The 285,057-nt window shown below is 44.9% G+C and overlaps 7 protein-coding genes and 1 long non-coding RNA gene across 23 annotated transcripts; 5 read left to right on the top strand and 3 right to left on the bottom strand.

Annotated features, from left to right (window-relative positions):
* Window positions 1-2,754: 2,754 nt before the first annotated feature.
* On the bottom strand, window positions 2,755-46,882 carry ACVR1 (activin A receptor type 1). 2 transcript variants are annotated; one of them, XM_050976786.1, is made up of 10 exons: window positions 46,736-46,882; window positions 19,837-19,910; window positions 19,018-19,284; window positions 18,357-18,574; window positions 15,905-16,004; window positions 15,002-15,148; window positions 12,742-13,017; window positions 9,254-9,451; window positions 4,963-5,093; window positions 2,755-4,029 (listed from the first exon to the last, which is right to left on the bottom strand). In XM_050976786.1, exons 2-10 carry the CDS (start codon window positions 19,886-19,888, stop codon window positions 3,895-3,897), a joined length of 1,524 nt encoding a protein of 507 aa, XP_050832743.1. In that variant the 5' UTR covers window positions 19,889-19,910; window positions 46,736-46,882; the 3' UTR covers window positions 2,755-3,894. The 2 variants fall into 2 exon arrangements, with proteins under 2 accessions (XP_050832743.1, XP_050832742.1); XM_050976785.1 differs by having other exon boundaries at window positions 46,713-46,857.
* LOC127059803 (uncharacterized) lies at window positions 8,309-8,926 on the top strand. Its single transcript, XR_007777955.1, has 4 exons — window positions 8,309-8,340; window positions 8,377-8,592; window positions 8,780-8,815; window positions 8,859-8,926. It is a non-coding gene; the product is annotated as an uncharacterized LOC127059803 (long non-coding RNA).
* Window positions 46,883-62,098: 15,216 nt separating the features above from the next.
* Window positions 62,099-70,210, top strand: UPP2 (uridine phosphorylase 2). Of its 2 annotated transcripts, XM_009088222.4 has the most exons (7): window positions 62,113-62,269; window positions 62,859-62,976; window positions 64,595-64,753; window positions 66,798-66,912; window positions 67,510-67,719; window positions 68,872-69,018; window positions 69,334-70,210. In XM_009088222.4, exons 1-7 carry the CDS (start codon window positions 62,244-62,246, stop codon window positions 69,480-69,482), a joined length of 924 nt encoding a protein of 307 aa, XP_009086470.1. In that variant the 5' UTR covers window positions 62,113-62,243; the 3' UTR covers window positions 69,483-70,210. The 2 variants fall into 2 exon arrangements, with proteins under 2 accessions (XP_018766773.1, XP_009086470.1); XM_018911228.3 differs by lacking the exon at window positions 64,595-64,753 and having other exon boundaries at window positions 62,099-62,269.
* A 668-nt stretch (window positions 70,211-70,878) lies between these two features.
* On the bottom strand, window positions 70,879-116,012 carry CCDC148 (coiled-coil domain containing 148). 2 transcript variants are annotated; one of them, XM_030241682.2, is made up of 15 exons: window positions 115,892-116,012; window positions 104,834-104,914; window positions 103,145-103,266; window positions 101,202-101,305; window positions 100,568-100,650; window positions 100,243-100,406; window positions 99,887-99,982; window positions 99,614-99,795; window positions 94,082-94,220; window positions 91,901-92,107; window positions 78,752-78,892; window positions 77,368-77,486; window positions 74,078-74,195; window positions 72,418-72,558; window positions 70,879-71,420 (listed from the first exon to the last, which is right to left on the bottom strand). In XM_030241682.2, exons 2-15 carry the CDS (start codon window positions 104,886-104,888, stop codon window positions 71,274-71,276), a joined length of 1,818 nt encoding a protein of 605 aa, XP_030097542.2. In that variant the 5' UTR covers window positions 104,889-104,914; window positions 115,892-116,012; the 3' UTR covers window positions 70,879-71,273. The 2 variants fall into 2 exon arrangements, with proteins under 2 accessions (XP_030097542.2, XP_030097543.2); XM_030241683.2 differs by lacking the exons at window positions 74,078-74,195; window positions 77,368-77,486.
* A 187-nt stretch (window positions 116,013-116,199) lies between these two features.
* PKP4 (plakophilin 4) lies at window positions 116,200-181,431 on the top strand. Of its 6 annotated transcripts, none has more exons than XM_050976641.1 (22): window positions 116,200-116,277; window positions 143,012-143,145; window positions 153,137-153,249; window positions 157,831-157,865; window positions 161,934-162,065; window positions 162,224-162,417; window positions 163,201-163,756; window positions 165,420-165,611; window positions 167,059-167,269; window positions 169,586-169,718; window positions 170,769-170,982; window positions 171,898-172,081; window positions 172,382-172,499; window positions 172,970-173,161; window positions 173,303-173,476; window positions 174,301-174,451; window positions 176,438-176,633; window positions 177,409-177,493; window positions 177,599-177,716; window positions 179,672-179,803; window positions 180,504-180,577; window positions 181,062-181,431. In XM_050976641.1, the coding sequence occupies exons 2-22, from the start codon at window positions 143,017-143,019 to the stop codon at window positions 181,308-181,310; spliced, it is 3,582 nt and encodes a 1,193-aa protein (XP_050832598.1). In that variant the 5' UTR covers window positions 116,200-116,277; window positions 143,012-143,016; the 3' UTR covers window positions 181,311-181,431. The 6 variants fall into 6 exon arrangements, with proteins under 6 accessions (XP_050832598.1, XP_050832599.1, XP_050832596.1 ...); XM_050976642.1 differs by lacking the exon at window positions 116,200-116,277 and adding an exon at window positions 142,036-142,175; XM_050976639.1 differs by lacking the exon at window positions 116,200-116,277 and having other exon boundaries at window positions 161,934-162,059; window positions 167,059-167,273; window positions 169,590-169,718.
* Window positions 181,432-188,189: 6,758 nt separating this feature from the next.
* Window positions 188,190-195,730, top strand: DAPL1 (death associated protein like 1; the record flags this gene model as incomplete). The annotated part of the gene is made up of 4 exons (XM_009087753.4): window positions 188,190-188,616; window positions 192,116-192,203; window positions 193,825-193,888; window positions 195,416-195,730. Coding segments are annotated over 4 exons (699 nt in total), but the record flags the coding sequence as incomplete, so codon positions are not given.
* A 10,482-nt stretch (window positions 195,731-206,212) lies between these two features.
* Window positions 206,213-267,378, top strand: TANC1 (tetratricopeptide repeat, ankyrin repeat and coiled-coil containing 1). Of its 6 annotated transcripts, none has more exons than XM_030241653.2 (26): window positions 206,213-206,312; window positions 221,122-221,196; window positions 233,353-233,553; window positions 237,393-237,494; window positions 240,301-240,422; window positions 241,374-241,563; window positions 244,871-245,128; window positions 245,703-245,822; window positions 246,850-247,131; window positions 247,966-248,120; window positions 249,363-249,594; window positions 250,586-250,752; window positions 251,985-252,592; window positions 253,808-253,916; window positions 254,131-254,253; window positions 255,091-255,327; window positions 255,934-256,119; window positions 257,968-258,046; window positions 259,415-259,548; window positions 260,308-260,431; window positions 260,545-260,720; window positions 261,758-261,890; window positions 262,695-262,786; window positions 263,221-263,367; window positions 263,874-263,974; window positions 264,834-267,378. In XM_030241653.2, the coding sequence occupies exons 2-26, from the start codon at window positions 221,136-221,138 to the stop codon at window positions 266,182-266,184; spliced, it is 5,490 nt and encodes a 1,829-aa protein (XP_030097513.1). In that variant the 5' UTR covers window positions 206,213-206,312; window positions 221,122-221,135; the 3' UTR covers window positions 266,185-267,378. The 6 variants fall into 6 exon arrangements, with proteins under 6 accessions (XP_030097513.1, XP_030097512.1, XP_030097510.1 ...); XM_030241652.2 differs by having other exon boundaries at window positions 233,350-233,553; window positions 247,969-248,120; XM_030241650.2 differs by having other exon boundaries at window positions 233,350-233,553.
* On the bottom strand, window positions 267,056-284,748 carry WDSUB1 (WD repeat, sterile alpha motif and U-box domain containing 1). 3 transcript variants are annotated; one of them, XM_050976961.1, is made up of 11 exons: window positions 284,614-284,748; window positions 281,915-282,328; window positions 278,494-278,678; window positions 275,636-275,728; window positions 274,831-274,924; window positions 274,532-274,565; window positions 272,786-272,826; window positions 272,596-272,720; window positions 271,451-271,630; window positions 269,269-269,403; window positions 267,056-267,983 (listed from the first exon to the last, which is right to left on the bottom strand). In XM_050976961.1, the coding sequence occupies exons 2-11, from the start codon at window positions 282,310-282,312 to the stop codon at window positions 267,829-267,831; spliced, it is 1,440 nt and encodes a 479-aa protein (XP_050832918.1). In that variant the 5' UTR covers window positions 282,313-282,328; window positions 284,614-284,748; the 3' UTR covers window positions 267,056-267,828. The 3 variants fall into 3 exon arrangements, with proteins under 3 accessions (XP_050832918.1, XP_050832916.1, XP_050832917.1); XM_050976959.1 differs by lacking the exon at window positions 284,614-284,748 and adding an exon at window positions 282,816-284,466; XM_050976960.1 differs by lacking the exon at window positions 284,614-284,748 and adding an exon at window positions 282,816-284,465 and having other exon boundaries at window positions 272,596-272,702.
* Window positions 284,749-285,057: the final 309 nt, after the last annotated feature.

Below are 285,057 nucleotides of genomic sequence, written 5' to 3'. Positions count from 1 at the left end.
GAGCAGGGACACCTTCCACTATCCTAGGCTGCTTCAAGCCACATTGAACCTGACCTTGGACACTTCCAGGGATGCAGGCGCAGCCATAGCCTCTCTGAGCAACAGAGAAATCCAAACAAAAATCTACATTTCCTGTACCCCTCAAAATCTGACACACCCCTGGTTCCATCCAGTCTTCCTGGTGGAACTGCTGGGGATTGTCCCCTCCAGCAGGACAGCTGAATCCCACAGGCAGTGCTGCTCATTAGAGCTGTTTTCCCAGGCAGGGCCTTCCCCCAGCAGGCTCTGATGCCAGCGAGGCAGGGCTGGAGCAGCTCTGTCCTGGCTGGTGCAGTGCAAACCCGCCAGACACATGAATAATTCAGCTGCAGCAGGAACTGCCTGTGCCATCGCCATAGCAATAAACGCAGCAACGCCCTTCCTGCAGCAGATTATGTATAAGAATTCCAAATCTCTTTAGAAGATTAGATTTTTGTGGAGGTACCAGAGGAACACTGATTAATGAACACGCTGGAAAGTAGCAGGGGAGGCTGGGGTGTTCCCTTCACGTGGAACCTCCCCCACTGCCCAAGCCCTGACACCTCCAGGGAAAAGCAACAAGGAATGCTCTCCCGTGACTGTCCAGACACCTGGAGATGAGGTTAAATCACTCAGGTAACACTTCCCTGGCTGTCACTGAGTTTTCCCTTTCCTGCCACACTCCAGTTCCCAAGAGGGAGCCCAGCTATTCCTGCTGGCTTTGGGCAGCACAGACCCTGACTGTCCTCAGCAGTAACTGCACATCAGGACAGCACAGTGGTGCAAGACTTACCCCAATCAAGGGATGAGAACTTGCTAAAAAATAACTCCCAATGATTACTTTCCTCCTCACTTCCTTGATTCACATTTGCCAAATAGTGACCCAATTCCAACACACACACACTAGCTAACACTTCAAAGAGTTCCGTCGATGCCTGGACCAAAAGTACCTCAGCAGCAGGGGGGGAAGTGAAATATGTTTAAAATAAGCCCTGGATGCTTTGCTATGCAGAAGGCACTCCTTGGAGCAGCAGCAGTGACTGTGACCTTGCCCAGGACTCCCAGCACTGAGAGACTCTGCCAGTGGCTTTTCCAGATAATCTCCTTTACCTAACACAGGATAAAGAATATTACTGGAGTGCTCCTATGGTTTGTGGCTTTATCCTTTTGTTGGCTATCCCTTGTGTGTTCAGAGAAGGGAATGAAGCCCCAGGAGCAGCTGAGGGAGCTGGGAAGGGGCTCAGCCTGGACAAAAGGAGGCTCAGGGGGGCCCTTGTGGCTCTGCACAACTCCCTGACAGGAGGTGGAGAGAGAACCGTGGTGTTCTTGCTGCAGGCCCTGTATCCTGCAGCATCCCAAGCAGCCCCAGCACAGCTGGCAGCCAGTACCCAGTGCTGGGGCTGGCAACCCAAACCCAACCCAGAGCTGCTCCTAGCCTGCAGTCAGGGCTCTTCTCGGACAGAGCACTTTGCAGAGGGTGCTGCAGTGCAAAGAAGTGCTGGAGCAGGTATTTAACAGGATGCCCAGTAAGTTGCTGTGGCTCAGAGTGCAGGGTTGGAGGGACACAGCCCAGCTGCCACCAGCACGGCCAGAGCTGTCACCAACCCTCAGCACAACAGGTTGCCTCTCTCCTCCAAGCCCTGCACTGCAAAACACTGGAGAGGCAAAAACTCCAACCAAAAACCTGACCACAGACACCACACTCACACTGAAGTGCCACCTCTGCCTCTGTCCCCACTCTGCAGTGCCACCTCCTGTCACCCCAGCCTGCCCAGACACCCCGGCTGGCCTCACCCAAGTGCCTCCACAAGAGCCTGCCTTGCTTCCCAGCTGGTTTAAGTGCTGCTGCCTGTTCCATCAGCTGTTACAGGAAGGCAGGTGTGCCAGCAGGCACGGGGCACTGCAGAGCTGCAGGCAGTGCCCGCTATCAGCACTGCTGACCTCCCCCTGTGCCACGGACAGCCCGTCCCAGCCAGCCCAGGGCACAGCTCACACACACACCAACGTACAGCAAACCAAAACACACTCGGGCATTTGAATTCCTGTTACAAACTAAGAGAAAAACTCATCAAATCCCACTTTTCCTGTTTTTTCTCATGACATATAATTAGAGACCTGGCAGCTGGTGCCAGCCCAGGCTGCTCTGCAGAGCTGTCTCTCAGCCCCAGGCAGCACCTACCCCACACACTTGGCTCCTGCTGCTGCTCCTGCACTGGGAATGAGGCGTTGCACTCGGCTGGAATGGGACAGGGAGGATGGGGCTGAGCAGGAAAAGTTACAGAGAGGCAGCAGAGCAGAACCCAGTAGACCTGAAGTGCTGAAGGGAACCTGAGGAAGTGCTCTACCCCAGAGAGGAAGCATGGAGAGGCTGATCCCTGCCCAGAGCCTTGGATCACCTGGGGATCCCAAGCCCATGAATAAAGGAGCTCTTTTCCAAGGGTGAGAGGGCACTGGCACCCCTGGGCTCCTCCACGGGGTGCAAGGAAGGAGAGGAGTGGATGGAGAGTGCAGGCAGAGGGAAGCCGTGGTGCCCCTCCCCAGGCTGGGGATCCTGACTGCAGCAGGGTGGGGGACAGGGACGTGGCCAGGGACAGCCCAGCACCTCTGCTGCCCCTCTGGAGCCCCAGCACCTCGCAGGGCCACGGGCAGCCCCCAGGACCCTGTGGGTACAGCCCAGAGTCCCCCTGGGGACACCTGGTCACTGACAGGCAGTAACACAACTTAAACACTCCCACGTTTGACTTGAAAACATTCTATTTAATTTATACAAATAACTACTAAATAGAAAAAGTAGATTAAAACAAAATAGTTATTTTTCTGGCAGAGTTTAAATGCATATTATATAGCTTAGAAGAAATAAAATGCATTTTCCCCACAGCATTCATGACCTAATATTCTAGTTAACTCCTCCACTGCTTTCCTTTCCCAGATCAGTAAGATGCCAGACTCAAGGTCCTGTGGGAAATGGCTATATATACGTTCCATATTCCAACTGAAAATATGGTACAGACCACACACCTACAAATGTGAAGCACTTAAAATGTGACTATCAAGTTGTAATATGATAATACAGAAAACAATTCATGTTTCAGGTTATATTGTGTTACAAAAACGTCTGTGTAAGAAATCATGAAAGAGGCCACATAAAAATAAGCTTTAACTTTATGCACTTATTTTACAGTTTAAAAAACTGGCAAGTGCACTAGTAATAAATAATTTGCAAGTTTTGGATAAACAAGAAATTCCTAATGTTCAGCATTATTGTAAACATCAGTACACATGTAAAATGCAGCTAAAGTCTGACAGTTACATTTTCAGTTTACCGAATTCTTTTCCTATTACTCAGGCATAGATCAATGCAGGATACAGCCAATCATATTTTTGGCAAGTCATGTCGTTAAAATTAACAGTGACAGTGCAAGTAAGGAATGCAAAGAATTCCTAGTGCAATAAAGAAGAGAAGCACAGGCAATATTGCTGATTAAAATTTACCACTTCCATGTGTTCACCTTGGGAGTGATTAGGAGAATTAAAATAAAATATAAAAAAAAAAAAAAAAAAAAAGAAAAAGGGAAAAAAAAGGAAACAAAAAAAAAAAAAGAAAAAAGAAAAAAGCTGTTCAAAGCCATTGTTTAATGCCCTGATCTTGTCTTAGGATTTCTCTGTCTTCCTTCAGGCCACTAGCTCAGCCACAGCCCGTCCAGCTGAGTCCCCAGCGCTCGCCCCGCTGTGGCCCGGGCAGCGCCCGGGGTCCCCAGCTGCTCCCCAGAGCTCCTGCTCCAAGCAGCCACGGGGACCAGGGCCAGGAACTGCCTGGCCAGAGCCCTCCGGGCCAGCCAGGTGCCTTCCTGCCGGGAGAGCACCACGAGGAGAGGGTCAACAGTCAGCTTTCAGTTTGTCTAAGGAATTGTCAATTTTGGTCAAAGTCTTTTTGATGCGCAGGGCTGTCAGTCTGGCCGAGGGGTTCTGGTACCAGCACTCCTTCATCAGCTTGGCAAGGGACGTCAACGTCTGGGGAGAACAGAAACCACACAGCACAGGGGTCACTCACACATAACAAGCCAGGGAGCGCTGGCTGGGGCCAAGCACCCACACACAGAGGTTTTATTGCCTAATGAACACTCCATTTTCAGAGCTTCCCACTATTCATCAAATACAGAGCTTACATGTTTTGAAAAGCTCCTGAAGTCTGGTAACTTGATTAAACCAAGAGCACAACTGGCCCATGGGCTGACCGGAGTGACCAACCAGTGCAACTTTAAACAACAAAGTGTTGGGGTTTTTTCTAATTAAGCAAACACTACACAGAATTTCTTTTCAATGAAACCAACTCCTGCAGACCCATGAAGGCAGCTCAGAAGGTACAGAAGTTCTGACTGTGATTTCATCATGCCCAGCAAGATTTAACTGGCTGGGCTCCCAGCCCAGGGCACAGCTCCACACCCAAACCTCAGCGACGGCCACTCTGCCTGCCCAGCCCTACAGGTTTCAAACTGACTTCCACACTCCAGGGGTAAGGGCAAAACAGCTGGGCAGCCTGGAGAGGCCAGACTGATACTGATGAAGAAAAATTAACATGAGCATCAGCCTTTCAAAAGGACCAAGAGCCCCACTATGGTGTAGGCAGGAAAGCCCAGCATTCTGTTGTGTGTGCTTGTAAGCCATGGAAAGCCCTGGTCCAGCTTCTGTCCCCTTCACCTCCCCTCGGAGGGAGAGCAGCCACTGGGAAAAGCAGCTGTAAGGTTTTTTGCTAAATCATGTTCCTACAAGGCCAGTCTGTGAGTGGCTCAGACCTGGCAGCTGTCAGTTTGCTCAGTGCTCCCCAGGCCAGCACATCCCACCCTGCCCAGGTGACACGGCTGACGAGGCCATCGAGAACCTCCCCAGGGAGTGACAACTGGGAAAGCTCCCATGACAACGTCAGAGAGACCAGCACACACTGACCGGGTCTGAGAACCATCTGTTGGGAATGTTGGGCCTCTGCTGATCCACACAGACCACTTTCCTCATGTCTTCAAAACTGGGGTCGTTCGGAACCAAGTCATAAAAGGGTGGTTTGTAGTCTTCCACGATTCCTGGTGAGACACAAACAGACATCATTCAACGACTGTGACAGTGAACAGCACTTCTGCAGGGACAGAGGGAACACAAAACCTGCCTAAGAGGCACAAAAATCCTTTAGAACTCAACCCTAGAGTGGCATGCAGCCTCCAAACCACAGAACAGCCCTCACTGCCCCAGGAACAGCTTTTTCTACTCAAAATGTTAATTAATTGGCTCATACTGCAAGTCCACAAATTATGAGCTATACCCACTTTGCAGATGCTGGAGCTGAAAGAAGGAGAAGTAATCCCCTTGCCAAAAAGCCATGTTTTCTAATGCATGCAGCTTTCCTGCCTACCAGAAACTGGGATTTCTACGAGCAGATGGAAAAATGCAAGGTCTGCACTGGGGTTTCTAACAGGCTCAACACACACTTAGGTGCTTCTGTAATTCCTGAAAGAGTCCAATAAGCATGTCAGCATCCACAGACCCTCAACGTGCAGCTCTCTGACTCCTCACTGGATCAGGCTCACCAACCATCTGCAGGGAGCCCAGCCTCCTTAGGAAGCCAATTTATAAACTGGTGTTCAAAGACAGGCATCTGGGTCAGCAGTGTGGAAAAAGCCAGAGCTAATGAGGCCCTCTGTGTCCAGCAGGAACATCAAATAGCTGCTGACAGAAATTCCATAGACTGAAATCTGCTGTCCCACAGCCAGACATGAAATCCAGGAGAATCTCTGCTGCTTTGGATACCCTGAAACTGAAAAGGGGTTCTCAATATTTCCTACAGCAGTTGAATTTTAGTTTTCCTGTTCTATTGGAGATGAAGATCAAGGTCCCATAGATATTCTGTACATACTCCACTAAAGTCTGTAAACCCCTGTCTGTGATCATTAGTCAAAAAGGAAAACAGGAGATTACAAGTGCCTTGGAGAGCAGTAGGGTAATTTGGAGACCTGCCTACCCAAGCAAGTTCCCACAGAAGCACCAGGTAGCCTGCAGGTTGCCCGGTGCTATTCCAGCGTGGACACAGGACAAGTGACATGTGCTGTGTAAAGCAGCATCACCCACCCTCCTGCTCAGAGCAACTCCCAACTGCAACTACCAAACATCACCTGCTGGGCTGAATTCCTATCTCAAGAATCCATTTTAATGTGAGACCTCACGAACACAACCCCGTCTGTGCCCTTGCTGCCACACCTGTCCTGCAGGTAAGGCCAGGGCCTGGCAGGAGACAAACACCCAAATCCGGCTGTCACAGAGCTCTGAGCACGCCCCCAGGGCCACGAGGATATCACAGATGAACTTTGTCTCTGCAGAGAGCCTCTGGCTCCATTCTCTATGGTCATGTGCTCTTTCCCCAGCACAGGGCACGTAACTGGCTGCTGCAAAGACACGCAGTACTGAAGACAAAGGAAGCAGGCTGGCCTTTGCTCCAGTAGTGCCTGCGGAGTCTCTGAGCCCTGTCCAGCCTGGCGGGAGCCCTTGGCAGTGCCAGGGGCCACTCAACCTCTGTCCCACAGTGTGTCACTGACCCTGGCCTTAAAGCCCATCCCTCTCCACCCCTGCCATGGAAGGGACTCCTTCCCCGGTCCCAGGCTGCTCCCAGCCCCATCCAGCCTGGCCTTGGGCACTGCCAGAGATCCAGGGGCAGCCACAGCTGCTCTGGACACCCTGTACCAGGGCCTGCCCACCCTCACAGGGAACAATTCCCAATTCCCAATATCTCATCCATCCCTTCTGGCAATGGAAGCCATTCCCTGGCTCCTATCCCTCCATCCCTTGTCCCCAGTCCCTCCCCAGCTCTCCTGGAGCCCCTTTAGGCCCTGTCAGGGGCTCTGAGCTCTCCCTGGATCCTTCTCCAGGTGAGCACCCCAGCTCCCCAGCCTGGCTCCATAGCAGAGGGGCTCCAGCCCTGGGACATGTCCATGGCCCTCAGCTGACTTTAAGTCCAGCTTGTCCTGTGCATGCACAAATCTCACTGCTCAACCCGACACAAAGCACAGCAGCAGCTCCAGCCTCGCCCAGGGAACAACGACCACACACCAGGGTTCCCCTGAGCAGGAGCCATCTCCCAGCTTCTGGTGTCACTGTCCTTGTGGAAGAAGAGCACAGCCCTGGGAACAACCATAACAACTCCCAAGGATGTGAGCTGCAAGTGCCAGGCACCAGGTAAGTGCTGAACCAAGGGAGCACATTCCAAGAGCAGGGAACACTCTCCAGGGAGCCAGCACTGCTCCATTTGAAGAGAGGCAAACTCAGCTTTGGGGACTGAAATCACATTCTGAGTACAGAGAAAATGCTGGCTGGCTCCTACTGCAGCAAAGAGACAACACACAAGTACTTGTTTGTGCCAAAGGAGTTTCCTATCACATTTTCCTCCTCATACTAAACAAGAAAATACCAAGAACCACTGTGACACCTGGAAGATCACTGGGTAAGTTTTTAAAAATAAAAATTATATTAGAATAAATAAATAAAAATTTAGAACTACAAGACTTAGTAGCCATGTTAGAACAACTTCAAGGTCTCTGTGAGCTGAAGCACTAAATCAGGCTGAGTCACAGGAAGGCTGTCCACAAGCCCAGGAGAGCACAGGGAGCTGATGAGTGCCTCTGGCCCCCCAAGACACCACCCTGCCTTGCTCCTGCAGGCTCACTCCCAATGCCAAAGTCTCACTGCAAAGCAAACAGGGTTATCAGAGTGACCACCTGACCAGCAATGATTCCCACATAGCTCAACACACAGAGGGCAGGGAAGATGTTTACTCCATCCCAACCAGTGCAAGGGCATGGAATTACTTACAACAACAGCCAGGAGTACAGAGTAACTGGTTCTGTGCAATTAGTGTCACCAGCACCTGAAACTTCAGATGTCCTGATGTGACCAGTGCAAGGACAGATCTGCAGTGCTACTTTCCAGCTTGGTAAAGCAAAAGCAGTCCTGAATTCTGATACCTTCTGCACTGCCTTTCTTTCTGTCTTTTAGGGTTTGTCATGAGAAACAGACTCCTACAAATATTCACTATGGTTTAATGACACAAGGAAGAAGGATAGAGGCCTTGTGATCTAAAATTTTAACTTAGATATTTGATATAAATTATGTCTCACCAGGACTTGGAATGAGCTGGGGACTCTATTCTCTGCCTTGACAGGAGTGGCCACAGGAATCATCACTGATCACTTGGTGTCTTGGCTGCTGAATCATCAGCAGCCAAGACACCAAGAGCTTCCTCAGCGTTTCAGGGATCTCTGTTGGGCCCGGTGCACTGTGGGGCAGGTGCCCTGCTGTGCATTACCCTGTGCTGTGGGGCAGGTGCCCAGCTGTGCATTACCCTGTGCTGTGGGGCAGGTGCCCAGCTGTGCATTACCCTGTGCTGTGGGGCAGGTGCCCAGCTGTGCATTACCCTGTGCTGTGGGGCAGGTGCCCAGCTGTGCATTACCCTGTGCTGTGGGGCAGGTGCCCAGCTGTGCATTACCCTGTGCTGTGGGGCAGGTGCCCAGCTGTGCATTACCCTGTGCTGTGGGGCAGGTGCCCGGCTGTGCATTACCCTGTGCCGTGCACTGTGGGGCAGGTGCCCGGCTGTGCATTACCCTGTGCTATGGGGCAGGTGCCCACCTGTGCATTACCCTGTGCTGTGGGGCAGGTGCCCACCTGTGCATTACCCTGTGCTGTGGGGCAGGTGCCCTGCTGTGCATTACCCTGTGCTATGGGGCAGGTGCCCAGCTGTGCATTACCCTGTGCTGTGGGGCAGGTGCCCGGCTGTGCATTACCCTGTGCCGTGCACTGTGGGGCAGGTGCCCGGCTGTGCATTACCCTGTGCTGTGGGGCAGGTGCCCAGCTGTGCATTACCCTGTGCCGTGCACTGTGGGGCAGGTGCCCGGCTGTGCATTACCCTGTGCTGAGGGGCAGATGCCCTGCTGTGCACTACCCCATTCTGTGCACTGTGGGGCAGGTGCCCAGCTGTGCCCTCCCCCGTGCTGTGCACTGTGGGGCAGGTGCCCAGCTGTGCCCTCCCCCGTGCTGTGCACTGTGGGGCAGGTGCCCGGCTGTGCCCTCCCCCATGCTGTGCACTGTGGGGCAGGTGCCCGGCTGTGCCCTCCCCCGTGCTGTGCACTGTGGGGCAGGTGCCCGGCTGTGCCCTCCCCCGTGCCCAGCTCTCCCGGAGCCAGGGCACAGCCCAGGCACTCACCGTTGCTGACCATGCGCCTGGCCACCTCCCAGAGCACCAGCCCGAAGGCCCAGATGTCCACGCGCTTGTAGGAGTCAAAGCAGTCGGCCTGGATGGACTCGTCCAGCACCTCTGGAGCCATGTAGCGCTTGGTGCCCACACGGGGATTGTTCCCCACATCCAGCTGGTTTGTGCTTTGGGAATGCATAACTGCCAGGCCTGAAGGACACAAAAAACGAGGCACTGTTAAGTCCCCTTCAGCTGCAGCAGCACGCGCCCAAAGGCCGCGGGAGCAGCGTCCCCGTCAGATGGACTGAAGCACTTCAGAGAGAGGAGCCAGGGGCCCAACTGTCCAAAGACCAACAGGGTCAGCTCCTGCCAGCCAAACCAGCCCCCGGGGCCACAGACAGGCCCGTTATCTACTAAGGGATTATCATCAAGCATTTTATTGCACTCTTGCAAAACATTGTCATGAAGTGTTTTGCAGCCACTGGATGTCCCCAGCACTCCGGGCACGGACACGCAGAGGCCAAACAGCTGCTGCTTAGAACAAAACAATTTTGCACAGCATTCAAGTTTATTTATAGACCTTTTGGGTAGGTGGATACACCCGAACTGTGGGGAAAGGAGAAGAAAAACACTGCACAAAGGATACACGCAAGTTAAAAAAATAAAGCTGGAAAACAACAACACCGTATTTGCAGCAGCTTGAAAAATAAACATCCTCAAGCAGATCTAAAATGAGTCAGACAAAACCACTCTACCTGGTTTCTACTAATTACTAAACATTTAAGCAGAGAACATTATGTGAGGGACCAAATTACTGTAAATTTGGAAACACACAGAGCACTCATTTGGCCACGGTAAACAGAGAGCACTGCAAATTGAGGAGCAGTGGGTGCATGGCAGAGCCAAGTGCCAGAGAGGGCGACGCAAACTCTCCCTAATTTCCTCAACAAATCTTCTAAGAATGACATATACTATTTACATTTAACAGGAGTTTATTTTAGGTGAACCTTAAAAGGCTTTTTACCTCAGTCTCACAAAAACTAACCTATCACCAGATCATTCGTTTGCCTTTCTTTCCAAAGAACACTCTGTTCTTTAACATAATAAAAATTTGAAAAACACTTTTCTACAATTCAAATGCACTTCAAGATATTTCAAGCTCATAAGAATATGCTTATGGCACCTCTAGAAAGATCACAGAATACTTTGGGTTGGAAGGGATCCTAAAGTTCATCCAGTCTCACCCTGCCACGGCAGGAACACCTCCCACTGTCCCAGGTGCTCCCAGCCCCAGTGTCCAACCTGGCCTTGGGCACTGCCAGGGATACAGGGGCAGCCACAGCTGCTCTGGGCACCTGTGCCAGGGCCTGCCCACCCTCACTGTAAAACATTTCTTACATTTAATGTAAATTGACCTTTTCTCAGTTTCAAACCAGCTCCCCTTGGCCTATCACAACAAGCACTGCTGAAATGTTTGTCCCCATCCTTCTTAGGGACACCTCAGGTACCATTTCATGACCCCAGACTGATAAGAAGAAGTCTGCTCCCAGATCCAAGTACTTCTGTCAAACACTGACACACACACACTTTTTTTGTATGTGCTACTTTAAACTCAGATTATATTATACAGTACGTATGGTGAGTATTTTTCCCTTGAAAAAAGCTTGCAACAGCAAACAAAGGTCAGAAACCACATTTCCTGGCCAGCTCTGAAAACATCAGGACCTTGTAGAACGCTTTGATAAAAACTGTAAAACTTCCCCCAAACTGAGCAGAACAGATTGCAGAGGCTGTCAGGTCAAGGTTTGCAGCTGAGGAGGCCAGTCAGCCCCACACACCCAGCCCAAGCAGGGCTCAGGGGGTCAGGACAGAGGGCTGTGACTGTCACAGAGGCAGCCCTGCTGCCTGGAGCTGGGGAGCAGAGCCTGCCCACGCTGGGGCTCTGCAGGCCTGAGGGGCACTGAGCCCAGGGCACAGCAGCTCCTAAGCAGGAGCCCCCGGTGTGACAGGCGTGGAGCCCCAGCCCTGCACTGCCCTGCAGAGCTGCCATCAGCCCAGCCAGGCACCTGCACGGCGCTGGGAGGACAAAGGCAGAAGGACCCGGCTGGCAGCCGCAGCAGGAGTGAGTGACATCCCCTCCTGGGCTCTGTCCCACGGCACTCTGAGCCAGCCACTGCTGCTCCTGCAGCTCCTGGGGTGCCACGGCCACAGCATCCTCACAGGAGCGGACCAGAGGCTGGAAACAAGGCAGAGCCCGGCAGGAGAAAGGGCAGGAAGGCATGCCAGAAGCAGCAAATTCTTTGGTCAGTTTCCCTTACGAAGGAGCAGCATAGGAAAAATGTGACAGGTATATGTCTGAGGAGTTCACATTTTAAAAAATAGCTATTTAACCACCACAAAAACTAATCAGGAGATGTTTACTGCTGTGCTCTCTTAGAAAAACCTCTCAGACCTCTGAAACCTCTAGAAAAATAGTGTAATAGATTTCACTATACCAGTGCCATGTCAATCAATGCCTGGACATGCTGCACCTCCTCAGAGTGAACTACAAATTTATTTAAAAGACAGTCTCTGTCACTTTGTATTTTAAACTTACTGCTGCATTTGCTACTATTCCCACAGCAAATTTCCAGAGGCCCAAGTATGAGCCTTTCATGTTTTCCCTGTCTGTGTCTCAAGTCCCTCAAGCAGAAGTGACAGAAACTACAAGTAGAATTATTATTTTAAAAATTCCCATCTCCTGATACACTTTTTGCCTAGGCAATGGTGCCACAGTACAGTTCTACCACTATTCCTTCCTTGTCTGCAGAGAAAAGCCAAAAAGAGTTACTGTCAGACATCCCTCCAAGGTGTGAACAAGCCACCCTGCTGCGACTGCTCCTCGGCACCCGAGCATCCTGCTTCAGCTCCAAACCAGCTGGTCCCGGAACTCGCTTCTGAGCCCCAGAACGCTCTGCACGGCCCCGGCTGACAGAGCTACGGCACGGGGACAGCGAGCACACGGCTCAGCCCGTCTGTGGGAGCACACACCCAGTGTCAGAAATGCGGTCTAACCCCGGCACCCTCAGGGATCCGGAAATGGGATTGAGCAAGGGAAACCCGCGAAAAGGCCCCGGGAAAAAGCCGGGCTGGGCTGCAGGCGCCACCTGGCGGCCGCGGCGGGCACTGCGGGGAGCACCCGCGAGGGAGCGACAGCGCCAGGGTGGGGGACAGGGGACACGGACGGAGGGACACGGAGGGAGGGACAGGACACGGGACACGGACAAAGACAGGGTGGGGGACACGGACGGGGGTCATTGCGGGTCACGGACAGGGGTCACAGACGGGGGTCACTGTGGGCACATGGGCAGGGTGACAGACAGGGGACACTGTGGGTCACGGACAGAGCGCAGGGACAGAGGCCACTGTGGGTGACGGACACACCCCCCAGGCCCACAGCACCCCTCGCTGCTCCCGCAGCCACCCGGCCCCTGGCTCGGCAGGAGCAGGGCTGCGCTCACCCAGGTCGGCGATGCAGCACTGCCCGTTCTTCTTGACGAGGATGTTCTTGCTCTTGAGGTCGCGGTGGGAGATGGCCGGCTTGCCCTGCGTGCCGAAGATCTCGATGTGCAGGTGCGCCAGGCCGCTGGCGATGGACAGCACGATGCGCAGGCAGCTCACCGTGTCCAGCGTGGTCAGCTGCAGGTAGTCGTACAGAGAGCCCATCTCGTGGTAGTGTGTGATCAGCCACAGCTGCGTGCTCGAGTTCCTGGAAGTCATATCGGATGCAATAAAACCTAGAGGGAGAGGAAGAAGGAGAAACAAGAAAATAAACTGACAGAGCTCCTTCAAGACTGCCCGAGACAAGCAGCTCAGCTCGGCAGAGCAGGTGCTGACAATGCCAAGGCTGTGGGAGTGACCCCGTACAGCCCACCCACCCAGGAGCTGCACTCCATGATCCTGGTGGGTCCCTTCCAGCTCTGAATATTCTGTGACAAGGCAAATCAATGCTGCTGGCCCCTCTTGCAGTGCACAGCTTGTTTAATTACAACTGCACTGTGGATGACTGCAGGTACTGCCGTGAGGAAAGCAAATGCTGGAACTCTAAGAACCCATTTACATTTACTTGTCAGTCACATCAAAAACTAGTTATTAGCAACACACACCTTAAAAGTATTTTTATTTTTCCTTCTTTTTGAAGGACTTAGGAGCAGGGAAGTTCCCAGTCAAGCAGAAAGACCCCAAGTCTGTAGCGCATTCGCTGCTGCCATTTGAGAGGGTCACACTGGAAAGCAGAAACACCTCAAACCTCAAGCCAGAAACAACCATTTCCATTTTTGGAGTCCACAGGCAGCCAGTGAAGGCTGCTGAGAAAAGGGTTACATGTGTGGCCCAACCACACTGATCTTCTATGAAGAAACAGAGAAAATTTTCTCTGAATTCCCCAAATTCAGGGGAAGCTCCCTTCCTGTCACCTCTGCATATATACACACAGTGACCTCAACAGCTTTAGCTGGGAACAACAAGTTTTATTCCCAAGTCAAAGGAACAAATCATGCTTATGAAAAGCTAGCATGCGTTTGTCAGAAAGAACACCCACTGCCTTCTCTCCTAAAGTCAGACTTGTGCACAATGTGACATTTCTGTAATCTGTGATACTGTTTAATATTGCGTCTAAAAGAAGTCCATAAAATAGCCAACAAATTTGACAGTCATCAAGAAAGACTAAACACAGGCAGAGCACCAAGGAAAATGTGCAATGTAATTTCAGCCAAGTCACTGGCTCTCTTGGGAAGGGAAGTTCAATAATTCGCATTTCAGGAGGCCACCAAATTATTTTTGTAGTAACAAAGGAACCGCTTCAGGAAACACACAAATGTCTACCAGAGTGAGCTAGAGAGCCAGGGAACATTCTCTGACAGGAAGCAAGAATAAGGAGCCAAAGGAAACCTGACTGAACACAGATTTTGGGTGAGGAAGTGTCAGCACTCAAAACGTGCTGCTGCTTTTATTTGCAGAGGTGGCACACCAGTGACAGAAGGGCACGTCCATTAGGAATCAAAGGGCTGCTTAAAGCTCAGACATGGCTCAACACAACAAAGCCACTTTCCCAGTTCTCAGAACCAAGCACATGAGGTATGAGTGATGCACAAGGTCCATTTACTTTCCTGTTTACAGGGGAAAAGATACATCATGCAGCTATAACTGAAGTTTAAACACCAAAAGAGCTTACTCTCACCCTGAACACAACAGTTAAACAGAATACTGGATTCAAATTGCCGTTTACTTAGCCATAAGGAAAAGTATTCAAATCCCTAAATCTCATTATAAACTGCTCCCCACCTTTTCTCCCTCCATTTCTGCAGGGAAACTGAGATTACAACCAAACACAGCTCCACCAGAGCTTCCCCTGACACAGTGGGCAGGACTCTGCCATGGGAGCTGCAGGAGGAGCTATTCCCTTCCACAGGGCTCTGTGGCACCTCCACTGTTTTCTGTGTGCTCAGCTGCCAACACCTGGCTCATCTGGCTGATTAAGTGCTTCCTGCTGGAATACTGCAGAGCAGCCAGTCACAGCTGCTATGACACATTCCCCATCTGAGACTCAGCCCCTCCTGGAAGTCTCTCCCTGAGAATTTCTCCCGGGCCATTTATCACAACACAAGAACCTAGAGACTGTGAGCTGCCTGGTGAGAGTGCAGTGCTTCACAGGTGACCTGTCCAGGTAACTCACCTTTACACCAGACACACCAGGATACAGAATGTGCTTGTCCTACTTACCTAAAATATTCTCGTGCCGCAGCAGTACAGTGTTGTACAGCTCAGTTTCCCTGAACCAGGACTTTTCATCCCTAGAAGAGAAGATCTTCACAGCAACATTTTCTCCTTGCCACTGACCCCTCCAAACTTCTCCATAACGGCCCTTTCCTGGGGGGAAAAACACAGGAGAAGCTGTCAACTAACAAACAGCCTTCAGCAGGCAGAACTCGACTGTCAGGAACCAAGTGCCACACCTGGTGGTCTGACCTCCCCTGAGTGCACTTCTTACCACGGGAGCCACACTGTGCTCCGGCACCACTCATTTTTCCTGGCTGCTTTGCCTGCAAGCCCTGTGAGTGTGGATCTCCCCTCCCTGCACACCAGTGCAGCACAGAGGGTTTGAGCTGGGAGGTGCCACCATTCACCACCAGCAATGAAAGTGGTTTTGCAGCCGAAGTGACCTATGCAGCACACGGCAAGGTCAGTGTGCACAACACAGAGCTGACAATTCTGCAGCAGGGACAGGAAGGAAATGTAATGCTGGGGAGACAGCCCTTACCTTTCTGTTCCATCATCAGCCCTTGCAAAATGAAGATTTAAAGAAAACAAAAACCCAAACCCATCCACAAACATAAAAAGGATTAAAAACCACCAACCCCACCAAAACCAACCCCTGTCCTGTGCAGACCAGGACACACTGTCTGCAAGCCAAGCTTTTTACCCCAATAGCCTCCTCACCTCTCCAGTGCCTGCACAGCATCTTGGCTCAATGTCAATGCCTCCAGGTATCTTTGACCCAAATGCCTCCTAAACTCAGTTAACACTACTCAGTTAATAATAAAAATATGCTGAAGAAAAATTTAATGAATCCTCAAAAGTAACACTAAAGCCCTACAAAGAGCTGAGCAGCCAGAAGACACTGACCTACACACTCCACAAGTGTGATCTGGCGAGCCACCGTTCTTTGCACCAAGAAAGGAAGTCCAGAGCCACTTCCAGATGTGCAGGAATGGTCCAACAAATCCTGTTCAGAAGGAAAAGCAGAAGCTTAGGACCCACGAGAAACCCCATTTTTCCCTGTTTACATGCTCAAAGGACAGATTAGGTTAAAGCTCAGGGGTATCTCTGTGGCTCTGGGGATGCCATTTGGTCACTCGGGGTCAAAGAGCATTTGTTTAGTAAGTCATTATTACTTTAATAAGTGTAATAAATATATGACAACACATGTCAGTTCTGGAAGCCCACTCCTGGCATACCAGCTATCCTCTGTCATCAGATTCTGCCCTTTTTCAGCACTTCACTCTTCTTTTACTCACCTTATGTCCTCTCAGTTCTGTTTCTGATACCTATTCCAGCTGGTGCAGGCATTTAAAACCAAAACCAGTTTTCAAATAAATGAGGTGAGGGGATTTTCCAGCATCACCCACACAAGATTTGCCATTGATACTCCAGAAAAACTTCTGTAACAAATCTTTCTTAAAAGCTTTATCAGTTTCTGGTATTTTTAGTGCATAGAAAGCAGACTTTGAGCTGTAAGCTTATAATAAACATGAGTGAGGTCCTGATAGAATGTTAAAATCCCATTAGCCTTGTAAAATGCTAATGCCCAGCTACTTTTACAGCCAGGAGTTTTGTATTAGTTCAAAGCATTAACAACTATTGCTGGACTCTTTCTTTACAAAGGAAAATAGGATAAAAAAGCCTAAGTGTAATCAACCTTCTATTATTTCCAGAATACTGCATTGCTGTGCTTGGACCAGATATCCATGACATCTCATTTCTTCTAAGAACCTCTTAATGAGTGCTCAAGAAAAAGAATCTGGGAGTGACAGAAACTACCTTACTTTTTAACACAAACTGAGGGCTGATTTTCCTTCCTGTTTGCATCAGAGGCAAAACAAAAGCAACAAAACCAAAAAATCACCCCCAAACTTATGTGCAGCAACTGTAAAAACAAGATTTGAAGAGGCCAGAGCTCCTTCCACTAAGCAGCTTAGGGCTTTAAGCACTTGCTACACTGCAGAGACTAATCCTAAATGTAAACTTATCTAATGTGTGACAAAACCAGTGACTTGAAACACAATGGAGAAGAAAAATCCGGAATCCAGAAGACTTGCTGCTTAGATGAATGTCTGGGCACAGGAGCTACCAATTACATTTTGTGCCTTGGCCACACTGGGAGGCAGAGCAGCAGCACTGGCACCACTCAGCTCAGAGGGCCTGACAGCTACCAGCTTCTCACAGCTCTTTGCAGCAGAATTTGGATTTTTTTCTTTGCAGGTTTTATCACCATTTCCAAGTAACATTAAATAACTAACAGTACAAGAGGTCTGCAAATGGCTTGAAATGATCTTGCACAGCTAAGAGAGAAGAGCTGGTAAAAGCTGGAAGTCAGTGTTTAAGGACAGATCACCAGCTGCACACATGCCTGGGCCATGGTGGATACAGCAAGACTGGCTATTTTAAACCAGAAACATGGAATCAAGCTTTGTGGGCTCCTTAAACAGAGCCAAAGGCATTACAAAAAAGATAAAGAAAAACGAATATTAACAGACATAGGCCACTCTTCAGCCTTGCAGTGAAAGCACATTATGGTGGGACAGCACCAAAATAGAAAATTATTTCCAGCCTCTTAATGTTGGGGACATTTTATCTCAGCAATGCAAGGAGAAGAAAACTCTGCTTTGCTTCAAAAACACACTCCATCTGCCTGAAGCTTTCCTTGCTCTGCTCAGATAAAGGGAGGGACAGCTGCTGGGACATTTGTGCTCTGGCCTCAGGGAAGGGGGAAGGGACAGTCACCTGCAGAAAGGGATCACTTCCCAGCTCATTTTATTTTCCAGAGACCGTGTGAGCAAGAGCATACTTGAAAACCGAGCTTTGAGTAAGAATTGCACATTTCTCAGAACTCCCACTGGCCCTCCATCAGCAAAATGTCACTGATATCCCAGCCATCCCAGAGTGCTGCTACCGAGATCATGACAGTCAGGCCCGAAGGTTTTAAATTTCAAAATTATCTGTATTTTCTTTCTCACCTAGCATCATATCTTTTCCAACCCTTCAGGCTGTTGCATATCAAACATGCAGCACAGTTCTTCACCTCTCCATCACTTCAGGCCCCCCAACAGTCAGGCACACTCTTTTGATGTGCTGACACTGTCTCCAGGAACACAAACACTTGCCCAACCCATCTTTTGGTTAAAATTCATCAATACTACAGTTTTGGGAGCACAGGAACGGCACCATACAAGGCCTGAGGCCAAGTGGCATCCCCTGGCAGCAAAACATGCTGTGAGTGATGTGGCCACACAGAAGGAAGGGAGGGGAGTTTGGACGTGAGGAAAACTGACACCCTGCACACAGGTGGGTCACTTACTGCCAGCGTGCTGTCCCCCACGTTGGAGGCAATGAGGCCCTCGATTGTGCCATACTCTGCATCCCTAGAATTGAGCCTCTCCATGTGGTTTTTCTGGATTCTCCGTATGATCAGCACAGCTACTGCAGAAAAAACTATCAACACTACCACGGGAGCCAGGATAACGATGATTAGTGTTTCCATGCTGTAACCTGCAGCTTCTCCTTGAAAGGTTTGTCCTTGGAAAAGAGGGGAAAGGGGAAAAGTGTGAAAAGAGAGAAAAAAATAATTTTGCAGATTGCCAGAGAAAGTCTTTCAGCCCATTAGCACTGACACCAACCCCGACCTCGGGGCCCACCCAGTGTGACAGAGAGGCTGTGCCACAGCCAGGTGTGAGCACACCTGCCTGGAGGATGTGGAATAGCACAGCCCCCACCTGCACCGAGCCACTTCTCACAGGCAGTGCCTCCATCCTGACCCCACACTGCAACCCCCTCACTGCCCCAGCCACAGAGACCAGTCCACCCGTGGGCATCAGGCCTGGTGGCAGCAGGCCCCAGGGTGGGGACCAGGGCACAAAGGCATCCTGTGCCCATGAAACCCTTCCTTCAGCCAGCAGGGCAGATCAAAGCCAACCCCCTCTTGTTTCTCAAACTGCACTGCTGCAGAATTCAGCTCTCACCTTTGGAAGAGGGCAGCTGCGCAGTGATGTTCATGTTGCACAGGTGCCCCTGGCAGCACTCCACGGCCTGGTTGGGGGACGGGGGCGTTTTGCAGGTCATTTTCCGTTGCTCATAGACCTGGAAGCAGCCCTTCTGGTAGACCTTGGCCCCGTCATTAATGCTCAGGGAAGCAAAGCAGCGCTGGCCTTGGCACCGATCCCCGTTCCCACAGGATATGCCTTCACACACACATTCGTAGGGGACCATCTTGAGCTTCCTTTCGTCATCTGCAAAAGGGAAAAGTCCAGGAAAAAACATCATCCTGCTCTTAATAGCTTCAGTTTGAGGTAACGAAATCATAAGACAATAAAATCTGCTTAAGGGAAGTGATATTGTTTTCAGGTAGTGCTGAAGAGCCACTAAGCAGGAGGTAACGACTGTAATTCAGCTATTTCAGCATGACAAAGATATGCTACAGCAGACACAGAGATCTCTCTCAAGTTAAAATATAAAACTGAGAAAATCAAGTGACTCCCAGAAAGCCTTTACTCAATGTTCTCCAAAGGCTGTTTGTGAAGTACACATCTTTCAGGGGCTCATCTCTCAGAACACCCAAGAGATCTTCAAATGAGCCATTCCTTCCTTTCCATGGCAGTGGAAATACTATTCCCTTTTTCTGAGGCAAACCTTAAACACACCGCGTGTCACAAAAGCTTCACCTGCACACAGCTGTGTAAACCAGTTACAGAAGTCACTTCCAAAGCCAATGCCTCACTGGAGCAATCATGGAAGAGTTACCAAACACCACACTGGGAATTCTGACCCCACACAACACTCACCTTGCCAGCTCGGAGATGGGAACGCCATCACCATCAGTACAGGGAGAATCATAACTCCATCAACCACCCTGGAGCTGCAGAAAGGAGAGACACAAGAGTTCTGGATGCTTCCACTAAAAGTGCAACCACCCCAAAAGCAGTGTTTAGCCTTTCATCAGTTCCTTACACAAAACACAACCCAACGTTGATTGGACTCCTTTTTAACTCTGCCTTGTTTCCTAAATAACTTCCTTCACTTATAAAATCCACATATTTACTGCAACATCTTTTTAGATTCACAGAGACACCACATGCAACTACCATGTAGATACAGAAGCTTGTAATAGGGAAATATGAGCCCTCCAGTACCAAGCAGGCATGTATTAGAGATGACACACTCTTTGAACCAGTTCCTAGAAAGTTAAATTATTGTTAAACTGAGAAGGTGGTCTGTAAAACTGTATTATCTGGGCTTTGAGGGGAAACAGAAAAAATCTCAGCAGAAAACTCAGAGTAACTTCTATTAACCAGCAAAAACTATTGCTGGATGGCAAGAAAAAGACTGAGATGTATTTAAGGAAGATGCTGCTCTCTGAAAAGCAATTTCCCAGTTTAAGTTGCCTCTCCCAGGATTTTCCTTTTGATGGCCCAAGTCCATTTCCCTGCTGCTGAAGACAGGTAACTACACCTCGTGCAACAGTCCTGGCTGATCCCAGCATAAAAGCAGAGGTACATGGTCCCTCTAAAAGAGGAAATAAAGGAGTGAGTTTGCCTTTCTGTTTCCAATCTTTGCCATATACTTGGGTCTTTACAAGAAAATACAGACCGCTTTTTACTCCCCTTTTTACTATGAAACAAGGCTTCTGAAAAGAAACTCTTCTGCAGTTTCTTAAGCTTTAACCCATCAGACAGGGCTGGTGACTCAGAATGGTTTGTCTGTCCTGCGCTGGTCGGTTCCTGCAGGGACTCTCTGGCCTAGTCTCATAGAACAAAATGCTCCTTATGTGCAGGTATTTGCCTTCATTTTTCAGATTTAATTCTAATTGAAGCAGATGAAAACTGAAAATAAATCTGATATTGCCATTTTCTTTTCAGATCTCTTCTGTTGTGCCTTTTCAAATCCTCAGCATTTCTTAAGTGCTCAGCGATGAAAGCCAAGCCATTACTTCTGTATTTATTTCCAGTAATTGATTCGTCATCAGTTAAAATGATCAGGAATTTCTGACCCAAGTACTGAGTTTTCACCTTCACAGAAAGGCCCAGGCAGCACTGAGCACCTCACCTCCCAGACCAACACTCTCCCCTCCAAAGACCCATTCCCCAAGGAAGCTTCCCCCACTTGTCCTTGATGCACCAAGGCACCTGTAACCCCGCTGATATCTAACCCTCCACAGTCGTGCTGGGAACACGATCAGACCGAGCTAAGCAGCAGGAGCAGGGAGCAATCCATGGAGGCAGTTTGAAGCAGAGGAGAGGTTCCTATCCCAAGGAACCATCAGTGGCCCAGTGCTCCAGATCAGCTCAAAGGGGTCGGTGCCCTGCTCCCAAGGCAGGCTGGTGTTGGGATCCCTGCACTGCCTTGGGCAGAACAGCCTGGAGCAGCCCTGGCCCCGTGCCTGCTCACTCAGCAAGTCCAGACAGAGGTGGCTCCTGGCACCTGCCCTTCTCCTTTCCACATAAGGGCACTTCAAAGAGCCAAAGCCACCCCAGGGGCTGCACGGATGGGAGTAGGGGGGAGTGCTCCAGGGGATCCCAGCAAGGATTGCCTGGAGAGCCCTCCAGACAGCAGGGACATCCAGCTCAAGGAAAAGGTGCTTTAAAAAGACAGAATCTGAGTTCAGCAGCACTGGCAGCTCTCAGGCACAGCCAGCTCTTCCAGATAACTCAGGGCTGCAGCCCCTGGCCCATTTAAAACCAGCATGGGTTGTTTTGCACTGGTGAGAGCTGCCCCAGCTCTGACACGCGTGGGCCAGCCCCGATACCCCCATGCCTCGACCACCCTCACCAGGGCATCCCCCCTTGGCCATTCCAGCCCCTCTCCTGCCAGAGCCAGCTGAGGAAGAGCAGCAGGGCCCTGCAGGAGCCCAGCTCTGCTCTCCAGGGAAGGAGGCTGAGCACACAGACCAGGAGCTGGCCACAGTGTGGGACTGAAGTCACGGGAAGCACACACCAGTCCAAACACTGGGAAAACTCTGCCAGCTGCATGGACTTAGCTGGTGTCTTTTTAACCACTTTGAGTTACCAAAAACAAATAAACAAATATACACAAGTATATTTGTACACATAAGCCCCTGCCCTGTATTTCTCAGAGGGAGGATAAGGATGGCAATCAGACCCACGCCTCCAAAGAGGCAAACAAACCTTACTGGACTTTTAACAGATTTTATGCATTTCACAGCAGGCATGGTCCTCCCAAGGAAAAAAAGCCCAATACTTCCATCCGAACCCTGATTCTATGAAGCTGTCCTTCCAGCTGTTCATTTCCCCAAATCCTCAGGGAGTATCTCGTCTGCCTTTGTGGAGAAGAGCCGTGCACATTTGCAGCAGGCACCAAACCGAGGGCTGCACCACGTCTGTGCAGCCCAGGACACAGCCCTCGGCACAGCCCAGCCACACCGGCTCAGCTGTGCTGGGAGACTGAAGGAGGGAAGGAGCTGGGAGGGACACCCTGACCTTTACAGAACACTAATTTTCCTCAAAAATTATTTAAGAGCGTGAGTTTAAAGGTGTTGTTCTCACTGCTCAAAAAACAATTACTTTTTCAAAGTAATTAATGGATGTACATAAGCACCAAAGTCTGGGTCTAGTGACACCAGCAAGCCCCCCTTCCAGCTACTGCTTGTTTAGAGAGAAAGAAAATATACATTTTACTGTAAGGAACAAAACATTCTTTAATAAAACCCCACAGAAAATTGCTACGGATTTAAAGATCCATGAGATATCCAGTTACGATCTGGTACCTGAATTCCCATGAGGTTTTTTTCCCCCAAGGGAAGAGTTGGGATTTAACCCAGATAAGTGAAGAGGAATTAACAAGTAACCAGCAAAAAAACACAAAAAGTGTTTTCCTTTTTCCGTTTGATTGGAGCTGCAGGCCGTGCCCTATGGAACCGCAGCACAGCCGCAAGAGCCACTAGAGGGCATCGGGAACACGGGCAGGGATCCAGGGATCCAGCGGTGGAGCTGCCAGCACTCCCCGACACACTCCACCCACACGAGATGCAGGATCCGAGCCCTGGCCAGACCCATCCCACAGATGGGATGCAGATCCGTGCCCTGTCACAGCACACACCCCATACCCACAGAGGGATGCAGGGATGCCAGAGCCCTGTGCCACACCCCATACCCACAGAGGGATGCAGGGATCCCAGAGCCCTGTGCCACACCCCATACCCACAGAGGGATGCAGGGATCCCAGAGCCCTGTGCCACACCCCATACCCACAGAGGGATGCAGGGATCCCAGTGCCCTGTGCCACACCCCATACCCACAGAGGGATGCAGGGATCCCAGTGCCCTGTGCCACACACCAAATGCAGCAGTACTGGACACTACAAGGCAGAGCTGGAGGCAGGACATTGTGTCTGAGCTCCAGCCACATACAGGGAAATGTGGATCATTGGCTTTAACCTCCTCCTGCAAAAGCACATTATGACTGGAAAATCAGAACTTGCTATTGATAGAAAAGTCTCTTCCAAAGTGGCAGCTCCCAGATTTCCAAACAAACCTGCGAGGCAGTGCAGGCAAGGAAGGAACCCTGGCTCCTGGGCAGGCCAGCATCTGCTCCAAGGCCAGCTTTGGATTCTGGAGAAGTCTTTCCAACTGGCTTTGGAAGCCCAAATGAACAATAAGCCAAGCACAAGACAGATCAGCCGCTTGGTGAAGACACCCAACACAACACAGAGACACACAACTGGTTCAGGTAACAGAGTCTATAGAATCCTTATGCTTTGTAGTCATGAAGTCCCAACACTGCAAAATCCACCCTGAAGCCCCAATGCTTGTTCCACTTGCACAGCTAATATTGCTCTCTCCTTTCTTCCTAAGAAAACTGTGTCCTGCCAAATCATTCCTGTATGGCCTTACAGCAATGTGGGCTGAAGTTCTGTGCTGGGACTGTCGGGACAGCAGCTGCAAGAAGACAGAGGGGAGAGAAGAACCAGTTCAGACAACCTGAAACACCACAAGGACCCCTGCAGGCACTGGCTGTTGGGAAGTGGCCTTTAGTCCCCAGAGCCAGCACTGAGCACAGACCACAGCAGACAGTGAGCCCATTAGTGCAGGAACTTCAGGTTGCATTTCATCTCCATATGACACAGACATGGGAACATGAACATGAGAGCAGCTCAGACTTTCCAGATGAGATCAGAAGCACCCAGATATCGCTGACAGTCCCAGTGGACCCCAGCCAAGAGCCCAAGGGCTGTACATATTTTGCATGTACCTCACCAGATTCCTATCAAAAGAAAACATCCATAATACTGGATCACACTTGTGCCATCCACAACAGACACACACGAGATGAATTCATCCGCAGCTGTGTCTTCAGAAGGAGCAATGTGCATTTAAAGGCAATAATTCACAGCTTGCTCTTTAACTGAATCTCACACAAGAGAGGTGCAGCCCCACAAAGGCATTCCTTGCGTCAGAGAGTGACAACCTTGGGCAGTCCTTTCTTATGGTCTAAACCTGGTTGCCAGAATTCAGAAGATGGAAGCCAGCCACCAACTCCATTTGGTACCCACCTGCAAATGCACAAGGCACACATCCATGCTTTGCAGCTCCAAAAATGTGTCACAGTGCCACCCAGAAAGACCAAATGTCTCAGATTCGAGTGACCACAAACACAGAAAAGTGAAGGATGGGATACTGGTTCTTCTGCACTCGTGTACAAAATCACAGCACTGCTGAGTAAGAATGAAAACAACACACAAAAGGCAAGTACACAGTGTAAAGCGTCCTGGAAGTTTCTCCCAGTCAGTAACTCTGTCACGTTCACAAAGAGCCAATCCCTTGGTTCTTGTAAGAAAAAGAATAGGTAGCAAAGCATGAGTGTCATATAAAAATAAAAACAGCCTGCTCCCAGGGAACAGGGTCAGGACAAGAGAAAACAGCATCAAGCTGTACCAGGGGAGGTTCAGGTTGCATCCTGGGGAAAATTCCTTCACAGAAAGGGTCGTCCAGCCTCGGCACAGACTGCCTGGCACTGTCCAGGGCAGTGGTGGAGTCCCTACCCTGGAAGGATTTAGGAGTTGTGCAGATGTGGCACATTGGGTTAGTGGTGGCCTTGGCACTGCTGGAAGAATAATATGACTTCATGATCTTAGAGCGCTTTTCCAAGACAAACCATTCCATGTGGGCAGCTGAACCTCCCTGCGGCTGCAGGAGGCAGAAGGCACTTGCCCCAGTGTAAAAGCTCAGGCTGTGTGCAGGGATTGCATCAGTACAGGGGTCTTGGGCAACCCACTGACAGAGGGCTTACTCAAACAATGAAGCAAGCACAGACACTTTTAAATTGACCCTCAACTTCCCAGTGCCTTTGAAGACACATGTGTATCTTTCCATATCATTTGTTGCCTTTCGGGGTAAATAAATTCACAGGAGGCAACTGCCAAGGATTAGCACTGCCCTGTGGAACAGCCTTCCCCTGCAGAGCCCGCATTCAGCAGCATCGCTGAAAAGCCCTCACTGACAAAGGCCCTGGCGGTGGCTCACTGATGGTGCCAGCAAGGTGTGCAGTTCCACATGCACAGAGGCAGCACACAATGAACACGTGGGGGTTTGCAGGCCTGCGAGCTGCCCAGGGGAATGCTCAGGTTCAGTTTCACCTCACACGAACCGGGTGTGCACAGGTACCTGCTCAAGACACTCAGACGAATTACTGTGGCTTCTCACACATTTCACATACAAACAAAGGTGTTATTTTATTATGCTACACACGCTTCCTTGCTGTACAGGTATTCTTACATGGTACACAGACAGCTCCTACCAGAGGAGCATTCTGTAACTACCAGGAAAAAGACTCCACTGCACAGCTGCAAAGCTCCTCAGACACTTTCCCTGTTAGACACAAGTCATAGCTATAGACAACTTTGAATACCACTCTGCCAAGGCCATTATAGATGCCCACAAAGCGAGGAAAATCCCCATCAGGGTCTGGTGACTTCATCTGTGCTGAGGCCTTGGGCTTAGCAGGCAAAGAGAGCATCCCTGCACATCCTGCTGCCAGACTGCCACACTTTCCCCTGGAATGGTTCTCTCTCCAAAGGCAGTATATCTCACATCTCGATACAAAACTGCCAATGAAGATACAAACTCTCTCCAAACAGAACACCTGGATTTATCCAGCAGCTGTAAGTCCCAAAACACAAACATTTTCAACTGAGAGATTACTGAGAATTGCCTGTAAAAGTTGTTTCTGAATAGTTTAGGTAAAAAAAGATTAAAATAGCCGCACAAACCCAAAATGCACTCAGTAACAGCGACTTTACCTCCCCAGCCCTGGCCTGCTTTCCTGCAGCCAGCGATAGTGTGTCTATCCAGATGTTATCTGTGCCGGGTGTGCTGAGGGAGCCCAGGCATCCCGGGACTGCCATCCCGCACTGCTCCTGCCGTGTGCCGTCTGTCCTGGCAGGGGGAACACGCAGCACACTCCCACGGCACAGCAAGGGCACAGCCAGCGCCCCCAGGACACGGCTCCTGCCCCCAAAGCCCCGGTGGGACCCTGCAGCACCCCCTGCTCCCCAAACAAGCACCGCTCTGCCCCAGAGCTGCGCCACAGCCTCAAGGAGATCACTGACTGCTAATCGTTTTCAAACGCTTTTTAGTAACTAGTTAAATATTACATAGCTCGCCTGCTCAGAGTTTCTGCACAACACTCCAGCCAACCAAAACAAACATTTCCAAAAACAAATCTTTGGCTTGGTTATCAACAACAAAAGTCCTATTTTTTCCGTTAAAAAAAAAAAAGTCTGGGATTTTTCCTGGTTTTCCCAGTTTTTCTTTACACAAATTTCAAAAACTCATTTCTTTATTCTGGGTTGCAGAGAAACCTGGGTCTGATGATGTGCACAGCCTTTAGAGACCATCTCTCACTGGGGCACACCCTGCTGCAAGATAACAACGTCGTCTAGTTCCTACAAATGCATTAATTAAGCAGCATCTCCCTACAGTCTCAGTGTGTTTTCACACATGCAGGGACCTAGAGAGGTGCAAATGCTTTTTATTCAGTCCCTGATGCTATCAGGCCAGACCATTCAGAGCCAAACTCTGACTGAGGTGAAGGCCCTCCCTCGGCCACAGCACTCTCCAGGTGACCCCTCAGCTGTGCTGATATTTCTCTCCAGTGAGGACACTCGTTTGCACATCAATAATCCCAGAGAGATTTTGCAGATTTTCCCTGGATAAACCTGAACCTCCGGAGTTATTTTCACAGAGTCATCACCAGGAGAATATTCTACTCCTGCTATTAAGCCCAAGCACCCTACCCTGAGTACAGTTTGGAGTATTTTAATAAAAATTAGCCAAAACTTTTTTTTTTTTTTTAAATCCATTTCATTGCATTGTCAGAATCATACAGTGGCAGCATGGCTCAGCAAACACATCCACTAGTTAACACAGAAGCATCAAAGCTGGAAATACTATAAACATATTTGTGTACATACATAAACCTATAAACATGAGCAGGGCAGGGGCAGGAGAGGTGCAGGGGGTACCGAGGAGAGACAGGAGAGCCTGGCTTCACACCTCCAGCTCACTGCTGAGGGATTAAACTGACATTAGAGCAGCATTCTTCAGGAGTGATGGGCTGCTACAAAGTCGGAAAGGTTAAGGGACATGGAAAAGTCAGGTGTTCATTCTGCACCCCACTTACAGCTTAACTGCTCCTAGCCTCAGCCAGCCAAAGAAAATTAACTAACATTTATAGAGCAATCGGACTGAGAACAGCAGTTCCTGACACTCCATAGGCACATGTCACGACACAGCATTTCCTCTCAGCAGAGCATTTCATTAACTATTACTCTGGAGGCCAGAAAACTGAATGCAATTAGCAATCCCAAGAAGAAGGAAACATCCTGCTGCATAAGAAAGTCAAACCTTCAGAGATTATACCAGACGACCCCAGAATTTTATCAGTACTGTTCTACAGTTTGGTCTTGCCTATTTGGACAGGCCAGAGGCACATTAATCTGTCCTTAAATCTAAGACACAAAGCAGGTCCTGTTCTGGCCCTGGTGCTCCTGAGCGTCCCCTCTCCCACCTGTGCAAGTGGGACACCCAGCAGCAAGAGTGTACAGAGCCTCATGAAATCCTGCAACAACAGTGAGGGGCACTCACCATTAAGGGGAACGCAACCCACAGCTGACTTGAAGAAGACAGTAAGGTGAAGACCAGCTCAGGCTTTTCTCCATCGTGAACCTTCCAGGGGTATTTCTGTTCTTCCCACATCAGCAACATTAACCTCAGTGCTGAAGTTCTCAGCTTTACACCATGATCCTCTCCCTCAAAGCAAGCTGTCCCCCTTCCTCATCTGAGGCTTCGTAAGGTACCTTAACCTCCATCACAGGTCTGGGCCGCTCACATCTTACCTGGGGCAGTCTCACCTGGGACACTGATCCATCTAACATTCAGGCCTAAAACTTTGCAAGAGAGAACTTTGCAAATCACTTTGTCCTGGCATTCCTCAGCTGCTGTTACAGCTGTGTCTACTTTGACCTCTCAGACAAACCCTTGTGTTCCCCCGGTTCAGGAGTTCCCCATCACTGTTCCAACCGATGTCTGTCACTGCCAGCTGTGCACCCCTCAGTCCAATCATCAGGCACCTGGTCACCGCTCCAAACACCAGATGTGTCACTATTATACACAACTCTGACACATCTTTCCAGAGCTGTTTCAAGTATTCCCTTTCCACCTATTTAGCAGTATGCTGTCAAACTCATACATCTCACATGGCCTTGCCAAACCTGACTGTACTCACGGATCTTCTGAAAACCATTCCATGGATCATACAGGCTTTTGGTTTAATTGCTGCAGAAGCAAAAAGCAGCCAGACTCATCCCTATTTAACAGCTAAATTCCCATGGCTGACCTCACACACACTCAGCTGCAGATGTGAAGCACAATGAAAGCTAGAGCTCTCCTTCGGGACCAGTCTGGCTTTGGAGCTCTGCACAGACTGCCTGAGAGCACCACACCTATCAGCAGCTGGGAACAAGGCCACACTCACCATTCCAGGGAGCTTATGGCACATATCCAGTGGCTATTTCCAAGGTCCTACATCTCCTCACAGAGCACCCAGCCAAGACTGGGAATGTGACACACTGGGGACAGTGAGTCAAAGACCACCTTCACCAACTGCTCCTGAACACACTAAGCACCCAAACATGCTTTGGGCCAACAGCCCTCCTCACTCACAGGTGTGATGGAGGAAGAGATCATTCTGAATAGCACACAAGGCAGCTCTTGCTCACACACAGACCATTCCACTCTTTTTCAAACAACACCAAGCCATTTTCCTCAGAGGAAAACTCAAGTTAAAGGAGTAAATGTAGTTCCCACAAATAACCTGCTATATAAACTGTTCCTACAAAGGGTCAACAAGCACTAAAGCACTGTCAAAGGCATGAGAAAATAAATTTTGGGTACTCTGGATAGTAACTGCCATCAACGTGTCAGCCAGATAATGCTGAAGGAAAGGACCAACAGTCAATACAAAAAGGTTTCCGTGTCCCTACCACTCACTGCTCAGTAGAAATGGAAAGCCAGGTTGGTCAACAAGGCCATATTTGACTTCACAGAAACCTTCAGCATTTTCACTCATCTTCTGGCCACAAGACAGACTCTTCTGGGTTTCATGCTCTAAAGTTTTCCACTCAAAAAACAAAAAGCAGCATTAAAACACTACCCCAGGTTCTCACTAGCGTAGCTCTAATTGTGAGTGCTCTGAAGTTAGCAGGAACATAGAGCTGCAGAGAGAAAGCAGAAGCTGCCATGTCTGCCTGTGAGCATTCAGTTAGGCCAGGAACCATCTGAACTTCAGCTGGACTAGACTCTAAGAAAACCACAATAAAATGGACTGAGGCACCCAAAATTATTCTCAGAAAATAGGCCAGACCAGGCATGAAAACATCTGGGCTTGGCTTGAGTCACGAACCACATGAGCAAGACACCCCACTGCTGCCTGCGGGCCCAAGTGAGGAATGTGAGCAGCACAAAGGTAGGCAGCAGCAGTCTCCCACACCCAGATTCCCTTTCTGCATCTTCCTCCACCAAACATGCAACAGGCCCTTTATTCTGACATGTCTTGCCCATCCCAGTCCAGTGGGATTTCTAAGGATGGTATGTCTGGGATGTCAGGTAATGCATACACAATCGCAGCTGGTCAGCCAGCCAGCTCCGGGCACGTATTCCCACTTCTGAGACAAAAACAAGGCCAGAAAGGGTTAAACCATTCCAATCCTGGCCTCTGCTGGCACACATGTCCAGCTGGCCAACAACGTACACATTCCAAGGATCCCTTACTCTGCTACACCAACACACACCAGCTCCCCCTGCTCTCTCCCACCCTCATTCCAGTAACTTACACAAACTGCTGAGGACAAGTTTATCCCAGCTCTAAGCAGCAAACAGCCAAGACTTCATACACCAGAAGGACTGCAGCAGCTCAGCTCCTCTGTCCCTCAGATGAGTCAGTGTCAGCACTATTCCCTTTTACAGCATTAAGGCAAGTGAAGTGAGCATTCTCCCCAGAACTGCTCTCTGAGGCCAGAAAGCCCCAAAGGACTCCAGGCCACGGTGGGAAAGACAGGCCTGGGGATGGGCCACTGACCAGAAACTGTTACTGCCTAGACTCAGTAATGAAAGAGGGGGAAAAGGAAAGATTAAGGAGGAAGTCAGCAGAACTTCAGCAATTAATTAAAAATAATCTGCTCATACATTGGAAATAAGCCTGACAGGACAAACAGGTACAAAAGAGACACAGGACACAACATATTCATGCATTTAATATAACACAGAAGATGGATAGACTATTATACATATAACCTATGGACTAATCCAGGAAATCCTTTTTCTGGCCACCACATGTACTCCTAACATGCATTTCAGCACTCTTACTTCAGAGTGGATTGACCTGGGTCCCCTCGATGGAAGGTGCTACCACATATGGCTCCAAGCTGCCCAGCAGAGGCTGAGAACTTGACGCCCACATTTCAGGACGAGCACATTTACCATACACCAGGAACAGAGCTTGCAGCTTAGTCTCCTCCAGAAGAAATACAGCACACACATGCCCAAACCACTCTGCAACTCACAATAAATGGAGCTCCTGGCAGGGACAAGCTTCAAAAAACCCACTGGTGCTCCAAGACAGAGGCCCAATGCAGGTAAGAGCCACAGAGCGTGTTTGACCGACGGCCCTCACCTCAGCTCTGCATCCCCCAAAACCCAGAGGCAGCTGCTGAGGGCAAGCAGGATGCCAAGAGCGGTCAGAATTAACTTTTAACAGGGCAAGGGGGGGTGCACACCTGAAGCAAGCCCGCTGCCCCCGCTGAAGTCAGAGCTCAGTGCCACGGTGGTGGCCCAGCCCGGCAGCTGTCGGCCCCCACAGCTGGCACCGGGCACTGCCAGCCCAGGACTGCTTTCCAGGGACAGCGCCCCGGCTCTTCAGCACTGCACACACCATCAGCGAAGGTTTTATCTCTCCCTTTTCCTGTCAGCTCAGATCCAGACAGGCTGACTCTGTTAACATTAGAATGCTTATTTTTCCCCTACCCACTATCTCCAAGCCAAAACAACATCTGGAACTTCAGCCTGCCATACAAAGAGAGACAGATTATAACTGGAAAAAGCTACACATCAACTTCCCAAGTTTTATACGTTTCTGCTTTTATCTGAACTTCCCACACTACCTTCCAAACAGCTCCACAGGGAGAAGAACTGATTCCTTCATAGAGACTCCCAAACACAATGTAAGGCCCCTTCCATTTCAGAATAACCTCAAATGATTATCAGAAAAATAACAGCAGCAAAACTGATAGGAAAGTTTAGAGTAGGAATTTACCATCTGCTCCTTGCACAAAAGAGAGGTGACATACCAGTGACCTAGAAAAGGAAATTAAACAAAGAATATTACTTGTGTGTGTTACTTGATAAAGTAATGGAAGAAAAACCTGGCGCCATTTCAGGCTACATAAAGGTCCTATTTTAACAGACAGCTGTCTCCAGTGTCATTTAAGTGTGCTTTTTGCTTAGATCATGGTCAATGAATCATGAAAATCAATACAGATGGAAAACATAAAACCACGCTGCAGACAGGCTCAGCAGTGGAGCGTGTACCAACTAGCACCAGCCTCGGCTGGAGAGAGATGTGCCAAATAAACACAGACGAGTTTTTCCAACAACATTTATTTAACTCTCAGTAGTTAATTAACAGAAGTCATGACTACTGGTTATTTTCTAACCAGCCATCCCACTGCAGTTCACACGCCAGGCTCACCACCCAAGCTCTGCTCTCCCCCGCATGTGCCGCCTCTGCCCCACGGCTGCCGGCGCTCCCAGCCTCACCCACAGCTGCCCCCAGCCCAGCTCGGTGCTCGGGGACAGCAGGGCCAGGCCGTGGTGGCCGAGATGTTCTCCAGAGCAGCCCAGCCCTGCCGGCCCCCTCTCCTCCGCTGGCAGGCAGCTCCATGCCCCAGCACACGGAGCTGCCAGCCGGGGCGCTGGGACAGCCCTTCCCCAAGGCCACGCTGCTGCCTGCTAAGCAACCAACGCTCTCGGAGCAGGAATTCTCATTTCCCAGCCCCCCTGGATGAGTTATCCCACTGCTGGTCCAGGCTGCAGGAAGCTGCCATGCTGCTGCCAATCGCAGTATTATTTTCAGCTGACAGTCCTGTAAAACCAATTTGAATGGCCAAAGCAGAATGAAGTGTATGTTTTCAGGAACAAACAAAACAAGTGTCACGGGTTTCTGTGCCTAGCATCAGAGTTTTAACATAACACAGAGTAGAACCCAATTAAAATAGTTCTCGTTGAACGGAATCGGCCCTGTTGCAAGTGGAAGGACAGAGAGCCAACCTCACATTGTACCAATGCTTTGACAGTCTCATAGCAATGACCATCAGTTCAAACACACAGCTCATGCCAACTCCAGTGAAGCAACAGCAGCATAAGCTCAAAATGGTAATTTGCTGCTGAATACAGACAGAAACTCTGTGCAACACTCAGAAATTAGTCATGTTTTAGCAGATTTTTGCTTTGCACCCAGCTGTTGCTTGTTCACAAGGCACCTACTCACATACTAGCCATTTCCCCTCTGAAAAGCAGGATTAACTCACAGCAATAGTACTCAGCAGCAACAACACTTGGCCCGCCCAGCCTCTGTCCCCGTGGGTCCCCAGCCGGCCCTGCAGCAGCCAGGCACTCCAAAGGAAGCTGAGCAGTGCCAGCAAACAAGCAGATCTGAGCTGAATAAACAAATTCTCTATCGATGCTTTTAATACATTATTTTTCTGACAGTAGGCTGAAAAAAAAGGAATTACTAAATTATCTCCAAAACCTGCAGAAGTGACTGAATAAAATGAACTCACTGGCCAGTATGAGCTAGTAAAAACAGAAGTCACCCCTACTGATGTGCACAGCCCTTTGGGAACATTCACCACAAACACGGACAAGACTGAGTTCCTTTGTACCAGAGCTTTGGGCTGACATGTCCCAGGGAGGGCTGATGGCAAGGACTTCCCACGTGTCGCTCTCGCCATTTTCAGGACAGATCATATAACAAACCTCACGGCTTCCCAGAGCAAAGACAATCACAGCCTGGGCTAGCAGAGTTTGAAGATAAAACCCGTGAGTCGCTATTGTGTGAACTTGGTTACTGGTCGGGTTTGTTTCTCATGAAGAGACATTTATGCAGTCAAACAAAATCTGCTCTGCCTAGCATTTCCCTGAATCCCAAGAGCACTGCAGCAGCATTCTCCCAATACCCGTTTCATGACCAGGCAGGAAACTGAACTGCAGCTACCTACACAAGTTACGGCACTGAACTACTGAACTAAGAAAAGCACTTCGATCTCTCTGTTTTTCTGTTCCCATTCTTAACACCACGATCATTTCCACTCACTCCAAGCTCTTCAAAGTGATCATTTGGGGAAGACAAGGGTTGCTGGACACCAGTCAACATTGACCTAGTGATACAAACACGCTGCTGCAAGAAACCCTACTACTAACAACTGAGCTTTAGCTAAGAACTCTGCTAAGAGATGACTCCTCTGCTCAGAGGAGCAGCTGCTCAGACATCTATTTTTGGACTTGCAACTATACATTACCTCCTCCAGCAGCAATAAACCCCGCATGCACTCAGTGCTCTGCTCCCGTGCTCTGGAGCCCTGCCACTGTCCCACCTCCATACACCCAGAGGCAGACAGGCTCCTCTCAGCACCACAGGTAAGCCTGGAGCACAAGGCAGGTCTTGTCTGCAAACTGCTGGGAACACAAATCCCAAGCACAGGCTCTGCTCCATGGTCTGTGTTTGACCAAACAACACAGCCTCAGCTCACCTGCCACCAGGTGAGGAGGAGAGGGCGAGAGGTGTTTGAACAGCTCTGCTGTCACCCCTGCAAAGGCCTGAGATGTCACTACATCATGACAGAGGTACCAGCAGCACCAGCTTGGAGCAGGCAGAACAAGTCACAAAAAACCCCAAAACACTGAGTTCCCACAGCAGGGCTACAAAGAAATCAAACAGCTTCAAAATAATTCTGTGGTAAACCTCCCAGGGGCAGAGTTGCCAAACTAGCAATTCTCAGGAGGGCTGGACAAGCCAGAGCTCTCTGCAGGTCTGCACGGCTCCCTGGGAGAAAGCAACCCCTGGCCACCCAAAAATCCAGCCAGGCTGCACAAGCTGCTCCCAGCAAGGAGCACCACACTGACTGGCTTCAGCACTACTTGGAGTATTTCACTCCACTTGAGCAGGGATGTACTTGGGATGGAACTTTCTTTGGATTACTACCAGGAAAAAACCAGCTACATAGATGAAAAATAAACCCAACTGAGTAATTGTGTGAGCATAATGATTCAAAATTCAAAGTTTAAAACAAACAAAACAAAAAATTTCCCTACAACCCACACACTTGGAACTTTACCTGGTTACCTGAAATTTTCAAAACAGCATTTTACATTGGTAAGGGTGGAATATTCATTTCAGGTTTTGGTGCATCGTTAAATGCTTCCAAGTTGATCAAGGTGATTTAAGTCAGGAAGTTGAGAACAATTTAAATAACCAATACTAGATCTGATTTTGTTCTTATTTTTGTTCTTTTGTAAGAAGAGTTTAATTGTTGTTGAAAACAAATGGACATCTTGTTAAGACTAACTAAATAGTCTTTAAAGACCATTTCCCTCTCCATCCCTCTACTCCAACACCCAGAAACTCAGGTCCCCATATTTTATGGAAAAGGATACATCTGTTTTGCTTCTTCACTCTTACAAACACTATACTTTAATGTTTATTTTTAATTGGAGAATAGGCTTACAGTGGCCTGACTATGCTAATTATGCAAGAAAAATTATCAAGGCCTTTTGCAAGTCAGGCCCCACTACCAGCCCAAGGACACAGGAGCTGCAGCTCCCGAGCTGAGCTGGCCTAAGCCAGCACAGTGAGCTTGTCGGGGTGTCCTGGGCAGGGAGACAAGAGCTCCCTGCATCTCAGCTCCTGGATCTGCTGTGCTGCTTTTGGGAGCCCCTGGGCATGCCAGCCCACACACTGCCATGGCAGCGTGGAAGGTCTGAAACACCCTCTAAAAATCTCTGACCTGTTAGATGGGAGGGAGTGTTTAACCACCTTTAAACCCTCCTCATGATGCAGCTGGGCTGAGCATTTAACAAATTTTATTTAGCATTTACTGTGGGGTTTTATGAAAAGCAAGTAAACAAAAATACAAATTAAAGTAAACCCAAAACAGTTCAGCCGTTTAAAGTAATTTTAACTTTTATACTCCAGACGCACAACCCCAAAGGTGCCGCCTGTTTGTGCACAACCTTCAGGGGAGAGTCAGCTCAGCAATGAAAATCTCATGAACTCCTCAAATCTTTCCAAAAAGATTTGTTCTAAGTCTAATTTAGTCTAAGTTTTAGCTTACTAGTTCATAATTCAGAATTAAATCCGATGCTATTTTTTGCATGTTGTACATGGAAAATATTTACAACGTTCCTCTACTGTACTTAAACATTTTCAAGTACTTTAACAGAGAAGACATGATCTTCATGTGTTGTTTGTTTGTTTGTTTAATAAGAAAGTAGCCTTTCAAGATCAGAGAATCAACAGAATCTCTCTAAGATCAGATACTCAAATATTTCCTTGGTGTCTCAGGAAACTGACCAATTATTACACGAGAAAACCCACCTCCATGCTCAGCTCTAACTAATATTGGCCATACACGTCTCTTTCCTTTGGCCTTGGTTTGCTTCTTGACACAGTAGCTACTCGAGGCCCACAATTATCTCCCAAAAAGAAGGCAACACATTAAGCACTTTGTTCCACCAGCTGTGGTCCTAAGAACAATTTCGGTAAAACCTGCAAACTGCACCAAGCTGTCAGCTAACACACTCACAGGCGTCTTTCAAACAATTACGACATGCAAGTGCTTTTGGCTTGTCCAACATTCATTTTTTAATTAATATGCCTTTATGAACTCAAGTTCAGAAGAATCCCTCTTTCACATACAACCAAACATACCTGTGAGACTGAAACAAGATCAATCATGTCAAAAAAGCTCAAATATTTTTGGAAGAATATTTCAGAAGTTGTAGAAAAAGCACTAGGTTTGGTATCCTTTCCCACTGCTGGCATACCAACCCCTCAGAGACTTCATTTCCAGCCTCTGGGTCACTGCTGTTTGTGGCTTTGCTTTGGGTTCACATCCCTTGGGGGCCAGCACTTCAGAGCAAACCTTTTCTAGGCTCACTCAGGTTGGGCTGGGTGAGCCATGCCCCTCTGGGGGACCCCAAAGCCCCCCAAGGAGGGTCCCAGCAGGCGCAGGGACAAAGGGCTGAGCTCTCCAGCCTCCACGCCCGGGAGCAGAGCCTCGCACTGCCTACAAGGAACAGCTGTATAAACCACAGCCCCACCCTCTGAGACATCACATGTGCCCCAGGAACGTCTCAGGCAAGGCCATCCCAAGGCAAACACAGCAATCCTTTGCCATCACATTTCTCCTGACTTGCCAGCAAGGACCTTGCCACCACAGCAACAGTGAGCTGTGGTCACCAGAACAAGGCAGCCCCCCCGAGACCCCACTGACATGCTTCCAGCCACTGTTTCATGCACACTCTCAGGGCAAGAAGCATGTGCAGAGGTGAACAGCTCCAATTGTCAGCTGAAAAGCAGTAACTTACTCTATCAGAGACACCTGGCCACAAGCCTGGCCCTTTGCCATTCCCTCCTCTGACAGAGTCCCACCAAGTGTCCCTGAGTGCCCCTCTTTCACACTGACCCCCTAGCTACTTGTACCTGTAATGGGGGCCAAACACCATCTTGGTTCTCCAGAACTCTCCTTTGGGAGACCCTGCAGCACAGACCACCTTCACTCCCAGCACAGGGGCTCTCCACCCCATAAACCTTGCAGCCCCAGAGCCAGGGCCACTTTCAGCTCATAGCCATGGCAATTCCTACCAGGAGGCAGCCAAAGCTCCTTCCCTCCCCAGGAAAACAAGGATTTGCCGATTTGTTTTGCTCAGTCACCCTGTGGCACACACACCCCTGAAGAAGCTCACATGCTCCTCTTTCCAGATTTCCATCACAGACAGGAAAACTGTGAATCTCTGCCTTCAAGGAGGGAACCTGTTGATGTTTTCACTCAGGTCTCAAAAGAACCATCAAGCACCAGGAGACAAACACGGCAGACTTTCCAAAGCTGCCAGGAATGGTTCTCACTATTCCTCACAGGAGCAGTGCGGGCTGTCACGGGAAACTTGCTGGGGCCACACAGGACTGATGCTGCAGGGCAAGAACAATGGTGACAGAACCCCGTGCAGAGGAACAGCAGCCTCTGAATTGCACCTACTTCACATCAGGCTCAAAACACAAGCGAGCTCTCTAAGTGCCTTTCTTCTGCCTCCATCTGCCACTGTGCTCTGTGCTGTGGCTCTATGGACCCAGCCTTGCAGAACAGCTTACAGTTAATTCACCTTTTCCATTTGCTTTAGTCCACTCCCCAGAGCTCCATATCCAGTAGATATTTATTTTAAAGCTAAGCCAAAACCATTCAAACGCTAACACTTCAGGGCCTTCAATACTCCTGGTTGCACACAGTAGGGCCTCTTTTAGAATAAAGAGCGTCCACTTTGGGAACTAAACCAACATAATTATAATTGGGCTGCATGTCAAAGTTTTACAAATCCCCAGACTGAAAATAAAGTAGGTTTTACTCCTCACAGATCCTTTGTTACAGAAGGCATAAAACTGCACTGCAGCCTCAGGAACACCAATTCCTCACCAGAGATTCCAGAAACTGTGTAAAAAAACTGAGCTTCAAAATCCAGTTTGCTGTTCTGGCTCCTCACGGCATGGCATTCTGGCTTTCCTAATGGAGAAACAAGTCAAAGTTCCCTCAAAATTCTGGACACTGTTCTGTGTGAAAGTCCAATACATATTTTCTTTGAATGTCTAAACAATGTCCAGGATCAAATCTCAACCAAAAAGATGAAGTCAAGGACTCTTCCAGTCATTAAAACATGCCACTTTTGCATCAGGCATGGAAATACTGTATTTCTTTCAGACTTCTGATGGTGTTTAGGTTTTTATTTCCATAATTTAGGAACAGTCATATTGATTCACTCATTCTTCAAAATATTACTTGTGTCATAAGGAAGCTGTACGGAGGGAATTAACAGGTTCAGATTTTAGAACAGGTTTTGCAGAACAACCATGCCCAGGTTTGCTTTAGCGGTATGACACGAGTCTTACAAATGTGTAAAATACCTACACCAAGACAGAAAAAACACCCTATTGTTTTGGCAAGCTGGGACATGTTACTCAGATTATTCTCCACTGGAGGTTGATGCAAACATGCCAGGTCCACAAACACACACAAAAGTGTCTACGTGGCATTTCTGGCACATTCGTAAAGGCCCAACTGACAACCAACTAATGTGGGAGAGCAAAAGCCATGCCAAGCAGTTGTTCAAGAATTTGAGAAGTGCACAGGCTCAAGGGCAGGACCCATGAGCACAGACATGGAGGAAAGGCCAAGGAAGCCAGCAGCCACCTCCCAGCCACGCACACGACCTGGGGACTTGAGGTGGGGCAACACAGCCCACCTGCTGAGCAGTCTTTTAGGTGGAGCTTTTTCTTCTATCCCAGTGACTTGAAATAACTTGAATGTTTCTTTCTGGACAGAGACCGGTTCAAATTATGCAAAGAAGCTGGATGACAGCCAAGACTCAAAGGCTTTAACCTTGATCCCAACCACAAAGATGCACCTCTGCTCTCACAGACGGGCGTTTGCGAGCTGGTCTGGGCACAAAGCGCTGCCCAACTGAGCTAAAGGGAGAGGAACACGACATCAAAGGAAGATCCTGGGCTACCTCTGCAGGGAGGACAGCTCCCGAGTCCAGAGATAAGCAGAGATGGTCCCACCACATACACACCTAGTCACCCCTAGGAAGGAAAACGGGTGGAGTAAAAAGGTGCTTGCATGGCAATTTTCATCACCATCATTTAACTTAGACTCAGGATCTAGACAAGTTTTGCAACTCAGTCCAAAAATAAAAGTCAAGTGGAATGAAAGTTACTTAGATCAATGCTCAATATGCAAGAATGCATGTCCAGAAAAGAATTTCCTACATTTTTCAAGTATTTATTTTCCTATTGTAATCACAATCCCCAAGAGAACACACCCCTCCGTTTTGTTGTGGGATTTTTTTTAATTCACAAGGATCAGTGTTTGTTTCATGTGCTAAGGGTACATCTCAAATGCTCTTTCTTATCATTTAACTTGAGCCAGTATTTAGAAGTCAAATTAAAAATTGCCTTTTTTTAATGCACAACTTATTGTAATTCCACTCCTAAGGAGATAGGAATTTTTTAGTTTAACCCTCAGACTGGTGCACTACAAGTTGTACATGTTTTTGTTCTGACAACAAAAAATGAGGAGTAGAACACAGTGTAATCCTACAAGATTGACTGCCACAAACTCTACTGCCAAATCATCCTCCTGATCCTGAAATCAGCTGGAATTGTCCTTTTTTTCTCTCTTTCCCCCACTGGTTTCACTCACATTTATCATCCTGTGTACATACTTTTATATCTCTGTCTTTACTGCCAGTTAGTCTATAAGTTCTAGTCAACAACTTCTGGAGAACGGAAAATTTTTATTCTCCGTGTTGTTTATCACTCCAGCCTGGGATTTGCCCAGCCTATGCCATCAAAGTCGATGTATTAGCAGGCTGCTACCCACAACTGCAGCTGCAGCAAGCAGTTTACTCTCCAGCAGCAGTGAGGGCTGCAATTAAATGGATTAAAAAAAAAAAAATAAAATCACTCCTTATGAAGTCAAGAAGAGTTTTAATGTGCAGTACGGGCATGCAGCACGGACACAGCTTTTACCAATAACCAACCTGCAGCATATCACCTATCTCTTCTCCAACATAAGAGTATTATAACATAATACAATACAACTGATATTCTCTTAAACCAAACCATTATCTTTTCATTTTGTTTTCACTTTTAAAATTCAGCCTTAAAATGACTTTAATTGTTGCAGTCCTCCCACACAAATACAAGAGACAAGTTTATTGCAATGGAGAGCCCTAAATAGCAGAGTCTGGTTTAGGCTGACTAATACAAACACGCATTTTGTTTAATTTTACATCTGTTCCTAGGGAGATCTCGCTCCCATCTCCTCTACCTCGCGTTCCATAGCACCTGACAGCACAGGACATCACCCGCCCCGGCGGGCTGAGCAGCGTGGGCACAGCGTGGGCAGCGCTGGCTCCGTGCGTGGCAGCTCGGGGGACAGGCTGGCCACTGCTGTCACCGTCCTGCAGAGAAGGGAGGGCAGGCACGTGGGACCGCCTGCCCACGGCCAGAGCCAAGAGCAAGCCAGCAGCAAAGAGACCTGCAGGAACTCTCCCTGAGGACCAGAGCACAGCAGGTCCACCATGCCAGGGCACACCAAACACTCCCATGCTGCACTCAAGCAAGGCACCAGCCTTCACAAACACTCTGAGGCAGCTCACAGTCCTCTGCATCTGCTCAGCCACTCAGACCCTCAGAAATCCCTCCTTAGTACCAGCACAAGAAAAATATCTGGGAATTAACCTGGGTTAGAAGTAACCTGGCAGAGGCCAGACTAAGGTTTAACCAAATGAATGCCTTATCCAGTGTATCACACGGCCAGAGACACCAGAACAGAAAAAGAACAGCACATGGAGAAGGAGAAGCAGGACTACTCACTCCCCTGCCATTAGTAGCTGGCAAAAAGGTTTGTGCAACCACAGCCCCAAGTGCCTCAAACCACTGAGCCAGGAACCCCAAGCCGTTCGGGGGGAGGGCTGGAGGGGCCTGCTGGGGCACACCGACTCCTGAAAGCCGGGCTCAGCAGCTTCCAGGACTTCAAAGGGAAGCCACTTGTAGGCTCCGAGCTATCCGCGCAGCCAAAGGCAGCTGGCGAGGCTGCCAGCCCGCTCCTGCTGTCACAGGAGCCTCGCCAGGCAAACAGCAGACCTGCAATTAGAAGCGGTGTTTGTTGGCCTCTCCTCTGCAGCTCATTAGCAGAGGTAAGGTCTGCAGTCAGAACAAGAAAGTCCCGACCTCCAGTGAGCACAGCTCACTACGACTGCTCTGCAAGACAAGGAACTCCTCCTACCAGCTTCCATTCAACAGGATGACCAGCTTCAGCATGCTGAGAAGGGACATTCCAGGCACTCAGGACTGAAGGTTAAGTTGTGCAGCAACACATCTTCTGTAAAAAGGCCCAGATAACAGCTTTTGGTGTTCCCCCTTCACAATCTTCTATCTCCATCTTGGTTATTTCAGACAAGAGAAATTACTCCAAAGGCAGCCTTGGACAATCACCAAAATGGAGGTCTTGGTTTTAGTAAGCTTTTCTTAACAAAGCCAAAGCCCTCCTTTCCCTAAAGCAGGCTGGAGTTACTCTACAACAGGCTCCAGACACTTTCAGACCCATCTTTCCAGCAGCGTCATAGGCAGGAAACAGTGACTAGGTCTGACCCTCCAGGAGTATTTCAGAAGGGGGATGCAGTGACAACAGGACTTGTGGGGTGAGAGCCACTGAACTGCTTCTGCACACCAAAGGGAGGAACAACCCACAACACACAGCCTGAAGCAGCAATAACCTGACTCCACAAGAGGCCAGGAGCAGATGCTCAGGAAAGAGCATAAGGACACAGCATAAAAGGGTCATTCTTCCACACTCCTCTCATTCCAACCCCACACCTCCCAGTCAAAGGTAAATTCCCAAGCCCAAAGCAGCAGCTGAATCACAGTATTTACTGCCCTCTCCCACAGGCCTACCAACAGATCCAGCTGTTTCTCAAAAGAAGAGTAAGGCTCCTGAATATCCCACCGCAATCAGTCTATAGCTTAAACTCACACCACACAAACACTATTGGTTTTCATTTTAAAGATGCTGACAATTGATTACACCCAGTATTCCCCATTTCTTGCATAATAAGGAATTACCTAAGACCATCCCTTCCCATTTACTCACATCAATTGTGACTTTAGATCTCTATAGTATTTCCTTTCAAGCATTTCTCCCCTTTGCAAGTCAGTTTATTTACACACCACCTCACCCAGCCTTGCCAAACCAGACTGAGCCAACATCCTGTAAAGCTAAAACAGGTCCCAAGCTTGAAGAAACTGTGGAGCTGAAGGATATTGATTATCCCAATTGCTTAGGGACTTGCAATGCCTTTGTAATCAAACAGAAGTCCATCCCTTGGGATAAGGGACCTTGATCTGGGGGCTTGAGAGGCGTTTCAGAGCTGGTGGCACACCAGTTTGCAGGCACAAGGAAGACAAAGCATGTTCCCCCCAGCGCTGGCAGAACCCTGTGTCCAAGAAGCCCTGGCCCCAGCACGCTGCTGGGCACAGCCAGCAAGGTGAGGCACTGCATGGAAGGCAGGAGCACAGCAAAAGAGGGACCTGCACTTCCTGCCAGACTGATCCAGCACCTGATGCTGAGTATTCAGGAGCAGATGGATCATGGCTCCGGCCTTCCAGGGGAACAGCAGCGTATGAACTGCCAGCAGAGAACACAGGCACTGGAACTGCAGTGCTGCTTTCATCCCACACAAAGGAAGAGCTGTGTACTTACTGCACTGGGAGCATGGGCACACTCCTCATGCTCCTTCCAGAAAACAGCACCCCATGCACTTCATGGCAAAGGTGTGCTCCAATGCTGCTTCATAACTGCAGCTCATTCTCCGTTGATCTTCTCACCAGAGCAGAAATTCGGGAGTGTGTTCTGAATAACCTCAATCCACAGATGCAAATCACTCTGAAATAGGAACCTGCGAGCACTGTGCGCACACAATTCCAGAAGACCACACGTTAAGGAGGGGATTACCATGACCTGAGACTGGGTCAGGTGCAAACTCATGGTCCAATGTAACACAGAAAACTGTTGCACTACAACCACTTACTGTTATTGGACTGTACTTCTACGCTTTTGAAAGCATTACTCTGAAACCATGTTTTGGCTGCAAACATAGCGGGGGGAAAAAGGAATTCCTTGAAAGCATTTCCACAGAATTCCATACATTTCGTAGTCAACAACACTTTATAAATTTGTGATCCCAGAACAGTTTTCAAACACATGTCAATTCAGCTTTCCAACATTGCCAGAAAACACTATCATTCCTGATTTTTACAGATATGTACAGGATATAAATGCCTTACAGTCACAACATGTGGTCATAGAACTGGTCCACAGCAGTGCTCAAAAGGTGAGGATCTTGATAGCACCTGCTATCTCTGTAACTAAGATGCTCTTAAACTCTCAGTCTTGACTACTCTCAGATCCTAAAGTAACTAATCCATCCCCTAAGCACCGTGCACACCATGGCTGAGGCCAGCCTGTCACCCACCTCTGTGATATCCCTGAATCCTCACACACAGAGGCACCCAGCAATCACCTGTGTTCAACACCAATATGCTGTAGCACCTGACAGCTGCACAGGTGAGTGGGACAAGCTTTCAACCTGTTTATACACACTAGAGCAGGTATCAAGATGCCCATTTGAGAGGGTATCAAGATGCCCATTTCCAATACCAAGAATTTAAATGAATTCAAGTAGCTTTTTTTGGCAGGGACAAGAAGGGCTGAACGGGTGCCTAATTATTTCACAACGGCTGTCCCTAGATCCTATTTTAGCATTGGGCTTTCATTAAATTTAAGCATGACTTCAGAGTACCAGCTGGCTGGAAAAAACAAAAACCACAAACACAACCCACTCAACAACACCCCACGGGTGTTCTTTCCCCCGCCCATGTTCTCTTCCTACCCTCACCGAGGGCTTGGAAGACTCCAGTTCCATTTGGAAAGCCAGCCTCAAAAGCAGATAAGTTCTGCAGGAAATGCCTATATTTAGCCCTCCCCTTTCACCTCAGCTCCTCCACACACTTGCATTCTCCTGCAAAAGGATCTTTCTACTCAGCGACAGAGGTGATCTTTAGCAGGTCACCTCAGCAGAAAGAATGCAACCAACTTCATACGTGTTAAGAGAAGAGCGTGAACAACCACCAGAATATCAAATATTCAGCTACTAAGGCATACAATAAAATTCTCACGTCTCAAAGCATGCTGAATTGCGAGCTCCAGGAACACAATATGCCCAAAATCCCTTTCTGAGTGGTGCCCATGGAGGGCAAGGCTGAACCTCTGCACACACTATCCAGGTTTTGTCAGTAACTAACACAGCCATGCTATTCTCTATGGAATATAAACATGAGGCAACAAACTTGACAGCTCTGCAACTAAAATATTTTTCTAATAAATAATTTTCTAAATTTGTTTTCTAATAAATCATAAAAAAACAGTTAACAATGGTTCCTGGGCAGTGAATATCAGCAACACCTCTGGAAACATCATCAGCACCTGGTCAGTAGGATTTCCCTTTCCCAGCTTGAAACTTTGAAACACATTATAAGACTTAAAAGTAAAAACATATAAAGGGGCTTTTTCTCCCCTCAAATTGTTTTGTTTAAATAACAACTTCACCTGATATAATTCTGTCCCAACCATGATTTAGGCCTGTAAGAGCTGATTATTTACAAACTGAGGAGGTCGAGGCATGAATTAAGTCACATCAACAGACCTAAAAGTTTGTCCCAAAATGAAGGCAGAACAAAACACACCTCTCACTCAGTGTGAGGAGACAAACAGGCAAAGGGTTACAGTCAGGAACCACTCCCAAGTCCTGTGCCACTGGGCAAGGAGCACACATGGCCCCCTGAAACAGAGGAATGCAGGTCTTATCCCAGCAAACAAATCCCGAGAGAAGGCAAACCTCTGAAACCACTGCACACACTTAACACCTCCTGGGGAGAGCACAGGGCATTCAGGAACTTTTTGTTCCCTTAAAACAGATCTCTAACACCTCCTCCTCCTCAAAAAAAAAAAAAAAGTCTCGGCCATCAAAGGGCCCAGCCGTGCACTTGAGAGTTCTCCACAGCCAGGACTCCAGCTTTCCCATTTCAATTGCAAGGCACCCCAGCACTCTTCAAACAGCTCCAGCCCTTCAAGGACAGGGCTCCAAGAGTATTTGCAAAGTGCCTGCTGCATTCCAGGTCGCCACCGTCCCTCTGAAGATGAGTATAAGGATCACAGCAAAGATCGTATTACAGGAAACAAAAGAAAAGTGAAAGTTTAAAAATAGACTTGTCATTGCCCACAGCTAACTGCTACAGCCACAGGAGTCTTCTTCAAGGAGAAGCTGGGCTTCAATGCAGACCATAGAAACACACGAGATTTGGAAAAAGAATCTGTTCTCTTTTGAGAACTCAATGCATCGTTGTAAAACGTGGTTTCGTAAAAATGTGCCAGTTCTGCAGCTCAGTCCAGAACCTGGAAGTTCCCACCAGTAACATCCTCCTGAGGCACTGGCGCCTCCAGCACACCAAAGAACCCCAGCTCTTTGAGAACCTGAAGAAGGTCAGCTGCTCTCTCAATTATTGGAAAACAAAGTGGTTGCGTTTCAATTTATGTAAAAATACTGCGAGAAACTAAAGTTCTTTTAGCAGTTTTAATAGACAGAGTTGGAAAGACTGCCTGGATAGCTACCCCTACGAGATTCATCGCCCAGATTTCCCAGAGCAGCATGTGGGTTTAGAGCCGCCAGGTCAGCATGCACACCTGAGCGGGCAGAGAGCGGCGGTGCGCTCCAGGGCCGCGCTCCCCGTGCAGCCCGGCAGGAGCCAGCCGCCCCTGCCCGCTCCCATCCCCGGAGCTCAGGGCGGGCTGGCTGCGGCCCCGCCGCTCAGGACCCGCTCCAGCAGCCCCTTGAGCAGATGACCCGGCACCAGGGACTTTGGCCTACACCTCTGCTGTGCCCATCAAAGCTCGGACTTCAGCGCGCTGCCGTGGGCAGCGGCAGCACACCCACGGGGAGCTCGCTGCGCTCCGCGCCTCCCACCCGGGAAGCTCCTGCAGCCGCACGGCAGCCACGGCCAGGGATATTAATCCTGCCCGGCCGAAACCGCCGCAAGTTCATAAAAGCAGGGAGAAGGGAAGCCCCAGCCCTGCCCGCCGCGCGGCACCGCGGCAAGGCTGCGCCCCCCGAGCGCGGCCGCGGCACCGCGGGGCCTTTGTGCGCCCCCCGCCCGGACCGGGACCCCGCGGCGCAGCCCCCGCCAACCCTCCCGGCGGCGGGACCGACCTGCTCCGGCGGCACGGACTCACCCGCTGGGCCGGCGCGACGGGGCGGGACGGAGGCGGACGGAGCTGGCCGTGCTGCGGCGCTGCCCCGCTCGGGCCGGCGGGGCCGGGGGCGGCCGCGGGCGGCGGCGGCTCCGCTGACAAAGGAGCGCGGGCGGGGCAGCGCCCGCACCGGCAATGGCCGAGCGTCACTTCCGCCCGCCGCCCGGCCCAGCGCCCCCTGCCGGCGCCGCGGGGACACGGCGGGTGCGGGCTCGGGTCGGGGTTCGGGTTCGGGTTCCGGTCCGGGTCCGGGTCGGGGTCGGGGTCGGGGTCGGGGTCGGGGTTGGGGTTGGGGTTGGGGTTCGGGCTTAGGTTCGGGTTCCAGCTCAGGTTGGAGTTCGGGTTCGCGTTCGGGTTGGGGCTCAGGTTCGGGCTCGGGCTCGGGTTCGGGGGGGGAACGGAAAGCCCGTGCCGAGCAGCGGAACGAGGCACAGAAGCATCCCGGCACGGTGGGCGGCCCTCAGGGCCTGGTCCCGGCTGGGCCGGGCTGGCAGAGCCCATGGGTCACTGGTGCCACTGCAGAGCTCGGGCACAGCGGTGTCGGGCCGTGTCCGGGGGCTCTGGGATGGCCCCGGGAGGAGACTCCAGCCCTCCCTGGGCTCTGCTTGGAGCAGGAGCTCCTGGGCTCAGCCCTGCCCGCGGTTCTGGGGCCATCGCTGGGCCCGGAGCAGAGCCTGGGCCTGCTCTGACCTCCCTGCACACGGGGACAGACCGGGACAGACGGACACGCGGGGACAGACGGACACATGGGGACAGCCAGGGCTGAGGCTCCTCTCCCTGGGGCTCCTCTCCAGGCTGAGCAGCCCCAGCTCCCTCAGCCTTTCCTGGGCACCGAGATGCTCCAGATCCTTTTCAGCTCCAGGGGCTCCTGTCCCTGCTGTGCTGAGGGACAGAGCTGGACACAGCGCCCAGAGGTGCCTCCAGGGCTGAGCCAGACTGCAAATATCCTGGTACAAGACTGATGTGCTAAATTTTATTTAAAAATAATCTGACTCCAATTTTCACACCAAATTATTCATAAAGTAGTTACTGTCATGTCATAATTTTTAAGGTTGAAGGTGTCTTCCTCCATCTTGAAGTCTTAACCCTCCCTCATCCACCTGAATTAATTCCCTAAAATCATATATTCTTCCAACCGTGGTGCTTCAATCATAGTTTAAGTCCCAGGATCCCAGAGTGGTTTGGGTTGGGAGGGATCTTAGAGCCCATCTTGTTCCACCCCCTGCCATGGGCAGGGACACCTTCAGGCACATTAAGGTCACCATGATGCAAACACGCTGGTGTTGGGTGGAACCAGTGTCCCTGTGCCAGCTGCACTAAGCCAACCTCACTGAGGTTCCTGGAAAGGCACGGGCTTCTTCCTAAGCAGGAAAAGGAAGCAGATTTCCAGAATAACTGCATCTAATTACTGTCAACAGAGCTCTTACATTGTGATGTGATGGATCAAGGACATGACATCCTACATTTTTAATAAGTCCGAACAATCCTGAACAGACCAAGTACATGAAAATTCCCAAATATGATTGACCTGATGCTCCACGTACATTCTGCCCAGCCCCGTGGCACAGGGTGTGTGCCCCAGCACTGCTCTGTGCCTCCCCAGGGCTGTGGGGGATGCCAGAGCCCCGGGAGGCACTGGGAGGCACTGGGGAGGTAAGTCCCACCAGCCCAGCAGTCAGACTGGGTGGCCCCATTCTCTCAGCTGTTACATTCCCTCAGGGCCAGCCGGGGCTGCCCTCACGCCCGAGCCTCACCCTGGCCATGCCCCGCGCCAGGCCGTGTCTGTTGGTGGGCACTGCTGCAGCACTGCTCTGCTGCGTGCTCATGAGCGCTGCAGGCTGCAGCACCCACAGCAGCCAGCACACAGCCTCCTCCTGGCCAGGCACCGTGGGGCTGTGCAGGGACAGCCACAGGCGCTGTCCCAGGGATGGCAGTGAGCCCCAAGACTGCCCGAACCACCTCCTACAGCTGGGGAGGCCCAGGCATGGGTCTCCTTAGGAGAGACCACTCCAAAGTCTTTCAGAGGTTGGCAAGGGCTGCCCAGGGAGGTTTGGAGTCCCCATCCCTGGAGGTGCTCCAGGCACGGCTGGACGTGGCACTCAGTGCTCTGGTCAGAGTGACAAGGTGGGCATCGGGCACAGCTGGGACTCGATGATCCCGGAGGTCTTTTCCAACCTGACTCAGTGTGGTTCAGCTCCCGTGTCACAAGGGACATGGCTGTGCTTTTCCTCCACACAGGTGGTGCTTCCCGAGCAGCGGCATGAGCATCTGCAAGACAGGAGCTGAGAAGCTCAGGGGAGTAGAACAGGAGCCCTGGAGACGTGGCACAGTCAGGCTGGGACAGCACGGAGGGAATCACAGCGGTGGTGCCAGGGCAGGAGGCGAATGCTCATTCCCTCGGGAAAAGGCAGGTAGACAGAGGGTTTGGAAAGTGCTCCCAATGAAGCTCCTTTGTGCATACAGCCCATTTATGCACAGCCCTCCAAACGAGGCCAGGATTTGACTCACTATGAGTAATAGGAATGTTTTAAACAGAGAAAAGAATACTAATTCCCTTAAAAATACAAATAGGTCTACATTTGGCTCAACAGCACAAGGCCAGTGATTTTCCACAGAGTACTGCCAAGTAGCTGAATGTGACATTCAAGTAGCTCAAGTGTAGGTGTTCCTCGGGAGAAAATACAGCTCTAACGAGGACCATTTTCCAAAAGAGAAGACTAAAGATTGGGTATCTAATACAACTTTTCAAAATTTAACCAAACAGCTACATTTCCAGAAGTGCCAAGTTTCCCTTGAGGCCCCACAGGTGGTGTTGGCAGCCAACACTTCTGAACACCCACCTGCTTATTTGCAGCTTAAAGCACTTTTGACAGTGGTAGCCCATGTGGTTGTCTGAGCTCCCAGGAAAGGGTGACACTGCTGGGCTGAGAGCCACCCCTCACTAATGCCTGCGGGGCTCCCAGGAGACAGGAGGAGACGCATGGGTTAGGAGCACTTTGCATGGAAAAGTTTCTGCTTTACATCTGGTAGAAGAATATGAATTTTGGAACCTGTCATTGAGTAACCCACGCATGGCTCACCAAGGGACAGCTGTTGCTAAGTGCTCATTCACAGCCACGAGGGGAACCAGTGCTGGGAACTGGAATTAGGCAGCTCCTGCCCACAGCCTCCTGTAGCTGGATCACGTACAGTTTACATGCCACTGATTTCTAATTAATAGTGAAGCAGAGGGAATAATTAAGTTACTGAAGTAATATCAGCATCATCTATAAACAGGGCTATTTTTCTGTTCTTTTGAATGCCACTTCTTATTTATCATCATAAGCATCCTTACAAATAAATTTGCTCTACAAACACTGCAGGGTTTTTTCAATTATCTTTTTTATAGGTAACATGGTTGTTGATAGGAAAATCCAGCTGTAAGTAGAATTTTATCTGTAATAACATTATTTGTGGAGAAAACCAGGGCTGCAATCTGAGAGGGATATCATGACAAAGTGTTTGGGTTAGTGGCTGGCAGTGCCATCTCCGAGTCAGAAGTGCCAAATCTGAGATTTGGGGAGGATCATGGGGCTGTCTCTGTGCCTCAGATGCCTTGCTGGCACAGTGAGGGTGGTAAAGCACCTGGCTTGTCAGGTATTTTACAGTTCCCCAAGGAAAGGTGGAGTGGATCTGATGGGGGTATTCATACACAGCTGACTTTGCACAGCTTTGCAAGGAGTAGAGTGTGATTAAATTTGGGGTCTTCCAGTTCCCAGCAGGAGAACCTCGTGTGGCCTTTTCCGTGCTGGGGAAGTGTCTGGAACTTCTTCCTGGACAATGTTTGCATTAATCAGGTGTAATAATGGCATGTCCGTGTGAAAGGAGCACTGTGGGCACAAATTGTTGCCCACAGACATCAGAATAACACATTAATGTTATGCAAATACCGTGGTCTTCAGAAGTCTGTGGGCCCCAGAACACAGTGCACACAGAGCACACCTTGAGCTATGGGGCAGGTTCACCCTGTCATCCTTCCACACAGAAAACCCTCCCAAGACAGCAAGTATAGCAAAATCAGGCTTCTCTGTTTTGAAACAATTTCCATGGTAACGTGAACTGCCTTGGTTCTTCATAAATTCTGCCTCTCTATGGAGCAGCTGGGATTTCAAGTCAGACCACTTTGCAATGCTCTGGGAGTGTAGAAACAGCTCATGCAGCTGAAAGATGCCATGGAGGAAATGTTTCAAAGAGGGGGCTGCTGGACCCCAGTCCAGCCCCTCATTTGGTAAAACCATCTCACTCTGCACTGCCTTTTCAGCTCTGCTGAGCAGTGAGCACTGCCCTAGACCAACAGAGACATGCCTGGGGGTCTGGTCCAGGCCAGCAGCCCCACACAGGGAGGGCCCTGGGGACAGACGGAGCCCAACGGCAAAAGAACACCTCTAACAAACACTGTTACTCCTTCTAAAATACACAGTAAAATACAATTTAGTTGCAGCACACAAAATGAGGCTGTGCATGACAAAGCCAGCCTGATAATTGCCTTCAGAGCTGCTGAGGTTTTTAACTCTTTAGCATTATTAACATCAGCACATAAAGACTTTGCTTATATGCTCGAGGTGAGCTGTGGTACAGAAATAATAATCCAGGTGACCTTCCAAGCTGCTGCTTGTCATGAATTATTTTCTTCTGCCTTGAGGAAATTTCTAAATATATATCTGTATATATGCATGCAAACAAGCAAACCTGGCAGTTGCAACGTACAGAAGTTGCATCACCGCCCCTCCCAGCATAGCAACTGGCCCGAGCACAGCTGCTGAGAAAACCCCAGGAAGCACTTGGGTTTGAAATTAAAGAGCTTGTTCTAATATTTAGCTGTGATGAATGTGACTGGGAGTACATGTATTTCATCAGGCGTCTGTGAGTCAGGCATGTGAGTCACAGACGGAGCCGCGCTGGGGCTGCCGGAGCAGCCGGTGAGGCCTGTCCCAACAGCTCCACGGCATGCACAGCTCCCACTGACTCCCCCAGGACACTCCGTGAGTGAGGACAGGACCGGGACATGCCTGCTGTCCCAGCAGCTCTGCAGAGGACCTCAGCCCAAGCTCCTTCCACAGTTCTCCTTTTTCAGGTCCTTACCTTGTGTGCGTCTCTACATCACAAACCCTGTGGACTTGGGGCATTGAGGAGCCAGGTGCAATTCAGCACAGCAAGGAGAACCCAGATCCAAGTAATTAACAATAATGTATAATTGCTACCAATTTGGTTTTACACAAATTACACAGTATTATTAAATTAAGCAGACCATGTTCTTGCATCTGAGCATTAGCAGCATAACTCATTTTCATGCCATTTTTTAAAATAGCACTGGTAATTAGTCCTGTGCTTTCCAAGCCCATCACATGCAGTGCTTTGTTTTCAGCAAAACACCCACCAAAAAGTGCTCGAGCTCTCTAATTGCAAAGATTCACTTCACAAGGCTGCACAGTTCCTTTCTGCTCTCTCTGGGTGTTATTCAGGAACAGCCAACTGGAATTTATTGAAATGACGCCAAAACATAAATGATGAAAACTACTCCTCAGCTGAGGGGGGGAGCCTTTGCAGGCCAAGACACCACGGAGTCACCGGGCGCGAGGGATCAGGGTGGAAATGCTGATTTCCATTTCACACCCCAAAGGCGGGATGGAAGGAGCTGTGCCCTGGGCCCCCGGGGCGGCTCCCGCGGACCTGCCCCAGCTCAGTGCCCCTGTCAGTGCCCTGCCCGGTGCCACGCTCATCACGCCGAGCACCGTACCAGCAGTCCCTTTTCCATCGAGGCACGGCAGCCAGGCTGTGCCCCGTGCCCGCTCTTGCCCACAGCGGGTGTCCCCAGCGCCAGCCCTGTGTCCCGCCGGCCCCGGCGGCGCAGTCGCCCCCTCTCCTTCTGCTTGGCTGGGAATGAGCTTTTTTTGGCCTCTGCTTCTGTCATCTGGCATTTATATGTAACGAGAGCTCTCGTTGCTAACATTTATAGCAGCAAAATATTTAAGTTCCAGGGCTTGTAACACATGTTGTTCGTGTCCCCTTGCCAGCCCCAGCTGCAGGCTCCCAAAGCCTTCCCTGGCTCGTTCGGGGCCGTGCCGGCGAGCGGGCTCCGTCCCCGGCTGGGCGGCAGCGGACGAGCAGGAGCTCGGGGGTGGCCGGCACCGGCACCGGCACCGGCACCGGCACCGGCACCGGCACATCCCGCTGGGGCTCCGGGAGCGCTCCCGCTGCTGGCTGCACCCAGAGTGCCGGCACACCAAGGGCGGTGGAGAGTTTGTCGAACTGGCCCATGTGGTGGAGAGGAAGAAAGAGAAGGACAGGGCTCAGTCACCAGCCTGCCACGACTCCAGTCACCGGCAGCAGCCGAGAGGGTGGGTCCAAGCGCCTGGTTCAGTCCCGCCTGCTCCACGGCGTGCGTTTGGAAACTCCTGCCGCTGCCTCCGCAGCCCCGGCTGTCAGCCCACAAAACCGGCCCGAGAGGAAAGGCGGCGAGCAAGCACAGCCCATCGTGCCCACGAGGAGCCGCACGGGGCCCGTCCCTCGCCGCCTCCTCGGAGCCCGCGGTGCCAGGCTGCCCCGGGGTGCTCCTGCTCCCAGCAGGGAGAAAGGCGACAGGACTCGGGAGCAGAAAGCCCCAGCCCCACAGCTATCCAAGGAAGATATTCCTGGCTTTTGAGGAAACCTAAAGCACCTTCAACTGTTACCAAGGAGTCTCTCCCTCCTGCTCCTGTTCTATTTGCCCTTTGCCAGGGTAACCTCAGAGAGCTGGTTTGATCCACCTGCACCAGGGCACAGCAGGATAAGGACAGCAGTGGCTCCCAGCCTGGCCCCAGTGGCTTAGGGTCATCCCAAAGCCATAAGTCCTGGACACGCTGGACACCTCAGGGGCTGTGCAGAAAAAGAAGAGACGCTTCTGACCTTTAGGGCCACAGCAAGCAGCTCCAGATGCTGACACCAAAGACTCAGTCAGACAATACAGGAAAAAATCCCATTTTTTAACCTGCAGATTTTGAGCCAGTCTTCAGATCTCTCTCCCTGGGGTTGAGCCAAGTGAGCCCTCACCTCTGCAGGAGCAAAGAAGGGGCCAGCAGCCATCTCAGCCACCAGCATCTTCTTCTCCCAGTTGTCTCTCAAGACTCCCAATCTCATGTGGGCTCAGGAGGGTCTCATCACCTGCACCTCTCTTTGACAGGCTGCTTCTGCTTGGAGACAGTGGCCAGGTTCTGAGCTGGAAAACCATACTGAGTACTTTGGAGCAGCCTTGACATGTGCTCTTCCATCCTGAGAGCAGACCCAGGAGTGAGGTGCTGGATGCGTGGTCTCAGCCTGATACCTTCCAGCAGAAACCAGGACTCTGATGCCTCCACAGCACAAGGAGTGGGGCCAGAGCAACAAGGGACAGGGCCTGAGCAGCTGATAGGGAGGAGCAGCAGCCGTAGTGAGGACAGTTCTCAGCATTTTGTTCTCCTAAAGCCAGGCACCAAGTTTATTTTCCTCTCCAATAGCTGATTAAGAGGCTGGTTAGGGGAAGACAAGTATTTCATCATCTGACTCAGGACAGGGAACTGAAGACTGCTCACTGTGATGCTTCTGGACAGCTGGAAAGGGACAGAGGGAGAATGTCTGTCCGTACTGGAAGTGACTGAAATAACGCAGCAGTATCAGAGGGCAGACAGCCCAGCACAGCCAGAGTGTGCCATGAGATGCTGTTGTATTTAAATAAACACTTTGGGCGGGCCCAGATTTCTTCAGCTCTTCTGAGACTGGCACAGCTGAGGGTACAGCCTGACTTGTTTCCTTCCCCCGGGTGAACCCAGTGCTGACCTGCAGGGTCCTTTCTGGGAGCACAGCTCTCCTGTGGGATAAGCTATGGCTGGAATGTGGTGTGGCACAAAGCAGGGTGCTGCTGCCACAGCTCAGCTCCAGAGCACAGGGAGAGCTGGTTGAGGGAATGGGAAGCAGGGACAAACTTCCGTGTAAACATTTCCAGGAATGGGGCAGCCACAGCTTCTCTGGGCACCCTGTGCCAAGGCCTTGCCACCCTCAGAGCCAAGAACTTCTTCCTAATCTCTAATCTGAATCTCTCTCCTCTTTTAGTTTACACCTTGTCCTATCACAACAGGCTCTGCTAAAAAGTTTGTCCCCAGCTCTCTTGAAGCCCTTTTGGGCCCTGGAAGGGGCTCTGGGGTCTACTCTGGGGTCTTCCCTTCTTCAGGGGAACATTCCCAGCTCTCCCAGCCTGGCCCCAGAGCATAGGGGCTCCAGCCCTGGAACAGCTCCGTGGCTCCTCTGGGTTCTCTCCAGCAGCTCCAGGTCCCTCTGATGTGGGAGCCCAGGGCTGGGGCAGCTCTGCAGGTTGGGTCTCACCTGAGCACAGGGGCAGAATCCCCCCCTCCCCTGCTGTCCACACTGGGATCAGCCCAGGACATCGGGGGTCTCTGGGCTGCCAGTTTCCAGGTCGTGTCCAGCCTCTGGTAGCCCCTCCTGTTCCTTGGGGTTTCGCTGGCTGTAACTGAGCGAGCAGCGTCTTCCGCCACCGCCCTGCGAGGGCTCCGAGCTGCTGTGCACCTTTGGACAGCTGGCAGGGGCTGTTGGAGGGCTGGCTGCGTTCTGCCTCTGGGAGGAGTTTGCAATGACGCCACCAAAAAGAAAAGGGGAAAAGGAATTCTGTCTGTGCCCGCTGCATGGAGAAACGTTTCCACACAAGGTGGCACCTGTCTCCTTCCTTCCAGTCTTGAGCCGGAGACACTGAAAGGCGCCTGGAAATATTCTCTGAAAATTAACTCCTGGTAAAGGGGATGCAGAATCTGTCATTAATTCCCTCATTAGCCATTACTTTTCGCTGGGCACTCAGGCAGGCACTGCAGGAATTGCTGCCAGTCAGCGCTGGGGCTGGCCAGCAGGGATGGGATGACAGCAGCTGTCTTCACTCCAAGTGCCCGGCTCTGGGACACACAGACATCCACCCGGAGCCTCCCAGCACCAGGAGGGGCCTGGGAGCTGAAGGGGATCCCTGCCCAGTCCCCACGTGCAGCACTGCACATCCCTCTGCAGATGGGCAGAGGTTTGTGTGCTCCAGATCTGACAGAGATTAATGCTCTGTGCCCATAATTTAAATCACAATTAAGGTATTTTAGAATATCCCTTCCCACACTCTGCAGACTGGTGCAGGCACTGCTGACATGAAGTGGTTTTGCATTCCCATGTAGAATGCTGGAGAGGCCTGCCTTCCACTGCAGGGCTTTGCTTCTGATCCTGACCTTTCCACACAAGGAAAATGCACATTTTTACTGCATACTAGAAATGCAGCGTAGCTAGAACAGCTGTGGCATCAAGCAGTGAGGCAGTACCACCACTCACAGGCTAAGGAAGGAGCTGGGCTGTGCTGCACCCCATGCCCTCAGCACCTGCACAGAGCCACTGGGCACCCACTGGAGCCCTCAGCCCAGCAAGGGGGCCCTGCACAGAGATGCTCCTGCTGATCATCTCCTCTGGCAGCACACACAGCAGTGCCATCCCACCCAGCCCTGCCCCACAGTGTGCACACCTGAGCTTGGTGGTTTTAAACCTTAAAAAACTTGGTGAAGCATGGAGGTGCCAGATCCCTTACTTGCATCAAGGTCCTTGGTCCTCAGAGTTGCAGAGAAAGGCAAAGACCTGTCTTGAAGGCTGCAAGAGACCACTTTGATTTTCATGTGATTATTTTTAACCCCTATCATGCTTCTCCCACCTGTCTCCAGCTCCATGGTCTCTGCCTGCCCTGTGCTGGCCCAGTGCCTGGGGGCTCAGTCTCCCATGTTGGTCGAGCATGACAGCAGGTCAGGGAGGGGTGCAGAACAAACTCTCCCTCTCCAGCCTTCCTGGAGGAGAAGGAGAAAGGACACAGAGACAGAAAATATGATAAACACAGGGAAAAGGAAAGGAATTGTTTGAAAAAAGAAAAAAAAACCCAACCAGACTTCAAACCTTCTTGGTTTACCCGGGTGGAGGTAAGAGGGAGGAAAGGCAGGGATGGTTTTGCTGGGGTCTTCCATGTATCTCCATAGGGCACTGAAATGCAGAGCCAGCATCAGCAGAAGTAAGTGCCTCCTCTGGAACCAGCACTTTTTCCCTTTAGCTGTTTCCATCACAATAAAGTTGCATAAAGTAGGGTCTGGATCCTTCATTTTGAAATAGTGGGGCCAGTGTAAGTCTGTCTTTGCATGGAAGCCCCTAATCCCCCATGGAGTGCATGAAAAATGTCTGAACAGCCGTGCTCAGTGAGCTCAGATCCTGGCAAATCCAGCACATGAGGTGATGCAGCAGCTGCCACCAAGACCACAACACTGCCAGGGCTGAGGACCATCTTGCCATGCTCCAGCCCTGCACTAGCTGTGGGCACTCCATCCGTGTGGGGCACACGGGAAGGAGGGCAGCTTGGGGGCACAGTGCTGGGGCTCAGCCACCCAAGCCTCCACATGTTTCCTAATGGGAAATTGTTCCTTGTCCTGTTTCTGAGACGTGATTGGGCTTGACGAGCAGCATGGCTTTATGAACTGTGCTCAGCTTTGCGTCATTTGCCTTATTGTGGCCGAAATCTCCTCCCAGCCCTCCCTCCTGCCTGCACCCACAGGCACCAGCGGCTGCAACAGGCACCCACAAGCCCAAAAAGTGAAAGACAAAAGGATAAAAATACCGTGTAAGAAAAATAAAAGGAAGAAAAAACCCAGGCACCATCTGGAGAGCAGAGCAGCACTGGGCAGGAAGGGAGCAAGCAGAAAGAGGCTCGCTTGCAGGTTCCGATTCTGTGTCTGCTCCCACCACAGCTGGTCTCTGGAGTCCCACCCTTGCTCTGTCACAGCAAACTGGGCATTTACACAAACCCAGCAGGGAGTAGATCACCCATCCCTGTGGGGTGGGAAGGGTTGGAGCAGCTCACTCACCTCTGCAGTGTGAAGGGAACAAAAAGCAGCATGGAGGAAGGCAAGGGGGAACCTACCCAGAGCAGATGAGAGGTCCCTGTTGCCAAACTGCCCCACTGTTCATCTTCCTTCTCACCAATTTCACCCTGCCTGCAGGCATGAAAGGAACTCAGCCTTGGGAGAAGCAAGATGCCAGAAGCAACATTTCTTGCTGAAGTGAATCCATGTGGGGCCAGGGAAGGCATCTGTCCAGGATGTGCAGCAGCAATCCATGTGGAGCCAGGCAGAGCTGGGACAGGACCCCTGCTCCTGTAGCAAGACAGCAACAAGCACAGCCAGAAACTGGGTTTAAATCTAAGCTGAACCCTTTTCCCAAGGTGTGTGCAGGGCCAGCCTGGTGCTCCTTGAACCTGCAAGGGCAGACGTGCGTGGCTGCCACCCTAGTGTCCTCACCTCCTGGGCAGCCCCAGCAGGGCAGGATGCCCAGAGCATGGGCACAGCCCCCCACCTGCCCTAGGCCAGGGCAGGCAAATCCCTGCCTGTTCCCAGGGTGAATCCCACCTGCCATGGGCAAGGCTGCAGAGAATGGTGGGAAGAGTGACTTGTCCACAACTCTAAGGAACATTCCTGCAGTGGAGTAGCAGCACTCAGCCCCTCCTGTGGAGTGACACGGGACTGGCAGATCAGCAGCTCCTGAATAAATCCTGAATAGTGACACAGGTCAAACAGCTGATTTCTGCCTGAAATAAATGGCTTTGCGGTTGTGCTTCCCCTCAGGGGAAACATGTCCTGACAAGCTGCAGTTACTTTAGTACCCCGAGGGTTCGTGGAGCCTGGTTCCTTTGGGGAGTGTTTTACTGTCTGCTCCCAATGCCAAGAGCAGCTTTATACCAATAATAAACAAGGCAAAACATGGAGCCAGAGCAAACAGCTGATAAAAATCCACATTTTGCTTTCCTGGCTCCGCAGAACAGGCCGGGTAAGGGGAGCAGGAAATCTTTGTGCTGCTGGCACATGGCCTTCCTCCTGTCAGGTAAAACACTCCCCGGTGCTTCTGCTGCTCCCTCATGCCGACTGCCAGCAATCATCGTTAGAGGAATGCACAAGACATGCCTCGGACTGTGAATGTTCCTCAGCTCCCTGCTATTGCAGCAGAACTATGATTCAGCCGAGCACAGGCTCGCATGCCCTGCCGGGGTGGTGGTGGAGGAGCTCACTCCCGCGACGGGCACCACCTGCTCCTCCTGCCCAGCCCGACCCGGCGGCCACAGACAGGGCTGAGCTCCGGGCTGCTGGAATATCTCATCCAGCAGCAGCTCCAGGGAGCTGCAGCAGCAGCAGCACAGCGGGAGGGAAGGCAGAGACGAGCCGAGGGGAGAAGGAGCTGCCGGGGCTCGCTGGGAGCAAGGCTGCAGAGCCTGGCAGGACACGGCGGGTGCGAGCTCCCTGCCGCGCACAGGCTGCCATCGCTGTCTGTTCTAAAATAGCATTTAACATGACAAGAGGTGTCGGATGGGCGCGGGGAGCGCTGGCTCTCCCCATCTCTTCCCTTGCCGAGAGCCTGTCTACACTGCCATATGTTATTCTGCCGTATACTTCATCGTGCTTTATTTGTCATCCTCTAGCACATATGGTAACAGCTCCACTGCCTGGCACTTGGAGAGGCTGGATTTAGCTCTGAATCAGGCACAAACAAACACTCACTTGGGGCAGTGCTCTTTGCTTCTCACCATCCCCACCTCCCCACTCTCCCTTGAGGAAGAGAAACAGGCAGGCAGTTGGGCTAGCTCAGCACTGCAGGTCCCTTTCAACTGAAAACATCTTATTTTAGTATTTTATCCTATCCTAGTCCATTATTCTATTCTCTATTCTATTCCATTCTATTCTATTTGTGTTATTCTATTCCATTCTATTCTGCAGCCTCTGCCATGGAAAGCAGGAGAGACAGGAAAAGAACAGCCACACTTCGGTTTGGGATTTAATTGAAGCCATCCCAAAGAAAAACAACCATGGGAAAAAATAATCATGGACACAGGAACCAAAGGTGAGGGACTGCTCATACTGGCCAGGTGGGGAGCTGACCTGAGCCAGACAGGCCCTGAAACCTGAATGGCCACAGTGGTGGCTGCTGTCCCTTCTCTTCAACGTCACTTCTGGGAAGTCAAAAGCACAATGCAACCATTTCCCTCGGTGCAATCATGTTTACTTAAACAGAACACACTGGCTCCTTTTACCTTGGGCACAGCAGGGACAAACACTGCAGGAACATTGCTTGCCCACCAGTTCTCAGCCTGACATTCCAGACAGAGCTGTGGCTCCAGGGGACTCTGTCCCTGCTCACTCAGCAGGAACACCCTCCAAAATCTAGCCCCTCTTGCCAGCATAGGGGAGGTCCCTGCCTGGGACAGAGCACACCAGGGGCAGAGGCTGCAGCAGGGCAGGGGCTTTGCTGACCACCAGGCAGGAATGTCCCAGCTGGTTGTGCTGGAACACTATTTTTCATAAGAAAATATTTAAGAAGTTGTCCATGTGCTTGGGAAAATTGTTTTATCATGGGATGGTTTGAACCATGCAGGTGTGGACCCTTCCAGGTATGCCCAGAAATACTCTGCCATGGATGGCAGGCAGAGAAAGGGGAGACATGGAAGCACTGCCTTTACCAGCCCAGGCAGCATGTGGGAACGCTCATGCCCTGCCTCAGAGTCACTCAGGTGTCCAGCTGTCTGTCCATCTGTCCCACATCCATCCACCATTCTGCTGAACCCTTTCATCCCTGATGAAAGTCCTGCCCAGCCACGCTGGAGGTGGATGCAGGGCCAGGGCCTCATATTCCTACAACCAAGTAAGACCAGAGAAGGAGGAGAATCCACAGGAAGCCTCAGCCTGATCCCACCTCCCCCAGGGCATTACCAGCCACCTCTGGCAAACAGCAGCAAACCTTCTGCTTGTTCCCAGATTAGGTAACTCTCACTGGACACGACTGGAAGCTCTGCATGGAGCCCACTGCACAATCCACTGTGCACCTGAAACCACAGCAATCACACCAAGTGACTTCGGGAGGCAGAAGGTGTGTGCAGCCCCAAAGAAACTTTTTCTGTGTCCCTCGCAGAAATCTGGTGCTTTCTGAAAGGGAGAAGAGTCTCCAGATCCTCATTCTTCAGGAGTGCTGTTGAGCGCCAGTAATAAGTCATTTTTGGCAGGCATATGTGAACAGCATCCAGGAAGGGAGAACTTCATCAGAGCAGAGCAATCCTTCCAGCCTGCCTTGGTATGACTCCAGCAAGCCTGAAATATCCCTGAGAGCTCTGTTCCTTCCCCTTCTCAGAGCTATCCTGACCCTATCTTGGGCAAGGTACCCAATTTACATGTTCCCAGGCCACTGGCTTGCAGTGTTTGCTTATTTTTATACGGGGTTTGCAATTTAAAGTAAATTTGGGTAGCAAAATGGGCATTTGCTCAGGGAAAGACTTCCTCAGTTACAACAATTTCTGTCCCTCCCCATTAGGAAAACAGGACTGTGTCACTGCCTGAATGCAGGGTGCGAGTGAGTCCTACACAATGTGCTTTCACCCAATAATTAATTACCTATCACTTCTCTAATTATCAGAGCTTCCATTGACAATTCCCAGAGGTCAACAGCAAATGCCAGATTCTGCCCCTCCAGCAGCTGCCTGAAATATCTTCCAGGGCAGTGCCTCCTGCCACTGGGACAGGAAGCAGGAGCAGTATCTCCAGTCTCCTCCTGCTCCTGCAGGAGCATCACACACTCATCCCACAGTCCCACAAGCACTCTGGCTGCCCCGGATTGGGAGCTGTGCAAGGCTGTCCCTGGCACACAGAGCACTGTTCTGACGGGCTCCTGGGCTGACACGGGGCTGGGTGGACCATGAGAGCGAACAGTGAGTGCTGTCTGGGCATTGCTGAGAGTGAAATTAGCCACCCCAGGCCAGGCTGTGGTCCAGGAGCTGTTCTGAGCAGGACTGGAGGTTGGCTACAGCCCAAATTCCGGCTTTGTGCACCCCAGACAAATGCAGGGACGTTTTGGATTTGCACCTGCTGGGGCCAGAGAATGGCTCAGCTGGCAGAGGTCTTCAGGCCAGCAGCAGTGGCCAGGCTGTCGTGTCCTTCAGTCCCCAGGGCCAAAGAAACACAGCCCGAGGTGGGAGCATAGCAACATCCAGCTCGGACAAACCATCTCCCCAGGGTGCACATGTGCAGCCACGTGCTTGGTGCCCTTCCCACCAGCCAGAGGGCACAACGTCACCAGAGGGCCAGCAGGCCACTAGCCCTGGCCCCAGGGCCACCAGTCAAGGTTACTGGTGACGCACCTGCCCAAAAAGCCAGTCTGGGAGGAACCATGCCAGCCAAGGAGGAACCTTGGCACAAGGGAGCGGGTGGTGGGGCAGGGGGGACTGGCCACTGTTGACCTTGGGAGCTGCACAAAGCACAGGAGGTATTTAACCCCCTGCAGAGCCCCTTGAAACCTCTTCTGCACGATAAACCTCAACAGCTGAGAACACAGGCAGTGTTTTCCTTACCTTTTTGGCAGAGTATCACTTTCAGCTGACTCTGGCGGAGCTGCTATGACCGAAACAACAGGTTACTCGAGGTGAGTAATGGGAACATCTGAATCTGTTTTAATAAGAGAAGAAAAATGTTTTCTGGGTTTCATTTAAGCCTCATTTATAAAAGTAACCTGCACTGTTAGTTGCTTCCCATCTCTTACAGCAGGTGGAAAGGGACAGCAAGCTGGCCTCTGGCTGCCTGCAGTGTCTGCACTCACCCTGCCAGACAGTTATTTGGGACAAGTGTAAAATCCTGATTTGCTAAAAGCTTAATAAACTGTCACATAGAAAATAGCACAGTATATCACCCCCAGACATTGCTGACAAAACCCTATGAAGGAAAGAGCTAAGTAGCCGTTGACAAAATTGATAAAAACTGAGACATATTTTTTGCCAAATACATAGATCTAATAACAGACCCATCAAAGAGGTTACCTGGAGCAGAAAGACAGCTGGTCCAAACACCACACACAGCTGGCTTGTCCCTTGTCCCTGTCCTATCCCTTCTCCAACACCAGGGCTGTGTGTACCCTTGTGGAGCTTTCAGGCTGCCCTGTGCCCCACTTCTGCCTGTCCCCCTCCCTGGGGGCACAGCCTGACGCCCCAACCCATCTCCTCATTGTCTCCCTGCAGGAGTGGGCTTGTCCTTGTTAAAAACCCACACCTGGACTTGATGGAAGAGGATGTCCTGTACCACTTGGACCTGGGAACAAAGACGCACAACCTGCCAGCAATGTTTGGGGACATAAAGGTAAAGAGCAGGTCCAAAAGCGAGGCAGCAGCTCCCCCCTGCGCAGGCTCTCCAGCTGTGAATCCAATGGTACTGCCAGCCCATGCTCAGCCCGGCTGCTGCCAAAGCCCCCGTGGGGTGGGGTCTGGCTGCTCAGCTAAGGGACTCCATAGCCAAAGCAGCCTGGGCAAGGAGGCTGTCTGTCCTTGTTTGTATTGGGCAGAAATCACAACAGAAAATTATCCTTTTAAAAACCTGTAGCTCTGTAAAACCTGATTTAATATCGGCCCCATGTTGGAGGACAGACAGAAGAGGCAATTGTCCAAAGAATCTTGATCATCATCTACTGGAGACAAGGGAAGGAGAATGTCATATCAGTTGCTGCTGTCAAAACTGACTTGTCACTGTGGCATCCTCTTTAATTTCAAACCAGAGTCTTTCCCATGTTGTGCGGGGGAAGAGCCTCAGTGCCCAGGGCTGGAGCAGCCTTGCACAGCACAGCGTGGGCTCCTGTGCCCTGCACCCTGGCAGCAGGATCAGCACTGCCCTGGCAGCTGCACACTCATCCTCCTCCTACCTTCAGCAAGCATATTTCCTTTTAATATGTAAAATTTGTCCTTTTTACTCCCTGACTTTATGGCCTCTGTGCCATCAGCGGTACTCACTAATTGCAGTCAGCATTGTTCATAGAATAAATTTACCAATGAGCTCCTCCAACATCTGGGTTTGCTTTGCTATCAGTGGTGATACTACCAGCTCAAATTTGCAGAATTATTTTAGATTTTCTTGCCTAGGACTGATACCCAAGTATGTGCAGCTGTATGGCTGCCCACACCCAGGGTAGTCACCACCCTGCCAGAGTGACAGTCTGGGTTTCATATTAACTCCTGGTTTTGTGACCCTCAGGCACTCCAATTGATGGTGAGGAAGTGGCATCCCACTGCTTTGTCTGGGAAGATGTGCCTGGCTTTTGGAATAATTACCAATATATCCAGATGGGGCTTGTCCGGCTTGACCAGCCTCTGCTGCTTGACTGAAAGGCAGCAACTGTGGTGTTTTCACCTCAGAGACACCTCTGGCTTTGCTGGATGCTGCAGCTGGGCGCTAGAGACAAGTCCAGACATGCAAAGCTCCAGTTTACCTCTGTGCAGATGTTTTAAGGCGAAGTGAGGGAAAAGGAGTCGGGTTCTGCTGGAGGGTTTCAATCCAGAGTTTTAATCTGACCTGCATGCTTCTGAATCCCGTAACAGCTCCAACAGAACCTTCCGAACTGCGTGGTTGCTGGCTCTTTTAACTCAGGGAGAGGGGGAGGGAAGGGGTAGGGATCCCACCAACCAGGGTGGGCAGGTCTCAGGTGCATGGAACACCTGGGTGGGCCAATGGCCCCCAGGGATGCAGGGCATCTTTTGAACTCTGCCAATCACTCGATGCCCTTCTGGAATGCCAGGTTTGATAGACAGCACTCAGCAGGGGTCAGGGTGGGGGAAGGAGAGGTGACTGGCACCTGGGAAGGATCGGGATACCTGAGACAAACTATGCCATCACATCGCAACCCCTGGCACAGCCACCACTGCCACGTTCAGGCTGACTGGGGGTACTTGTTCTAGCTAAGTACCAACACGCTAGTATTTTATTGCAGTTTGTCTGCGTTGGCGGCAGCCCGAACAGGATGCGGGCGTTTGCCCAGTTCATGCAGCGGGAGCTGGGGCTGGCGGGTGCCGGGGAGGACGTGGCTGACATCTGCGCGGGGTCGGACCGCTACGCCATGTACCGGGCAGGGCCCGTGCTCTCCATCAGCGTGAGTTCCGCGCCGCGCTCTCGGGGCCCTGGGGGCTGCTGCTGGCGGGGTCCGTCTGCTCCGGCGCAGGGACGGGGCTGGCATGACCTCTCCCTCTCGTGCCCTCACCTCCCCCAGCACCCACCAGCAGAGCTTTTTCCTCTTTTCACTTTTTGGTTCAGCCACTACCACCAGTGCAACCTCAGCCATGGCAAAGCTGCTCCTGTTTGAATAGCATTCCCCAGCACTTGCACTTTCCATTTGGAAAGGGCCACATTAACAACAGACATGCACATGTTCTGCTCAGCTCAGTTTAGGAGGCAAAACCACTTCTCACCACACATGAACTATGAAATGCTGCTGGGAGTATTACATTGATACAAGCTCTAAAAGAAAAATCTGGCCTTATTATTAATTAATCTTTCAGAGCAGGATTTTTGGCACTGAACAAAGGAAAAAGCAAACACAGGCTGTGCTGGGGAGCATTCACACCCAAAGTTTGGTCCTGACACCATTTCTTCAGGCACAAGATTAGTCTGAAGTGTGATTCACAGCAGATGGAATCACTCACACAACAGAGCTCGTGTTTCGTCCCTCTGACAAAACCAAACCAATCCTGACCAAGGGAATCAAGCCTAAGGGAATCAATCTGAGAGGATCCAAGGGGGACAACTGCCACAAGATTTGCTGTTCCCCAGCCTGGCAGCAGCAGTGACACAGCCAGAAGCAAACCCTCACTGAGCTTGTGGCCATGCACCAGCTTTGGCCAGTGCAGAAGGGGACACGGGGCAGAGCACATGGCCGCCCTGAGAAGCATCATGCAGAGCTGCTGCCAACATCACATTTCTGCAAGTTGCTTAGAAACACAACTGAGCTCAAACATACAGGGGCAGGAACACAGATTCCAGCTCTGAATATTTACAATGAGAATTAATTTTTTAGGCATCGGCAAATAAGCCAGGCTGATGTTCCAGAATAACAACATGCAAAAAGGTTTCATATTTAAAACATGATACAAGGCAAACAGAGCATTGGTCTCACAGCAAAGGAAAGGAGACAACGCAACACAAAAACTGGTGGTGTACCTTAATCAATGGAGCTTCTAGGTATGCTTCCTTCAGGTTTTTGAAGGTGATAGCAAAACCAAAAAAATGTGAGGTATTTTCAAGAGGAAAAACCAAACTCTACAGCCACAAACACTTTTTGTACTTAAAAGTAAAGCTAAGAAAAGGATGTTGGTCTAGCAATGAAGCAGAAGACAGATGACCAAGCAACAGAGCACTGGGCAGATGCAGCAGAAGCCCCAGCAGCTCCAGGCCTGCAGAACTTCTGCCAGCCTTGGGGAGCAGAGATGGGAGTGAGGCAGTATTGTCTGTGGAGGGTGGGAACAAGCCAGCAGCGGGGAGCCGGCGGTAACCAGGCAGGGGCTGGGGACAGAAGGGCAGCAGGGCAGGGAATGTCAGCCAGGAAGAGGGACAGGCAGCCTGCAAGGCACGCAGCAAACACCTGACCCTGAAGCCTGTCCTCACCGATGGACACAAAACCCTTCCATTGTCCATTGTGCCCAGCAATGTTGCAGAGATGCTCCAATGTGGAGTGAGGACAGGCTGGAAGGCACATGGAGAAGGGAAGCTTCAGGTTGTTCTCACTGAAATTCACCACTCCCAGAGCACAAGCAGGACACAACATAGTGCTAGTCAGCACATGGTGTAAGGACTGGCAATGCATGGGGAAGGTCTGGGAGCATTCAGATGTTGGGATGTATTTGTGGACCTTCCTTGAAGGACAGGCACCATCTGTGTGCCTGCACAGGGTCCCCAGGGATGAACACCAGCTCTACTAGCGTGAAGAACCTTTAAAGCATCAAGGGGAGGAGAAGAGGTTAGACACCTCACCTGCACAGACTAAAAAGACCCCAAGATGTCTCTTCCCCCTCAAAAAAATTGCTGTTGGCATCATCAGCAGAAGAGGCCACAGCACAACCCTGAGCTTGTTGCAGTCATGTACCTGTCACCTGCTGCAGCCTCGTGGGGACTGATGTTTCTCTTTTCTCTCCTTCCGACAGCACGGAATGGGCATCCCTTCCATTTCCATTATGCTTCATGAGCTGATCAAACTGCTGCACCACGCAAAATGCCGGGACGTTACTATTATACGCATGGGTACTTCTGGGGGCTTAGGTAAGCGATTCATGGTCTTTCTTCAGAGCAAAACAGCTATTATTAAAAAGAACTCTCAGCAATAGGTCATGCAGCTCTGAACTTCAGCATTTTTCCAGGTCTCTAAATATCCATCATGGTATTTTGTTTTGGGTCAAACACAGAGAACTTGTGATGACTGGTTTGGCAGAGTGCACACCCTCAGAGTGTACAAAGGCCTTGATTCCACTACAGCCCTGTGTCACTTTCCAAGCAGAAAACCTGGATTAGAGGTGACCCAAATGAATCCGTGTCTGATGGCTGTGGTAGTGGTGCTGCCCATCCCATCCCTGCACAAGCTGATAGGGGGATACAGGATCCCCAAGAGTCAGAAGCAGCTAAACTCCTGTCACTCAGCACATTCTCACAATCGCTTACCTGGTACTGATTCTGTACATTTTACTGGTACATCCGTGCTTCTTCATGAATTTCAATTATTCTCTGACATCTTCTTTACTCGATAAAAAGAAGAGCCCTGCAAGCACATATAGATCTATTGAGATTTTCCTCTTGTGTTGAGGTTTGGCAGCAGGCCACAGGTGTTATGAGCCCGGGCAACCTCAGCTTCCATTTCCACAGGGATCAAGGCTGGCTCTGTTGTGATCACTGACACGGCCGTGGACTCCTCCTTCCGGCCACGTTTTGAGCAGGTGGTGCTGGACGATGTGGTGGTGCGGAGCACCGAGCTGGACAAGGACCTCGCCGAGGAGCTGCTCGCCTGCAGCAGGGACATTCCTGACTTCCCCACGCTCATTGGCCATACCATGTGTACCTACGACTTCTACGAAGGTAAAACCAGCTTTGTCTTCCTTCCTCACCACACATAATGCCAAGTCTTTCTACTCCTCCATGGACAAAGCTATCCAGGGAACCCAGGCCCTAGAAGGGCAGCAGGCAGAGACCCACGTGGTGGGGCACGTGGTGGTGGGGGGCCCAGGCAGAGCAGGAGGCACCCTCAGAACACACAGTACCACTGCTTGCACCTTGCTGAGTTTGCCACCAAGCTGCTCCCTTACTGCAAGATTGTCACTTCAGAACTACCAAACACTAGGAAAACATTCGGTTGCCTGTGAGATTTCCATAAACAAACTTTGGTTACTCTGGAACCATTTCCTTTGCAAAATTAAATGCTGATTGCAGAGTAGATGAAATGTAATAAATGAAGAATTAATAATCTGAGCACTATTTATAAGCCTTTAGATCTGCTTGCAGATGCAGCCATCTGTGTATTGCTCGAGTCCATATTTTATTTAAACAAAAAGCCATTTGAGAGGATTAAAGTAGGAGCAGCAATAAACTGAAGAGCGGCCCAGGCTGGCCAGCCACAGGTAAGCATTTGCCTGCCCAGGGCCTTCAGAGAGTGCGAGAGGAGGAGCTGCACAGGGCACAGGTCTGCTCTGAGGCACACCAGGACAGCCAGAGCCCCGGAGGGGTTAGAGGCTCAGTTTGGCATGGCTGCCCTCACTGAACACAGCGTTCGTCCTGCCTGCAGCGGTACCTGGAGCTGCACCAGGGGAGCACCAGTGCGCTGGGACCAGCTCCCCGACCACACCGGGGCTGCCCAAACCAGGAATGCTCCAGCTTCCATCCCCACCAGCCTCTGCAGAAAAATTAAACCCACATTAAAGGGGTTTCCTCTCCTCAGTGTTCCCATTCTGCGCAGCTCTTCTGCAGCCAGTTGGCATTTTTGGGATTTAACCTGGCAGACTTTCACAGCTGATATGCAGCAATGGCATGTCCCCACAGAGAACAGCATCCGCTGGTACCTCCCACCTTTCCCCTACAGAAAGACACATCTCCATGGCTGTAACACTGAGGGGAATACGAATTAACCACCTGCTCACAGGAAAACTTTGTGGGCACTGCTGGACTTCCCATTTGCAGCTGTGCTCCATAACGCCATGCAAGGCCAACAGTGACAGTTCTCTGCTTCCTTTCCAGGTCAGGGGAGATTAGATGGTGCATTATGCTCTTTTTCCAGTGAAAAAAAGTTGGAGTACTTAAGGAGGGCTTATGAGGCCGGTGTGAGGAATATTGAGATGGAGTCCACTGCATTCGCTGCCCTGTGTGGACTGTGCGGCCTCAAAGGTGAGTCTTGTCGCTTCCACCTCCTCCCCACACACAGGTTAAATCCCCTCCAAGGGTCCTGTTCTGTGTCAGAGGGCCAAACACACATCCTTAACGATTTTATCTAGAAAAGAACACTAAAGCAAATTTCATAGTTCAATAACAGCTCGCTCCCTTCCCGCCCCTCCTGGCCCCGTCCCGGCCGTGCAGCCGCAGCTCCTGAGGGCTTGGGGGCAGTGGAGCCGCGGCTCCCGGCTCCGGCCGTGAGGGCCGGGCAGGGGGGCCCGCTCCGCCCGGGGCCCGGCCGCGAGCTGACCGCGCTCCGTCCCCCCGCAGCCGCCGTCGTGTGCGTGGCGCTCCTGGACCGGCTGGAGGGGGACCAGATCCGGGCGTCCCACGAGGTGCTGTGGGAGTACCAGCAGCGGCCGCAGCGGCTGATCGCCGCCTTCATCCGCAAGCGCCTGGGGCTCACCCGCACGGACTGAGGTGGCGGCACCAGCACGGGGCCCCGCGCCGGGAGCGGGCCCGGCCCGGCCCGCGGAGCCCGCTCCGGGAGCGGCAGAGCTGCGGGCCCCGGGCTGCCCGGAGCCAGCGGACCCGCGGTGCGGCTGGGACCGCGCTGACACCGTCTGCGCTGGCAGCGAGCTCAGGCTGTGGATCTCCAGATTCCTCACTCCTGGCTCCAGCCGCCGTAAAGGACTGTCCTGTTAGGGCCAGTCCACAGCGATCTTCCAGGAAGGAGTTCCCTTTGCTTTGGGCATAAAGACAAAACCTAAGTAAATAACATTAAAATTAATCCATATTTGTGACCAGCCAAGGGGTCTGCAGAGCTCTCCTGGCATGAGCAGCCTTGGTAGTGCTGTGCAGAACTCTTTTACTGACCTGCATGTTCTCCACTGTTCTGTGGACCTTCCTTGAAGGACAGGCACCATCTGTGGGGGTTTCACTGTTTTGTGAACACCCCACCCAAAATCCTCATTCTGGCCTCACTACATCATCAACTAAAGGCCCGACTTACTGTTGCACTGAGGTAGCCCAGACTTCTATAGACTTCTACTCAGTCCCTACCCTGAGACATTACAGACATGAAAACAACCACAAGTCTCAGCCTAAAAATCTGTACCCACTATTTCAAAACCAATGTCTGTTCCCTATAAACTTTCTTTTTCATTAACATCTTGGTATTTATAAAATATGACAACTATTATCTCAATTTCAGTGGTGCAAATTTTTTTATCTTGTAGATCTGCTTTTAAAGGCAAGGGGGGGAAAAAAATCAATTTTCTATTGACCAATCCTAGGTCTGGGATGAGGCCTTTCTGGGAATTGTCTCGCAGCCAGTCTGTTCTCCACAGCAGAGCACTGCTGGTCTCCACAGGAATATCCAGGGAATATCCCCCAGGAATAACCGGCTGTGAGGTGACCAAGTGTATTTTAAAAATAACGAGTTACCCCAAAGGAGGTACCAAAATAAAAAGCACAAATACACACAGAATTGTAATTTTAGCACAAGCACACCAAGACTGAGTCCAGAAGACATCACTGCCCCAGCTCAGGGCAGGCTCTGCAGCATTTCCCCACTAAACTCAGCTGCAACACTGGGATTATACTGCTCCTGGGCTGACCCTGTGCTCACTCTCAGGAGTATGTCACACCAGAAAATAAAGAAATAAAGATCTCAGCTCTATTTATAATTTGTACTGAAAAACTAATCTGCAATATGAAATTGAATGAATGGTTTGCAGTAAATATGATGCAGCGAGTTGCCTTCTAAATATAGACAAATGTTTAAGTTTCATCTTACCATAATCAAGGAATATTAGAAACATTCATGGCAATGAAGATTCTATAACTAAAAAAACCAAATTCTCAAGAAACCTGTAAAGAAAATTGTGGGATTTATTCATGTAACATAGTAAAACCTAAAGTAACTGCTGTGCAAAACTATTTTAGACTTCTGCTGCCAGTTCAATCCCAATAATTCCTACTCGAGGTGCTGCACATCAGATTGGCCTGGGCTGTGTGCAGGAGTCCTTGAGCAAGGTGTCTCACAGTCAAAGGGACATGGGCAATCCCACTCCAGGAGCACACAGCCCAGCCTCTCCAGACCCACACCAGGCAGGTGTGACGTGGAGCAGCCCAGCTCAGAGTGCTTTAGAATGGCTGCACACACAGGGAACTGAGCAGTCCTAGGACAGCCAAAGGGAATTTAGGGTTTGCATATCGTGGGCCAGACCAGAGCCCTGGTGCTGCTCTGCCCTCAGACGAGACCTGCTCTACATTTTGAAAGCTGTAGATTCCATGTCTCTTCTTGGAAGCTTCGGTGGTGGAAGTTTTGACAAAACCTCCCTTGCATAAAGTGTTTTATGCAGTCCAGCTTCTCGGAGAGCGAGCTCAACACGGAGCCTGGGGTCAGAAATGACCTGTTAAAAAAACCACAGCAATGATCAGTAGAAGCCAGAAAGCTCCCTGAGGAGCTGCTGCCTTTCCCCATGTTCTCCACGCACACAGCCCCAAGTGCAGCACGGACTCCAATCTCCCCCTGGCTGTTCCTACAAAATCCAAGTCCTTCAAATGTCTTTAAGATTTTTCTCACAGTGTTGCCTTGTGCTTACATGGCAGTGCCACTTCCTTTTGTCAGAATGACAATCTGAGGGGAAATTACTTCTGGAATTTGTCAGAAGTTGTCTGACAAAATTTGTAAGCCCCTTTCCACTCCCTGTTCCATGGTGTGCAGTGGGACTGCAATGGAAGTACAAGGAAGAGCGACACGTTGGTTCCAGTTCCAGCATCACCTCCCCAGTGCCCAGAGCTGCTGGACACCAGCACTGGGAACATGATCCACAGCCCCTGCAGCACTGGGAAGGAGCACAAGGATGTGGAATCACATACTGCAGCCCAAGCAGCACCAAACCTGTCTGGAGCTGAAACAGAGAGAGCATGCTGAGAATTAAGACATGGGACCCAAATATACATGTTCAAAGCATCTTTAAGTGAAGATTTGTCAGAACCTCATACATTGGTCAGATTTGGGGAATTTTAATAACCAAGCAAAACACACACCTTCCCATTACCAAACTGAGAAGCTTTAAAATGTGTTTGAATGGGCAGTGCTAGACAACTTTAGCTATACACAATGTAGAATTTCATCTTATTCAGCGTCAAAAGCTTTTACACTGCAGAATTGTACCGTAGCTCTTCTCTTTTCATAATTAATTTTCAAATTCCAGAGTGAGAATAATTACAAATATATTGACTGAGCAGATAGGGAACAGTGAGGGAATTTAAAGATATTGAGATGTTCCTTGAGTGCATTTGAAATTGTGGGAGCAGCCTTCTCAGCAACCTGAGTGCCCTGAAACACGAGTACAGCCAGTTCAGTTCCTGATTCATTTACACAGCATGATTACAGCCCCTTACCTGCTCTTCACTGTAGGTGTGCAACCTGAACAGGGGCTGCTGCAGCTCAAACTCCTCCTTGGCTCCAATGCCCATCCGAGCTTTTGACGCCACCGTGTCAGCCACTGCTCTGGCTGGATCTAATTTTGCAACAATGGTAACCTGAAGACACAGTATGAAAGTCCCAATTACTCTGTCTGTGTGGGGCTAAGGTGAGAGCAGGTCATTGTCAGGAGCACACCCTTTGAGAACACCATTGTTCACTGTCTCTGCAGTGCCCCTGTAACAGCGGCGCAGAGGCAGCCTGGGCACAGCCAGCGTGTGTGAGGGAGAAGCAACAGCACCCTGAGCTCTCCAACAGACACTGGCCTGAGCTCGTGTCCAACCCGCTCTCTACAAGGATCCAGCAGCCTCAAAATTCTGCAGTACCCACAATTCCTGGAAGTCCAGACTTTCTTCTTTTTCTTTCAATGGAAACAAAGGTGTTCAGGGTGATAATTCAGAATTTTATAGAGTCATGGGCAACAGCATTGAGTTATATGCCCCAAATAATACAACTCTGTTTCTTTCTGAAGTGCATCTGCTTTAACTGTGTAATTTCCTGTGGCTAGATCAATATCAAAGACTCCCAGACACTGTATTGTGCCAGAGTTAATATTTTTCATTTCTTACTTTCTTTGTGTTAAAATATCCAGATACAGGCTAATACTACTTTGGAAAAATACAGAAAGATGCATGAGCAAAATAGCTAAAGTCAGGAGCCCATACAAAGAATGGCTAAAACCAGAAAAAAGTACTTTAAATTGCATACGATAATTTTTTCATCCATCTCTTTAATAAAATATCACCTTTGTATTTACAGGCTGCCCAAATCTAGACACAAATGGCTTTAGTAAAGATCTTTTCCCCCCTCCCCATACAAACATTGTACATACTTTATGAAGCAGCATTTCATTAGTGTGAAACAAAGTATATATGTGGATAAGAGAAGTATAATGAAGTGGGAACATCCAGGCAAATGCCCCTCTAGAAGCATTTTCTACTCTGGCAAGAGAATTGACTCAGTGGGAAGAGCTCAACAGATCACGACTACCAACCAGCCTCTTTGGAGGAAAAACAAGGAGATTACATACAAAAATGTAAATTAAGACAAAATTACTCATTCAAAAGTCAGCAGTATAAAAAATTACCTTAGCTCTACTTTTACTATGACATTAGAAGCATTAGTAAGCATTTTAATTACTAAAATAAGTGTGTTTTTAAAAAGTAATGTGCAAAAGTTTCAGAGACTCAAATATCTCTGAAGAAAAGTCATCCAACGTGTGCAAGTTTCCAGAATTTAAAAAGAATATAAATTACTCATAAATCTTGCCTTAGACTCAAGGCAGACTTAAGGTTATTAAAACAAACAAAACACAGAAAAAATCACAGAAGAAAAATCACATCCAGCCTGGAAAAAACCCGTCTCTATCTCCTCTCAGATATCAGCAGCTCCTACAGTACAATTTAATGTCATAATGTTCCTGTTGTCAGAGCTAGAAAGGACACAGGATTTATAACAGGAGAGAATTACTCCTGGTCAGCCCTAACGTGCCTTTTACCTTATTCCCTATCTGCTTTTGAGAGACCGTTCATTTATCTTTGCCTGCCCTGGCAGTCAGTGCAGCCAGGGCCAGCCCACCTGCCGCCGCAGCGCTTCCAGGCGCTTCTCCTTCTCCTCCTGCTGCCGGGCCTGGAGCAGGGCCAGCTCCTTCTTCTGCAGCAGCCGCTTCTCCAGCAGGGCCCGTCGGAACTGCACCCTGCCGGGCACAGGGAAACGCTGGGCAGTGACAGCGCCGCTTTCTGTGCTGCCATTCCCTTCAAACACTGCCTCAGGTTCTCTAGACACACCTTCTGAGGCCATGGTGGGTCATCAAAATGCCTCAGAAACACAAAGGTGCTTTTGCATTCCAATGTGTTCTTTTTGTTGGAGTTCCTCGCTTTGGGTTCTTTGGGCAAGGGGAGTTTGGGGAGTTGTGCTTTTTGAATTGTTTCTCGGGGGGTTTTGGCTGGTCAGTTGTTCTCTTAAACCACTTGAATAACCTTTCAGATTCCATGTCTAGACCACAGATTTTCTCCAGGGCTTTATATAGCCCTGGTACTCTTTTTTTCTCCCCCATTTTCTTTGCCAAGAAGAAATGTTCTCTCACATCTGTGTATGGCAGAAGAAATCTTTCCTATAACCCTTTCCATTAAAAGAAACACCTCACTCCCAGTCTTGTCACTGGAAAAAGAAAAAAAACCTTGAGACTTGCACCCTTCTTTCAAAGGAAAAAGCTGGAGGTTCACACCACTAACTCCAGAACTTTACCCACAGCACTACTGTGCTGCTCCATCTTTCACTGCAGGGATTTTTAGACTATTGTGCAGAGTCTGTTCCTTATGGAGCTATAGATATTTGTTGGGATGTCACTTTTAGTCCTTCTACAGGAGTTGCCAATGCCATGTTTTGAATTTGGAGAATTACTCTCCTGTTGCCCTTCAAATTTGAATTCGCCTTTAGAGAAACTGAGACGAGACAGCTGCTTCAACTACAATAAAACATGTATCGTTATTTTCTTACTCAGCAAATTTTAGCAATTTGGAGAGTAAGAAAATTAAGTTCAAAGGAGAGTTCAAAGAGTAAGTTCAAAGGGCAATAAACTGCAGCAATCAGAACTAAACCTACAGTTCTGCTGGTGGCTAGTGAAGACCTCTGTGTCAATAACCCAATCACAATTAGCAGGACAAACAGATTTATCCCACGAGTGTGGTACAAGGCTGCCTGAGGGTACTCCAGAGAGGCTTCCCGTTTCTCACAGCGTCCAGTGTAGTTTAGGCAGAGAAATGCTACAGCAGCAGTGCTCAGGGGTCATTCTGTGCCAGGGAAAAAGCCTTATCTGCTTTTTATATGGAGAACATTTAATAAAAAAATAGACCTTTTTTTTTTTTTTTAATGTCAAAAATTATACTGAAATCCTTTCACTCTGCTTGAGCTAACTATTGTGATACATGTTTTAAAATACTCCAGAGTTATCAAACATGAAATTAAGTACTCTGGAAGCTTCAGTGCCAAGCCAAGAAGGAAGACTGGGGGGCACTTGGCCAGGCCTAAGGTCAAACACTTTGTGTGCCCCTGGCAGTTTTCCTGCCCAGGGGAATACAAAGCAGTGCTAAACTGAGGCATTCTGCAGCCTCTCTGTGCCCAGTTTGAACAGTGCAGGTGATGCTGACTGACTGCAGCCAGGGAGCAGCCAGGGAGCGGGGGCAGAGCCAGGCACCACCGGGGTCCTGCTCTGTGGCTGTGCTGCCATCCTCCACAGGCTGCAGAGAGCACAGCCAGCATTATCAAAGATGGAGTTCATTATCAGCAGGCAACGGCACAGTGATGAAACCCACACCCAGGGAAGGCAGACACCTTGGAAATACATCCTCTACTGCACATCATGTTCCTAAGTTGGAACGCCCTTCCAATACTTTTCTATACTTGGCTTTAGGTGCCTTTAATCCCTTACTTTGACTTGGTCAGAGCCCTGGCTATTGCAATTACAAACGAAGACCTGAATAAACAGAACACCTTAGACTCTGTGATAACAGGGTTTGTTTTTCATAAACAATCCCAATTAGTTAATTTTTAATTAATTAATTAATTAATTAAGTTTGATTAAAAGCAATTCAGGATAATAGCAGATTTTTAAAAAAATATTTTATTGTACCAATTAGAAACTCTATGCACTATCCAGGCCATCTCCTGTACTTGTAATAGTCAGTCAGCCCATTTTTTCCTTTTCCAAAAGACCCTGAAAATATGTTGGATGAGAACTGTGGTACCAGCCTGTGCCATGTTTCATGAGTGCTCTCCAAAGACTCAAACCCAGTTTCTGTGCTCTGGCAGGTGGCACATACCAGGACACTGTCAGTTTTGCAGCACTGCACTGAACGTGACAATGCCACGTGTGCACCTGAGCCTGGACAGAAATGTTTCATTTCGTACAGTAGGTCAGTTCTGAGTGACAGAATGCACAACATTTACTGACTTCTGATTCACTACAGCCTGAAGGGGTGATTATTTCCTTCTAGTAATTCAAATACATGTGTTCCTTCTCCTATGAGCTAAAACCACAGCAGGCATGTTTAAGGAAAGGTGGAGATATATTTGTACCATAAGGACACAGACATATAAATTGAGTTGTCAGAAAGATGTCCTAACAAAGTAATACTCAGTAGTGTTTCCCACAGGATCCTTAGACCAGCTTTAATATTCTAATGCCAATGGCACTTTAATCCTTTTTTAATTGCACTTTTGGTCCACACAACTTGGTGGCTTCCTCTATGTAAAAAGAGTCAGCCTGTGCTTTGAGAGCAGTTATAACCAGACTACATGCAGCAGTTTTGTGTTCCTCTGACAGAGGGATTCCTCTATGAAATCCAGTATTTCTTCAACAGGCTGTGAAAGGTCATATTGTGCAACAAAGACTTGGCAATTCAAGCCTGAGCAGGCTCAAGTCCTAAATCCCATCAAACAGGTGAAGAGCATCTACAACTAGATGAGCAATTTAGGACTCCCTAAGATAACAATAAATATCTTTGAGTTTGTTAATGTGTTCCTTGCACTTGCCCCTCAAAGAAACCAAACCTGATTATAAATCATTATGCAAAGTGAGATATAGAAGGTCTTATTACTCAGCTACATTTTATGACAGTTTAGTGATTACAATGGTCTGAAATTTTGATGGATGTTAATTAATTCATTCAAACTGAAATAAATTGCATCTAGGATACAATCACCTAGGATGCAACCTTACTAGATGGTTTGAAGCGTTTGCCAAACATGAAGGAAAAAAATACATTATCCTCAATTTATTCTAAAAAAGAAAGTCAGGAGATCAAAGCAAATTAGATTTTGAGAAGATCCTATTGATACTAAAGATATTCACATTCAATTTTTTTTACCTTTCTCTGTCTTTGGCTGCTTGTTCAGCCATTAATTTTCTCAATTCCTCCAGTTGTTGTAGATCTCTCTCCTCTTGTTCTTGCCACTTGAGCTCTTTCTCAGCCCAGTATTTTTTCAACTAGAGTTTGACAAAATACAGCATACCAAATAACACTCATTCCAAAGCCCAGACAGTGAGAACAAAGCAAGTAAGAAAAGCATTAAGTTAGAGATTCCAATTTTGATCCTTTTAGAATAAAATTTCTGTTTTAGAGCACTGCAAGCTAACAGAATATTTACTAGGAGAGCAAGAGGGTGTGGAGCTCCCACAACAAAAGTAGTGAAATCAGACTGTGAACACTAATTTGAATATATTTTTCCACCACAATTTGAAGACCACCACTTCCATTCTGCTTGCATTCCCCAGAAAAGCAGCTGCAGTATGAGGTTATCAGCTCTTTTCAGGATCTAGGATGTAAAATACTCCAATGAAACAGATGACTGCTGACCCCAAACAGCTGCTGTTCCATCTGTGCATAGGCAGAGGGCTGCTCTATCTAGCCATTACATACAGCAAGAGAAAAGTTTGCACAACCAGAATATTTACAGATAAAATGAATATTGGTGGCGGTTGGGTCAGCACTGGCTCCCTAAACCTCTTCCTTCCCTGTGGTTCCAGAGCCACCTGCCACTACAAACACCATGTGTACAAAGGCAAATACACAGAATGAAAAGAGAAGCAGCAGCAAAGCTACTGGTGACCTAAGCAGCAGCCCTCACTAAATGTCCCTCTCTGTGCCACTGGACTCAGAGCTAACAGCTCAGTGAAACAACCACACGGATTTCTGCCATATCACTCAGGTTAAAAGGCCGACACAAATACTTGTGGCACAGCTTGATTTTCTAAAGAGTTACATTCACTGCAGTGCATTTCTGGCCTTCTATTAAGCTGCATCCAAGCCATTTCCCAAGGAGTCAGCACACAAGCCCTGGGAGCACTGTCCCCCAGGGGTGCCCCTGCAGCCGTGCTGCGCTGCAGGCTCCGTGCTGCCGGGCTCCCCTGCTGCATTGCAGCACACAGCTGCAGCACTGGCAGCTTCCCCGGGCTGCTCAAAGCACACACCTGTGCAGGCAGACCCTGCTGTGCCCCTGGGCTTCTTCCGTGACACAGACACCGTGACTTGCTGAGGCTTTTTTTTCTAAGAAATGCAATAGAGTAACATAACTGGTGTGTCAGATCAGGCAGCTTTAGAGCTGAAATGGACAGGAGAAAGACCTGACTAATCATTTGCCCATCCCTACATCAGTACATAATACTTTACAAGAATACATGAGATCAGCTATAGATTTTAGAAGCAATGGTACACATTAATATATGCAAAAATGTATAAAAGTTTCTCATACTTTCTCTTTATCCTGAGCTCTACGGATGGTTTCCTGTTCTCTCTGTAGCCTTTCTCTCTCATCTTCCTTTTCTTTTCTTCTGGCAGCTACAGCAGCTTCTAGTTTAGCAGCTTCTTCCTGCTGTGCTTTCCACTGTAGAACCTGGAAGAAACAGTTGAAGAGACAGTCCTGCAGCAGACTGTGTAACACTGATCCTGCCAAGCTGAGACTGGGAAGGAAACTCACATAATCCTCTTACAAAGTAAGTTTTATAATCTGATCAACAACACAACCATTTAGCAAGCACCACCTTTCTGCATGTTCATGTGCAGCTCCCAGCTGATAGCATAATATGCAATGAAATCACATATGAAAAGTTTTTAGGCAAAATTGCTAAAACCATCTCAGTAATTCACCTCTCCCTTCAGCACTCAGAACCTGTGAAGGGATGGAGACCAAGAGTCACAGAGCAGAGTGCATTTGCAGCCCTGAGCACAGGCACTCCTGTAACAGCTCCCTGCTCACACCCAGGGCTGAGTGCAGGGACAGGGACATCACCTCTGTCAGCACAGATGGTGCAGCCCAGTCTGGGAGCCCTGCTCAGAGCCCTGCACACCTGACACCCCCTCCTCTGTGGGAGGAGAGGCAGTGCTGCCTGGCACAGCAGGACAGGGACGCATTCCCTGCACCCCTTGCTGCAGGGCCTGCCACACTTCCGAACAAAACTGCCTGGGGTGGCACGGACCACCCCGCCCAGCGTGCCAAAAATCCAATCCTGACACAGTCCTGACTGTGCTGGTAAAGGAGACAGCTTGTCCCCACACCTGGCCATGGGCAGGGACTCACCTGCAGTGTCCCAGCCAGCGTGGCCCAATGCACCTCGGGGCTCTCACGAGCAGTTGTGTGCTGCTCTGTTTCACACTGCTTTCTACAGGATCAATGATGTCTCCTTTTTGTTGGCTTGCCAGCTCCTTTTCCAATGGATTTGTCAAGTACTAACAGAACTCTGCCTTCCTCTAAGGAGCAAGCTTTGCAGCCGTTTTTCAGCTGGTTTTCTACACTACAGCACTTTAATACAGAGATATGAAAATGCTTATAATTTTTCCACTTTTACTACATTTCACTGGCTATGTGTGCAGATTATTAATTATTCTGGTTTGTGCTTAAAAAGATGTTCTGTTTAGAAATCCAGCACTCCCCATGGTCCAAGGTTTTCAGAGAGCTGCATCTCTGAACAATGCCATGCTTGCCCTGCTTCTTCCTAAAATACCAATTCTACTTTTTTCTTTGATATACACTGAACAATGCTGTGGCTTCTCTGGAGTGCAGGCAAAGTGATAACATGAAAATAACCTGAAAATGCAGAAGTTGCAAAGAGGACAGAGCCAGGCTCTTCCAGAGGTGCCCAGTGACAGGGGGGAAAACAACAGGCACAGGCTGAAACACCTGAAATTCCAATGCATTCATCACTTCCCTACTGGTGGCTGGGGGAACGCTAGAACATGCTGGCCAGGGAGGTGGGGAGCTGTTTAAACCTGGATTCCACACAGTCACCAGCTGTGCCTGACCCTGCTTGGGTGGGGGTGACCTCGGGGTCTGGAGAGGTCCCTTCAGCCTCAGCTGCAACACCCAAATCAAGCTTCCCACACACTTGAAATTTGTGACACCAGGGCTGTCAAAACTGAAATCCTCTTGTAGCAATTTTGCCAGCAGCTTGCTCATGCAGTTCAGCGGTTTAAAAATCTAAAATAAAATGCTAAATTGTTTCAGTTACCCGTCACTTGCCACACTAATGAACTCAAAAAGAAATGCTTTGAAAATGAGTCAGAAGAACATGCAATCCTTTCTACCTTGTTGTTGAAACAGACTGAAGCAAAACCATATATAGAGAAAAGACTTAAAATCTGACAACAAGCAAACAGTGAGTGAAATCCGCAAAAATCATGCTCAGATTGGAGCTGGGATAAGCTGCAGGAGCATTTGAAGGAGCTTTAAACTTCTGTAATAACGTCACAGATTTTCTCAACTGATATGAGGTAACAGTCAGATTATGCAACAAAAAAATTGCTTTTTGTAAGCCTGGATTTCCCTACATCCTGCCTCCCACTCCTTCCAAATGCTCTGCAATGCTGAGGTCAATGCCACCCGGTGCACTTCATGATGCAGCCTCAGTTCCCTCCATGTCTGAGAACTCTCCTGATCCTCTGGCTCTCTTCCCTGGACATTCATTTATCTATTAACCAGGAGCTTGTTTGGTTGTTTAATTGGCTTGATTGCAGCCATTAAACTGCTCTCAACAAAAGCTGCATTTTCCTGGTGCTTCAGGGGAACCAGTGCCTGGAAATGCCCGTGGAGAACAGAGCAAAGCCTGCAGGGAGTCTGGGACGATGGCAGCTGACTGCAGGAAGCAAACCACACTGCAGCAGTGAACAGACACAGACACTAATCTGTCCTGAGATCATCTCAAGCCTCCCTGTTAACTCATTTCACTGACAGCAGTCTGCGTGGTGCAAGTGACACCTCACCCTCGTGGTGTGCCACCGTCACCTTCTGGGGCTGTTTCCAACAGCTCTTTCCTTACAGCCCTTTGATCCAACTCAGAAATCAATACTGGGGCACAATCTAGGTTTCTGACAGCTCATGTACAAACAAATGAGCATAACCAAGTACCAAATTCACAACTTCACTGAGCTGACAAAGCATTAATCACACAGCAGTGTTCCCCAGACAGAAGTGATGGGCCAGTAACTCAGCGTGTATCTCCCCTCCCACAGTGCTCCCTACACTGCCCTAAATCACTACTAACACATATATTTACTCAGGGGCTAGAACATGCTTTCCATTTTTTAAATTTCAATTCTGAATCTACTTTTTCATTTTTTAGTTAGGTTTTTAAACCTATGACCCCAAGGACAATCATAAAAATGGGTAACAAGGATACCAGAGGAGAGTTTCACTGTACCATACTTGTTCACAATACCCAGTTATTATTTTCTGTATTCAGCACATGAAATTAGTTTTGACTATCCCTGCTCCCTCCCATGTTTGTCTAATCCATGCCTTTTCATTAGGGCAAAATAAGAATAATTTCCTTTAAAAGAATTTATAATTGTGACAAAAAGGACATTATTCCAACAAATACAACCCCCCCCCCACTGTTCAAAACAACAAACAAAAAAGGAACATTGATAAAAACCAGAGAAGCAATGTATGCAAAATATGTATTATATGTGACTGTTTCTGTAGGCTGGCCTTATGCCATGGCTTTTCCAAGAACAAGAGTTGAAATCATATAGGATAAAATGTTCTTAACAGAGCATAGGTAGAATGTAAGTGTAGAAGTGTAAGAAGTAACAAAAATTAGACATTAACCAGGTGATTCAAATACCAGCATATTTCACTTTTTAAACCACATTTGAACATTAAAATCTGCTGTGCTAGAGAGCAGTTCTAGTCCTACAGCCCCAGATCACATCCTCAAGAGGTGGCAGGAGTGGTTCCAAACCAGTCCTGTCCATGTGGTGGCAGGTTAGAAATGAGGATCTGGGCTCTGGCTCGTGGTCAGACAGGACAGAGCAGAGCCTGAGCTGCATTTCCTGCCCTGGGCAGCCCCACCTGGCACTGGGACAGCACCAGGGCTGGGCCAGCTCTGCAGGGAGCATCTCCTGGCCTTTGGTGCTCTGCTGGCCAGAAGGGAACACCTGATGCTGAAGTGCCAGGGTCCCACAATTGAAGTGTGCCAAGAAAGCCTGCTGCATTCATCGGGATTTTGTCTCCAGAGGCAGGATCACGTCAGTCTGGAGAGCAAAAAACCTCCCAAACAACAATTCTGCTTCACTACAGCAGCAATCTGGGAGCACAGACTGTGCCAAAAAATTAACGTGTTCTTGATTGCAATCTTCCATTCCTATCAGTTCAAAATCAGAAGGGTATCTTTTACTGTGTCAACAGTAAATATTTTAAAAAATCCTAGTAGTTTAACTAATATTGAAAATACACTGAAACCTGGTTCTTCCATTGCCTGTTCCACAAAACTGTTTTCATTTTAGCAGTACAAGCACTGCCAACATTAGGTTCTGAAAGTTTTTAATTACAAATGGCATTTCAAGTACATTTCACGGGTCATGCATTATTAGAGGAGGTTTTGCCAAGTGAATTATTAAATTGCTGTGCTGAACAGAATGCATACACACCTTTTTTCAGTTCATTATTTCAGTGTTGCATATTATAATAATGTAAAGTGCTCTACAAACTAATTAAAGTAATAAATTAGTTCTTTCACTGTAACATCTGAATAGCAATAATGTTTTTACCATTCACCTAGTGCTACAGATACAACTCTTTTATAGACAAAACAATGCAGAATAGCACCATGTGAGGTTTTCTCTTCAAGCAGCAATGACTTTTCATAATCAGACACAAGAGGTGGCATCAAGCTCCTCAGCTGGGTACCCAGGAGCACAGGGCAGCTGGCTGTGCTGGCAAAGGTCGAGCAGAGGCAACCTCAGCTTTGGAAACAGAGGAAAACGCGCACAAGGAACCAAAAGGATGCAAAATCCTGGGAGGAAGGGTGTCAGGAATTACTACCCAGAGCTCAGATCACTGTGCCACACAGACATACTAAGCTTGTAGAATCCAAATTCTAAGCAAAAGTTCCCAATAATTGTGTGATAAAGCCAGTACTGCTTGTCATAAGGGAAGGCATAAAAGGAAAATCCTCTGAGATCCCACTCTGATGTTTTCTAGCTCACTTTTTCAACTGTATAAAATGACACAAGCTAAATACTCTTCCAGTATTTCACAGAGTTTTATTAATCTCTGAATCACTTCTGCTTATCTTTCCTTATCTATACTATAGGTTGCAATTTTTGTTTTCTTCTTCCAGTTGTTCACAACTGATTCTAAGAATCCCTGGGAAAAAGATTTAGGGGGTCTCTTCAAGAAAAAAAACTTCACAAGTGAAGATTCTACATGGTAGAAGAAGCCACAAAAAAGAAGAATCACAAAATTTGGCTAGCCATGGAAGCCCACAGCAGAACAGAGCCAGCCTAGTCATGGTGGGATCACAGGAACACCACAGCTGCAGGTCAGGGCTGCATGGTCACAAACTGCAAAATGGGAATATGAGACAACTAGAGATTCAAATACTATTTAAAGGAATTCTGTATTCAAAAAATCTCACGCATAAAAAAAGAAAACACACAAGGTGTCTCCCCACATTTGGGCCGCAGTTCCCACAGGTTGTTGTACAGAGCAGGTGGGAGATCCCAGTGAGCCAGAGGCACAAAGCACCATTCCATGTTTCCCAGTGGGGCCAGCACAGGCTGCCTGAGCTCAGTGTTGGGCACGTGCACCAAAAACCACACAAGTACCCAGCACATTGCTATTGGCTGCCAAAGCCCCATGTCAGGCTGCTGAAGGTGCCCTTGGACCGCAGGACAAGCCCAGCAGCTTTTGGGTGAGCCCAGGCAGAGCCCAAGCAGTCCCTGGGAAGCAGGAAACAAGCTCTGGCAAGGATGGGCACTGCTCTACGAGACCAGCATCGCCCTTCCCACAGCACTGCTCAGTCATCTCAGCTGCTCACACTGTGCTCGGGAGGGGGAGAAAGCTGGGAGCCAAGACAGCCCAAAGCACACTGAGAAATGTGCAGATAACCACAGTGATCCACTGCCCAAGCCAGCTCGAGTCCTCCCCTCTCCTTCCTCTCCCTGCGTCATCACCATCTCCTCTGCTCGGGGTCTTGCTGAATATAGAATTGAGAGTTATCCCATTTATGGCAAGTCAGAGATACCTCTTGGTTCTTCCAGATGGAAGCCACAAGGCACAGAGAGGCAAAAAAGCCTCTCAAATGCAAATCTGGATTTAAACCACGTCAACTATGACATTTTTCCTTCATATTTTTAAAATAAGGGCTGCAGCCAGAGGATGAGTTGGTGACCGAAGGAATTCTGTTTCTAGAGACATGGCCACTTCAGAGCTATGCCTTTCTAGACTGTTCTGAAAGAGAAAAAAGCAAAGCAGATGTAAAAGGTGATTGAGTCATAAGAAGTCATGTGCTGAAGAAACAGCAGGATTGCAACACCAGCCCTTCAGTTGGGATATTGCTCTGGGTCCAGTTCCTAATGGACACATCATCACACAAGGATGATGATTTTGTTTAGATTTGGCAAGCTTTTTATTTCCCCACACAAGATCCTTGCTTTTTATCTTCTCTAGAACTGGTCAAACTGAGATCACTACAAGATTAACATGGAAAACTTGTTAAAAGGTGACTTTCAATGCCAGCAGTGCAGCCTCTTTACTTGCAAAGTAGCTCAGCCATTCATACTTCAGATGGAAGCAGCACATGCTGATCTGTGTCTCCTGCCTGAGCAACTCCCTGCCATTCTGACATGCACAAAAAAATAAAACGTTTTTAAGAAAATGGGAAGCAAACATAGAAGAAAAAATAAGTTAAAGACCCAGTGTCCCATAGAAAAGTAAGGAGTCAGTCAATTTCTCTCAAGAGTAATAGAAGTTAAACACAGAATCCCACTTAGGTTAACAGGATAATAAATCCTTTGAATTTAAATATTTTACAAACTAACCAGGAACGTAGAAGTGTGTGATACAAAACTAATCGGGTTTTTCAAGTCACTAACTGTATGGAAATGTCTATCCAACAACTACTAAAAAGTAGTGCACTCCTTTTCCAAAAAAATGTTTTTTTCAAATATACTTGCATTCACCCACAATTTCTCAATACAAACTCTAGTTCACCTGCTCAGACTCTTGCCTGTGTGTGAGGACTAGGAAGAGGGTAAGGGATGGATGTTGTAGCCATTCCCATCTGCAGGACAGAGCTGCTGCAGCTGGTCCTGGGCAGAGTGTGACCCTGCCAGGACCTGCCAGCCTGGCCCTGCCAGGACCTGCCCAGCACTGGACACACAGGCAGGGTTTGGGCAGGCCTGGCAAACAGGGGGCTGGGGGGGCATTGGGCCTGCTGGCAGCTGATGCCAAGGAGCAGGAGCCCCAGCAGCTGGGCACACGCAGCCCCCAGCCCTGGGGAGGGCTCTGTGCTCCCCACAGGTTTCACAGCTCCAGGCAGGACTTGCTTGCCAGGACTTTGGAAGCCACGAGCAAATTGTGTCGCAACAAAGCTGACATTGCCAAGGAAACTGGGATGTATGGGAGACCTGCTACTGATGTGTAATTGTATTAACTGATGATAATAAAAAAAGACTTGCAGTATTCAAAGCCACCACACACAGAAGTATAAAATATTAACAGCGTTATTTCTGGAGATACAATAAGAATAGGAAGTGTATGCATGTATTCCTAAATGGAAAGCTAATGAGATGGGTGCCTCAGGGTGTGAATACTAGAGCTTGTAAAAGGGAAAAAAATTAAAGTGTATATTAAGAACAGTTCCCTGGATTCTGAAATATTACAGGGCAGGGGAAGTTCATCCAAACAATATGAAAAAGTCATCATTTTTTAAATTTAGAGAGTGCTTTTTTATAAGCATGGTACATATAATTTTTCTTTTCTCAGGTGTCAGTAACCTCCTGAACTGCCACAAAGGTTTTAAAAAGCCAATATGTCAGGGGCTGCAGAAGGAGGTGGGAGAAGTTCAGATTTGCAGAGGGGCTCCACATGAGATATCCCCAACCCAGCAAGAGGCATTGCTGTTCACGTTCTGTTGGGATGCTGATGGCAGAGATGTCCTGCTGTCTGTGCTCTGTGGTTAATGCCTGCAGCCCCGGGCTCCATTGCATTCACAGCACTGCAAACCCCTGCAAACCCCGGGCAGTGATGGCAAGCCCAGCTGCCCCTGCAGGGGCTGCCTCCCCCCTGCTCAGCAGAGAGAAGGGGGCTCCCTGTCCCTGGAGCACAGCCCAGCTCTCCTGTCCTGGCAGAGGACTGTGCTCTGTGGCACTGGACAGAGCCCTGACTCCACACAGAGGGGAAGCTCTGACATCAGCAGGTACAGACACCCACACTGGCAGCAACAAACTCAGGGGGTATTAACAGCTGGGGGCTGAAGGCTCCAGTAACCTCCAGCTCTAAAAATCTGCCCCTTTGTCTCTAAACTGGGGATTCTCCAACCCTGAAAACCTCTGAACAGCACCTGGAACCACATCCCGACTCCGCAGGTCGTGAATGACAAACAGTAAATGGTAAAAGCTAACAATTTCTGCATCTGACTGGCCTACACAAGACCTACCAGAAGAATTAGAGCAGCATTAGAGCATTTGGCAGTAGGATAATTAAGAAATAATACATTTACAAGTTTGCTAATCTCAGAAGATAATCTTGTTCTGGCTGTGGTTAGAAAACAATGGAGGTTCACATCCCTAATGGATTTTTGACCATCCGTGTGCTCCACAGGCTACCTCTAAGAGGTAAAAAAATAAACACCAGAAAAATGGTTAAGAGTAACTGTTTTGATCATTAACAGAACATTGTCTTCAGTTACATGAGTGTTTAAATCTGAAAAAGGGATATGAGAGAAAAGCACTTGAGCACAGCCCTCAGCTGTGACCTGAGGAGGAACACCAGGTGCCAGTTTCAGTGAGGAAACTGGTCACAAGGGCTGGGATCAGACTGGTAAAACTTGGGATCCAGAGCAGGAGCAGTGCCAGTTCCCTGGGGCTGACAGCACGGCACATCAGCTTTGCTCAAGGCAGTGTGTGAGCAGTTCATTTCTCACAGCTTGTCCCTGTAGTTCCTCTCTTTCCTCATCCAACATTATTGGGAACATCTTCCTGTTCTTGACAATGGGAATGTCAACATTTTATTAACATGTGTAAATATTATATAGGCTTCAATATTCACACATGCATAACCTTAAGTAGGCTGTATTTCTATTTACAACTACTTATTTAAATTGCTTCCTTTAGATATAGAATTCTCTCTTCTAGACCCACTGAGCTCTCATATGGATGAGATCTCCTTTGATCCTTCACAACTGCAAAATTTTGGTGCAGCTTTGCTTGCCAGAGGTGCCACTTTGCTCACTGATGGAGATCATTCTAAGAAAACACTGTGGGCAAGAGCGCTCTGCTGGTCTAGTTATCCGTCCTCAAGCAACTTGAGGTGTCACTGGACAACCTCAACTGGATTTGAGAGAGAAGTGCTTGTCTCAAACACACTCCAGATCTCACCAGCACTCAGGTAGCTGAGCCCAGGCTGAGGCCCTGCCTGCTCCTCTGGGCTGCTCCAGTGGATCTCAGAGCTCTCACACCAGTCCATGGTCTCCTCCCATGCAGCTCCCCGCAGCCCCTGTTCCCAAAAGCCTGCGATTTAAGCCCAGGGGATCAGGCCCAAAGCTGTGACCGTGTCCTTGGAGGAATCCAAAGGAACACACTTGGCAAACTGCCCTCAGAGCTTCCCGGAGCGCCGCGGGCACCCAGTCCTGCCCAGGGCAGCTACAGGCAAACAGCAGAAACACAGTGGGAGGAGATGACCAGGAGATAGATCAGGAACAACAGCATCATGTGATGGAACACAGGGACAGGAAAATGGGGGGAAAGACTGGTGGAAGGGCAAGCAAGGCAAGTGTGCAGAGACAACCTCTGCCAGGGCTCCACACGGACAGTGCACGAGCTTGCTCTGACCCAAAAGACTCAACATGTCAGGGCTGTGCTGACCTCAGACTATTAAATCAGGTTTATTAGGTCTGGATTGACAATTTATTACTGAATCAGAGCTGGCTCATCTTTGAGTGTTAGAGTCTGAGACGCTTGCTCACATACATTTTGGAGAAATAACGTAGCATCCTACAGCTCTTCAGTTCACCACACACATCAGTAGCTATATTTCAAATGTAGGTTATTATAACTTCCTTGTATTTTTTATGCCCAACAAATGAATGGGTCAACTCAGTGGTGAATAGACAACACTTCTGAAAAAGAAAACCATTCTTTTAAGTACCTTACTATTCAAATATTTTTTTTTTTTAAATTTTCCTTAAAAAGGACTGGATTATAGTCAAAGCACTGGATCTGATACCTCTGAGGATTTTTTTTAACATTCAGTTGTAATAGTTCAATGTTGATCTCCTCTGATAGTCACAGCATTTAAGCCAGTGACCTGACTACATGCTGAATAGGGAATTTTTTTTCCTGAGTTTACTGTCACAACATTTTTTACAATACAGGAAAGGAAAAGGAAAACAATCTGCAAGATGTTTTATACAATTTGTAACACCCCTGTTAATTTCACCTAATGCTTTTCTTTTTGAAATTGATTTATCTTAGTTTCTGCCAGGATAAGAAATGCAAGAGCTGCTCTCCCAAACTTCACAATGTGTTGCAAGAGATTTTAGCATTGGAGTGGGGATTAATCCTGGAGCACAAAAGGAGGGAAAGAAGAGATTTAAAGGCAAGCAGGCACACAGCTTTGTGCTGAGAAAGAAAAAGCCCCCCCAAGAAGCACACACAGGGATCCAACTGCCCTAATGTCTGCTGCTGCAGGTCTTCCCTCCAGTCTTCTTTTAAAATCATTTTCTATGAAGATGGAAAGTACCAGGTTAGAAATATTTTAAGATTGATTCAATAGAAAATTAAGGTTTGGAATGCATGCAGACACCTCAACTGAATTTGTGGTGCAATACAGCAAGTACTTCAAACCCCAGCTGAGGCAGCACCTCCTGATCCTCTGAAGAGATCACTCCTCACTTCGTGCCTTACCTGCCTTGCAACATGGAAAAATTTGCTTCTCTGTGTTGTTTAGGAAAATGAATTTTACAGAGATTGAATTTGTTTTACACAGTGTCTGCTCCAGAGCCCTGGGGGGATCAGATTGCCACAGCTCAAAGCACACCAGATCTGAGTGACTCTTGATCACTCAAAGTGTGACCCCTCAGGGTTTGTTTTGTTTGTTTTCCCATGAAAAACACAAAGATATGTACCAGGCATTTACTTTTTAAGATTGTACACTGTACCCTCCCCAGCATTATCCATTTCACATTTTATTTCCTTCAGATGGCTGCCATATGGCCCTTGTGATTTATTTCACCTGAGCTTCCTCAGTTGTTCCAAACTTCCTCCTTAGGGACTATGATTTCTGTTAAGGACACACATTGATCTTCCCTGAGATGGAACGTGGAAGAAAAATTTGAAAGTCCTTTCCCCAAGTAAAAACTGCTATAAATATCAATTTAACTTCTCTGTTGCTTTATTTTTTAATTATCCCTCCGTGTCAGTCACAAGGCCTAGAGTCTCACCAATGGCATAGGTGCACTTCAAACAGCTTTAAATCACATATTCTTTAGTCAGTCTGCTGCCCCTTTGGTTTGTTGCTGCCAGAGGAAGAGAGCAGTATAAAAGCTGGGTGGTGTTGTGTGGTTACTGCAGTGACTGAACCAGTGCACAGCCTGCCAGAGATCACATCTCTTTCTGGGTGTGATTTCACAGAAAAGCTGTGGCTCTCTGAGAGCTGCTGCTGTGGTGGGGGAGATCTGTGTCCCTCAGTCAGAGGCAGCCTCCCCACGAGCACACCCAGGGGCTGCTCACAGGTAAATCATTACAGCACCTGCACTGCCCCTCTGGGAGGGCAGACAAGTGAGGCTTCCTGATGCAAAGCTGCAAAATGTGAAGTCAATCAATGGTCAAAAAGAAAAGCTGGAAGAAAAGAACAGCCCTAATCCCTGATTTCCAGTTCCATGCTCTTTCCCTCAGAGATAGACTCACTTTTTACCCATCTTATGGATCTCTCTCAGGATGGAATTTACCTGTGTGGATTGGTACTGGACTGAGTTCCCTTTTACCTGCCAGCAGCTGCTTTCCATGTCCAGCACTCTGCAGTTGTAAAGTTCAGAAGTGTAGAAAGACAAGTCTGTAAAATGAACTATAACTGGGCAAACTCTGAGTTCTCAAATGCATATCCCCAGCAAAGCAAAATAGAACCCGTGGGTACACTGAGAATCATTTCTCTGAAAATGAGTGAGCTCTGTGCCCAAGCCCTTTCAGCTGTGGAGCTGATCAAAACAAGGTCACAATGATGTCCTCCTTTAATGAAAGAAATGTTCCTTTTTCCTTCCTCTTTTCTGGGACACAGGTGAGCTGGTTTTGTTCAAACGTTCAACATTTTAACGAAGATCCCTTTGAAATCACCCTTGAAAATGGAGGCCTAATAGGTTTAGGTTTCAAACAGTTCCTGGAAACAGGAGGTCAGAATCCAAAAATCTTTCAGACAATGTCAGTGCATCTGTGAGAATCTTACATGGAGACAACAAAGTACTCCAAAACCGGCTTGTTACTTCTTGTGTGGAAGAAAAGTAAAAGAAACAAAGGAAAAAAAGTGGCTCAAATTCCCAGTTCTGGAATAATTGGCCCTTCCATCTCTGGTTGTGCAGGTAGGAGACACACAGGCATTCCAGAAAGGAAGGCCTAGGTAAAAAATCACCAAACATCCCCTCAGCTCCAGAGAACCACTCCTTCCTGCCCCTGGCTCAAGGGAAGGCTGACACAGGAGTCAGAGCAGGGGACTCCCCACTCAGTCATGCCCAGACAGTTTCTAACCCTAAAGTGTTTCGATTCAAACCTTCCTACGCCAGACAGCTCCAGAACACAAGACAGAAGGGCTTTTGTGTTATTGCTAACTAAAAACTAGCACCAACATCAAAATCCTGCCTCACAGAACAGGTTTTACCATGCTTCCTTCTCACAGGAAACCTGAATCAAGTGTTTAGTATTTCACTGAAAAGTGAGGGCACAGCAGAGAGAATGCTGGTAAAGTGAGAATAACACATCATGCATGCTCTCAGATGTTCATTTCTGTGCTAGTGAAAAATCACAGAGAGCAGTTTAAACAAATCTTAACATGTCTCATGCCCAGAAATGGGATTCCTCCTACAAACACCTTGGGCATGAATATCACAACATCTTCCTCTTGTGTCCAGCCTCCTCCCACTCTACTCTATTCACTTACCAAAACCAAACAGGTATTTTTATCTTTTTTCACCTCTTACCACAGTAAATCAGAATATTGTGAACCTTCTATAACAAGGCCAAACAAGTTATGGGGTCCATTGTTTCATGTCTCAAAAAGCATTCTTAAAAAACCCAGATGGACAGACAGACACCCATTACTTTCCTGAAAACAGATTCGTGCTCATGTAAAAAACTCCGCTTTGAATGCATCTGTTAGGTGCAGATTTGGTGATGGATTTGTAACCCAACGTACCTTGGCTTTCAGATCAGCACAGATCTCCAGTTGCTTTTGCCTGGAGTCAGCCAGCACCACTTGTGCCTCACGAGCAGCAGCAGCTTCAGCAGCAGCAGCCACGGCCCTGAGGACAAAGGCTTTCCTGACCCGAGCCCAGGCTGACAGCAAGACTCTGCGCTGGCTCTGGATGGAGTGGAAATGATCCCAAGCCTTCTCGTGAGCAACCTGAAAGGGGAAGGCATTTCAGAAAGACCTAAAAGCTATTTGTTAATAAAATTATAATTCTGGACATTTTTGTAAACCTGGCTGTAACTGATTTAGTTCTTGTGTCACCAATATTCCCACGGAAAACACAGTGCAGGCCCAGGGCACTCTCCAGGTGCCATGGATGTCACCATGTCCTGGTGTCCTGGGCAGTGACACCCTCCAGCACCACAGCATTCCCCTGGCCCACTGCTCTCTGTTCAGCTGTGCTTTTGCAATGGGAATAAAGGAAATGCAACAGTCCCTCCCTGCCCATAACATATAAGCAGGTCCTTCAGTATATCTCCAGAGATATTGAGCACTTCCAGCAAGATGAGGCTTTTCCTAGCAAATTCTGATCTGCAGAGAAATGGGACACCAATAACAGCAATTGTACAAAAGATACAGGGAAGAATCAGCTTCACTTCTTTCCTAGCAGGAAATTTGGAAATAAAATCCTAGTTGGCCAAGCAGCACAGTGCCACCACCAGAGTCACCACCTAGCAAAAATGGGGAGTGTTTAATCCAAGATCCACTTGCTTTGGCCTAATTCAGTGAGGTTCATGAGGATATTCAAGGTTCAAGGCCTTGGTGGAAGCAGTGTCAGTAAGGCTGCATAGAATGCAGCAGCAGAGTCTTGAACCTGTCTTATATCCCCAGAATACATGGGGATGAATGAGACTCTAGAGCTGGCTGGCTGCTCTCAGGTGTCCAGGGGACCATTCCTGATGCTAATTCCAGGCCTCTGGCAGGGAGCAGGGGATGCTGACTCACCTGGTGCCTGGCTCACAGATATTCCTATCAGCCCTCGCTGGCTGAAGCTGCACCTGCACTCAGCCTCAGCAGCTGCCAGGGCTGCTGCCCCAGACTCTCCTGGGCAAGGCAGGGGCTGGAGTTTGCTCCTCCAAACACAGAGCTCCCCCAGGATCTGCTCTGGGATCAGGCTCTGAGTGCCTGACCCCTGGCCACTCGGCATGGGGGGAGGGAGGTGAGGAAGGCTCCGGGCTGCTGTTCCAGTGAGACACAAACATGTTCTAAGAGCAGTGGTTTAACATTTCCACAGTCATCATGCTAATACACGTACCAAGACACATCAACTCAATGTGGAATTAGGATTTTTAAATTTTAAATGAACCTTCCAAGGTGTAGGGAAAGCCTTTAATAGTGTTTGTGCTTAAAACATGCCTGCATTGTCCAAAGCACGTGACTATTCAGCCCTATTCAGTCCAGGGCAAAATTTCTGAAATCCACAAGGACTTTATTTTTAGTGAAACTGTGGCTAATTAGCAGTATCATTCTCTGTCATTCCTTTGCACTAGACACTCCTCAAACGCAGGGAAGTAGATGGTCTAAAAATACAGGCAGAGATAAGAAAAGCCTCCTACTTTCCTTATGACATCCTGAAGTGTTCTGGCCTCGAAATGGGTTTCTCAATTAGCTGCTATGTGCTTACTCACTGTGGAGTGCAAAGGAATCAGCAATCAATTTGAAAGCATTATGTATATAAAAATAGCCTCTCCCTTAGAGTGGGAGATAACTTTCTACTCTTCCTGCTATATATGTGGCACAGAACAATTAAAATAACTATTTCAAGACAGTGCAACAAGGCTGTACATCCTCACGAAAAATAAAAACACCAAGAGAAGCAGAATGGCACAACACAGCTATAAAACTGTACAGCAGAAACAATGCTAACAACTTATTTTTGTGAGTTTGGCTGTAAGACTATGTGAAACTAAAAAATCTGCCCAGGAGTTGTTTTGAAGAGATGATAGGTTTTAAAATTCCTGCATTTTAAAAACAGGGATGTTTCTTCTCTACCATGCACAATAAAATTTATAATTAAGAAATTTTTAAAATGAAAAAAATTTAATAAACATACATTCTTTAATACAATAGTTCACTACATAGTTTAAGAATTTGTGTATTTGAATGAACAGGTAAACCAGCACTGACCAGCTCCTGCCTGGATTTGTGGGGAAGATACCTCTGCAGCATATCCAGGTACAAAGTCCTCCTCCTCTGAAGATCACTTGGGTACTGATTGATAACAGTCTGGAAAACCCACTGATCTTCCTCCTTCCAGTCACTGTTCCTATAGAAATACAAAATAATCCATCCCAGTATAACTTAACCACTGAAAAGGAGGAGTTTGGTTCTGGACAGCCCAGCCCCAGTGGGCTCACAGTCCTGGTGCTGTAAACTGATGTTGGGTTAGAGGTGACAAAATCAGATTAATGAAATAAAGCCAACATGCATTGCTTTGCTGATATGACATTTACCGTGTCATCATTTGAGAGAATTGTTCTGTTTCTAACCTGGCTTTTTACTGAGGAATGTCACTGTGTTTCTCAAACGTGCCACATAACTGGATAATCATTGACCCCACAGGGAAAATACAGTGTAAAAGAACAAGAAGATGAGACTCCACCACTGAGCACTAAATAAATGATCAAAAGGGAATGAACCAAGTGACAATCCTTGCACACAGCTAAATGAGGATCTAGGTTACCAAACTCCTAACAGCCATAAATTCATCAGCAAGGCATGAAAGTCACCATTTTTTAGAGCAGGATCTATAGTAATCAGCTTGCATGCCTCTGTCTCAGAAAATGAGAGCAGCAAGAAGTACCATCCATCTGAGAGAATACCACAGGCTGGGATGCAGATTTTTAGCCTCAATCTGAACTCTTGGCCCTGAAGGGATTAATGTCAGGCTGTCATTGTCAGCATTAACATCCAAGCAGCAACACTGAGTCAGACCAAAAGGTCTCTAGCCCAGTGACCTGGTTTCAGAAGTGACTAAGAGCCCAGGGATAATTAAAAGAAGGCAATCGTGAGACTCTACCACGCCCCAAATTCCTGCTGCCTCCAGCTGCTGCAGTTCCTGGACTCCCCAGGCCAGCAGCCCTGTCTCAGTATTCCGTAGCACTGCATCCAGTGAGATGTTGGAACAGGCAGAAAGAACAGGTGCTTCAAAAAGGGGACTTTTGTGAGAAACCTAGCAGGAAATTAATATTAAGCTGGACTCCATGATCTACCATTAAAGGAATCGGTAATTCTCCTCTGTGAGTCCTGACACACCTCCGGATGAGGTGACACACCTCCGGATGAGGTGACACACCTCCGGATGAGGTGACACCTGAACGTGTCCCTTCATGTTCAGGTGTCACAGTGGGGAGACAGTTCTAAGAGCTGAGATTGGTTTTGTAACGCTTTGTTTTGGCTATTTGTGCCCCTGCAGGTGGGTGATCAAGCCGAGATCCGCCTGCAGAGCGGGGTGAGATCCCCCCGGTCAGGGACCACCCGGGCACTGGGGAGCCGCGAGCAGCCCCAGCCCGGCCGCTCCTGCCGGCTCCTGTGCTGCTCTGAGGGCAGCTACCCACCAACCTGGCACTGCCCGAAACAAGGAGGAGCCTGAGGGAGACCCTCGGGGAGCAGTCAGCTGGAGGGAGAGCGACAAGGACTTTATTGTAAGTGGGGACAAACTGACTGCCAATGCCTTGGTTTGTCAGCTGTGCCAAAATTTGTCAGCTGTGCTGAGATTTTGTCAGCTGCTCACAGAAAAATAGTGAAAAAAAAAACCCAAATCCAACCAAAAAACCCAAAAACCATGACCCAGCCCAGCATATTCATAGCCACCAAACACATGGAGAATTTCAACATATCCTGCTGAGTGAATCTGAGATGTCACCTCACTTCTGCAAAATTCCAGAAAGGAATATCTCATCTAAAACAAGTCTGAAAAGTGCCAACACATTTGACTTGAATATTTGAGGTATTATCAAGTTTCTACACTGTCAAGGTATTGACAAACATTTGCCAGGCTGAATGCCTGACCCAAATTTTAAATGTGGAGCTCGGTTCTCTTGTGTGCAGCGTTGTACCCGAGCGCAGCACAATCCCGATTTTGTGTCAGAGCTGAAACACAGCGATTGTCTCACCCGCACAGCCCTGAGGCAGCTGCTTCCTTTGAAACAGATTTGCCCAGCACTAATCCCTGGCTTTACACACTCCACGGAATACAAACAGCTCCAGGGGAACTCCCTCTCCCCGCTGCAATCCCGCAGATCCCGGCAGAGGGGACCGGCAGAGGGGACCGGCAGAGGGGACCGGCTCTGCGCCGCGTCCACCGGCAGGAGCACACAGGGCCACCGTGACAGAGTGCCACCACACAGTGCCACCGTGACAGAGTGCCACCACACAGTGCCACCGTGCCACCCACACACACTGCCACCGTGACTGAGTGCCACCGTGCCACCACACACACACCATGCCAGAGTGCCACCATGCCACCACACATAGTGCCACCGTGACAGTGTCACCGTGCCACCACACCGTGCCAGCATGGCAGAGTGCCACCGTGCCACCACACGGTGCCAGCGTGGCAGAGTGGCACCGTGCCACCACACGGTGCCATCACACACTCTGTGCCACCAGGTGAAGCGCAGCCCCCGCTGTCCCCAGCAGCGCTGCCCATTGCAGGGGCCTGGAGGAGGGGCTGACTCCCCTCCACTCTGTCCTGCTCTCCCATTCCTTTCAAAGGATGCTGCACAGGATGCAGTGCTGAGTCTGCAGTGCTCCATTCATCCTTCTGTGATTTAAATAATTCAGAAACCCTTGAAAATTGTGGAAAAAATATAATAGTGCTTAGAGAATCATTCTAACAGACATCAGTCCAAGCCCTCAATTTGTGGGATAGCTCACGACCTGGGTATCTCCCAAGCACAAAATTTGCATTTCAGCAACATCAAAAAAAAATTTAAATTAGATTATAAAAATATTGTAATCCTGTATAAGGCTTGGAAAACAAATCCAAGCTCTTCTTCCATTTCTAAAAGCAATGACTACTGCAATGTGTATTCCAGTGTGAATGAAAATCACACAGAATAGACCAGACCAGAACATCATCTTACTCTAAAGTTTCTGTTTTGAACATTTTATGTACATTTTCCAAAGTCTCTGTTCCAGACAGTCTGAAGTGTTTAAAAAATGGGATGTGCAATGCCAGAGCAGTATTAACTGAAGGTTTCTTTATGTACAACCAACATTTGATGGCAGAGGAAGTGAAGTGGCCAAGTGACCCAGCTGAAGTGACCAAGCTGTTGTGTTATCATAGAATCACGTGCGACTGAGCAACTTCTCAGCTCACACAAATAAGAACAGAATGCATTGCAGGAGGATGTGTGGTCTCTCTGGGCACAGAGCAGTGACTGCCAAGGCTTTGTTAGGGCTGCATCAACAGCAGAGCACGGGGGGTACACACCAAGGTCGAGGACCTGTCACTCCATTTCTGACAGCATTATCTGTGCCAGTTGATTCACAGTCACATGATGAATTATGGAATACTTCAATCACAAGGCTGCATCTTTGCAAACTCATAGGATATCTCCATGCAAATTAGCCAATATAAATGTAAGAAGTGAGTTGAGTTTTACAAACCCATACCTTGGAAGCAAGCAATGCTATAAGAACAAAGTCTTTCTTTTTTTAAAATTGAAAACTAATTTTTAATCCTGTTGTGGATAAAATCATTGGAACATAAATGAACAACACATTAAAAATTTGGAGACCAGAAGGTAAACAAGAGTCCCAAGGTGTAGTTTTAAATCAAATGCCTGAGATGACTGCTGGTGGTTCATTTATGACTCCCTCCATTTCCAGTTCTCAGGACTGGCACACTGGCCCAAGCTGGGTCTGTGGCCCTGCACCCCAGCAGATTCCTGCCCCACCACCAGCAGGTCCCCCAGCTCCATCCACTGCATTTTCCCATCCAGAGGTGACACCCTCCTTCCTTCAAAGTGCCACTGCACACGTGTTTAGGCTACAACGGATTTTCTTTCCATTGCAAATATGGCATTTTATCTTCAAGTTCTGATATTATTTAATTATTGGTGCAAAATTAGCTAGCTCCAGACCTAAACTCATGCCTGGCCTATGATCAGTGAAAATACAGTGGCTGATTTTTCAAGCCTTTTCAGAAATTATGTTGTCTATATCCACTTCTATCTATTGTTCAGTAGCACACATGCTGTGTGAGTCAAGGATTTTAATTTATGAATTTTCACCAAAATTGTGTTGATCATAAGCTTTGATTAAAACCTCCAGGAAGACTTTGTACATATTTAGTGACTTAGCATTTGTCACAGGTTTTCTCATTGACATTGTTAAAACTTCTTCTGTAAGAGAAACCATAACAAAATATCCGAGAGAGCATCAAGAAAACTGCTTAAATTTGCCATTTGTGGCTCCATAAACCAAAACAATTTCCAATAGGTATTATGTTCTAACTGCTAGGATGCTCCAGTAGTAAGATATATGTTTCAGATATCACAAGAAGATTATACAGAATATTTGTACAATCTGTACAAAGGAGAAGTAGATAATAACACCCCTTTCTATGCAGCCCCTGTTTCAGCACACCAGACTCTTTCAGCAGCAGGGCCAGAACAAACACTGCCCTGTTTGTGTACACAGAAAACCAATTTGGAAGCAACATGTGATTGTTTTACCAAAGAAATTCAGGGCCCTTCCTGTTCTCCCCAATTTCTCCTGCCTGGGCTTCAAACCATTCCACTGGCCTGCCCCTTCTTAGTCATTGGCACCCTGAAGCCATCCAAAGGAATTTCAGGGATGGCAAAAGCAAAGGCTGTGCAATGTCTGCAGCTCAGGGCCTCCTGGACTCTAGACAGCCTCAGCAGAAAGGCTAAGCTTTTTATTATTGATACACAGGTTTATTACACTTCTAGGTCACTATGAATACTGCTCTTCCAATAAACATTTTCATTTACCGAAAAATCTCTCCTCCTTTTGGTTATATGAATCAGAGCTATACACATCTTTTACTTTTCTTTGTGATGACAATTACTGCAGTGATCCCAAACTTGTGAAAAGGTTGGTCCTTTTTTGTCTGCTTGATTGATAAAAGCCCTGGAGGTGTGTCTTGGAAAAAGACTGTACTTTTCTGTCATAACCTTGCTGGTGTAATTACCATAGAGAAGGAGCAATTTCCATTCCTGCAAGAGCATTTGCAAAGGACATTGGATGCACACCAGACTGCTGGTTCCTTAATCCACTAAACACATTGCTTATTATTTCAGCTGATAACTCCTGCAAGGACTGCCTTCATCCAGCTGTGAGAGCACCGACTGTCCAAGCCCAGGGCTGGGCAGTGCCTCCACTGCTTGCACAGAGCAGAGCCACACCGAGTGGCACAGCACCCACAGCACAGCCCAGGGACCAGCTCAGCCCTGCACAGCCCCACACAGGTGTGGCAGTACCTGCACAGCACCCAGAGCACAGCCCAGGGACCAGCCCAGCCCCGCACAGGTGTGGCAGTACCTGCACAGAGCCACCCAGAGCACAGCCCAGGGACCAGCCCAGCCCCACACAGGTGTGGCAGTACCTGCACAGAGCCACCCAGAGCACCCAAAGCACAGCCCAGGGACCAGCTCAGCCCTGCACAGCCCCACACAGGTGTGGCAGTACCTGCACAGAGCCTCCAGCTGCTGATCCACCTCCTGCAGCCTGGCCCCGTAGCCGCGGGCGAGCTCCTGGTACTGCTCCATCACCAAGGCCTGCAGGTCAGGGTAGGGGCACTCCAGGGACACCAGCTCAGGAGGAACTCCAAGGAAAAGCCCGTTTTTCTCTTCAGAAGAGTGCACTAATGCCTGCAATGAAGAAATGCTGCTCAGGGCACTACTCTGCATCATATTTACCCCCTCAATCAACTTCTACTTGAACTTTTAAGGAAAAGCTTACATTTTCTTTGTACTCTTCGAGCTCTCTTTCCAAAGCCAGACTTTCAAGGATGAGACTTTCCAAAATTGCCTTCTGTTGATTCTTCATAAATCTGATCTATTTCATTAAACATGTTACTGTTACTCTCTCTTGCTACAAGATGAAAACTCTAATTTAGCAGCAGAGTCGGATTTCCAGCCCCTCACTGCTAGGCTTTTACAGACTTTGCTGAGCAGATTTACACCATGACAAGAATGGGGGGTTATGTAGCTCACACTCTGTATGTGAGCTACATTCTCAAAGTTCAACAAAAAAATAAATGAAAATGCTAAAAATATGGTGATAGTAAATTGTAAAAATAAAGTTAGAATACCAACCTGCTGTAACACCTCAGCTGAATTGATCTTGGGTTTCTGACAAGACTCTTTGGAGAGGTAACGCTGCACTTGAGACAGCTTGAGTTTCAAATCCTCCTTTAGCTGCCAGACAGGAACCAAAGTGTTTGTTTGATAAGTGTCCCACTCCTTGGACAATTTCTGCTCTGTATGAACATAAAGCTTTCTCAAACACACAAAGAATGTTACACAGCACTGTGCTCTGTAAATCTAAACCTGTCAATGAAGGGATTAAAAAACCCAAACGAACAATCAAGATAATGTTGACTATAAAAAAATAATTAAGAAATTAATAAAAAATTCTTACCCAATTCCCTCAAATCAAAAAAAAAGTTGTTCTTATGGCTTTCTTCATCAAGAAAACTCTTCATTTCTTCTTCTGCTTTTTGCCTGAAGGAAATGAACATGCATTTTGCAGAAAGACTTAATTTCTTATTCATTACATTTGCAAGAATGATGAGCCTCAAATACTCCAATAATTACATTAAAAAGGAGATTCTTTGCCTGGGAAGGTGTGAAGGCCTTGGACACAGAGATGGTAAAGAAGCCACAAATGCTCTTGTTGAGTGCCCAGGGTAACGGACAAGAGCACTGTCAATGTCCCCTGCTGTGTGACCTCAGCACAGGCCCAGAGACAGCCTCCAAAGGAACTAAAAGGCACCGAAAACTTCTGATGCTCTTGCAAAGACACAGGCTTCAGATGCTGCAGGTCAGCTGAACAGCTCTGAGAGCAACGTTCCTGTTCTCCCTGCCCTCAGGTGAGCTCTTCATGTCACAGACCCCTCTCCACATGGGTCACAAACCTTCATTCCCCACACAAAAACTCCTTCAGATCAGGTGTCAATCTTTTTTTCTCAGAGTCCCTTGAATCAATCATGCCAGCCCAAAAACTGTCTGCTGGTCTCTTTAGTAGTCACTCATTCAGACTCCTCAGCCCTTACCTGCTCTCACTCAGTCTTTTATACTCCTGCCACCACACCTGACGATGCTGTTTCAGCAGCATTTGCTCTTTGCTAATTTTTGACACTTGCTCTGCCTTTTTAATCTGCAGGGAAAATTAAAGGCTGTGTTTTGAACATATTCAACAGCTTTATCAAATGTCTTTACATGAAAATTTTAAATACAGAATGATGAACCTAATAAAACTGGTTTTTAAAGCTGTGTTTTTCTAAAGAACAGTGGGGTCAAATGTAACCAACTTTCATTAAATAAGTTTGTTGCATTTCAAATCACAATTAATGAGAGGAGAAAGTAAAAAAAAAAAAAAAAAATCAGTTTTCTTCTTTCCTGTCCCATCCCAATGTCCCTGGAAATAAAGATGAGGAAGGATAAGCAGAAAAACAAAAAACACACTTTCTTACAGGTGGGAAGAGGAAAGACTGAAAATATGTCAAGAAAAAGAATTCAAAAATGTATTACTAAAAAAGAAGTTTTTTTACAAAATCCAATTAGAGAGGCTCTCAAACTGAGGACTTCACAAAAACTTTGCTTCACACTTTGGATAAAACAAGAATACCTGCTTTTGAACAGATGGAGCTCCTGCTTAGACCAGAGGAAAGCCTGCCAGGGGAAGGCTGCTGAAGTGGATCCAGCTGACTCTGGCCAGCCAGCAATGAAGGAAGAGGGATCAGAAGCCTGAGAGAAGTGGTTTCCTCTGTCCCTGGCCCTCGGTGCCTGCTGAGGACCCTGCTCGGTGCTCCCTGGCCATCCCTTTCCTGCAGAGCTGCACCAGCAGCTCCCACAGCTCCCACACCGACCCTTTTCCCTGCCCAGCTCCCCCTCACAGATGCACTGTCCTATGGCAAATGGCAGCAGGGCAGGAAAACACACGGGAAAGGCTTGTCTTAGTCCAGAACAGGGAGAAACGAATGAAGAGCTCACTCCACATCTAGTTCAGCAAAGGAACCATGTTTCAGGCCGAAACTGCTGGGACTGCACTTGGCTCAGCTGGAGACAGCCTGCAGCTGTCCTGCCCAGGGCCAAGGAGACAGCCTGCAGCTGCAGGTCCCGGTGGCTTTGTGCAGGAGACAGCCTGCAGCTGCAGGTCCCGGTGGCTTTGTGCAGGAGATCACCTGCAGCTGCAGGTCCCGGTGGCTTTGTGCAGGAGACCATCTGCAGCTGCAGGTCCGGGTGGCTTTGTGCAGGAGACCATCTGCAGCTGCAGGTCCCGGTGGCTTTGTGCAGGAGACAGCCTGCAGCTGCAGGTCCCGGTGGCTTTGTGCAGGAGATCACCTGCAGCTGCAGGTCCTGGTGGCTTTGTGCAGGAGATAGCCTGCAGCTGCAGGTCCCGGTGGCTTTGTGCAGGAGATCACCTGCAGCTGCAGGTCCCGGTGGCTTTGTGCAGGAGACCACCTGCAGCTGCAGGTCCCGGTGGCTTTGTGCAGGAGATCACCTGCAGCTGCAGGTCCTGGTGGCTTTGTGCAGGAGATCACCTGCAGCTGCAGGTCCTGGTGGCTTTGTGCAGGAGACCATCTGCAGCTGCAGGTCCTGGTGGCTTTGTGCAGGAGACCACCTGCAGCTGCAGGTCCTGGTGGCTTTGTGCAGGTGACCACCTGCAGCTGTCCTGCCCAGGGCCAAGCTGCACAAAGCCGCTGGGACCCCCCGTGCTCACACTCACCAGAGCACCGAGCAGCCCCCAGAGACACGGACTGTCCCTGTCCCCTGGCTGCCCCGCCGGGCTGGGGACACCGGCAGGGAAAGGTGCGGGACTGCTCTGGGCAGCGCGTGTGACCCCTGATCTGAACAAAGTCCCCACTTTGACATTAACACATCCACAGCACAGTTTAGCTATGATAAACTTTCATATTTGACCCCCTCTGGCTGACAGAAATATGGTCACTGAATTTCAAACGCCTTCACATTACAAATAAAACAAAAATCATACCTTTAACTGAATTTGTGCAGAGGCCATTTTTGCCTCTGCAGCAAGTTCATACAGATGTTTGTAGTCAACGGGTTTGAACTTCTGGCTGCAAAGAGCATTTCTGGCAGGAACCACCAAATTGTCTAGTCATCATATAAAACACATAAAGACACTTCAAATTCTTGAGAAATAATTTAAGTGCAAGGCATAAAATGAAAGCTGTGTAGATAGAAATCAAAACCAAGGTTTTCAACACTGGAAATTTTCATACCAATATCATTAGCTGGTGAATGACAATTTGAAACAAACAAATTAATATATTAACATCAAAATGATATAAGAAACAGTAACCAGTTATCAGTTTACAAAAAGTTAATTTGAAAAGTCTTTAGCTAACATGTGAATTTAGTTATCAATTAATTTTAAACTGTGTTTACAGACATTGCAATAACTTCTAATAAAGAAATATGTAAGTTTCAATAAATGCATCCTTCTTGCACTGATTGGAAAACTGCCTCAATGATTTTTGCAACCTGGGTTGAGCAGCAGGAGTAGTTTTGTTCTAGAAGGTATAAAATTGAGGTACAATTACAATTGTAAATGAACTACCTGAACTTTTGCCCTAGCACTGTGAAGGCCTCGTGCCCAGATACTCATTCTACCCAAGCCAGGAGGCTTACAGGGATAAGGGATGGGCATTTCCACAACCTCTGCTGCAGTTTTCCTTAGTAGTGAATTTGGCCATTATGTTTTGCATTCCCTACTAAGCCCCCTGGCTGGAAGTGCTGTGCCTGACACGTGGTTTTACAGAGGGGTAAAAGCCTCCCCAGGACTGTCATTTGCTGCCTGCCCACGCAAAGCTGACAGCACATCTCCAGACAATGCCTCGCTGGGGAAGGGTTTTTCCAGGTCCCCCTGCCCTAGACAGGCAGAGACTGGGCACAGAATGGATGGGAGTAGCCCTGGGAAGAGCAACTTGGGGATCCTGTGGGCAAAACAACTGGGCATGAGCTGGCACGGAGCCCAGCAAGCCGGCCTGGGCCTGGCCTGCAGGAGAGGCAGCGTGGAGTTTAGTTATTAATTATTTCATGAATGGTGCCAGGGGAGATGTTCTGCCCCTCTGCTCTGCACCTGGACCTGCAGAGACCAACACTCATCTCCAGGACCCTGGCACAGGGGGACAGAAACCTGGCCCAGAGACCATGGAAATGGGCTGGAGCATTTCTCCTGTGAAGACAGGCTGAGAGAGGTGGGGATGTTTGGCTAGAGGACACTCCAGGGAAGCTTTATTGCAGCCTCTTGGTATGTAAAGGGGGCTTGTATGGGAAACAGAAAGGCTCTTCAGCAGGATCTGTAAGTGACAGCGTGAGGGGCAGCAGGTGCAGCCTGAAGGGAGGGTGGATACAGACAGGAACTAAAGAAGGAATTGTTCCCCGGCAGGGTGGGCAGGCCTTGGCACAGGGTGCCCAGAGCAGCTGGGGCTGCCCCTGGATCCCTGGCAGTGCCCAGGGCCAGGCTGGACACTGGGGCTGGGAGCAGCTGGGGCAGGGGAAGGTGTCCCTTCTATGGCAGGGTGGGTGGGATGGACCCTAAGGTCCCTTCCAACCCAAAGCACGACCAGGGTGCTATAACAGCTCCTGCATGAGGCTATTAATTGCAGAGTGCTTCATAAACAGTGGAGAAAACAATTAAACATGATAGCACACATACCTCCACCACTAATCCTATGAGCTGAAAACAACGTTCCATGGTCCAGTTCATCCATTTTTATTTTTTATGTATTTTTTATACCTGTTGAGAAACAAACATATGTTTTGAGAATACCAACATTGTGAATGCAATCTAAAAACATTTTCAAAAATATCTATTGTTTTTTGAGAAGAGGTTCATCTCACTAAAAATGTAATTAGACAGTAATTAGACAGAAATTCCTCCAGTTTATCTTTCACTTTAGGAGAGATTTCATGTGCCTCATACCATTTAGCAGCCAAGAAAAGAAAATTCTATTTCCTTTATGAATTTGTAATGCTGTGACATAACTCATCTATTCTTTGCTTTGTGCTTTTCAAAATATGAGTCCCTCGATCCAAATGTCAGATCAGGTTTTGAGGTGTTCTTTGATTTATAGAAATTAAGCCTGAAAAGATCACTCCATCTGGAGACTGCCCAGGTCCCTTTACCCCTCTGTGTAAGGCCTGTGAAACCAGGGCAGTTGTTTGGGCAGCACTGGCTCAGCTCTGGGTGAGCAGCCCGTATCAAACACCCACATCATCGTGGGTCAAGGGATGTGTCAGATGCAGTAAGTTACACAACACACTCAAAAAATGTCTTGTGTGTGTCCAACCCCTTACTTTCAATCAAGCATGCACTGGTGTCATCCCAGGTCTGGCACAGAAACAAAAGCAATAGGCCCACCTGAGGTGTTTCAGCTGAACTGAATCAGCAGCTGAGTCACTCCAGAAAGGAAAGGCCATGTCCAGCAAGGCTCCCCACGAACCCTCTCCCCCAAACCCAGCCAAAGTACTGTGCCAAAGTTTCATACACACAACATTCCATCTCTTTGTCACACCTTTGACATTTGCCTGGTGCCACAGCAAGCAGCAACACAGCAAATAGTACAGCAGCAAAATTTATTCATTTGTGGAGTTATTTCCTCGCTGTTCCAGTGAGATGAACTAGTTTATCCCTACAAACTCCACGGATGGCACAATGCAACAGGAAGGTGGGAAGGAAGACCAGCAGAAGAAATGTAAAGGGAACTACTCTGACAGAGAGCTATTAATGTCAATCAAATAAAAAGGTGAGACTGCAGCTGAAGACAGTTTAGAGTTACTTTGCTGTGAACTGTTTGACACTCTGCATCCAGCCCTCTGCCACAGACAGTCAGTCTTCCTCCTGCCTGCTTTTTGTGGTTTCTGATCATCTGAGCTCTGCTTCTACTGACAAACTTGGGAAGGGACTACCACAGTGACTCTCATCTACACCGTACAATGAAGGCAAAAATAACACTGATGGAAAATTGGGAGTACTCAACAGCTCTAAGAAGATTGGATCCATCACAGCCACTTCCCTCTATTAAAACCTTGTATTACTGCTCCCTGCACAGCTGCACATCAGCGTCATTCCCCCGGACTGCACATCTGGGGACCCATCAGCCTAATCTGGGTCCATCTGGCCAGCTTTAAAGGACAAGCTTCTAACACAAGACACTCTGTCCTTTTTGAAAAATAACTATGGATACTAGAAAGATTAGCAGCAGCAGCAGAGCTACCCCTCTGGGTTATTTATTTATTTGTTTGTTCATTTGGCAAATTGTTAATATCTTCTTTCTACTGACATGTTTCTGATTTAATGTCAGTATTTGAAAAAAACTTCACACATATTAACCTTAGCTTCACCTCCTTTCACAAGAATCCAAGAATACATCTCGAGAACAGAACAGATGCAAAAAAATTTACTGGTCATTTTCTATAAATTTAGGGCTACTGTATTTTATGAACCAAGCCCTTGTTCCCTTCTACCCAACCCATTTCTCTTTCCACAATGATGTCATACATTTGTATTTGATCTCAGCCTTTCATGGGCATTATTTTCTGTTATTCAACATTATGACCTAACTAAAACACTGAAAGAGAATGCTGAGATGGTTCTGGAAAAGGACAAGATCCATATAATCTGAATTTTATCTTCAGTAACTAATAAACTTACTAATCAAAATGATAAAAGCAGTGCCATATTATAGTTATATTTATTTCTGCTTTAATGCAGGTATATCTAGAAGCCTCTCCAATACTATAAAAGTCCATCTAAGCCCAAATTCCAATACCCTGCCTCAAAGCTTTGCTCAAACTCCATTGCAGGCTCTAGGCTGGGAGTCTTGATGCATCTTAAAAAGTGCACAAGATCAAGCAGCCACCAGGCAGGAGTCCCTGGACACAGAAATCTGTCCCCCAAGAGTGCCGAGTCAGCTCTGCCTACAGCCAACCACAGCTGAACCTGTTAGCAGCAGTACAAAGCACAAGGTTTATCAAATCTCTTTCTGCTTCTTGACAATTTAGTATTTCACTATTCACGGAACTCTTTAAGGCAATAAAAACGTGTTCTCTTAAAAGATTTCATCTCCAATTCAACCAAACTCTTCAGTACATTCTTAATGTAAGCCCTTGCTGGTGTCTGAGGTACATGACCTATGTTTGTTCTTACATATGGAAATAGCCCATATTGAGGCAAGGCTCTCCTTCCTTTCATTTAAATAGAAATTAAACTCCCCAGTGCCAGTCAGCATTCCAGGAAGAAGTAAAGCCTGGTGCCTACCCATACAGCTCCTGGGGATGAGTCAGGTCCAGCCCAGGCCCCAGTTCCACAAGTGAGTGCTCCCAGTGAGTTTAACCAGTGATTTTAGAAGTCTAATTCCACTGTCTCCACTCAACAAGTTGTTTGCATGCATAAACCTTTGCAGATCTGGGTCACCAGTGCCATTTTCCCTCCCAGCTAAAGTGCTGCTCCTCAAGTGAGGGACAGATGGATTTCTGGCAGGGAGGAACAGTGCTTAAGGAGCCAGACATGCCTTTTGAAACAATTTCTTGTGCACGTTTTAAATCGCTCACATTATTAAATGCAAAAATCAATAGTATGAATCGAGTCCTCACAAAGGACAATTTAGCAGCACCACCAGTGGCAGCACAGGCAGTGCTCCTGGGTTTGTGTGAAGGAAGGATGCAGAATCCTGCCACAGCAGGTGCCACAGTCCTCTCCAAGGCTCACCTGATGAACGGCTGGGGCTACACCACCAAAATCCAGAGCTGAGCCACAGAGTCACTGAGAGCAGCACCAACAGGAACTTGGATTATACATTAGAGCAGAGGTCCCTAGAAAATACAGACTCAGGAAAAATCCCCCAAATCAGAAGTCCCTTATTCCCAGTGCTCTCTTTTGAATATCTGGCTATGTCTTGAACATTTTGTGGAAGGCTTTTTAAAAGATTTTAAAGTTTAATGGAAATGTTAATTGCCTAGCTACTGCATGTTTTCATTTAAAGAAAAAGCATATTAATATGCAGTTGTTGAACCCTCTGATCCTAATTATTGTTGAGGAAAAGAGGCAAAGATTCACTCCCACTGTAGGGTGTGGAGTACAAATAACAAACAAATAATGAGCTTGATCCCTTAATCAGATCCTTTCTCTTCTAGTTGAACTAACTATCTGAAAATGGCACCCATCCAGAACGTGTTAATCTTGCAGCAGTCAATCCTTTCCACAGGAAGAAAATACAGAGTATAATACTTCTATCATTCGCTGCCAAAACAGTTTCTAGAAAAATCCCATTGTTTGATTGTAATATAAATTTACATTCCCCTAAAGAAAGAATTATAGCTCTCTTTGAAATAAAGTCAAGTCTCAGAAATGGTATGTTCCCGAAAGAGACACAGTCCTTTTTGTCTATGATAATCTCATTACTTCCTCATTAAGTAAAACTTAATCCAAATTAGGAAGATCAATTTGAGTAACATTTAAAACAATCAGCTTCATGGACTGCTCTGTCACACTGCAGGGGTAGGGAATAGCTCATCTGCTTTCTGAGGATCTGCACATCACAAGGGAACTCTACTTCCCCTCCATTCTTGGAATATTCTTAGAAAATCCAAGAGAAAATAAACTTTAAGAACACTTGGAAAAAACGTGGAAACAAGCAGATAAAAAAAGGAAGTAAATGCTTTAGAAGTTGGTAAGTTGACACAAAAAGGGTAGGAAATGAAGTCACCATGTCACCTTGGAACAAGTGAGTCAGCTGGCATTTTATGTTGTTTTGTTTTGAAGAGAAGGTGCACAATCCATTTCAGTGAGCAGACACAGTGGTCTGCTGCAGCGAGCACACCTGGCCATTGCAAGGTTTAAATGAAAGAGCACAAAATGAGAAAATGCTCTGAGCAGTTAATAACACAACATTAGGGGTTGGATCTTAAAGCTCATCCAGCTTCACCCCTGCCATGGCAGGGACACCTTCCCCTGTGCCAGGCTGCTCCTGCCCCATGTCCAGCCTGGCCTTGGGCACTGCCAGGGATCAGGGGCAGCCACAGCTGCTCTGGGCAATTCCTGGCATGTGCCTGCACAAAGTCCAGCTTTGCTGAGCTAAAGGCAAAAATTCTGAGGCATCATTTACAGACTTCTGTAACACAAGAGATTTGCAGAATTTTGTCATATGTTGTTTTTATTAATGTCCTATTTTGATTTCTATTTATTATTTCCATGTACAACAAAAGCTAGAAAATGAAACAACATGCACAAATATATGGAGGAATAACTGGAAGATGTGAGGCTGAGTTATCCATTACAGGACCCTACAATTTTCTCCATTACTTAAGAAATAATAAATGTTTAGTTAAATTGACCTGTGAGTGCCTGGCCTGTAAAGCATACCTGCTATTGGCTAGGCTGTGTGCAAAGGCTTGTTTGGAATGGTGCAGTGAGCAACTCACCCTCTGCTGCTCTGCATCCACCAGAAAAACCACTTAAATCTACAGAATTCACTTAGCACAACAGAAGCAAAGATGCTGTTACACAAAACTGCAGAGAATCAACATTCCCTGCAATACAACAAAGTTCCTGGGCTTTGCACTTCCTATCAAGAGGCAGGATTTTCACTGTACTGCAGGAATTGCAGAAACAGATTCCACATGCAACACCACTGGGCCAGTGGAATAAGGATGCAATTTTACAGGCAGGGTTAATTAAGGAGCTAGACCTCAAAAGGAGCTGCAGCAGATCAGTGTGTTCTGCAGGAAGCATCACACGTCCTGAACCACCAGATACTGAAATAGCCAATACTAAATAGTAGCAGAAGTTCAATGGAAGACAATTAAAGAAGCTCAGAGCAGGTTGAAGCCATTGAGTCACTTTAAAAGGAAAAAAAATAAGAACAAAAACATACTGAAGATTGGACTTAAAAAAATCTGTGCAACATATTTAATAACTAGATTCCAGTTGTTAAACCACAGGCCCATTGCTCTTCAGATAAACCAGCCAATGTGATTTTGCTCCCATTGCTGCAAAATGCACAATTGGAAATACACAGTTTGAGAGTCCTGATAGCTTTATTTCCTATATCTAGCTAGATCTCAGATTTTGTCAAAGCAAGAAGGGAAACAGGAGTCAGGTTCCTTATTTAAGGAATTTAAAAGGTAATTTTAAGTTGTCCTCACCTTTTGCACTTGCCTCTGCCTTTACTGTTGCCTTCTGTGTAGTATTTTTAAGGAAAGTATTTCCTCCCACCCCAATTTCATGCTAGCTTTGTTACTGATGTTTTTCACGTAACGAACCCAAATCTGCATGGAAGGGTTCCCTGCCCCACTGCTGGAGCCTGTTCCCCACAGCCCTGCTGACAGACCAATTTCTGCAGGCATTTCCTAATGAACTGCAGGCACAAGTCAGCTGGCTTAGTTTATGTTGCTGGCAGAAGAGTTTAACAGTGCTTCAAGAACATATGACTCTGGATAAGCCCAGTTTCTCCTTAAGCCAAGACACTTTTCCCTGTTGAACCCAGAGAAGCTGTGGCTGTCTGGAGCTGCAGCCCTTTGCACACTCACACTCCAGAGCAATCCTGCATCTCACCTGCCCCAGCTGCACACCTTAGTGCCCACCCTGAGCTGCAGGTGGGACACAGCCAGGGCAGACCCCGGGGGCAGAGAGGACCCTGAGGGACCTTGTGAGGCAGTGCTGGCACCACCTACTCTGTGGCACTGTCCTTTAAGCCAGCACAGATGATTTTAGTCTGAGCAGTGTAGTGGGAGTCGGAGCAGGACGTTTGTCTGCAGCCTGTGAGAGACAAGCCAGAGGGACAGATAATTCATGTGATTTAGGAGCCACTGCAGCTTATTTTGTCAGGAGCATCAGTATCATTTTGTACAGCTTTTGCCAGCTCTGCTAGGCCAAATTCCCAGAGTTATATGCAGGGAAGCATTTGGCACAACTTCACTTTAAATTATTGCATAATGTTGTCTGATATCTTACAACAAAAAGCAACTCATTCTTGTCTGGGGCCTCTCAGTCACAGACACCAGAAATGTACAGTCCGTAAACATGAATTAAATAATCTCTCTGCATATACATTCTCTTTGTTGCCTCCTTATTCAAAAGTATCTCTAGATTTCAGCCTGACATTCTATATCCCTGGTCTGGTAAAAAAGATTACAATTTGGTTAAATTCTCAACATTTTTTCCAGCCTCATGTACAAACTAGTAAGAAGATAGGTAATATTTTGTTCAGCAACTGTAGCAGTTGGTAGAAACTGCAAAGGATTTTAGCAGACCTTCCCCTGTCCTTGAGCAGATAGAAGTACCTGCATTTCCCAGAGCTGGGGTGCTGAAGGATTTTTTATTTCTTTAAGGCTTTGGGGAGAGTTGTTGCGGGCTTTGGTTAGGGTTTATTTTTTAAGGTTTTTTACACAACAATTACAAGCCTAGGACCTGAAAACCCACAGAACAGACCAGCTGCTGATGACCTTGTCTTTACTGGACATCTCACTTGGCATTTCCTGCCATCTTTTCTCCAAACCATTCTCTTGGCTGTTGCCAAGCTGCCTGCTTATTTCCAGGTGCTGCAGTACCCTGGAGGAACCCTGACTTACAGGTGCACGCTTGATGAAACCTGGTTTCACCAGTAGCTGGCTCCAGCAGCACAGCTCACCTAAGGACATCCCTTCTCCTGCTGCCCCCCTCACAACACCCTCCCTCCACTCCTGGGACCAGGCCACCAGCTGGAACAACGCCCTGGGACAGGAGTCAGGGGGCTTGCCAAGGACAGGTCAGCAAGCTGCTGTTGCTGGAACCTCCTCCATTCTGCTGAAACAGGCACCAGGGCAAAAGAGGAGCCCCCACTCCTGCTGCACACATGCCTGGGTGCAGGCACTGCAGGCAGCAATGGTACGCTTTGGAAAACTGATCCAACTGAAAAAACAAGGGCATGTGTGCCAGGGAGGCTCCTGGGGAAGCAGGATCTGCTCCATAATGCAGCTCCCTGCACGGCTGCAGGACCCTGTGGCTGGCCCTGGGAAAGCTGCAGAGAATTGTCATTACAGGGCACTATTGTCCTTCCCGTCCAGCCGGGCTGGAGCCAGAGCAGGGGGCCCTGCAAGGAAGGCCAGTGGTCGTGCTGGGCACTGTGCACCATCTACAATCACATACTCCTACTCATGCTTCAAAGCCATGCAAGAAAAAAGGAAAGTGCAAACAACCTGTCAGTATCCAATAGTTCTTCCTCAATATTTTGTTTTACCACTGGGAAAGAGTAATATCTACCTACAGCAGAGCAGTAATTTTGAATGGCACTGTCTGAAACAGAACGTTTATCTATAAAGCCCTCACTGAAAAAGCAAACTGTCAGCCCACCACTTTCCTCAGAAATATACCTGTTAGGTGCCTTACCTCCCCAGTTAAACAATAAAAAGCAGGAGAACATTTAGTGCTTTCTATACCAAATGAAATTACAGTTTCAAAATTACCCAAAATCAATTGTATTGTGATTGACTGAGTTGCTGTGACATCAACACAATGGCTTGCATGTAACTTTTGAAATCAAATTGTAGGTTTTAATGAGAGGAAAAACCCCACATATCTAAATAACTTCCCCTGTGAACACTAAACAGCTTTTCACGTGTTGTATTAGCCTGCCATGTCATCACTCTCTTCTCCAGGTATTTTTTTCCCCAAACCTCCATAATTTCAGTATCTGGAAGAGATTACAGCTAAAGCAGGTAGCATTAAATAGCTTCCAGCAGAAACCAACCCCCACCCCCCTGCCTCCCCCAAATAACCCCCCAAAACCAAACCAACCTAATTCACAAAAACAAAACAAAAAGCAGAAAAAAAGAGAAAATCAAAACAAAACAAAACCACAAAGAAACAAAGCAACACTATTTTTGTGACTGATATTTATCACTGAAATTAAAAGATAGGCATGTCAGTGTTCTGCAAGGGCTGTAAACATCTATGGAACGTGTATATAAAGCAAGACTCAATTAGGGATTAATTTCAGGATAGTTTAAACAAAGCAGAAAAACCTATTAATGACTGGAAATGCTGAAGAAGCACAACAGCAGCAAAACAACTAGCAAATACCTGTTAACAACGTTGCCATCTAAAGCACTGAAGATGAGCACAGTCAGTTTAAGGGGTCAGATTTAAGGCTCAAGAGAAATCAGTACAGTCCCAAAGGAAACCATGAGACTAGGCTGTTACAAATTGCACACTTAGTGGAATCATGGCTTTCCAAATGAGAATGATACTGACCATCTTACTTGCAAGTCTCATCCAGAAGAAGGTGAATAAAAAGAAAATGGACTTGTTTGCTGCCAATTTAAAAATTATGTAAGAATTTAAACATATGTTTGACAGAGGCCACTTTCAGCTAATGGGATAAGAAATCAAAGAGTCAGCCTCCTTGCAGCCCTTTGCATTGGAAAGTTGACATGGGGTGCCTTTCCACAGCCAGTGTCATCCCTGTTGGACAGCACTGCTGCTCTGGGACACAGCAGTCAATTAGACAATGTATTGGCTGCTCAGGGTGCCAAAACAAACCAGCTATGAGGGTATGACTAATACCAGACAGAATGAAACAGCCTTTCCTCACTGACACTCATTCAACAGATTTCCAAATCTGACAGAACTTCAAAATGTTACTTTCAATTCTTTCTGCTTCTTTTGTGCCAAAACAAACTAACTAGAGATCCCTTTCTCCTTCACAACAGCATTTCTTACCCTTTCCCATCTCACCCCAACAGGAAACTCCAAAGCACAGCCAAACCTTGCAGTGCATGGCTCTGCAGGGATGCAGGGCACCTGGGGCAGCCTGTTCCTCATCACCTGGAACCAGCCAGAACCAGGAAGGCCTGGGGATCCTGGGGATGGCATTGTGCCACATCCTGACTGCAGGCTGTGCCCTCCACAGCCCCCACAGCGACTTCCAGGAATTGTCCTTTTTACTGAGGGGCAAGTGAGCTTCCTCCTTTCCCAAAAGCTGTTATCTGTGAAAGCCAAGCCAGCATAATAATACCCAAATTACAGGTGAAAAGCAGTTGAGACTGATTTGAAGCTAATTTAATTAATCCCGTACACCTTTGGTAGAAGCAACCTTGCAACTAAGGAAGGTCACGGTTCTCACATATCCTGCACTTTCTCTTCCTTTTATTCTAGATCACATTAGTTCACATTTTCTCTTTCCTTTACTTTGCTCTCCACTCTCATTTGACCCTTCCACCACTTATTTTATTTCACACCTGCTACTTTATTTTCCTAAGTTTCTACTGTTATCCCCCTCAGCTCCCGTTTCCCATTTCCTAGACAGAGACCACCATTTTGGTTTGGTAATATCTTATATGTGGTTCACATGGTATAAATCATGAGATTTTTCACAGCAGTGAGGACTCAAAACTCCTGTTTACAGCTGCCAAGCATTTTCCATGTGGATATCATAATAATGTAGAAGTCCCTACTGCACTATTCAACCTACAAATAATTATAGAAATAGCAACAAAAGCCTCAGAGGTTAAATATCTTACCAACAGCCTACATGGTTTCCATGCAGCAGATTACATTCCAGGTGGGAAATTCAGAGAAGGGGCTCTATAAGAGTCTAGAGGTCAGTCTCCATGTCCGCCTGCCTCCTCCTTGTCACCTGCAGTTCCCTCCTAAGCAGAGGCCAAGGTAGGACATAATTCTACCTGCTGCATCAGCACCAATTAAACCACGTCACGAGCTCATGCGTCCTTATGCCTAACATAAAACTACGGTTCACCCCATCAGACACTAAACCAGAAAACTGAGCTGGATGGAAAACAGACACAAGTTACAATGTGGATATTTTTTTCACGTTCCTTTACAGCAGGCTTTTACACCATCCGCATCTATCCAACAGGGGAAGAGGGTGAGTAAAACAACCTCTTGAGACAGCAAGAGCTGCTGATTCAAGTGGCCATTTGGTTTTGGCTCCTCTGAGCCATTCACAGAGTCATTCAATGAAGTGGAGAGTTTCGATCGTTATCGTACCTGCAGGGCGGGAGGAGAGAATAAGTAAATGGAAAACCAGTCACACCTGGGCTACACCGGGACAGTCTGTTGGGGAAGGAGCGGAATGGCCCCAGTCAGATTCCCGAGACACACCGAGATGGTGAGTCCAGGACAGGCATGGGATGCAGAACGTTGATCAAGCATTTAACACGGCCAAAGACTGTTATTGAAATGTTTTAGGGCAATTTTAGGATACTGGCTTTTCCTTTCTACATCTATGATTCCTCACACGCCATCGAGAGAGTTCGGCTGCTACTGGAAGCTTAAAATGGTAGGATGTTAAAACACTATGGAAAGCGTTTTTCCATCTTTCCCAAACACCGGACTTAGCCCGTCGGGTCTGAGTAACGCCGCGGGCTGCGCGTTCTGCCGGTACCGGGACACCGCGGGTCACAAGGGCGACAGGTCGGGCGGGACCACGGGCAGCCAGCCGCTCCAAGCTTCCTGCCCAAGCAGAGCCATCCCGGAGCCCGCGGCACACGGTGACGGGCAGACGGGCCCGGCTCCGGGGCTCGGCGAAGCCCCCGGAGCTCCGGGCTGCTCCCCGCCCCGCTCCCGCGGCGGCTCCCTCGGCGGGGCAGGAGGCGGCCGGCACTGCGGGGCGGGCACGCCCGGCCACCGCGGGCACCCCGCACCGGCCATTTTGCGTCCGGTTGCTCCATCCATCCACTCACACACCGCTCGCCCCCGCCGCGCTCGGACACTCACCGCGACGGGTCCGGCGGGTGGCGCCGGAGCAGCCTCCTGTCCCCACGGGCTGTCCCGGCAGAGCCGCCCCAGGCATGGGTCGGGTCGGGCTGGGCTGGGGTCTGTCCTGTCCCGTCCCGTCCCGTCCGCGCCGTCACCCCCGCATGGCATCGGTAACCACGGTAACCTCAAGTCGCGCCGCCATTGGCGAGTTTAACGCTGAGCAGCAGCCAATGGAGCGCCGCCCCAGGCATAGCCTGGCCAATGGGGGTGGGCGCCGGGCCGGGCGGCGCGTGACGCGGCGCGCGGGCGGGGCGGGGCCGGCGGAGCGGGCGGCGGGGCCGCCACCATGGAGACCCCGGGGTAGGGCGGGCGCGCCCGGCGGGGCCGCGGGGCCGCTCCGCGCGGTGAGTGTGGGGCACGGGGGAGCCGCGGGCTGGGGCCGCCGCGCGAGAGAGGCGAGGGGGTGGCGGGGCGCGGCGAGGCGGGCGGCGCGGGAGGCGCGGCGGCGGACCCCGCCGGGGCATCGGGGCCGAAGAGCCGTCGTCTCGGGCGGACCCGCGGGTGGAGCACCGCGCACTCTCCGTGCCCGCGGGGCCGCCCGGAGCCCGGTGGAGCCGCCCGGAGGGGCCCTGCGGGCGAAGGTGCCGCCGCCCGGCCCCTGCCCCGGGCGCCGCGCGGCACCTGGCGGGAGTGCGGAGCCCGGGCCCGCCGGTGTCCGCGGCCGCGCCGTGTGCGTGGGGTGTGCGCGCGCCGCGCCGGGAGCTGCGAGCCCGGCGGGGCCGCAGCGGGCAGGGCCACCGGGCCTCGCCGTGCCCGCAGCGCCGCGCGGCCCCGGGCGTGGGGCCGGGCGTGGACACGGCGGGTGCTGCGGGGGATGGCGGGGTCGGCGGAGCGAGCGGGGGGAGCCGGCAGCGCCGGGCCCTGCGCGCCCGGTGTGCCCGCACGGGGCGGCCGCGGGGCCCAGCGTCCGCCCCGGTGTTCCCCGGAGTGCCAGGCTTCGGCTGCCGCCCCGGTGTTCCCGGGGATGCCTGGCCCCGCTGCCGTCGCGGTGCTCCCTGCACGGGTTATTAATACGGATTTTTCACCCTTCCTGTGACCGCAGAACGAGCCGCGCTCCCGCCGCCGAGTACCGGGAGCCGCGGAGCATCCTCGGCCCGTGCGGCGGGAGCGCGGCTCTTGGGGCTGTAGTAACTTCTGGCGGTGTTCTCTCCCCCTGTCTCCGATCACATTCGCGGGGCTGGCAGCGGAGCAGCACGTGCAGGGCGTGGGCGCGGCGGGGACAGCGGTGGCCCGCGGGGACAGGTGGCCGTGCCGCCGGCTGGCCGTGCCTCGGGCACGCTGCAGTGTGTGCCAGAACAGAAAGTGCTCTGCAGGTGCGACTGCCGTGCCTTGGGCTGGGAGAGCTGGGAAATGAAGTCTCGCCGCAATAAAATAAATGCTGATGCTGAGCCCAGGCTGTTTCAGCACAGAAAAATCGGAGCTGATGACTCAAGCCCCCTCTGGTCCGTTTCTCCTCCCGGCTGACGCTCAGGAGACATCACCAGTTCACGGACAGAGAACTGAGTGTTTCTGAAGTGCCTGTGTTTGCCCCATAGACCTTTGTACTTTTTTTTTTTTTTCTAAATAGCCTCCCGCTCCCTGTTAATTTTACATTAGTCATTGCTTCCAGATTTGACTGTTTGAAGGAAAAGGTGTGGTTGGACTGAGAACACTAATGTTGCATGAGCTGGCTTTTCAGTTTTTTCGTCATTGTCAATTTTTGATAAATTGGAGTTTAGAGATTAGGAGATTACAAGGATAATGTTTTCCCCTTAACTCATAACTGTATTTTTGGGGTCACCATCAAATAATTTTTTCATTGCAATAAAGATATGGGAACTTACTAAATGTACTTGCTTAGTTTATGAGGAGACAGTAATTCAGTCATGTTCATCGTAATTAAAGTGGGGGGGAGTGTGTGTTGGGGGCAAAAGCTTTTTGTTGGCAGGTATATCCTGTAATGTTTCTGTTAAACATTACAATGTTATATGCAAGTAAATGTAACCTGACTGTGGAAAGGTAGGTTGCAGTAACTTTCTCCTTCTGTTGAATTTGCTTGTGAAGTGCTCTGTTGCTGCTGAAATAAGATGCTATTAATATTTTTAATTAAGGTAGAAAAGCTGATAGGCCCTTTCCAGTAAAAACTGTCTTTTTCCCTTTCATCTTGTTAGATGTTCCCCACAAATAGCAGTAATGATACCTGAAGTTCTGCTTTGAAACACAGTTGCAGAAAGTTTTGTGAGAGTCATCTTCTATGAGAAGGGAGAATTTATTCTATTTTTTCTTAGAATGTCAACAAGATAACACCTTTTGGAGTTTGCATTTCTCAATAGTAATGCAGGATCCTTTTATAATGAGCAGTTAAATTCAGTCACACAATGTAAACAAGGAAAGTTATAGGATACACTAGCTTTTTATAGAAGCTTCTTGCAACAGCAAAAGAGTGTCCGTAGTGCATTTTGAGGTATTTTTCATATTCAGTGATAGCATATGGTATGTACAAATAATAGTAATCTAAATTAGTAATGTATGTTTGCTGTTTAGTGTAGAAATCTGCATGCACTGAGAGAAGACTCCGGGGAAAAGCTGCATTTTAAATGAACAGAAAACATAAATAAGAACTTCATGTACTTCTGCTTCACTTTATGTAGATTATTTCAATACATTTAGTACAGATGAAGAACTAAAGCAGTTCTGAACTGCTTTAGTGGGATTGTGGGATTGAGTGAGTAATGTCTACATTTTGTTATGGAGATTTTTTTTCTTAATTTTGATGCTGAAAATAATCAAGTCCTGTAACATTTGGTTGTTTGTTTGGTGCATAAAAGCAGTGGCTAGTTCAGGGAGTTCAGTGAGCTGAACAGTAGATTAGTTTGCTTTAGTACCAAGTTTTGTACTTAGTGTAATGTGGTACAGAAAAGTCCCCTAAAAAAGCAAGCAGAGCTTGTGACACTTGTCTGGAAAAGCATAGTTGTGAGTGTGTTGTTGGCCACAGTCTGTATGGCTCTGAGTTACTTTTCTGTCACGTTCAGTCAGCCAGTGAGTCTGGGTGGGTTCCGTGGCGGTGCTGCGGGTGAGCGGCGGCGCTCCTGGCGCAGCGGAGCGGAGCCGTGCCCGGGAGCAGAGCGCCTTCCTGGCAGGCTGCCCTGGGCTGGGACCCCGCTCCAGGAGCTGCCTGCCCTGCAGGAACAGCAGCTCCGTGTGCCCGGGCTGCCAGGAGCTGCTACAGCAACAACGTGTTCTGCTGCCTTGCGCAACAAGCGTGCGGACATCTCCCCGGGAGCCAGCGTTGGTGCGGGTCAGAATTCTGGAATCTTCAGCATTTTTGGTTAGGTTTGATGGGGTTTTTTGCTCAAGCAAAAGTAAGACGTTAAATCCTTATGTAAATGGCATGTACTGCCAATCCAAAGTTAAACTGGTTTGAACTTTAGTTATGAGGAGGGAAAGGATAAAGGCCTGGCATAGCTTTGAGTGCGAGTGACCAGAAACCAGATGTGAAACTGGGCTGTTGGGCATGGCCAGTAGCTATCACTTGCTACTTGCCTCCGCCTTGATTGCAGTATTGCTGACAACAAGGCAGTTCAAATGCTAGCGAAGATGGGGAGTAAACACACAACCACAGCCAAGCCCAGAGCCAGGGCCTGTGGAAATGGCCCTTCCCAAGGAGCAGGCTGTGCTGGCCCTGGCAGCAGAACTTGGGAATGGAGCTGGAGGGGATGATGGCACTGAGCGGTCTCTGGGCATGCTTGGGAGCTTTGCTGATTCTCAGCTGCTTTTCTTAAGGCCTGCGAGATGTCCTAGCTCATTGGATAACTTCTCATGTTCTTTTATCCAAACAGAATACTCATTTATTCTGCTCGGGGGAGGTTTGTGGAGGGAGGGGAGGAGGTGGATAAAGACAGCCAAAAACTGCCTCTGGTGACCTTCCCAAAGCTTTTACTTGCACGGAAGAAAATCCCAGTGTCTCGTCAGTGAAATCTCTGCAGCTGGCAGCAGCGTTCAGACCTTTGCTCCTCTCCCCCTTGCTGCCCTTAGTACCTCTCTCCTTTATTTTGAGGTAGACGAGAGAGGCCTGGATTCCAGGAGGAAGGAAGGAGTCCATCACTTTCACAGCAGATTAATTATTTTCTTTTTTGATAGTGGAATATCCAACTCTGTTGTTGAAAGGGAAGGCTGAAGGAGAAGGGTCTGGGAGTGGTTGTCACGGCGGCTCAGCTGGGCCGTGGGAGGCTGGAGGCCGTGGGGCAGCCATGTGTCCAGGCCCAGGGAAGCCATGGAATGGCCGTGTGTCCAGGGCCAGGATAGCCATGGAATGGCCGTGTGTCCAGGCCCAGGGAAGCCATGGAATGGCCGTGGTGTCCAGGGCCAGGATAGCCATGGAATGGCCGTGTGTCCCGGCCCAGGGAGGCCATGGAATGGCCGTGTGTCCAGGGCCAGGATAGCCATGGAATGGCCGTGTGTCCAGGGCCAGGATAGCCAGGGAATGGCCGTGTGTCCAGGCCCAGGGAGGCCATGGAATGGCCGTGTGTCCGGGCCAGGGAGGGCCATGGAATGGCCGTGGTCAGGGCCAGGGAGGGCCATGGAATGGCCGTGTGTCCAGGGCCAGGGATGCCATGGAATGGCCGTGTGTCCAGGGCCAGGGAGGCCACGGAATGGCCGTGTGTCCAGGGCCAGGATAGCCATGGAATGGCCGTGTGTCCAGGCCAAGGGAGGCCGTGGAATGGCCGTGTGTCCAGGGCCAGGATAGCCATGGAATGGCCGTGTGTCCAGGCCCAGGGAGCCATGGAATGGCCGTGTGTCCAGGGCCAGGATAGCCATGGAATGGCCGTGTGTCCAGGGCCAGGGAGGCCATGGAATGGCCGTGTGTCCAGGCAGGAGCCATGGAATGGCCTGTGTCCAGGGCCAGGGAGGCCATGGAATGGCCGTGTGTCCAGGGCCAGGGAGAGCCATGGAATGGCCGTGTGTCCAGGGCCAGGGAGGCCATGGAATGGCCGTGTGTCCAGGGCCAGGGAGGCCATGGAATGGCCGTGTGTCCAGGCCCAGGGAGGCCATGGAATGGCCGTGTGTCCAGGGCCAGGGAGGCCATGGAATGGCCGTGTGTCCAGGGCCAGGGAGGCCATGGAATGGCCGTGTGTCCAGGGCCAGGGATAGCCATGGAATGGCCGTGTGTCCAGGGCCAGGATAGCCATGGAATGGCCGTGTGTCCAGGGCCAGAGGAGGCCATGGAATGGCCGTGTGTCCAGGGCCAGGAGGCCATGGAATGGCCGTGTGTCCAGGCCAGGAGGCCATGGAATGGCCTTGTGTCCAGGCCGGATACCATGGAATGGCCGTGTGTCCAGGGCCAGGAGGCCATGGAATGGCCGTGTGTCCAGGGCCAGGATAGCCATGGAATGGCCGTGTGTCCAGGGCCAGGATGCCATGGAATGGCCGTGTGTCCAGGGCCAGGATAGCCATGGAATGGCCGTGTGTCCAGGGCCAGGATAGCCATGGAATGGCCATGTGTCCAGGGCCAGGATAGCCATGGAATGGCCGTGTGTCCAGGGCCAGGGAGCCATGGAATGGCCGTGTGTCCAGGGCCAGGATAGGCCATGGAATGGCCGTGTGTCCAGGGCCAGGATAGCCATGGAATGGCCGTGTGTCCAGGCCAGGAGGCCATGGAATGGCCGGTGTCCAGGCCCAGGGAAGCCATGGAATGGCCGTGTGTCCAGGCCAGGGAGGCCATGGAATGGCCGTGTGTCCAGGGCCAGGATGCCATGAATGGCCGTGTGTCCAGGGCCAGGATAGCCATGGATGGCCGTGTCCAGGCCAGGGAGGCCGTGGATGGCCGTGTGTCCAGGGCCAGGATAGCCATGGAATGGCCGTGTGTCCAGGCCCAGGGAGGCCGTGGGGCAGCCATGTGTCCAGGAACAGGGAAGCCATGGAATGGCCGTGTGTCCAGGCCAGGGAGGCCATGGAATGGCCGTGTGTCCAGGGCCAGGATGCCATGGAATGGCCGTGTGTCCAGGGCCAGGGAGGTGACTCCAGCACAGGCTTGCCCTCCTTTCAGGATGGGCTGTGTGAGTCAGCCCTCCTTCCTGAAGGGCGAGTGGTGTCTGCTGGGAACCGGCCCGGCCAGTTCCCGGCTGCCTCTCCTGCCTTTCCTCCCTGCCAGCGGGAAGGCAGAGCCTGTGGCTCTGGGATCTGTGGACAATGTCTGGGGCTCTCTTCAACTTTCTGGTCCTCTTCCTCACATCCCACTCTTACAGGAAAAAAAAGATTACTTGGGGAAGCTGGGAAAAATCTATTCTTTGAGTATGGTGTCTTTAAACAAGGTGCCATTTTAACAGAGTTTTTGGCATGTTTTTGTTATACATTTGTTTTCCTACTTTAATTTTAAGCAATTTTACTATATTAAGAAAAAAAAATTGCTATTTTTCTCCAAATTGTCTCCATGACCATCTCTTACAGATCTTCCCCCTTTTTTTTAACATTGCACAGCATTTTAGAGATATTACCTAGCTAGGTAAGAAATTTCCTTACTAGGAATTGAAGACCAGTCAATTTCCTGTTTAATTGCTTTTAAAAGTAATTTAAAATATGTCTTTATTTTAGTGGAGAAATGAAACCAGTAGTAGTTTCTTAATTTGAGAGTCATTAAACCATTATTCAAGAAATAAGTAAAATTAACCCCCCCATGTAGTGTTCTAACTGAAATGTATTGTGTTTTTGTGAACCTTCAATTAACATTATAGTTGATCTAATGTTTTGATTGATGTTGCGATGAATTCATTATTAAAGAGCAGAAAGGAATCTATTGTAAATTCTTTGAAGGTGCACAAGTTGAAACTTGCATTCTGCATCACAGCTCAGTGGGGGGTTTTTAATGCATTTACTGTTTGTGGATGGGTTGGTGGTTGTGGGCAGTGCATGAAATCCCCCTGTGGCTATGGGATCTGTGGGATGTGTGAGGCAGGTGGTTCACAGCCCCTGTGCAGGCTGTGGGATGAACTGGCCTTCAGGGTTTGCTGAGTTTGTGCAGAGGGGTTGGGGGCACCAGGCCTCCATTCCCAGGTGAGGGAGGTGCATCTTGGAGCATAGCATTGCATGGGGGGCCCTGATGGGATTGGCTTGTCTTGGGGCACCCGTGCTGGCTGGCAGTAGGGGTAGCTGTGCATCAGGTTAGTCCAAGAAATGCCCTTAGACTGCCTGGGACCACCTCCAGAGGCAGCAGGAGCGAGAGGGAGAATGTCCTGCGAGGAGGTGGAGGGGCTGAGGCAGGAAGGTAGGGGCAGTTTTCTTAGTGCAGGTAGGGCAAGGAGTAGCACAGGTCTGGGAGCAAGTGAGGAAGAGAAGGAGCTGTGGTGTGATGCCAAGTCTCACCTTTTGTCCTATGAGGTCCAGCTGTAAGGAACAAGAAAGAAGCATTAAAAAAATTCTGGATATCTGTTTGTTTCTGTGGGTGCCAAAAACTTTTCCTGTCTTTATCTTCTTATCAGAAGCTCCTAACCTTCCGTCTGTGGTGTGGCAAGCCAAAGACTATCATCTGGGCTATGCTTTTAACAGGTTTTTATAAATGGACTCAAAAGCATTTGCATTATACATGTCCAAATAGAAAGCACCTAATGTATCCCTTAGTTTGCTCTATATGATGTAACTTAATGCCATCTGTGCTAGAAATCTGATGTGAATGGGAGATTTCCATTTTTTGGTGGATTTCTATTCTCTTCCCCAGGAAGGCAGCAGCAGGCAATGCATCCTAGGTGCTCTGAAAGAAAACCTCTTCAGTTCCTAACCCATGTTCTTCACTGTCTTGCCTTGGCAGAACTTCCTATTGTGTAGCCTGGGAATTAAGTATTGGCACATTTGTTATCATACAGGTAAATCTGATTGGTGAAAGCTAAAACCACAGAAACTCACCTCTCTCTGAAATGATTTCAGACAAAGCATAATTCTTTAACTTCCATGTCAATGTGACAGGCTTAAAGCTGAAGCATTTTGTATCTTTCTCTAAATGAACCCAAGGTAGTATATGTAATGTAACTGATTTCTGTGGCTTCTGGACTAGTGGAGCACTGGACTGTTAATTGGAGGCATTCTGTGTAAGGCATGTTTATGTAATGGTGTCCAACAATTGTCTTCTGCTAATTCATGCTCAAGTCTTGTGTCGTATTTAAAGCTACATAGGGAAACAGATCTCAGAAAGACTTAGTATTTTCATAATGTTCTTATTTGACAACAAAATTACCTGTATTCTTATTGAGAAATACACAGCAGTGTTGAAATTATAGCCTATTGTGAAAGGAGAAAATTTGTATCATACTGGTGCCTAAACTCCAAATTGACGTGGCCATCTGTGAAGTAGAGAGAAGTCCGTGCTCCACAGAGCCTACAGGGACAAAAGCAAAACTTATGAAACAAGTGGAGGAGATACCAAGACCATGCCTTTCTGTAACACACACCTTATCCAGGGTGCTTGGGAGCCAGTACTCAACCTGGGCTGTGTAATTTGATTCTGCCTTGATCAAAGATATACTGACAGAACTTGCCACCTGTTGCTTCTCCATAATGAAAAGACCATATTCATAAGTTCCATATTCAGCTGAAATTTAAAATATTGGCAGTGAGATGACTGATACAATGCATCACTTGTTCCTGGGAGCATGTTTATATTTTGGATGGGAGGTGAAAAAACTTTGAACCCAGAAATCTCAGACTGGCTTGTAGACTTGTGAGATGTGCCCGTTTGCTCTGTGTTATTTGGACTATCACATTCTTTTCCAGAAGATACTTTAAAAAAAAAAATCCTAGTTTAGTGTTTTTCACAGAATAGACAGACTGGCAGAAAACTTCCTGTGGTTCAAGAGCTTGACACTTCTTAAGGAAGTTCTGGTAGAGAGCACTGCCTGTTGTGGGATGCTTTTTGTTCAGGCTGACGTAGTCAGTCTTTCAACACTCAGAGATTTTTAATTTACTTGTGGAACCCAGGTTATTTTTAAGCAGGAAAAAATTTCAGCAGGTCATGTACTGACACTGAGATAAAATAAAAAAAACTGCAACAACAAAAGACCCAAATCCCCCCCCCCCCCCCCCCAAAAAAAAATCCTGAAGATATGTGTTTAAAAAGTGTTGAATTAGCAAGGCACACTGAATCCAGGAACTGGATTTGTCTGATGTGCTACTGAGTTTTATTTTGGCTAACTTGAGTGCTCTGAAAGGAACCACCCACTGTCCATCGGGAGCTGTTGCTGCATTGATCCAGTCTGGAAATGTAGTCACACAGTGGAGGAGGATAACATTTTGTTTTAAACTTAATGCATTTATTGCTGTTCATAATGGGTAGATTTTAAATATCTCATTTACTGTTGTAAATATAGATACAAAAGAAGATATCCTGAATCACAACTTCCTGCTTTTAGGAGGTGTGAAGTGCATTACATTTAAGAAGTCTTGCCTTGTTAGAATACAGCAAATGCTATTTTAGTGATACAGTTCATTGTATTAGTTAATATGGTAATATTAAATTGTTTTGTATTACTAGTATATTGATTTAACCTATAATAGAAATATTAATGTATTTCAGACTGAAATTTGAAATACGAAAGGAAGTTACTTTTTTTAGATTGCAAAGATAATTCAAGTTATTACAATTTTTCCAGAATTTTCCTTTGTTTTCTCTGCATCTCAATGCGTCACAGAGTCATCTTGCAATAGAACAAAAATGTTTTTCTATGGCAATATTCCAAGGGGTTTTTTTGGTTTTTTTTAGAAAGTTGAAGAATATGCTTTGTGTGCAGCAGTACATATCATCCCACAGTGTGCACACCTGGTCAGGTGTTCCCAGTCCAAAAGTGTCCATGTGGTGAAGGCTGTGTTGGTCAGGCTGTGTGCACCTCTCTCAGGTAGAGCAGCTGGGAGCACCAATGTCTGCATGAAACCCAGTCTGCACCAATCCAAACAAGCAGCCCCTGCGCCAGGCTGGCCTGCTACCCGGAATCCTCAGCTCTTCACTGAGTGTTGGAGCTGTTTGCCCAGAGTTCACTGAATCCTGTCTTTCTAAACTGATTGTTCTCCAACTTGGTGTTGTGATTGAGCATGGTGAAAACAAAGGACTCTGCTGCACAGACACTTTCTGTGTTTAGAAGCATAAACATGACCTTTTTCCTTGTGCATGGAAGCTGATTGATGCTTTAGAAGAGTGCCCTGGTGTGGAAAGTTCAGCCAGCCTTTCCTTCAGCTGTGCAGCACTCAGGAAGGCCTCATTCCAGGGGCCAGCAGCTGCCTTCTGCTCGTGTGGGATGTCCTCACAAAATGAAGAACTGCTGACTCTGAGCAGATCACTCCTAGAATTGCTCTTGCTTCTCTCGGAGCTGGTAATTGGTTCTTCCTTCCCCCAGCTTCCCTGAAACAGGCAGGCCTTTGGAAGAACTTGTTACTGTTGTCTGCATGGCAAATAGCCACCTGCCTGCGAGGGTTTTCTTTCCAAATATTTGACATGTCTGTCTCACTTCCAAGTCTTTAGTGGGCAAACTTAAACATGTTGGAGGAAGGGGAGACTGGCTGTGCTGCTGCATGGATTGTGTTCAGCTGTTTCCCTCCTTGCACAGGATCTCTGGACTTAAAACTATCCTCTAGCTCACAGAAATTGTTTGCATCTTGCACAGAATTATAGCCAGAACAGAGATTTTTATCTTGGATTTTTATATTGGAAGCAAAAATGCCTTGTTAGTCCAGAAATTCAAGGGTGGTGTGTCCTTTTCCCTAGTAGAAACACAAATATACCTGTGAAAGCTCTGCTATGTCATGCTGCTAATGCCCAGGACCTAATTAACAACTAGCCCCAGAGCCTCTGCTCTGGCAACTTTTAACAGCCTGGGCCAGGAGGAGAGCAGGGATGTACTTGGGATGTCTACACAGGCCTCTTAATTTCTAAATTTTTACAATGTTTATTTTATCAACCCTCCCATTGTACTGCTGTCTTTTGGATTTACACTTGTCAATGTATTTTATTAATTCTTACACCAAGGTATGAGGTGAAAATCCTTATATAGAAGAGTTTAGTCTGTTGAAATTCAAAACTATTAAACTTGCTTGACCTGTATTTCAGAACCAAGTTTTGATTGGTTCTAGACAACAGATGAAAAACCACTGTTCTGCAATTTCTTTTGTTGCAAGAATCACTTGGAGCTTTTAAAAGATTCCTTACAGACTATAGGAAAAAAACTTCTGACAAATAGCTAATGCTTGGTGTTCCTTCAAAGTATTTATCCATTTTACACAACTTTAAAAAAGATATTGTAAGTTGGAATTTATCTCCTTTACAATTACGTCCACATAATTCAGCTGAATCGAGTGATTCCAGGCTGGAAGAGGCAGTGTTCGTGCAGCCAGCTCATTTCCTAGTGGAGGCTGGGAGAGAGCCCCGGGGTACAGAACACCCACTGCTCAGGTCCCTGGCAGTCGGGATTAGCCCGGGGCATCTCTGCTCTGCTGCACTGGAGCTGTTCTGAAGGGTTTGTGGATAGCTCAGTTTACCATGTGCTTGAGATATTTGGACCTTTTCAGTCTCTGAAATGGCACAGTTCAGTGGGAAGACAAGGCTTGTCGCTGAGGATATGCTGGCTTTTGGAATCCAGTGCTTGTTAATGCATTGGCCGATCTCTCACACAGTGCATGGAGTGAGCAGCTCTCTGCTCTCTAATGCTGGGCACTTTGCCTTTCAAAGGCCCTCACTGATGGACAGCCTTGCATGCTCCAAAGTTCAGACTTCTTACCAATGTACTTTTTCAGTATGAATGTGAATCAGCTTGGTGTGATAAATTTGTGAGACTTACAACTTCATAGATTTTTGAGCACTAATGGCAACCTTTTAGTTTTAGGTGTGCATCAGTTTTTCACTCAGTTTTCCTTGAAACAAAAGCTGGTGTTTGATATGATTAATCTTGTCCAGGATACTGGCAGTGGGCCTGTGAAACTGACTGAGGTGGTGTTAATGCCTGGCTTTATTTCTGTTTTGCCTTTTTTGTCTCAAAGTGTGTTTTAGGAGATGCAGTGACTGTGCCTCTCACCTGGCCAACATTGATCATTTCTTCTTCTGGATGAAAGAGCACATCTGTCAGACTTCCTGCAGTGTAGGATCTGTGTGGGTTTACACAGCAGATTCAAAGAGAATTGTGACTTGTGTGTGCAGGGTGACTTGGGTAGGAGACAATCAGCATGTCCCCCAAGTTATTGTTTATCTTGGCACAGCCACAACTGTGATACTCATTTGGGTGGGTTACAGCAGCTGTGGCCTTGACTTGCTCCTACACTGGACGGACAGGATCAGATTCCTCTTTATCCCAGGTGAACTTAAACCAAGATGTGAAGTCTTGACACAGTAGAGGAGGGAGACAAAGTGACAGTGACTTGAACTAGTGTTTTTCACATGCCAGCCTGTACTTTAAATGAGCTGGAACTTGACTGTGTGATGTTGTGGGTATGCAGGTGTTCCATACTCCTGTTGCTGGAGTGCTGTGGGTTCAGGCTAAGTGCAGTAACAGCTTTGGTTGTTACTTAGTTGAGCTACTGTATGAAGATACAGGTGTATATTTTATTAGAGTCCTAACTGAAATGGCCCTGCCACAGGAGGAAAGCAAGCAAATCACCTTGATTTGACCCTTACATTTTCCAGCTGCAGAGATGCCAGCAGAATGTGAATCAAAACAGTACTGCCTGTAAACACATCCCAGAGGAGCCACCTACTTTCTGCTGGTTTAACTCTGATTGAAGGAGTTTGGCTCCCCTTAAGGCATATATGATTTTATTTGTACAAATAAGAAAAAATAAGTCAGTTGTACCGGTATGATAGGAATCCTCTCTATGGATCCTAACAGTGCAATTACAACAATGGAGAAAACAGCCACCAGTAATTCTATTCTCAAATGGTATATTCACTGTACTTTTTTACTTTTCCAAAATGATCATTTCACTGGGAAATTTCATAATTTGTAGCTACAGTGATTAATTTCTTTATGGTTATTTAAGACCTGTTTTGTTTTCTCTCAAAAGTTTTTTTATCCTTATTTTTACACCAAGTATTCATAGAAAACAATATCTTCTCAGTTTCTATTTTGAAAGGTTTCTGGTGATGAAAAAAGAGGTTTTGGTTTCGTGATCATCATGACAGCCTTTGAATTCAGGCAGACCAGCAGAACTGCCTGCAAATGTGAGAATCAAGGCCTGTGCCAGGTGCTGAGTTAACTTCCATTTCATTCTAAGGGGAGCAACACTTCAGATTCTCTGCTGGAAGTGTGTGTTTGATGCCCTCTACAACAGCATGTGCTGTCACTGTGGCCATCTCACAGGAGCAGCTATGTTCTCTCTATTTACTTCTTGGTGATGACCTTGCTATCTGTCACAGAAACTTTCTTTGGTCACTGTGTGTGACTTGGGTAAAGAATATTGGCAAGATTAATGCCCCAAGCCCTTCTTGCCTACCAACCCCCCCCAAATTTGGAAGATAGGAAACCCTGTTGTTTTGCCAGTGTTAAGAGTGATCAATCACAAGGCAATTCCTAGTGGAAAAACTTCTCTCCGGATGGAGAAGTTAATTCTACTTCTTTGTCTTCCTTCCCTTAAGCTGGCTGCATACATAATGATGGTGATTTGATAACAGAGACTCTGTTTACCTTTGTCTGAGGTACCTGCTGGGCTGTTACCTGGCTGTGTTTTCTCTGCAGACAGATGTTTCTGTCATTCTTAGTTGCTGTGCTGCTTTAGCTTGCTTGTCTCCAGCTTTCTCATAACTCCATAATTATTTAACTTGGAAAACAGAAACAGGCAGGTAGATTTCTCCTCTCTCCTTAGGCTAGGAAGGGAACATCAACCTTCTTTGGCATTTGTATCTCTTTTTAAAAGTAGGTATGCTTCCCAGATGAGGCCTCCTCTATTAGTTTAGTTACATGCCTCTGCGTGCCATCCCTTCCACTGCTTTGGACAGCTATGGATTTACTTGGGAGCAGGAGATCAGCTCTGCTGACTTCAGCTGGTTCATATCACCACATTGTTTCCTACTAGTAAGACTGGAAATCCACCACTTAAGTTACAGATCTGCCTACTTGAATTGTCTTTCCATATAGAAATTGAATCAGTCCATAATGATGTGCTCCATAGCAATTTTGGCAACTGATTTTTTTCTGTTCTGTCTTTTAGGCTTGAGTTTGTTGAGTAACCTTTTTATTTAACTGCATTTTTCTGTCACCGTATCCCTTAAATGAATAGCTGTGCCCCACCACTGTGCTGATTATTCATGCCTCCACTGATGTCTAGAGCAGCTGGGTCTCACAGGACCAAGATTCTGGTGGTATCTCTTTCTGACAGAGCTCGCACCCCAAAGTGTGAGTGGTCACTACTAGCACTACTGTCTCTTTTCTGCTGTTAGAGATTGACTGAACAGCTTAAATGCTATGCTGTAACCTCTATCTTTTGTCATGTGAAGAACCTCCAGTTACAAAACTGAACAGCCTTCAGAGTGGTAATTACCTTCTTTGACTTCTCTTGGTGACATGGCTGTTGCTATCCTTTGAATTTTGCTTTGGTCAGAGGGTCTTACAATTCACTGATGGATTAAGATTGTAACTAATAAATTACAAATACGACAGAAGTCTATTGTGAAGACAGTGAATTGATAGCTTACTGAGGAAGCCCTTTTTTTCTGTTGAAAGTTGGTAGCTTTGAGCATGCTGTACTTTGTGCCTGCACAAGGTTTTCAGTTTTTTGCTAAGAGGGTGTCAGTGAGGTTGGGTCATCAGTTCTTTAGAATTCAGTGTGAAACCTGCAGCTCTTATTGCCATTCCAGTAAACAGCTTCACTTTCATGAAGACTTACTTGAGGATAATGGAGTCTAAAGACTTGTCCCACCCCTGCATGATGTTTGTTGGCCTAAGGTGTGGAACAAGTAACCAGCCTTGTGTCAGAGCTTTGTCCTGTCCTACCACCTTTTCCTCTCTTTTAATGCTTTCATTTCTCATTCCTGTGCAGGACAGGGGTAGTGATGGTAGTGATCTTGGCTTTGAAAGAGTATCAGACTGGCTCCACCAAGGTGAGAGCTGGCTCCCTGGCTCTGCCTCTGGCCTCAGAGGCACAGGTGTGCCAGCAGTGCCACAGTGCTCCCGCTGTCCCTGGCACTGGGGCCACAGCAGCAGTGTGTGGCCAGGACAGCACTCCTGGGAGGAAGCCTGGGTTGTTCTGGGCTGGATTATCAGCCTGGCATGGTTCTGCTCAGCCCTCGTGCTGTGTTTGGGTGGTGGCTGCCCTGCCTCAAGGTAGCTGTGCTCAGGTCCCCGAGTGCCCAAGGACAGCAGCTCTCCAGGACATCACCCCAAGACACATGGGCAGGGTACTCTGTCAGTTCAGTTGTAAGTAAATGCTGTCTTTTAAGGTGATCATAAGTGACAAGGGACTTCTTGCTTATTCCTGGTCATATCCTTTCTGTGGCTCACCAAGAGGATGATGACGGGCAGCAGGAGCATCAATCTTAAGAACAGATAAAAATGGGACAAGGTAATGTGTGTGCATGTTCACCCTGCTGTACAGGAATGTGCAGATCTGAAGTCTGCATTAGTAACCTTGCTGAGGGCTACTTTTAAAACATACAGAAAAAGATTTTGACAGTATTCATCAGAAGATGTGTGCTGAGTGTTATTTGGAATTAACCAGCAGCATTACTGTAGAGAAACAACTTACAAAATCTATTTACATTTTAAAGAAGCAGCTTCTTTGAACACCTTATTTGAAGTAATAGTTATGTGCAGACTATTACATATATATATATATATATATATATATATATATATATGACATTTTTCATTAAGTTATTATTGGGCTTTTGTCAAAAAATTTGACAAAAGAAGTGCAGTGATACACATTTCTTTTAAACATTTCTTTTAAAGTATATGTAAGGTAGATTTTTGAGCCTACTTTTGCCCCTCCTTGCTGGGCATGTTCACATTTGCTCTGGTATTTGCAGCTTTACGTCTTTGGTCGTATGAGAACTGAAGTAATAGAGAATGTCCTATATTATATTGAGTTAAAGAATAAAAACCAATGGTTTGAACCTCTGTAGAATTCCTGTGCTATTGTGGAAAAGCTCAGTTTTAAATGTTTTGGGTTTGAAGTGGTCTCTCACAAATAGGCAAGAAAATGCTATTAGGTGGATATGGTTCTGTTCCTATCTGTAATTTATCCTGCTGTCTGTGATACCGAGAAGATAACTAGCAGCCGCCTCGGAGCACCTTACTGAAATGGTTCATTTTAGGTGGCATAAATGGTTTGTGTGCCAAGTATTTTCAGCTTCTGCAATCCAGGGTTGGGGTGTTGGTGGATTCCTCCCTTCCGCCCGGGCCGGGCTCAGTGCTGCATCCTGCCAGAGGGGCCGGTTCCTGCCCGTGCTCCTGCTGCCTCTGCCGCAGTCACAGCGCCCGGAAAGGACAGGTCAATAGCAGCTCTCTGAAACTGTAGATATTCTTATGGAGCTGAATAAGACATTCTAAAAATGGAAAGAAATGCCTCTAACTACAATTACCCTGTAAGCGTTACATAAGAGAGCAATAAAGAGCAATCTTGCGAGTGGTGGAAGTGCATTCTTTTCTGCTGGTGTCATCCAGGAGTGTATTTCCTGAGTTGTTGTATTGACATACTCCTGGACTTGCAGAGAGCAAGCAGGAGCAGGCTTTCTCAGGTTTGAAAGTGGAAATCCCCTAAAACACTAATTAATTGTAGTATTTTTTAAGACTTAAAATTGCGTAATTTTCCAAGTCCCTCCTTGTTACTGAGAGGCGTTGCTTTTTAGCAAAGCTTTTAAACCCTTCATTCTGAGATTTGTGTTACAGCACAGTGAAAATAACTGGTTGAATTTGTATCTTCACTGTTGGTATATTTGCTTATTTAAATATATCAGTATTAATTGTCAGGCATATCTCTATCCTAAGTGTGAACATTTAATTTTTTCTATTATGTGTAGATGTGAAATGATCTAAAAAATCATGTTGGTTTGAATTTGGAAGGGCAAAAAGGAACCCCTGTATTCCATTTAGAGAAGACAGCAACACTTGAATAATTAATGTCATTTATGTTGTTTGATACTGGCAAGAAGGTAGCTGTAGCTCTTTTGAATATTATCCTTGATTATTGTTTTGTCTTTCCTGCAGTGACTTCAGTATTTTGGCTGTTACTGCTTTTCCCAAAAGTCCCTGCTTTATATCCGAACACAGACAACTTTTGCATAAAATTTGCTTTGCTTTGGTTGCTTTCTTCTGACTTTTCAATTGATCCAGCTTGAAATTGGATGCACAGAACTTCAGTGAAGCAGTCTGGGAAGACTGTGCATTTTCAATGCAGTGCAAAATGGAAAAGAAGCAGGAGGGATCAGTGAGGTACCTATTTTTTCTTTTCCCTCTCTTTTCTTTGCCAGGGGAAGGTGCTTTGATTATAGGCATCCCAGCTTTGTGTTTTCCTCAGAGCTGTTGTTTTGCAGTATCTGCTTTGATGCAGGACTTGGTTCTCTATGTCACCTGCATCACCTGGAGTGTGGGTGAGGCAGGGCTATGTGTGGGAGGTGATAGGAAATGGGTATTGCTGGGGTCCATGAGCAGACTTCAGCATTTGGTGCGTTGGGGTCAGTTGCCTTTGAGCTTGCTGTTTGTTTTAAGCTGCATTCTCCTGTAGTTCCTGACCTCTGCACGCTGGCCCACCACTCCCTGCTTTGTGTGTCCCCTGCCCCAGCCTTGCCCCACAGAGTGCCTACGAGTGCCAGCTTCTGCTGCTGTCCCAGGGAGCCTGGGCACAGCTGTGACAGAGCCCACTCCCAAGCTGCCTTCCATGCTTTGGTTTCAGCTTCCTAAGGAGGTGCCCTGGTCACCTCACTTTTCCCCAGGGCTCTCACCCTGGCTTTCTTGGTTGGGTCTCACAAAGCCACATGGCAGTGTCAAGACTTTACACCAGATGTGTTTCTCTAGTGCTCTTGTCATTGAACAAAATTAGGTAGATTTGATAAAACAAGCCCAAGCTTTTTCCTAACACTTGAAGTTCTAGTGCCTGTTACTGGTTTTGGTGTGCCTAATTGCTCTGCTCAGGAATTAGCATGTGACTAGAATATAGGGCAGCGAATTAAAAGGTAGAAGTAAGATTGGTGTTGTTGTGACGACTCTTTGAGATTCCTTTGATGTTAGCATCTAAAATACGTTTGAGTCATACTTTCAGTCTTTGAGGAACTGAGGCAGGAAAGCTATCTAAATTGCATCTCCAACTGGTAAACTTTGATGGCAATATGTTGCCATCTCATGACAAAATTGCATGCCTTTAGCAGATTTTACAGGAAGAAATCTTTTTCACTGTGAGAAGAAAATCTCATCTTAGGATCTTGTAGTGCTGCATAAAGATGCAGTTCTGCCGCACAGCAGGAAGCCTGTGAATGCTGTTCTTAAAGCTTCTCCTTGTTTTAACTGAGCATCAGCAAAGAACCATATGCCTTCATTCAGTATTTGTTTTGCTTATTGACCATTTCCACACTTAACCTTCATTCCTTCAATATATTGTTTTCTCTCTCTGATTTTTTTTTATTACTATATGCTGGATTGCCTACATTTTGCACTGTGGATGTCTCTTTTGGAGTGTAGTTACAATTATTGACATTATTTAATGTACCATTTGACCTGACTTTTCACCCCCTCTGGCACTTCAGCAAAAGGTTTCCCTGCCTAGCCAGTCACTTTAACCTGAGCCTACCTAATTTTGTAGCTGTGTTTCTGTCACCTACCCCTGCTACAGGAAGGCATATGGGTCACTTGGATGGGAACAGTTTGTGTGATTTTGTGTTTATCAGCATTGACTCATTCATCTTTCCTTGTGGTTTTCCTCAAATTAGTCAGTTGTCCTTGATCTCCTCTAATTGTGATATAATTTGTAAATTTTGGTGTTCACAACTCTTAATCTCATCATAAAGTATTAGTAGAAATACTAAATTATCTATAGAGTTGTGTGTAATCTTACTGCAGTACTTTCAATTTTGAGGGGTTAACAAAATCAGATACACGTTGGAAAATATCACCTTTGGAATATTGGAGAACTGATGGACATACTGGTAATTGTGGCCTGAAAACCCAGATGCTTGTTGTCTGATTCTTATATTTTGCTTCTACATTCAAGGAGTTTTTTTAACTTCTAGGCTGGAGAACAGAAGAGGAGAGAGCTTCCTTTGCTTAAATGTAAAAGTTTGCAGGTAGAGTGTTTTTGGCAGCAAACAGAGTTTTGCTGGGCAGTTCTATTTCAGGGCAAAAGGAAGAGTATACAGCAGTTTAGTCATTGATAAAACTTCATTTTAGTGAAACCTTTTGCTAATCAGAAGCCATGTTTATTGGGAAACAGTGGTATTCCTCAATTTATGTTCATGGTGTGCAAGAATTTGACATTTCTGTAGTAGTCATTTGGGCAGGAGCATCCATCGGTAGCACTGAGGAACTCGTTAATGTACCCTGAGGAACAGCAGGGTTTCAGCATCATCAGTTTTTCAGTTTTGCAGGGGCACCGTCGGGTTGCTGTCCCTGCCGAAGGCGGCTGAGCCGCTGCCGGCCCGTGCTCGTTCCTGGGGCACAGCTGTCCCTGCAGATGTGCAGGCTGTGGTGCCAGTGGTCACACAGCTGTGCGGGGGCAGGTGCTGCTTGCAGCTGCTTGGTTTCTAAAGGCAGGAGATGACCAGCATTGGTAGTGGCCAGCTCCAGACCATCTCAGGGGTACATGTGACACCACATCACTCAAAAACTGTCATTGTCCAAACAGGGAGCTGTGGAAGTCCGTAACTCTCCAGCTGTCTTTTGTATTGGGGATTGTAGCTGATAATTGTTACCATCGAGAAAATTTTTTATATAATAATTTTTTTCGAATATACTATGTGACAAAATTGAGAAGCATACTTTTATAAAGGCATACAACATATATTTGGGTTGCTAACACTTCCAGCTGAGGCATGTCTCCCTGCAGGTAGTGAGCATTCTCTCTAGCAATAACATAGTCACACTTCAGCAATAATTTTGCTAGGAGAAAATACAAGTAGAAATTGATCAGCAGCTGCAGCCATTGTTGTGGTTGGCAGTGGTCATATCTGTACTTACAGCCATTCTCATTTTAATTGCCTTTTGCTTGTTTGTAGTTTTCAGTTGGGAGATGGAGCTGGTACAGGTTTGGGGCACAGGCTAGCAGTGCTGTCAGCACAGCATGCCTGTGCTGCAGGTTCTCAGCTGTCAGTCTGCAAGTGATCTTGTTCTGTGGAATTCATTTGGAAGGACTTCCTACCTACATTAATTGCGTCTATTCCAACACCAAACTGAGAATTTATCCTTCTGTGCATGGTTGAATGAGTAATTGATGGATGCCCTAGCCACCTGACAGTCTGTTTGGAAAACCTAAAATCCTTCTGCGATGCTACGTGTCCCTCCTCCCCCTCAGTCTGCGATAGAAGAGAGACTGAACTTCATCCCTCGAGATCAATCTGCTGTCTGATTGCTATTCTGCAGAGCTGGCTTTGAGCACTGTGCTCTGATGAGTCTGTGTTCAATGGCAGTGGATTTGGATACTTCAGCAGGAAAGAGCAACACAGACGTGGGATGGCCCAAAGGGAAGGTTCAGATTTGGGGTCTCTTTTTTCTTATAAGTCATCGAGCCTTGTTGACTTAAATTACTGAAAACTCTATTTATTGCCATTTAGCTTCTCGTACTTCATATGTTTTCCAAGTGTAAATGCTCTCCAGACATCCTTCAGATGACAAAGAGGCTTCTTTTCAGGTGAGCTACAGACAGTGCCTCAGGCCTTGAAGGACATGGTTATAAATATGTCTTTATTCAGAATGGTTGTCTTGCTGTACATGTCTGATACCTTCTGGTGAATGGTTCGCTTGAAAGCTATGAAAGATATTAGTCTCGTGAGCATGTTACAACTAGATATTTGTGGATGTAGAATCTTGCCTGCTCACTGGAGTGGAGTTAAAGTATGTAGCCATCAGCCAAAAAAACCCAAAAAACTGTCTTTTTCTAGGAACTGTAACAAAAATATGTTTATCAAAAAGCTAGGGTAATGTACATTTTAAGATTTTAATCAGGACATAGTACCGAATGGTTTTTGAACCTGCATATATTTAAGTAAAAAACAAAAAATAAAAAAGAGGAAAAAATATGTCTTGTAAAGAAAAAGGGATTAGGAAGAGGCTAAATTTAGTGATAAATCAGTTAAACACGTATCCCGCGTTTCTCAGGCAATGGGTCAGGTGTGTGTAGGTTTCCTTTTTGACTATGGGACTCAGTCTGCACAACTGTGCAGGTGGTTTTTATCCTGTCATTACTGAAGTTACTTTCTTCCATGTTTTCATCAGATAACATGTTTATTTTCTTGATTTCATCCTTAAGTCCCCATGAACTTGTGCACTACTAATGTCCATAAAGAAAACATGTCTCTGAACACAGTGGCTAGCCTGCAGTTGTTGTTTGGAATATCTTCCCCTACTGCATCTGGAAATTTCAGACCCTGGGTTTTATGTAAACACTGGAGCCGTCTTTCACAGAATCCATTTTTAGTTGCTTGCATCATCTGTGCAAGTGGGTAAGTTGTCATCTGCTGCCTCTCCATCCCAAGCCATTCTGCAGGCTGGCAGGCAGAAGGCCGAGCGTGGTTCTGTCGGCTTGGTTGCAGGAAGCTCGAGCATGTGAATCCCTGCCTGGTTCTTAGGTGAGCAGCTCTGGCCTTGCAGCAGGGTGGAACCAATGGGAACTGCTCCTACCTGGAATTGTTCTGACAGCTCTGTGAAGGAACCTGAAAACAGATACATTTTAATCGTATCTTCCTGGGAAAACTACTAGAAACGTAGTACGTCTTGTTCAGGTTTTGACTTTTCATGCTCACTGTAAAGGATGAGCAGAGCCTTTGACCAAGAGCTGAGATTTGCCTTGTTGCTCTAAGTGTAGATATGCAAGAATAACTTTGGCATGTAGTAAATAATGTTAGTGTCCCAGCAAGATGATTTTAGCTTATAGGAGCTTTTCTCCTCTGTACTAATGAATAGTTGTCTAATATCATTGGTAATTTACTATTGCTGCTTGAATTACCCTTGTAGCTAGATAAATATGAGGATTTTCAGTGATGAGAGGGTGCCCATTGTTTTTCTCATCTTGCCCTCATGAAATAAATACATTATTATTATTATGGATCCAGTATTATTATCATGTCCTAGCTGGCAGAGTTGGTAAGAATTTTATTACCTCTTTAGCATGAATTGTGGTGGTGACTGTTCTTAGTGGCTGCAGGTCAGCAGGGGGAGGCTCAGAAACAGGGAACATAGGTAAGAAGCAAATTTGGAAGAATAACCAATGCAAGGAAGGCAGGAGGAATATGAAGGGAAGGGATTAGGAGGTTGTGAAAAAGCACCACTTCTGTCTGGCATCAATCCTCAAAAGGTCTGACTTTTTCTTGAACCTGCACTAAAAGAAGTGGGATTATTCAATACTGGCAAAGCTGTCTGGATATGTCTAAGAAAATAACAGGAGGAAAAGTGGAAGTAGAGACTAATGACAATGAAAACTTAAAGTATGGTTTACTACACTTGGTTTAGTGATTTCTTGTATTTCTTGTCTGTTGCTCAGTAGCGTGTTCTTGCTTCCTTGAGTCAGTGATTATTTGGCTGCAAGATCAGCTGGCTCAGGAGAACACACCCCCCATCTGATCCCCAAAAGCATGGCTGGGTCAGATGAACTCCCTGAACTGCTGGCTTTGCAGTGTTTGACCAGTCAGTCAGACACAAAAGAAGGCATTTCCCAGGTTCCTTCCCTGGGTGCTGAGAGCAGTGTGAGAGCCCAGACTGGCCTGCTGCTGTAGCCACCGGCTGACTCTGCCCAGCCCAGTGCAGGGCTCTGTGGAAGGAGAAGGGCTGGGAGGCTTTAGGAGCTGGTGCTTGCTCAGCCACATGAGCAGAGCAGGGGGTGCACAGTGGAGGCAGCGCTGTCCTCTGAAGGGGCAGTTATGGGGCTGTTTAAGTGGGGTTTGCTTAAGCAAATCTCACAATTGCCCAATGTGGTGTTCCCTGCTGAACCCTCCATGGATGGAAAGCTGAGTCTTTATGGTGGCTTGGTTTGCTCTGCTTTGATTTACTGTGTGGTTTCATAAAGCCGTTTGAGTGAGTGTCTACAGCAGAGAGGCTGGGAAAACCACTGTTCTCAAAATTATTTTAGGGTATTTCAAACTGGAGGCTTCAAACTGAGCAGCTTTGTCTTTCTTGCATGCTTGATCTGGACATGCCAGCCTGTAGCTAGGTTATCATTGCTTTTGGTCTTCTAAATAAAGAATTTGAAAATTCAGAATAGGTGTTAAGAATTTTCTTGGACTTCTGCTACAACTGATAAACTGCTAAATATGAACTATTTAAGTATTTTCCTGAAAAATTATCTAAGTGACTGAAGGACATTATTTTTTTTTACCAGAGACTGAAATGCACAACAAATTCTCCATGTTTCCAAGCTTCTCACATTATACTCTTGAGCTCTATTAGAGGCTTTTACACCATGCACAAGTCTTACTTCTGCAACATCCACCAAAAGATCATTCCAGAGCATTTAAGGCTTCCAGTGCTTGTGTATTCTTTGCAATAGCAGAGAATTTAGTGTGTAAACTTTGATGTTCAGTGATGTTAAGATGTAGTCAGGTGTGCTGAAATGCACTGAACAGAGCTATAAACAGTAAAATACATTTTATTTTCATTGTGGCTACAGAGATCCTAGATCTTCAGTGTGCAGGAGCAGTTTGAGAATCAAAAGAACTGGAATGCAGGGAAGCATTAAGGTGCATTTCTGATGGTACCTGTGTGTACTGCCTCATCCATCAGTGCCCAGGGCAGGACCTAGGAAACTACAGCGTGGGGCTGTGGGGAATGAGGGTTTGGACAGCCTGGGAAAAATGTGGGAGCAGTCTCCTGTTCTGGGTGATGTCTGACTGCTCAGCCATGACAGGCAAAATAACTGTGAACCTAATTTTTTTGAGGTATGAAATCTGGCTGCTAGTTTTCCAATTATGAATCAGTTATCTATCCCCAAATGAGTGGTAGCAAAGTCCGAAGAGTATTTTGAGTAGTTAAATCCCAGTCTGGTGTAGGGAAGAAAGAGGGTTTTGTATTAACTCCTCTCAACTTCTTATTCATACCAGATTTCAAGGCTCTCACAAGACCTCCTCTTGCTATTTCCTGTTCCTATAAGGTGAAGATGAGAACCTGCCTTGACTTAGTGAGTTCCTGTCCTTAAGCAGCATCCCTAGACAGAGCTGTGGGGGTGGGGACTGGGCCCTGGAGAACTTCTGCTCCCTTACTCTCCTGTGCTGTCACCCAAGCCCACGGGCCTGGCAGGAGGGCAGGGAGGGGATGAGCAGACTTGTTTATTAGCTCAAGTGTGTGCCTAAGTGTTTGTAGGATCAGAGCCAACAGTTATTTAATGGTGGAATCAAGATTAGAAAATCAGTAACTTTGCCAAGAAATGTGTTAATTGAAGGAACATCAGTTGAAACAACTGCCTATGTGAAAGGGTGTATGTCTGTGATTACATCTCTTAACGCTGAGATAGATGTACATTTAACACTGACACCTTCACTAATAATTAATTTGATTGGTTTTTATCCGGATGTTTTTATTATATACTCAATACTGGGTACATTTTCTGTTCCAATGAAGTAGCACACCTTCCAGCCAGCTCAGAGGGATGTTTTCTGGACTGGTTTCTTAGAGAAATCTGACAAAGATGAGAAGTTGAGAAGTTATTCACAGTGTTGGGGTGAGAAGAGAGAGAAAACTATGGAAAAGCCAAATTGAGATTGTTTCACTGCTGTATTTTGTACTTCTCTCCTGGAAATCCCAAACAGGATCCCTGCCCAAGCAAGCACTGCCCTGTTACATGCAGTGGAGACACAGTGGGATACATGGACCAACAAGCAGCCCCGTGGGCAGGAGGGAATGAACCCTCACCGTGGGGCAGGAGGGCAGGAACCCTCACCGTGGGGCAGGAGGATATGAACCCTCACCGTGGGGCAGGAGGGAAGGAACCCTCACCGTGGGGCAGGAGGGAAGGAACCCTCACCGTGGGGCAGGAGGGAAGGAACCCTCACCGTGGGGCAGGAGGGAAGGAGCCCTCACCGTGGGGCAGGAGGGTATGAACCCTCACCGTGGGGCAGGAGGGAAGGAACCCTCACCGTGGGGCAGGAGGGAAGGAACCCTCACCGTGGGGCACCATGGGGCTTGGCCGTGAGTGTGGCGTGGCCCTCACAGTGCCATGTCTGTGAGGGGAGACCCCCGTCTGTGGGGAGGGGAGAAGGCAGTAGCGTGGCTCTTGGTGTGGCCGGGCTAGCATGTTCAGCATGTTCAGGTGTCCTTGTGCAGTTCCTTTTGCCTTGTTCCAGAAGGTAGGTCTGGTGTAGATGTATGGTAAGAATGGGCTGTTCATACAGCTCATTTCAGGGTACGTATAGGGCAGCCTTCCTGTGCTTCACCTGCAAGGTGCTGAGGGGAAAAGTCCTGCCATGCTGAGTTGGGCTCCTTCTCTGATGTGTTTGGGAAGCAGCTTTTCTTTCTCCATTTGAAGTGGTGGAAGCTGGTGGCTGACCAGGCTTCTGCACCACGGGTTGTCCCCATGACTACCCCACTGCCTCTCATCGCTCATCTCACCTGAGTTTTGCAAAAACCCTTTGATTCCCTCAGTGGCTGATGTGAAACGGCACATGAACCGTGTCACGAGCTCTTCTAGCAGACTGGAACAGAGTGGTTAATAAAGAGTCCATGCTAGTGCTGGAGGAGCTCCTGGGCCTGAAGAGGAGCCATTCCTCTGACAGCCCATATGCTGCTGTACTCAGAGCAGAACAAAAGCACTTGTTCTTACACCATCACCTCACCTCTCATGAGCAGCACGGGGCTTTGCCTTTGCCTGGGCTCTGCGTGCAGGGCAAGGGAGAAACCTCACAAGAGGCCAGTGATCCCAGGAGAGATCCCTCCAGGGTCAACTCAAGTCCCCTTTCAACCCTGTCAGAAACATGCAGCACAGGAGTGCCCTGATCCTGTGCATTGCCCTGTGCTCCTTCAGGTGCTCATGGCTGATGCAGCTCCGCACTGAGGGGTCTCATGGCTCCGGCCCTGGCCTTGGAGCCCATTTGCAGCCTAAGCATCTCCTCACCCTTTGAGTAATGAATGGAATGGGGAAGGAATCTGTTCCTGTTTGTCTGACCTAGGAATATTGGGTGAGTTTGTTCTGAAAATCTAAAATGAAATATGGATTACTTCTAACATTAGACCTCACAAGCTTTATTTTCTGAAGAAAATTAAAGTGTGGGATCTGTGTAGCAGCTTTGTGAATGCCTCTTTCTTGCTGTTTTCAAAGCCTTAAACACACTTTGTAGCTATCTCTGTAATATTGGTCAATAGTGACTTTGATAATTGAACAAATTAATTGCTCTTTTCCATGGATTGGAGTTCTTAGTGTGCTGCCTCTGCAATAACACAGCTTGGGATTATTGGACACTAATCCTGTCAGTCCTTTCCACACTATCCATAGCCCAGGGCAATTGCTTTAACTTTAGCATTTTAATTTCCTCTTTTGCAAAAAGAGCATTAGAAGCATTGCTCCCATTAAGCTTTTATTACCATAATTAGTCTCTTCCATAGTTTGTTCCTGACAGCAGAGCATTCTGCTGTTATGTGTCATTCTTCTGTGCCCAAAACTGCATGTGGTGAACTTGTACTGATCCTGGGTGTGCTTAACGCTAGTGTTTTTCATGCATCTTGAATTGTGCTGGTTTAATTGACCACCACAAAATAGTATTTTTAAAAATAATCTTGAAGCATCATGCAGCCTGCCTGCTCCTGCCCAACCCTTGAGTTGTGTAGGTGATTCTGGTCTCCATTTGAGAAGGTGAAACATTCGCACAGCATAGATGGAGTAATGCAAAGTTCTCTGCTAATTTAGTAAAGTTTGGAAAGCTTCTAGAAAAAATTAATATAATTCATAATCCTGAAACTTGGATTTTAAACATCACTGGCTGAAAATGTAAACTATATTAAAATCTTGTTATTGCAGGCAAAATGCCAGCCCCTGAGCAGAGCCCAATGGTGGAGGAGGGGCTGCCACAGACAGCACAGGAGACTTCCACAGGCCCAGGCATGGAACCAGAGACTACTGCCACCACCATTTTGGCTTCTGTGAAGGAACAGGTATCTGCTCGTTTTCAGCAATTCATCAGCTCAGAGTGTGTGTGGAGTTAACCACTGTCTCCTACTGCATTGCTGCAAACACCACCGTGGCTGTTTGTTCCTGCAGCATGTGACCCAGTGCCACCGTGGTCTGTTCCTGTATCGGTTTTAGGATCTGAATGGAAGGGGTTCAGTTACTGCATTAAACACAAGCATCATTCTGGTGTTCTGTATCCCTTGGAACGTCAGACTGGAAATGCAGGTTTAGTGGCAAAGAAAGAGAAAAGCTAGTGTAGAATTGATGCAACATTAGAATCAGTCCTTGCAAGTCCTGCAAAGCCAAGTGTTCAGTGCTACAAAGTCCTGCACATACAGATTGGGTATGATTAATTGAACTTATTAAAAAATGATCTTTAAACTCTGAGTTTGTTTTCAGTTATCAATACCAAGGTACTAATACATTTTAAATCTGAAGCACATTTATGGGTGCAAATCTAAAGTAATCATTTCTACAGGAAAAATAAAATTGCTTTTGCAATCAAATTCAGCCTTAATTTGTAAAAATCATTCAAGTGGAAAAAATAGCAGTTCTACAAGGAAACACTCCAGGTAAAGTTTTTGTTGTTTTTTTCTTTTTTAAATTTAAGGAAAGTAAAGAGAGAAGGGATACTTTGGCTTTCATTGTATCATACTGAGAAATAGTGATCATCTTTGTTGCCTTTATACACAAACTGTAACATCTGAACCTCAGAATACATCTGCTTTGTTGTCTCTGTGTTGGAACTTCCTTGAAGATGAATCACAGCTTGATTTAAGATGGTAGCTCTGAAAGCAAACAATATAATAGTTCTTATGTTGTCCCATATAAATATTTTTTTTAAAGCTGAGAATTGGTTATATCTTCTTGATATCAACATTTTTCACACCCATAATACTTTATTGTTAAAAATTTTCTGCAGGAAGATGAAATTTGAATCCTAAATTTGTGCCTAAATTAATAATTTAGGCACAAAATAATTTGAAATTTAAATCCTTAATTTGTGCCTAAATTAATAGCTTCAAAAGTACTTTAAGATGACAATAGTAACCCTAAAATTTTCTTAGCAGTGTTAAAATTAGTATTCACATTTGCAGTGTGCAGGATATCACTGCCAGAGGCTGATGCAGTGTGAGAAGTCAGCCAAGAGTTACAGATACCTTCAGTCCCCTCTCTCCAAACAACAGTTTGCCTTGTGCCATCTTAGCCTGTCACAAAAGGCTGTTAGGACTCATTTGCCTGAAGGTCATAGGTGGCTTCAAGTTGATGCATTTTATGCTGCAGTGCACAGGGAGTGTGCTCACGGTGTGGCAGGGTCAGAGCTGGGCTCTGCAGGCAGGGATGCAGAGGCAGGGTCAGAGCTGGGCTCTGCAGGCAGGGATGCAGGGGCAGGCTCAGAGCTGGGCTCTGCAGGCAGGGATGCAGAGGCAGGGTCAGAGCTGGGCTCTGCAGGCAGGGATGCAGAGGCAGGGGTCAGAGCTGGGCTCTGCAGGCAGGGATGCAGAGGCAGGGTCAGAGCTGGGCTCTGCAGGCAGGGATGCAGAGGCAGGGTCAGAGCTGGGCTCTGCAGGCAGGGTTGCCCTGCCCAGGACAGCTCTGGGCTCCAGCTGTGCTGGATCCTACCAAGTGAGCAGGCAAGGATGTGCTGTTGGGAACAGCTCCAGACATGAGTGTGCACTAAAGGCTTTTGTTAGTGTTCCTTTGCCTGCCCACGCAATGTTTGTATCTTTTTATTAGTCCTAGAGAAAAAATTATAATGTAATTTTTCTTTCTTTTGAAAACGAAAAACCTCTTCCTCTTTCCATTTATAAAAAGACTATTAAACATGTTGCTATTACATAACTAAATTCTGATGAAAGCTAAAAAAAATTAAATAGTCATTTAGCATTGCACAGAGTTCAGAATTTGAGCCTTACTGTGAAATGTACAGGCGCATAAAATGAGTGTGAGGGGAGGAAGATATAAATTGTCCTTCAGTCTTGAAGTGATAATATGAAAGAATTAAGACCTGAACTACTGCTTTCTGGTATTTTTTTCTATTGATAATAATTAAGGACACTGACATGTTCAACACCCTTCCTGTGTGGCAGAAAGCCCAGAACAGAATATTTTCCAGTGAAGTTCTTCACTTTATTAAGCTTGAACAGAAACTGCTACACTGTTTGCTGTTTCCTTTGGTACAGGAATTGCTGCGAGGTGCAGCAGGTCAGTGTTTGTAAAATAAAGCTGCCACACCCTGGCCCAAGTACTTCAGAAACACTGCAGTGGAAACACAATGAAGAAAAGCCTTTATTATTACTTGTCAGTTGGGAGAGATTTTAACCTAATAAAAACTTTTAAAATTACTACAGTAGTTCTAAGATAGATAAATGTTTTCAATTACTTCAAGCTTTCTGCCATAGCCATGAGATGATAGTTGTGATTATATAAAAAGTTGCACTAATTAGCCGTCGAACCCTACCAGCTTCTTCTAAAAAAAGTTCCCATTTGTTTCCCTTTTCTAGGCCCTCAAATTAGTTTGAAGCAACGATTTGACCAAATTGCAGTGTGTTGTCTAAACTCTGGTCAATTTCTTGTTGAGTCAAGTGTCAGACAGCTTTGTCAGTTTGCCTTGGTCATGTTTTGGGAAAGGAACATTTCAATTCACTCTAGTGTTATAACACAAGCAGAAGAGGTGTAACCTATGAAGAAATTTAGATCAGCTTTGTGCTTTTCTGACAAAGCTCAAGATCTCTTTTGAAGTGAATATGCGCCCAGGTGGGCAAGAAAGCCAAAGGCACCTGGCCCTTGTCAGAACTTGTGTGGCCATCAGGACAGGGCAGTGCCCTCCCCTGTGCTGGCACTGCTGAGACATCTCCAGATCTGGGGGCAGTTTTGGGTACCTCAATATAAGAAAGACATTGAGGGGCTGGAGTGTGTCCAGGGAAGGGAACAGACCTGGGGAATTCCTGAGGGAGCTGGGAAGGGGTCTCAGCCTGGAGAAAAGGAAGCTCAGGGGGGACCTTGTGGCTCTGCACAGCTCCTGCCAGGAGGGGACAGCCGGGGGGATTTGGGATCATCCCAGGGAACAGGGACAGGAGCAGAGGGAACGGCCCCAGGCTGGCCCAGGGCAGCTCAGGGTGGGCACAGCAGGAATTCCCCCATGGAAAGGGGGCTCAGGGATTGGCACTGCCCAGGGAGGTTTGCAGTGCCCATCCCTGGAGGTGTGCCGGGAATTCTGGAGGTGGCACTCAGGGCTCTGGGCTGGGGACAAGGTGGGCATGGGCACAGCTGGGACTCCATGGGCTGGGAGGGCTTTTCCAGCCTCAGGGATTCTGTGATTCTGATAGAGGAATTCCTTTTTGAATGCAGGAGAATCCCAAGACTAATTGTAATATTTTCATATTTTTGTCTTCAAGTAAATGTGATGATAGATTTTGAGTATTTTGGGGTTTTTGTGGTTCCTTTTTTTTCTTAATTTTTTTTTTGTTTGGGGAGGGGATTATTTTCTATGAGTTTGTTTTAGAGGAGGGTTGAGGGGTTTTTTCCCTAAAACATGAATTTCCCTTCTAAAATGTTACAAGGCTTCCATACTATCATGGGTAGAAGTATCTTAGGAATTGCTGAAACAAGTTTTAAATAAAAGTAAAACATGTCTATACTTCTGAATCCTGGGGAGTTCTGAATCCTGCATAGACATTTAGTTGAGTTCTGTAGGGAATCTCTTATCCAAGTTAAAAGTAAATTGAGTATTTTCATACTAAAATAACAATTTATTAGAAATTGTGGGGGAAAGGTGGTATTTTGGGGAGCTTGGAATGTAGAGCAGCTAATTGCCAACTGCTCCTTGCAGGTTTGTGGAATCATTGCTGTTTTCTGTGTTCAAGCTGTATAGTGCTGGATTTGGAATGAACTGCTGCTGAATTGACAAGATTAAATGGGATCATTTCAAATTGTGAATTTCATGCTTAGCACATTATTTTTCAGTGGCTGGGCTGAGAAAAGGTCTTGCAGGAAATGCCACTCATCAATGCAGTTTTCAAAAGTAACTGGAATATGCTGATTTTAATGTCTTTTCTAAGACAGAAGCACTTGCAGCAGTGGCTGGTTTTTTGGTTTGTTCTTTGGTCTAGCTGTTTGTGACACTTAGAGATGGGCAACTTTTCACCTTTTCTTTAGTAAATAGGTGACAGAGTAAGACTGATTGGATATGCTTTCAGATGGAAAATACTTGGGTTTCTCTACATGTTTTTCTGGAAGTGTTGTTTGTTCAGGGCTTCAGCAAAATCTTTTCCTTTTGTGTAAGTGTATTGAACTGTATCGATTAAATAGAGAATGTGCACCTTGTTTTTTTCCTTCATTATTGTTTAAGTACAAATTTTTACATTATTTTTGAGATGCTTTTTATAGTGTCTGGGAGCAGGGAGCAAACCTCTATGTTTTTCGGATGGAAACTGAAGGAAGAATGCATTCTGCCAATTTTTTATTGCATGTTAAAACATCTTTTTGACTGAGAACTATTGATGTTAAGTCTTGGGGATTTCTTTACAGTTTAGATATGTAGTGCTATATATTCAGTAGTCTGTGTAGGCATGTCATTTCATGGAGATACCTGAAAAGAGACTTACTAAATGAACTTTCAGTAACTGGGCACAAACTTTGAAATCCTGATTTGCATGCATCTAGAGATCAGTTAGGTGATAAATGTGTGGCAGTTCTAAATTGAAGGCAGCACTTTTTGTTGAATGGACTCCCAAGTTTGGCATGAGTGAAACAAAAATCTTGGTCAACATTTTATGAATGGCTGGAAGAATTGGGGTTTTCTTCCAACTCTCTTAGTGTTGTGTTCACTCTTGCCTACTTAATCCTAGAACTTTGAGGTTTAGAGTTTCTGCTGTTTACCAGCATTTTAGTTTCATTGAGTCAAGTCTGAGAAGTCAACTTCCCAAAGGTTTTACTCTAGAATAAATTTAGTGCCACTGCTGTCTCAGGTGAAATAGCTAGCTCATTTCCTTAATCAGAATTCTCGGTACTCCTTTATCCATATGGTGACCCAGAAGTTAATTTTACCCTCTTCTTTGTACTGTTAGGCTTCAGAGGAGAAACTCCCCTTGAAAAAGAGCCCCTCTGGAGCTGTGGGGGCCTCTGACTTGTGCTGGAGTATTGACACCTTGTGTAGCACCCTTGGTTTAGGTTATCAGCTTGTGTGCTCAGCAGTGACTGAGCCCTGGTGCCCAGCTGGCAGAGCAGCACCCTGGGCTCCAGCCCTGACTGGAGCTGCCCGAGTGCTGTCACAAAGCTTCCAGAGAGGATGTGTCACAGGCAGCCCGGGAACGCCTCCAGTGCCATTCTTCCCTCCTGCCACTGGCAACAGTAAGCTTTTTATAAAATGCTAAAATTTTGATCTCTCGTCAGCTAGAGCAGCACTAAACTGTTGTACCAGACTAGTGAACAATGCATGCATAAAAGTATTAAGGGCTTTAATGGTCTGCTGCTGTTGAATACAGAGTAAGTGTGATCCGCCAGTAATTGTAGCTGTGTCATCTCACATCCTGTAATCTGTGATTCTCTCTACACTGTCCAATTTTTTATCCTTTGTCTTCTGTTTTGGAAGATACTGAGATACTGAAAGCATGCAAATGCAGTTGTGTGCGTGAGTAAACTTAATTTTTACAGAAAATATTAAGGTTGCTCTAATATGGTTAGTTAGAAGCACGGGCTTTTTCTGCAGTAGATTCTGGTAGAGAATTTAAATATTGGGTCACTACGGTATGACATCCATTTTGGAAAATATGGTATTCAGTGTGGGTTTAAGTGGTCAGTTGTTTGATCTAGCTGTGAATTATGGCAGGTAGGAACAGAGAACTTTGCATAGATGAGTGACAGAGGTTAACGTAAAGGAAGGTCTATAAATCAACTTGTTTTGTTTGTCCTCTTCTTTGTTGCACATTTGTATCATGAAAATATCCAGAATATAATAGCATTTTCTGTAGCACTGTGTGAACTTTCACAGGTGATGAAGGTAGTGTGGCTCTGAACTGTGTTTACAGTTGAATAGGAAATAGTAAACACAAGGTAAAAATATTCCTCACAAATGCAGGCTACACTTTCTTAGATGAGTAACGTGAGCTATTGAAAGCTTAATTGTTCAACAGACAACACTTTTGTGATTAGAAAACATTTCATAGTTCAGCTTACACTTACCTTCATAGTGTTTCGTAGACAGTGACATTTGGCATTAGAAGCAACTTAGCATATCCCAGTGTCACTGCAGTTGGGAGCTCCAGCCCATCCTAGCCCAGTCTCCTGCCACAGCAGCCACTGAGAACTGGTCAAGGCAAGAAGCTGCAAGAGATGCCTTTGTTTATTGGAGGCATTGTCTCCCTCTGATGTCCAGCTGCCCAGTCTGGGTCTGGCTAGCCAGGCATGAACCATTCAAAAGGAATCTGTGGCTTCTCTTCATTGTGCAATTGCTACTGATTCTTGCAGAGTTGTCAGTAGAAAACCTTTCACTAGCCACCTGGACCATTGTTTGTTTAAAGTTGTCTGTGTTTTAACAGATGTCCTCAAATCACAACAGGGCAGGAAGGAAGTAATTTTTATTTTTCAGTGTGGTGAATGTAGATTCCTTATTCTCATCTATGTTATAAAAGTTCTCCCTTAACATAAATGAAAAAGGTGACTCTGCAACATGGTATCATGATAGGATGCAGACAGAAGGCACAGAATTGCCTCTAAACCCTCTTTTATTATCCAGCATCTGCAACAGGAGAATGGCAGTCTTCATGGTCAGTTGTGCTAGCAGCATTCCCATTACTTACTTGTTTTCAAACATTTGCTGGCAAGAGCCCAGCCCAGTGGTGGTTGTTGTCCCTTGCCCTGGAGCCACCAGCCACTCAGACACTCTGAGCTTTCACACAGAAATGAGATCCAGCTGCTGAGATTGGTGCGGCTGCCCTTGCCTGGACCTTCTGCCGTGAAATGTCATCCCAAGTGAGATTCCTGCTGGACAGAGCTCACCAAGGAAGAGCAGGTGCTCACCTGGTGTGAACACTACGACACCAACTCGCGTTTGGCCCTCTGAAAAAAGCTGCAGCCTCCAAAAGGAGATTAGACAGCTCTGTAATGTTCTGGGCTCTGGTTTTCACTCACGGCAGCCTGTCTGCCTGCAGCTGGTACCAGTGCTTTCCAAAGCAAGCTGCTTTCTTGTGTGTGTGCACTTCCTGAGCTGCAGCTGAAATTGTGCTTAAGGCTTTTATCGTAGTTTTGTATTAAGAATTATGGCCTGTGGCTTTGCAGTAGAGTTTTAGGTTATGAACATAAAACCTGCAGTTCTATAAGGTGATTAAGTAGTTGATGCTAAGGAGGTTTATAGAATTACAGGTTGCTTTTTTTTCCCTCATTGTATGTTGAATAATTTTGAATACAAGTAGTTCTGGCTGAGCCAGTGTAGTGTATCTAAGAAGGTTTGTTTGCTCCTTTGCAGTGTGTTCTGTAATTTTAGGTCTGATTTTACTGTGTGCTTGCCACATAGATGTTCTGCTGCAAATGCTAATAAGCTTTGCTATTAAGAGTTGTATTTGAGTCCTGCAATGCCATTTTGTCAGTAGCCAGTGCTGTAGGAGTCAGTGAGTTCTGATTTGTGCCCAGGGCAGAGCTCTGTGCAGGGAGCATCCTGTTCAAGAAGTGAGCTCTCCCACTGCTCCCAGAGAAGCTGGAGAGAGAAACAAATTCCAATAGATTCCTGCCAGAACTAGTGTGCTGTCTGATAGATATCATTGTGGGGGCATGTCCAATGCACACTCAGAGTGGTATAAAATTTCATTATAAGGAGGCATAAACTAGAAAGGTGATTAATTTAGAGCTGGTTAGGACTTATTTTTCTATAATAATAATAATATGATTTAAAGTAAAAGAAAAAAGTTTTAAAGCATGAGGTATTCCAGCTCTAAAACTATCCATCTTGAGTATTTCTGCAGGTATTTAAGACATAGCACCTGTGCAGATCTCATACACATACACAAAGCAGCACTCATGGTTTCAAAGTTTGTAAACTGCTGCTTCATTGGACTCCCAGGCTGGGCATGCCAGAATGTACTCAGACTAGAAAATAGAGCTGGATTTTTTTTTTTCTTACTATGCTTGCACTTGCAAGATCACATTGGATCTTCCTAAGCATCAGCTGATTTAAAACTGGCAGATGAGTTGCAGGCCTCTTACCCCTCTGCTGTTCAGTGCACTCTGCAGTTTGTGGCTTTCTGGCCAAGGCCAGGATAAAGTGAGGAGCAATGTAAATAGACAGCTGATGGTGTTGCTCCCAACTCAGCAGTGCAAGTGTCTCTGAAGGGGCCGAAGGAGGCTGGCTGGCTTTTTCTCCTATTTCTCCTTATCTCAGTTTTTCTGGTAGAATACAAGTGAGTTTTGCTTTTTAATGTAGTTTAAATATTGCCACGTTGTCCACTTATGTCATTCGCCTCTTCTACTCTCAAGAAGAATGGAAGTATAGTTCTTCTGTTTTAACTGCCTTTGAATTTTTGTAGTGTGGGGCAAAAACCAGGGATTTTTATTTAAATGGGCAATTTATTATTTGAAATGTTATGCAGCAAGATGTTTTCTAGAATAATGTGTTCATTAATGCCTCTGTATGTAATGGAAAGGGAAATTAATACAGATTGGTTGAATGGAAGCAATTAATGGCTAGCATGTTTAATTTTATTCATCTAATTAAAAGATCAGTAAATAACAGTAGGTTCAGCTTTGCAGTTTGCATCCATGACATTGCTGTTTAAATATTGGTTTAAATAGTGAGGCACAGGAAGCATGTCCTGGATGCAAACCCACTTTTTCTGGCCAAAATTGGGGATGTTAAGGTGTTCATTGAGTTTGGTTAGGGAGTTATCAGAAACGTTTGGACGTGTCCACAATCGCCTGTATCCTCTGGAAGGGCAGGAGTGGAGAGTGGCTGGTGAAGGGGAAATGGTTCCAGCCCCTTCCCTGGGGTGTGAAGGAGCAGTTTGCAGGAGCTGATATCCCTGGCTCCCTGCAGCTGCTGGGCAGAACCACGACTGATGTGAGTCACACGTGGGAGAATCCTCATCAGCCATTTGAGCTTTCAGGTCAGATGAGTGCTCTGTGTTGCACTTGAACTCTATATAAGACTTGCCTGGGGCTTCATCTGACTGATAAATATTGGTGTTCATCTATTTTTAGATGTTTTACCTAAACTTCAGAGGGTTTACAGTATCAGTTTGAAAAATAATGCAATTGCTCAATAGAACCCTTTTCTCTGGTCAGTAAAAGCTAACTGAGGAGAAAAATGCCTTCAATATCCTTTGATGTGACTAGTCTGGATTTCAGAGAGCTTTAGAAAATGTTCCAGTTTCAGTTACACCCGTCCTGTGCAGCACTGGTATTTCCCACATCACCCTTGCAGTGTTGCATTCCAAAAGCCTCTTAAAAAGGCTGAGGAAGTTTGGTACCCTTGACCAAGAAATTTTAAAAAAAGTTGCACTCAGAAAAAGTGAGTGCAACTCTACATGAAATAGCACATCTCTACACTCAGCCAGTTTGAAGTTCTAAATCTTAAGGTTTCCAGCTACAGTCAGAATGTAGGATAACTTAGGATTTGAAGGTTTGTGGTTGGAAAGATTAGGATATTTTCTGGTTTCCTTGTTTATAGATTAAATTGAAGACTGATTTAATAGGCACTGATTTTGTTAGACTGTGATAATGTAAGAAGACACAAAAATTTTAATTGCAGGAGTAATAAAACCCAAGAATGCTTAAACATGTTTTTCTTTCTGTAACAGGTGATAAATCAATATTTGCATGAATCACTGATTTAAAGACCCATTTAATTTCCACTTTTCTAGTTTATTCACCTAAGGAAGAGTCAAAACACAACACAAACTGTGATGAATCAGTGATTGTTTCAGAGTTAATCCACACCCATTTTTTAACATCAAGAATGCTTTTCTTTTTATTTTAAAATTTCAGGAGCTTCAATTTCAAAGACTTACCAGAGAACTGGAAGTGGAAAGGCAAATTGTGGCTAATCAGCTAGAGAGATGTAGGCTTGGAGCAGAGTCACCAAGTATCGCCAGCACAAGGTACAGGTCCTGATGACTTTACTTTCATTTGTCCCAGAAATTAAAGGCTTTTCAGTGGTGCTTATGTCCTCTATACGTATATTTTCACTGGTAGCTATTCACCTCTATTAATATCTGAAGGATTAAAAAAATGCAAGTTTGCTGTAAAGAGTTATGGGTCAGTTTCAAGAGGCCTCTGTAATGATTACAGTGTATTCCAGACACTTTCTGAATTCACACCTGGAGAATTAGTGGTTTCCAGGGTCACCTGGAAACAGCCAGCAAGTCCCAGGACTACCTGTTTTTGGTGGCAGTGCTGTTTAATTTGTTTTGGGGGGGAGCATAGGATTGCTTAGGTTCCCAGTACAGGGTCTGGCAGAGTGAGTTAGAGAATCAGTTATATTGGTGAATTCAAGAAGATAGCTGTTAGAAAAGCTGAAGACTGAAAATCACCTCATTTACTTAAAATATTTGAAAATGTCTGCTTACCTGTCTCAACAAGAAGAGCAAAATACTGGGTTTGTGGTTTCCAGTGGCTTATAAGGGGTAATAAAAGTTTATGGAGTTTAGTACACGTCATTTTATTAGAGAAATCCCCTACACTAAGAATTAGAAGTTACCCTAAGTTTCCTGTATGGTGCATGTAGCAGTAAATGAGTTGTTGATGCAGCTATGTGAACGGGAAGCTGAAGGACAGGTGGGGCAGCCATTCAGGATGCAGGGCACGGGAGCGTGGCTGGCAGGGTGCAGTCAGGGTGCAGGGCACGGGAGCGTGGCTGGCAGGGTGCAGTCAGGGTGCAGGGCACGGGAGGGTGGCTGGCAGGGTGCAGTCAGGGTGCAGGGCACGGGAGCGTGGCTGGCAGGGTGCAGTCAGGGTGCAGGGCACGGGAGCGTGGCTGGCAGGGTGCAGTCAGGGTGCAGGGCACGGGAGCGTGGCTGGCAGGGTGCAGTCAGGGTGCAGGGCACGGGAGGGTGGCTGGCAGGGTGCAGTCAGGGTGCAGGGCACGGGAGCGTGGCTGGCAGGGTGCAGTCAGGGTGCAGGGCACGGGAGCGTGGCTGGCAGGGTGCAGTCAGGGTGCAGGGCACGGGAGGGTGGCTGGCAGGGTGCAGTCAGGGTGCAGGGCACGGGAGCGTGGCTGGCAGGGTGCAGTCAGGGTGCAGGGCACGGGAGGGTGGCTGGCAGGGTGCAGTCAGGGTGCAGGGCACGGGAGCGTGGCTGGCAGGGTGCAGTCAGGGTGCAGGGCACGGGAGCGTGGCTGGCAGGGTGCAGTCAGGGTGCAGGGCACGGGAGCGTGGCTGGCAGGGTGCAGTCAGGGTGCAGGGCACAGGAGGGTGGCTGGCAGGGTGCAGTCAGGGTGCAGGGCACAGGAGGGTGGCTGGCAGGGTGCAGTCAGGGTGCAGGGCACGGGAGCGTGGCTGGCAGGGTGCAGTCAGGGTGCAGGGCACGGGAGGGTGGCTGGCAGGGTGCAGTCAGGGTGCAGGGCACGGGAGGGTGGCTGGCAGCTCCGCGGGCAGCGCGCCCGGCTGGCGGGAGCAGCACAGATCTGTTCCACCTCGGGGGCGCAGCCACAGGGAGCCCAGACACTACACCAGGAGGTGTCAAGTACATACATTTTTAACACAATTATATTTTCAGCTTTTTACAGCTTTCCCCATTTTATAAATATTTAATAAATAGTACTTAATTTTTTCATCTGTTGCCTTTTCTTGATGACAGCAGCAGTATAGCCAAGCAGGGACGTAGGCGATGGAAATCACTGCTTTTCTCGCAAGTGGTGCTGTTTAAATCAGAAATACTTTTCACCTTACGGAGTACTTGCAGAGATAATAGGCTTGAAACTGTTTCATGTCATGCAAAACCTGCAAAAGATGCTCTGGGAATTGACCTCTCCAATCTAGGAACTGGAGATCATAATTGTGTTTACATAATTTTTTAAAAAATAGCACACTGCTTAACAAAATCAGAAATCTGCAATTTCCCTAAGTGCCTGTGCTGTTCCTGAAGGCCTGCTGTGCACAGGTGTGGGCTGAGACCTATCTGGGACCTCCACCAGCCCCTTCTGCCTTAGCAGAGTGGCAGAGCCATTCCACTGAGAGAGATGCTGACCCCTGTTCTTACCTGAAAATTCAAAGCTGGAAAGTGTTTGCGAGCTGCCACATGAAAATGTAAAGCAGTGCTGGGCATCCTTACTGTGTGTTTTGTTTCTAAATGTTTTCATGCAAAACCTTTTCCATTTATCAGATTTTTACTTTTTCTAGATTGGCAGCTGGTTCAATTTTGTATCTAAGATAGCTTTGAACTAAAGCATTGAAATGGCAAGGAAAAGGTGTGAAATTAAAAAAGAGGCAAAATCAAAAAACAAACAAACAACAAAAAATCAAATTAGTCAAAACCTCAAACAAAAAAAAAACCCCAAACAAACCAATCCAAATCCTTAAAAATCCAAGTGAGGAAAAACATCAAAAGGGAAAAAAAAAAAAAAAGGCATAAATGGATTTCAGCACATTTTGTATGCATGCTCCATCTCCAGTTACCAAATATTTGTGTTGCTGTCATATTTGTCTCTATCTTCTCTAATTGAAAACTGAACGTCATACCAAGCTGTTATGATATTTCTGATAGAGAGCTATTTCTGCATTTCTACTCTACTAACCTAATTCTTTTTCAAGGATAGTAGTGGGCTAAATTAACATTTTCCAAAGTGCAGCCTGCCACATGTGGGCTCTCTTTGGATCTGTTGCATGCTGCTGTCAGGAGACAGCATTGTGACTAATTCCAGCAACAGCTCAGCATGGGCTCTGCAGTGTGTCACCACAGAGGCTTTGGAACACTGGGATGAAATGCACTGGAGCTGCTGCTCAAAGCTGACAGATTTGCTGTTTGTTAAATATTGCACCTGCTAGGTGACAAAGTCAGGCGATGATATCAGTAGGTGATGTGTGCTAGACTTGTTCCAGAATCATTTAAGAAGAGTCAAGTTAAATGCTTAACCAGTTGAAGTGTCGATGAAGCAGCTTTCTTCCTGTGACCCAGGGTCAGAGAAGCCTTTTTCATTCCTGTGTTCTGTACCTGTAGAGGAAACTCAAGTAGTCAGGTATGCTGGGCAGGGATGTGCTCTGCTCTTTCTTGTCACACGTGCCTTGCATGTGTGACAAGAAAGTAAATGTGTGTATTCAGTGTGTGTTACCATTTCCAGTAACACAGAGCCACTTTGCCTCAGTGTAAGGAACTGAGTTTCCAAAAAGTCTCAAGAGCAGAGCAAAAGGACAAGAGTGGAAAACTTGGTATTCAGGTAGCATGAGAATTCTGGGGCCAGGGGCTGACTTTCAGACTCCTGCAGTCTGCGTTGGAATTCTCCTTTTACTTGGAGTCTCATTGTAACTCTAGTTCAGTTTGTGCTTGCACGTGTCTTCAGCGCTCTTTTGTACAAATATTTTGTTTCCAAAAGGCTTCTAAATGGTTGTTTCATTTTAGAAAAGAAGTATCTCGTGCTGTTCATATGGCCGAGCTAGTTTTTTGTAATCGGTAGCTGTGGTAGAAAGAAGTAAACTAAAAGTCATTTAGAAATTGTTACATCTTACCCAAAAGCACAGTCTCATGCTGAAATTTAGACACAATCAAATCTGATGGATTTACCTGTTTTTCCTTTGAAAAGCTTTTTATTTGGAAAACAGTAGCTTATAATCACTGCAGAAAATGATGTATTATTCAAAGTTTGATATTTTATATTTAGAGTGAGGAAATACATTTTCCCATGAAAATATTTAGACTGACATTAACACATGAATGAATTCTGCATTTGACTGCATCAGTACTACTGTGAGCACAGGAAAGCATATGATTCACTGGAAGGACAAAAGGGTGAAGATAGTTTGATAAAAAGTCAGTATTGGAAAGCTGCAGGAGAAGGTTGGTTTTACACTGATATCAGACACCTGCTTGGTCTGTGCAGTAGCTGGCTCTGAAGGCACCTTGCTAACCTGGACAGCGTGGCATCTGTCACCTCCTCCCTCTCAGACTTGTAGCTGTGTGTGTCAGGTGCTTTGACTTGTTCTGTACAAAGGATCAGAAATCTCTCTGGAAAACTGGAAACTGAAAAAACGGTGAAAAAATGAACAGAAATAGATCTATGATTTTTGAACTGCTTTACATGTAGAAGCCAAATGCTCTTGAGTGGTGATGCCCAAAGCTCCCTGGCAGGACCCTGCCACGAGCTGTGCCTGCTGCTGCCTGAACTGAACCAAAGGTGCTGTGGCACACACTGGTGTGGGCTGGCACTGACAGCATAACACCTTAAAAGGGGTTTGTGTCACAGGTTGTGCTCTCACCTGCCCTGTTGCAGACAGGCTGTGCTGCCTGGTGCTGTGATGTACAGGAAGTTACAGTGAATAATTCCCATGGGCTAACAGAAAATTGAACTCGATAGCCAGTGGATTGGTTGTCAGATACAAAGCATTGAAGAATGGCATTTACATGAACTATTTTTTAAGTTTTATCTGCTGGGGCGGGGGTGGGTTGTAAAGGTTTCTAAGATTAATTAAAAATAAAATAAAAACTAACCACACGGTTCATTTGTGTGATAATTTTTTTTCTTTCTGCAGCTCTACTGAGAAGTCATTTCCTTGGAGATCCTCAGGTATTATCTTTTATGTACAATTTGCTTTAAGCTCAAATAGATTTATTTTCTTGGCATTCATTGTTTGTTTTGACACAAATTGAACATTAAGCAGCAATGCTACATATCTTTTCCAGGTGTCTTTTCTAAAGTATGACATTAATGTTTTCTTTGTCACATATGGGACACGTGTTCTCTGTGTTACTGCAAAAGGTGCTTGAGCTTATAAGTAGTTGCAAGTACTTGTATCTTTATGTGCCTTTGCATTTCTGTGTGAGCTGTGACTCTAACGCAAGGCTTGTCATGTATTGGGTCTTCCTTGCAATTAACTAAAATTTACTTGTGAGTCTTCCCCTTGGCAGATAAGGAGCATGAAAAAATACTGCATGTTTTAAGCTTGAAACCTGTGTTGGTTTTTTTTCTTTTTGCAGATGTTCTTACTTAACTGAGAAAATCTCTGATAAGTGGAGGTTTTTCTGAGAGTGCTTTTTCTACTTTTGTATCTTGAAATAGTGTGAACTTTCTTTCCAAAATAAGCATTTCTCTTGTACTGCTACATCTGCTCCTGGTTATTCTGGGGGAGAGGGTGGGACTGTATCTTCAAGGTGGCATTCCCAGGTCTGCTGGAATGATCCCTTCTGGCCCTACAGCCAGAGCACAGAGCTGACAGGTTGTGTGCAGCAGCTGATGTTTGGCATTGCAGGCTCTGGAGCCATGGGGAATGTGCAGGAGCCACTGCAGGGCAGGCACAGACAGGGGTGCTCATGTCCCTTGTGCTGGGTCACTGTGTGCTCTTGTCCTGCTGGCCAGGATGGCCCCAGTGCAGCTGGCATTGCAGGCTGAGAGCTGCATGGGCCCCGTTCTGCAGAGCCTTCCTGTCCCACTCCTGCAGCGTGCTGCCTGTCCTCGGACTGGCGCTGCGGTGCTGCGCGCTGGCTGGCTGCTGCTGCTGCTGCTCTATCAAGCATATTCATTATTGCCACCATTGGGATTACTTTATATGCCCTTCCTGGCTTTTGTTTTATTTGGAGATTAAGCCCTTAAGCTTGTGCATAATTGTATTTTCATGGTTTCTGTTGCTGCAGCTGAGGTGAGGCACATGTTAGCTTTTTTCCTTTATTTTAAAGCTAATATTCTCAACAGCCTACTTGCACTGCCATTTAACTTCTGCTAGTCATGGCGGTGCTTTTCAGGTATTCTTTCAGCAGTGGTTTTAAATAAAAACCAAATTTGTTTTTTCAAGTAACTGAGAAACAAGTCTTAAATATTTTTTCAATGTGAATGTTGGATTTGTGGGTTTTGTTTGTTGGCGATTTTTTAAATCACATTGTTTCCCCTTGCTCTATAATGTCCCAATCATATTTCACAACTGGTACAGATTCCTACTGAGAGCTCTCAGGTGTTGTTTTACTTACTTATTTCAGCCAGTTCCATTCTACTGCTTTATTTCCTCTTCTGATTTTCCCATAACTTACGCTCTTTTCTCCTTGACCTTCTATTAGTCTCTCTCTCTCTCTCTCTTTCTCTCTCTCTCTTTCTTTTCTTCTTTCATCCAGCTCATGTTCTTATTTTGTTCTTTAATTCTCCCTTCACATTTCTGTATTTTTCTTCAGAAATCTCTGCATCTCCCTGCTAAGCAGTCACTTGAGATATGGCCAAAAATTCTACTTCTGTTTCAATGCTCTATGTGTTAATGCAAACCAAGATGTGTATTTCACACATCTCTATATTCAAAGTAGCCATTCCTGAAGTAACTGCTCAAAAGTGGGCATGTTGGAAAAAAACCTATTTCTTGCTTAGAACTTCCTGTTTACATTTATGCTGTGATTATGGTTTGATTATAGGTTTTTATTCCCCAATTCACCATGAATCTTTGTTTTGTAGAAGTGTTACTAGTTGTTTTATAAACTGTAATCTGAAAATACTGAAGATAAAGATGGAATAAACCACTGCCTTAAATCACCTTTTCTGTGACTGTAGGTAGTGGCTTATGTCAAAAGCATCAGTGGATGATAAGATGTGACTGTAGCTGTAATTGCTTTCTGCACCAGTGGAATTATACAGAAATTTTCACAGAAATATAAAGTGATGTTGTTTTGCAGATGCCTATAAATAGAATATTAGATCAGCCATTTATATGAAGGGTATTATTTTATTCAGGGCATTCTTCCTGTTTTATGGTAGTGGAGTCAGATGGAAAGGCAACAATTCATTTTATTGTGCATTCTTGCCTTTGTTAAACAGGCTAAACAATCTTTATTTTTTAGCCCTATGAAGGCTTTGGCCTGGTGTGCAGTGTGTGATGGGAGCGAGATTGGGCTCAAACCTCTGTCCTGGGAACATCTGCACTCAACAGCACAATTGGGCCTTATTCCTCCTGTGTCTCTCCCCAGACTGATTGTCAGTTTGACATTGGTTTAGTATCATGTAATATCCAGTAACTGAGATAATAGGGCCTTGTGTTAGATAAACAAAAAGATTAAAGTATTGAAGTTGGATGTAATCCGAATGTAAATGTCCGAGTCCTCCAAGTGTTTTATTCCAAAGAACATGGAACACCCACTGGTGGCTGTTACCATCTGGTGTTGAGCTGGTGTAGCAGGCTGTGAAGTCAGTTCTGGCAGTGTTGGTTCTCTGGATCATTTCTAGGCATACTGATGATTAAACTAATGGAAGTGTAGTAACACTTCTTATTAAATCTTAATTAAATTTGGTTATAATACTCCTAGTAAAATAACTAGCCTCAAATTTTACAAGCTAGTTTTGACCTAAGAATGTACTACTGTAAATAACTGCTGACTGCCTAGGATTTCTAGGATTTATTGATTTTTAAAAAATCTGACTAGCATTCGAGCATTCTTCATAACAGCAATTGCTGAGTAACATTTTTAGTGTGACAGTTCCTTATGGGTCATTATGCAGGTATTGAGACACCAGCATTTTGTGTGCAGCCACTGGTGAAAGCCAGAGTATTTCTGTGCATCAGGCATCACTGCCCAGAGCCCACCAAGCAGTCCTTGGGGCTGGGCTGGTGCTCCTTGGCACGTTCCCTTTGGATTTGCTCCAGGCTCTTTCATGGATTTCTGCAGCAAGAATTTACGTTTCAGGTGTTACCTTTAAACATAACCTCCATTGCCTACTCTGCTTCCTCAGAGAGGTTCAGCTTGGACATTAGGGGAAATTCTTCCTGGAAGGGCTGTCCAGCCCTGGCACAGCTGCCCAGGGCAGGGTGGGGTCCCCATCCCTGGAGGGATTGAAAAGCCCTGAAAAGGGATTGAAAAGTGTGGATGCGTCACTTGGGGATCATGGGGCAGTGGTGGCCTTGTGCTGGGGGAGCAGCTGGGCTCCGTGGTCCCAGAGGGCTTTTCCAGCCCAAACCGTTCTGTGGTTCTGCACTGCATCTCTGCTGCCTGCTTAACATGGTAACTGAATGCTTAATGTTTCTGTTAAAATAATCTTGATTCGGTATCCTCATCTTTGTCCTTTTTTTCCAGGCTAACTTTTTCATTTCTTCATAGGAGCATTGCTGTGCCTCCTTTGCCTTTCCTTACAACACTGCCATTTGTCTGTACAGTTCAGCTGGCATTCTTGGAACTGAACTTAGCTTAAGAGGCATATATTTAGATGTTAGTTTACTAAGTAAAAAATATGTATAGAAATTTGCAGCAAGTGCTGTTCATAGTACACAAACAGGGATGAAATTCACCTCAGCCTTTTACATCTGGAGGTATTGATAACAGGCCCTTAAGACGAGGGTAGCTATCCCCTAGGCACTGCAGCACAGTTGCACAGTGTTTCTATTTTTCAGAGTGTACTAGATAATCAATTAAATTTTCATTAAAGTAGGTTGGAACATGTGCTTGAAAAATTAGAGTTGTAGAGCTACATCAAAACTTTCATTTAACAAAATTCACATATTTATATTAGCATTCTGTTCTTTGTGTTTGGAAGATGATTCCTGTCTGCCAGTAAACTGATTCTGTTTGGTGTAAGTCCTCAATTAGTATGTATGAGAAAATTATCATTATTGAGTTTGCAGGAAACTTGCATGTGAAACACTGGATTTATCTAAACAATTTATTCTTTCAGATCCTCCGCCCACCAGTGTAAGCAAACCCCAGGTGTCAGAGGGTGTTCACACCAATGCCTATGATATTAGGACAGAAGCAGAGCAAGGGACTCTCTACTCACCAGAGCAGACATCTCTCCATGAAAGTGAGGGTCTGTTGTGTGCATTTTAAATATTAGAATATATTTCTATATTGAAAGTATAAAAACGCAATACAGTTACGAATTCAAGAGTTATATAAATAATAGTTATATAATACTTGGTAGACTTGTTAGATGATTTTATTCTTATGCTGGCTTCATATTTACAGGGTCTGTAGGTAACTCAAGAAGTTCAACACAAATGAATTCTTATTCTGACAGCGGTTACCAGGAAATAAGCAGTTTCCATAACAGCCAAAACTTGAACAAGGCAGAGCTCAGACAGCAGCATTCCCTTGGCGGACCCCTCAGCAACCATGATGTGGTGAGGAGCGCGCGCGCCGAGGGGCAGACGTCAGTCCAGGTACTCTGACCAGTGCCCTGTGCGCCCCGGCCGGGCTTGGAGGCAGGAGCTGTACTCTGGGCCCCCTTGTAGGGGCTGGAGTTAATGTTACCGAATTCGTTCTTGTTTAACGCTTTCACTGGTTACAAAGCGGGAAGGGCTTGCAGCAGAGACTCCTTTGCTGGGATCAGCACTTGTGATCTGGGTCATTCACAGGAGCTGAAGGGAAGTAGCACTCCTGACTGCACAGTACACTGATATTATCACATCAAGAAAGTATCACTCACTCAAAATTCATTGTGAAATGGGGGAAAACCTTCCTAGAAGTTAGCCTGTATGTAAGCATAGTTCTTAAAGGAAGATGCTACTTGTTTCCTGTACATTCTGTGGTTTCTAGCTTTTCCCTCCTTTTTCAATAAATGGAATGATAGTAAGACAGTAACTGTTAGAATATTTCTGGATTATACCAGAACTCTTTGCATTTACTGTTCCTGAGTTTCCAGAGTGGTTGAGTAGTGAAGAAGGAAAGCATAGGTGAAGATTAACATAGTAAGCCAAATGAGAATGAGAAACAGGTCGGTTTTTAATGTTAAATTGTCATTTTATATACTAAGAAGCATTGGTTAGAAAAAAGTTACAGGGAAACTTGAAGGAATCGGGTTCAGGGTAAGAGCTACACTCCAGCTGCCTGTATTTACCATTAAGTTGTGTGTATTTCCTGCTGACTTCTCCATCGTACAGGAGAACAATATCCACTCTGTGACCTAAATGATAAAACTGATAAATGTTTTTGATTTTCAACAGCCTTCAGCAAGTACCGCTCCCAGCCGTGTGATGAGACGGGTCAGTTCGGTGCCATCCAGAGCACAGTCCCCCTCCTACGTGGTCAGCACCAGCATGTCCCCGTCGCGGGGGTCGCTGCGGACGTCTCTGGGGAGCGGGTACGGCTCTCCCAGCGTCGCTGAGCAGAGGCCCCTGCCGTGCCACGCGTACTCATCCACCACGCTGCCCGTGCAGCGGGCGGGCTCCCCGTACGCCGCGCACAGGCCGGGCTCGCCCTCGGCCGTGCGCCGCGTGGGCTCGCTCAGCTCGCGGCAGCCCAACCCCGGCGGTGGCACGGCCCCGTACCCGGCCGCAGGCAGGGTCGGCTCTCCTCTGGCCCTCGCTGATGTGCAAACCAGAGTGGGTTCTCCATCCCAAACTCAGCTGGGATCCTCTTCCCCGAAGCGCTCTGGCATGACGGCAGTTCCGCAGCACTTGGGGACGACGCTGCAGAGGACAGTTCATGACGTGGAGCAGTACGGACAGCAGTACGATATCTATGAGAGGATGGTCCCCCCACGGCCAGATAGCCTCACGGGTGAGTCACGGGCACCGGCCACAGCTGTAGAAAGCCCAGAATGCAGTCCTGCTGTTGTGGATGAAACGTTGTAGCACTGGGACACAAGTGCCGGTGTCGGGTCAGTTGTACGTACTGATGTCAAACATTGTGTCAGTCGCAAGTTCCTCGCAAATACTGGATTTATAATTATTAATTGCTAGCCATACGTTGAATTAAATCCTATTATTTAAGTTGCTAAATTAAATTCTGTCTTACAAAGGCATGTCAGCATTTTCAGAGATAAAGTACATTTAAATGTGTGTGCAGGCTAAACGTAAAGTAAAGCATACTAGCCTGGAACTAATTTTATGTCTAGTTCTTTCCTAAAATATATAGCTTATTACCACTGAATAGTAGGGGTTTTTTCCACTGATATTTCTAGACTGTCTCATACTTCAAGTTAAATATAGGGTAACCATTTTAATACTGGCTTAAAATGGAGCCCTAAAAGGTAGAATCTATTCATCTGAGAGGCAGTTCTTGTTAACATGAAGTTACTTTACATTTGAAGTTTTGTGTGTTACTGATTTTGTTCTGACCTTCATCTGAATGAGCAAAGACAAGGTGATTTTCCAGTTAGACCATGTGTTCTTTGAAACAGATGCCAATTTCTGTTTTTTTTCTTTTGAACAATTATAGTGCAGAAAACTCCAAAATGCTCTCATTCCTCAGTAAAAGATAAGATGTGTGTTCTCCCTCACCTCTATTTGCAAGACTTAATAATATGCCAGTTTGATGAGGGGTTGGGAATGAGTTTGATGGGAAAGGCCCTGCTGCCCTCTCTGCTTGCTCAAGTCCTCTGTTCTCACCATCTGTAGATGTGTTTTCTTAGTGATGGCCCAAAACTTTCCTTGCAGACACTGTGGCAGAGTAGGTCTGGGATTCTGGGAGGAGTCTGGGATTTTTAATTTTACACATCACTACTCCATTGTACTTTTGAAGTTGTTCTGTAATCTCCATAATTTCATCATCCTTGCATAGCTCATTTCACATATTCTGCTGCTTTGATAACTGCCAAAGCTTTAGTGCCTGCAGTGGTAATGCTGAAGTCAACAAAGCTGTATACATTTTATGTGAAATATTAAATGTATAGCAAGGTGAAAAATCCTAATCCAGCTGCAGCATAGCTATTTTTATATACTCACATCATGGGCTGTTTAAACCTTTATAAAGATTTTTCTCCATGTGCTTACATTTCTGCTACCACTATCAAGCAGATGTTTGCTCTTACTGCTGCAGACTGTTTCAGTTTCAGGATTACAACCCCTTTAGTCTGTGCCCTCTGTCACAACAGGATTTCTGTCGGGTCCATACTTACCCCGTTATTGCTGAATCTGTGCACCGTGTGTGCTGACTCAGCTTTTATTCTCTGTGGTTTAGACTGTAAATGATACCAAGAAATCAAGTTGGAAAATTTCAAGTTGTTGGAGTGTAGACAAAACTTTTGGTCAAGGAAATGCTGCTTTGTCAGCAAGCCTTTCAGTATGGGCCACTTAATAATGGAAAAAATGTAATGAATAAGTCTCTGTAACTGGTGGTTTTAAACAACACCTTTTCTTGGCTAAAGGAAGCTTCAGTCCTTACAGCTCTGTTGCTGTGCTGAAGATGAGCCACATGGGCACGTCCCTGTGCTTGGTTGCAGGCCTGAGGAGTTCGTACGCGAGCCAGCACAGCCAGCTGGGGCAGGAGCTGCGCTCGGCGGTGTCCCCGGACATGCACATCACCCCCATCTACGAGGGCAGGACGTTCTACAGCCCCGTGTACCGCAGCCCCAACCACGGCACCATCGAGCTGCACCACGGCTCCCAGGCCGCCCTGTTCCGCTCCGGCTCCGGTGGGTGACGGCCCTGGCCCAGCCGGCTGGCACGGGCACGGGGAGCAGGGGGGCACACGGAGTGCCAGTGCAGGAGAAGGACTAGAGGGTGTCAGTTAATGGCCACAGAAGCTAGGTCTGAAGGACTTAAAATAACCTGCAGGAATTAAAAGGCTCCTGTGATGTTTGCAGGGGATGCTTGGGGCTATTCATCACTGTCAGCCTGGGGTCAGAGTGTTTTCTGTTTGATAGCACATGCACGGGTACATCCCAGATAAGTGTGCTCATGACACACAGAATTTATTGCTTCCTCTCTTGCATTCTCTATGCATCTCTCTCTTAAGAATTGAGTTGGTTCATGGGGCTTTTTTATTCATCAATACAGTAAAACAAGAGCTTGACACTAAAATTACCTGCCGCATCTTTCACGGTAAAAATACTGTTTTACCCAACTTCTCAACAAAGCATAATGATAAATGCTACAGCTGAGGATTGTCTATTGAAACCAAAATGTTCCTCTAGTATCTCATAGAAGTACCACTCATGTATTATGAAGAGCATAGGCATTGGATTAGTATTAGGATTTATTTTCTGTAGAGAAAAATGTAATGCATTGCAGTTTGTTCTTTCAGGTTGATTAATAATCTGCATAGTGGTTTCCAAAAACTCTTAAAATATGAGAGTGATTTAGTTAAGTAACTCTCTAGAATTATTTATAGAGAACTGTCCAATTCATATGCCATGTTTTCACACACTTGAAAATGCCTTTTTAATGTTTGCTAATGTAACTGCAATACTCCTTGCTGAGGGAGCAACCAGTTCTTGCAATTCTCCTGCCTTCCACAACCTAGAATATATGGAGTTTGTCAGGATGTGCCAATGAAGAAATATAGCTACAAACTGGAATTCTTTGTTTACTTGCCTACTTAATACCACTTTCCTTGGGAGAACAAGAGCCACCACAACAGCTCTGTTCAGATTGGAAGACTCATGTTCCTGTTCCCCACCCGCTCAGCTTCATCTGTGTAGTGATCCACGTTTTACCTTTTGTCAGGGAAAGTGTACGTGTAGTTAGGAAAAGCAAACTATCATATAAACAATATACATTTTTGTTTACTTGTTTTTCCTTTTTGATACAGTTGGTGAATTGATATTATGAACTTTGAAAACACTTTGCACACAGATTTCTGCTTGTTGGCATGGGATGCATTTCCTACTTTAAATACTTGTTGAGGGAAGCTGAGGCACGAGTCTGATCCCACCAAATCTTTCTTTCTGTAACTAACGTCTCCATTTGCATGGGACACTGAGGAATTGCTCCCTGAAGTCTGCCATCAGCGTGCATAGTGGAGCACAGTACACATTTTCAAGACGGATGGGTTTTTTGCTTGCAGTGTTAAGTAGGTGTCGCCCCTCCTCTTCAGCAGGCACTCGTTACCTGGTTGGTTTTGACACTGTTTTATCCTAGGCATGGGTAACCTGCAGCGATCCTCCAGCCAGCGTAGCACCCTCACATACCAAAGAAACACCTACGGGCTGCCCCCGGCGGCCGCGCTGGCGGAGCCGCTGCGGGCGGTGCCGTTCCGGCTGCCCGAGCCCGGCTACGGCCGCCTGCACCCCGCGCCCGACGGCGGCACCACGCGCTCGCCCTCCATCGACAGCATCCACAAGGACCCCAGGCAAGTCCCCGCCGGGGCTGCGGCTGCAGCCAGGGCACAGCTTCCCTCCCGCCCGCGGCGCTGGGCCCGTCCGCATTTAAACACTCACAGCTCGCCACAACAGTCAGCACGGGCTGCTTCTTGCAGTGACGAAAAACAGCTGGTACACATTTCATTATTACATTTTTCTTTCATGATTGTTTTCATGGAGAAGTTATTACAGGTAACACAACTTTCATGAGATTTGACTGGATTATTGAAAATATTTTTTAGTAACCTGTGACACTGCAGTGAGTTTTCTCTTTCTATGAATGGGAATTGGGGCTTGAAAATTCAAAAGTACGGACCTCATTTATTTGAATTAATTTTTTATGAACAGCTTGCTTAAATTTCAAACCAAAGTAAGTGTTAAAACTATTTATAAATGTGCCATTTTGAAATTAAACACACATATTTCTGCAATAAGTACTGGTTGGATGTTGCAGATGTCTGTGCATAGTGTGAGCCTCTGACAAGTGTAGTATCGTCATTGTCATTTACTCTAGATACTGTGCACTAAAACCTTGTATTTAACCTGAGAGTATCAAAGCCCAGGCCGTGCACAGCCTGGAAGGACTTATGTGTGGATTTGGAATTACTAGGAATTTCAGTCCCTCCTCAGATTGCTGGTTCACTGAGAAACCAGCTCATTCTGGAGGAGCTGGGCTGAGCTGTGCCTCCAGGGCTGTCCTAGGGGCATGCTGGGCTCTGAGGAAACCTCAAGCAGAGATGGTGAGATTGAAGTTTTCTGTTTCCCATCTACAGCAGGCTCATAGCACCAGGCAGTTGTCTAGTCTGGGCCAGTCCTGTCATCTCGGCAATGAAAATGCTGCTTTAATGGATTTTGTTATTCTACTTATTAGTGGAAATTGATATTTTTAATTTGTTAATAGATATCGAGAGACAGAATTAGTTTCATTTATTTGAATGGTGCATTCATCCAAATGATGTTAACAGGATAATCTTACCTCTAGGTAGTAAAGTTTGGAGGCTGCCTGCTCTGATATGGTGGCAATGAGAGTTATTTATAGCAGGGATGCTTCCCATTCATAGCAAGGAACTTTAAAGAAACTCTGACTCAGTTGTCACTGCTGATGCACCTTTTTAACTTGTTACAGAGGAATAATTATTACAGAGGGATAGCTTTTACCTTACATTTAATCAGTTGCAGTTTCTGATGTGCTGTGGCAGGGGAGCGTGTTACACAGCGTCAGAGTGGGCTGTTAGGAAGCACCACTCTGGAATGAGAGGGAAAGCAACTAGTTTTATTAGAAAGCCAATTTCCCCTAGGGTGTTCCTGTCATTAGTATGGAGAAATAAACCTCTGAATTGTTGAGCAGTTCAAAGTGGGCACAGACCTGAGCTTCCCCTTTGTGTGACTGGGAGTCCTGGGGAGACCTGAATGGCCAGGCCAGCATTAGTCCTGGAACAGCTTCCCAGCTACTGTTCTTGGAACATACTTTGCTCCTTTTTTTTTTTTATTTTGGGTTTGGTTTTTGGTTTTTTGGTGGGGTGGTTGGTTTGTTTGTTTGTTTGTTTGATTGATTGATTGATTGTTTTGGAAGTTTGGTTTTGGGTTTGTTTTAGGTTTTTTGTTTACTTGGATTTTCGAGCCTGAGAAAACTTAAGATACTACTTTATCCCCCTCCAGTTCTTTTTTACAGAAGGCAAATGGCCCAACAAATATTAATTACTATGTTTCTAAATCTACAAACTGGGCACATTTCATGACTTTTCCAGGATTGGTCTGCACAAAATCATTATGGTTTAATGAAGGAGATATTATTTAATGATTTTAAATTTACAATCCATGAATAACTCAAATCAAGCAAACATCCTCCATCTGATTCTGACAATAAGACTTCAGGATGTGCAGGTTTTGTTGAGGTAGAATTGGCTTCTGCCTAGGGAGAACATTAAGCACTGAGAGAAAAACGTTGTGCAGAAATGATGCCCCTAAGCAGCACTGTTGAGGGGGTATCTTTTGCATTATATATTTAACTTTTAGGAGATTTATTGTAGATTGAAACGTTTGAGTTGGTGTTACTTTAGTGATTATTTGTATTTGAGCGGTCCATGAGCCAACTGAAGCACACTGGATATAGTGTCCTTTTCCAGCTGGAAGAACAAAAGGTGATGTGACCCACTGCTATCCCATGATACCTGGGTTTCCTTCTAGCCCTCTTACTCCAGAACAAATCTGAATTGCTGGACAGCCGTTAAGATGCCCCAGTACTTGTGGTTAGTAAATCTCTGTCCTTTGAGTAACGCCTTCTCTCTGTGTGCTGTCCACTGAAGGGAGTTTGCGTGGCGGGATCCAGAGCTGCCTGAGGTCATTCACATGCTGCAGCACCAGTTCCCGTCGGTGCAGGCCAACGCAGCTGCCTATCTGCAGCACCTCTGCTTCGGGGATAACAAAGTGAAAACAGAGGTGGGTGCTGCTTCTGCTGCTCCTCCAGAGCACCAGTACAGGAAGACTAGGCTCTTGCCTCTTCCCTTTTTTTTCATCATGACACAGTATTTGTGACCCTCCTGTGTTCCTGTGCGTACCAGGTGGATGCTAATATTGAAGTGCCTGGGGGTTGTAATTATGCACACTCAGATTCTTCCTGTCATAAGAGCTGCATGGAAATTCTATGGAAATCTTTTGCCTTAAAGTTGTCATCCAGCAGAACTCTAAAGCAGGTTTGCCAGAGCCTGGCTATGTGTAACCTGTTGGTGACTGGAGACAAGAACAACCAGGAGCTCTGGAGTGCTTTCACTGGTTTTTATCAAGGCATTTTAAGGCATCATAGGGAATGTGTGAGCTGCCAGGCAAAGCAAAGGAGCTCAACCCTATAGAAACATGGAGGAAACTGTTGATGCCACTGTGATGTGGGGGCAGAATACATCTGAGTGAACATTCAGATTATTATTGAAATCTCTTGAAACTTTGCATTCAAAGACCTGCTGTTTTTGCGAAGCAGCTGTGACCTGTTGATTTGAGGGAATTTGCTTTTTCATTTGCATGCTCTGTGGGTGTGTGCTAGATACTATTTTCAATATAAATTTTATTTATGTTAATAAAATGTTGGTTCAGCTTTTGTAAGAAGGTAGCCCACGTAATTCACTGTTGCTGGGAGATGAAAAGGTGGTGGTTTTGATGGTCTGGTGACAATCACAGTGATAATCAGCTCTTATTTCCAATATTCCCTAAAAACATATTTTGGGTATAGGAAATTACTTTTAAAACTGGAAACAAAACTGATGCAATAACAATTCTCTGAACACAAATGTCTGAAAATGACCCTCAGCCGTTCCAGTGGGGTGGAGGGAGAGGTTCAGTCCCATGTAGCAGTCAAGTCAATAAGCTTCAGCAGCTGTTTCTTCTGGAAGTAGAATGGGAAGTACTGTTCTCATAAAAACAAAAAGTCTGTTACATCTGTAGAGTGAGGTGGGTGAGATCAGTGGGTGCTGATGGTCCTGACATTCCACTTTCCAGGTCTGTAGGCTAGGAGGTATCAAGCACCTGGTGGATCTCCTGGATCACAGAGTCCTGGAGGTTCAGAAGAATGCCTGTGGTGCATTGAGGAACCTCGTTTATGGAAAGTCCACTGATGAGAACAAAATAGCCATGAAGAACGTGGGAGGGATACCTGCCCTTCTGCGGCTGCTGAGGAAGTCAGTCGATGCTGAGGTCAAAGAGCTGGTGACAGGTAAGCTTGGAAGGGAAATTAGCAGAGAGCTGTAATGCAAGGTATTTTTTTAGACACTTATCTTGATCAGATAAAACAGCACAGAGTGTAGAGTCATTGGGAGAAGTGAATGCTGAGGGTAGTTGCACTAAAGCTCCACTTATTTTCCCTCATATGAGTCTCCTGCACACACAGCAGGTGTTTCTTTAGTGATTCTGAACATTCATTTTATTACCGGCTTTTTTTATCTTTTCTTGACAACAGTTTTAAACAAGATCTTGCAGAATTCATGAGATGCATCCAAACTATGTAAATGTGTATGGTATTAAATCCGAATTATAATCAGGGATGACTTCTTCAGAAAAATTATTTAGGCTGTGTTTTATCATGAAAAAGAAGATTCAATGCTGTTCAGTATGTTATTTGTATATGCAGTTGTGCTGGTAATTTATGTCAGGTTTCATACTTCTGTATCTGAATGTCATGTATGGAAACTTTGCTGGGCAGGATTTCTGCCCGAGGATAAAAGATGGATGTATAGCAGTTACATGCAGCTGATGGATGGATGGGACATGCTCTGGACATGTTACTGTTGTTTCCAGGAAGAAAGTTTCTGTAGGACTTTTATATCCCTTCTTCTATGTTCAGTTCTGCTCCTCAGTACCTGACATCCCTGGCATATGGTGCGAAGTAGCAGGAATGTCAGGGCAGACCATCCTTATCATTGGCAAAAAACCAAACCAAAGCCATGCCCTCCTCCACTTTTCTCTTTGTTCACCTTGCTTTCCTCCTTTTTGGATGCTGGCTCTCCACATTCTGCCTGCTCTAGAATCACATCACATATTTAAAGTAATGTCTTTTGAGTTGTCTCAGTGTTGCTTCATGTTTGCTTGCCAAGTCTCTGCTGACTTTTCTGCTCTGGAAATGTCTTCTAAGGGGTTCTCTGGAACTTGTCTTCATGTGATGCCGTGAAGATGACAATCATTAGAGATGCTCTGTCCACGCTGACAAACACTGTGATAGTGCCCCACTCAGGATGGAACAGCTCCTCCTTTGATGACGATCATAAAATTAAATTTCAGACTTCCCTCGTTCTGCGCAATACAACAGGATGCCTGAGGTATTTGCTCTTCTAGAGTACTCCCTTTTGAAAAGTAATCATGTTATCCAGCATGTCTTTCTTGTATTGTAAAGACAAAGGAATTATTTTAGTCTATAAATTACAGAGTTCCATCATGCAGACAGCTTTTCCAATTGTCTTTTTTTCCTAATAGAAAAATATGAAAATTACCAAGTTAGTCACTAAGAGTTGCTAACCAATTACTAATCAGCTGCATAAAAACCTTCTGCAGACTGTCTAATAAGTGATTCTCTGTATGTCCTTACATACACCGTGTCCCTTTGTCATTCCAACTTTCAGGAACCTGAGCTCTGCTGGGGAAGAGGCACGAAAGCAGATGAGGTCCTGCGAAGGACTGGTCGATTCGCTGCTCTACGTGATCCACACCTGTGTGAACACCTCAGATTATGACAGCAAGGTGTGTGCACGGCTCATGTGCAGATACTTCAGTGCTAAACTGTGTGTCTGATCTTGGGGCTTTCTATAGCTCAGCTGAGCGTGGTGATGTCCTCAGCTCAACTGGCATCACTCCCAGCCCCTGGTTACTGAGGCACAGCCAAACTCACCTGTGTAACACAGGGTCACCTCTTGTTTTCAACAGTGCTGCAATATCTGTTTCTTAATAAAACAGTGATAAGCTCTTATGCTTTTCACTTTCAGAATGCTAAAGAATAAGCCGCTATAGCAGAGACCACTCTTATAAACACTGTCAGATTTGAGAGAGATTGCATTTTCCCAGAGAAGCAGCCACAACACAGCCCAAGGCCCTGCATTAGAGTTTAGCACTTGTGCTCCCAGTGCCTTTTCTCCTCTACTGACCTAGTTTGGTTTGGTTGGTGTCTGTGTGAGTCAGAACTGATGGCGTGGTGTCTCTCTGGTTTGGTTCAGACAGTGGAGAATTGTGTGTGCACCTTGAGGAACCTTTCCTACCGCTTGGAACTGGAGGTACCTCAGGCACGGCTGCTGGGAATCAATGAACTGGATGACTTGTTGGGAAAAGAGTCACCCAGCAAAGACTCAGAGCCAAGCTGCTGGGGGAAGAAAAAGAAGAAGAAAAAAAAAACTTCCCAGGAGGATCAGGTTTGTATTTTCAATGTACTGCAAATATCTCAGATGGGGTTTGGCTCATGGTGGGAAAGGACAAAACTTGACAAAACCAGCCCTACATTGAATGAAAATACAGAGGTTTTGTCCAGTTACAAATCTGCATTCCTTTCTCAGTGGGATGGAGTTGGCCCTATCCCGGGATTTTCCAAGTCTCCTAAAGGGGTGGAGATGCTCTGGCACCCATCAGTGGTGAAGCCATACCTGACACTCCTGGCAGAGAGTTCCAACCCAGCCACTCTGGAGGGCTCTGCAGGATCACTTCAGAACCTTTCTGCAGGCAATTGGAAGGTAAGGGATTTCCTGCTCCTCCTCCTCTTGGTAGTCCAGCTGATTTTTCTAGTAAGACCCTGGAATGTGTTTGGGGGTGACATGCCATTTTCTTGTGTGCATCTGAGCACTCCCCTCTTGTCTGTGCATTAGTGCTCATGTGCTGCAGTCATGTTTCCGCAGTAAAGAGCCTTGGCAAAGAGCAGGGGCAATAAGAGCCATATGGAAGCTGGCATTTATTTTAAATAAACAGAAAAAGCTTCTTCCAGCTTCATCTTTTGATCTTATCAGAGCAAAACAATTTTCTGGCTTCTTCTAGCTGTGAATTCTGGTGGGGAGGTGCTGTTGAAATAAGACCAGGACAAATAAATTTACATTATTTCCATAATCCATTATTTATTTCCATATATTCTGGCCATTGCATATATAATGTGCTACAAAAGCAGCACATGAGAACGCTATATTGTGTCATGCATTTGTTATGGAGAAATTAAAAAACAAAGCAAGCATTAATTGCTTCCCTTGCTTGCAGCAAGCCAGCTAAGCCCTTTTCAGTTTGACCATTCTGAAACTGGTATTAAAAAAAAAAAAAAATACAAGCAAAACCCAACCCCCCTGCTCCCTTTTCAATAATCATCATCTATTCAGATACTTTCTCTCTTTGTAAGAGGAATGAGTGAAAAATGGCAAAGAGCCAGCTCTCTCTAATCACAGAAAAAGCACACATCAAACATGTCATCATTTGTTGGAAAGGACCAAGCATGCTTGAGAGTCCCAGTGCAGCCCGAGGCTGTTTGAGTGGCAGTGCTGTGGAGGGTTGGTGGGTGACCGAGGTTCTGTGTCAGTTCGCAGCCTACATCCGTGCTGCCGTGAGGAAGGAGAAGGGGCTGCCCATCCTCGTGGAGCTGCTGAGGATGGACAACGACAGAGTGGTGTCATCTGTGGCCACTGCCTTAAGGAACATGGCCTTAGACGTGCGGAACAAGGAGCTTATTGGTACGTACAGACCGTCCTCAAGAGAGCACCAGCACCGGGAGGTCAGACCTTGGATGGGAAATCCAAGGGGAGATTCCACTAATGGGATTGATGTTTCTTGATGTTTCTGTGTCACATCATTTGTGTCACATAAGTGAGTCCTCCTGACAGCAGCAGCTTTCCAGAGCAATTTTGCCACATTAGTTTGCTGCTGTTTCATGGATGGGAGTCAGCCAAGCCAGACAGAAAACCCTCAATGCCAAATAGGATGGAAACACAGCTCTGCTTCCTTGGAGCTCAGTGCTCACCTGCTTGGGGGGTGCAGGTCTCCCATGTGTTCCTGGGGGATGGAACAGCTCTGCTCCACGACAGCTGTGCTTTTTTAACAATCTTGAACAGGAAGGGAGGGAAGAAATCTTCTGCAGGAAAACAGAAATATAGAGCATCATCTATGTCTTTGCTGAACTTACTCATCAACAGAGGTGCTTGCTAGAAAAACTTACGGTCTTGTCAGTTCTAATATTTAGCCCATTAAGCATTCACCTGTGCCTTTTTTATCTAGCATTAAATAAACCCCAACAAAATGACAATCAGCTTTCCTGCCTTTCCTGCCCTGAGTTTTCTCAGTCTGTTACTGTTGAACATGCTTCAGCCTCAAGCAGCTGTGGCTTCAATGAACCCTTTTAACAAATGGTGTGATATAAAAAAGTCTCATTTTTGTTACAAAAGCATTTTCTACGTATAGAATTGTGGGGTCAAGGCTCTAACAACTGTTTATAGAGATAGGAGGATTATTCTCAAAAAGAGAAATACAGGTGGACAGAACTTTGTTTCTGAAGCTTCTCATCTGGGACATTCAGAGTGTGTTTTCTGGCAGTGCAAGTGTTACACGTGAGAAAATTGTAAAGCGAGAATCCTATTCCCTAGCACCAGCCCTGTGCAGGTCAGATTCAGGTAATACTCTCTTGTCAGGATGTTTCTTCCATTCCTGGCAAAACTTTTCAGGAATGGTCCTCCACCTGCTCCCTCTCCCTGTCAAAGCTGTACCTCTGAAAGAATTTCTGGCCTCTGACACACTCTGAAACAGACTATTGGATAAAACGTTGCCAGATGTGAAGCAAGTTCTGCACTACCCCATGCTAGAAATCATCTTTAGGAGCTTCTCTTCTAGTATAGGAAAGGAACAATGCGCTCACGGTCACATTGAAGGAAATGAGAGATGAGGACTCCAGCAAATCACAATATATGCTGGAACTTGCAGCATGTGGCCAAGCTTGCTAAAGGGTTGACCATGGCAGGGTATTGCTGCAGACGCTGTTGTGGGGATAATTTCCTAGTGAGCTTCCTTTTGCCTGCAGAATTCCTTTTTGTTTCTTTTTTCCTTTCAGGCACATTATGCAAATAGATAGCGAATGACTTTGTGCAAAGCTCCTTCATTATTCGCTGTTATGTGCAAATACATGTCTACTATAAAATCAATTAATCATTCAATTAACATTACAGCCCAAACAGGAAGAAACCTTGACCTTATCTTAGTTACTGTCCCTTGTGTGCAGCTTATCTTTGGCATCAGTCAGCAACTGGAGCCTGACAGAGCTGAGCACTGACGGGTAGCAAACAAGGTGTACAGAACATCCAGAAGAAAGAATTTCCAGTTACTGTAAGGATTGATGAAGCCCAGCAATATGCATTGCTCTGTCAATCATAATGAGTAGCCTAACATTTTTCCTTGAACAATTCTTCTTTCTCCAAATAATTCTTGTTTAAAATTGTTCCTCTTTTAGTGCAAAGTCCAGCTTCTCACACTTTTAAGCTAAAAGGAAAAAAAAATTCAAAAATTGTCATGTCGTCTCCCTGGGCTCTGTGTAAAATGCAAATTCTTGGCAGGTTTTGGTACTGTGCTGCCTCTCACTGCCTTCAGCTGCAGTTTTATGCCGAGTACTGCAATTTCCAGCCTGAAGGACCGAACCTTGGTTTTGACCTGGTTCTGTGGGTGTGTGTTTCCAGGTAAATATGCGATGCGAGACCTGGTCAATCGGCTGCCAGGAGGCAATGGGCCGAGCATCCTGTCAGACGAGACGGTGGCCGCCATCTGCTGCGCCCTGCACGAGGTCACCAGCAAGAACATGGAGAATGCCAAGGCCCTTGCTGACACTGGTGGGATAGAGAAGCTGGTCAACATAACAAAGGGAAGAGGCGACAGGCAAGTAGGCAGCAAAGATCATACCTGAGTTTTTTGTCTCCATTTAAAATGCTTAAGAATGTCGGAAATGCTTTTTGGAGTGAAAAAAAGACCTGCCTTTGCAGTCTGGGTCTGAGGAGCTGTCAGCTGGAGTCTCACTGGGAGGGAGGAGGCACTGGTACCACCGTCTTGGGGCAGTGTTCTCTGTCCCAGGGTTCTGGAGGCTTGTACAGCTGCTCCCAGTAACCATGGTCATGGGACCTGTTCAGGTTCAATGAGTTAGCCAGTTACCTCTTCAACACCTACAAGATTAATAAAATATTTGGAGCTTTTCCAAGTCAGACCCTGTGGGCACCTTTGTCAGGATGTATCCTGGCAACTATGAATTGTACCTAGTGTTGTCCTTTGGTCAGTGGAAGGAGAATGTGGCCAGGGGAATGCCCTCAAACAGCATTGCCAAGCAAGTGCTGGCTGAGGAGAGCTGGTCCTGCCCACTGTATCAGGGCTCCAGAGAGAGGCCGTGAGACATTTCTCTGCTGGCACCATGGTTGTCTAGTGGAAATGAAACCTGTGAGCACGTGGTGGGTCAGCAGCAGAAGGCCCCTGTGGCTGGTGGATGGGGCAGCAGGAGCCTCATCTGTGGTGAGGCTGCTGGCCTGGCTGTGCTCACGCTGGTGATGCAGGGTCTGGTTTGCCCCACGGCAGCAGGTTCAGGCTGTTACAAAGCTCAGGAACACTTTCTTTTGAAGTGGAATTCAGTGGCTTTCTAACACTGCCAAATTTTTCACCTCCTCAGGTCCTCACTGAAGGTTGTCAAGGCAGCGGCCCAGGTACTGAACACACTGTGGCAGTACCGAGACCTCCGGAGCATTTACAAAAAGGTAAATTGTAAAATTAGCTTACACTGGAAAATGGTGCCACAAAAACTCCTTATTTATTTATAACTTGCACCTTATTCTGATGTTTTTCTTTTTGCCACTCCATAGGATGGATGGAATCAAAGTCACTTTATTACACCAGTATCAACGCTGGAACGAGAGAGGTTCAAATCCCATCCTTCTCTATCCACAGCCAATCAGCAGATGTCACCTGTCATGCAGTCAGGTCAGTCAGGGAGGGTGAAGGGGACCTGCTGTCCCATGTTTTTAACTCAAACAGCTCTCAGTTTGGTACTAATCCCATTTAAGACACAGAGGTCAGGCTGTTGCTCCTTGGTGTTTGAGCAAAGTACTTCACATGCTCTGAGGCTCCCTGAATTGTTCCTGCAAACTGAAATCCTCAATGAATAGAGCTGGACATTGTTACCAACCATTGCCCCGTTCAAAGCCACTCCTCCTGCTCTGTGTGGGGATTGTGGAGTGGCCTCATGGAACATGGGGACCTGGCAGCATAAACAGCAGCACACCCACTGTGGGGAGCTCATTTTCATTCCCAACTATGTCATGTTCTGTAAGAACGAGCAACCAAACCCTAAAACCTTACTTTTCTGACTCCTCCTTGTTTATTTTTCACCTTTGTTCCTTCAATGTGTTCAATGCTAGGATTTAGATCTTCAAGACAGCTGATACAAAACCTACCTGAAGCCTTCTATTTTGTTATCATATGGCATTTTATTTCACCCAATTTACTCTTCTAGAAGCTATCTAGAGCAGATCTCTGTTAATACTGAGAAATACCTACCTACTGTGACTGCTAAAATTAGTGACCAGTTCCTACAACACTCTTCTTTAATTACGTCTTTACATAAAAGTAACAACCCCCACACATTCCTTTATGACATGGTTGACTTGAAAAACAAGGACTCCAAGGATTTGTTTTCCTACAAGCAGTAAACCTGTTGTGGCATTTGTGCCAGAGTTCCTCTCACCCACCAAGAAAGCCAATACAGCTTATGCTCAGGGAATGACAGGATTCTACCCAAGTGTAAAAAGATATTCTGACACCAACTGTCAGATTTCTATCTTGGCACTTTCTATTCCAGGATACACCAGCAGAACAACAGTGTTACTCCAGTTCTTTGAATGACAAGTAGGAAGTAGATGAGCAGCTCTAATTTAATATTCAGAGGATGCTGTATTTCAAAGAGTGTTTAGTAAAAATTCCTAATAGGAAGTGTCTGCTTTTCTGCTCTAGAGCACAGCCAAGCCCAAGGGAGTCAGTGGAAGTTGGTGAAAGGCCCACATCCCCAGAGGGACTGTGCAGCATCATGCTGAGCACAGCAGATGCCTGTTGGAACAGATACACTTGGCCTGAAACAGTTGTTCTTGTTTCAGTCACTTCATCATTAAAACACATTATGTTGACCCATGTCAGATTTTTAAGAACATAGCATATTTAGCCATGAATGTACCAGGAAAATACCAGTAATTAAACTATCCATAATGACACAGAATTCTGAGCTATGATGTAACAGACACATCAGTGGTGGAAGATTATCATTGAACTAATATTTTGAAGCAAAATTTACAGAAATTGTTTTTAACAATTTTACTCCCATTGCTGGAGTCTTTCTGAGCCAGCAAAGCCCAAGGGATATGTAGACCAGGGAGGATTTAGCAGAACAAACTTCTTACAACAGCAGTTGAGATTCAGCTGCTTATTTATGAACACGTGATCCCTTGCTGGGATCCCATGGCCATTGGCCTCCCAGACCATACCATGCCCAAGACTCACCTGTGTCTGCAGAGGTCACTGAGGCCAGGTAGGTTGGACAAGTGACAGGGTGGCCTTAAGTATTGTGTTTAAGTATAACTTAGATAAACCATCACCATTAGCAGAGTGTCATCTTCTGCCTCTACACAGGTGATGTCCTAGCATGATAAGGTCCCAGATCTGGGCTGTGAGTGTCACAAAAGCCCTCTGTCTGCCTGTGAGCACCACAGAGCAGTGACTTCCCCCTGCAGTCTCTGGTACCTTTCTGGCAGCTCTAGGAATAGCTCCGGCTGTTCTGTCCTTACCCACCCCCTGGTAGTGAGCACTTGCAGCAGGGAGTGGTGAGGAAGTCTGGCTGTGCAAAAGGCTTTTGTTGTCAATGTTGAGAACCTCTCTTTTCCCGTCAGTTGGCAGCACGTCCTCGTCCCCGGCTTTGTTGGGAATCAGAGAGCCTCGCTCCGAGTACGACAGGACACACCCTTCTATGCAGTATTACAGTAGCCAGGGCGATGTCATTGCACATAAAGACATCTACACTGGTAAGAGACCAGCTCAGAATCTTCTGGAACAGGGAACTATCCCTTGTGGGAAGAGTTCACAGTTGTACACAGACTACTGCATTAGTGGGCCGGTCGCTGCCAGCTGCTGCTTTCCCTTTCCATTCTTTGTATTCCCTGGCTGTGGCACAGGGCAGGATGTCACCAGCTCTGCTGTTCTCTGTAAAAATGCCCAGTACCAGAGTAAACACAGATCCCTTTCTATACTGGAGGAGGTGAGAGGCAGTTGTAATTCTTATTTTTATTTAAAATACTAGTGCAGAAAATTGTATCATTATGAACATTATATTATAATGATGATGTTATAAATCTTAATGTGCAGTTGTATATTATTATATTACTAAATCATATCAAGATTTCATTTTTCTCTGATCTCTTTTCCTTCTTTCTATGTCACACAGTAGCAAAACAATAGATGACAGTGACTAAAGAGAAGGAAACTCCTTGCTTTAAAGATTTTCAGTCTGTAATATGAGAAACAGCAACATAAGCCTCCTGGCTTTGCTGTAAATGCTGCTGAAGGACATTTGCCTTCATTCTGATATTACATTGTATCATTAGCAGGTACTGAAATCTGCAGATTTAATAGTATGGGTGCTACATAAAAGGCAAGATAAAAACCAATAGACTTACGGCTGAATTAATAAAGACTGAAGTTATGCATTAAACCTTTTTCTCCCAGGTTCTAGCAAAGCTTCACCAATTTACATCAGTTCCTATTCCTCACCAGCGAGAGAACAGAACCGGCGGCTGCAGGTGAGCCCAGAGGTGTGTTCGGGTAGCGCTGCTGCCCAGGCCCAGCAGGAGGGGCTAAGCCTGGGGCTCTGGGCACATGCCCCATTCCCACCAACCTGGCTCAGTGCCCTGAGCTGGCAGGGCCTCAGGGCTGCTGGAGCTTGGCTGGTTCCATATGAGTCATGTGTTTTAGCACCTTCTTACAGTGGGATCTGAGACCTCTTTTCTGACTCAAGTTGGGTTTGGGCTGGTTTTGGTAGGTATGGCCAGGTTCTGTACTTACTGTACTTGAGCTCGAAAATTGTGCACTTTTGGAGTTACTCCCTTCAAGTGATGTCGGAGGAGACACAAAGCAAACTCAGGGGCATTTCCTCCATTTCCCTGGGTACATTTCATGGAGATTTGGAACCTGCATTACTGTCATGGGTAGAGCTGCACTTGGGTAAAGTATTTTCTCTGCTAATTATATTTTTGAAAATTTATTTTGATATCATTTTACCAACAGCATCAGCAATTGTACTACAGCCAAGAAGATACCACCAGGAAAAACTACGATGCCTATCGGTTGTACCTGCAGTCCCCACACAGCTACGAGGACCCTTACTTTGACGATCGAGTTCACTTTCCTGCTACTTCAGATTATTCAACACAGTATGGACTAAAATCAACCACCAATTATGTAGACTTTTATTCCACCAGACGATCTTCTTACCGAGCAGAACAGTACCCAGGCTCTCCTGACTCCTGGGTGTAGCACCAGAGAGAAAAACCCAGTGTGCTTCTTGTCTGGCTTGAGAAGGACTGGAATGGCCCTGTGTTGTTTTGGTTAAGAAATAAGAAAGTGAAAGAAAAGAAGGAAAAAGGATGATTTTTGGTGGGGGGGGGGGGGGGGGGGGGTGAGGGGGCAGCTTGGTTTTGGGATTGGTTTTTTTTTTTGTTTGTTTTTGGTTTTTGGGGGGTTTTTTTGAGTGAGGAATTGTCAGGAGAAAAAGCTGGCAGGGATGGTTTTGCTCTGCTTAGGTGTTAGGTATCATTACTTGTAGCTCCTGTAGTCTGGTGAGGGTGTGGGTGATGTGATGAAAGGTTTGAGAATTGAGTATGATGAATTTGGAAAGTGTGTAGGTCAGAGCAAATTAAAGCCAATTTTTTTATGTGAATAAAAGTCTTGTTCTGATAGTTTGTACAGAAAAAGTCCAATGGCTGCCCTTGTTTTATTGCTATTACTGAATGTCAGGATTGTATGCTACTGCGTCATGTAAATTTCTTTGTTGGTGTAAATATGGAAATGCCACATTGGTCTCAAGTGCCATCCATTTGTAATGCAGTGTGTCATTGGAAAAGGAATTTGAAACATCATGCACAAAAAAAAAAAAAAAAAAAAAACAAAAAAAAAAAAAAAAAACCAAAACCAAGAAAGTGTTGTGAATTCTAAGAGGAAAATAGCCCAAATTTTAAAAAATGAATAGTGTAAATTTGAAGCACAAAGTCTAGTCCAGTATATCCACATCTCTCCCATTCCTTGCCTATTTCATAAGGAACTTCACTGCCATTTTCTATGCACATGGAATAACAATAAATATGGAAGTCTCATCCATGGAAAGCTGTTCCCTGTTCATTTTTTTCTTATTATTTTCTCTGTGTGATATTCAGAAACAAATACCATGAAAATTAAGTCTAATTGCATGTTCTTAAGCAGGTTAAACATATCAAAACATTTGGGCCATTTTCCCAGCTCTCTCCAGTGAAAATGTCCTGAATGTGTCAGGCTGGTGGTCCAAAGTGCTAAATCCAGCACCTTCCTACCACAATTCCTCAGACTTGTGTTTTTACTTTTGGTATTAGCAATCCAAGATACTTCAGAACTCTAGCCTTTTTTCTTTCCATCACTCCTCTACCCCTCCCCTTACTCTCACAAAGAAATTGAGGTCATCTTGCTGTCCTAGAAATGATGGTCTCCCTTCTGACTAGTCTGCTTGGATTTCTTTCTAATAAATATGTTTGATTATTTTAAATAGCTAAATCACAAACTTTCCTGTGCTGTACAGTCTGTTACCTCTACCCTGTCTGAAACCACCATTATTGCTCCACATCACTGCATTTTTCTTGGGTTTTTAGGGTTTCCAGTATGCTGAAGAAGGATGGGAGAACACTGGGAAAAGGCTAATGAGTTCTTCCATCAGAGTAAACAGACTGAAGAGAGTCCATCTCAGCCGAGGACAGTACTCAAGCATTCATTCTTCATTTGCATTACTGTATCAAAGACTAACACTCACGAAAGGTAACATAAACATGAATAATCTTTTTGAAAAACAAGGCAAAAGTGACTTTGTAGCTACAAGTAGATTCCTGTAGCCATCAACAACCACAGGCACAAGGGGAAAGCTGTCACTGAGGCGTGCTGGAAGGTTGGTCATTTCCCATCACAGAGTGCAGGGATTCATTTGTGGCCATCAGGTAGAGGTGAGGGAAGGACTCCGTGCTGGCTGCCCCACTTGGAAACCTCTCCAAACACTGCCATGGAGGAGGGATGAGTGACTGTCTGCCTGAAGGCAGAAATCAGCAGAAAGGTTCTTCATTTGCTCACAATTAGCATCAAAGTGATATTCATGAGTTCTGTTATCCAAGACATCACTACTTCATTGGAGATTCTAAATATTTTGTATTGAGATGGATACAACTTACAGGGCATTCACTAGTTAAAAATGCATGCATTTTCAAAAAATATTGCGTTTTCTTTTTGCTCTTATTAAGGTTTTAACCCCATCAAAAAAAAGTAATATTTATTTGGCTTGGTTAATGGCTTTTTAGTTCAGAGTAGAGTTGGTAATTACATTACAATTAGACAAAAAGGAAGGCAGACCTTGTTTCTGCCCATGGCTGGATGGTGCCCTGCACACAAGTGGCATGGGTGGTTGGACAGGCAGCTCTCCTGGCCTTGCTGGTTATTCTGCTGCCACACCTGTCACATTCTTTTACACCACTTTATAGACTAAATACAGGAGCAAGAACTTTCTAATTTTGCCTTTTACTAGCACACCTGCCCAGGGAACACTGCTATGCTGAATCCTGGGCTGTGTTTGGAAGGGCTACAAGCAACATTTCAGTTGTCCACATTAACTTGCCTGCCCTTATTCTGTGTCAGCAGTCCCTAAATCTTTAAATAATGTGTAGGAGTTGAATTAACTTTTCATATGATTTGAACAGAAAGAAATGCTATGAACATAGAAAGAACCAAAAGCTGAGTATAACATATGTTCAACAATGGAAGGGGCAGGTATGTGTGATGGTATCTCTGAATAAACTGTGGTATTCTCCTTTTAAAACTCCAGTAAGTATTCCTGTTCTGATACTTGTCCTCACATCCCCCGGTAGAGCTTGTCTCAATGTGATTAATTCCTCAATTTTATTTTTCAATTTCACTCTATTTTTTTTAACTACATTCCACGAACAAGGGATAACTGTTGTCTTAATTGTTTGTGTGAGCCATGTCACTGAAGATTTAGTGTGCAGCCATAGTGGACTCATTGTCACGCCAGTAGAAATTGATAGAGCTGTGTAAAACAAAGCAGGCGCCCCTTGGGGAAACTGCAGCAGTAGCATTTCTGCAGGTATCCAAAGGGCTGGATCAGCTTGTCAGGGTCAGCTGGTTCTAACGGTAGTCCTAGAGCAGGCCAATGGTATCAGGCACCATATCCTTACTGCTTCAAGGCACCCCAGATATTAGTAAATACTGTTATATACATACCGTTCTATTGTATGAAACATCACCTTCTGCTCTGTCCCACATTATATGAATCGTGTGTAAAAGAATAAGACAAGTAGCAGGATATGTAATGTGCTGATTTTCAGCTAGCTCTCAAAGTCAGAAGGATTGTGGAATGAACTTTCTGCCTATTCTCTGGCAAAAAACAATCGCACTCTGAGAAGAAACTGATCTCCATGAAGATGAAATTCCAAAGGCCTCTGTCTGTGTGTTGCAACCTAATTCTTTAGAATTCACTCACTTATTCCACTGCCCAGTAATACTTTTTAAACATGGGCGTTTAGGTGGATAAAACATGTGATGACAAAGGCATATCTTTTTAGTCCTTCTGTGGGTAAAAGAAAAAAAAAAAAAATCTGTGATTAAAATTAGCCAGTAAGGTTCCTCTGCTTAATGATGTTGCCCTTTACCTTCCAGTACCTTCCAGCCTGGAGACTTCTTTTTCTCTTGTGGTCTGAGAATCAACCAGCATCCAGATCAGAACCAAGACCTGAACTTGTCAGGTTTCCTACAAGAAACAGGCAAACTTTACAGATGTGAAGCCAGACTTACCCTCCAGATTTTATCAATTATATACTACATGCACTAGTGAACAATTATATCAATACAAACCCCACTGAAAACATCTCTGTCTTTACTTCTTGCTTTAGACGCTTAACACAAATGATCTCTCTAACATTATTAACTTTGTGCTGAACAGAAAATAAAACCAAGGTTGGGGGAAATTAAAGCATGATAAACAAAAAAAGCACTATATACCTGCCCCAGGATATTTGTTGTCTCCACTGGGCTCCTGGAGCATCTAAAACCAGCTATATTGACTCATCTGAAAAAGGTATTGCCTACCTGTCACCGATTTTAAGAAAACAGTAGTATTTCTCCATTCAGTTGCCAGATATAAAACAAGTATCAGTTTGTATCAGTAGCCACAATTTAGTAATTCTGACATTTGAAAACAAGCAATACTGGAAATAAGACAGAGAAGGGAAAATACTGTAGAGTCATGAGCAATAGATCTTAACAACAGAGATGTGATTTAAAATATGACACATGAGGAAGGTATTCCATATGTCTGCGTGCTAACTGTTTGTTTTAGATGTGGGCTATGTCTGGTTGTCATCCCAAGACACTGGTGTAATTATGCTAATAGCTGTTAGCTGGATTAGAACAGACAGTCTGCTTGGGAGCATAGTGATTTTTGTTCCCGACAAGTGACTTTTCAAACTTTGCAATCAGCTAATAACCTGCCTGTAGCACATAGATTATAAAGGAGAAATTTCCAAGAATTTGAGAGATGCTGAGAGCACCACTCAGGAAAATTTAAATTACTATTGTCTCTCTATCACAGTTAAAATTCTGTGTCTGTCCCCAGGCTTTCCCACATCTGCCTCTGTTATGGAAAAAACCCACATTCTGAAAATACATAGAACCATTACAATATAAACTCATTTTTATTCAGTCATTCACAAATTACTATAATAAAAATAAATCTATCCCCAGCATCAGATGAACATCTCTGAAGTTTGGTATTTATGTGATCAGGAAATGGGACTGAGGATGGCAGGAAAAGCAAGAGATTTCAACTGCACTATCCCATGGTCACAGAAGGATTATTCTCTTGCTGATTCTTATCAACCAGACAAACCAGTCTAACAATTTCCAACAGGTAAAAAGTATAAATGAAAACAGAAAAAAGTCTAAATAAATGAAATCATTACATAAAATCAGGTTTACAAATCTAAGCTGGCACAGTGGCATTGTTGAGGTAGTGCCAAGGGCTGCCTGTCAAGAATAAGGTGCTCCAAAAAGTACTATATAAATACGGTTTTACTTCACAACAGCTTCTGGTTTAAAGATATACCAAGTGACAAAGGAAATGAAGTAAAGAGGGTGGAAGGAAAAGAAAAAAAGAAATGGTATAATTTATTTAATATGGTAAGAAGTCAACATGAACTTAAAATTTCTTATTTAAACCAAGTTCCCATGCTTGTCCCAAGAATTCCTAGAAGAGATGTACAATGGCACTAAACCTTATCCTTATTAATGCTTTAGGCAGCACACCAAAGCTGTACTACATGACTGCCTTATGTGGTAAGTAATGAAATTTCACCTATCAAATCTGTGCAGTAACAAACAGCTCAGGTAAACAAACTGAAAAAATCACAATTTCTCTGCTGAGGCAGAGAAACATGAATATCAAAAACCCTTACTCCCGGCCAAGTACTTCAGAGAAGGGTTCTTTTGTTCTCTCTCCTGCAGATCATTTTACCTGAAAGAATTTGTTTCCCCAATCAAAATTGCCATCATCCACTTCAGGTTAAATGCTTATGGGCAGAGACATGCAGCACTATCAACTTTAATATTTGCAAAGTAAGTTGCTTTTCTAGGGAGGAAATTGCTGCATTTCAAAACTATTTCCTGCCTCATACATACAGAATTAAATATCAGAGAGATCTAGTTTAGACTGGATGTCCTTTCAATTTTTCTGCTTTAAAGATCCAAGCCATCAGTAGTCACTCATAAGGCGGCTGTTGTGCTATAAATACCTACTGGTTTCTTAGTCTATTTTCTCTTCCATTTTTTTTACTTCATTTCCCCCTTCTTCAGATTCCACTTAATCACATCCTATTTTTACATTCCCTCTCTCTCCTTTTTTTTTAATCATTGATATCCAATAATAAGACAATTCCAAAGAAATCATGAGACTAACTTTTTTTTTTTCTTCTTTCGTGTTTTGCTTTCAGAATCTCTAAAAGAGCAAATATTTGTGATTAAATGCTTTAGCACCGCAGAGCAGAAGATGTTTACAGCAATCTAGGAAAATCTTTTTGACATTCTGCACGATGGTTCCAGCAGCCGCCTGCAGCCCAGCCCAGCCCGCGGCAGGGCCGCCCTCCCTCGGCGGGCAGGGCGAGCAGCGTGCCCGCAGCGCCTCTCCGGCCCCCGGGCAGCGCGCAGCAGCAGAGCCGGAGCAGAGCCGGTGCAGAGCCGGTGCAGAGCCGGAGCAGAGCCGGAGCAGAGCCGGTGCAGAGCCGGTGCAGAGCCGGAGCAGAGCCGGAGCAGAGCCGGTGCAGAGCCGGAGCAGAGCCGGAGCAGAGCCGGAGCAGAGCCGGAGCAGAGCCGGAGCAGAGCCGGTGCAGAGCCGGAGCAGAGCCGGTGCAGAGCCGGAGCAGAGCCGGAGCAGAGCCGGAGCAGAGCCGGTGCAGAGCCGGAGCAGAGCCGGTGCAGAGCCGGTGCAGAGCCGGTGCAGAGCCGGTGCCGGCCGTGCTCGGGCGCTGCCCCACTCTCCCTCCCCGGGGCACGCACACATCCCTTCCGAACGCTGTAGGAACGCCGTGGGATGCATCTTCTACCCCACACCTGCCACACGCTTCTGGAGAGCCGGCGGGACCAGTACAGTGATACAAAATCTTACAGCCATGACAGCTTCAAGAAACTGACAAATTGCCATGAAGATTTCTTCATCCGCAGTATAATTTACAACATAGATAGTAAACATTAAAAGATAATTCCTTCTTTTTTTTCCCTTGGTAATTTTAAATACCGAAAACGAAAATGTTGAGGAGTTTATACAGTAAATAATTCCAGATTAGCTGTATCTACTTTCAGTTTTTTATGTTTCTAATACGTTATGTAAGACTTCAATGTTTATTATGGCAACGGATTTTTTAAAAGAGGGCATTGTTTTGCTTGTCTCAAGCAGATACTACTGATTGAAGAGGGCAAGATTTACCTCACTAAATCAAGTTCTTTGAATCTTTAGCAACGTTTTTAAAAGTCCCGCCCCTCACGCCGCTCCCTCACGCCGCTCCCTGACGCTGCACACCGCCCCTCTCCCCGCCCCTCACACCGCCCCTCACACCGCCCCTCACACCGCCCCTCACACCGCCCCTCACGCCGCTCCCCGCCTCTCACTCCGCCCTGACGGCGCTCCCCGCCCCTCTCCCCGCCTCTCACTCCGCTCCCCGCCTCTCACGCCGCTCCCGGCCTCCCTCACCTGCCCTCTCGCCGCTCACCGCCTCTCACACCGCTCCGCCTCTCACACCTCCTTTCGCAGCGCTTCCCTCTCCTCACTATCGACTTCGTACCGTCCCTCACACCGCCCCCCTCTCTCACAGCCCCGCCCCGCCCCACCCCAACCGCTCCGAACCGCAGAAGCCGCTGCCGCTTGAGTCGGTGTGCGTTCCCTGCGCCGTTCCGTGGTCCTGCCCCGGCCTGCCCCGCTTGGTTCCCGGCGCTCCCGGTTCCGCCATGGCGCTGAGGAAGAGTGTCCCACCGGGCCGGCGCCCTCCCGCAGGTAGGGGCCAGGGCCGCTCCGGGCGCGGTGTGACGGGCTCTCCCGCCGCACCGTCCCACACAGATGCAGCTCCTCCGCGGAGAGGAGCGGCCAAATGGGACCGGGAATTGTGGAGGCGAGTCTATGGTGCGGGGCCCGCTCTCCCCAGCAGGTCCCGCAGCCGTCCCATCATGGGTGCGCTCGGTCGGCGGGTGTGCGGCTGGCGCCGCTCGGTGATCGGGCGTTATTGAGGGATAGCGAGAGAAATGGGTGTCCATATTCAATATCTGTGTTTAATGCTGCAGCCGTATCCCTCTCCTCCTGTAGTAAGGTGAAGAATTTACTTCCCCCCCCGCCCCACCTCACAGAGATAGATCTCTCTGTGAGGAAGCCTTCGAGCCTGCTGTTCCAGCGGCCGCTCTGCCTGTGTGGCGACTCTAACGATGTAGTACCGGGATTTTAAAGATGTCGTGGCGAGTGTAGTAGCGCCTGTGTTTGTCAGGGGAGCGTGTAAATGCGTACAGTGTGAGCAGCTCCTGAGCCATCCCAGGAGCTGAGCGGAGCTGTTCAAACACACCAGTGCGTGAACTGTGTCCCTGTGTGCCTGTTCTGGGGCACACGCGGAGATGCTGCAGGCTCAGCCCTTGGAGCTGGGAGATAGTCACTGCAAGGACAGTCTCTGCAGGCTCAGCCTTTGATACTGGAGGAACAGTCGCTACAAGGCTTTAAACCAGTTGGGACTTCCCCTCGGTTTATTAGGAGCAGTTAGTGCCTGAGGAGCACATACTTGTTTGTCTCCCTGTACCCCATAGAACAGTTTTGTTTTCCTGGAAATATGTTTTTGTTTGGAGGTTTTTTAGCATACTTTTACATGAATTTGGGATGTAAATAATTTTTTCATCTAGTCTCTGGTCCATTCCTGGACTTTTGTGTGTGTGGCAGGAACAGTTGAGCTAGCTGTACCTGAAAGGGGCTTTAAACCACTGCAGTCAGTGACCTGGAGCAGGTACTGGTCATTCTAAACTTGCATTATAGTATTCCGCAACCCGTACACTTGCAAGTCTCTAAGTAAGTCTTGGTGAAGCTTATGTGTGACTGCAGTGGGGACCAGCTTGGCCGAGGGGTGGAGGTAGCAGAGTAAGTGGTTTATTCTGACCAGTATTCAGCCAAGCTGTCTTTGTTTTCACTTGGGTTTTTTTTTTATGTTGTTTTGTTGTTTGGGATTTTTTTTGTTGTTGTTGTTGGTTAGTTTTGGGGTTTTTTTTTGAGAGGGGAGCATAAAAAGGAGTGTGCCTCCTTACTTTCTTGTTTTATTTAAAAAATACATGATCTTTTAAAAATGGAAATTAGTAAAGATTTTGTCACTTCACTGTTAGATTACATGGCTAACAGGTCACTTATAAAAATCAAAAAATGGAACTCTGTATTAAAAGTTTGCCACACCCCTCTATTGCTTTGGAAAGCAAATTACAAAACAGCTTTGTGGTGCATCCCAGATGCATCTGTGTTTAACCCTTCCCCCACCAGGGATGTGTGTGCACAGGTGGGACAGCAATTCCTAGTGGCTAGTTTCAAGTCAGTGCAGAGATGGAAAGGAACACGGATTATTTTTAATCACTCCAGATAACATTGTTTTGTGGGCCTAGTGGTAATAGACACAATTCCAGACTGTCCATGTTTCAGTATCTCTTCCCATGTTGAGCATTTCTCTCCTCCTTGTCTAGCTCCCCTTGTGCTTTGTGAAAGCCTCTTAGTGTTAAAATGTCTGCTTCTGTCTGGATCTCCTTGCCCTGCTAAATTAAAACTAAAAACAATGCTTGTATCTAGAAATTGCCAATCCTGCATGTGAGAGAAGGTCCCAAACCAAAAGTTGCAGGTCTAGGTTCAGTTACCTTTTTTTTTTTTTTTTACCTAATTCCAAAATTTTAGTGGTTTTCCTGATTGTGGTTTGACTGGTTCCTAAAAAGACAAGAGCCTATCAATGTGTGGGAGAACATTTGGGATAATAACTTGTGTTAGTATTCTGGATAAACTTACATAAAGAGAAATTATGTTGAGAAGATCTCTGAGATCTTGAAAGATGCCAAGGCTTTTTTTTTTTTTTTTTTTTTTTTTTTTCCTGTGTGGTCTGGTTTGTTGTTGATATTTGGTTTGTAGTTTTTTGGTTTGGGTTGGGTTTTTTTTAACATGGTTTGTCATTCTAGTTTGAAGATGCCTCAAAGACAAGGAAGAGTGTCACACCTTGTGTGCTGATGGTTTTTAGAGTCTCAAATCTCCTTACTGGTAGATACTTGGAAACAAACGGTTGAAACTTCCATTTCGGATGCTTTTAATTTTGCAGTTAAGCTGCCAGAAGGACTAGGTTCAGTCTAGGTCTCTGGTGCATTTGCAGCTGTAAGATGGCTGGGCAAAGAATTTGCTGCTTATGCAGTAGTATCATTAACTTTATGGATGTCATTTTAGGAACAGAAGAAAAGCCAAGTCTAGCTATAGCATAACTCTGATCTTATAGTGCTGCCTTGGACATGACTGAGGAAAAATTTTTGTTTCTAAAATTAAACCTACAACCAGGAAATAAAAGGTCAGGAGTCAGATTTGGTAGAAAATGGGCATTAGTTACAGATGGATACAAATGCATTTCTCATGCTAGCTAGTTGAGTAATTCTAGAAACCTTTCCCTATTCTCTCCCTCCCTCAAATTAAAACTCTAGCCTTAATTATTCACAATCAGAATAGGAGTCTTGCTGAAAAGTGAAGCAACCTGCTAAATAGGATGAGAAAAGAACACTAAGGTTGTTCTTTCTTTCTTACAGTTTTAAAACTTAAAATGCTCTCTTGAAGAGGGAGAAAGTATTTCTTTCAAGAGAATGTTTTAGATAACTTTATGTGTTCTTTGTTCAGAATTCAGTTTTCAGACATGCCTCAGAACTTAAATTGTTGTTGTTAGGTCGCCTGTAGCTTAATTAGTACTAATTGGTTTTGTGATTGGCAGATACATTAATAAAATATAATTAAACATGTTGGAACGCAAGTACAAGATGACTATACATCTGGTTTTTGTCTGCATTAATAAATTTATTCTGGAATATCCTGAACTGATCATGAAGCCCTTACTGCTGTTAGTCACGTTGTTCAAAAACCTGAAAGTGTTCAGATGGTGGTTTTCTTTTTTGTTTTTGAAATACAAATTGGAGATGTAATAGTTTCTGGGGAAGAATATTAACATAGTAAGGTGTTAAGGTTTAATATAGTTAGTGGCACCTGAAACCACTCTGATTTCTTGATTTATGGTATCTGGAAGTTGATTTCTGTCTGCCATGACGCAGAATTTTGAAGCCTTTGCTGCATCTCTTTGGCTACTCCTGTGTATGTGTGCATACAAATAAAGCTTGGAGCTAAATACTGAAAGATGATTTCTGGTTAATGGTTATCTGGGGTAAAAGTATTCTCTTCTTGTGTATGTAAATGTGGTATGTAGTTCTGTAGGTATTTTTACTTACCTTTCACTTTCTTCTTGCAGTTAAAGCTGGAGGTATGAGAGTGTCTAAAAAGCAAGAAAATGGACCTGTTGAGAAAAATGCTAAACTTCCAGGAAAAGAGAAGTCAAGGTATTACAATGCAGGGCCTGTTCACCCCTGCCCCGTAGTTCAAGATCATAGGTAATGGTCTTTAAAAACAAAGAAAAGTCTTATTCTACAAGAGTTTAATTCTTAAACTATCTTGTGCAATTTGTAGATAAAATGATACTGATATAGAAATAAGCTTTGACTTTAAAACCCCCAAAACCCAACTGCTTCAAAACCCAAGGAAAGTGCCTTGCAATGAAAGGCAAAGGCTGAATCTCATCTCTATTGTCATGTTTTATGGAACAGAAATTAAAACAATGTATTACATAACTGTGCCTAATAAAGGAATGGTCAAACAGTTTCCAGTGAAGTAGGAATAGCCTAAAGTAGCCTAACTTTAGGCTGTCCACATTCTGAAGGAAATTAAACCCACATCAACTCCCCCAAGGAAGAGTCCTATCTCCTATATAGGCTATACCCCCTATTTCAATCTAAAACCTAATTTGGCTTTTGCTGTTTGCTACTTTATAAGGTTAACCAAGCTGTTTTGCCCTAAAAATGAAGGCATACTTCTAGTTTGAATAAAATAACTGCAATCAGTTATTTGGTCATTAAAACAAGTACTTTCTTGAAGCTTTTTCAAAGACTGAACATTTTTCCTAAATACCTGCACTTTTCTTAAATGACACTTAGGAAAAAGTTAAGTTAACCAATATAAGGGTATGACAGTAAAATTTGAATGACTTGTGATGTTCCTGAAATTTTTGATTCTTTTGTTGTTTTCTTCTGGGATTAGAAACTTTTTATTTTCACTTGTTGCCAATTGTCTGGGTGTAATTTTGCAGTTGTCTTCTCCATAGTCATAGTTAACTAATGGTATAAACAGATCTTAAATAACATTTGTCAGTGTAGCAAACTGTCAATTGCTGAATTGAAATGTCAGTAGGAAATGTCTTGCCTAATCCACAGAATCATTAACTTAACTAAAGCAATATCTGCTTTTTCAAGAGTCACATTTATGGTATTTGGGATTTATAATGATTTTTCCCTACTCCATTTTAAGCTACAGATGTGTCAGTGGATATAATGGTATCATCAGAAGAATGTGCTATCTGAAGTTCTTGCTGTTGCTGAAGTAAATTATTTCATGTCCACAGATTTATTTGTGGAATATTGGTAACATGGTGCATAGGAATATGGAGAAGTTAATAGGATAATCTGGTTAAAAAAAAATTCTTGCCTGACAAACAGTTGCTGTGAAAGTTAACACCCTCCAAAAGAAGAGGGTGAATTTTTTTCATGGGTCTATATTGGAATCAAGAAAATGTTTTGTAGATTAGGATATAACTGCTGAGCTTCTGAGAAGTTATTTCACAGTGTACAAAAAAAAATCCTTTTTGAGATATTCAAGGATATTTCATATACAGTTTCTTGTATATCTGAATAAAAATTGGAGCCTGTCATAGATTTTCTGTTGTTCCATTCTGAAACAGCATGCCTTTTTTGATATCACATAGTTTTTAACATGATGAAAAGATTTAGCTCCAAACCCTAAATTTATATTGCAAAATGTTTTGTATTAAGTCTGGAAAATGAAAGTGACAAATGCTTGTGTGTTTCTGTGAGATGGAAATGCTAAACATTTTTTTCTTGTGCTTTACAGTGCTATTGTCAGTTTTGCAAAACCTCAGAATATGGGTGTCTTGGTAGCAGAAGCTCTGAACAAAGTAAGTCTGAAAGAAAAAGTCAGGGTTTCTTTATGAATCTAAACATGAAAAAATGTTAAAAAGTGAAATTTCCTCAAACTTGTGTCTGGCAGTATCAGGTGTTTAATCTGCCACTAAATGTTCTTGGGATAACCTATTTCTGTAGTGGTCGTGTGGCTGAGCTTCTAGATGGCTAAAAAGTACATGGGCTTCTCTCCTTACTCTGATTCCACTCCTAGTTACTGCAACATGCCCTGGGTAGTTGTGCTCACCTGTGCAGAGAAGCACAGCCAGGCAGCAAGGTGTGTCCTACTTGTAAAGTGGCATGGTGCATTAGCTTTAGTGAAATATGGGGAAGAATTGCCAGTGACATCTAAGTGTCAGGGCAAGCTGGGATTACAGTGCAGAGCAAAACCTTGTCTTCAGTGCTTTATCCCACTGTAGAAATCACTCCAACTTCTACAAGGATCCAGCCAAAATACAGAGCTACTTGAGGGAGGTGGGTGGCGTGACAGCAGGTGCAGGGGACACCAGGATGGTGATCCAGTCTCCTGCTCTGGGAGTGATCCCCAAGACAACAGGCACTGCATGTCCTACTGCTGCTCCATATCTTGCTGTGTCATTTGAGGCCTGACATCATTTGGTTGAGCATCTTTTCACTTCTCCCTTAGGAATACTATGGGATCCTGTAAAATCTTGTATCCCACAGCTGCTGATGGACCTTTCTGTTTATCACATGCTTACAGCTCCTGTCCTGTGTCTTATTGGGCTGTTGGTGCAGACTTACACCTGCCCTTTGGAAGAGCTGATTTCACAAGCAGGTCTTTGGTTCGCATGGTAATCTGAAGACATGACAGTTATCTCTTTGTTTCACACTTACAGTCTTCAGACTCTGAAGCATACGAGAGTTCCTCATCCCTAGAGCTCAGTAAAACATCAGAGCTCAGTTGCATAATTTCAACACAAGCCTTTTATCAACAGTTGTGTTTATAGATTTAGCCTGTAAATCTTGAATTTTTGTTTAGACTTTTTAATGGAGAACAGATACAATTCATCGTCTTTTTCTTCCACCTGCCCTCATCCCCTCTGTTCTGACCCACCATTTCTTTTTCCTATTGGTTTCCAGAAACTTGAAACTATATGAAACTTCCTTGCTACTTTAGAATGTGATAGTTAGCTACTGTAATAATGATGATTTTGAACTTGGGAAAATAAGAATTTTATTCAACTTACTGTTAATTCTGGCGTACTGATTATTTGCTGTGTTTTCCTTATCTTGGAAGCTCATTCTATGAGCTACTAAAGAAGAGAAGAAAAAAAACTAAAAAATTCCCTAAAGGTAGTCAGACTAATATCACTTTGAAAACAGAAATTATAACTAAATATACCAAGTTACCATGAGTTATGTGTATTGATCACTTGAACTTTTTCTGGGTTTAGGTTTTACTGCTCCTTTTAAACTATTTTAATAGGATAAAATTTAGAAAGAGAATAGCTGAAAAATCTGTATTCTATCACAACTTTTTTCTCCCCCCTTTAATGTTACAGATGAGCCACAATATCCATGCAGCAACATTACAAGTGGCTCACCAAAAGCCACAACCTACCTTGGAGAAGTTCATACTGCCTAAAAGAATTTACATTATTCAACAGCCACGGAAATGTTAAGATAATCATTAAAAAACTTATGTTTACTCAAAAGTGAGTTTCTATTCTATATAGCACTTAGCACATTGTGGTGAAGTGCTCAAAAACTGTGTGCCTTGTATCTTGCTGTGTTTCTGTTACTGACAATAAAATATAAGAAGAGTTACTAAATGTACTCAGGATTTATTACAATATCATGGCTTCTGTCTAACCTGGTGTTACTGGTATGTAGTAATTACTCAATGCCAAAAAGTCCAAGTTTCACTTACTGTGTGAGTTTTGAGTGAAGGAATGGGAACTGTCAGCCCTGTTGTTTTGGGGTTTTTTTAGTTTAATGGTAGCAAATCTGATGTGAACTTGATTCTAAGAAAGCATGACTCAAAGACATGGGGCTTCTTTCAATTGAGCCTGAGGTTTTCCATGCTGAATGCAGGCCTGAGGCTTACTGCATGGTAAGTAATTCACAAAGTCCTGTGAAGGATTTCTGTGCAATGAAAGAAGTATTTTTTGCTTGCATTTCTTTCTGTAAGAAAACCCAGCTCCTCTGCAGAGATCCAGCAAGCAGGAAGAACTGAGTAGAAACAGTCTGAACCTGTTTGGGGTTTGGGTGGATAAATGAAAGAGTTACCTGACTTGGAGCTGAACCCTTGGCATTGGAGGGCAGGTAGCAGGGAGGAGCCAAGGTGCAGTGAATGCTATGACTGGAGTTTGGCCTTGGTAGAATGGTGTATGAGACTTAGCACTGCCTGGCAGTAGTACGATCATGAAGGGTCAAGCTTAAAAATGGGGAGGAACAAGTGTAAATCCCAGTCCAGGCAATGTGCTTGAGCCATGACCTGCTTGGAGTGACAGGGACGATAGAGCCAGGGGATAATACTGTCCTGCTATTGGGAGTTGGTTGTGGAGCTTCACTGACTCAGAATTTAATTGACTTTTTTTTTTTTTTAAAGGTGGTGATTGCAGAAGAGTATTGTCCCAAAACTGATTCTTTTACCCTTTTGGTGTGCAAGAAATTGACCCCCCCACACAGAGTGGAGGTTTTTCATTTGTTTACAGTTGTGTGCAGAAAGGGGTGCTGTGTGGTGAATTGTCAGAGCTAGCATGGAGACAGACCAAGGCAGGCACACCTATAGGTTACAGTCTCAGGCCAAGCAGATCTTACTTCACTCCATGGTTAAGTTGTGTTAGCTTCTCTCTGTTTCAGTCCCAATGTACAGTGCCCAAGAAGTCGTGGTATGTGCTCAGTGAGCAGTGGGCTCTTGGTAGGCAGAGGGGCTGAGCTGGGGATGTGGCTTTTACTATTATAATTATGATCTAATGAGGAAAGTTCGTGGCAAGGGCAAGTTCTCACCACAGATGCAGTCAGACCTGGGGGTTCGTTGGCCCATCGTATAAGGTCCTGAATAAGAAAGGTGTGATCTTTTTATTCCCTCCCCTTCAAGGACCTAGCACATCAATTTTCTGTTTTGTACATTCTTGTGGCTGTTGTTCCTGTTGCTTAACTGCTTTGTTCTCTGTCTTATTATTTGGAACTTTGTTCCTGTTATGCATCAGTTCCCCACTTCCATACTTATGATGCTTCTTATACATACCATGTCTCTCTTTGGAACTGTCACATATTTTCCTGAAAGGAATCATGGGGCTGACAGGTAAATCAATTGCTTCATGATTTCCCAAATGCAAATACATAGTGCTACAATTAAGACAAAATAAGGGTTAGTATTAGGAGAACAACAAGGTAAAACATCTCATTTAAACTCCCTGTAGTGCTGGTTAGTGACCATCTGAAAAGCCTCCTACCACCCCTGTGGTTGGGGTTGTTCCAACCCTTGTGTGCTTTCCACATCACAATGGACAGTAATCAAAGTATTTTGTCTATTCTTCTGAGCTTGTTTCAGCAGTTATTTCAGATCATCCTGCTATAATAATTTTCTTACTCAAGCGAGATTCATCCCAACAGAGGATGGGCAGCAGATCTTGAATCAGCATATAATTATACAGCAATAGCTGACATAATGTGACAGGAGCTGAATAATCGAAATTCCACCCATTGATTTTGGTGAAATTGTGAACACAAACATTAGAATAATTATCTGTATCTGCAATAAGGTTATCTACAATATGAAGCCACAAACTGTTCTCATATAAGCACATTATTTTCCAGTATATAAAAGTACACATTTATGAGCTTCATCAGGATGGATTTCAAAATGACAAACACTATTCTGGATCCAGACAAATGTCAGGGCTTTGGTGTTAGTGCACAAGTGAGTCCCTGTTCCCATATAGTGCATGTGCTAACACTAATGGTTTGCCATTCCCCATGGGCACCTGTCCTATGCTCCGGGGTAGGGTTTGGTTATGATTCAGGCCTACTGCAGTGACTGAGTGATGGACACCAAGGCTCCTATGTGGATTAGTACCAGGACTGTGCTGTTGATGGTATTATAACTAAGTGCCACCAAGGCTGGAATTCCTTTCCAAATTTAGTCATTATTCCAAATTACTTTTTGAAGTTTAGTGGGTGAAGGTGCCTTCTTTACATTCTCTTAAAATTGCTGCTGCTGTTGATTGCATCCACAACTGAGCTCAGACGTATCTAAGAGAAAAAGAACCTTCACCTTGGTTTGCACCAGGTGCCTCTGGGATCACCTATGAAGTCGCTCATTGATTCCTTTCCACTGAGGCAATGTGTCAGATAAGAGCCATTGATTAGTTGCTAGTGCTGGTAGAGAAGACCACAGAGGGTGTTGTAATTTGTTTAAATCACTTGTGGTTGTGCTCAGGTTATTTATAAGTACTTCAGCATCTGTACAATTTAAAACTCCCTGTGGTTCCAGTCGCAATTCTTCTTATTCCTTATGGGGGTTTGCCCATGTAGCCAAGCTAACTGTCTTGCATGGGAAGTACTTAAGGATGGTGACCACATCAGTTTAAGTGTAGAAATATTAATCTGCATTACTAGTTCTATTTGTTTAAGAAGCCAAGGTGGATTAAACATTTGTTGCTGATCTGCATTTTTGATCACATGGTCTGATTTCAAAAATTTGTGGGGATTGAATTTTCTCATCCTCTTTGACTGGGGCAGATGTAATTGTTTTGGTTTCAGTAATATCTACCTTGAGTTTAAATGTTAGTCCCACATTATGGTGGTCCCAAAGTCATATAACAAAACCAGGTTTAACCAGGGTAACATTATACCAACAATCCCACCTTTCAGTGGCACAAAATTTTGAGTCTTATGCGCTTGATTCTGTTGTACTACGAAACATTGAAATTTGAGTGGATTTCCCATGTGTAGATCCATTGATCATTTTGCAGCATATCTGAATTTTTTCTTGGGTTGTTCCTTTCAAGAGAGGAACCCAACTATACCTATCCATGTTCTAAATATGCTTCAGCTCCATGCATAGCCAGAGTAGAGAAATTCTACACTAAAATTGTATACTTAAATTCATGCTTAATGTGAAAGGTGATACTCAAAAAATGGTTATACTGTCAAAGAGGATTCTTTTTAAGTGCGCTTTCCACATGACTGCAGTGGAAAGCTATTGCAAATACTGATATGAATGTCAGTGAACAAACAGGACTTGAGTCAAAGCTGTCCATGTGTCAAACGACTATCTGTGCTCTCAAAGCCAAAATTAGCACAGTTCACTCTAATCTATCGATGGCCAATACATGCTCCCTATACAAAGAATATTTGTAAAATCTTTAGAATTCTAATCTTTATGTTTTTTGTTTCTGTAGAAAATCAATAACTAGGGAAAAGTTGTAGGGTCTGATTCTTCAGGCCTTTGTGAACATCACTTTGTATGAAGCTTTGTATGAATGTTGCTTAACTGTTTAAGGCAGTATGTTCAGGGAGGAGGGATGTGCTTGATGTAGAAGGGAGCTGCCACCCTTTTGTGGCATAAATCAGGCAGTCATACAGCGATTGCTAAGTATGGAACAGTTCTGTCAGAAAGCCCTAGGCACTGCTCTGTGCAATCCACACTTAGCAAGTGCAGTCCCACAGAGATGAACTAAGTATATTCAGTAACTCGAGTTTCTGGCAAGACCATGTCTGTGGGCAAACAGGAGTTCTGCAGCAGGGGCTGTGTCTGAGCTGCATCAGTCGCCCAGCCCAGCAAATCCAGGTGTGCCCTGCAGCAGTACCGGGGCTCCCGTGTACACGGAACGGGGTGCCATGCTGAGGGTGCCGTGGGAGTGCCCAGTGGCCTGCCAGAGAGCAGGCTGGAAGGGAAAGGATCTTCCAGGTGCTGCCTGGGTAAAACTTTCACATGTAAAAACAGGTCCAGACAAGAACAGGAGGTCTAGTTTTGATAAACTTTGTTTCATGGGTTTGCAAAATGTAGAGCAGGTGCAATCTTCTCTTCTGCTATGAGATGAATCTTGCAGAGCAGGAAATCCTGGCAAGTGTTCTGTTCCATGTCCTGCTCGGTCAGGTGGTGTCCAGTTTGTGTTTGCACCATCATTGATGATATTGCGATGAGGCTGTAGTGCCCTCTGTTGCAGGGAGTTTGTTTTATTTAATTCAAGCTGTAATACTTAGCTTTCATTACTTAAATATGAATTGCCACCAAATTCAGCACATAAAGAACAAATACAGTAGGTTTGCTAGAAAAATCAAACCGTTGCAGGAAGATTGTTTTCAGGCTGTTCATGGACTATTTCAAACAATGCAGCCATTCAGTGAGAAGGACATGATTTCAGGAAAATATTTCTGCTCCTGATCTTCATTTCACCATATTGGAGGACACAATGTTTGTTAATATGCAGTTGTTATAAGCTGTAGCCCTCAAAACACCTTACAGAGATGGGAAGCCAAGGGACAATGAAAGCTTTGAAAAGAGATTTCAGTACATATTGGTTGTTTCAATGTCTTTGTCAGCTTGATAATGTCACATGTGCTGTTTGATGGCCTGAGACACACATGATCTGTTGGACTTCTCTGCAGGGAGGAGTTTCTACTGCGGCAAGGAAGAGTCTCTACCCTTAAGCACTTGGTGCTCCTACATTGGGTGGTGCTGGACAGAGTTGCTTGGGAATTCAGAACTGTGCAGAGTGCCTCTGGTCTGGCAGGAGCTACAGGATATGCTGCTCAGTGCACAGACCAAGGCCTGAATTGAGATGAAGGGATTCCTGACTTTTGTGTGAAACTGCAGTAGATGAAATGGCAAAGAAATTACACATGGTGAGACTGGGAAGTTGCAATAAAACAGAACTACAGCACAAGACTTAATTTTAATAAACAAATACTAGCTGTTGTTTAGAGCCTTTGTGCATTCCAGGATGTACTTGTTCAGCCTGTTCCTCTCTAAGTGGTATGCATAAATATGTAAATCATTTCAAGCACAGTAACCTCTGCCTGCCATATCAGCCCCAAAAGTCCTAGTAAGTGGTGCATACATAAGTCAGATAATTTCCTGAGTTCACCTTTAATTCCAGGATAGAAGACTTTATTTCTACAATGTAAAAAAAGACCAACCCAAATTCAGTGCTCTAATCAGTGTCATCTGCCATACTCGTATTGTTCCTCTTGTGTGCATTTCCCACACTGTGTTCCCAGGAGGGCACCTCTTGCTTTGGAAAATCTTGCTGTTTTTGAATACCCTTGTTTTCACATGTTGTCATTCCTCCTCTTCCCTCCTTGCACCTTTTCGCTGCCCTTTCTTCCTCAGCCTGCACAGGACAGCCAGCTGATCAGGTGGCTGGAGGAGTGTGTACTTTTATAGTATATTTATGGTTCTTGTCATACATGGCCACAGATTCTGCTTGTGGCCATTATGCCACTCTTGCTCAATTTTAATAAAAACCTCCAGATTATATTATTAGCAGAAATTTCAGTCTGATGCTTCATTTATAATGGGCTACCCATGTTTAATTTGTTCCAGAATTGAAGAGAAGGACTGCTACAGCTCTGAAGTCTGAGTATTGTTAAGTGTCCAGCTAACAGAGACTCTCCAACTCTCCAGCTGTTTGTTAAAGCAATTTTATAGAGGTTTAGAACTCCTATCAAGAGAAGCTTTTGTAGTTTCAAAGGTTATTAATTATTACATGTGTAGTGGATTTGCCACAAGAGGTTGCTGTATGCCTACAGCTTGTTCCAGCTCTGCCAGCTGATCTGCCCTCAGAAATACTGCTGTTTTCTGCCAAGGAGGTATATTTTAATCTGCTGGAAAAGTTTCAAAGGAAAAGAATAGATAAGTTTAGAAAAACCTCATTTGGTATTTCATGGGGGACATGACTACCCAGAAGCTGTGAAGATACAAAGGATATCCATAGTACCATAATTCCGTGGTAACAAAAAGTGGTATCAGACTCCCCACCCTTCCTCCAGCCCCTGGGTTCCCAGCTGGAGTCAGGTACGGGTGAGGCAGCACAAGGAACAGGAGAGTGCAGACTGTATTGGTATTGAGTACATTCAGTATGATTTTCTCTGTTTAGAGATGCTTACATAGTATGTTTCTGAATGTGGTCACTTCATAACAAATTCATTGCTCCATGAAACAAGCAACATTAGAAAGTTGGATATAGCATCCCACAGTCAACAGTTATGTATTGAGAGATGAAGTTTCTGAACCCCTCTCTATATACAGTGTATTTCTTTTATATTTGGGCCTGACTTCTGGAGAGCAATTCAGAAGTTATGTAAAGGAATTATTAAGACTTTTCTTAAGTTATGATAAAAATGTTTTATATAATAGGTATCATTTTAGGTGCAAAATATGCAATTACCATATACTGAAATAGAACAGTCAGTAAAATGAAGATTGATATTAAAATTTAAATTCAACTTTCTACTTTCATTGATCACAATTTTCTTAAATTTTTTCTAGTTTAAATTTTTCACATTCAGTATGTTTTTTCAAAGTTAAAGAGGGAGTTGCAGCAAACTGAGCTATCTTTAAGCTACATAAGCCTGAAATATTTGGTTTTTATATGTTACAATCAAGAAATGTTAAATAGTGAAAAGTAAGTTATCTATTAAAAAATAGCTGAAATTGAAAACTTTTAATTTGGTTTGTTCTGTGGATCTCAGCTTTAAAAAATAAAACAAGCCAAAACCACAAGTTTAGGCTAATTTTGCTGAAGCTGTTCACAGGTGCCAGCCAAAGGTGACAGATGTGTTGCTCATCTCTGGTGTGTGTGCATTTGAACTCTTCTCCAGTAAAGTCTGTTGAGGTTTCTGTAGACAGGACTTGTAAATATGTCACAAGCAGCCCTCCAATTATGTCAAAAGTTCTAGCTGCTGGTTCTAAAATTGGTTTTGATGCCTTGAATTGTAATGAATGAAAAGGACAATGAAGGGGGTGACGGGGAGACGGCAGAATTTCCTAACACTTTGCAGACCTGGGCTGTAAGGAATTCAGGAATTTGGCTGGCAGAAGTGCCTACTCTGCATGCTTCTGCTGGTTGAAGTGCATATACTGTTCTAATAAGCTTACAGCTCGCTAATTGGACTTTTTTTTCCTTGTCTCATGCTCTGCCAGTGAGGAGGTTCACAAAGGAAACTGGGAGGGAGCAGAGCTGGGACAAGTGACTGAAGCTGACCAAAGGGATATTCCATACCACAGAATTTCATTCCCAGGCTATGAACTGGGGGAGGTACCCAGAAGGGCCTATCTCGATTTGGGAGGCAGGGGGTCTTCAGCCAATGGTGAGCAATTCCATTGTGCATCACTTGTTTTTTCCATTTTTATTATTTACATTTATTACTTCTTTTACTTTATTTTCAAGTATTAAACTGTTATTATCTCAACATGCAAGTTTTACTTTGATTCCCCTCCGCATTCCACTGGGATGCGGGTGAAGAAAGCGGGTTGAGGGAGCAGCTGCGTGGTGTTTCATTTCCAGGTGGGTTTAAAACCATGACAATCTACTACCTTAAAATTAGTAAATTGAGGATTTAGTACCATATTATTATGTTGCATGAGAATCAATCTGCTGGGATAAAAACATCTACATTGAATGGAAACCTCTAAAATTTACGAATTACCTTCCTTGAAAGCACCTTCCAAAACCAAGAATTGGAATAGGAGGTTAAGATGAGAAGCATGAACTAACATGAGCAACATTGACGCTGAGCTGAAAAAGGGAGAAGACAGTCTGATTTCTAATTTCTTTAGACCCCAGCATATATGTTAATACAATGAACACTGCTGCCATTATATTTCAGTGGGATCTCCTGTTTTCCTAAAATAAAAAGCTACTAGAAGCTTGCGTGATAAGTGCAAGACTGAGGAGAGCCATAACCTTTGTGAGAAGAAAGAAGACGAGCTGAAGAATTTTAGTGGCTAGGAATGGATAAATCATCTGAACAAATGAGTGGAAGGAGCAGAAGGCAGAACAGTTAAAGTAGAACAGCTGTGAGCTAAATACTTCCCAAAAGGAAGCTACTGATGAGAGCAAAAATCTTTACATTCCTGATATCAAAAGCATTGCTCTACTGAGACAAATTGGGAAGCACTAGAATCCATTGTGAGCTCTCCTGTGAAGCAGGACCTAAATCCAATTGACTGTAAGTACTATTTCAAAACTTTTGGATTCATATTTAGAGGAAGAGAATGCCAGCGCTGGACCTGCTGAGGAATAGATCCAACAACAGTGGAGTCATAGCTCAGTTTCTTGTCTCAGATTTCAGACACAAAGACAAAACCATAAAATGCTGCCCAAACTTTTGACATTTCCTCTTAGAAGGAAAATTCCTTTATTTCCAGAATAATAAATATAGGCCTCATTACACTGGCAAAATGTAGGGAAGAGATTAAGAGGATTCTCCACTGGAGAAAAGACACTGTACACTTGCTGCTGGCTGAGGTGCATACAGCATCCTCCCCTTGTTCTGGAACCAGTCTTCAGCTACCAAGTTGATGAAGTGACAGTGAAAGAAGAGTAATGTCACTTATTGCTGCTGCTCTTGTCACCCTGAGGGCTTTGTCTCCAGTTCCTCTGCTCTTCTGCCACCAAACAAGGCAGTTATGGCCAATGTTCTGCAGAGAATGTGCTGCTTGTATATCAGCCTGTCACTTCTTTCTGAACACATACATGGATTGTCTTTGTGCTCCTTACAGACACATTGGAAGACATTTTGTGAAGTGCTTGCATAGTGTAGAAAATGTTCTAGAATATTCTGACACTGTAATTTTGCAGTTAAATTCAGATTTGTCATGATGAATTACATATGAAAATCAGAGTTTGCACAGAAAACAGCAAATCCTTATTTATTCATTTATAAATGTATTTTGGATTGTCCCTACATTTTCCTTTCTGGTGTGAGGAGGATTCATTTTTTTGTCCTTAATTATGTGAAATTGTAGTGTGTAGCAAAGCTAAGCTCTTTGGCCTCTATGCAAGGAATAACTGCAGTATTGGACACTTGGGGTGGAAGAAGCAAGCAGCTTCAGGTTGGGAGAAAAAAACATGTCAGCTGAGTGTTTCTGCTGACATTTTTGATTGATGTGTTCATAACAATGGCATGCAGATCACCACTGCTAAACCTATGTTATACTTCACATAGTTAATACCACCAAGCACTTCAGTGCTAACGCCACTGATGTAAGACAGTTATCTCTCTTCGTATGACTTTCCCAGCCAGAGATAATGCTCTTTGGTGGCTACTTTGGGACAGCTTATTGGGGTTACCATGGGTGCCCAACTGTAAAATTACCAGTACCTCGGGTTTTTTCTCATAAGCTACCATCTGAGCTGTCTTTTTGAGGAGCTAAATATTTTAACACTCTTGCTGCCTGGCATCATCTTCAGCCTTCAGATCAGTTTTGTGGATTTCTTCTGCAGTCTCTCATTCTTCACTATCTTGGAAAATATGGATGGATAGACTGGGAATACTGCTCAGAGGAAATGCCACCTCTACACGTGCTTGCGATCCCTCATTTGTACAGACAAAGAGCACACTGCCTTCTTTTGGAGCAGCTGCACTGATGCCATGTGGTTTTGCCATGGCAGCCCCATACCCTTTTGAGGGTGCTGCTTTCCAGGACACAGTTTGTCTTTTTCTGTGTTGTGGGCAGGGCCACATTCCTTGTTCCTACAACTGACATTTCAAATCTGGCTGTATGAAATGCCTTGCGTGGTCCAGTTCAGAAAGTAACTTGGATCAGTCTGAGATCTGAACAGAATCACAGAATGGGTCAGTTTGAAAGCGGCTTATCTGGTCCAACCTCCCTGCTCAATCAGGGTCATCCCAGAGCACATGGCACAGGATTGCGTCCAGACGGTTCTTGAATACAAGCACCGGTGGAGGGAGACTCCACAACCTCTCTGGGCAATCTGTTTCAGACCTGCCGTTATTATTTATAGTATTTACGTTATTTATATTCCACTCGTCTTTTGCCGTGTGCAGCTTTTATAAGCTCCTATGCGATTATTTTTATGTTCCTGATGGAAGGCTGCTTTGGTGGAAGCGGACGGCCTCCGGTGCGGGGCAGGAGCAGAGCTCAGCCGGGCAGAGCGCACAGATGGTGGGGCGCTCGGAGCAGCACATGGTCCGCGGGCCCGAGTACGGCTCTGCGGGGCTGCACCGTCGGTGTTTATCGAGAGGCACCGCAGCTCGCGGAAGGGCGGCCCGGCCGAGCGGGCACTGCGTTACCGCCTCTCACCCAGCGCTCCAGCCCGGGCCCGCTCCGCCCCAGCCCGTCCCGCGGAGGGCGGGCGCTGCCGCCGCCCCTCCCGTGAGCTCATCCCGCCGCCGCGCCTGCCCAGCCCGGAGCAGCCCGGAGCAGCCCGGGCTGGGCCGCGCGCGGAGCCCGAGGCGAGGGGCCGGGCCCGCCGCTGGGTGAGACCTCCCTGCCTCTTCCTCTCCTTCCCTTCCTCGCCCCGCGCCCAGCCGGGCCGGGGGCTGCGCGGGGTCGGCGGGCGCGGAGTCGCCGGTGAAACTTTCTGGCGGAGGAGCGTGTGCGGGCATGTCGAGCAGGAACGGGCCGGGGCCGGGGCCGGGGGCAGGGCGCGGAGGGGCGCGGCCCGCGGCCGGCGGGGGTGGCCGCGGCTCGTGAGTGGCCCGGGTGGCCGGGGCCGGTCCGGTCCGGGGGAGGCGCTGCCCGGGCGGGGCCCGGCCGGGATTTCCGCCTCTCCGGCCCGCACTGTCACGTTTCGGTGACTGGGGCGGTTTTCATGCCTTTACCAGTAAAAATCTGGGGCGGAGGGGTGACGGAAGGCTGATTTCTGCAAAACTTGGTTTCTTGGTGGTGTTTGGTTTCGGTATTAGAAGGCGAGAAAGAGCCGCTGAGAAGAGGCACACGGCCCGGGCCGAGCCGGGCTGCGGGTCCGGCCGTGCGCCGGCAGAGGCGGGGGTGGGACAGGACAGGACAGGGTGGGGCGGGGTGCGACACGTGCGTGTCTGTGGGCAGCGACCTTGTTTTGACGGCTGGAGCAGAAGGGCCTGCCCTAGAGGTCATCGGTGTTCCTGTTGGGATCTCAAGCATAAAATGATAAAACGATAAGTTGATTAGTTTTTAATACGTGAGTTACTGGTAGTGTATAGTAACAGTGTATTTTAAAGCAGACTTTCTTAAAGCTTTCTGATTTTTCGGTATTGTTTGCCATAGCCTCATAAGGCATATTTGTTGGATAGGGGACTGGGTCCTGAATTACTGTTTTCAAAACCAGAATGTGATTGGAGATATCTTTGTGTGAGGTTGGACCCCGGGGGATGGAAGGAGGTTTAGATCCTCCTGAGTGTGATGCGGATGTGTCCCCTTCCCGCAGTCCCTGCTCGCACTCGCCTGCTCTGCCTCACATGGCGGTTTCTGACGAAGCCAGTGCTTTTGCACCATTTGGAAAGCTAACAGCTGAGGATGTGGGAGGTTTACTTTGGGCTTCTGTGACTGCTGGGTGTAAAAACAGTTGGCAAGAGGTTTGTTCGCTGGTCTGGAGTATTTTAAATGTTTTACTCATCCAGCCTACTTCAGAGTTTTGCAGGATTATTCAGTATATATTCAGCAGAAGTCCTATGTTACCTCGTATTTTTGATAGCTGTTGCTTAAAAATAGCCTGATACTTAACAATTGAAAATACCGGGGAATTTGGGAAATAAGTGTGATGCCTTAGATCCAAGGAAATTTCCTCACACTGTTGTTTAATATACAGTGGCCAAAAATGAACCTTTCCTTTTTGTTCTGATCTGCTGTATTAGTGCTGTTTAAGTGAAAAATGGTGATATATTATTAAATAGTGCCAGTGAGTAAGGTAAACACAAGTACTGCTTCTTTTTGCCACTGCTTGTGTAGTGCATTCAGCACTTCATTTATGTGGATGCTCTGAAGTTCTTGTTGCCTTGCTTTCTCAGCGTAGCTAACCATTGGAATGTCCAAATGGTGATGAATTATATCTGTTTTAGAGCCAAAACATATTTGGTTCATGGCCAGAGTTGCTCAGCTTCCTATAAGAGTATGTAGGAAAAAAGACATTTTGTGTGTATGACCACAGTCCTGAAGTTGATGCTATGGCAACTTTGTGATCTGAATTATATGTTGGAAGGCAGCTGAGCAGTCTTAGCAGAGGTGTTTGTTTTTCTTTAGCTGAACTTCTTCCTCTTATCAAGAGTAAACTTTTCTTTGAAGGTGAAAGATTATTTAGCGAGCTTTCAAACTCCTGTGCATGTACGAATATCAGCCTGATCTGTTAGTTATTTGTAATGACATCCATAAATATCTGTAAATTGTAATTTATATCCATTATTTTAAAATTAAGGTTTACATGTAGGGATGCTATTTTGACTAAAAAGTGGTATTTCAGGCTCTGTCAGGAGCTAGATCTTCATGTTTTCCAGAAAAATAGATAAAGGTCAGCTTTAGGTTTTATGTGTGGGAAAGTCTGAGAAAACTGGGTTAGTTCAAGTCTTTTTGTTGCTTTCAGCTCCCAAGACTAGATGTGGAGGTTGGAGAGTTTTTTTATCACAAAGCTGTGGCAATGGAAAAAAAAATCTCAGCATATGGCCTAACAAATGTGTAAGGTATTATTTCTTAACAATATGTTTGTGTATAAGAAGCACTACTGTTAGAAAACTGACCTCTGGGTATTGAAGGCATAGTGCAACAGCGAACTGAAGAAACCCCAGAAGTAACCTCTGGAACATTACATGATCCTCACTGCATTTGGGTTTGTGTTTAACTTTAGTTTGATAAATGCATCTGTTTTTTAATAAGTTTATTTTTGTGGAGCCTTAACCTCTCTGATCTTATCCTGAAGGGAAGTAAATAAAAGGATCAGTTGCTCATTAATGCAGAATATCTGTTGTGTGGTCTAATGTTAATATGTCTGTTTGCTCTGCTGTCTCCTACTATCCTTTCCTTTTAAAATTCATTGTTTAGCACAACTGAATTAATCCTTCAGTATTCATTGTACTTGAGAAGTTCTTTAGAGGTATTTCAGCATGCTTAATTGAAAAGATTGTTTATCTAAGTATAAAACTGTAGAGCTCAGGGGATGATCTCTGTGCTGTGTTTGGGCTCTCCAGAGATATTTTGGAGTCTCCTGTGGTGTCCATCTCCTGCTCACTGGGGTGTAGGAGAGTCTGAACTGGAGCACAGTTCTATTTCACTTGGTTTGTGCTTCAGTCAAAGAGGGTGCTTTTGGTCTCCTTTCATAGCTAAAATGTCCTCTTGCCCCCCCTCCCTGTCTTCCAGCTTCATAAACCTTGAGAGGTTTATCCAGTGTAGTGATTTCAGATTTTTGTGCTGTGTAGGTGATACATCACTGTGTAGGCTTTTTTCAACCATCATTGTTACTCCTGCTTCTTGAAATATATGAATTCTAGTTCGTGTTCATGGAATTACTTTAACTTCTGAAAGTTCTGTTTCTCTTGCTGTGTTTCCAGAATTTTGGTTTTGCTCCCCCTCTCACCAAGAGGAGGCTTGCTAAGCCATAGGCTTAATCTGTAAAGGTACTTTGTTACTAGAAAATTCACTTTTGCAATGTCTTAGCTTCAGTGCTTGGTCTCCTTGCGTAAAGCATGGAGATACTCCTGTGCCTGAGGGATGTTCACTAGAGTGTGGGGACGAAGGGCCAAGCAGCTGTGCCTGTGAGAGGTATTTCTCCACTGAGTGATTGGGAGCATTGCTGGCACATGGGCTTTGTTTCCTGAGGTGGTGTCACCAGTTTAGTATTTCACATACTCTCTCCTCTCGATCTGGATTACTCATTTCTAATGAGGGTGCCAGTTTGAAAGCAGAAGTTCCTCTGGCTTTTGCAGTGACTGGCTGTGCAGATCTGCCAGCTTGGCAGATATGAGGTGTCCCGTTGGTGTCTTGTCCCACAGGACAAGTCCTTGAGTGCTGGCAGAGAGCAGTTTGCTCTCAGCCTCATGGCTGGTGTAACACCTCAGCCTGGGATGCAGAAGTGATGTTCAGTGATGGCACCGGTGAGTTCTGCCACAGCCCTTACTGAAATTTAAATGTCTGTGGTCAAGTCAAAAGCTGCCTTTACAGTCTTGATGCTGTGGAAGTTGGTGGCAATGCTCACTGAATTATGCCTGTCTGACCTTTTTCTGTAAACACTCTGTGTCAACAGGTGCAGGGGTTATGGTTTGCAGTGTTTGTGGGGTGACTGACTTGGTGAGGCACTCTTTGTGAAGCACTTCTCAGACGCTTTTGCAGTCTAAATGGCCAAAATAATTTTGGGAATGCAGCTGGTCTTGAAGTCATCTAGTTCTTCCTCATGTGTGTTAGGGAATTCAGCTGTATCTAGATGTGTATGAAATTGGAAAACTGCATGCAACTTAAAGTTCTAGTGATCTTAAATGTTGTAACTACATAATAAATATATACAATATATAAGACATATACAAAGTTGCAGGTATGTATTTTGAATATCAGAGTGGTTTTTATCAGCTGCCCTTAATTCATGGTGATGCAAGTTAGAACTTGTGGATTATCATTAAATACAGATTTCCTCCATGTTTTAGATTTCTGTAATACAGGGTGGTCTTAAAAGAGGAAAAAACTCCACAACCTACAGTAGACTTGTTCGCAGTCTCATCTCGCTCTGCAGCAGAATTCCCCCCTACTTAGTGTTACAAGTGTTAGTGGAATTTATCACCTTTTATTTTTAAGAAAGGACGCCTGGTGGCCCAGCCCTGTCAGAATGACCCCATGTAGGGGGTGTGCCAGGTGACAGTGGCACATAGCCTGCCTGACACAGAGGTGGCACAGCTGTCAGGGCCCAGGAGGGGTCCTAGGGTGGCTCAGGACAAGCCACAGGCACACAGGACACGGGGCAGTGTGGGGTCCTAGGGTGGCTCAGGACAAGCCACAGGCACACAGGACACGGGGCAGTGCGGAGTGGGGCCATGAGAGCCTTTGGCTGCAGGCAGGAGCCTGAGTGCTGAAACTCCTTTTCACTGAGTTGTTTCTTACCTTTCTGTGCCCCATCTAGCTCAGACAAATCTGTAATCAAAATATTCAAGAATTACAATGTTTGCAGCAAAGCATGAAGACTTTGAAAGAAACCTTTTTGGCTTGATGCAGGCTGAGGTGAGTGCTCTCATTCTGATGGCCAGGCACCCTTGGCCATGGTGGAGCCTCTGCCTGCCCTGTGGAGGTCACTGGGTGTCACATAGACCTACTGAGCAGTGGCAGCTGGTGTCACCTGTGTTTTGGAGCCCTTACAGTGCATTTCCAGAAGTGTGTAGGATGAGAGGGTGAGGGTCTGCTTCTTGTTTGCTGTATATTTCATATATTTGATAATTAACTGCTTTAAGACCAAAGGGCTCTGTGAAACGTTTGCTGCACAAAACTACAGTTGTGTATATGGTCTAGGTTGTTTTTTTGTGTTGCTTCTGTTTGGTTCTTGGGGTTTTTTTTTGGTTTATTTTGTTTGGAGGTTTTTTGCTTTCTTTTTTATTTTTTTAAGACTAGATCTTAGTCATGGTTAAATTTAGCTCCGGCGGGAGAGAAGCTGGAGCTTGTTAGCGCACAGGAAACGCCCTGACAGGAGGTTTTTGATGTGTGTTTTTGTGTGTAAATGTGAACTCTGCAGTTCCACTATGGAGTTGGGCCTGTGGACCTTTGGGTAGGTCACAGTGTTTTTACATCTTTAAATGTTGTCTTAGATTCTGGTGGAACTTTGCTTAAGTAATAAATATGTCTTAACTTGTCAAAACCTGGTAGTTTTAAGTTAAATCCAAAGCTGTCTGTCTTAAAACAGCAGAGGTGTTTAATTGCTGAAGAGACAGTTCAGATTTTATCTTCTTCAGCTGTGTTATCTAGAAAAATACTAGAATTTGTGTAGTCTAAAGACTGTGCTTTTCTCTTTTCAGTCATTTACAATTAAACTAATCCATTCATGTCTTAGCAAGTGTCCCTTCCTTAGGATCTATATTTCTGACCATAAACAATTAAGTATTTGAACAATATGCAAGTAAGAGTAAATAGAAGCACAATGTGACCTTTGCTTTTTGGAATTTAAATGAGATGGAAGTTGGTAGAGGCTTGGGTTTGATTCTTTTTATGTGTTGTGTGGGGTTTTTGTTGCTTGGTTTTTTTTGTTTGTTTGTTTGGTTGGGGTTTTTTTTGTTTTGTTTTTTTTTTTTCTTGCTGTTGTTGCTTTTGAATAAGAATGACAAAACACAAAATATTCTTAGTATGAGTTTTAGGGAGACTGGTTTTGTGTTTTACACCAGAAAGGCCTTTGAGTTCAGTTGATTATTTAGTTAATATGCTTCAAGGTCTGTCTTACACTGGGCTAAATACCACTAAAGTCGCAAAGGGATTTTTTTTTTTTTTTTTTTTTTTGTGTTAGTAAGGACTGAGTTCCTGGAATTTTCTACAAAATTTTCCAGCAATTGAAAGTCTGAAGAGGAATATTGCTGCCACAAAGTGTAGGCATGGTGGGATAAAATTTTCAGCACTTCCTAACTACTGATACAGAATGTTTATGTTCATGCAAGAATTCCTTTGAAAAGTTAGGAGACATTGTGACAAGACATAAGGGGAAGGCTTTGCTTTACTCTCAGATAAACTATACCTGGCAAAGGTAGAATGGAGTATAGGGACATTGTGCCTTCTAGCATCATGTACTAATCAGTTGTGCAGTTTCAGAATTCAGTGGTGCTGGTATATTCAAAACTCTAGGAATACAGAGCTGGTGTGTATGTTTTTGTTTAGTTATTCTCTGTCTAAGCCATTCTTTGTGCCACTGTGGTACGTCACCAGCAGCTTATAAAGTGTTTTATACTCTTTTTGAGGTGTTGGGCATAGTTTGAAAGTCTGAGGGGAAAAAAGACCTAATTAATACTTGGTTTTTTCCCTGACCAAAAGTGTTGCACTTTGTCCTTTAAAGACAATAAGGAAAGAAGAACAAAAGTGACATTAATTTTTTTTTTTCTGCTGGAGTTCCAAGCTTGGTAAAAGTCTGCACCAGAAGAATATGCTGAATGGTTTGTCAGGGAGGACTTGTTTCTCTTTTTGCTCCTCCTATGCAGAAGGTTCTCCTAAGCCTATTGCACTCTGTGTGCAGCGTGAGCCACCAGAACTGCCTTGTGTCTCACTGGGGATCTGGGCTTCTCCAGAAAGCCCCTTTTGCCTGTCCCAGGCATCTGCCTCACTAGCATTTGGGGAATCTCACACTGTCCCACAATCTGGTAGAAAATAGCTTATTTTCTACCTGTTTTCATCATCTCTGCTAATAGGAAAAACAGGTGCTTTTCTTCTCAGTGAGCCCCTTGCTTGAGCCTCCTTTCTTCAATTCTCAGCCTTCCCCAGGACAAAAACTGAATTTTGTTTCTTTGCAGTTTTTCTTCTTTTGGCAGGATTTTGACCTGAGTGTGTTCTTGTTGGGGTTGTTTTGCTTCTCTTGGTATATCAGTGAACTTGACTTGTGTGATGTACAGTGGGCTTGTAGGTGTCTCAGGAGCAGGTTAAGGGGGGGCAGTATGCACTGTCTTGGCAAGCTTGTAAAGATTTACACAGACTTAAGATTTTAATGAATAATTTTTCTTTTTTTAAGTATAAAAGTTTGTGTTCCACTAGTAGTCAAATTCTGGTTGTGAGAATTTAAATTTATTTAGTTTGGACACTTTCCTGTGGAAGGAATGCTTTCTGGCATCTGAGTTAGAAACTATAGTGGTGCTTGGCTGTTTAATTACTGAAAACAACAAGACAACTGTAAAATTTTAATAAATACGGGCTTGCCGGGTATTTAATATTTTTGGTAAGAGCATGTAGGATCTTGTCTACACCAGGGAGTTATTGCAGGATGGGGGAGGGTGTGAATGTGAAGCACTTTCCCCCTTGTATAGACAAGCCTTTAATTTTCTTGAGTGAACTCTGGGATGTTCTGGGTATTCCATGTTGTTGTCCTTAACTTGAGCTCTGCAGGGGCTGACAAGGAGTTAGTCATACTGCAAGCCTGTGTCTGGTTCCTGTGCATGATCTCCCTAGTTTGGGGTCTGTGTGTGTAAAGAGGGCCCACACCTGCCAGGCTGGGGCTCGGGGGAGGCCTTGTGTGTGATCCGCTGGGGCAGGAGCGTGCAAACAGCCGATACTAATGCTGTCACCAGGGCTCTCAGTGCCACTGAGAATGAGAAGTGATTCAGGGGAAAGAGCTGGGAGAACATGGATGTCAGAGTGTTTGTTGTGGTTTACACTACAGAAGAATGCCTGAGTCTGGTCCATAAAATAACACAAGCAGGTAATTAAAAATGGAAGGTTTACATTTCACAAGAGACAGAAAAAGGCAGCATCCCAGGATCTGAGGTGGAAAGCAGGGAGAGGAATATTTTTGTTTTGCCTCATTCTGATGAGGGAGATTTCAGGAAATAGCCAAGCTATTCTAACATTTTGTTGTGATTCGAGGGGTGGCATTCCTCCCTTCTGTATCTGCTGTGGGATCCTTCTTTTTTCCTACATCATCTCCTCTGTAGACACAGAGAAGATGAATCGCATCTGACACGATGCAGCAGGAGCACAGGGCTGACCCCGCTGGCCATCTTGGAAAGGCTCTGCCAGTATGACTGAGAAAACTGGGCTTTGCTCCTCCCAGGTGAAATGGAAATAAGATTGTTCCCCCTCCTGCAGGCTGCTGGGAGCTGTCATATGTTCTGAGATGCTGTGAGGTTGAAGAGGCAGTATATTTAGATACCCAACATACTTCCTGGATTATGTGAATTTAATGTCTGTTCTTTAGGCATCCTCAAAAATGGTAATGTTTAATTCCAAAGTTTGCTAATTTATTTTGTCCACAAAGATGTATATCCTTCTTCTTGTGTATGTGTGTAGCTGTGCAATGGTGCTAATGTGTCCTGGATAGTCCAGTATGTTTGAGCTTTGTGCTCCTTGTGTTGCTGCTCATTCCCACATTTTATGGTCACTTAGCACTTGCTTTTCTTTTATTATTTTTGGGAGGAGGAGGGTTGCAGGAGGTACTGTCATGTTATATTAATTGCTATTAACTGTCTAAGCCAAATCCAGCACAGGGATCAATTTAGATAGTTATGTTCTCTGAAGGAAGTAATTTTGCTTTGTGTTTTTAATAGAGATTTCCGAGATTTTCTTGTGTGACTTGCCCTGACCAGGAGGCTGGACCAGATGACCTCCAGAGGTCCTTTGCAACCTTAACCATTCTGTGACTCTGCCCTAGTCAAAGAAGTCCTAGTGAATCCTAATGTTCCCTTTCTGTCATTTTGGGTATTTCAAGCTGTTGTTGCACACATACCACTCTACCTCTAGGAACTAAAGCTAAGGATAGTTTTTCTAAGGAAGAAAACATCAATATCAATTTGAGGTCAGAGTAGTGTATTTTAAAAGCCATATTAAAACCTTCAAAGGTGTTTACACAGTAATATATATGTTCATCTCTGCCTGTGAAGCAGGAAGTAAGTAACATGTTGTTTGTGTACAGATTTTGGATAGAGCTCTGCAGTTGATTTCTAGAAAAAGTGAGTGACTCTGATTCCCCGCCCAGGTATTTTGTGATTTGGGTTTATAGAAAACATGCTGTCCCAGAATTTCTAAGGGTAGCTGACATGGGGGAGAAAAAATTGGCACCAAACACAGGTGTATGTTCTGGTGTATGCTTGAATAGAGATCTGTAGTGTTAGGAGAAAACTATTAGTAAAACAGGACAAAAACTTCATGAAAAAGCAGACAATAAAATCCTGAAAATACCTGATAAGGATGAAGAATATAGGAGATTTGGAACGAGATATGATAAGCAACTAAAACACAAAGAAGCTTTTTCAGCAGCCTTTTACGTTAGCATTCAAGCAAATACAGCTGTCCTTAGTGTGATGTCTCTTTAAAAATATAAAAATCTCAGGCATACTAGATTAATTGAAAACCTGTAAAGTTGCTGTGATGATGAAAAAAAGTCACCTCTTTTGTATTCTGGACATAATACTGACCTTGTGTGGGATTTTGCTTGGATTAGTTAGTTTTAATTTTGTTTTGTAAGTCATAACTGAAGAACGGGAAGACTGTAGAAATAGGTCGATGGCTGTGGTCTTGGCATTTTCTCTGGAGGGTCTCAGCATAATGGGAACAAAAAGTCTAAAACACCTCTGCTGTGGTCAGAAAAGCTGTGAATAGGTAAGATTTTCAGGTTGTGTTGACAGCTGCTGCTCTTTCCCAGTGTAGCCAGACAGGTGATTCCACTCGTGATTCTCCATCTGCATGATTGCTGAATCCTTTGGGTTGGTTCAGACGGGGCTTGTGACCTTTGGAGTGAATGGTTCTGGCTTGAGAGTGCTCTCCATCTGCTTCAGTGAAGATCAGTTTCTTCAGTGCTTCAAGGTACTTACAAGTAGTGGGGAGCAGTCACCTCTGAAATGATGATAAAGAGAAATTTTTGCAGTGTTTGGCACCTGCCCAAGATTTTTGGGCAGCGGTCAGGTGAAGCGACCAGCTTTTCCCTGGTGTTGGCTGCCCTCAGGGACACTGGCCAAAATAATTGGCAGTTTGGTAAAAGAGTAACGTAGCAGAAAACTAGGTGATTGCAGGGCATAAAAGTTACATCTCTGGCATCTGAGAAATGAAATCTAGATCCAGACTGGTGAGAAAAAAGCTACTGCAGAAGCACATTCTAACAGCTAATATGATAATGAGGTTTTTCTCACACTTCCTCATCTTTCACCTCTTACTGTATTTTAATAGTGCTTCAGGGCATAATTCCACTTCAGAAGTGAACAACAAACTGGAAACCTTGCTGTTGTTTAGCGGTTTCATTTTAAACTGCTGCATAGCTCTCACTGGGTCAAATGAGAGGGAGGAAACGTGGTGTGTCTCACTGGTAAGTTTGATAACGATTGGATGATTGAGTGAAGAGCAAATGATTCAAATGTTCCACGGCTTGTCAGTTTTGTATCTGTATTTTATCAGTTTTGTACTTAGATTGATCTTTCTGCATGAGAAATGCCTACAAAGGGTAAAGGCCATAACTGTTTAGGGTATTGTATAAAAACATTTCAATAATAACTATTTAGTGGGTCTGGCTAAATATAGTGTATTGGAAATATTATATATGCCACTTGGCTGTAGGGACAAAGGGTCAGGGACAGACATCTCTAGTGTGCGCTTTATTATTTTTTTTCATGTATTTGAATAATCATAACACAAATATATCTCACTGGAAATTGTATCTTAAAAGTAAAAACACTATTCTCTTCAAATGTCTGTTCCTTCATGAATTAATAGTCAAATATTTGGGGATATGCCCTCTGTGTATTACAAAATGCTAGATATTGATGGCCCAAAAGGTAGTAATTTTTACTTACTGTCTTGATTTGTTGGATCAGTAATACCTACCTTGCTCCTTTAAGTATTGTTTTTTGCTGTATATTTCTCATGTTTGAAATCTGCAGTTCAGCTAAAGGACTTTGAATTTGCCAGAAAAGGGAAATGTTGGAACTTTTTTGTGTGACGCATAGAATGACGCTCTTAATGTGTTTGTAGGCAGTGAGAGCAGTTCTGATTAAACGAAGTTTTCTTTTGAAGCTTAGGATTTTGGGATTCAATTTGAATCTTTGGATTCAAAAATGCAAAATACACTTTAAAAAACACAGATTATTTGAAGTATGTGTTTAATAAATCCCACACTGAAAGGTGGCAAATACTTAAGTACTTCTGTGCAGACAGTAGACTTTGTTCTACCCTGTATTTCTTTGCAAATAAATGCTCACTGGTTTTGAGGATCCAAATCTGGAAGCTTGAACATAGCTGTGGCTAGTAATATAAGGAGTGTAAATGTCTGCAGTACATGGGCATTAGTTCAGGTGCTTACCTGTCATGTGGGATTAGTTTATTTGACCTCTGCGGTAGTGATGAACTCCTGTGGGTAGATCTTTGAAAATAACCCTCTCCAAAAGGTGAGGGAGGTGCCACAAGAACTGTGGATCATCTTGTTATGTTGGTGTCTTCAGTAGTAGTTTTACCTTCCCATGCAAGGAAGTTGCTGAGTTTTAAGGAGAGACTTGCAGGCTGAGTGAAAATGTGGGGAGTTTTTTCCATCTCTGCTTTTCAGAGGGGATTCCTCAGGTAATGAAATACTTAATTTACCAAAGTTGAGACATAAACAGTTGTATGTGCTCCTGATTCTTTCCATGACCTAAAATTTGTGTTTTATAAAGCTGATGATGCTTTGGAGTTGTTAATTAACAAGCTGATCATTATAAATTCTTGAATCAAGGGGCTTTCTGCCCTTTCCCTTCATGGTCTAAGCAGGAAGCATGTATGGGATGGAATATCTTCTGCATCTGAAGAAAACAGTTGAACTGGTGGGAGGACAGCATCCATTTGAAAATGCTTTTGGTGTGAGCTGGGAGTCCACCTTTGTCAGCAGCTGACAGGTCAACAAGCAGAAGAGTTCTGTTGGGACATTATTATTAGCACTCAGGGATACCAAGTCCATATCTAATACCCATTTTAAAATGGGAATGATAGTTTTTAAATCTTTAAAAAAACCCAACCAACACCAAACAATTGGTTTCATGGCAGAATTTAAAAATTGGAATTAAGAAATCATGAACTGGAGTTGTTTACCAAAGTGAAGCAATTGCAATAGCTGAAAGGGTTCCTGAGGTCTGAGTCAGGGAGTTTTCTACATCGGCTTAGCTGTGAGAAGAGAGAAAGTGCAGTGTGCTTAGACAACATGCCAGCATTACTGTAAAATATCCTATTAGTACAGTTATCTTTAAAACAGAACAAGACCTAGTATCTTGTGCCTGATTCACGGGATGAGAAATTATAAATGCACAGTATCGCTGTTCACTTTAATTGGTGTTACTGAGGTGTGATCTGTGGGTATGAAGAAATACGTTACCTGAAGCTGAAATGCTTTTGCATGTATGTCAGTAAGCATCACAGTAGGTGCAAATAACTTTGGTATGTCTTTTGGGTTTGTTTTTTTATTTTTTGAGTAAGACTGTCTGAAGTGTTTCTAAGCTGTAGTAGTTGGTTCATTCCCTCAGCGTTCGCCTGCACGCTCTGGAATGCGAATGATGTGCTGGACCCAAGGTAGTGGTTTTAGCATTACTGCAGAAGACAGATTATTTTTTATACCTTTCAGCTTGCAAACAAAGGACATTGCTATTATTTGCTGTTGCAGCCTTTAGGGTTAGCTCTCTCTGTGTTCATAACTCACATAGCAAAAGATGAGTTGCTTTGGAAGTACTTATCTTTACTTTTGCATTTCTTTTTATAGGGGAAAAGGAAGGAAGCAGACTTTATTTCCAGGTAGTAGGCACTTTTCGTTTCCACACTGATTGTGGTCTGAATAAGCAACCATCTTGCATGCCAGTTGTGTTCTGTGTTAGAACAGATCAGTGAAGAACTCTTTGCACAGTAGGGAAATTGGCCTCAATTCCAAAAAGAGAAAATTTAGGATGGAATTGTCCTTGATTCCTTTTATTTGGTCTCTCATTAACCCTTATCTATATTCTAAGAATAGGAATAACATATACTGTAGAGTTTCAGTTCTATATGAAGCCTGTCTGTCCTGGTTAATAGAAAATTCACTCTTGTATTTGCAAAATAAGAAAGTTAAATATAATATGTGACTTTTCCAGTCTTCCTTTTTTCCTCCCCCCTTGCCACTCAAGCTATGTATGTAAAGTACCTTTCTTAGGTTCTGAAATTCATTAACACCTTCAGGTCCTACCATTGCATAATGTAGGCTTTCTAACATGGCGGATGGTTTTTGTATGCTTATTTTGATAAATTTATTTTCCTTTGTATCCAATAAGTAATCATAAATTACTTCCTTTTAGTGTATTTCATTTTTCGGTTAGATGATCCAGTTTTGGGGTTGTGTTTGTGAGCTTTTTCAGTTTTCTTGATGCTGAACTTGGAGAGGGCTGATTAATTTCCATTCTTTGGGAAGCAGCTGGAGGTGTTGCAGAGCCTGTTGGCCCCGGCAGCACGCGGGATAGCGGAGTCTGGGCTGTGTGTGCTGGCAGAGCTGCAGCGTGTGCTGTCCCGTGCCACCCCTCAGCACAGCTTCTGCCTGCCTGGGGACCAGCCCGTGGCATGCCTGGTTGTCACCTGTGTGAAGCTGTCGGAGAGCTGCCTGTGGAGTATGATCCAGGCCCTGGAAGCCTCCCATCTTCTGGGTACCGTTAGTTGCATCCACTTCAGGTTATTGATAGGAGCTGAACAATTCTGTTGTACTGATTTCTCTCTCTCTCTGCTTTATTTTATCAAATAAAGAGAACTTTCTGAGGAATTCGTAGTTTTTGGATGGAAGACTTCTGCTTTTCTTGTTGTTTTCATGTGGCGTTCGTGGCAGTCTGTTACATAAGACGGCATAGTCAGATTACTTTTTCCTCCCCTTCTTGTTGCATATTCCGTACTGAAAGTTTTCTTAAATATACCTTTTGAATTTTTCAATAGAGAAAACAAATGAAATTACAATTGTCAGATGCTCCCAGAAAGCTTTTTGGGAAAGAGGTGATCTTCATGATTCCTTCCATTCTGTTTTCCTTGCTTTGTAACTGAAGTTACTTCTGTGAAAGCACTGTCTTTCAGGTTTATCAGCCCAAATGCATTTTTCTTATACTTCATACTTCTCTGAAATCTTCAGTGACCTGCAGTCAACCTCTGCTCACTTGAGGTTGACTGTTAAGTGTGCTGTGTGGCAGGCAGAAAGCGTCGTGGGGATGGAGGAGTTTGTTCCTCGGTTCCCCTGTGTGCGGTGTGCGGGCACAGGTGGAGGGTGGTACCATGTCCTGCTGTTATCCCTGCTGGACAGTCTTGCACTTGGCATTCCCAGCTGACACCAGGCTGCTCCCGTTGCTGCCAGTTGGGCGGCTGAACTCCAGTCAGAAGTTAGAGCTTGATTTTAGTTTATTTTGCTGGAGTGTCTTAGAGCAACTTACTCAGGTTTAGCCCTCTAACTGCAATTGGATGTGGAGTGTGGAGAATGCTGCATTACTTTTCGGTGCCAAGCCAGCAAACTCTTAGTTGCTTAGTTCAAGTATTGAAACATTTCTTGTGCATCAGTACTTTGCTTAACCAAGTGACATTGCAAGAAATAAATGTGACTACTGAAAGGTTTCTTGTAATTACCTTGCTGTTTTATTTGTATTGATCCTGGTTTTTTGTTTTGACTTGTGTAAATAGACATTGCATTTATTTTTGTTTCTCTCTGTTATTCTCTAGGAGCAACATTTAAAATGTTAAAGGCTGTTCTAAAAAAGAGCCGAGAGGGTGGCAAAGGGACCAAGAAAGATCCAGGTATGAATATTATTGTGATGTTTTATACCCCAGGTGAGTTGAGCACTGCAGACCCAGGACTGTCCATCCTGTGGTGCAGCAGTGCCCATCCTGGGGCAGCTCCCTGTCTGCCTCCCCAGCTGCTGCCTGGGGAGCAGGAGCTGCAGCTCTGGACCTGCCTGCAAGGCAGCTCCAGTGCAATTATTGCTGCATCTCCAGCAGGCAGCACGGGGGAGAGCAGCTGGTTGTGGTTGTTGCCCTAGAAGTGCTGAGAGCAGGCTGTGTGTGCTGTGCTGCCAGCTCCTACAAAGCCTGGGGCCAGGCCTGCTGACCACAGAAATGCACTTCAAAATGCTTATTCGTTACGTTACAAAAAACCTCAACACTGGTTATGTATTATGGGCAATAGAATTTTTATTATGTATGTCTTTTGAAAAAAAAAATTACTGAATTAGTGAAAAGTTATTAAGCTGGTTATCAGGTTTCTGGTGTGTTCTGGTTTTTGCTTTAACTACAGAGATTTTTTTGAAGGTAAAAGTAATCATTATCAACAAATCTTACTTAAAATAAAACTTATTTTAATACTAACCATAAATTTAGTAGGCCACTACTTACCTACATTACCTTCCAGGAAGAAGGGTAACTGAGAGCTCTCATTGCCATTTTCAAGGGCAGAGAAGGCCCAGCAATGCTTGTTGGGGAGGAGCAGTAGCTGCAGATGTGCAGGTGTTTGTGACTGGTATGAACATGCCTGCTCTGTGCCAGGCGTGCTGAAGTCTTTGCTGCAGTGGCTGAAAAGCTCATGGACTTGAGTTAAAGTGACCTGGTTTTCAGTGTTACATTTTTAACTTCAGACTATTAATGTAGACTGACATTTCAGATTTTCTGATGAGTTTGATCCTAAATTACCCATTAGAGTAAATTTATGCTCTTTGGCAACATGAACTCCTTACTCCCAGAGTAAAATACAAATGCATCTGAATACTTCTTAAATGTGTAAAGGACAGATAATAACAAAGCTGCCACGTCCTTGTTTGTTGGAACCTTTAAAACAACACAATCCTGTTTTCTTGGAAAGCAAGTTGCATGCATGTCTTGCATTGCAGCTTTTAAAACTATGAAGATACACTGAGTCCTACAAGGGGAGAGTATTTTCACTGTTCTTTTGCAAAAACTGGTTCTGAGTTCATCTGGCAGGTAATATGTTGTTCTTCAGGAAATTTCTGTGGTCTTGTGAAGTTTTCGCTCTGCCACAGTTCCTTTCTAAATGACTCAAGGATGGGAGCTATGCTGATTAGAAAAAACATTGACACTAGATCAGAGATGCACAGAAATGATCACAGAGCAACACGAAAGGCATCCTGTTACTTTTGTGTGTGCTGCTGACTTGAAGTTACTAGCTGGGGTTGTTTAAATAGAGTGGGCTAAAGATTCCTGTGGTGAGGCTTTCACTGGTACATTTTTTGTTAAAATGCTAGATGGAACTTGGTTTTGGCTCAAAAGGAAAATCAGGCCGTGACCAGGCTTTGATTAAAATCTGAAGCTTGGAAAAACCGTTTTCCTGTAGGTCAGAAAGCATGGCTTTTTATTTTAGGATCTCATGACATCTGTCTGTAGTAATGTGTGCAAAATAAGATTTTTCACTGTTTTTGCAAATACAATGCTGCTGTATTTCTGAACAGCAAGGGAAGAGTTAAAGTGTGGGAAGTTTTTTGGTTTAATTTTTGGTTTGGTGGATTTGTTTATTTTTTGGGGTTTTTTTGTTGTTGTTTTTTAAGCAGAGCTCTAGAGTTTCATGTATTAGTTAGATGTTATGGAAACCAGGTATAGGGAAAAATTGGTGAATAGTGCCTGACTGGTGGGAGCTACAGCAAGGAGGAGTTCAGGAGCAGCTTTTTAAAAGGAAGTAAATAATTGATATGTAATCAGTAAAGTAAATCAGGAAGTAAATAATGGATTTCAGAGATTTTGGGGGTCTTTTTGTATTTGAAGATGATGTGAAAAGTTTGAAGAGAGATGTGTGCATTTTATTCTGTTCTGCGTTACACCAGGACTTTCTGTAAAGTTATGTCCATTTATTAGCTTTCTCTGTTGTTCCAAAGGACATTCCAGTTCTTCCAACTGTAAGACATTTCTCCATTTTTAGAAAAGTTGTGAAGCAAGGCAAAGAACATTGGTCTTTGTGGAGCTTATTTTTGTTCGCTCATCTCCCTGGTCTTTAAACTGAAAACAGGGAGAAACTGAAGGGTTTTTTTGATTGTAGAGCTTTCCCACTTCATGACCCTTTGGATATGGAATAGCAACAACAGCTTAAAATTTCCTGTTCTCTGGAGAGAGTAGAAATGCACCCCAGCGATGGGAATTGACTAGAGAGATAAGACTGGCCATGGCCACGTTAACATTCTTCAAACTGCTGTTGGAGAGGGGAGTGCGGGGGTAAATTTAGATGCTTCTCTCAGCTCTGTGGGCACATGGGCTTGATTTTTTGCTTATGAGGTTTTGAGAAATTTTTCAGGTTTTTCAGAGCTTCTGAATGTGGGAGGAAGGAGACAGCACATCTCAGTAGGGCCACCCTGAATGCAGTTGTGAAGACTGCATGGTCTTTTTTCAGTATATTCATGGTTCAGGAGTGATACTGAGGAGCTGGAAGGTAGTAAAGTCTCCATGGGTCATAGTGGGCAGCCCAGGCGGCGTAGGAGGGACACCAGTGATGAGTTGCAGCTGCGCCTTGACCACATGTGACCATTGGGAGTCAAATTGAAAGGGGTTTGGGCTAAACTGCAACAGCTTAAACTGAAGTAACCCCAGTTGTCCCATGGGTTGCATGAAAGGAACGCCTGGAAGTCTGCGTAATTTAGATCTGAGTGGGATGATTCCTGTTTTACTGAATAGAACTTCCTGTTTGTGTGTTAACTCTATTTTATGAGTTTTACAGCTGGTAGGCTTGTGGAACTCGTGTGAGTAGGAATGGTGGTGGTTTTTTCTGGATTGAAGGCAGGCACAGCTGTAATATTAAAAATTGTAAAAGGGTTAAAGGACAAAAGAAACAACCCTAACTGTTTTAACAGTAGCTTGTGTGGATTTTAATACTAGAATTTCTCATCTGCCCTGACATAAGGGCTTAAGAGCTGAAGTTGTGTGTAACATTTTTGAAATCTAGCCGCTGGGAATCTTGATTGCAGGTTTTAATAGATTCTTAAATTCAGGGTTATCTTGAAAAAGAGGGTTTCAAGAGCTAGTATTGATACTTTGAGAGAGAGACAGATGCTCTGCTGAAGAGTGGTAGAATGTCTTGGTAAAAGTAACTTCTGCCCTGATCAGACGGAAGGCTGTCACGTGGGAATGTCACTTTTTGAAAAATGAAACCTCAAGCAGCACCAAAAGCAGTAGTTATAGATATGTAGTTGGGCTCAGACCTTGAAGTTGCTGCAGTAGAAAATCTTGTACAACAGTCTTGTAATAATTTTAAAATGGGGTTATTTGGATGTTTCTGGGAGGCATTGGTAGGTAGGTAGGTGGCTGTTGTAGTATTAGATAAAATCTAAATGAAACAAAATTAGTGTGTTTAAACATGTGCATATGTAATTATCAATTTGTGCAAACATATATGAACACAGGTGAAAAGAGCTGTGTTGGCAGCAAGTTACATGTAGAGCAGCTTTTGCAAGCAAAACTTAGAGATGTTATTTCTAAATGTGGATTTGAAGATAAGGTGGTTGTTATCCTACTTGGGTAAACAGATGTGCCAAACAAACAAAATTTCAAACAAACTAAATTTTTTATGCAGACATAACTTTTTCTGCATCCACATTTTTTCTGGTTTTCTGCAGCAAGGAGAAACCTGTCTTTACAGCCCTTCAGACATAGTTATTTCCATACAACAGACATAACTATCTGTAAGTTGATTTTTCTTTTCTCTTGTCCTTCTTTGCATTAGTGATGTACATACTTGGTAAAGGACAGAACCTGAGGGGGAAAAACCTTCAGTCTGCAGCTGTAACCTTAAAGTGACAGAAAACTGTTTGGGCAATGTTTGAAACCAAGCAGGAAGGGAGTAAACAGAAGCAAAGTAAAAAGTGGTACTATCTCCTCTTTGTTAGCTTACTGTCATCAAATACATGTTATTTCTTTAAGCTCTTCCAAAGTTTCCTAGTCCTCTAGAGATTGCTGGGGAGGTGTCTCTCCAGTGGGACATGGCAGAGCTGTCTCTCCTTGTGCCCTCTGCTGAAGGGTGCGTGTTCTTGTTCCTTGCTTTTTGTCTTTTGCTTTGCTTTGTTAATGGACTTCATTTTCTACATTTAGGGTAATTCCAGGTCTTTGTTTCTGCCCTGTGTTTCTTTCTACCTACCATAGAATTGTGTGTTTCTGCTCTCTCTCCTGTGTTCTCATAGTTGAGATTTAGTTGTTGACCAGTTTATTTCCTTGAGGTTTTTAGCTTGACCTCTGTAACCACAAGGAGATCTTCTGCCTCTGGCCTCAGCTGAAAGCAGCTGGCTGTTTTTATTTTAATATAGCATAGAAATTTTTTGTGTTAGTGACACAGTTTAAGCAATAAGAGCCAGAAGAACTGTTGTTCAAGTTCTACTAGGTTACCTGTAAGTCCTGTCTGTGCCTATGAAGAGGTCATAGTATAAAGAATGTACATAATAAGCTTCAGAATATGAACAAAAAGTACTTCTTAATTATGATTGGTTTAGAAATTCTGCAGAGCTACTCATTCTTAAATGCTTAAAAATGCTTCAGAGATAAATTTTTATTAGTATTTCCTGTTGGGTTTCTGTACTGCCAGCTGCTTTCCAGTATATAATTACATTTGTTTTCTTAACTGTCCCAGAGTCAGCAACTTGCCTGCATTTGAGAATCTGCTTTTTTTTTTTTCACTTAATAAGCGAAATATCATTCAGTATAAAATACATGTAATGTATTTTGATTTTAAAAGAAAATAAAATCCGGTATATTAAGTTTCTACAGAACATACTCAGTTATTTCAGATGGCTTTGTAGTAGTGTGACCATTGTCGTTCTGTTGACCCAATATCAGGCTTGAAGGAACACGAATAATGGCAGTATTGTGCTTAGTTTGCAGTGTTCTTCCTGCACTAAATCCCATCAGAAGTTGAACATCAAATGTAGTACATGGTATGCCTGGAAACTTCATTGATGTCAGTAGAAATTCAGTGTGGTAAGTAGTTGGGACTTTCAGGTTTTCCAGCTTCAGGGCTCGTTAGATATTAATAGTAGTGGTCAAATAACAAGGGACAGATTATTATGTCAACAAAAAGATGATGTTTAGAAGGCAGCAACATAGTGCTTTAAAGGCAGAGAATCTGGAGAAACAAGATGGGTGGTTTTGGTTTCTGAAATAAAAGTTATTGAAGTACTTATGGATTTGTATACATCAGACTTTCAGTGATTGCCTGCATGTTTAGATTTTTTTAATTATTATTTGGTCTGCAAAAAGGGTCCATATTAATAAATCTTTCTTGTGTCTTGTTTGATTCAGATCTGGTAGATCAGACCTAAATTTTTTCAACACACTTTGAGACTTAGTTTTCATTTGCATTAGTTTCCTTCTTATGTTCAGGTATCTTCATGTAAGTATCTTTAGCTTAAATATGGGTGTACAGACTTCTAAATGTTTATATAGAATGGAGGCTTTATTTTTGCAATATGTTCCATTGCAGGCTGGCATATCATCAGTTGTTTTTGTTTGTCTGCCTTGCCCTTTAGGAATGTTGTATACTGAACAAGTTGGATGAAATCTGTGAATTCAGAATTTCTTCTCTTTTGTTCACATCATCAGATACAATTAAGAAATTGAGATTATACTTCGTATTCTTTTTCATAAGTAAAATGGCTTTCAAAGGCTTGAGCTGTGATTGCTTGTATGAGGTTCCACCGCCCCTGTTTTTTCTCCTTTTCCTTTTAGCCAAGGCCCCTGTTACATGCCTGATGTGCAGCACTGGGGCAGCACTTGGAATGATAAACAGAAATGTGCTGAAATTCACTGTCACTGGGTTTTGGGGTTTTTTGTTTGTTGTTTCTTTTTTAGTTTGGTTGGTTTTTTATTTATTGTTTTTATTGCCAGTGGCAACTAAATTGCTACTCTGAAAAGTGAAGCTGCTGTGCAGAAAAGCCTAATTTTTTCTTAAGACCTAGACCTACTATTTAATCTTTATTTTAAAACTGAGCGTTTGAAGAATTACTTGCCTGTAGCAGTAAAGGTTTGATTCTCAGCTGACTGTGGTCAGCTAAATGTAACTTTTATCACCCCTGTCTTGCATTATATCTAACTCAGCATTTCTGACTAATACATTCTGAACCCAGCTGACAGCATCAAGGTACTGTTCTGGAAAACTGAAAGGCCATTAAATAAAGTTTGCCTTTTAAAATCTAAATATGTAAATTAAATTCGCTTTTTCTGTCCAAATGCTCTGTGATATTAAGCTTTGAATTTTAAGAGCAAAGGACATTAGTGCTGCATGAAGTACACATTCACTGTCTGGAACATTGAACTTGGAATGGAATACTTTTAAGTTTTGGTTTGACTTTGTTGTTACTCTAAAAATACCTTGCAACAGAAGAAGCATTGTTTCATGGTTAAAATATGGAGCTGGTTTTGATTATCTTGTGTTGCTTTGCCCACTTTCAGCTGCTCTTGTCAGTTATTTAAGAGCTTAAGCTTTTTTGCTGAGCATTCAGTATTTAATGTGGTGAATGTCTTTTCAGAAGGTAATTCCAGTGATGTACCATGTACATATAAACTCCACCCCTCAAAAAAAATTCTGCCCTTGAAACACATGCAAATTACTTAACCTCTCTTTTTCCCTGGTTTTTTTTTTTTTTTTTTAAGACCTACAGGAGAATGTTAATACTTTGTGTACTGATAAAATAATCCAGGGTGCAGAAATAAATGCCAGAAAGTGAGCAAATAATGTCAAGTACAAGCAGAGTTGGCAAAGGTTGGCCATTTAAACCATTTATTCTAATTTTGCTGGGTTGTTTCTCACTCATTGCACTTCACTGCTTCCTTTGCTCAGGCCATAATGCCTGAGTTCCCATTCTCTTCCCATTCCCTGCTAGTTTCTCTCTTTTTCTGGTCTTCCCAGAGTCTCAAGAGCAAAAGAATTAAATGCTTCTCTCCCCTCATGCGTGTATTTTCCATGCCAGCAGCCTGTGTCCTGTCCCAGAAGGCTGGCCATGGATGGCTCCACTTGGCAGGAGTGGTTCTGCAGCTCCTGGTCAGTGTCTGTACTGTGTGACTGGACAGACTGGGACCCTGGACTCCCCAAGCCTCCTGGATTGCCCTCTCCTGAAGCTGGGCTGGCTGTGTGTACAAGCACGCACATTTCAGTTTTGAAAGACACAACCCTCCTTCGAGGGCAGTGCTTAGTGTTTTACAGTAAAAATGAAGCCCCTTATACTTGGTCACTGAGCCAGGTTACAGAGTTCTGTGTTCACTTGCCTGTCAGTTCTATTGAAAGACTATCAAACCCCCTGGGTTTCATAATTCTCAAACAGTTTCTTACTGCTTAGACATAGAAATGCCTTGTTCTGGAAGGGACTTTCCAGTTTGGATGGCTTTCCTTGTTCTTGCAACTGTTTTCTTTTTCCCACATGTAGTTTTCTTCTGAATTTGTCTGTACGGTCACATCTTTTCTTAATATTTGTTAGGGTGAAACACATCCTGTGGAGCAGAGTGGACTTGACTTTGTTAAGACTGTCAGTGATAACATGTAATCAGTGCTGTATGTGGTGGTGTCCTTCTCTCTGTGGGGTTCACAGGGAGCCTTGATCAGCAACAGCATCCTGCACTTTTTTTCTTTTTAACACATCTGAAACCAAACTACAGAATTCAAGATTTCTTCCATTGTAGCGTGATTTTATATCAGATTTTTTTCGTAAGTTGGTTGAGAGTCGTGTTTCACTTTAGTAGAAAGATTAAGGGAGAGAAAGACAAAGGAGGCTTTCCCAGAAGGGCCTTTTGAGGGAATCCATGGAACATAGTTTTCTCTGTGGCTACTCTCAGTATCCAGGATCAAAGAGGCTGCATGTTCATTGTTTCAGCTCTCACTGTTGTAAAGGTAGTGGTCCTATTCCTTTGTGTTAAAAAGTGATCTGAATTCCCACATCTGCACAAAACTCAGTTTACACGTATTTTGGTAACATAGGTGGCCTCCTTCTGGTTTCTAAGCACCTAAAATTGAATGAAGAATTAGATGCATTTTATAATGTTTAATACTGATATAGACAGGTGTGAAGATTTCCATTTTAGTTATCCTTCCTATTAAATAGAATTCATTTGATCTTAAAGTTCAAGTTCTCTTTTAGAATATTAAGCTGTACAAAATTATTACTGTAGTCAGCCATCCTTGTATCTCTTTGTATCTAAAGGAAAAAAAAAGTAGTTTGTACTCAGATTATGCCATTCAGTTGCATCCTTAGGTGCAGCTAAACTGGGATTTGGTTTTCATTCTCCAAGCTTTTTGTGTGTGATTTTTCAAACTTTTTGTTTCTGTGGTTGCATTGACCACTGAATAAGAACTCTAGTGTTGATTGATTCTTGTGGAAGGTTTTTGTCCGGAGGCTGCTTGGCAGTGGAAAATGTACAACTCAGAGGTTTTAAAAAAATGGAAGTGGGGTTTCACAAGACCTTCCCTTATGTGTTTGTTTTACACCGATAAACTTCCACTCCAGAACTGATGCAGCATGCTTTATACTCTGGTAGATGCCAGGCAACGTCATGTAATTTTAAAGTATTTTTCTGGTAGCTAAAATATTTTAAATTACTAACCCTTAAGTTAGTAACAAGTAATTTTGGGATTTTGTGTTTGTGTGGCATCTGCTAGTATCTGGGCATTGTAACACATTGTATTTTGACAGGTATTTCTCATGCATTTTTCTAGTATTGTTTTCCTAATGTTAAATTTCTGTGTGGGAAGCATAATCTATTACCGGGTGGATCCCACAAGCTTGGTAATTTTGGGTTTTTCTTGTCCTGTGTAGAGCCAGGTATGTTACAGGAATTTTCCCATTATTTGAATGAAATGTGGAGATTGGTCATCAGTCCAGTTCACACAAAGTAGAAAGTGCAGGGTTAGAACAAATTACATCTATGGGATAGATTTAGAAACTTAGGAAAGGATGATGTAAGCATGTAAAAAGCTTGGCACCCCTCCTTATCCTGCATGTAACTGAACTGGAGGCAGCCACCGATGAGGTTCCTCGTGCGGCTCCGGCTGCTGCTGTGCCGGGGCCGTGCCTCTGTGGCTCCGTCGGAGGAGCCGCGGGCTCGGCTCTGCACTCGTGAAGGCAGGGACACCGCGGTGTCCCCAGGGAGCCCTGGCAGCCTGCCCCGGGCACCAGCCCTGTGCCTGTGCCCGCTGAGTGACGGGAGCCTCAGAGCCGGCCCTGTCCCTGTCCCTGTGCCCTCTGGGCGAAGGGAGCCTCAGAGCCGGCCCTGTCCCTGTGCCTGTGCCCACTGAGTGACGGGAGCCTCAGAGCCGGCCCTGTCCCTGTGCCCACTGAGTGACGGGAGCCTTGGAGCTGGCCCTGTCCCTGTCCCTGTGCCCACTGAGTGACGGGAGCCTCAGAGCCGGCCCTGTCCCTGTGCCCACTGAGTGACGGGAGCCTCAGAGCCGGCCCTGTCCCTGTGCCTGTGCCCACTGAGTGACGGGAGCCTCAGAGCCGGCCCTGTCCCTGTCTCCGCTGAGTGAAGGGAGCCTTGGAGCTGGCCCTGTCCCTGTGCCTGTGCCCGCTGAGTGACGGGAGCCTCAGAGCCGGCCCTGTCCCTGTGCCTGTGCCCACTGAGTGACGGGAGCCTCAGACCCTCGCCCTGTGCCTGTGCCCACTGAGTGAAGAGAGCCTCAGATCCGGCCCTGTCCCTGTGCCTGTGCCCACTGAGTGACGGGAGCCTCAGACCCTGTCCCTGTGCCTGTGCCCACTGAGTGAAGGGAGCCTCAGATCCGGCCCTGTCCCTGTCCCCACTGAGTGAAGGGAGCCTTGGAGCTGGCCCTGTCCCTGTGCCTGTGCCCGCTGAGCCAAGGGAGCCTCAGAGCCGGCCCTGTCCCTGTGCCCACTGAGTGACGGGAGCCTCAGAGCCGTCCCTGTGCCTGTGCCCGCTGAGTGAAGGGAGCCTTGGAGCTGGCCCTGTCCCTGTGCCTGTGCCCGCTGAGCCAAGGGAGCCTCAGAGCCGGCCCTGTCCGTGTCCCTGTGCCCACTGGGCAAAGGGAGCCTCAGAGCCGGCCCTGTCCCTGTCCCTGTGCCCGCTGGGCAAAGGGAGCCTCAGAGCCGGCCCTGTCCGTGTCCCTGTGCCCACTGGGCAAAGGGAGCCTCAGAGCCGGCCCTGTCCCTGTCCCTGTGCCTGTGCCCGCTGAGCCAAGGGAGCCTCAGAGCCGGCCCTGTGCCTTTGCCTGTGCCTGCTGAGCCAAGGGACCCTCGGCCTGTTCAGCAAGGGACGTGCGCTGTGCCAGACTTCCAGGCTTCCACTGGAGCTGCTCTTGGGCTGTCAGGGAGTTCTGGGGAAGAGCTGGTCTCTGCCTGTGGCTGGGGCAGCATTCCAGGGACCGTGGTTTATGTGCTCTGCTGGTTCCCTGCTATTCCTGGTGTGCATGGTTTCTGAGCTCACAGGTGCAGCGCTGGTCTATTACCTTGAGTGAAACAGCTTTTTAGAAAGGGCCTGAAGGAGCAGAGTGCTGTTCCTCCTTTCTTGGAATGATATTTGGGAGTGATATTTGTCTAATAGGTGTCTGTTATTCCATTGATCATTACCGTTTTACACTTAACACAGGGGTTTTTCTGCTTCAGCAGAATGCAGCACTATTCAAATAGACTGACCATCACTGAGGATATAACACGCTTAGGCTGAAGCCTTGGGTTTTCTCAAGGTGTGGGTTTTGCTCCAAAGAGCTTTTCTGTCTGAACACCATGGCGATGTGAGTGGTAATGTGCAAAGGCTTATTGTAAAATTAGGAAATGAAGTGATTGAAAAGGGGAATTTCTGTGGTACACATTTTACAGTTCTGTCTTTTAAGTCATACTGCTCTTAGAATCTGAGTCATGGAAGCAGGCTCTCCACAGCATCAGGAAAAAGAAAAACCAGAGTACTGCTGGAACAAAAATTCCTAAGATGCGGTAGTGTCTCTATATATTGACTGTAAAATATCTTTCCTGTTACTGTCATGACCAAATACTCCTAACTTACTGATTAGAGCTGTTTAGCTCCATCCAGCTCTCTACCATATTGTAATGTTTCATATACAATAGAGACAAGTAAATTAATTCAAAATTCAAAAGTCTACTAAGAAGGCAATGGATTACACAGATTATGCCATCATAAAAGGGAAAAGAGAAATGAAGGGATTGCAGGTGGATGTGTCAACCCTTTTGTACCCCCAACCTCTCAGCAGTCCACCTGGAATACTTACAAATTCCAGACTGCAGCCTGGATATGTATCTAGTAAAAAGCTGTTAAAAGGAATTCCAGTATTTTCTAGTTACATTTAGCTGCATTACCATTCTACCGTGTTTTTCAACACCTTTTGAAGCAAACTCATATATTCTGTATTGAAAAATAAATAATAATATCACCAGTGTTAAATCTGTGTTTAAATCAGCTGTTGTAGAAGTTTAATTTTCAAAAGAACATAGGAGGAAAAATCTTAGCCTCTTTACTAGCACTGAAAGTGGGAAAACAAATCTTAGACTGCCCATCTCTGAGTGTACATATTAGTAATCCATCTTTTCATTACATGTAAGGGGTAATCCAACCCTCCTTTAACTAGTTCAGTAAACAGTATTTCAGGTGTCCTGGCTTTCGTGCTAATGCAGTGATGCTAAAACACCTTTTTAGTTTGAAAAATACTTTTATCTTCATAGGGAACTTGATGTTAACACTAAGGATGGAATCTGAAATGTGCTGACTCTGTTGAAAGTGAGGGAATTTTTTCCCCCTTTTTTTTCCTCTTTATTACATTAAATTAGAATGTTGCTTACTTGTGTATTTACACTTTCCCAGTGGTTATCTGGATTTTGCAGTGGAGGTGGCACAGTAGGGTGCGTCATTCTCAGTTGTTGCTGGCAAGTGTTTTCTTGTGTTAAATACTTATATTTCAGTGCAATTCTAGGCTGTTTATTTTGGCACATCACCAAATAGATGACAAAATTTTATTTTTAGCAGGTGACTGCTGCCCAGAGAATGCCTCGCAGGTTACAGAAACATCTGGCCACAATGCAGATTTCCCCAGTGGCGAGCAGCCAGGCTCCCAGGACACTTACAGAACAAACTTGGCCAAAGGAGTCTCAATGTCACTGCCGTCCTCGCCTCTGCTGCCACGGCAGTCCTATCTGATGCAGGCAAGAGCAAACAAGAAGTCTCCGGGTAAGATGAAACAGCGAGCAATCAAAATCTTCATAACATGTTAACTCAGTTAATGATAAATGCTGCATAAAATAACGTAGTAAAATCATGTTAAACTTTTGCAACAAGAATAAGAGTAGTGCATATTTCCAGGTTAAAAAAGTAATTGGTTATTAAATAGAATGTATTATTTCATGTGGCAAAAAATTAATCTATTTGGTGTTGCAGATACTTATATTGAAGTATCTGAATATGATTAAACCTGGTTATTTATGGTTAGTTAATCAGGTAAAGGACTGCTGCAAAAAGCTTTGTTTGTGCATGTGTTAGTGACTGTGTAAGAGTGTGGCTTTTACAGTTCAACTGTTTTACTTGTATCTTTATACACAAATGTAGTAAGAGATAAATTGCTGTGGAAGTGACAAGGAAGTTGTTAGTTTTCAGCGGTTTTATCCTCAGTGGTGTCTACCCACTGGTGTGGGAGCCAGACTAAATATGGGGCTCCATGGGGCTCCTTTTATCGGCATTCTGTGCATAGAAATCATTCCAGCACACCGGCATCACTTGGGTTCACTCGGGTCAGAGCGGGAGAAGTGAAACTCTCCATGTTCCTGTTGCCCTTGGAGACACTCAACAGGTTTGAGTTTACAAGGTCTGGGAACAGAGTGTCAAAATCTGGGCTTTGTCAGCACAGAAAATGCTGAACAGTTGATGAGTTGTGACTGAAAAGCCATATTTACAATGTCTGCAGAGTCATTCCACTGTGACCCACAGCCAAGGGAAAAGATTTCCTGTGCTGGGAATGAACTGGCATTTATGCATCATTATTTTGTACAAAGACCTAACCCGGTGATAGGAGGCTGACAGAAACATTGTGCTATTCCTTTGACTTTCACCAAACTCTAGCTAATGGAAGATGATTCAATATAAATTAGCTGTCTAGTATCTAGGACAGGGGTAGTAACAGGATTATACAGATGTCCTAATTTCAAAGCTCTCTATTTCAGTAGCATGACAGCAAGTTACAGATCTTTCAGGATGTGGTGAGAGAAAGAAGAAAGGACTGTGCAGTAGGCTGAAGTAGTGTTCTGAAGTTGGGTCGTAGTGATGAAGTTGTCTAACAATGGTAGAACAAAATTCTAATTTCAGTCCTCCCAGTTAAGCTTCTTCTACTACAAAGCTAGCATGAACATTGTTTGGATTGGTTATCTTACAGGTGTGCAGATAAACCAGTATTTGTTTTCTTAAAGGGGTAATAGTTGATTGTAGTCTGATTTAGGAGGCTCAACTAAAAGAATGAAAATACTGATTTATAAAGGATGTTAAAAAAAATGGATTATGGAGTTTAAGACATGAATGAAAGATGATGCTGTTGCACTTGAAGAAAATGTTTGCTGCTTTCCTTACTTTAATGATACAATAATGCTTTAACAGAGAAAGGATTCCTTGGAAATCAGTGAATTTCCATCAGTGAATGCCAGAGGTGATTTCTAGGAGAGTCTTGCATAAATGTACAACAGAACTTTAGTAAGTTTTGAAGTTAAATTTCAATTAAAACTTCTAATTAATGAGCAAATTAATCCTCATACTGATTCTTGAGACTAGACTAGGTCAGAGAACTGGTTTCATCTCAGGCTGCAGTTCTGTGTCCTACCCTTGGGAGCACTGGGGACTGTTCTTCCTGTGAGCACTAAGCTGTCCCAGCTCCAAGTCCTGCATCGGGCAATTTCTCAGGTCAGTACAGCTACAGATCCATTTAGTCCTGACAAGAGGGAAAAGATGGAGCTGCGCAAGTTACAATGATCTTCTGAGACATCAGCTCTTCTGCAGTCAAAAAAACATTAAGAATTACTAGCAAAGCAATAGATGACTTTAAAAAATAGATGACTTATTGGTATGGAATTGTATAAATCTGTAGTTTGTCCCCTTTGGAAGGAGATGAGCTTTAAAAATCTGCACTAGATTTAGGACAGAGCTAGAACAGGTTTCAGGAATGACTGTCGGTGTGGGATGGCACTGAAGAGAAGTCATGGTAATAGGCTGGAGTGGTGTTTGTCTGCCTAGGAGAAAGGCAGCTGTAGGAAGGAGACAGTGCAATCACTGTGTCTGGCAGCGTTGTGTTCACCTGCTGATGTTACAGAGTGTGAGAGAGAGGCTGGAGTTAGTTCCTGAAACAAAAATCCATCCAGAACTCCTAAAGAGCAAGTGGCCGCTTTTGCCTCAGGACACGATAAGGCACTCAGCAGCAGTCATGAGAGCATAGCAGGGAGTGTGTTTTCCCTTCCTGAGATTCCTCTGCAGTTTGCTGCTGATAAAGCCCTGTCCAGGATGAACATTCCGTCAGACCTGATTCAGCCATCCTACACTTCGTAAAAAAGCTGCTGTTCTGCAGATGCGCTTCTCATTTAAATGAGTCCTTTTCATGCAAGGGTTACTTCATGTGTCCTGTTCTAGATTAGTGCATGAACATAAATTTACCATGAATTCTCCTACTTGTTGCAATGTTGTATATTGGATTTGCAAGTACTGTAAGTCACTTCCGCAGCAGATTGTGAGGAACAAAATTCAATAAAGGATTTCCTCCACAGCTTAAAGCATGAGTGTTAAAAATACATCCTGAAGGTCTTTCTGTATTGATCTAATTTTACAACTGCTGCACGGTTTTTTTGGTTCTTTTAGAATGAGTTCTTTTTGTTGTCCAACTTTGATATGTTTGATTATACTTCTGTTTACAAATGACAGGTGTGGACTATTGTCTCCTTAAAGAATGAGATTTTGTTTCAAAGGAATGCATTTTTAGCTGCTTTCACCAGGGCCAATGGCCCTTATTTTTGTTAGACAGTAGCGTTGGAAGAGCCCCCTCTGGTGTTGGTGCCGAGCTGTTCGTGTACAAAGTGAAATTGACTCAAGACTCTCTACTAGAGATGTAAATATCTGTTCATATAGGAGTGACACTTCCTCACCAGTATTTCTTTGCTAAGAAATTAGGTTGTCACCATGTTCCCATATTGCACTTCTAGGTGGAAATCTGAAAGAGCAAATGTGTCCAGCCAGATCATTCTGGGCAAATGATGTGTTACCCTGTGATGGGATGGCCAGGCCTTCACAGCTCTGTGGCAGTGTGACCCTGGGAGCCTGAGGCCACAGAGAAGAGATGCAGCTTTTCTTTAAAAGCAGTCACGAGTCTTAAAGTGCTCAGGAAAAAGAGCAAGAAATCGATGTAATTTTCAGAGAATTAATGTAGCATCTGAGACTGCTGCCAAAAGGAAAGATGGGATGCTTAATGTGGCTGAAGTGCCACAGCCTAAATATAGGGTAGGGTTTTATCAAACAAAGTGTGAGAGAGCTTTGGTGTGCCCTTGAACTCTGAACCAAGGAGAAGGATGCTTTTTGAAGACCTGAACTGAGGAAGGGGAAAGTCCCTTTATGAAGGGCAATGTGGGACAATTGGCATCAGACCCACAGTCCCTCTGCAGTGCTCCCTGAAGGGGTTTTGCTCTGTTAGTGTGGGAAGTGCAGAGCAGGAGTAGGCATGGTTGAGAGCCGAGGTGTAGTCCTGAGTTACACATCAGTACTGAGAAGAGTAGGGAGACCAGCTCCTGGGGTTACATGCAGTATGCAGCTTACACACCACATACAATGGGTTTGTTTTCTAGCAGCCTTTGTGTTCTGAGCCTTCTGGAACATGTGTTTCTCATTAGATTGGAAGTGCAGCAGCTTGCTGATCTTTGTGATAACAGCTGTGTGTGTAAGAAGTAATTTCTCTGCTTTTTTTACATCATAGAGAATAGATACAGGACATAGGAACCTTGTGGTCCATGTGGAAACAGTTCAGTATGCTCCGTTCATTCCCACTGCAGGTCTGGTCAGGAAGCCCAAGTATGTGGAGAGCCCCAGGGTGCCAGGTGAGGCAGCCCTGGCCCTGCAGAGGAGGCCAGAGCCGGGAGAGCCCAGCGCCAGTGGTGAGCATCCGCCCGGCGAGCGCCTGTCTGTCCGCTTGCTGAGTGTCTGTCTGCCCAGCTGTGCTGCCATGTGCTGTGGGGTGAGATATTCATTCTGTGCTGGGAACAGGCTGTTGCAGAAGGAGCTTCTTGCTCCTCCTGTCTCAGACCTACATTGTCTTTAGAGCTGTCTCAGTTCCTGGGGCTGGTCATGCGCTGCAGGCAAAGTGATGTCCCAGTGTCGTTAACTGCCACATAGAGCAAAGACCTTCTGGCATTTTTCTGAACTTGTTTTTTATTATAAATTGACTCAAATGTGTAGCTTGGCATTCCTTTCAGTGCTTCATTTTAGAAATTTTGTAAAAGTTTGCTGATTAAGGCCGTAACAGTTATGTTGGCAAAGCTGGGAGAAGCCACCTCCCTGGAGTTAATTGGCATTCTTGGAAAGTTTTGTGTTGGTTAAATCTGACTAGTACATGACAGAGTGTGGCCGTTACAGCAAATGTCCTGACATATGTCAGTATATGTCATGTATTTTTAGATTAATTTTTAAGTTTAACTAACCTCATTAAGGTCAGTGGATATCACGGATGATGTTCCAGGTGAAAATTCTTTTTTCTTCCTTTTGTTTCAAATTTAAAGGAAACTACCATTAAAAAAAACCCAAACAGTGTTTTCTTTCCAAAATATAGGTGCTTAGTAGCAGAAATAGAACTATTTGAAATTGTTTTCACCATCTGCTTGATACAGTATAGTTAGCCTGGTTGCTCTTGTGCATTCATCTTCACAGCCATCTTCTAGTGCTGGCATTAAACTCTAGGTCCAGGTGGGAGAGCATGTAGTCTTCATCCCCTAATTTGAGGGTGACCATGTTGTGATGTTCCTGCTCTCACAGAGCTGTGCTCCCAGATGATGAGGCTGAGGCTGCTGGAGATCAGCACCATTTTTTTCTGTTCAAGGATCAAACAGTGGATGCCGGGTTGAATACCTTGGGCTCTTAGCTTTGGTCTTTGTTACTGACTGAATTTGGTAGTATGCCTAATATTTACTCAGACTTGTCAGATATTATAATTTTTCTAGTAATAATAGTAATGATTTCTGTAGTTTTGAGGGAAGAATGAAGATGTTGATTTCACTAAGTGTGGTTTCCAGGATTGTGACTTAAAGATTACTTGTAATCTTTAAAATTGCTTTTTTAAAGAGAAAATATATTTTCCAGGCTAATATTTGAAGGCCTGTCAATTTGTGAAACTTCTGACATAAAAAAAACTATTGCTATCTACTTTCCTCTATTTCCTTCTTTTGGGATTAAGTGAGAATCAATTTTGCAGAGTAAAACCTTAAGCTGTCCGTAAAATTAAGAAATGCATGCATTCAAGTAGGCATTGAGCTGCAGTAAAATAACGACGGAGGGTTGACTGGAACTGCGCATGTTTGCGAACTTCGGGGTTTATGTCACTCATAAAATTGGGCTGGTGTTGAAGTAGTGCTTATGGTCAGCTGTTCAGTTACAGTTGTTATTTTGTGTTTTTCTTCCAGACTGCAGCTTGAGAAAAAATGTGCTGTTTGCAGTTACCACTGAGTGTCAGCTCTGTCTTACATGGTTAGAGACCACATGCTCCTCACGGAGATTAAAAATTGTCCTGAAGCTGCTCTGGCTCAGTGACACTGTGAAGGGAAGGCCAAAGGACAGTTCAGTTGGGTTGCTTTGTGGGTTGCCCCCTCACCCCGGCTCCTCTTGGTGATGGGGCAGAAGGTGCTGCGGCTGAGGGCCTTTTATCTCCTCTCCTAAAATTCATCCCTAAGTCTGGGCACCTACTTCTCTCACCTGCTGAGGCACTCTGTAGCAATCGGGAATTGTTTGTTGCACAACATCTCCAAAAGTTAAAGTGCTGGAGCTGTTTGGGTGTCTTTGCTGGCTCCCAGCAGGGGGGTGGCACCAGCAGCCCCGGTGTGCTGGCTGGGAACTGGCCATGCAGCTACTCCTCAGTGTCCCCCTTGGCAGTTCTGAGGATAAGAACTCCTGCTGGGAGCTTCTTCTCCAAGTGGTAGGGTGATGCTCCTTATTTAATTAGCTGTTTATACCTGAGGATGGGACAGGCCTATGTATATATATATTTTTAATAATGGAGGAGAGAAATAAATGCCTTGTAAATGTTCCTGTCAGAGCAGGTGGTCACAGGTTGGTGGGTGATGCCAGATTGTTGGCATCAAAGAAGGAAAAGGGCTGGAAATGCTTGTTTGTGAGATGCAATCAGCAAGAGTGTGTGCCAGGGCAGAGCTGTGCTTGGCTGCTTTTGTTGCAGGTTGCCTCATTTTGAGTTTTGTCTTGTTATATCTGTTGGATGCTAGAAGACATTTCAAAGCACTGTACTGATAAAATTAAATATCTTTGTGCCAGAAGAGCTGGGACTTTTAGAGCTGGTGTCACATCTTTTGCATAGCAAGCAAAACAAAAATGTATGGTACTAGTTCTGGTTACAAAACATCTATGTTATTAACCTCTACTCTTCGCATTTTTATATGACTGAAGTAGAATTTCAGCTTGCCACAAAGCTTTGATAGCATTGAGCTTAATGCTGCTCTTAGGAGTATCGCTGTGTTATGTTGCTCATCAGTGCAGTGATGAACTGATTGCACTTAAACATTTCTGATTTGACTGGCAGGTAGGGCTTTCCTTCCATAGATTTGTGCAGTTATGCGGAGGATCCAAGACCCACCAGCAATTAAAACTCTTATGGACAATTTGGTTGTACTTGTTCCACCTCTTTTAGTGGTTCCCAAATAAAAGACTCTAACCTTCAACTTTTTTCCTCCCAATCCAAAGCAAAGCCTGACAAAGACTCAAGCTGTTCTCCTGCAGCACAAGAATTGATGACAAGACTGGGGTTTTTACTGGGAGAAGGGATCCCAGCTTCTGCTCACATGGAAGAGAAAAGCGAAGTTATGGTAGGATAATGGAATATAATCTTTTGATGTTCATTCTGTTTCAGAGAGGACTGATCTTGTCTATCTGCTAGTTGCAGTTACTTGATATCCAAATACCATCCATTTAAATAGAACTATAGTAATAGAATTGGACTTCAATTATAACATGTTTATTTTCAAAAATTCAAGATCAATTCAAATTTCAAAACACACAAACTGAAGAGATTTCTCATCAATTCTGGAGGTTAAATCTAGTCTACTATGAATGTGAATAGCTTCTAGAATTCTCTCTGCTTTTAGTATTTAGGAGGAAATTTTTGCCTTCTCTTTTCAGTGATTTCCAAGAATGGAGGAGGCCAGCCTTTTGTTAAAATGGGAGCATGCTTGGGGAGAGGGGTGTGTTTTATTTCTTCCTGAGAGGTTCACTTAATCAGACAGTCCTTCTCTGTCATTTGAGGTAGAGGGATTGGAGTGAAACAGGCAGCTACTATCCACATGAAACTCATCTGCTAACTAAAACTTCACAGTAACTACCAACCTCTGCTCCTCCCCCTTGCTCTCTCCACTTTTAGTGCCAGCCCTCCTAAATCCTTGTGCATCAGTTTGTGTTTTCACACTGATAGTGAAAAATTAATGAGACTGCAGTTCTCGGTTTTTTCAACTCAGAGAATAAATACAAGAGGTGGAGGGGAGGGGTATCCAATAAAGTGTTAAATAGAGAAGAGATCTGCCTCATGATAGCTTTTTTTACTGAACTGTGAAAATCCCTTTTTAATTCAGTGGTCACTTTTTAAGAGTAATATGAAAGGTTAAGATTCCCAGTCTAGATGAAGCTTTCACTTCTTGAAGTTTTTACTTTAAAAATGGGCTCTTTGCTTTGCTCTTATTCTACCTCAGCTCGATGTCTCTAGTTTTCAGCCCAGCAGGGTCCTGCCTGCTGTGCAGTGAGTCTTTCTTGCTCTTCCCTGGCAGTGTGCGGTCGCCAGCCAAGGAGTGAGTCCCTGTTCCACCCTCACCAGCAGCACGACGTCGCCCAGCACTGACAGCCCCTGCTCCACCCTCAACAGCTGTGCTGGCAAAGCAGCAGCCAACAAGGGCAGTCCCTGCGGCACCATCAGCACCCCCAGCTCCACCCTGGAGAGCAAGGACAGTGGGATTATAGGTGGGCATTTTCATTAGCACGTAGTAGAAATTAGTTTCCTCTTAATTGTGGAAGTGTCAGCAGCTGCTTTATGTCACTGTGTTCAGTTTTACACTGTCTATGGATCCCATTTTGAAAGATTGAAATCCTGTTCTTGGCTACAACAGCTGCTGTTAATGTGTGCATTTCTTTTCTTTTGTTTTCCTGGTGCAGTTCTAATTTCTCCACTTTTTCCTTGGAAATAATTAGTTTTCTCTGTTTTTCCTCAATTTCTTCTTTTCTTATGCCTTTTTATTTTCCAGAGGTCTTAACAGTGCTTTTCATAATGGTGAAGCACAGCAGGGCATGAAGTTGATTTAATTTCTGGCTGAGGAAACAGTAATTGATGTGATTTCTTATGAGAATAGCCTAAATTAAACTGTTTTTAAAAAGTGCAGACTTTTGAGTAATTGGCATGAAAATGAAGCTAATATGGGACATTGTGGAAGAGATAAAATGGTGTGATCCTCTGTTGAAAGATGGCTGAATTGAGGGTATATGTGCATCTTGTGTGGGGAGTCCATGACCATTGGAGGCAGCTACCCTCACAGCCCAACTGTTACCAGCTCCTTGTACCAACCACCTGAGTGAAAATCATTTTTACTGACCAGTTACCCTAGGAGACATTGTTTGTCATGGGTCAAAAGATTCCTCTATAAAATTTAAGTGTTTCAGTTGAAGAAAATTATACTCATTCCATGTCAGATTGATACTTGATCAACTTTGTATAAGATCTAGTTTTGAAATAGCGTGAACATCTTGATGTAAAGAAAAGGATATATCAGAATTGTTGCTTTTGGAAAAAGAGCACAATTGTAGATACTGATATGAACATACTAGCCTGACATACTAGCTTGACAAGCTTGAAATAGTCCAAGAGCATGTCCATGCTCTAAATAAGGTCAGAATGGCCTCATGTTTGTTTAAAATAGTGTACTGGCCTGACAACATCATTACTACATAACCTTGTAAGTACCAGTGTTTTAAAGAAAACATTTTAGAACAGTGTTAAAAGTTACTTATTGAATTACTGAAAAGGAAGGATGAGTGTATGAGTGCAAGAGCAGGGGGAACTTCCTGGTGGCTCCTTCGGTCAAGTATGCGTGGTTCATGGCTGCAGGACCACTTGGAAATAATCTGCTGCTCCTCTGCAGAGCTGCTGTATGTGTCTCAAATTCCAGAGGAATTGGAACACCCCATCTCTTGGCTACCCATGGCAGCACCCCTTACATCTATAAAGGCACAAAACCAAGAAGGGAAAGAAAAGGCACCTTTCTGATAAGTGACCTGTGCTTTTGGCTTTTATATACAAGTATGTCTGTGCATTCAAATTTGTTATTAGTACATGTGCATTTTAAATTATGTTTAGCAAGTATATGTTTTCTAATGTCTTTGACAGAGTTCATCCAGCCATGAAAATATCTTGCTCCTTCGTGCTACTTATCTGGGCCTCCTTTGTATTTCTACTCCTGCAACGTTTTCCGGACCAGCAGACTGATGGGAAATCAGTCTTTTCTCCCTTTTCCTCTTTTTTGCTTACAGTTCAGGTTTCCTTTACTTTTCCAGTGTTTTACTGCTGTAGCTGAATTCTTCTTTCCTTCTGTTGAAGTCGATGTCATAGCAGTAAAGGCAAGTTTTAAACTTCTGCAAGGAGCGGAGCAGGAGAAAAGATTGGGCTGCTGGCCAAAATAAAAGCTTTGCTGGATCTTTGCTGCTGTGTCAGGATGGAAATCTTGAGCAGCCAGGTTTCCTGGAGCTGCACTTCACTCCGAGAGGAATCAAGGTTTTAAAGATTTTATACTTCAGGAGAAGCCAGATTTTTTTTAACACAACAATAAAAATAAAATAAATTTGTCATGTGGAAGTGCAATCTAAGTGTGTGCAAAGATTAATGGGGTGCCTGGAAAGTTGGGTTTTTTCTTCTACTGCCTCTAAATGGTATGTTATATTATTGGTATTTTTTAGAATACGAGCTGTTGACTTGAAGCATCCCATCTTCTATTTCTTATGAATGTGAGCCTAAGCTGGAGGAACGCAGAGGTGTACAAGTACCTCACCATCCTGCATGGCTGAAGCTTCCGTGCAGCTGGTGTGGAAGAACAGCTGGTCCTTCCTTGGCTGGACCAGGCTCAGCATGGCAGGAGCCACCCCTCTGGTTGCATTTTGTTAGCAGTCCAGCATGCCAGAATGTTTTCATTTAGAATGGGCTGATTGAGTGTAGAATAGCCACAAATATGGCTTTAACTTTTAAATTGGTGGTCTGGGAAGGACCCAGAGTTCACACAGATATTATAGTTTGAACTGGTATTGATTTTTTTAAATTTTTTTTTTCTGATTCTGATGCCCTTTCGTCCTATTTTCCTCTGTTGCATTAAAGTGTTCAAAATGCATTGAGTGTTGGCTTAATCATCAATAAATATTTGTTGTTCAGTTATTTTGTGAGAGTTTAATGTAAGTAGTTGAAAAAATTTTAAATTAAACAGAGTGGTTTCAGTATTAGTCATACAAAAAAGTATATGTCTGCAGTGTTCCTAATTAGGCAAGGAGGTTAGCATAGTTTTATCAAACATTACTCAAGTAGGTCTTCAGGAATATAAAGTCTTCACATTATTTGCAGGAGGCCTTGATTAAATGCAATCTCAAACAAGTACAGACACACTGATAACCCTCAGCTACCAAACTGGAACATTTGGATCCCACTGGATAATGCAGTTGGTGTTGTCTCTCATCCAGGGAGTCACTGCAGCAGCAGAAACTACTGCTCTGTACCACAGCATCCAAAAACACCTCAGTGGTCTTAGCTGCCTTTTAGCTGAGAGGATCTCTAGGTCTGTGTTCCGTATTGCCTAGCATATGAAATTGTAATGACAGAAAATGCCCCCTTTCCCCCTAGCCTTTATTTGAGCCTCTGATTTATACTGCAGCACTCCTTAAAAACATTAATCAATATGTTTAATAGAATCTGAAATTTTATTAATATTCTCTACTGTTCTGATTCATCATGCATTACTTCTCTTTGCTCTTACTGACAGTGAAATAGAATAGGTGCTTAAGAAAGGAGCAGTAAATAGCTTACTTGCTTGAAGGTTTCTGTCAAGATTGGTTTGCTAGGTATGTGAGTATAGGCTGATTGTTATTCTGATGTGATTATGTATTTTAGGTGAGACGGACCTCTGAACAACATTGAATTTTTGTCATTTTGTCATTCACAATACCATTTGAGAATGAAAATTCTTATGTGGGTGCGAAATTCCTCTGACTTTACTTGGGTTTTTTCCCTCTTTTTCAGCCACTATAACAAGTTCATCAGAAAATGATGATCGTAGTGGATCCAGTTTAGAATGGAGTAAAGATGGGAGTCTCAGAGCTGGAAAACACCAAGGCATCAGCCGTGATCGAAGAACAGATAATTGTTCACCAGTTGCAGAAGAGGAAGCCATTGGCTCTTCTGAGAATTTGCCAAAAGAAGTACCAACGGGAGAGGGTCCCCTTCCTTACACTCAGAGTTCTGCCTCTTTAATAATGCCTCGTCCAAACTCGGTTGCAGGTAAAGTCTTAAGGTCAAAACCCAAGGGTGTTCTTAATGATAGGACATTTCTTTTGAATCTTTCTATTGTTAGCATGAAAGTATCTCTATAGGACAAAAAGGCCTATGTTCTGAACTGAATAGATGAGCATCACCTCATTTGTTTAAAACTGTGGTCCAGGAGGCTCTTACCATGCTTTTTGGTGGGTATTGATTAGGTTAGGACTTTTGAAACACTTCAGAAGTCCAGCAGTTATTCCAGGACACTGCCTGTTGACGGGTGGTGTATTAGCAGGTTATACCTGAACCTGCTCTAACACTTCTGACCTCGCTGATGTGGTTGTTCCTACAGTAAAAAAGAAAATACCCTCAGTGGGAGAGCCGAGGGCCATTTAAACAGGGAAAAACCCAACTAAATCTTTAGTCCGCTCGATTGAAACGCATTTTGTAAATGTTGCAATGTGAATTACTTTGTTGCCATTGTCTAGAGAAACTTCTCTGTAAGTAACATGCAGATGAAGGACTGTAATAAATAATAACATTCTTTGTAACTTGTTTTGAAAGAATAATAAGCTTCAGTTCTTTAATGCTCTAGCAACAAGTTCAACCAAATTGGAAGATTTGAGTTACTTGGATGGACAAAGAAATACTCCTTTACGAACTTCAATTCGCTTACCGTGGCACAACACCGCTGGCGGGAGAGTGCAGCAGGAAGGTAAAGGCAGAGATATTGACACCTGTGTCAGTCACACATTGCTTCAGCAGTTTGGAGCACGGCTGGGCTGCGAGCTGTGTGAGCAGCCCTGTCCTGCCGTGCTACTGTGGAGTGCTCCGGGCGAGTTGCTCTGCGTGTCTGCCAACAGGATGCTTGCTTACACTCTTTCCTGCACTATGCTGTGATTTCGAGGTGGAATGTGTGTGCATCTGTTGCAACCAATAACAATTAAAGGCAGAAAAATTTAACTGAACTCCTAGTAAAACTGATCTTGAGGATTGTATGTAGATACTATGCTGCCCTCTTCCATTTATGGCTTTTCACAGACATAGGTTAACCCTGAAACAGAAGTTGTGTAAGATTACGTTTGGCTAATGGATCCTTAGAGCGTATTATTGGTGAATATTATTATTCCTGTAAATTTTAATGTATTTTATGCAATCAAACCCAAATTCTTTCCTAAGTCATCAAGTGTTTCCCAAATGTATATATGAAAGTAATCAAAGGTGTAATTACTGATCCTGTGACTTGAAAAGTATAGAAGAACAAGGTAGTAATTTTTTAAATTATTTTAAGGGTTTTTTTTAAACAGAAAAATTATGTTATTCTACATACCTTTTTCTGTTTCTCTGTAAATGTCTTTACAGATTTGAAGACCTAATACTGTGATGCTCAGCACATAGTTCACTCTAAACTGAAAAATTGTGCTTCCCCATTTGTAGAATTATTAATGCATTATTAAGAAAACTTTTTTGGATTCTACAACTTAGTAACTCAAGTAAAAAAAAATAGATTGTACCTGTAGCTTCTTTCCTCTACAATTTAATTAATGCAAAAATTTGGCTGGGGAAATCAGACCTGAACTGAGACAATCAGATTTTATTGCTTTCCTGGTGAATGCACTAGAATATCTGATTATGACTGATAGTAACAAAGCTTCTAAATGATGTTACCTTCTGAAACTGTGCTGTTTGATTTCATGACAAGTTTCTTCTGGTAAACTTTCCTCCCTGACACATCTTTTCAGCTCGTTTCATCCCCTATAAGCCTCAGGACATTTTGCTGAAGCCGCTGTTGTTTGAGGTGCCAAGCATAACCACAGACTCAGTGTTTGTTGGAAGAGAATGGCTGTTTCACACCATTGAAGAAAAACTGCAGAATCCTGACCCAGCAGAGAGCAGGGGAGCAGTCATTACTGGAAATGTGGGATTTGGGAAGACTGCAGTCATTTCACGGCTGGTGGCACTCAGCTGCCATGGAAGTCGCATGAGACAAATAGCCTCCAACAGCCCAAGTTCATCTCCTAAAAGTATGGTTTTTTTCTGGGTTAATGTGTTTAGGATTCACGTGTTTAGGTAGTCAGGCCTCATCAAGTCTTTAGGAAACATGTTTTTCTTCCAATGAGCAAAGGAAGGAGTTAAACTTTTGTGTTCTGACAAATACCTTAAAAGTGACATAATGTGGGCTCAGCCCATCAGAGAGGTGGTATAACACAGGCAGTGTGCAGGATCTCTTCTTCTAGTCAGGCAGCGTGTACCCCAAACTCTGAGGATGTGACTGCAGCAGGCTTTGTCTCTCACGAGTTTGGAAAGGGAGCAGTGAGTGTTTTTCCCACTGTGTACCCACTGTGTATGCTTTCTATAGAATTTTTGTAGAGGTGAGAATAAAGCTTTGGAGAAACCCCTTCTATCTTCTACTGGGATCCATAGCATCCTGTCACCAGACCAGTCCAGTGCCTACGTTAGCTGGAAGGATAGTGAGACTGTCATTACTGCTATTTCCCTGCCTGACACTTCAAATGTTATTATTACTAATAATAACAAAGATAAACCAAGAGTTCAGTCATATAGTAACTGCTATTTTAAATGAGGCATTGTGTGTGTTATTTTCTGAAGGAAACTCTTCACATCAGCATGGTTTTTCTTTCAGTAATTCTGTAGTGTTGATCTAAAAGTCAGTTGAGTTGTTTTAAAATAGTAAAGTTGCAAATGCATGCCTGTATTTATCAGACTAGTTGCAGGCTTCTTTTGTATAGCTCAGTTTCAGTTTTTACTCTAGCAGTAAGATAATCTGTGGTGTTTTCCTAGAAAGCAATCTCCTGTCAGCAAATTTGGTTTCTCTTGTATTTGTTGCCTTTTACAAGCAGGTGGTGACTCCTGTCAGGAGATTCCCTTAAGCCAGTTGGCCCCGTGTCCCCCTCCATCAGGTGACACCAATACAATGAATACTCTGACTTGTCCTGGTACTCCTGAATACAAAACTCAGACAGGGGATTCTGTGAGACGCCTCTCTTCAAAGGTGAGTTTTCACTTCCTAAGAGATGTTCAGTGTGCTAGAACCCTCTAACCTGGGGGTCAGTTTGCTTTGTAGAGCCCCCAGGAGGCTGCGGGCGGTGCTGGGAGAGGGGCAGCACCTCAGCACCTCTGCATGATGGCTCTGTTTGGCTGGGGAAATCAGCTGCCTGCCTCTAGGACTTGTCAGGTGATAACCTGAATCCTATGTGGTCTTAGAAACAGTTACCTTAACAATTTCTCATCAGTTTTGTGTGGGTATGGGAGGTTGGGATCCTTTCCTTGCCAAAGGGGCTGTCTGTTTTCTGCAGGGAGCTGCTCAGTGTACCTTCCAAAAGCAAAATTCGGGGTGGGGGGAGGCAGGGAAGATAAAATGTTTGGTTCTTGTATAACCCATCTATATGCTATGATACAGGTTGAGTCTGAATGTAGTTTTATTTTCCATCCTCTGAAAGCCTGAAGTCATTTTTGCATTAGATTAATATGTTAGGTGTTTTATTTTTTGCCTAAGTAGTAAAATTAATGAGTGTCTGAATTGCATATTTTATATGAATAATTGTAGGGAAAACATGAGATCTTTAACATTTGCAGTCTTTAAAGTGATACATACTCCTTTGAAGCAGTGTTATGAAAACTACTGAAGTGCAGGCGTTTTATTCACTGTGAACACCATGTTTTCCTTGCGGTTTGTTTTGGGGGTTTTTTACCCCAAAGAAATATGGGTTACAGCCTGGTTCATTTTTAAGTAATACGCAGCTTTGAAATACTCAGAATAAAGCCAGTTGTCATATTTCTCTATTTGCTTATGTAAGCATGTCTTTATTGGCTGTCTGTAATTTACTTTTGCCTGATGGTCAAATTCGTCCTTAGGTCGTTACAGTGTGCGACATGGTGCTGTTAAATTACATCTACTAGGTTACCTGGTCAGACCCTCAGTTCACTTTTTGCTCAGTTAATCAGCTGCTTACCCGCTGTATCCAAATGCCATGAACTCAAATTATGTTTTCCTACCAGAATCTGACATTTTGATTTCTTTTCTTCTCTGCATGCCCTGCAAGGTCAAAAACCGATTTCATTGCCTTCCTCCCTGTGTTTGACCCAGACTGTCAGAGGCTGTTACAGCGTGGGATCTTAACGCTGAAAAGGATTTTGTAGTTGAGAGAGAAATTTATGCCTTATCATACCTGCACTAACTAGTAACCAGCCAAAATTCTGACAGAGTAATGCTTTTTACTTTGTAATTCTGCAGGTCGTTGCTTATCATTACTGCCAGGCTGATAACACATACACGTGCCTTGTCCCCGAGTTCGTGCACAGCGTGGCCGCTCTGCTTTGCCGCTCGCACCAGTTAACAGCATACAGAGATCTCCTCATCAGGGAGCCTCACCTGCAGAGCATGCTGAGCCTCAGGTCTTGTGTCCAGGATCCAGCAGCAGCTTTTAAAAGGGGGGTGTTGGAGCCGCTTTCAAACCTCAGAAGAGGTATGTTAAGCAGGAAGTGAAATGGAATCTAAACTGCATAAGTATTAGAGAAAAGTATTAAAAATAAATAAAGCAGAACATTTGTGGACAAAGGAATTCCTTAATTGTGCTAGTTGTTTGTAACAATAATAGATGAGTTTTAAACAGATAATTCATGTTTAAATTAAAATGCTGTGAAACTTATTAAAGGTCATAGAAACTTTATATTTACTTTTTTTTTGCTACAAAACAGGAAGACAGCTATTAGCTTGAAGTTAAAGCTGACAAATTCACATTAAAGGATTTTGTTTTAAGATGCATTTCAGTTTTGTCACATACTTTATAATTTTCTGGGCCTAAACATCTGCAAAATGGATGTAGGTTTTGCTTGCTTTTAAAATGGATGTGGCAGTTTTCCAACAATCACAGAATCTCCTAAGCTGAAAAAGACCCACCAGGATCATCAATCCAGCTCCTGTCCCTGGACAGATACCCCAACAGTCCCAGCCTGGCCATCCCTGGGAGTGGTGTCCAAATGGTCCTCCAGCAGCTTTGGCAGTGTGACCTTTCCCTGGGGAGTGCCCAGCACCCTCTGAGGGAAGAACCTTTCCTGATATCCACCCTAACCCTCCCCTGACACAGTTGCAGCCGTTCCCTCCAGTATGGTGTGTAAAAGAAAGCATGTAGCAATGTGATTTCTATAATTAATGAAGCCCTAGCAAGCTCCCCTTGAAATCAGCTGCTTCCCTGCCTATGCCAGCTTGATACCTGATCTGTGGCAGAATGGGGGCTTTGCCTACATATAAACAGAGTCTATAATTCCTGTTAAAACTGTTTTTAGTCTTCTAATGTTGTTTTTAGTCTCCTAAATAATGTTTAAATGCCGTAAGATGTACTGGTGTGCATAAAGATACATTTTTGTTTCTTGACATGTGAAATTGAAGGATAAAGGTGTGTCGCTTTAAGGGAGAATGTTTTTTTTATCTTTTCCTTTTTTATTCTCAAATTTCAGAGCAGAAGATTCCTGAGGAAGACTACATAATTTTGGTAGATGGTTTAAATGATGCTGAATTTCATAAACCTGATTATGGTGACACAATTTCTTCATTTATCACAAGTATAATCTATAAGTTTCCTCCCTGGCTGAAGCTCATAGTGACTGTAAGAACTAATTTCCAGGTAAAAACACCTTTTAATGCTTTTCTTACTCTCAAAGACCAAATGATCACAGCTGCATTGTTATGAAAAATACTGGGTTTAGAGGAACTCAAAGTCTCATGGATTTTTTCCTTCCTTCCTTTGTTACATGTTTATTTGCAGTGGACAGATACAATATTGGAGGCCTTTTCCATTGTGAATCACTGTATTGCAGCTGTCAGTAGAGTTGCTAATATAAGAAATGATGAAATTTGAGTCTGTCCCCTTCTACCTCAGGAGTGCAGTGTTTAGGTGCAGCTGTGCTTCAGTACAATCTCTGAGAGTTTATTTCTTCTCTGCCTTCTTACTACTAGCACTCAGGGTCTTTAACTGGCTGAAGAGTTTGTTTCTCAACTAAATTTTTGGGTTTAAAAAGGGATTTCTGTAGCAGAGACTTATTCCCTCTCTGGAGACTGGAGAAGTGTGTCTTTTCTTAAAACATCTCACTAGTCTGAAAGTGCAGCTTTTTGAAATCCATTTAATTACATAAAGTGGAATAGTTCCTTTTTGTGTTGAGAAGGTCAGGAGATGTTTGCTAAACCTTTCTAATATATGACTCCATGTAAGAAGTTTCTGGTTTAAGTTAGAAGTTGCAGAAATGTTTCTTTTAAATAAAGGTCTTTTGGATCTTTATTTACATAAACATTAAAGTGTTCTGTGTAACAGAAGCATGAAAGTGTGTTCAGGTGAACCTGCTGAAATGTCTGTGCTGTACTTGGTACTTAACCTTCAGGCACATGGGGCTGGGGATTTGCACAGCACCTTTCTGGTACATTGTTACTGGAAGGTGAAATAAGAGGAGTCTTTTCTCTCTTGTCAGTTGTGATACTTAAGAAAACATTCCTGCCTAATAGATCATTCATTTTGCTTCCCCTTTTCCCTGGCCTGTCTCAGGATCCAGTTCTGGTAACTGTTTTCCATTTCTTTGACTTTGAAGAGGTAATTTCTCATCCCCTTCAATTGTTGAGTTTGGTCAGTGAAATATTTGAGACTTTCCTATGAAAAATGATAAAATGTAAAAATACTCTTCTACCTCTTATTTGGAGGCAATATTTGCAAAATCATCGCAGTGTTGCTGAATTCCTTTTTAATCTGGTACTCACTACAGAAGGGAAGTGTAGCAGAGATGCATCATTGAGTTGTCAGTGCTGGAATACTATAATGTCTTTGGTTTGCTTTTTTTTTCCTATTTTTCCCCCCTTTCTCCCTCACAGGAAGTGATAAGTTCACTGCCATTTATCGCAATATCCCTGGATAATTTTCCAGACAACAAAGGAATTCACGATGATTTGAATGCTTATATTCAGTACAGAATTAATAACAGTCAGGAAATTATAAACAACATGTCTTTAAATGGAAAAGCTGATGCAGCTACAATTGGGAGAGTGAGTAACCACCTGATCATGAGAAGCCTGGGATCATATCTCTATTTGAAACTCACTCTGGATCTGTTCCAAAAAGGTCATTTAGTAATCAAAAGTGCAAGCTACAAGGTTGTTCCTGTGTCTCTGTCAGAGCTGTACTTACTGCAGTGCAATATGAAGTTCATGACAAACTCTGCTTTTGAGCGAGCTCAGCCCATATTGAATGTGGCATTGGCATCCCTGCATCCCATGACAGATGACCAGATTTTCCAGGCTATTAATGCAGGACAAATAAACAGTGAACAACAGTGGGAAGACTTCAGCCAGAGGATGGAAGCCCTTTCCTGTTTTCTGATCAAAAGACGTGACAAAACGCGCATGTTCTGCCATCCTTCCTTCAGGGAATGGCTTGTCTGGAGAGCAGAAGGTGAAAATACTGACTTCTTATGTGAGCCAAGGTAAATTAAAACTGCAGTAATTATGTTCAAATAACCAAAATTAGGTTTCTAATATTTGATTGCAGCAGTTGGTGAGAGGAGTGATGTTAAAATACAAGCGCACCTAATGTTTCCCAAAATGAAATCTTTTATATATTTTGAGGTAATGTGACTTAAGATTCAAAGTTTGCAATGCATAATTCATTCTATGGAAGTCAGAAGTTTGTAGCATTTGACTTTGCTACCTTCATGGAGAATTTAAGAGTGCTATATTGTTATTAACACAGCAAAGTTATTTAAAATCCTGTGCAGCAGCACCTTGTCTATGTAATATAGAATGCAGGAATAGAAGGAACAGATCATTTGTGCTTTTTTAAACGTAAAAATAATGACACATTTTGTGCTGTAATTATATCCTGCTGGCATTGTTCTAGTTTGTTCCAGCTCACTTTCTGTAACTTTGAGAGCCAGAGTTGGTTGAGTTGGAGACAGTGGCTGTTAATGTTTGTCATGTTCACACAGTTGGCTCCCCTTCTCTCCCCCTTTTTTTTTTTTTTTTTTTTTTTTTTAAATGTTCCTTGGGGTTTACAGCTTTTGGGTTTTACAAAAGAATAAATAATGCTGACATTTAAAATTATTACCAGCCCAAGACTTGTCTGAGTTTTCAAGTGGCTGTAACAGAACCAGTTCTGTAGGTGGGACCAGGGCTTGCAGCCTGTGGACCCCTGGTCTCACCACACTGGGAACTCCCAGTGCTTGCCCCTGGTTAACAAACAGTGTATGATAGCCTTGTTTTCTCAGGGTTGTGCTGCTCTCACTGTTTCCTGGAACATTGATCACCACTAATATAGGTGCAGAATTACTAAATACACGTTTTTGCTCAAATTTCACAAGCATTCAGATCTTGTGCTGCTAAAAGGATTGGCTTCTTTCTGACATGCCTGCAGTTCCTGTCTCTGAGAATGCAAAAAGGAGCAGTATGTAAACCACTTCACAGCTGACACAGGCCCCCTGTGAGGGGACAGCACAGAAATACAGAAATACATACCAGGAGTGTTTCATCTTCAAAATTTGCCATTTTTCATTTTGCATAATTTCGTTATGGAAAGAATTTTGTTAAGATGTGATGTTATGTTTCAGTAGTCTAACAAAGTTGAACTGTTATATCAGGCATAAAGATGTGTATTTACTGAAATACAGTTATAAAAGTGGTTCTCTCTTAATCCCTTTTATTAGGAATGGACATGCACTGCTGGCTTTCATGTTTTCTCGACAGGAGGGAAAGTTAAACCGACAACAAACTATGGAACTTGGCCATCATATACTTAAAGCTCATATTTTCAAGGTAAAGCTTGCAGCTTAGCAGGCTTTATGACCTGTTCATGTGAACACATTGTAGAGGTTCTCCTCTGACTTGCTTGAATAATTTCTTGGGAGCTTATGCAAAATACTTGGTAGTGCTATCGATCCAGATTTTATTTTTTTTTGATACTGAGTTGTAGGTTAAAATAGGATTTCAAATTCTATAGAGAGATTTCCTGTTATATCATTTCTGTTAGGGTCTCAGTAAAAGGACCGGAATTTCTTCCAGTCATCTCCAAGCCTTGTGGATTGGTTATAGTACTGATGGATTGTCTACAGCCCTGGCTTCTCTAAGAAACATCTACACACCCAACGTGAAGGTAAGAACAATCAGCAGGGCTGTACAGCCAGTGCTTTGTCTGGCACTGGGCAGGGAAATGCTGAAGTCAGTGTAACCCTTCAGCAGAAAAGCACCTGGATCTGAGCTATTTTGTGACAAGTTTCCATGTACTTTTGTAAGCTGTTGCTAAAGTTCACGTCAGTTTTCCTTGATAGTATTGGTGGAAAGAAGGGTTTTTACTTCTTTCTTCTGTGGCTGTGCTCTGTAGCACAGGTGAGTATGTGGCTGCATTTTTGGGGTTAGATGTTCCACATGGCCTTGCTGGGCCGAGCTCAGTGCTCTTTGCTTCTGTGGGAAAGTGTCAGTTGTAAAAGGGGAAAATACTGTGAGAGGAAGGGATTTAAAATACCACATAATAAAATAACTTTGCACTGTTACTTGAATTCCCAGATGATGGATAGTGAAATCCAAGTCAGTCAGTTGGAATTTGAGCCAGCTGCTAAGGCTTTTAACTGGAAATTTGTGTGTACATAAACACACACGTGCATGCTCTGGCCATTTTTTTTGAGAATTTCTTTTTATCCAATTTGGTTCTCTTAATGGAGGTAGTTGCAGAGTAGCAGCAAGTCACACATGCAGTTGTGATGAGAGTAGTGAGTTTCAGGGGAGAGACAGGTCTCCTCTTGGGAGTGCAGTGCTCAGTAATACATTTACTAAGAGAAGATTTTAAACTGGTATACTGCTATATATGTGTTAAAGTTGATGTCTGCCAATAAAATCTGCATCAAAATTAGGGCGTAACAAATGAGTACCTGATCAAGATATCAAATTCATACAAATCTGAGGAAAACATTGTTTTGTTTTAATTAAATTTTAGGTGAGTCGGCTGCTGATTTTGGCAGGAGCAAATGTGAATTACAGAACTGAAGTACTGAATAATGCTCCAGTGCTGTGTGTTCAGTCACACCTTGGACATGAAGAAGTGGTCACTCTTTTACTCGAGTTTGGAGCTGCTATTGATGGAACTTCGGAAAACGGGATGACAGCCCTTAGTTATGCAGCTGCTGCAGGTCACATGAACATCGTGTCACTGCTGTGCAGAAAAGGTGCAAAGGTGAGCTGGTGCACAAAGATTGCCAAGCCTGCAGCCAGAAGAGTCATACAAAGGCCTAAAAAAGCTGTTATTGATTACTTAAGTGTATAATTATCAAGCCTAGGCCCGAGGGGTGAGCCCAGAGTTCCGTGAAGCATTTTGCACATGCTGCTGGTCACAGCCCTCTGGCAGAGCTGTTTCAGGGCCCCTCACTGTGTGCTTTCACTCCCCATTGTCATCAGCTTGTCAGGGGCTGTTACCGAGAGAGTGTTGGGGCCCTCTGAACTCGAGGTTAAGGGCATCCCCAGCTCTCCTCACCCATCCTTTGTCCCCTCAGAGCCGCTGGCTGTCCAGCAGGCTAAGCACAATCTCTCCCCTTGGCAAGCCCATGCTTACTGGTCCTGCTCACCTTGTCCTTCCTGTGTCTGGCAGTTATCTCCGGGATTAGGTTTTCCATCACCTTCCCAGCTGCTCAGGTGAGGCTGTTGGGCCTGTAATTCCCCAGGTGTTCCCCCTTGTCCTGGAAGTCAGGAGTGAGAGCTGCTCTCTCATAGTGCCCTGAAGCATCTCCTCTCAACAGCCTTTCACTGCATCTTTTAACCTCAGATGTTCCATTTCCCCCCTCAGGCTGACCTTGCAGACAAGAAGGGCCAGTGTGCTTTGGTCCACAGTGCACTGAGAGGGCACTGCGGAATCCTGGAGTTCTTGCTTGGCCTGGTCTGGGTGGCTCCCTCCCAAGAACAGGATTCACTGAGGAAGCGCCAGGCACTGCAACAAGCTCTCACAGCAGCTGCCAGCATGGGGCACTGCCAGGTGGGTTGGGAATACAGGTACTCCCAGATCTGTTTGAAATCGTCAGAACTCTACAACAGTGCTTGCAGCTCATTTTAAAAGAGGCTTGGAAAGAATTGTTGACACTTCTGATATTTATTGTAGTATATATTAGCAGCTGGTTTAAATGCTCTAGCTGAGTATCCAATAATAGAGTTTGCTTCAGGATTTGTTTATATGTAATTTTCTGTCTACTTTCTCCTCCCTGTCCTTGGAAATAGTCCTAAATCTCTAGTGGTGGTGATGATTTTCTGTATCACTGATCCACCCAAATATCTTTCTACTTCAGGTTGAATTTTTTCTTCCAATTTTTCATTGCATGCAATCACACAGGCTTCAGTTTTTAGCTTGATGCACATGCCAACTTACAGACTTCAGCTCAGTGTCACTTTAGACAGAAACTTGGGAAGGAACACTAAAAATAAACACATAAGAAGTACTTAAAATGCTTTAGATATTTAGGTAATACAAGTATGTCTTCTGTTCATTAGGAAAATAAACTGTAAACTGTTACTTGATAGAGAAGTAATGGGTAAGTAAAGATACTTTAATGAAGATCAGCTATGCAAGGGGACTTAGTTATGTAGTAAGTGGTGTAGCAAAATGGAAACAAAATCTCTTCAATAAAGCTGTTTCAATATTTATTTCTTTTAAATCCAGTTTTAAGTTGCTATAAGATAAAGAGTCTGATCTTTGAAGTTGTTTAGATTATCCAAGTATAGAAATATCTATGTGCAGGTAATTCATTATATGGTATATAAGCCATTGCTGTCTTACAATACAAACTTGAGGATTCTGAGATATGGTTAACTTGGATGAATGGATAATTCCTTTACTTCCATGAAAATTCTTGTTTGCTGTCCACTGATTAAATGAAAACAGTCAACTCCTGAATATCAACAAAAGAGATCACATTACTCATAAATACATACCTGAAAAATGTCCATCTTTCCCTATTTTTAAGACATTAGGAAGCTGTATTCCTAGCTGGAAAGAAGATCTGTGTGTTTCATGAATTTTAATAAATTATGTCCTAGTATTTTGAATCCTAGGATTTTCCATACATTGTATACAACAGTTTTCAGACTGCCTGAAAAAACACAGATCCTTTCTCCTTTCCTGCCTTTGTTTTTTCCTTCTTGTTAGTATGATTTTCCTCCCTCACCTGTTGACTGCAGCCTCAGTGACCATGTACCCCATTAGAAAATCTATTGAAAACAGTCAGGAGAAAAAGTTTTCATTTATTGATCTTTTAGCAGGTGGTTTCAAAACACAGATTTCCTTAATATTGTAGAAACACAGCAAAACTTAATTAAAAGCTTATTTCAGCCTTAAAAATTGCCATTTATTGACATATGCTTAGACCATTCTGGGAAGAAATTTAGAAAAACAGGTAAGCTATAAGCATTGTGGAAGGAAAAACCTAGGTATTTCACAAAATGTATGCAAATATTCTCATTTTTGCTCTCTTGTTTTAATGATCTGGAATTTCCTCACTGAACTGGGAGGCTTTATTTTTGCCATTGTTTATTTTGATTATTCTGTTCTATATAGGCCACATGGGAACTCATTAAATCCTAGTCATGCCAAACAACAAATTCACAGAAGAGCACTGGGCTTTTTAAAAACTGTTTTCAATAACATTCACTTGTCTTAAAGTCATTCAGTCCTACTGAATTTGTTTTGAGTAATACTGATTTTCTTTTCTGTTGATTCTATGCATTGAGAGAGAAGCACTCTCACTCATTTTACATCTTTTTCTCCCTTGTATCACATGAGTGACAGCTGATGCTCTTGGCTCAGCACATCTCTGCTCACTGTTTTTGGCAGGTGGTTCGCTACATCTTGACAGTTGCAAAAGACCATGACATGGACATCAATGACACTGATGCCTTGTGGGGAGAAACAGGTATTTCCCTTCTTGTGTGTTTCATAATTAGCATTGCTAATTTAAGAATAAAGAGGTTTTAATTTTTTAATCTTACTTTTAAAATTTTGTTCTCCATAATAAAAATACTGGAAAATACCAGTTTTAATAATAAAATGCACTTTATAAGTATGGTTCTAACTTACTGAATCTATGCATCTCAAGTACTGAAGTATTAAAATTACTGTAAATTACTGACTCTTTAACTAAATGGAAAATTGTGGAAATACAGTGCTTAAGTTTTAGTGTGGAATTTTATGGGATTCTCTGTCTGAGAACCTTTGTTTAAATATCATTAGTTTTCAGGAAATGCTGGGCCATAGCCTCATTTGTTCTGATTAGGCAGTAGAAGGAGAGATCTGCCTTTGGACATCTGGGAAAGGCCAAATGTAGTTTTTAAGGCAGGCTGTAATGCCTGCACTGCAGTTCCCTGGTTGTGTCTTGTGAATGGCATTTCTATTCCATGGAAACAGCCAAGGGTGGGGGAGCAGCATTGGGATGATGGTCAGTGGCCTCTCACATCCTAGAGAAGCAGATGTGCCTTGTTCCTACTCGTGTAGGAACCCTTGTTGCAAATCCAGCAGATTTCCAAAAGCCTTATATCTGTTTCTAAATTAATTTTGTCCTTCAGTATTTTCCTGTCAGCATTTTTTATTGAAATCCTTGCATAATACCTTGAGAATGTTCACTCACTGAGGAAGTGAACTCCCTAAAAGGGGGATTTTTGAACAAGACTTGACTCTTTTGCTTGTAATATTGATATCCGTAACAGTTACTTTCCAGTTGTTCAGCTCTAAAAGTTGTTATAACTGTTACACAGTGCACTTTCATCAACTGAGGAAGGAATGGGTAAGATAAGTGCTAAAAAAGAAAAATTTACTTCTTCCTGTAGTGGTTGTAATTTCCTTTACTTTTGGCATTCATTGGAATTTAAAAAAAAGTTCTATTTGACTGTGTTTGAAAATGATAAAAATGAGTAACAGGAAATTCACTATTTGACTCACTCACTTAGAGGAAAATGGAAGTTAGTAGGCTTTAGAAGCTGGAGGACAAGTCCTTTGCTGATTCTTGCATAAGTCACACATTGAGTCATTTTTTAATACTTGTTGGCATGACTGACTTCAACACAAATTTAAATTTCAAGTTCTGTTTAAAACACAATATGAGCAAAATAGAAGATGGGGAAAAATTATGATGGGGAAGTATTTTCTTTTTTTGTTCTTTTCAGCTTTCAGTAAGTGTCACAGTGAAAAGCTGAAAGAATGGGGATTCAGTAACACTCACATATTGTGCATGTGTCCAAAGGCCAAAAAAGCCAAGAGCTGCTGTTGATGCAAATGCTTTCTCTAGCCCTGACAGCTGCTGCAGGAAGAGGAAAGCTGGAAGTGTGCAGGCTGCTCCTCGGGCACGGCGCGGCCGTGAGCAGGGCCAGCAGGAGAGGCGTGCCCCCGCTCCTGTGCGCCGTCCGGCAGGGCCACTGGCAGGTCTGGCACAGCTTGGGGGGTCCTGTGGGACGTGTCCCTGATTCCTCTCATCTCTAGTTTGGAAAATAAATAGTGTCAATTTTCTAATGCATGTTTGCATCTGCTTCAGAAGGATGTGCTCAGAAGCTTCACTTCACTTTGTATCCCTGGAAACAACTTAAAAAGCACATAACTTAAAAAGCACTTGTGACATGTGGTGTCACAACAGTCTTAGTTATGATATGCCTGAAAAATAACATGAGTTTAAAATATTTTATTTCCTAGACCAAGACCAGAGGTGATTTCAGATCTTTTGTACTGCTGCTGTGCAGAGAGAGAACCTTTGATTCAGAAGCCTTCCTCATGCTGGCCTCTCCTGTCAGGAGAAGGCCTTGAACTGCAGTTAGGGCTTCGCCAACACAGAACTTCTCAGTGGTTGCCATAAACACCACCTTAGTCCTCTTTGTTAAAAGTTTATGATATTGTGGCTGAAATCTCAATCTGCCAATTTAATAAAATCATAGAGTTGGTAAGATTGGAAAAGCCCTCCAAGACCATCAAGGCCAGTTCCCCAGGTCTGCCAAGGCCACCAGTAACCCACGTCCTGAAGTGTTACACCTATGTGGCTTTTAAATCCCTTCAGGGATGAGGCAGGTGGGAATTCCACCCCTGCCCCTGTGCTAGGGCTGGACAGCACTTTCTAAGAAATTCTCCTAATATCTAATCTAAATCCCCTCTGGTGCAAGGAATGTATTTTTAAATTGATATTTTCTGTTTCAGATTGCTAAACTTCTAGTGGAGCATGGGGCTGATGTGAATTTAAGTGATAAGCAAGGCCGGACACCACTGATGGTGGCTTCTTGTGAAGGACATCTGAGCACTGTGGAATTTCTCCTTTCTGAAGGTAGAAAATCAATAGCAGATTACAGCTGCACCAGGGATTGCGTGTGGATGAGTTAAGGAATTTTTTCGTTTAAACAGACAATCTTCACAGCAAAGTTCATATTAATTTTACAGGTGCAACTGTTTCTTCTCTGGACAAAGAAGGACTGACAGCTCTGAGCTGGGCATGTCTGAAAGGCCACAAGGAAGTAGTTCGGTATTTAGTAGAGAAAGGTGCAGCAACTGATCAGACAGACAAAAATGGACGAACACCCCTAGACTTGGCAGCTTTTTATGGGGATGCTGATATTGTAAGTATAACAAAGCATAACATTCAAGAAAAAGTTACAAAAATTTAGAATTTAGAAAAAATATTGCCTACCAAAATAGGATATTCGGAGAAGTAGCCAAGAGGGTTACACTGCTCTCATCTTGACTGCAGTGAAAATGTTTGCTCAGGAAAGCATTTTCTAGATAGGTAGAAGCCCAGAATTATGCTGCAAACCCACAGAGGTCCCTTCTCAGGGTCCTGGTTGGTTGGTGCCTTTGTAGAGCAAACCCCAAGAAGAGGTGTAAGAAGAGGAAAGGGACACTCAGGTCTGCAGGCACTGTGGACAGATCCGAGGTCAGCAAGGAACTAGGCAGAGCAGCACACGCAGCCTCTCACACTCACTCACATCTGTGTTTCTGCAGCTCGCATACACAAGGTCTGTTTCAGGTGCTGCTGTGGCATGCAACTCGCTATAGCATGTTGTCCCATTCAGCCTTTGTCTGAATTAACTTGAAATTTTAAGTAAGTCCTCAGGTTCCATAGTGCCTTTGGTAGTTTTCAGACACTGTGTGTGCTTTTGCCCGTGACACTGGGTACTGGAGACTGTTCTGGAGAATGAGGGGCGTCCAGGCTCCTTCCTGTCCCTACCTTTGCTGTAGGTCATTGTCCTGGAGTGGTGCCAGCTCCCATTTCCTTGCCTAGACCAGTCCCTTCAGTAGGTCTGTGCTCAGCTACTGGCCAGACTGGGACAGGGACAATGCCAGTAAAGAGGTCCTTGTGCAGGCCCATGGCTGTGGGTCATGGGGCTTGTCCATGGGCAGGACTATTGGTGCCTCTTCCCTTACAAGATCACTGCTGGTGGCACTTGAGCAAGTAATGGTTATGGGAAAGAACTGCTGCTTCCCTCCAGCCTGCCTGTGCTGTGGTGCCTTTGGTGGGTTTTAGGTTGCTGTACTGTACTCAGCAGCATATGCTCAGTGTGTTTCAAAGAAGATTACATGGTACCTTAAATATTTCCTTGGTCTGCCTTTCCTACCAAAAGCCATGTTACAAAACATGTTTCGTTTCTTCTCTCAGGTGCAGTATTTGGTGGAGAAAGGAGCAATGATTGAGCACGTGGACCACAGTGGCATGAGGCCACTGGACAGAGCGATTGGCTGCCGCAATACCTCAGTCGTGGTCATGCTGCTGAGAAAAGGAGCTAAGCTGGGTTAGTGAAACTGCCCTGCACCGTGACAAACAGCTGGGTTCTGCTCTGCCAGAATTAGTTATTTCTGTGAAGTAAATGAAATAAAACACCAGATTTTTGCAGGCTGTCTGGTTTGCAGATGCCCACCCGAGAGAAACAATCTCCTTTAAAGGCAGACACACAAGACTCACTTTAGAAGTGAGGAAACACAAGGACTTATATTCTGCTCCTTCTTTGATGTGTGCTGATGGTGAGGCCTGGAGGAGTCACTGTATATGGTTACTATGCCTTAATATAGTGCCTTAAGACAAGAAAATGCTGATTGTGCTATTACTGATACATAATTGTGGCACTATTGATTTAGATAAGGGAGTTTCACTTTTAAATAACATTCTTCTAATAAACTATAGAACTGTGTATTTTTGCAAAGGGTAGGCCAAAGAAATGTAATTTATGTATTGCCAGTAGCCCAGTAAATGATGCAGTTGCGTGTGTGATAATTACTGAATATTTCGTACATATCAAACACTATTTCATATTATTTGGGTAGTAAGTGTGATCAAATACAGGTTCTTACTTAGGCATGAATTTAATTGTGACTTCTATACATTCCTTCACATGAATGAAATGTATCACACCATTTAATACCTGGCTGCTGTCCAGGTGGCAGCATAGATACATTTTAAATGTGTACACCCTAATTATGATGATAATAGTAGTACTGGTTCCATGTAGGTGGAATATATACTGAAGTAGGACCAGGCTTTCTACTGTGATAGACACTTTCTACCCTTTTGTCAGAGAGCCTTAAAATTTAACTTGCAGGAAATGCAGCATGGGCAATGGCTACCTCCAAACCCGATATTCTCCTGATTCTTCTGCAGAAACTGATGGAAGAAGGAAATACACTCTATAAAGTAGGTGGATTTTTCTTTTTTTCTGGCAGCAGAACATTGGACTTCTGCCTGAAGGTAGACTGAATGCCTTTATGCCTCCTTTTCAGTTATATAATCTAATATATTACTATTTTGTTTAAAACAGAGCAATAATATATCAGATAATATGATTTTTTTCTGGTACTAGTAGTATATATTAGTGCAAATTTTATCCTTGTCAAATACCATTAACGTTTGAGTTCAGAAAGGGACACAAACTCTGATTACCATGCAGGCTGTCACTGTGCTTTTCTGACAGTGTAGTTCATACTGTGTATATTTATTAGAAAATCTGTCTCTGTGTTTTCTACTTGAAGGGCATCTCTTGGTAGGTGTCAAATATAAATATGCTTTTTGGCAACAGTATTGCAATATTAAAAGTTTGTGAAAAACCTCTTGTTCCCTAAAATTTGCAGAAAGGCAAGATGAGGGAAGCAGCACAGCGCTATCAGTATGCATTGAGGAAGTTCCCAAGGGAAGGGTTTGGTGAGGAAATGAAAGCCTTCACTGAGCTGAGAGTTTCATTATACCTGAACTTGTCACGATGTCGCCGCAAAACAAATGTAAGCTCTTGCTGTTAGTCTGCTGCCTCTCTGGCACTGGGAATCCGAGACTTATATCCTACTGCATTACTGGGTTGTATGTGGACATTTGTCTGTGCTATTTTAGAATCCTTTTCACTATATCCTGATCTTGGGCTTTATCATGTCAATAAATGGGTGGCTTATAAGATGAGGATATGTTGTTGTGGGGGATCTATTACAGCTGGTCTTACGTCATGCAGTTATTGTGGAATAATGAACTACTGGATCTTTGCAGTACTTTTTAAAGACTGAATGGAAAACACTGTTAATGAGAAACACTAAATGGAAAACTTTGTTATCAACCAGCACAACCAGGTGCCACAGCTGTGCCCGTGTGTGCTTTGAGCAAATACCTGCTTTTGCAGACTGGGGCAGGAGCCTCTGCCACGTGCGCTGGCTGCGCTCCTGGAGCCAGAGCATGACCCGCAGCTGGCAGCTTGCTTTGACTGGCACTGTGTAATGAGCATGTTTGATTCCTTTATTAGGATTTTGGAATGGCTGAAGAGTTTGCTACCAAAGCCTTGGATCTGAAGCCTAAGTGTTATGAAGCCTATTACGCCAGAGCGAGAGCCAAGAGGAACAGCAGGTACTGCAGAGATTTTTTTTTTTAACTTGCCATATTTAACACCTTGTTCTTTTCTGCTAGTTGCATTTCAAATTTTCAAAGAAAAAATTACTTTTTAGTGCACTTTACATCTATACTAGGTCTCTCTTATCAGATGAAGCCAACCACATCCAAATACTGATATTGAATACTCTGTAAGTACTTATGAGGCAGTCCAGAAAGTAACAAATTCATTTGAAGAGGGATTATTTTAAATGTAACAGTGAATAGGTCTGCTGCTCCACATGACTCAGCAGAATGTGACCAGCAGTGTGCCACCCAGTTCCAGCACTTCATTATTTATTGCCAAACTTACAGTTTATTACTGGCTGCTTTGATAGGAAAGAATATGATGAATCGTTAGCAGTTGAAGACAAAAATAAGGGGAGGAGGAACTGTCTCTTTAGGTTGAAAGAATAACAAACTATAGTGGTATAGCTGAAGTACAGGAACAGGTGCCTTTTTGATTCACCATGTCTTTTGTAAACATCAGTAAATGGTCATGAAGCAGAATTCAGCAGGTTCCCTACTCTGGAGGTAACAGTGGAAGAGCTTGTGAGACAAATTGTCAGTTCCTGGTGTTCCCAGCAGAGTGTTCTCCTGCCTGCCTGCATAGGGTATCAGGATAGTTCAGGGAAGCATTCAGGATTGGGTCTGCAATTCCACCCTAGTTAAAAATTTCCTGAGGTGGAGAATTTCCAGTTCTAATTTGTCACCACCTGCAGCAGGAAGCAACAAATCAGGACATTTTGCTAAAAGGATGGAGGTGGATTAGTAGTAGGCAATGCTGGGACACAGATTTGCCCCAGTTTTCATTGTTTACTTATTTCTTCCTAAACAGAAAACTACTTGCTGCTCTCTCTGACCTACGGGAAGCCACTCAGATATGCCCCAGCAATCAGGAGATAAAACGTCTCTTGGCTCGGGTGGAAGAGGAGTGCAAACAGTTCCAGAGAACACAGCAACAGAAGCGTCCATCTCCACAGCTACTTGAACAAACCAGCAATTCTGACAATGAGGAGGAAGGAATTGCATCCGGTGTGAACGATAATTTTAATCTTCAAGACAGGGAAGATGACCTGCCACACCCCAGTGAATCTGTTTCTCCTCCACAAAGGCTGCAATCTTCCTCAGCTGCTTCATTATTTAGCAGGACCCTTCAAGAAGGTGTTCAAAAAGCTCAGTGTGTGTCCCCTCAAAGCAGAACAAGCAACAAGTATCTGAGAGAGCCAGGCTTGATTATGCAGCCAACAAAGCAGGCACAGATTGTAAAAACGAATCAGCATCTGAGCTCCATCCAGCCTGGGTCTAAACCAGGAAGCACTCAATGTAGCACCAAGCCACAATCCTCTTTGCAGCATCTTCCCCACAGTCCCTTGCCCATCCGGCACTGTGGAAGTCAACAGCTGGATGGGACAAGCATATTGGCATCTGGAAGCGTTTCCACAGATCCCACTGCTGAAGTGCACAATGAGAAGTTTGTGTCCAGCCAGCGTTCACATCCACAGCATCATGAGACTCTCTCTTCTCGTTCTTTTGCTAGTAAATCTAAACCTGGTGACACATCAACAGCCTCTGCTCCAATGAATATCAGTGACTCAAGGCAGCAAAGTGGTGGCTCTTCTGGCTCTCCATCCAGTAGTGTGATTCTTGCCAGCTCATCAAGCAGCTTCACTTCAGCTAGCAGTTTGTCAGGCAGTGTTAAGGGGCTGGGCCCAGATGTTCGACTCAAGGAGACCAACATCAGTCAAGCTCAGGGCACTGAGCACCGACCTCGCAATACCCCGTTTATGGGAATCATGGACAAGACTGCAAGATTTCAGCAGCAAAACACACAATCTAATCGCACTTGGCACTCTCAGGCACCAGATGGATTATCCACAAACGTTGCTTCTGCAGGCATTCAGCCCTCCAACTTGGAGCAGTTCTCAGTTAAACACTACTCAGCTAAGGGATCCTCTACAGGTGCTGTCCCAGGAGATGGCAGCCAGAGCAGCATAAAAACAAAAGAATGTGAGGAGCTCACATGCCAAATCTCTCCCCACTGTACAGACAGCAGATCACCCAGCCAAGTTTCTCATGTATACCCTGATGCTGTAGCCAAACTGCCATCCCACAGCACTCAGGACAGCCACCTCAGTCACATCACCACAGCAAAACCAAAGCGATCGTTCATTGAATCAAATGTATAAATACTGTTCTGTACCAATAGTGACAGGGTAGACTGGGCTCACAACATCACAGGGTCTGACTGCTCTACAGAACACTGACTGCCTTGGCATGGCTGGGTCCCAGGGAGCAGTCTTTAATGGGATACAACCACTTCCAACTGTTCCTACCATCACAGGGCAGTGACAGTAACTGGAATAACAAATTAGTGTAGAAAGACTTAATTAGGTTGGCCTAGGAGCTCGAGCAGAAATCCTTCCCATCACATGTTACCATTAAATAAGCCTTTCCTTTCACATACAGCTTCAATCTTAGCTTTTGGTTCTCTTGCATCTCACACGTAGTACTCGTGCCTCTCAAATGCTTACGTGCTGATGTCTCACAGCAGCGCTAAGGGCGATAATCTGCTGCACAATACTCAGATCTGTACATGCATGCATTTTTTTCAAATCAAATTATTTTATCACTTTTCTAGTGGGATCTAATTTGGGTTGCATGATGTACATTTAGGAAGCATAAATAATTTGTGTAAGAGTAAACTATAAGCAGCCATGCTTTGATATGTAAATAAAACTATTTTTAGTAAATAGAAGAAATGAAATAAAGTGAGTGACATTTGCATGTGTATTGGGAGGCTTTGACCATATTGGTTATTGCACTGAAGAACACACTATTATGGCCTATTAACATTAACCGCACTTTATATAGGGTATGTAATCACCTTTGGGTGCTATCTTAAAGCAAAATGATTTATTGTTTATTTGTGAAAAGGTACAACAACTAAATGCTTAGAAAATGTTTTTATGGGAAACCTAAGAAAGGGATGGAGTGAATGTTAAAGTTTGAGGAACAGCGTATGTGCAGTTGCATGACAGGATGAAGTTGAGACATTGGTTTTTTTTTAAGGAAATGAGGATTTTTATTGGCAAGAACATACTGAAACTGAACTGCTGCAGTGACATTCCTATGAGTGCAATTCAGTTGGAGTGCTCAGCTTTATATTCTTCCCATCGTGCTTGATTACAGTGTTCTGTGTACATTATAAACAGCTGTACCCAGTTCTACACATCTTTTTGCAGTTTGTATCATTACACTTTAGCTTATTTATTACTGTTTCTTTGATATTTTGTACAAGTCCAATATTAGTCTTGTCCTGTAGTTCTATTTTTGCACAGCTACTGTACTCTTTCCATACAAAATAAAGATTATTAATAATACCTGTGGGATGAGATGCAGTCCCTGATGGTTACAGGAGAAACTCTCTCCCCGCTTTTTCAACTACATGTCCAGTAATGGGGAACAGAGAAAGAGACATTTTGGTTTGTTAGAGTAGAAAAAGAAATACAGATCCTGTACTTTGCTATTTCTTACCTTCTGAAAGACTGATTTGGCAAGATGAAGACTCAAAACTCATAAATGTAGTAAAAATTATAAGAAAATTTCATTTGAAAAACTGAGTTTGAGTACTTGATTCTTAAACAGAAATACCACAAGGTAGAACTACCAGGAGCTTAAAGTTCTTCTGGGAGTTTCTACCAGTGAAGGTTCAACCAGCCACAGATAGAAGAGGAACACAAGTTTTCCTTTCCATTTGTTTCTGATACAATTAATTCCTGCGTAAAATTTCAATTAATTTTAACAAACAACTTCAAAATTAAGTGGTGTAACTATTTCTGCTGAGTCTCTAGCCAGCGACTAATGGCCATTTTTAGTGTTCGGTTTGGTGTGAGCATAAGAGAGTGGAGAGGAAGATTCGTCATGGGACTAGAGCGTCTATTGCTGATCCAGTTTTCCATTGCTTCCCTTTCATAGGAATAGCCATCTGCAAAGAAACCATCAACAAAAGCTCATATTACAGAGGCTTGGGCACTGTGGCACCATGCAGATGTTAGCTGTTTAAATGTAAAAGGGAAGTAAGGAATCATCCAAACAGGAAAATTGAGATCTAGAATAAGTACACTGTATGTCAAATCTTTACTGTGGATATAAACAGTTCTGGCTAGTTTTATGTATCTATCTCTACCTGCAAAGCACCAAAATATATTATGCACAAGTTAAATAAGACTTTCTTTTCAGTTTGAATGATCCATAATGTGAAGTAAAAGCTCATTACCATCAATTGCCTAACACAGCTAAAGTCTTCTGCTTTGCTGAACAGGGGGCTTGTCCACCTGGCTGACCCAGCCCTGAGCTGTGCCTGTGCAGAGCCCTCACCACCTGCCCAGATTCAGGACTTTGGCTCTAAGAGTTGGTAGCTGAACCAGCTAATCCTTAAAGAACAAAAATTAGGCCCCAGCTAAGTGTCAGTCACCCAGGAATATCTGTTGTGGAATACAAGCCTGGGCCCTATATGCCCCTCCTCTTGTCTCCTTACTTCTTATTGAATAAAGCAACTATCATTCCAGCTGTTAGCAAATATTTTGGCCATTTTAATTCTCAGAAGTCTGCCCTTATACCTCAGAACTGGATGAAGTTAGTTGTTATTTACAGAGCAACAAAAAAAAAACCAAACCAAACCTGATCTTCTGATGTTTGTATGCTCACCCTTCCCTCTCTCCCCAAGAATAGAACTACAAAACAATAGTTCTTCATAAAATGTTTTAACTACATAATATCTTATGCTGCTGACATATCACAGTTCCAATAGCAGCTGCATTTAAAGGAGTTTCATTCTGTACAAACTTTTAAGTGCCCTATAGATGGTATGCTAAGCATAGAAATGAGCCTGGAGTTTTTTGTTGGTTTTTTTTGTTTGTTTGTTTGTTTTTTGGGGGGGAGGGTGCTGGTTTGATTTGTTTGTTTCCTTTTTGCCCCACTGAATGCACAATTCCATTTTGCATTTACTGAGCCAACACTGTTATTAGGCTTGTAATTATATTTACAAAGGCACATTAAGAAAAGGAAGAAGTTGCTTGATACAGTATTTTTCTCCATATCAGAGCTGTAATTCAGCAAATTAAATATCACAATTCTGGTTTGTTGCAACAGCTATTTAGAATAGTTTCTCTTTTTATCTGTCTGCTGTTAAAGTAGGTGTGAGAACACAAAAATGGGCCTATCTTTACCCTCAAGTAATTAGTTTTAGTCCATGTCATGTAAAGACATACCTGTGGCAATGACAGGATCTTTCATAAGCTCTCTTGTTATAGGACATAGGAACTCATCGGGAACAGAAACCGACATCATTGTCATCCTCAGTTCTTCAATTTTCCGGAGAACTTTACTGCGCAGACCTAGAGACTCTGAAAAATTATTTGTACATGAAGTGGACTCACAGACAGGTAAGGCAAAGAGGTCAGGTCTTGGAATAGTCAGCACCTTTGTTACAGGAGACATAGCTCCATCTCACCACCCCCTAAACCAGAAGCCTGCAGCCAGGCCTGGCTCCCACTCCAGTCAGCTCTGCCACAGTTCCTCTCTCCTGCTGTGCAACAGGAACTTTGGGTAGTAATGAAAGCAGTCAGTAAAACCAGTGCAAGTGCAGCAGAGCCGTGGCAGAGCAGTGGCCTGGTGGCCATGCCATTGACCTACACAGTGCGGGGGCAGCGCTGCCCTGCGGCCACACCCGGCCCCGGGACACCGCAGGGCTGCCCTTGGCACGGGACAAAGCAGTGCCAGTGAGAAGGTTCAGCTGTGCACAGGTGCTGCCAGCACCTCCAACAGACTGGATTTCCCTTTGCCTTCTCAATGGCATTCAACACGCCTGGTCATACCCACCTCTGATACTCTACACCTGCTGTACAGCAGTGCTGTCTGGGGCTTACAAAGGCACAACTGAAAGGTGCCTCAGCCTGTGGTTTTTAAAGAATACTGATGTCCTCCAAACTGCAAAGACTGTGAAAAACTTCCAGAGAGGTCTTCAGCTAGATCTTACATCACAGTCTCAGAGGAAAGAAAACAGGTTATCAAGGAGAGAAAGGACATGCTCATTCAAGCATTTGTATGGTGGTAGACACCTAAAATTTAGTTAAACAGGAATTTGAGTAACACAGAAAATGTTGTTCGTTTTCGGCAAGTAGTATTTTCCTACTTTGTAAATGCTTGAGCTATGGCAGATAAAGAACAATTTTTCAAGTCAGATATATGAGGCCATAATTTCTATACTGTTCTATACCTTCTCCCCACAGAGAACTCTCTTTGTAGCAAGTCACACTACATTCAATTTTCACAGAACTTTCTAGTCAGCATTATCTGATTAGCCTCAGCTGGCAATTACTGCAACAAACTTTTATGCTACTTCAGTGCTAAGGAAAATGTTTGCATAAACTGAGGTAGCCAAGTGTCTTTCATGGATGACAATTCCTGACAGATTCCCAGCATTTCTGTTATTTCTAGATTTCAATAAAGCTGAAATAATATGATCCAATATAGTCCACACACACACACAGAGAAAGGGAGCAGTCTTCCTACAACGAAAAATAGCCAACTGTACTTTCTAATAGGTTTCTTACCTCATTCAGGCTTTTGTCATACTTGACCTCACTTTAGCAAATGTATTAGCATCTAATTTACACCTAAATCTGGCCATCAAAATTAATAGAGAACTTTTATTTTGAAAGTTCCAGTGCAATTCGCTATCTTTAAAGCCTTATTTCATCATCGTCACTGTGGAATCATTACTAATATGGTGCTTCCTTTTGATTCCTTCTAAAATGTAATCAATCACAGTTTTGCAATAAAGCAATAGGACAGTGTATGAACCTGATGCATTAGAAATTGTCTGAGCCAGGCAAGCTTTGCTTGGTCCTCACCAAAAGTCATCATCAAATGTACACTTAGGAATTTCACTGTTCAATTCAAGGTTGGTGACCACCTGCAATTCTAAACTGCACTTCTGCAGGCTGATAGGAAAAACTATAGACCACCCTATTTACCAAAGTGAGAAGCATGAATTATAGAGAAAAGCTGAAATTCCTTTTCCACGGCTTAATAATACAAGATCGAACAAGGAAAATAGAAACAAAATCAGGTAAGACCATTTAACAGTATCATTAATAGAAGTGCACTATTATGTCTAGTATGTCTCCAGGTATGAGCAAACACACACACACACACACACACACAAAAAAAAAAAAAAAAAAAAAAAAAAAAAAAAAAATACTCCGGACAATGTAAAATAAGGGGGTTTTTAACAGGGAAATGAAATTTAAAAAAAATAAATCCATGGGGAAAAATGGATTTTTCCAGGGAAAAAAAAAAAATCCATGTATGAAACTCCTAACTTGCTTATATTACAACATTTCAAAGTACTCTAGAGATTAAAAACTATTTGGATTTCAATACTCTTACCAATTTTTAATTCATTAGCAAGACTTTCCTTAGTAAGATTCAGTAGTTCCTTGCCATCAATATTATTCATTTTGAAAAGTCCAACAAAGTCTGCTAAATCCTGTGCACAGAGCCAGGCTGAAACATCATCCTCTGACCAGTCCTCAATAGCCACCTTTGATTCATTTTCTACAGTACCTCCTTTGACAATGAAAGAGTTAAAAAACAAAACAAAACAAAAAATCCTAATTAAAAACAAACAACACCATCCTCCCTCCCCCACAAACAAACCTCACCACAACCCCCCCCAAAAGCAAACAACAATGAAATTCTCAGTTCAAAGAAACAATGTCATTAAGAGACCCTGTTTTCAAGTGTTCCCAGTACTAGACATTCTTCAACTAAGAAAATAAATGCTTCTTAGAGATTCCTTTGTAAGGGAGGGCAGTAATTTGGGTTTACCTTGTACCTATCAATTTTCAAAGTTTAGAGGAATTTAATCTCTTAGAAGCCTACACTTCTGTCAAATTTGAATTGAGCAACCAACCAGAAAAGTGCTAGTAGATACTGGAATCACCTTGCACGTCCTTAGAAGGTACATCAAATTACAAACCTACTGTTGTGCTTTGAAAAAAAGACAAAATGTACCTTTGTTCTACAAACTTAGGTGCTGGTCTAATTTGTACCATTAGTTATCCTATATTAATGGCACTAATGTCATTTGTACAATTAGTTTTTCACCTATAGCAATTAGTAAAATGCATTTCTAATTGCAAGTGTAATTGACAATTAGCATATTTTATCACACTTGCAATTAGCCTATTTTCAACCCGTCACAAATTACGGGTGTCCAAGAAGGGTTTTAACACTGGCAATAACATTAATCTCTTAAATGCTGTCCAAAGAATAAGCAACTGCAAGTATCAGAAAAACAGATAGACCAAACTAATAAAATTAAGATATGTCTAGTATTTTTTTCTTTACAAAATAACAAAAAGAGAATACCTCTTCCGGGCATTAATCGGGTTAATTAGAAGATAAAAAGCATGCACACAATCCTGATGTTACACATTAAGTGCAATATCAGGTAAGAATGAGGGATTTTTGCATCTTCAGAAGGTGTTTTGAATTTAAAAAAACAGATTTCAAATACTTCACACACTGACCTGCACAGGGTTGCTTAAGGTCAAGCTGCCATATGTGCACAGTTTTATCCATTGAGCCTGTGGCAAGTAAGGGACTACATGGTGCAAAAGCACAAGTCGTAACATATCTACAAATAAAAAAAAGTCTGAAAATTCATTAGAAAAGGATTTCTTTTATTTATGAAACAGAATAATCATGTTGGTTTCTTACCTTTTATGCTGAGACAAAGTATGAAGGGTATTGCCAGTACTCTGTAAAAGAGTTGTTGTGATTTTAAATCTTAAAGAATAAAAAAAGTGTTTCTTCACTTGTTTGCTTCCTTCCAAAACAGGGAGTATTTCTTCTTGAAAGGTGACAGAAGGTGACCTTCAGAGAAGTTACACAACCTTGACAAAGCTGATCAGCAACAGAGTCAGAAACACAACTTGAATTTCCTGCTTTAAGCCCCTATTCAATTCCCTGGAGCACTGTTCCCTTGCACAATCAGCCAGCATGGAACATACGGGGAGAAGAGGGCTGGAAACACTGACTGAATTAAATCCATATTGGCTGGTTGGTTGTGTAGATACAGACACTTCTTCTACAAATCTTGTATTAGAAATGACCAAAAGGGTCATTGTGGGGGTCAACCCACAAGCCTTCAATTGGACCAATAATTAACAACACCTATTTGGCCTATTCTCTATTTGACCACTAAATACTAACTAAAAACCAAAATTCCTGAATTTTGGCAGTTTTAACTTACTATGGAAAGATTTTACCTCCTATGAAAAATAGCATTTCTTTGACAGGTACAGAGAGGTTGGAAAGATCATGAGCAAAATTATTCTGAATCACTAATTGTTCAGTCAGCACTCCAATATTTTGAGCTGTCAAACATGATTAAAGTTCCCTAATATAGGTTGAAATCTCTCTCCCTCCCACAAAGGTTTATTGTCCCTACTTTTCCCCCATCACAGGATGGTTGGGGACCTCTAATAGAGATCATATAGTCCAACCCCCCTGCTAAATTAGCATCACCTAGAGCAGATGTCCAGGCAGGTTTTGAGTATATCCAAAGGAGAATTTAGAACTAGAACAGTTATTGTCCCATTTGAAAAAAACCTAAGGCCACAAAAGCTGATGAACAGTATTAAGAAAGATGTAGGCTGTGGTTTCCTTCATCTTCCAAATTTCTGAGGCTCCTAAACTTTAGAAGACATCTTACACACCTGTCTAAACTTTAAACTATTAAAATAACTGGGCCAAAAACTTTGCAGGTATTGTATTAGTGATTTTGGTGAAAAACTTTAATGCTAATTTAAAAATTGTATCAATACAACAAGTATGCGCAGAGCAAGCTGCACTTGAAATTTGTTCATCCTTCATTTTCAGCAAAATTATTATTTTTAATACTATAAAGTACTAAAGGTATATATACCACTTACAGGTGAATCATAAAGGACATAACGTTATTATAGAAAATTCTTAAACAATATTTTAAAGACATTGTACTTAATATAAAAAAATTCTTGAATTCTTTATTACACCTCTATTTGCACTTTACATATAACCAATTACAGAATTTCTATGTTCACCATTCCTGATTTTATGTCAAAAGTTACAGTCTTCCTTGCTTTGGAAGCTAAGCTATAGTTAGGATAAGAAAAAAATCCTTCCACTTCAAAATGAATCTTGTAATACTCGTAAGTATGGAATTAACTGAGTAACACCCTGCTGCAGAGAAATCATCTGACAAATCCTCACAATGTAAATAGAAAGTCAGAAAGACTGATCAGTTCTCAGGAGATATTTTGCTTTAGACTCCTTCCCCTCCTGCCCCCAAATGCAGAGTAAATATTTTGGCTTAGTATAATTTGTATTCTTTAGTATTTTTTCATTGATACAGCACTGCGGAAGCAATGTTTATATTTAAAGGCAACCCCAACAAAAGATCCTCTATTATGCTATACTTACAGTTTCATAGATTATGACGCACTTGTCCACAGACCTTAAAAAAATTGACATGAAAGTGATGCAGAGAAGGAAAAAGAAAGTGTTTCATTAACTTTTTCCACAACCCAAGATTTCAAACTCAGTCACCTACAAGACACAGACTGATTGTAAAGATACTTCAACAGCTCTAGAGGTCACAGAAATATTCCTTAATTATTGATAATAAATATTTAGAAATCTTTAACTCTTTTGAACTTTCTGTTTTACAATATTGAAACATGAACCAGGACAGCCTGACATTGCAACAAGGTGCTGCTTACCCCGAGACAATCATCTGTCCGTCACATGAAAATGCACAAGCCAGAACTGGGGCAGAGTGCCCAATCAGTGTGCATTTATATTTTAACTGAACACCTAAAAATACAAAAAGTAAATCATTACATATGGCTATATTTGACAAGGTATAACACAAGCTGCTCTAAGAAGCCCAAAGCTCCACCAAAGATGTGACTCTGTGACGCAGTCTTTACAAAAAAGGGGATAAAAATATCACAGACACAACTTCCCCTTTTAATATCTCAAACTTTATCACTTTGTAGTCTTAGCATGTCTCACAAGGTTTTAGATAATTAAATGTGTATCTGGACACACAATATTAATCCTTACACATTTTTTTTATAAAGGAGATTATAAAAAAGTACCCACTGAAGATATTTTTGGCAATTTACATAATCTCTACATTGTAGTTTTTGCAGGAGCCAACATTCTTTTCTCCAGCTCTTATTCAAGGCCCAGGATATACTGAAACATGAAAACAAACCTCTCCTGGCCAGGCAGATTATGAGGTTCCAACCTATCAACCTGTTGAAAGGCCACAGTAGAATTTTTTTTAAAAAATCTTTACTTTCAATACTTGTTGATAAATAGATTGCCAAATACAATCTACATGGAGCAGCATCACAAAGTGCTGAATGCCTTAGCTGTTCTCCGGCTAATAATTAAAAGAAAACTTTCAACTTGTGGTTAGTTTGGCTGTGAATCCAGTAGTATAAATTTGATTTTCGATTTAAATTGTCACTAAACACCTAAGACATTGGTATATTCAAAAAACATTTCTATACAAACCTAGGAAATCTGCAAACAAAATAAGCCAGAGTTTGATATGATTATCTTGTCCACAAGAAGCCATCTGGAAGTATTCAAATCCATTTTCACTATCTGATAAAATTAAAATATATAAATGGGAGTCAGAAACATTGAAAATAACAGCAGATCAGTAAACTACATCAGCATAAAAATCATTGCAGAAGTTCTAAAACAGTTTGGACATAAGAAATAGGTATCATTATACTCTTTTCTGAATTATTAAGACCAGAGCTGTGCTCATGTTTTATGTCTTCTTGGCGGGAAATGTTTGAATCCTCTGATTATACCACTAGAGTTTTTAAATCTAAATTATATGGTTATATCAATTTTTTCTACAGTTCTGCAATTCTCAAAATTAAACACATACACATGTACAAAATTTGAGAATGTCTGACAGGGAATTTTCATACTTTTACACATTCAACTTTTCACTTTTATAAACTGACATTTCCTGACTGCACTCCAGCCAAACACTCAGTAAATACTGCACTAAGTGTGAAATACAACAATAGTTTTATAGCTTTCCCTTCTGGATTCAGTGGCTATGAACATTTCTGAATCATGTTCCATGACTGGACTGTTAGATGCCCTTGCTCGGAGTCCCAATGGACCACTGGTGTTCCTCAGGGCTCTGTATTGGGAACAGTGCTATTTAGATATTTAATAGGCAGCAAGAAGGAAGCAAGCACACCCTCAGAAAGTTTGCAGATGACATGAAGCTGAGTGGTGCGGGTGACACAAGAAGGACAAGGATCTGGGAGGACCCCAGAGGAACCTGGATAAGCTCGAGCACTGGTCCATGGGAACCTCAGGTGCTGGTGCAGCAGCTGGACTGGGGCAAGCCCCAGTAACAATCCAGGCTGGGGAGTGAACAGGAGGAGAGCAGCCCTGCCAAGAAGGATCTGGGGGTGCTGGTGGGTGAGAGGCCATGAACATTGCACCACTTGCCAGGTTCAGTTCCAGCTTCACCTCAGACTTCCTCATCCCCTTCCTACACAATGGTAATTCATCTCTATACTTTTCCCAGGTTACACATCTTTTCTCCCACGGCCTGTGCACTTACTTCTTGCCTTTTAGTTTTACCAGCCGTTCTTGACTCAGCCATGCAAGTCTCTTGCCCTCCTTGCCCAGTTTCTGGCTCCTGGGGACTACTGACTCTTGCACTCAGTAGAAGACTTTCCTGAAGATCTGCCAACTCTGTTCCATTCCCTTGTCCCTGAGGGCAGTCTCCCAGGGGATCCCACTGTCAGCCTCCCTGAAGAGCTGGAAGCCTGCCTTCCTAAAGTTCAGGAGCCTGCCTCTATTCCATACCTGACTTGTATTCCTTAAGATGGTGAACTCCACCAAACTCCACCACAACTGCTCTAGATCCCATGAGCTCCTAGGCAACTGTGCCTGAATCCACTTCAAAGGCAGAAGAACCACCTGTTACAGCCTAAAGCACAAAGAACCTATCAGACACGCTGGATCAAAACTGGCTCTGAATTAAGCAGGTAAAGAGAGTCTCAATTTAAAACTATCTCTAATTGTAATGGATAAGCACTACTTATATGCATTTCATAATGTGTTAAGTCTGCCAAAAATCCTGGAAGGTTCAACCATTGATGATTACACAGTAACACACAAAAGGAAATACCTTGACTTTCAATAATATATAGATTTAAAAATCAAGAATTATCTGAAATCAGCCAGAACAAATCCACAGTGCAAGAAATACCAGCTTTGTTGCCTGTTTATCTTGGCAGAAGGCTGTAGTTTTTAAACCAAGAGAATAATCTCAATATGAAATGGAGTGGTGGAAATTACACTCCGATCTGTTTCAGCTGCAACATATTTTTTGCCCTCAGATGCAACTCTTAGTTCACAATGATGTTTTTTGTGTAGTATTTTCACCAAGTAAGATCCTACACCTTTCAGAGGGCACATATTTGTTTGATTTGGTATTGTCAATCACTAATTCTCTGTTCTGAAGTGTATGTTCACATCCTTCTTCCTCAGGTTCCTCCCGCTTTCTCTCCCACTGCTCCTCTCATGTTTTCTTCTACTCTGCATCACCTCCTTAGGCAGGGCAGTACACAGACAGAAGTACTTATTGCCAGGTTTAGCACTTGAAGATGCAAGTGGCTGCTCAATTATAACTTTCAGCGCCTTTGAAAGGGCAGCTTGTATATTCTGAATACAACAGCCTAAATATGTCTATGAAGATCTGGAAAGCACAAAAGTATACACACAAGGTTATTAAGTGAAGCTGCTTCAATACTTCCTAAAGCTGACAAAGAGGTTTCTTCCCAATTTCCTAACCTCCATTAGAAGCAAATGACTATGTGATCAAATGCTGAGGCAGCTCCAAGATTTTTGAACATCTTAGTGTAATGCAGGCGATTCTGGGCTCATTACTCCCCCAAATTCCTCTAAATGACAAAGTCAGGTGCAGGAAAATAGCCAATCTGTTCATATTCCTCAGTTCACGCATTTAGCTTATTAGGTTTACAGCTCTCTACATTGTTTTAATCCAGTCCTGCTTCTTGGGAACCAAAATGTGAAAGAATCAAGTGGGAATGGTAATCAAACACTGCATCTCCTAACACCCTTGTATGCCACGGGGGTAATTAGATACTTAAAGTTATCACCCTGTTTGTTGACCTAGTACATTCCTTGCCACCAACTTGACCACAACCTTTACTTACGAATATTCAGAACATTCAAAAACATCAGCTCTTCACAAGGTCATTTGTATTTTGAGCACCAATGGCAAAAATAATATGAAAACAAGAGCTAGGGAGAAATAAATATCTCTTTTTAAAATGTTCCTCCTCGGATGAGTTTGAATAACTGACCAGATACTGGATGTGAAGAAATATCACAGCAGGTAACGCCAAGATCATGTGCTTTTTCATTATACAGGCATCTCATTTTATCATCCCAAATGGTTAAATCACCACTTGATGATCCAGTGACAAAGAAGTTTCCACTGGGAGAAAATGCACAAGCCATCAAAGAGCCACCTTTAACTTTCCCAGATCTGAAAAGCAAGAGTACACAGGATTTGAATTTAGAGTAGGTAAAGTTCTACAAAGTGACCTCTCAAATGCAGTCTGATGCAATAAGCCAAACTCTTCTAAGGTTTGCACTTTGGAACTAGCTAACAGAGGAAAGAGAAACTCAAACCAACTATGAAAAGAGCAAAATAAGCTCTGCAGCAGGGACCAGATAGGCTCTTTGACAGCAGGAGGAAAAACATGAGATGGAGGCCCAAGGCAATAATTTTAAGTGAGTGATAAAATAATTTTCAAATGAAAGACAATGTGCATGGACTTAACAATTAAAAGGCACAATGTACTGTTAAAATTCTATGGCAGGATACATTTTAAAAGTCAAAGATACATATACAACTATAATTAACACAGATTTACATGTACACAAACAAGGGGAAAAAAGACGGACACTTTTTCTGGTTTTAGAGAAAAAAGAGAACACCTACTAGCCCATATGATAAGCTGTAGCTGAGTAGAACACTTTGTGATTTATGATGTAGGATTAATTTTGCACCACTTGTACGAAAGAGAAAGCAATGTGGAAAAGAAATTATGCATTTTAAGTCAGCCAAAGCACTTTGTAAAACTGATCTTCAAAGAAAATTTCTAGCAGATATGGAAGTGTGGTCAACCCTCAGGAAGGAAGTGGGGCCAACCTGACATCCTTTACGTTATCTGATAACCTAAAGTTAATCGAAAGAGTCTCACTCCTTTTAATGGACACCAGATCCAGCCAAGCGTGCATAGCTGTCTTTAAGTGCGGGGAGAAAATCACAGCCATGAGAAACAGTCACATGACAAGAAATGTCAGAACTATTTACTCTGTCATCATACTTTGTAGAACAGCTGCTAATCCTCTTTTACTGACAGAAATTTTAATTAAAGCCAGAGGTGTCAAACTTAATGTCACAGAAGACAAGTCAATTAAATTTTCCTCAGTGTCACACTAATCAGACCCATGACCTTCTAAAAAGCATTGTCTCAATTCTTTTATTAAGAATACTATCAAATCCACTACAGTGCTTTCCATTTTTATATGTACAATCCTTTTTCTTTAGTGTAGCTTTTACAAATTTCCTTCTTTCCCACAAAAAGTTGCAGATTTGCTTTCAGTTGCTCTGAAAGCAAAATAGCATTGTAAAGTAAATTGTAGCAAAACAGCATTGTAACAGTAAAATAAATAGCATTGTGCATGCATTTAAAATTTGCAGGCCGATACCAGTTTTGTAACTTACTACTGAACAGGAAATAGAGACCAGTAAGAAATAAACATAAGTCAAGCTGCTTTCCTGTTGTTCACATCCACCATAGAACTTATTTAAATAGCCACCTTACTTCACAATCCAAACTGTCAATTACAACAGCTGAGTAGATAAGGAGCAAATTTTATGTAATTTTATTAAAATTACCATTCATATATTTTGTCAAGTGACAAAATAGTGTAGTTAAATGTTTTCTTATTTTCAGCATCAACACAATCAACTGTTTCAAAAGAAACAGAAGACACAGATTGACATTAGATGGTTAACTAAATTCCTCTGACATAATTTTTAAGCACTTTGATGATTTCTATGTTATACTGATTTCAACTATTAAAACCAGGACATGTGCATTTTTCTACCTGCAATTACAAATCACAATAAAAATATTCATCAGCTGAAAATGCATACATACATGCATATTCCAAAATAGATATAAAATTAAATTGACTACTGCTGGCCTGTTAACACTCTGAAATGAACTTTTAATAATTGAAGGGGATAGGATCATAATGTTCAAGTTTTTTCTTATTTCTCTACAATGAAAAGACCAAAGCAGAATAATTTCTACTTGTAATACCAATACAATTTCTAAGTAGTCATTATACATTCACCATTCAACTAGAAGAAAATTAGGGTGTAGGTCTAAAACATGCAGTATTAAGAGCATACAACTGGAAGAAATGTTGTTTTCATATTTCTGGGGTTTTCCCTTCAGCAACAAGCATTCTGAATAAAGAAAAAAAGATCTCTTCACTAGTAATGTCTCAAAACAAATAAATCCTCAGATTTTAGAATACTAATGACTGAATTTCCCAATTTTTCTGAAAGATAAAACTAGGAAGAAATAGGTTATCAGTACCTCTTTACTACCAGAAACCATTTCGGTGTTTCTTTATGTATTACAAAAAACATGGTGGCAAAAATCTTGGACAATTTATGGACAAACGTCCAGATGTACACAATTTCAAGTAACTATAATCAATAATTTTGAAAAACTGTACAATTTCCCACATAAATCACCACTGTGGAAGGCTAAGAGGGACATGCTTTACAGGGGACTACCAACATCAAACAATTCTGCCTTTTAGAAACAGTTGCTCCCTCAATCCTGTGTGAAACATCAGTTTGCTCAAATTCTTAACTACTTCTCTAACTTTAGAGAGTAATTCAGTTGCATAATAAGCCCTAAAACCTAAATAATGTCTTGTCTAAGTACAGATTACAACAACTGGCCTGAAGAATTCACTGAAAGACTGAGATGTAGAAGAAGACTCTGAAGATAGCTCTAAGGTTCATGCCTTTAACTTGCAACACCAATAAATATGCTCATCTGCTTTGTTTAAAATGTTTCTTGGAAACCTATGTGAAATGTTTACTGTCATGTTTAACTTATTTAGTACCAATACTTCTTTTGTCACTTTATGTCTTAAAATGTACAGTTTTGGGATAGGCCCATAGTTTCCAAACTCTGGTTGCTGGATTACCAGCAAGCTTCTAAGACCTTCCTGAACACCAAACTCCTAGTGATTAAACATAAAATTTATACTACTACGTGTAATGCAATATAAAGCACACAGTATAGTCAGGCTCCACTAACTGTCTATTATGTACCACAGTTTGCTGACCCACTGCTTAGAAACCAGGTGCATAGTGTGCAATGCATCCTGAACTCACATTAAATCAGTGAAATTAACTTTAAAAAAATCAGGACTTAGATGTATGATAACCTTGTAAAAATTAAAGCTTCTTGAGTTCTCGTTGTTTAACTTAAAAAACCAAAAAGCTACTTAGCACTTCTCCCTCTCCTATTGATAATCTGTTGGTCATCTAAATCCTATCCCGGTTTCCTTGTGATATCCATCCGAGGTGTAAGTCTGCATATCTTGTATACAGTACAGCATGCTGCCTGAACTATATTCACCTCAAAACAAAGTATTTGTCAAAAAACATTCGGCACTCACCTGTACAGTTTCATGGACCGCACGTTCCAAAGAACCACGCTGCCATCCGCTGCCCCTGCCAACAGGTAGGCGGCCTCGGGAGAGAAGCGGCAGACCCTGACGGGGCTGGCCCCGGGCTGCTGGAGCACGGCCAGCCTGCGGCCGTCGCGGGTGTCCCACAGCGCCGAGGTGCCGTCCGTGGAGCACGAGGCCAGCACCAGCCCCGACGGCGAGAAGCAGCAGCAGTGCACGGCGTACGTGTGACCTTCCAAAGGCGAGTACGGGAGCTCAGCAAAGTCGCTCAAAGAATAAACACGAATTGTTTTGTCCAAGGAACAGGTAGCCAAGCACGATGATGAGAAGGCACAATAATTGACATCATCACTATGATCTGATAAAGTGCGAATTAATGTCGCCATTTGAAAAAATAAAAATCTGAAAAAGAGTACAACAGACTTAATTTTCCTGTTTTGTAAATGAAACATACTAACTTAGCAAGACAAATACTGAAGAAAAAAAAAGAAAAAACTCATTTGCAAAGTAAGATTTTCAGCTAGCATTGCTTAAGCAGAGAATCATAAAATCACAGACTAATTTGGGTTGAAAGGAACCTTAAAGCCCATGCAGTTTCAACCCCCTGCCATGGGCAGGGACACCTTCCACTACCCAAGGTTGCTCCAAGCCTCATCCAGCCTGGTTGCTTCCAGGGATGGGGCAGTCGCAGCTTATCTAGGCACCCTGTGCCAGGGCTTCACTACCCTCACAGCCCAGAATTTCTTCCTAATCTCTAATCTAAACATACTCTCAGTTTAAATCCACCGCCCCCCCCATCACTGCATGCCCTTGTAAAAAGACCCTTTCCAGCCTTTTTGTGGCTGGAGCACGTTCCAGTGAAGACCGAGATAAAAAAGTCATTGAGTACCTCAGCCTTCTCCATGTCTTGGGTAACCAGGTCTCCTGTTTCCTTCCAGAGGGGGCCCACATTTCTCCTAATCTTCCTTTTATTACCAACATACCTATTAAAGCTTTTCTTGTTGCCCCTGACATCCCTGGCTGGATTTAATTCCATCAGGACTTTAGTCTTCCCGTAATCCCTGACTGCCCGAAAGATCTCTCTGTAGTCCTCCCAGCATACCTGTCCTTACTTGCACCCTCTTCCTCTTTGTTTGAATTTTTCCAAGAGCTCCCTTCTGCTTACTTTCAGAGAGCAACAGTAGTGATGGCAAAACATCAGCGCAATACCACATACTTGTATCGCCAATCCAAAGTTTGACCAGCCTGACTAAAATGTTTAAGTCAAAATGTGAATATTAATTGGGTGATCAGCATTGGAACCTCTCCAGAAATTGCATTTGCTGCTACACAGAACAAAAGGCAATGTGAATTTCACACACATTTTCCCAGGATGTAAAACTGCTAGAACCAGTTTAAATTGTATCAGACAAGTGATTTACACTGCTGAGGTCCAGGAAATCCCCAAAGAGGTACATTCCAACCAGTTACTCCCCATGCTGCAGATCACAAACAAGTTTCCTGAGAATAAATGCACAGAGACAAAATGAAGTGCCTAAAGCACTTATAAGCTGTTTATAATGAAACTCCCTCCTCCCAGTAATACTATTTATATTGAGTTAACTTATATAATAGTCTGCTGTTTTAGATAAATGCTTCATTCTGAATAATAATTTCAATGCTGAGGCATCTGCAAACAAAACCATGTATATTCACACTTTTTTTTTTAACATAGAAACATACACACACACATACATATGTTTGTATGTATGTGGACATGTGATTATGTATAAATGTATGCACACATATGCAGAGGTATGTACATGTACACACAGACACAAAGGTGCATATGTAAGGGCAAAATACTTGTTCTCTTCAGACAGTGTACGGCACACTGATTTAGTTAAGGACAAGATCATTGAATACTACCTACTTTAGCTTCAGGATATTCAGTTTTACTACCACTCTCTTTATAACCATTAAACAAATGAAGGAGTATCAGTAACATAGCTGCAGAAAGAAAATAAACATATTTTCTTCAACTATAAGAAACCGAAGAATGAGAGAAAACATCTGGAAAGATGAGCTGAAAAAGGCACCTTGATCTCACTGTCAGGAGACTTGCAGGACCTCCCTGCAGAAAAGCAAACCTAAGAACAAGAGGTTTTAGTATCAATAAATCGACTGAGGAAGCTAGGAGCAGCGGGAGCATTCGTCACCAGAGAGATGTTCAGCACCACAGCATCATCTCTAGCAATTACGTATTTTTTTCTCGCAATCCACAAACCAGCAGCACGGCCCACAGGAAGAGCTGCAGCAATTCTCGACACGGCTGGCAGCCGCTCCCCTATTGCTCTTTCCCGCAGCCCACCCCCACCCAACTCATGGCACCGGCAGCGCGGCCCGGACGAGCTCGGAAGGTCGGCGGAGTCACCCCGAGCTCCAGTGGCACGTGTGCAGGGTAAACAAGACCCTGCCCCGGCTGCGCGGGGCCCCCGGCCGGCCGTGAAGGATCCCGCCCGCACCGATCCCGCTCCGACCGCCGCGCCTCCTGCCTCGACCACCCCGCCACGGCCCAGGGAGCTGCGCACGCATGGGGCCCCCCCGGCCTCCCGGCATGGTGCGCTCCGGGCCGACCCGCCCCGCTCCGGGCCGCGCCACTGAGCGCCGGCCACGGGGGAAGCCGGAGCTGCGTTTCCCGCTCTCACCGCCGCCACTGGTCCCGGCCCCAAGGCAGCGCGGGCTCGGATTGTGCGACCTTCGGCGCTCCACGCCCTCAGCCGGAGGGGCTGTTGTGCGCCCGGAGCCGCACAGCAGCCGCCGGCGCTATGGCTGCCTGGGCACGAGCCCTGCGTGGGCGCAGGCGGTGGCAGCGCCTGTGGGATGCTGGCGGGCCCGGATGCTAACCCGGCCACTGCCGCGCCCTCACGTCAGAGCACTGCTGGCCGCCAGCCGTGTCCTAGAGGGCAGCGGGGACACGCTCTGCTGCTGAGATCGACACGGTGACCGCCTCACCCCGGCCTCCGCCCGCCACAGGCGCGGCCCTCGAGCAGAGCAAGGGGAGGTGCAACAAAGAGTGCTGCCCCAGGCCCAGCAGCCGTCAGGTAACTTACACCATCGCCCTCCCCCCCGCCTTCACATACACGCTCAGC

The sequence above is a fragment of the Serinus canaria genome, chromosome 7 (assembly GCF_022539315.1).
Source record: "Serinus canaria isolate serCan28SL12 chromosome 7, serCan2020, whole genome shotgun sequence".
Lineage (NCBI taxonomy): Eukaryota > Metazoa > Chordata > Aves > Passeriformes > Fringillidae > Serinus > Serinus canaria.
This window is presented reverse-complemented; position numbering and strand designations above follow the sequence as displayed.

Bases quoted from the DNA above. Each gene is read 5' to 3' on its own strand.
- ACVR1 (XM_050976786.1), bottom strand. From the start codon at position 19,888: ATGATTCTCCCTGTACTGATGGTGATGGCGTTCCCATCTCCGAGCTGG. The intron at 15,149-15,904 runs GTCAGTGTCTTC...TTTTCCCCCCAG, and splicing joins CACACTTGTGGAGTGTGTAG to GAAAGGGCCGTTATGGAGAA. The intron at 9,452-12,741 runs GTGAGCGCAGCC...TGTGTCCTTCAG, and splicing joins GTGCTGCATCGCCGACCTGG to GCCTGGCAGTTATGCATTCC.
- UPP2 (XM_009088222.4), top strand. From the start codon at position 62,244: ATGACCGAAACAACAGGTTACTCGAG. The intron at 64,754-66,797 runs GTGAGTTCCGCG...TCCTTCCGACAG, and splicing joins GGCCCGTGCTCTCCATCAGC to CACGGAATGGGCATCCCTTC. The intron at 67,720-68,871 runs GTAAAACCAGCT...CTTCCTTTCCAG, and splicing joins TACCTACGACTTCTACGAAG to GTCAGGGGAGATTAGATGGT.
- CCDC148 (XM_030241682.2), bottom strand. From the start codon at position 104,888: ATGGATGAACTGGACCATGGAACGTTGTTTTCAGCTCATAGGATTAGT. The intron at 99,983-100,242 runs GTTGGTATTCTA...TTAATGAAATAG, and splicing joins CAGCTGAGGTGTTACAGCAG to ATCAGATTTATGAAGAATCA. The intron at 78,893-91,900 runs GTACGTTGGGTT...TGTTTCTTCCAG, and splicing joins GTGCTGATCTGAAAGCCAAG to GTTCTACAGTGGAAAGCACA.
- PKP4 (XM_050976641.1), top strand. From the start codon at position 143,017: ATGCCAGCCCCTGAGCAGAGCCCAATGGTGGAGGAGGGGCTGCCACAG. The intron at 165,612-167,058 runs GTGGGTGACGGC...GTTTTATCCTAG, and splicing joins CCTGTTCCGCTCCGGCTCCG to GCATGGGTAACCTGCAGCGA. The intron at 173,162-173,302 runs GTTTGTATTTTC...TTCCTTTCTCAG, and splicing joins AAACTTCCCAGGAGGATCAG to TGGGATGGAGTTGGCCCTAT.
- TANC1 (XM_030241650.2), top strand. From the start codon at position 221,136: ATGTTAAAGGCTGTTCTAAAAAAGAGCCGAGAGGGTGGCAAAGGGACC. The intron at 249,595-250,585 runs GTATGTTAAGCA...CTCAAATTTCAG, and splicing joins GCTTTCAAACCTCAGAAGAG to AGCAGAAGATTCCTGAGGAA. The intron at 261,891-262,694 runs GTTAGTGAAACT...TTTAACTTGCAG, and splicing joins GAGAAAAGGAGCTAAGCTGG to GAAATGCAGCATGGGCAATG.
- WDSUB1 (XM_050976959.1), bottom strand. From the start codon at position 282,940: ATGTCAGGGGCAACAAGAAAAGCTTTAATAGGTATGTTGGTAATAAAA. The intron at 275,729-278,493 runs GTCAGTTATTCA...TAATTTTATCAG, and splicing joins TTCTTCACATCCAGTATCTG to ATAGTGAAAATGGATTTGAA. The intron at 274,925-275,635 runs GTTTGTATAGAA...TTGTATTTTTAG, and splicing joins TTTGTTTGCAGATTTCCTAG to GTGTTCAGTTAAAATATAAA.